Below are 288,358 nucleotides of genomic sequence, written 5' to 3' on the forward strand. Positions count from 1 at the left end.
TTTTGTGTTTACACTGAGTATTACTGGATAACGGCCACTGTTCTAAAAGCTTTACATGGATTCTCTCATGTACCTTAACCCTCAAAAACTTACCAGGTAGATGAAGAGAAGGCTTAGGAAGATTACCTAACTCATCCAAGCTTCACGGGCCAGTAGAGCCAGGAATCAGTCCACCCTCGCGCCGACTGCGGTATCCTCCAGCCACCTCTGTGGTGTCTGTCAGTATCCAGTAAACACTCATAGGTTTCATTCCTCAAAACCTAACCCAATTTTGCCCATTTTGAGTGTTCATCTAAATAGTTTTGAGCAAACACTCAAAGTATGTTTGAAGTCAGTTCCCTAGATAAAGATCCAAGGATTTGGCTATATTAGGACACGTGCAAAACTTCTGTGTTTTCTTTTAGACGTTTTGTATTTTTAACTTGTGCACTTAGGTCAAAGAACTGTCTTAAACTAATTTTTGTGAATTGAAGACTTGTAACCACTAGTTTGTTCTCTATATCTGTGAGCGTGTTTCTTTTCTGTTATATTCACCAGTTTGTTTTGATATTTAGATTCCACGTATCAGTGATATCCTATAGTATTTGTCCTTCTCTGTTTGACTTTTCAGTGAGCATCATGCCCTCCAAGTCCATCCATGTTATTGCAAATGGCAGGACTTCATCCTTTTTATGGCTGGGTTGCCTGTTCATTATTTTTCTGCGTCTTCCACTTGTGGGCAGCAACTGTGTCTTGTCTCTAAATGAATGAATGCCTAAAAGACCCTGAAATACTTGCAGAATGACTAGTGCAATACCACTCATAGGCACTTTAACTGAAGGTATATATTTGTTCCACTGTCTAAAATATTTAGCTTTATTAATCTGTCTCAGTGTTCCAGGCTATAGAAGTAAACTCCAGTCCTTCCCGCCCAGCCCCTGCCCTTCCTCCTCAGTGGGACAGCATCTTTGGGGTGGGAGTGGGCGGAGAGTGGGAACAGGAGAGGGATGGTATCCCATAGGCCAGACTCCACTGCAGCCTGGAGTGAGACACTTCATGACTTCTCGCTTTTATGTTCCTGGTTCATTTGCTGTCTTGATTCTTGGTCTTGGGGCTGTTTCTGCTTTGCTCTGACAGTTCACCTGAGAACCTGGCCCCCGTGGTACCTCTGCGGGGCTCCTGGTGCCCCAGGTTCCTGGGCAGCCCCCCACTGCGTCCGCATTGCTCAAAACAGTCTGCAATGCCCGCTTCCCTTCCTAGAGCATAGACGTCTGACATCTGAATGTTAGGTTTCATTTTCTGGGGACTCCCATTTGCATTCCATTTTAGCGTGCCCTAATTTTTCCTTCCATCTGAGAGGATATTCTTTCTTTCTTGGGCGAATTACTTTCTCGTTTACGTGAGGGGTCTGCAAAAGATGGCAATATTGTATGTCTTAGAATTGCTCTAAATATGACATTCTGAAATACAGACTCTGATAGTGAGATTAAAACTGTTTTAGGATTGTAACTTCTCCCTGGAAAAAGTGATTTAGTGGTCAAAACCTCTGCTTGATGAGAGATCGTGACCTTCTAGAACCCCAGAGTTGGGTCCTTACTACTTACACTCAACTTTAGCTGGCTGCTGCCCTTCTTCTAAAGACCGTGATACCTTCTTTTGTACCTTAAAGCCACCAGCATTTATATGGGTGAACACAACCATCTTGGAAAGAACTCACTACTTAAACTAATACTCAGGACTGCACTTCATGGAAATTGAAGTTAATTCCATTAACAATAGACAGATCAGTCTGTTTTATTTTTACTATTTTTCAATAATAATAATTTTAACATGAGTGTTACCTTTGCTTTCTAGACATGAATAAATAGCCTTCTATCTTCTATATTTGGGAACAGTTTTTATACTATAGAATTTTTTTTCTTTGTGAATTGGATAAGATTCACCAGTAGAAACCTAGAGCCTATTGGGAGGATTCTTTGATGACTGTCTACATTTCTTTCTTGATATTTGGTCTATTCAGAATTTCATCAGTTTTGGTAACATTTTTTCCAGAAATGTTTTCCATCTCAATGAGTTTGTTGAATCTGTAAGCATGCAGTTATATAGACTCCTCTTATAATTTTAGTGAATTTTCTGATTATTTTTAGAAAGTGAAAAAAAAATCAGGGAGATGGTTTTTAAGATTGTTTTAATATTTTATTTGGCTGGGAAACCCAGAAATCTCCAAATCGGGCTGCGGTTCAGTCAGCCCTCTTTTCTGAAGAGACTCCAACGGAAATATAAGAACAGGGTACAATAGCAAAGTGAAACAAAGGAAAGCCAAGTTTAATTTCATCTGGGACTTTGCCTTTGCCCTGCAGGGTGGAATGGCAGTAGGCTGAGCTGGGTCTGGGTTGCACAGCGTCTTCTGGGTAATTGAGAATGGGTAGAACCGAGCAAGTTTCCCATCGCCCCACTCCAGTGATCCAGAAGAAAAGGAGGAAGAGCAGGCAGGAAGCACTGGCCCCAGTGACGAGCTTTGAGCTGGTCCAGGGGTCCGCCCCAGGACATTTCTGACAGGCCAGCAGTTTCCTGCCTAGCTGCCACATTGGCGAGAAGACAGAGGAGAGAGAGTGAGCAAGTGATACATGAGGAGAAATAAGAAGCCCTGAGTTGTATGTTTTATTTTCATATTTTTACTTAGTACAACTTTTTTTTTAAATTTATTTTATTGAAGTATAGTTGATTTACAATGTGTTAATTTCTGCTGTACAGCAAAGTGACTCAGTTATACATACATACATATATTCTTCTTCATGTTCTTTTCCATTATGGTTTCTCCCAGGATACTGAATATAGTTCCCTGTGCTCTACAGTAGGCCCTTGTTGTCCATCCGTTCTATATGTAATAGTTTGCATCTGCTAACCCCAAACTCCCACTCCATCCCTCCCCCAACACCCTCTCCCTCTTGGCGACCACAAGTCTGTTCTCTATGTCTGTGAGTCTGTTTCTGTTTCATAGATAAGTTCATTTGTTTCATATTTTAGATTCCACATATACGGGATATCATATGATATTTGTCTTTCCTGTCTGACTTACTTCACTTAGTATGACAATCTCTAGGTCCATCCATGTTGCTGCAAATGGCATTATTTCATTGTTTTTTATGGCTAATATTCCATTGTATATATGTACCACATCTTCTTTATCCATTCATTTGTCGATGGACATTTAGGTTGCTCCCCTATCTTGGCTATTGTAAATAGTGCTGCTATGAACATAGGGGTGCATGTATCTTTTTGAATTGTAGTTTTGTCCAGATATATGCCCAGTAGTGAGATGACTGGATCACATGGCAAGTCTATTTTCAGTTTTCTGAGGAACCTCCATACTGTTCTCCATAGTGGCTGCACCAATTTACATTCCCACCTACTGTGTAGGAGGGTTCCCTTTTCTCCACACCCTCTCCAGCATTTGCTATTTAGTACAACTTTATTATTATACATTTCGGTGTTGACAAATGTTAATACTGACATTATAGTGGAAGCACCATCACTTCCCAGCCCTGTCAGCCGCTGGTTTGCTCCTGAGTCACTGTGATGCATATTTGCAGTATGAAATGAACACGTACTTTCAAAAGAGGCCAAAGAAAAGGCAGAGATTTGCGGGTCCAACATTTTGCTCTAACGCTTTCCTCTTTTCTTCATTTCTTATATTCTTTATTTTATCTGGTTCGAATAGGATTTATCATGGGTGATATTGTACGTGATTTAAGTGTTTTTCCTCCTTGTGAAAATCTGATGGGGTGAAAATGGACATTCTGCTTTTAATTCATCTTCGTAAGATGTGAAGAATTGCCAAATAGGATTTTCTCTTTGGCCAAAATGAAATTTAAAACAAACAAGCATATTGATATATATATTTTTTTATTGATATATATTTTTTAATTATAAATACTAACAGTTTTATTAAAAAAATAGGCTGATGATCTAATCTCCATTATATTCTTCTTGAAAATGTTATGAAATGGGTTGGCTAAAAAAGAATTAATGTTTTCCCAATATCTACCTAGTCCACTCTCTTCCACAACTGTTTCTATTGCCAGCCTTGTTCTCTATGTATTTAACTATTTGAGAGTCGTTTTGTTCTTTTTTGTACATAAATTAATGGTTTTCATGGACATCATTAATTATAGCATTTTACTCTTGCATAGCAAATATACGTTTATATTTTAACTGACCGGTAGAATTTCAACCTATAAAGTATACAAAATTTTGATCTAAGTTTTATTAAGTGAGTAATCAGATATTACCAATAAGTTGGACTGACACTGACATGTCTTATTTTATAAATTTATTTCATTTATTTATTTCTGGCTGCATTGGGTCTTCATTGCTGTGCGCGGGCTTTTTCTAGTTGCGGCGAGCGGGGGCTACTCTTCGTTGCGGTGCACGGGCTTCTCATTGCGGTGGCTTCTCTTGTTGCGGAGCACGGGCTCTAGGCGCGTGGGCTTCAGTAGTTGTGGCACTTGGACTCAGTAGTTGTGGCTCACGGGCTCTAGAACGCAGGCTCAGTAGTTGTGGTGCACAGGCTTAGTTGCTCCGCGGCATATGGGATCTTCCCGGACCAGGGACTGAACCCATGGCCCCGGCATTGGCAGGTGGATTCTTAACCACTGAGCCACCAGGGAAGTCCCTGACATGTCTTATTTTAAATCGATGTGATGCTAATTAGAAATTTTGGTCACATGGTCATTGATATCATTCTCAAGTTAAGGAAGAGTGAAAATGAAATAGAATTCAGCTCTTTGGCCTTCCATATGCCCAAGAGCAAAGCTGGAGCAGAAGAGCACACTTTTGCCACATTGGAAGCTGCAGCTGAAATTTGGTGCCTCTTAACATTTAACTTTCTTTTTTTTAGATGTTTTTCTGAATAGCTATAATTATGGTGTTATATTGTTTTAACCACTTGTTATTTGGGAGAATGACTTTTGGAATTTCCAAATAGTTCTTTTTTATGCAAACTAGTGCTTATTATATCTTCTTTGGGTATTTTGCATTTTTTCAGAGACACTTTTTATTCTCTTTGATGCATTTTGAATTCTGCCTGGTGTCAAATTCATATTGTTGTCCCTGATTTCTTTTGGTTTTTGTATGCCTGAAATATCATTTCCCCATTGTTTTTTTTTTAATTGTAGTAAGATATACATAACATAAAGTTTGCCATTTTAACCATTTTTAAGTGTGGAAGTTATTGGCATTAAGTACATTCACAATGTTGTAAGCCATCACCACTATCCATCTTCATAATCCCACACAGAAACTCTGTCCCCGTGAAACACTAACTCGCCATTCCCTCTCCTTCCAGCTGCTGGTAACCTCTATTCTACTTTCTGTCTCTATGAATTTGCATTTTCTAGGTATCTCATAGAAGTGGACTCATACAGTATTTGTCCTTTTATGTCTGTTTCACTTAGCATAATGTTTTCCAGGGCCATCCATGATGTAGCATATGTCAAAATTTCATTCCTTTTTATGGATAAATAATATTCCATTGTATGTATATTTATATTTTGTTTATCCATTCATCTGTCAGTGGACACTTAGGTGGTTTCCACCGTTGGCTCTTGTGAATTATGGTGCTATGAACAGTGGTATACAAGTATCTGTTTGAGTCCCTGCTTTGAATTTTTGGGGTATCTGCCTGGAATTGCTGGATCATATGGAACATATAAAGTTCTATGTTTAACTTTTGGAGGAACTGCCAAACTTTTCCACAGCGGCTGCTCTATCCTTTTATTTTTAACGGTTCTGTGTGGGTCTGTTTTAGTTGTGTTTCTTGTAAGCAGTGTATGGTTGGCTTTTACTTTTTAACCCCAAACTTTCTTTGACTTTAACTATCCCAGTAATTTGGCAGATATATACTCTGTTTGTTTTATTAGGGCTTGTCTTTAATGTTTTTCAAAACATAGTCTCCAATCTGTATTTTCTGACTCTAAAATTAAAAAATTAAAAAGATGCTTTTTGACCTACCTTCCTGCCTATAATTCCCATGTAAGACCTGAAATTTAAATTATTTTTGCTTCTTCATCTTTACCCTGTACTTTCACCTCAGATACTGATCTTCTTTAATATAAATAGGAGTTTGAAATTGAGGTTATTGTTACTATTTTGTAGTTTTTGTAGATGAATGCATGTTAGTTTTCAGATGTTATGTTTCACATTTGCCTTGAGTTTAGCAACCAGATTTGTGACAGTATTTTTTACAACTCTACCTTTAACTGACTTAGTGCTCACAGCTAATGCTTTTAGTCTCGTTTTCAGCATTTTTGGTTTCATTTCTTAAGCATCTCCAAATAATTTTTCAAGAGAAAATGAGTGCCATGTATATTCAGACCTGAAGTAGCTTTTCCAGGACGCTTGTGAACTTTATGCTTCAGGTCTTCTCACTCATAACACCCCCGCCAGTGCCTCATCCCTAAAGTTGCATTCGTAACACTACATACTTTTGAAAGTTCCCCAGATTGTACTTTAGAATCCACAAAGCCTGGATCTGCCCTTGATTCTTACTGATTAATCTCTGAGTATATTCATTTTTTGCTTTCGCATGAGAAACGATTACAGAGCTAAAGTCAAAAAACAATCAGATTTTTTACTCTTTCTAGGAAATATATTTTTCCTATCCAGAATTCAAGTGAGGTTGTTTTTGTTTGTTTGTTTGTTTTGTAATTCAAACATTTCTCTAGACTATATCACCCCCACCACCCACCAATTCCTGTGCTGAGTTTCTTCTTCTAGTTGTTACCGTCTCTGGATGACTGTAGAAAGAGAGCTGTGGGATGAGAAGGGGGACTTTGCTCAGCTAGGCTGAAGCATCACAACCAAAGAGGAGATGGCCAGATTTGAGAGTCCAGGCTTCTATTCCAGGTTTCAGACAGTGAAGTAGGAATGACATATTGGCCTATCTTCTTCCAAACATGGTAGAGCTGTCATAATTTGAGAGAGGCATGGGTTATTTTTCTCAGTCCAGTTCCACTAGTCTTATAATTTGTGGCACGATCAGCCAGATTGTTTTTTAAATAACAGTGTTATTGACGTATAATTCACATACCATATGACTCACCCTTTTAAAGTGCCCAATTCAATGTTTTCTTTGTATATTCACAGATATGTGCAGCCATTACCACAATCAATTTTAGAACATTTTTATCACCTCTAAAAGAAAACCCGTACTCCTTAACTGTCACCACCCCCAACCCCCTTATCCATTCATTCCCCTCCATCCCTAAGCAACCACTAATCTACTTTCTGTCTCTGTAGATTTGCCTATTTGGGACATTTTATATAAATGGTATCATATAATATAAAGTCTTTCGTGATTGACCTCTTTCCTTTCACATAATGTTTTCAAGGGTCATTCATGTTGTAACACATACCCGTATTTTGTTCCTTTTTTGTCCAAATAACATTCCACTCTATGAATATTACATTTTATTTATCCATTCATCAGTTAATAGACATTTGGGTTGTTTCCACCTTTTGGCTTTTATGAACAATGCTGATATAAGCATTTATGAAAAAGTTTTTGTGGGCGTATGTTTTCATTTCTCTTGTATAGATACCTAGGAGTGGGATTTCTGAGTTATATTCTACCTCTACATTTAACCCTTTGAGAAACTACCACACTGTTTTCCAAAGTAGCTGCACCGTTTTACATTTGCACTAGCAGTTTAGGAGGGTTCTGATTTCTCCACATCCTTGTCAACACTTGTCTTCTGACTTTTTCTTTATGGCGATTCTTGTGGATGTGAAGTATCTTATTGTGGTTTTGAGTTTTATTTTCCTAGTGACTAATGATGTTCAGCATCTTTTCATGTGTTTATGGGCCATTGTATATCTTCTTAGGAAAAATGTATATTCAGATATCTTGCCTATTTTTATATTGGATTTTTTGTGTTTTTATTGTTAAGTTCTTATTAAGAGTTCCTTGTATGTTCTGGATACTAGCCCCTTATAAAATACGCGATTTGCAAATATTTTCTCTCTTTCTTTGTGTCAGTTTTTCACCTTCTTGATATTGTCCTTTGAAGTTTATTTTGATAAAGTCCTATTTATCTAATTTTTCTTTTGTTGCTTGTGTTCTTGGTATCGTATCTAAGAACAATTGCCTAATCCAAGTCATGAAGGTTTATGCCTATGCTTTCTTCTAAGAGTTTCATAGTTTTAGTTTCTACATTTAGGTTTCTGATCCATTTTGAGTTAATATTTTTATATGGTGTGAGGTAAGGGTCCAACCTCATTCTTTTGCATGTGGAAATCCAGCTGTCCCAATACCATTTGTTGAAAAAAACTATTCTTTTCCTAGTGAACTGTCTTGGAACGCTTGTCAAAAATCAATTGACCTTAAATATAAGGGGTTATTTCTGGACTCTCTGTTCTCTTTCATTGATCTATATGTTTGACTTTATGCCACTATCACACAGTCTTGATTTCTGTAGCTTTGTAATAATTTTCGAAATCGAGAAGTATTAGTCTTCCAACTTTATTCTTTTTCAAGATTGTTCTGGCTATTCAGGGTCCCTTGCAATTCCATATGAATTTTAGGACCAACTTGTCTATTTCTGCAGAAAAGCCAGCTGCAATCTTAATAGGGATTGCATTCAATCTATAGATAATTTGTGGAGTGTTGCCATTTTACCAATATTAAATTTTCTAATCCAGGAACACAAATGTCTTTCCTTGCATTTAGGTCTTGTGAAATTTCTTTCAGCAATGTTTTGTAGTTTTCAGTGTACAAGTCTTGCACTTCTTTTGTTAAGTTTATCCCTAAGTATTTTTTATGCTATTGTAAATATAATCATTTTCTTAATTTTATTTTTAGATTGTTCATTGCTGATGTATAGAACTACAATTGGTTTTTGTATATCAACTGTGTATTCTGCAACCTTGCTGAACTTGTTTATTAGTTCTAATACTTTTTAAAAGATTCTTTAGGATTTTCTCAGTGCAAATAGGGTTAATATTACTTCTTTCCTCCTTTCTGGATGCATATTTTTTCTTTTGATTGGCTAACTGCCCCAGCTAGAATCTCCAGTTCAATCCTGAATACAAGTGGTGAGAGCAGACATCCTTGTCTTGTTCCTGGTCTTAGGGGGAGGTTTTCAGGCTTTTGACACTAAGTATGATGTTTGCTGTGGGTTTTTCATAGGTGCCCTTAATTGGATTTCAGAAGTTCCTGTCTATTCCTAGTTTGTTGAGTGTTATCATGAAAAGGTGTTGGAATTTTTCAAATGCTTTGTCTGGATCTATTGAGATGATCATATGGTTTTGTTCTTTATTCTATTAATATGGTGTATTACACTGATTAATTTTCATATGTTGATTCAATCTTTCATTACTGGAAAAAATCTCACTTTATCATGGTTTCTAATCTGATTTATACGTTACTAGATTTGGTGTGCTAGTATTGTCATAGGTATTTTTGCATCTATACTTATAAGAGATTTTGGCCTCTAGTTTTTTTCTTGTGAGAAGTTTTTCTGGTTTTACTATCAGGGTAATACTGGCCTCTTAGAATGAATTGAGAAGTGTTCTCTTATCTTCTATCTTTTGGAAGTGTTTGTGAAGGACTGGTGTTAATTCTTCTTTATACATTTGTCAGAATTCACCTGTGAAGGCATCTCATTCTGAGCTTTTCTTTGTGAGTAGTTTTTTTTTTTTAATAAATTTATTTATTTATTTATTTATTTATTTATTTATGGCTGTGTTGGGTCTTCGTTTCTGTGCGAAGGCTTTCTCCAGCTGTGGCGAGCGGGGGCCACTCTTCACCGCGGTGCGCGGGCCTCTCACTGTCGCGGCCTTTCCCGTTGTGGAGCACAGGCTCCAGACGCGCAGGCTCAGTAGTTGTGGCTCACGGGCTTAGTTGCTCCGCGGCATGTGGGATCTTCCCAGACCAGGGCTCGAACCCGTGTCCCCTGCATTGGCAGGCAGATTCTTAACCACTGCGCCACCAGGGAAGCCCCCGTGAGTAATTGTTGATTAATAATTTAATGTGTTTACTGCTATAGGTCTGTTCAGATTTTCTGTTTCTTCTTGAGTCAGTTTCAGTAATTTGTGTCTTTCTAACTTTTTGTACATTTCTTCTAGGCATACAGTTGTTCATAGTATTCCCTTAAAATCCTTTTTATTTCTGTAATGTCAGTAGTAATGTCTGCTCTTCCATTTCTAATTTAATAATTTGAATCTTCTCACTTTTTTCTTGGTCAGTCTTCTGGCCAGATTTCTAATTTCATTTCACTGTGGTCAGAGAATTGTGTTTCATTTCAATCCTTTTACATTTATTGAGACTTGTTTCCAACCTGATATATTGTTTATCCTGGGTAATGTTCTTTGTGTACTTGAGAAGAATATGTATCCTATTGTTATGGGTAGAATGTTCCATAGATATCCATTAGGTCTAGTTGGTTTATAGTGTTATTCAAGTCTTCTATTTCCTTGTTGATCTTCTGTTTTGTTGTTTTATTCATTACTTAACATAGGGTATTGAAGTCTCCAACTATTAACTGTTGGAAGTTCTTTTTCTTTCATCAGTTCTGTCAGTTTTTGCTTCATATATTTTTGGGTCTCTTTATTAGGTACACACATGTTTATAATTCTTATATTTTCTCGATACCTTGACCCTTTTATCTTGACTCTTTTATTAAATGTTCTTCTTTGTCTCTGGTCTTAATGTCTACTTTGTATGATAGTAGGATAGCCATCCCAGTTCTTTTGTGTTTAATATTTGCATAGTATCTTTTTCCACTCTTTTTCTTTCAATTGATTTGTATCTTCGAATCTAAAAGGTGTCTCTTGTAGACAGCATATAGTTGGGTCATTTTTTTTAAATTTTACTTTATTTATTTTTGGCTGTGTTGGATCTTCGTTGCTGTGTGTGGGCTTTCTCTAGTTGTGACGAGCAGGGGCTACTCTTTGTTGCGGTGCTCGGGCTTCTAACTGCGGTGGCTTCTCTTGTTGCGGAGCACGGGCTCTAGGCACGTGGGCTTCAGTAGTTGTGGCATGCAGATTCAGTAGTTGTGGCTCACAGGCTCTAGAGTGCAGGCTCAATAGTTGTGGCGCATGGGCTTAGTTGCTCCGCGGCATGTGGGATCTTCCTGGACCAGGGCTCGAACCCGTGTCCCCTGCATTGGCAGGCGGATTCTTAACCACTGCGCCACCAGGGAAGCCCAGTTGGGTCATTTTTTGTTTTCATTTCTTATCCATTCTGCCAGTCTCTGCATTTCGATTGAAGTGTTTAATCCTTTTAAATTTAATATAATTACCAATAAAGTAAATTTTACGTATGCCATTTTCTATTTGTTTTCTATATGTCTGTGTCTTTTTTTTTTTTTTTAATTCCTGTATTCCTCGATTACTGCCTCCTTTTGAGTTAAATAGATAATTCCACCCTTTAGGAATGGGCCTTTGGAGGAACTCCAACCCCATCTGCCTCCTCCAGTGACTCCCAGTCTTATTTTCACTGTGATTGTGGAGCTGTTGGTTTACAAGATTATCACAGAGGCTGGCAAGAGGGATGGGTACATGGAAAGTTAAAACATCTCAAAGTTTGCTCTTCTTACTGAAATTCAGGTCTTTTTCTTAAACAAATGCTTCTCAGATTGTTGCAAGTCTTTAGTTAATTTCCAGAGTTTGGAAAAAGTTGATTCGGACAAATTTTTAGTGTTCTTGTTGCTTTTATGAAGGGAGATGATTTTTAGGAGTTTTCACTCCACCATTCCTGCCCATGTCACCCCTTTTAAAATCTTTAAGCAGATTATATCACAACCTCCTTAAAATCTTCTAAAGACTTCTCTTTACAGTTAAAATTCCAGTCCCCGGCTTCCCTGGTGGCGCAGTGGTTGAGAATCTGCCTGCCAATGCAGAGGACACGGGTTCGAGCCCTGGTCTGGGAAGATCCCACATGCCGCAGAGCAACTAGGCCCGTGAGCCACAATTACTGAGCCTGCGCGTCTGGAGCCTGTGCTCCCAACAAGAGATGCCGCGACAGTGAGAGGCCCGCGCACCGCGATGAAGAGTGGCCCCCGCTTGCCGCAACTAGAGAAAGCCCTCGCACAGAAACGAAGACCCAACACAGCCAAAAATAAATAATAAATAGATAATAAATAAATTTAAAAAAAAAAATTCCAGTCCCTAGCAGGGCCTATCAGGTCCTGCATGATTTTGCCCCTGCAGCCCCTCTCACCTCACCACCTGTTGCTCTCCCCCTTCTCACTAGATAGCCTCTCTGTCCCTTCTATTGCTTGAATACGCTGGGCTGGTTCCTTCTGCAATTAATGTCTCAGCTCATTGCCACCTCCTCATAGAGGTTATGCCTTACCCCACCCTTTCCCTCTTTATCCCATTACCCTGGTTTATTTTATTTTTAACATTTAGCACCATCTGTTAGCTCTCTCCCTCACTAGACTGTAAACCCGATGAGAGCAAAGGCCCAATTTGTCTTCTTCTCTGCCACATCCTCACTGTGTAGAACACTCTTTGGCATATAGTTAGGTATTCATTGTTGAATGAATTAAGACCTAAGTTCATGGTTTACAGACAACAAAAAGAGACCCACTTCAGTTCTTAAAAAGGATTAGAACTTTATTTTTCTCCCTTGAAATTTCTCCAATCTATAGTCTGGCTGTTAAAATGAAGTTAATAAACTTTCTCTTAAAATGAAGTTAAAACAGTTTGGTTTTTTTTTTTATGTTTTAATTTCACTCTTTTACATGTAGCTGTCCAGTTTTCCCAGCATTAAAACAGTTTTAACACTTGTTTTATGAAACTAGTTATAACCTACATTAATTATGCCCAATATATATTCTTAATCCCTGTTCACTCCTGGCCTTATATCTTAAGACCTCTGTTTATTTTAGAATTCAACTTTGTATATTATATAACCCCAAAGATCATTTTCCTTCCCTTAACACTAGGAAAAATGTCACAGGAAATTCTGAAGAATTTCAGTCTCTAAAGTGGGAGACCTTAAGATCTGAAAGGAAATTGAACTATAATAAGCTGTAGGAGGTAAGATCTGTGGAAGTTTGGGTTGTAAATTAGGCTCTTCAGAATATGAATCTATTCCCCACGCTATCACTTAATTTACTCTGTGCTAAATTATTCCCACAGAGTAACCAAACCCAATCTGTGTTTAATATAAGGCTATGCAACATTTCCCTGCCATTTTCATGTTTAAGAACCATTTTTCCTCTTGCGGCATTCCTTGCAGAGATGAAATCTGTGAAATTATTGTGAGTCCTTTCTTAGGGTCCTCGTGGTGAGTACGGTGAGGTGTGGCCTGATGACTCATCCTGTGTAACTCACGCCACTCTATCCAGGAACCGAGCCGTATCCATAAACGTACGAGCTCCAACACCAGATGTCAAAAAGTCAGCGTTTATTTAGGAAAGGAAATATGTCATTGAGTGATTAACTCCTAGAAGCAACAGTTAAACTTTTGAATCATCTGAATTTATTTTAAAGTGCCACTTTTCTTCTTTACTTCATAGTTGGAATTATTTACTAGACACTTGGGTTTTCAATGAGAAAATAACATGGACACCTGTCCACATCAAGAGTTTTCTCTTTGTGGTTAGTCTGTAAAATTAGCTGGAGAAACTCAGCAGTTAATAATTTCCTGCTTTGAGAGGAGCTTTTGAACCTTACCAGGATTGTACCTGGGTGGATTCCATTCAGGTGTACATTCCTTGAGTCAGGGAGCAGTCTGTACACGTGGAAGGATGCTGGGAGCCAGACGCAGGTGGCATAGTGACATGGCAGTGTAGGCTGGTTCTAAGAAAAGTTTCATTCAAGGAACATGTGGCCCCAAAAATCTTTCCCAGTGGTTAGGATTCAACGCCTTCACTGCCATGGCCCGGGTTCAGTCCCTGGTTGGGGAACTAAGATCCCGCATGCTATGCAGTGTAGCCAAAATAAATGGAGAGCAAACGGTGGCTCTATCCTTCCACTGTACACAAGTCACGGGATAGCTCGTTGACTTGCACACCGCAGGCTGAGAGGCACAGGCAAGCCTGCTCGGTTGGTTTGGTTGGTTACCGCACGATGCTGACAGGGCCCAAGGATGCCCTGTCTGGTTTCTCTCAGGTCAGCTTGCCTGGTTCAGGGAAACAGAGTCTAACCTAAGGCCACAAACATTACCCTTGGCCGTTCACCTAAACCCAAACCACTCAAAATTCTCTTACACAATTACGTTCTTGGTGCCACAGAAGGAGATAACGGTAAACAGCCTGTAGAAGTCACTTTCTAAATGCTTTCTTGTTAGTTTGTCCAAGTTCCAAGTTTAACTCTAGAAACGTTTCTTCATGTGGGTGAAGGCTTTTTTTTTTTTTTTTTTTAGGAGATAATGACTCTTTAAAAAATTTCATTTATTTTTTGGCTGTGTTTTGGGTCTTGGTTGCTGCGTGTGGGCTTTCTCCAGTTGTGGTGAGCGGGGGCTACTCTTCGTTGCGGTGCGTGGGCTTCTCATTGTGGTGGCTTCTCTTGTTGCAGAGTACGGGCTCTAGGCGTGCAGGCTTCAGTAGTTGCAGCACGTGGGCTCAGTAGTTGTGGCTCATGGGCTCTAGAGCGCAGGCTCAGTAGCTGTGGTGCATGGGCTTAGTTGCTCCGCAGCATGTGGGATCTTCCCGGACCAGGGACTGAACCCGTGTCCCCTGCATTGGCAGGCGGATTCTTAACCACTGTGCAACCAGGGAAGTCCCGAAGGCATTTTAATAGCTACATAATGCGAGAGTATGCAGATTGTATAAGACATATTTAACCATTTGTTAGCCTATTCATTTAACGTATACAGAGTATGTGTTTGGGACCAGGTTCTAAGAATACAAAAGCCAGAAAGAAGTCATTCCTGCCTGCCCTCAAAAAACTTACAGTGTAATTAATACTGAGTTAATTGGAAGTTCGAGTTATTTGGAAGGCGGGGGGAGGAAAACTATAGGGGAGGGAAACAGTAATGTGTGGTCACATGAAATTCAAATATTCTCACATAGTCCTAAAGGTAAGCTTTTTATTTCTTTTCTTCTCATTAAAACTATCAAACCTATTTCTCTTGCTGCTGAAAAATAAATTAGTAAATAACTACTCTGAAACTTTATTTCTGATAAACATAATATACTCACATAATAATATATAAAAATTAATGCCAGGTACTTTTAAAAAGGAATATAAGTTGAGTATCCTATTTAAGAATATAGTTCTAAAAAAACCTAATTTTTATTAGTTTTTCATTCTTACATATTCATCGTAGAAAATTTAGACTACACAAACCAAAAAGAAGAAAATAAAAATTATCCATCATCCTATTACTCAGATATAACCAGACACCACTTAGCTATATGTTTCAGAAGGTACCTTCCAGCCTTTTAATTATATAATAATAATGAACATTTATTGTATATATAACAATAGTTAACATGTTAGCATGCTGCTAGGCCTATCACTTGCAGCATTTCATTTAATAAATGGCCTCAGGGGGCTTCCCTGGTGGCGCAGTGGTTGAGAGTCTGCCTGCTGATGCGGGGGACACGGGTTCGAGCCCTGGTCTGGGAGGATCCCACATGCCACGGAGTGACTAGGCCCATGAGCCACAACTACTGAGCCTGCGCATCTGGAGCCTGTGCTCCGCAACAAGAGAGGCCACGACAGTGAAAGGCCCGCGCACCGCGATGAAGAGTGGCCCCCACTTGCCACAACTAGAGAAAGCCCTCACACAGAAATGAAGACCCAACACAGCCATAAATAAATAAATTTTTTTAAAAAATTAAAAAAAATTAAAAAAGGCAGAAAAAAAATTTTAAAAAATATAAATAAATAAATAAATAAATAAATAAATAAATGGCCTCAGGCTTTGCATGTGTTTCATGGCAGTTTTTAATTTAATATATTGTGTGACGCTCTCCTTTTCACTCAATATTCTACTAAGGAATCATTTTAAATGGCTGCATGGTGTTTTAACATATGATGTATTTAACATAGATGTATTTAATCAAATGTTTAAAATTTTTGAACTTTTTTCCTATTATGATAAATGCCAGTGATGAGCATATTGTTTATAATAGCAAACAAAACAAAACAAAACCCAACAAGCAAGAAAATATTTTCTAACCTCCAAGATTATTTCCTTAGGACAAATTCTTAAAAACAGTTCTGAAAACAAGCACTTGGATAATTTTAAGACTTTTAATAGGTCTTGCCAAGAGAATATCCCTTTTTGCATTCAGCATCCGTATTTCCAGAACATAAGGATGGGCTGATATTTTTCCATCATGTAAACAATCTGTTAATTTAGGACACAGTGAACTATGTTACTCCTCTTGGTCTGTCCCTTCAGCAGCTGCAGCTTTGGAGTTGCCAGGAAGTCACCTGACTGGCAAAATCATGGACATCTTGACCATCATCAAAAAGAACACAAATAGCAAATGTTGGTGAGGGTGTGGAGAAAAGGGAACCCTCCTGCACTGTCGGTGGGAATGTCAGTTGGTGCAGACACTATGGAGAACAGTATGAATGTTTCTCAAAAAACTATAAATAGAACTACTGTATGACCCAGCAATTCCACTCCTGGGTATATATCTGAAAAAAAACAACAACACTAATTTGAAAAGATACACACACCCCAATGCTCATAGCAGCATTGTTTACAGTTGCCAATATATGGAAGCAGCCTAAGTGTCCATCAACAGATGAATGGATAAAGAAGATCTGGTGTATATGTACAATGGAATACTACTCAGCCATAAAAAAGAATGAAATTTTGCCATTTGCAGCAACATGGATGGACTTGGAGGGCATTAAGCTAAGTGAAATAAGTCAGACAGAGAAAGACAAATACTGTATGATATCACTTACATGTGGAATCTAAAAAATACAAGAAACTAGTGAATACAACAAAAAAGCAGACTCACAGATATAGAGAACAAACTAGTGGTTACCAGTGGGGAGGGGTGGGGAGGGGCATTACATGGACGGGAGAGTGGGAGGTACAAACTATTGGGTGTAAGAGGGACTCAAGGATGTACTGTACAACATGGGGAACATAGTCAATATTTTATAATAACTATAAATGGAAAGTAACCTTTAGGTGTATAAAAAATTTAAAAACTATTTTAAAATAAAAATCATGGACATTCTACTGGGCTCATGGTACCTACTTATAACAGTAGGGGAGGTAATGCAATTCCCTTTCTTTCAATTCAAAGAAATGAATCCTAATAAGTTTGTATAAATTCAAATACCTAGTGAAAGTTTTTATAGGTGAAAACATACACTGCAACTTTTTTTTCATAGTCCCTCCTATCAACATAACATCCAGTTTCTGAGATGTGGCTGAGGAATTATCAAGAAAGGTTAGAAGGAGGTGGAAGTCTAGCCCTGCAATGTGGGGATACTTGAACTTGAAGATCACATCGGATAATCTTACACCCTTCTGGGCTCTGGGCATCTTGAGACATGCAGTATCTACCATCAACCCTGGAAAAGTCCCCAAAAGGTTCTGGATGTTCTCAACTGTGGCACTAAGGAGATCGCTTAGATCCTCTATATGACCTCACCAGTGTCCTGCAACAATTGATAAAATAAATGTGAAGATCCTATGTAATGTTCACATCAAATAGTAGAGACATTAAGAGGTCAACTCTTATAGACCCTTAACACAAAAGAAGTTTATAATTTTAAGACCAAAGAGGATGCCGGTATTGGTTAAACATTAGAGAACTGTAAAAATTCCATCTCAGGAGACAAAAAGAATAATAGTGTTCAAGGAAATTTGACCTCAAACCTCTCCCCCACTTATATGCTTCCCAGTTGCCTCATTGGTTTAGATTTTATTCTGACACTTTCTCTCTGGCATCATCTGGTACTATACTTGTGACTTCATTTTGTCCCCTAGAGAAAATGGTGTAATGTAATTAGAAACCTTAAAAAAATTTTTTACTCACAAAAATACCAAGCACAAAAGTTAAAAACAAAACAAACAAAACCCTAAGTAATTATTAGTCTCTCCCCCTCCAAATAAATAATTAGACTCGTGTGGGTTCTTCAGAAAAGGAATTCACTGATAAATGACTAGTAATAATAGTTCCTTCTTTGCAGAATCAAACTGTAAAAAAATAGTTAAATATCATTTGCATGCGGGTGGGCTTATCAGTACTTTGTCAATCTACTTCCTTTGTTAGGTTAGAAGGTGGGAAATAGTAACATATTTACTTTGTTCGCAGTGGCTGCTGGTTGAGAGTTCTAGTTTGTTCCAAATTATATTACTCACCAGTAATTTATAATAGGCTTCCTGCATTCATACTCTACCTACACCTTTCAAAGAAGCACTTAAAGTCAGTCCAGAATTATTTCTTAGGTTATAGTATTTTTAAGGCTAAAAAAACTTCTTGTATCATCAATGGTACACTTAATACATGTTCACTGATAAGCATGTGGTTTAAAAAATGAATGTTTTGCCTTGAGGGAGAAATAAAATCATGAATTTAAAGTAGGATAATCTTCTGGCTTCTGTTAGATTTAGCTAAGCCCCAAAGAATATAATTCCTGGTATAACATTTTAAGTCTCAATATTATATATTGAGTTTAAATATTGATGTTGCTTTCCAAACAGGTTTTCCATTGACAGTGTTACTATTTCAAATTTGCATACTTCTTCACTATGGTATTTATTGCATGTTGGAACATACCTTCAATTTTATAAGGAAAGTTAGCGATGAGAAAATAAGCATAAGCTTATGTTCTCACCAACTTTCAAAAAAGAGCTCTGCCCAATAAATGAGATATGACTTGGCTGGTGTGAAACCTATTAAAATGTACTGTAGCTTAAGTGATTATATGTAGTATTTAACAACATCTTTTACTGAATTCAGTAGACTTAAACATTATTACGGTTGTTTATAGCCTGTATGTATGTACACACATGCACACACTTCTTAAAACTGGGCACGATATTTAAAAAAGAAAACATGATTCTTATATATTCAACAAGAACATTTATTAATCATGTATCAAACACTTATATGCCATGTTGTTACAATAATTTTTTGTTGTTAGAGGTCATAGTAACTGTGCCCTTTTTCATGGCAATTAAACATTCATCTTTAAAATGGCACTTATGGCTACTTTAGTTATTTGTGGATGCTTCCATTTTTAAAGACAGCTTTACTAAAAGTTTTCAAGATACGTGGAGATGCTTAATATAGGATCCTCAAATTCTTTTTTTTTCGGTCGCACCACGCAGGGCCTTAGTTCCCCGATCCCGACCAGGGATTGAACCGAGGCCCCCTGCAGTGGAAGCTCAGAGTCCTAACCACTTGACCTCCAGGGAAGTCCCTCACATTCTTAATGATGCCCTCTTATTATTTTGCCTGTGTGTGTGTGCGTTTGCCTTTCCTTAAGCTCCTTCATTTCCTCCCCCAAACTCCCATCGTGTGGCTGGATCGTGAGAAGTTTTATGCCTTTGAATACACCCAGAGTTGCTGCAAAATCCCTCTTCATGACAATTCTTCCTTCTCTGATGGATTTCCTTTCAGACTCTCTCCTTAAAAGATGCCCATACCTGACTTTATTAAAACTAGGACTTCCAAGAAACATTTGGGTAATTGAAACAATGTAGAACTTAAAAATGGGGGCAGAGGAGACCAGCGTCCAGGAACCTGGCTCTCCCTGAGTCCACCTCTGGCTTGCAGCCCTTTCACGTGGAAGCTGTTCGTTCTCCCCCGAGACGTTCCCAGAGCTCAAGAGATGTGGTGGGCGTCCTCCCTGCTCCTCACTGCTGATTTTCACAAGGAAGAGGAAAAGTAGTAAACTAGAAGCAGCTTTTCTACCCTCAAGCAAAGGACGTTTTCTCCTTTGAAATGGAAGAGATGTCATCTTTGTCATTAATTCACAAATCTTTATGCAGGTCCCCAGAATTGTGTTAGGCCTTGGGGAAACAGAAATGCAGAAAAGACAACCTTTGACATCTCTGAGCTTCTGGTTTAGGGAGGGAGGGAGACCATCAACAGGTAATGACACGATGAATAGTCTCCAAAAAAGAAGAAGTGTCTCCTTGACTGCGGAGGGCAGAAAATCAGGAATGTTCCCAGAAGTCAACACCTGAGTCTCAAGGAAGGAGTTGGCCAGTTCCCAAGCACTAATCTCTTACTAGCAGACTCTACTCGATACCGGATTAGTAAAACAAACCCTCATCTCTCATGATAACCCTTTGTTCCTGAGAACTTTCTGTACTTGCCTCAAGGATGTTATGTGGAAAGGTTTCTAGAATATGTCTGGAAACGTTCTTCCTTGAATGGGAAAGGCTTTCTTGATTCCTGACCAGATGTGTTTCTGGAAGAAGGAGGCATTGACTAAAAGCCCTAGAAGCCAACCATAGAAGAAGAGAAAGCATGCTTAGTCCTTCTTTGTAGAATTCAGTTTAAAGACAGACAATATGTGAAGTTATTTGCACTCTTTGTTGGGAGTCATGATACAAGTATGATCGTGGAAAGGTGATTTTCGAGGACCAGAAGTGGTGAATCACACACATTTGTAAGAACATGACAGTAATTTTAGATCAAATGAAATGACCAGTTGAGGAGCTGCTGGGGGGATTGGATGGGCCATTATCGAAATCGGGCAGAGTGCCCCAGAACTCCCAGGAATTTGTGAAGCTCCTAGGCTAAACTGGGGCAAGAGCCGGGGGAATAGGTGGGTCCCCAGCAACCTGGGAGACTTGGTCTACCTTGATTTAGGTGAAAGCATGTCTACCCACCAATGACCTCTGACCCTTGACAAGGTATTAAGAATCTGCATGGGGCTTCCCTGGTGGTGCAGTGGTTAAGAATCCACCTGCCAATGCAGGGGACACAGGTTCAAGCCCTGGTCCGGGAGGATCCCACATGCTGTGGAGCAACTAAGCCTGTGCGCCACAACTACTGAACCTGTGCTCTAGAGCCCGTGAGCCATAACTACTGAGTCTGTGTGCCACAACTACTGAAGCCTGTGTGCCACAAGCCCATGCTCCGCAACAAGAGAAGCCACCGCAGTGAAAAGCCCGCATACCACAACGAAGAGTAGCCCCTGCTCACCACAACTAGAGAAGAGTCCACGCACAGCAACGAAGACCCAACACAGCCAAAAATAAATAAATAAATAAATAAATAAATTTATTAAAAACAAAAGAATCTGCATGATGGTGGCAACTGTGTTGTGAAGGCAAAAAAGACAAAGAATGTTGAGACTGAGGACACTTGGGTGCTCATCCCATCTTTGCCATTTGCTAACTATCACATGCAGCACAAATCTTAGTGTCCTTAACTGCTTTTTCCCATCTCTAAACATAGCGGATACCTCAAGGGATATCATCAAGGGTGCGTTAAGGAAGGGTCAAGGGAGAAAAAGGAGGTGAGGCACCTCACAAGAGGACTTTCTGCAGACAAGGTATTGCTCTGTGCCTTGGGGTGCATCTGTGGAACTTCTAGAAGGCCAAGGGCATCCTGTGAAAGGAAAATCAAGCTGAGAAGGGAAGTCATTTAGGAAAACTTTTGCTTTATCTCTATTGTTAGAATTTTAAGATTCTCCAACAACAAGTATTAATAGGTTACTTATAAAATGTTAAAAACTGAAAGAGTACAGAAGTAGAACTGTGTTTTTTAAAGGAATATTTTATCAGTTAAGGAAATTTAATGTAAAAGAAGTAACTTACTTGTTTTTCTCTTTGAATATAGGTCCATAATCCTTCATTGTTCTGAAATCCAAAGAACTTTCAAAACAAATAATTTTTAGAATAGGTTTTCAGCAAGCTTGTTTGATGGTAAAACATAACCTGAACTAACGTTAGGCTAGTCTTTATTTATTGCTTTACTTACACTTTTTGTAATTGTACCGACCGATAGCATGCTACATAATACATAATACAAGAACCATTTTAACTTTTTTTTATTGAAGTATAGTCGATTTACAATGTTGTGTTAGTCTCAGGTGTAGAGCAAAGTGATTCAGTTTTATCTCTATCTATCTGTATTCTTTTTCAGATTCTTTTCCCGTATAGGTAATTACAAAATATTTAGTTCCCTGTGCTATACAGTAGGTCCTTGTTGTTTATTTATTTTATATACAGTAGTGTGTATATGTCAATCCTAATCTCCCAATTTATCCCTCCCCCCCCAACCTTTCCCCTTTGGTAACCATAAGTTTGTTTTCTGTGTCTGTAAGTCTGTTTCTGTTTTGTAAATAAGTTCATTTGTATCATTTTTTTTAGATTCCACATATAAATGATATCATATGATATTTGTCTTTCTCTGTCTGACTTACTTCACTTGTATGATAATCTCTAAGTCCATCCATGTTGCTGCAAGTGGCATTATTTCATTCTTTTTTATGGCTGAGTAATATTCCATTGTATATATGTACCACATCTTCTTTATCCATTCCTCTGTCAGATGGAAACTTACATTGTTTCCATGTCTTGGCTATTGTAAATAATGTTGCAATGAACATTGGGGTGCATGTATCTTTTCAAATTATGGTTTTCTCCAGATGCATGCCCAGGAGTGGGATTGCAGTGGGATTATATGGTAGCTCTATTTTTATTTTTTTAAGGAACCTCCATACTGTTCTCCATAGTGGCTGTACCAATTTACATTCCCACCAACGCTGTAGGAGGGTTCCCTTTTCTCCACACCCTCTCCAGCATTTATTATTTGTAGCCTTCTTCATGACGGCCATTCTGACTGGTGTGAGGTGATACCTCATTGTAGTTTCGATTTGCATTTCTCTAGTAATTAGCGATGTTTAGCGTTTTTTCATGTGCCTGTTGGCCATCTGTATGTCTTCTTTGGAGAAATGTCTGTTTAGATCTTCTGCCCATTTTTTGATTGGGTTGTTTGTTTTTTCGATATTGAGCGGTTTGTATAGTTTGGAAATTAATCCCTTGTCAAGAACCATTTTAAGTTTTGACAATCTGAAAAATTCTGATATATCTTGACCCCAGAGGTTTCATATGAGGAATGGTGTACCTGAATGTGCATATTAAACTCATAAATAAAACAAATACTCTAGTGGCTCTTTCTAGAGATTTAGTCAGGATAAATGCAAGGACCTCAGTTCTGGTAACTTTCCTGAGGGCATCATTCAATACAGCAGACACTTATTGAATTGGTACTTTGAGGAGAATATCAAGATTAACAAGAAGTGATTGCTGCCCCCAAGGAATTTGAATTATAGTGGGGAATGCATTTCCACTTAAATTTAATGCAAATTACATTGAAATCAATGCTGTAACAGGACTATAGTCAGAGAGCAGAGATGGGTGAGGGTCCGGGAACCCTACGTGGGGGGGTGGGGGGGGATGAAGGGGGAAGGAGGGGTCCAGACTGCCTGGGGGAGGTTGAGAGAGAACTGTCTTAGGTCCTGACATTTTCATTCCTTTTTCTTTCTAAGTAACACATTGTGTTGTTGACACCTTTCTGTGAGATCTAAGAGGCCCTAAGGAATCAGCATTCCCAAAGTATTCCCCAGCGTTCTGAGATGCGCTTTAAGGGCTACCACTCCTTTAGAATTAGGGCGAGCAGTAGTGAAGAGTCTTCCGAACCAGAGGGGGCGCTGTTGCATGCAGGCTGTCTCACCCAGATCCGGTGTTCCCAAATTCGTTACCTGAAACGGTAATGTTAAAGCCCCATTTCTTTTCCCCCTTTGGTGGTTGATATTAAAACACATTGGTTGTAAAGCCACGCAAAAAAGTAGTGGATAGTGAAGGAATATTTTATTAGTTAAGGAAATTTAATGTAAAAGAAGTTATTTGTAACTTCTCCTTGAATATAGGTAAGTTATTTGCTTTTCTCTTTGAATATAGGTCCACAACCCTTCATTGTTCTGTTTTATTGTTTGAAATCCAAAGAGCTTTCAAAACAGTTTTTAGAATAAGTTGGATTAAAACATAATTAAAATCATTTTTTACCACTAAATCCTAAATGCACGAAACCAAGCCCTGAAAGTGAATAAATGGGAGCAGAGGAATTTTTTTTCCCCCAAAGCCTCATTTGTGTCCAGGTGCCTTATGGTTCTGGTGCCATTTGTTCCTTTGAAATTGTACCTTTTTGATTTCTTTCCACTTTAATGATTACAGCATATACAGCTCCATAATATGGATAGAAGAGCATTTCCAGAATCACATGTAAAGAAGGTGTGTGTCCTTTAATGGAAGAGAATTTGAGCATAGAAAAATGTGTCCAGCATTCCGTCAAACACAGGAGCAGCTGCAGAATTCGCAGGCAGGAAGCACCCTCTTTCTGACCTTTGACAGCTTTGGTCTATACGTGGCATGTTTGAGTTCTGGCAGCCTCACTGAAAAGTCCCTGTGATTAGCGTGATAGCAGAAGGACTAACGCACAATCGCACATGTACTCTAAAACTCGTAACTCCTCGCAGAGGGAGCGTTGATCATGGCTCTGGGGGAAGCTCATGGCTTTTTGTCCTGGTCCTAATTTCATGGTACTGACAGTTGCAAAACCAAAAAAGAACATGGAGAAGAGAATAACTGTTATGAAAATGTTTCCTCTCAAATCCACAGAACCTGTCAACTTCATTGGAGTTGTCTTCCTTCGAGCGTATGCCATCTTCTGGGCTGTCAAACTCCTAAGATTTGTGGGTGGCAAGATGATGTCATTTGTATTCAGCAGCTCGTAGTAATTTTCACTCCCAGCCCTGCTCAAAGGTTGAGATTATTGCAGTTAATGGGATCCGAGCCTGCAGATGAAAGCTTCACTTTTCTTTTCCATTGAGATCACAATACTCTTCTCTTTAGCAGGATGACAATTGTGCTGTTACCAGCATTACATCAGTCTATCTCCCTTGAAATGGCATCATCGAAGTGTGGGAGCACAGCTGTGAAAACAAAACATATTTTACTGGGAGCTTGGTAAATCCTTAAGGCACAGATTAATTCATTTGCCTTTTTAAAGTAGTATCGAAAATGTAATGTAAGAGAGATGGCTGCAACAGGTAGTCAGGAGCTCAGAAGGCCAGAGAGATCAGACCTGGGTGCAGTGGCCGGGCCCAGCTGATGGTGTTCACATCACGGGTCTTGCCCCTGCATGCAGGCGAGGGTTCCACTGCGAGTTGGGGAGAAGTGGTCCTCAACAGCCCAGTAGAAACCACCTACCCGCTATGCAAATTCATGCTTAGACCACAAAATGGGGGCCACTTACCCCACCGGGTTATCACCAGGTGGTAACCATAAGGGGGGATCACTGATGACTGCATATTCTGGAGACAGCATTTACTGTGCTGCTACTGAAATCTGAAAAGCTGAGTACCCTTTACAACGAGTGATCCCAAATCTAGAGACACGTCACCAGATAAGTAGAACAAATGTGCAGGGATCGGATATTGTCACCTAGCTGTACAAAGCAAAAGAGGTTCCTGGTGTTGGAAATAAGCTTCAGCCAGCCAGCTGTTACGTTGATGGATGGGAGAGGATTAGAAATGGCTGAATGTGAATTGAAATGTGAACCAAAGGCAGGTTCACGTCCTTTATTCCACTGATGGCAAAAGCTGTCTAACTCACCGACAACGCCTGCTCCGTGGTTACACGGAAGCAGTGGCTTCACCAATACTGTTACCGAGTCCAAGCTCAGACTGCTCGCTGCACGACAGGCCAGTACATCGAGACACGAGTTTTTGGGGCCAGGAATGGCGACTTTATTCAGAAGCCAGCAGACTGAGACGATGGCGGACTAGTGTTCCAAAGAACCACCTTGCCCAGGTTTGATGCTAGTTTCTTTTAAATAACAAAGAGCGGGGAAGCGAGGAAGTAAAGTAAAAAAGGTGGTAAGTTGTTGCAGATACGTCCTGGCTCCGGCCAGACTCCGGAGGGTATGTGGCAATTTCTTCTTTCCTGCAGCCACTCACAGGTGGACCTGGTCAGGCTGTTTGCTGAGAGCTAAACGAAGGTATTCTAGCGTAATGCTCAGGCATGGGAGGCCTGAGCCTGGGAGGGTTCCAGGAGATGGGCCACTATGTATATTTTAAGTTATAGACAACATCCCTTTAGTGATTAACTTGTAGCAAAAGCAATAGAATACAAATGTCAAAGTAAAAGAAACAGATCCAGTATGGAGTCAGATTTGTTCTTCCCTATTAACAATACTTTGTGGGAAAAAGGCTCCTCCTGAGAACCCTGGGACGTGCCTGTATAGTCACAGATGGAGCGGGCTGTGAGCAGCGGGGGGTGCAGGCTGTCACCCTTCCCAGACAGCCGGCACCGTGGCTGCAGCTTTCTTAGTGACTTTGCTTGGTTTACCTCTCATTGGTCTCCTATTTTGCTGTGTTAAGAAGCACAGAGAGGAAAATCAGAAAAGGAGCTGTGTCCCAAGGGGCAGAAGCCATCTAGGCAGCTGTCACTGTTCCCAGGATGCAGGTCTCCTTCCGAAACAGAAGGATATTCTAAGACTCAGTCTCACCCAGTGAAGGGAAGACTTGGATAGTGTTTGACTTTGCTCAGGCCGCCACAACAGAGGACCACAGACTGAGGGACTTAAACAACAGAATTTTGTTTTCTCATAGTTCTGGAGGCTGGAAGTCCAAGATCAAGGTGCCAGCAGTGTTGGTGTCTTCTGAGGCATCTCTCCCTGGTTTGCAGATGGTTGTCTTCTCCCTGTGTCCTCACATGGTCTATCCTCTGTGTGCATCTGTCCTAATCTCTTCATCTTATAAGGATGCCAATTATATTAGATCAAGGCCGATCCATATGACCTCATTTAACTTAATTACCTCTTTAAAGTTCTCATTAACTTAAATACGGTCACATTCCAAGGTACTGGGGATTAGGACTTTGACATATGAAGCGGAGGGGGCAGATTCAGCCCATAGATAACAAACAGCACCTGAGAGTCTGTGTCTCTCACCAGCTAAACCCAGGCACGCTTACTGGCCGGACAGGACGGGACGGCAGTGGTGCAACTAGGAAGGACGCCTCAAGGACCTCCCATTTGGACTTAGCTTTAGAGCTCTAGTGTCAAGTCCTGTCACTAGGCCTTTTGGTTTGCATTTAAAAAAACAGCTATTGTCTTATACAGGGACCAAATTTAGAGCTGCTTTGGAAACACTTTCTTCTAAGGAAAGAGTGGATTTCTTCCTTCACTTCTTCCAAAACAAGAAGGGTGTAGGGCATTTCTTAAAAATCCATATGAGTCCCTTGCTATTGTGTCTGTTTTGCAGACAAAATACTTTGCCAGGAAGTCTTTGGCAGACAGCCCCGTAACTCAGAAATTCCAGGCTCCATGACAGATGTGAGCAGCTACCCTGGTGACGGGAGCTGCCCAACTGCACGTAGCAGGACAACGCCCCCAAGGTGCCCGGTGTCTTCCTTGATAGGAAAGGGAGGACGCTGCTGTGGGTGTTGGGATTTGGCTGGAAGAACAGGAATAGCACCACTATGTTCATGAAAAATGCAAAGGGAGTTTTAATGGAGCAGAAAAGTTACAGTTACATCACTGGGGTTTGCCCATCATGAATTACATTTGGTTTATTTTATATTACGTCTGACCTACATGTGTGGGGCTGTAGATTCTTCCATGTTTAGTAAAGTTGAGCAAGAAGGCACAACTGACTAAATACTAGATATTCAAAACCTAGTTTTTGGTGTTGGTCAAAAGGTTCACGGTTCTCCCATTACTTGTAAGCATGGAGACTGAAGACCTGCTTTTGTTGCCTTAATGGAATCAGTTATTAAAGTGTCTTAAACTCTGGTCTTCTTTACACACAAGGATTTAAAAAAAAAGAGAGAATAAAAAAGTAGAAGATAATAACATATCTAGAAGAAATTAAATTTGGACTAAAATTCTTTAAAAGGAGATTTTTATTTCTATGGAGATATAATTTTACTAAAAATTTAAAAAGAAGTAGATGAAAATGTACTTGTTAACACAAGTGTTTATCAACAACTTTAAAATTAATTTCATTGCCTTAAGTGTCAGAAATTTTGAGTCAAACAAAGGAAATTTGGACCTGCTTATTAAATGAACTAGATATACTGAATGAGGCATCATTCTTTGAAGAGAAATAAACTGATGCTAATTCTTTAGACACTTGAATGCACCAGCACTGAGAGGTTTTGTTGTTTTTTCACAGATGGGTGCTAATTCACTCTGAATTGGCATACATATAATAAATGTTACAATATTTCTAAATCAGCTGTTCATAAAATAAAATACAATAAAGGCTGAGGAATCTCTCATTGGACAGTGAGGGCATTAACTTTCACTTGAACTTCTCAATTCAAAGGAAACAACTTCATGAATAGATTCTCTTTAATCATGAAGGCAGTGTCTAATTTACAGTCTATTTATCTATGATGCAAAAGGGAATGAAAGTTATAATTTTTCAAGTTTAGAAAGTGCTTTTTAGGAAAACCATGTTGTTTAAAAGCAAAAGAAGGGGAAGAAAGCCCTGCTATAATTGCTACACCTAAAATAATTATGCTCTCATTAAAAAAAAAAGTCCCAGATTGCTATAGACTGAGTATTCATATCTTCCCAAATTTCATTTGTTGAGAGCCTAACTCCCAATGCAATGCTGCTACCAGGTGAGAGGCCTTTGGGTTCTGATTAGGTCATGAGGGTGGAGCCCTCATGAATGGGATTAGTGCCCTTATAAAAGAGACCCCAGAGAGCTCCCTTCCCCCTTCTGCCATGTGAGAACACATGGAAAAGACAGCTGTCTATGAACCAGGAAGCAGGCACTCCTCACCGGACACCAAATCTACTGACACCTTGATTTTGAACTTACCAGCCTCCAGAACTGGGAGAAATAAATTTCTCTTGTTTCTAAGCCACCCAGGCTCTGGTACTCTGTCACAGCAGCCTGAATGGACTACAACAGGGACTTTCAGGTAAAGAGGCTTGGCTTTTGGATACAATTTATTTCTAAACACTCATCCACCACCAGTTCCTAAAGAAATAATCTAAGAAGTATATAATTGGGGAAAGCGTCCATTTACACAGAAAGCTAAGGAATCAAATCATCAAAATGGCAGAAACAAACCCCTCCCGAAGGTATGGCATGGCCTTCTGGGGAGTAAGTGGGTAAAGTGCTGGCCCCCAGGAGTCACTGGGCTTGGAGGGCTGAGCTCTGGAGAGGAGGGGGTGCTGTGAGACTAACCTGGAAAGCGCCCTGTGAAGGCCGTGGGTGTGTGGATTGTGGGGCTTCCCCACTGACGGTGTCAGTGCAGGACTCAGAGATCTAGGCTGCTGTCATTAGTGGAGAGCTGTGGTTCCCTGCTCTGGAGAGGAAGTTTCCCAAATTGCAAAGGTGATTGTAATTGTAGTGATAAGCAGCCTGGTGAAATTGGGCTGGAGACCCTGGGGGGAAAGGACCACTTCCTTGAACAAGAGGCTGCTGGCAGCATCCCAGGATGGTGGCCAACCTTTGCTGACACAGTAACAGCTGTTTAGAAAAATTGGCCTGAAGAGGCAGATTTTCATGGGAGTTCCAGCCATAAGCCTGGGGCCAGGCGAAGTGGCTTCTCTATAGATGAGGAGGAATTACAGAGACCAGACTCCGTCATCCGCAGAGCATGTGGCTCAGATGCTCTTTGCTACACTCAGACTGGATCACTGGATTAGCAACAATCAGTAAGCCAGAATAAAACCAATGTGGTGTCTATGAAAAGATTCTTTATCATGAAATCCTACCAGGAAGATTCAGAGAAAGTGTACGTTTCTGGAAAATATTTGTGGCAAAAACCCCAATGAATTTCAGATACCATCTGCTCTTTACTCGCAATAATATTTAAAAATGCTCCGCATAAAATCAGATGAACTGTAAAATGACATGACAGTGGAAGATAATGTTGAGATGTAAGCAGCACTTAAAGGGAAATAAATGAGGTGTGAAGAAATGATTTAAAACTAAGCAGATAACATCAGTGTTTCAAAACGCATTAGAAGCAGTAAAGAGCAGACTCAACCCTGCCAAAAATTATTTCAGTAATACAGCAGACAAGCTAGAAAAAATATATGTATATATAATGCAAAACAAAGAGAGGAAAAAACTGGGGGGATTTCATGGTCATACATGGAGATCCAATATGTGGAAAACTGTATTTCTGAAGATGATACCAAGAACAGATGGAAGAAAAACAATATTTAAACATATATAAAACTTCCTAAAGACTGAAATCTCCCAATTAAAATGGCCCACTGGGTACTAGGCAAAATGAAGAGATTCAAACACTTAACATACCCTGGTGAAAGTTCTGAAATTTATGTAAAAGTAAAGAACCCTATTAATGCCATGACAGAAGATTATATAAAAAAAAAAAAAAGAAAAAAGAAAGAAAAGAAAAAGGAAGGAAGAGAAAGAAAGAAAGAAAAAGAAAGAAAGAAAGGAAGGAAGGAAGGAAGGAAGGAAGGAAGGAAGGAAGAAAGAAAGAAAGAAAAAGAAAGAAAGAAAAAGAAAGGAAGGAAGGAAGAAAGAAAGAAAGAAAAAGAAAGAGAAAGAAAGAAAGAAAGGAGAAAGAAACAGAAAAAAGAAATACAAACTGGCCTCAGGATTTTTTTTAATAATATAGATGCTAAAATCAATGACGCAGTCAATGTCTAGAGTTCTGAGGGAGAAACTTTGTGACCCAAAATTCCTTATGTCGCCACTCTGTCACCTGTAAAGAACAGAAAAACACATTTTCAGAGATTCAAGGGCTCATAACCCTACAGTCCACGTGCAGCCCCCTTGCTACTCAAAGTGTGGCTCACAGTCAGCAGCGTCGTATCATCTGGGAGCCTGCTGGGAAGCAGAAGCTCTCCTCAGGCCCCACGTCAGACCTACTGAATCAGAATCTGCATTTTAACAAGATCGCCATGTAATTTATATGCACATTAAAGTTCGAGAAGCACTGCTCTAGTAAACCAAGTAATTAATCAAAATGTAAACTGCACCCCCTCCCCCAACAGTGAATCACAGTTGAGGACCACAGTGAACATTTAAATTAAGTACCATAGAATCAAATCTTAAAAAGTGTATATTGAAAGTCTACATATACATTTATGTAACATAAAATAATAACCTGAAAATAAATGTCTAAAATCTAATATAAATAGGGAAGGAGAATAGGTGACAGAAAATAAAAAGCCTATTGCATCATATGGTTCAGCAACATTCAATAAAATTCTTAACTTTTGGGATGTTTTATCCTTGGAATTGGTAAACAAGTATGTATGTGTGTGTGTATGTGTGTGTGTGTATATATATATATATATATTTTCAAATACGTTAAAGACAAATGATACCCAAACTATAAACTAGCTTTAAACAAACAGAGGGCAAAAATTTACATAATGTAAAAGAAAAAAAATCAGAACATATTCTTTGTGAAAATAAATGTAAATGGGATAAACTCCCCTATTCAAAAAAGTAGGCAGATTTCTGTCAGTGAAAATAGCTTTATTACTTATCTTCAAATCAAAGAAAATATAAAGTACAGAGTGGGCACAAAAACTCTCCTGAGCTCCCATTATACACAAATAATCATTATAAATGTTCTCATGATCATTTTTCCAGAAAACAAATCCATTTGGTTTTTACAAATGGGACAATACGATGCATGTAGTTTTTAAAACTGCCCATTAAATATGATATGTCTAGGTGTATTTGTAGTTGTTATTTGTTTGTTTCATATTTTCATGCTTAGGGTTCTCTGAATCTGTGGTTTGATGTATTTCATTTATTTTGAAATTTTCATTTAAAATATTTTTTTCTGCATAGTTATCTCTCTCCTCTTCTTCTGGGAAACTAATTACCCATTGTTACTTCTTTTTCCAGCTCTCGAAGCTCTGTTATGTTTTATTTTTCACTCTCTTTTTTTTCTTTTTGTGTTTCAGTTTGGGTAATTTCTATTAACCTATTTTCAAGTTTGTTGATTCTTTTCTCAGTTCTCAAGTCTGCTGAAGAGCCTGTTGAAGGCATTTTTCATCTACAGTACCACAGTTTTCTTTCCCCTAATATTTCCATTTAACTTTCTCTTCTCGCTCCCACTTCTCTGCTGAAGTTTCCCATCTCTTTATTTATGTCATATGCTTTTTTCCCCTAAGCGTCTAACATATGAATTATAGTTATTTTAAATTCCTTGTCTGATAGCTCCAATACACGGGTTACCTCTGAATCTGGTTGTGTTGATTGCTTTGTCTCTTGACTTTGGTTTTGCTTTTTTTTTTTTTTAAATTTTGTTTTGTGTGTATGTCTTTAATTTTTGATTGAACGCTAGACATCATGTATAGACCAATCGGCACTGAGGTAAATAGTATTTACACATGTAAGTGGGCATGCCTCTTTGGTTAGACCTTCAGTGTGGGTGTTGAGTAAATACATTAAGGAGTTGAAGTGGGTTTGAGTTTTCTGGTTGTTATGGTTCCCTTCCATGAAAACTGGCTTCAATTCCTCTAGCATTAGCTTGTGCTTAGGGGCTGGGGTTCCAGAGGGTCTTTCTCAATGTTCCTGCTCTACCCTCAACCTCCAGTCTTCCCTGTGTACCTGTGCCAAAGAGGGGGAGGTCTCTCTTCATGCTCCTGCCCCCTTTCCAGAAGTAGACCGTTCTTGCGTATCACTTGGTGCTTGCTAGCCCTGTGGTGGGGATAGGGAAGGTTGTCCTGGTCCAGCTTCAATCTTAGGCTGATCCTCTCTGCCTGGGTCTTAGGGGTGGGGCTTTCACAGCAATCCCGCTCCTTTTCCCATGACAGCCAAACTGCCTTGTATCTGTGGTGAGTCTTGTCTGAGGTAGTTCCTGCTTCTGACCTGGATATAGGAGACTTCTATTCAGTCCCGAACCAAGAATTGTTTCCTGCTCCTTCTCCAGGGGTAAAGGATGTTCCTTTTTTTTCTTTTTCCTTTTTTTTTTTTTTTTTTTAACTTTTCCCCAGCCGCCCCAGCTTACCAGTGTCCCAGCAAACTAAAACTTTTTTTTTGTTTTTTAATAGGGGAGTAGGGTCCAATCAGAGTTTTGTGCCTTTCCTATAAAAGCAGCCACTCCCATTTTCAAGGTCTACACAATCAAAGGAGTTTCTCTTGGTCTCCTGCTTTGCTCCCGATCTTTCTTGTGAGCATTCAGTGGAGGTCCCTGTAAAAGACCCTGAATGTGAGTGCAAACTCCCTCTGTGTCTGTGCTCTCAGGGGTTCTGTACTCTACTGCTAGCCCACACTTGGCCCTATGCAACCCATTTAAAAATCTAGCTGAATTCTTCTTACTCATGTGTATGGTCCCAGCATCTCTTCCTCCTGTGCTCTGCTGTACATGAGTCAGTACTTGTGTCCCATTTTTCCTTGGAGGGGCCTGACTTTCCTTGCATTTAAGGATACTTTTTTTGAGCTGTGGCCTCGGCTCTCTGATAAGTTCATGAAAGTTAAAATGTTGCCATTTTTCTGGATTTTTTTTCCCCACTGTTAGAGTGAGGCAATACTTCTTCCTGCTTTCCCCATCTGAGGTGGAATCAGGCATGGTTTGAAATGCTTTACAAGTAATAACTCGTCACTTTCTTTCAACAAATCTATAAGGTAGATATTATTATAGTCCGCATTGAACAGATGAAGGAACTTAAGCACAGACATTTAAATTATCCAAAATCACATAGCCAGAAGGGCGAGAACTGAAATTCAAACTTAAGCAGTCCGATGCAGAGGCCGCACCATTCACCACTAAAATGCAACTGCCGTGCATATTGTAAATGGTCTGAATATACCATTTTTTAAAACCCAGTCCTCTCCTAAGGGATATTGGGTTGTTTCCGATAGTTTTCTATTATAAACAATGCTGCAGTTAACTTGTGAAGTTATCTCCCAAAGATAAGGCCCTCAACCTGTTGCTGGGTCAAGGGGTATACATGTACTTATTTAAATTTAAAATACCTATTGTCAAATTGCAATAATTTCATTCATTAAAATTAAATTTAAAGTTTTTTTCAATTACAGAGTATAAAAGTGATATAACTTTTTTAATAACGTGCTTACTGAAAAAAAATTCAGATGAAAAATATTATATATATATACACCCATATACTTATGTATATATGTATTCACACACAGAGCTCACTCCAGTCCTACACCAATCCCACTCCTTTCTTGTACCTACCACTATCACAGTGTAGTATATATAGCGGTAGAATTTTGAAAAGCAGAGAGAGCATTTCATTCGGAAAGCATAGCATGAGCAACATCTGGCCGGGGCAATCAGGAAACCAGCCTTTCTGGAGCAGAGTTACACAGTATAAGAAACAAGTTTGCGAAAGCAGAGGGAGCTATGAAAGCCGTGCAGAGGATTTGTGATTTGATGTAATAAGAAATAATAGAGCTGTTCTTTCTTGGGGGCAAAGAAGTGACGTACTAAACCTGTTATCTCAAGATGATCTTGGCAAAAGTAGTTGCACATGGTTTGGATGGGAATACATGGAACTGGTCATAATAGCCAAGATACTAGAAAGACAATCCAGGCAGGAAGCCTTGGTGGCCTGAGCTAGGAGGTGTGGAATATGACTTGCCGATAAACTGACACGTGACCTACTGGAACCTATCAACTTATCAAAGATGTAACGGACTTGTGCATTAGAGGTAGACACGACTATTACAACTTCGTAGGATAACTGTTTGATTAATTTAGCCTGCTTCAATTCCATAGTCAAGTACTATCATTTCTCCCCTGCATACGCTCTCACTCTGCTGCCTCATTTCTTTGCTCCCTCCCTTGGCGAAACCCAACTCCTCGTCTGCTCTGCGGCTGCCCTGCCCAGTGGAACATACCTGGAGGAAGCCCAGGTGTGTCCCATTGGCTTCAGGTGGGTGCCCAGGCCAGCAGGCAGTCATGCCAAACCGCGCTGGTCCGCCACTCTCCCATGCTTTTCTAGACCTCAGACTTCCTCTTCCCTCTCCAAACTCCAGTACTTCTTCCCCCATCTTCAGCCTCAGCTCACGATACTGGCTTCCATTACGGTGACAAAATGGAAGCCACCAGAAGAGAACAGATACAAGGCAGTGGTGGTGGGATGCATTGGGAGACTAGGATTGACATGTAGACACTAATATGTATAAAATGGATAACTAATAAGAACCTGCTGTATAGAAAAATAAAATAAAATTTAATTCTCTCCAAAAAAAAAAAAAAGAGAGAACAGATACAAGCTCTCACCACCAAGCACGCCCACTCACCTCTCCAGATCAGTGTTCACCCCCTGTGCAGCCCTTCTCTTCTTACAGACAACGGTTCGTACTCCTTGGGCCAGCCAACCTCTCCTCCTGTGCACCTAGTAACATCCCCCCACACTCACTCAGGGACACTGCCCCCCAAATTCTCCCTTCTCTCTCCTACAGCATCAATGTTGCCTTCTTTTCTGGATCGTCCCCATCAGCTTAGAAACAGGCTGATTCTTCTTTCAGGTTAAAAAAATCAAAACCCTCTTGGCCGCATTCTCCCCTCCAGCTACCGTGTGTGCCTTTCCTTTTCTTTACAAGAGAAGTTTTTGAACGTGCTGTTTGCACCCATTGTCCCCGTTTCCTCCCTTCCCGACCCCTCGAAGCCACTCCAACCAGACTTTGCTGCCACCTCTCCGCCCAGACGACCACGCTCAAGGTCCCCGGTGACGTACACACTGCCAAATCCAGGGGTAAGCGTGGGTTCTCATCACACCTGACCTATCAATAGGAGGACCTGTCACTTGTCATCCGAACTGGGGCACATTTGAGAGTGAATAGGGTTGTAGCAATGATTAAACCCAGTCCAGCAGTATCAGCTGGGATGGTCCAGGGCAAACCAAGACAAGTCAGCAGATACGAAGCAGCTGCTCGCTCCCTCCTCCTCTTTGCTCCTGGCCTTCAGGCCAACAGTTAGCAGGCTGTCCTCCTGCCTTCCCGGCTGCTCCTTGTCTGTCTCTTTTTCCTGTTCCTCCTCATTGGCTGCTCTTCTTAACAGTGAGGTACCACAGGGCTCAGCCTGCTCTCAGACCCTCTGCTCTTCTCTATACTCGCTCCCGTGGTGACTAATCCCATCTCAGGGCTGTAAGTACCATCTTACATGCTGATGACTCTCAATTTTATCTCTGGCCCCATCTCTCCCCTGAACCTGCATATCCAGCTGCCTAACCTATGTATCTGCTGACTTCTCCAACGCAATATGTTCACTGTTGAGTGACTTTTTCCTCCCAATCCTGTTTCCCATTGAAGTTAATGACACCTCAACCCTCCCAGTTGCTTTGTCTAAAAATCTCAGTCATCCACCACTCCCGTCTTTCTCTCACAGCCCTCCTCTGCTCAACAAGAAAATCCTGCTGGCATTTACACCAAAACATCTAGAATCTGACTACTTCTCATCACCCTCCGGCCTCCACCCTGGTGTGAGTCACCAGCATCTCCAGCTGGGATTGTTGTAACAGCTCCCTAACTGGTCTGCGTATGTCCGCCCTCGCCCCCTTTCCATTCCTCAGCCCAGCTCTCAGAGCAACGCTGTGTGCAGAGGAAGTCAGAGCATGTTGTGTTCCTGCTGAAAGCCCTTCTCACTGATGAAAGCCAGTGTTCTCTCACACCAGTCAGAACGGCCATCATCAAAAAGTCTACAAATAACAAATGCTGGAGAGGGTGTGGAGAGAAGGGAACCATCCTGCACTGTTGGTGGGAATGTAAATTGGTGCAACCACTATGGAGAACAGTATGGAGGTTCCTCAAAAAACTAAAAATAGAGCTACCATAGGATCCTGCAATCCCACTCCTGGGCATACATCCGGAAAAGATGAAAACTCTAATTTGAAAAGGTACATGAACCCCAACGTTCACTGCAGCACCATTCACAATAGCCAAGAAATAGAAGCAACCTAAGTGTCCATCGACAGATGAATGGATAGAGATGTGGTATATTTATATAGTGGAATACTACTCAGCCATAAAAAAAGAATGAAATAATGCCATCTGCAGCAACATGGATGGGCCTAGAGATGATCATACTAAGTGAAGTAAGTCAGACAGAGAAAGACAAATATCATATGATATCACTTATATGTGGTATCTAAAAAAAAATGATAAAAATGAACTTATTTACAGAACAGAGACAGATTCACAGAATTAGAAAACAAACTATGGTTACCAAAGGGGAAAGGTGGGGGAAGGGATAAATTAGGAGTTTGGGGTTAGAAGATACAAACTAGCAGATACAAACTACTATATGTAAAATATCAATAGATAAACAACAAGGACGTACTGTATAGCACAGGGAACTATATTCAGTATCTTGTAATAACCTAAAATGGAAAAGAATCTGAAATTATATATATGAAACTGAGTCAGTTTGCTGTACACCTGAAACAGTGTAAATCAACCATAATTTAATTAAAAAAGGAATGATTAAAAAAAAAAAAAGCCAACGTTCTCATTTTCACTTGCCTCACTCTTTGCCCAGGACCTTCAGTCTTTTTCTTTGGACTTTCTCTGTTGAGAGCAATCCTTCAGCTCTGCCCTCTTCCTCAACACTCACATCTGAACCATCACAAAAGCTCCTTGAGAAAACTACGGTTTCTCTTCTTCTTTAGATGCACCTTGCAGAATGTTCTGACCAACAGTTAGAACAAGAGGATGTCAGTGCTTTCAGTACCTGCCTAAAAGTAGCATTTGTGGCCCAATAATAATAACAACTCAGGATGCACCTGTTAGAGGGGTTCAAATGGTGGCATTTCAGTTTCCATATTAAGAGAATGTTCTGTGGGGTCCTCTTCCCAAAGTGGCAACACATTGGGGGTTCATTTCACTCTCAGCAGGTGGAAGACAGAAACTGTAGTTTTCCGCTGCCAGCAGCAATTCCTCCCACTGGAGCTCTTGGAAGGCTGCAGATTTACAGGAAGAGGGCAGTGTATCAACACTACTTGTTAATGGTGGTAACACTGACTCCCCTGCCTGTTGTCTTATTTGTTTGGGACCAGGCTATGATTGTGAGGATTCTTTCTCAAGGAAGCCATCATCTGAGGGAAAACAAATAGGACTTTCGTTCATTCATTCAACAAACATGTATTAAGTGCCTGCACCAGACATCGTGTTCACATCTCACCCCATAGAGACTAGAGGGGAAACCTGACACTACACAAAAAAACTACACAAACAGTTACCGTTCTGTTTGGGGATCCAGAGAGAAAGGACAGATATTAGGAGAGCGTAGTAGAGGTGAGGGCTAACCCCTGAAAAAAGTCTCCCTGGAGATAACTGTATTTACTTCGTTGTTATAAAAATTCAGTTTCCCCACTCGTAGGCTTTCTTGAGCTAGAAGGCAGGCTGCTCAGAGGTGGGAATCTAAGTAGGGGCGCTCCTGGCTGCTGCCCTCTGACGTGGCATGTATGTTCCAAGCAGGGCCTGGGAATTCAGAGGAAGGACCGAGCACAGCCAGCCGGGGATGCTGGGTCGTGCAAGAAAGGCAGGCCTGTGATGGGCTCAGAGAAGAGGAGGGTCATTCCAGGCAAAGGGAGCTTGAAGTCTGTCTGGAAAAAGAGTACGTTATTTAGTCTTAGTGGAGCCTGGGAGAGAGAGATGGGTGGAAAGAGGTAGAAAGATGGGCTCTACGTGCCAGGCGTATGGGTTTCAGGGAGAAGAGAGTGGTGAACGTGACGGATATAGCCGTAAAGCTTACTGATGGAGAAGAGGGCCAGTCAACCAAGTGAACACATAAATCCGCAACAAAATGACATCAAACTGTGAAAAGGGCCACGTGGGAACTAAACTCGGAGGTGGTGGAGAGAGTGCGGTAAGCAGAGGGCAGTGGCGCCAGAGGGATGCTCGGGGTGGGCGGGGAGGTGTCCCCCCCACCCCCTGGAGGTGATCTGGGGTCAAGAGACCTGAATGCACCACGAGGCCAGTCAACCAGAAAAGATGAGAGAGGGCCCAAGCTCGGGCCTTGCAAGTGCGGAGGCAGGAAGTGTTGGAGGGGATTAGGAATAATCCAACAGCTAGAAGCCGGGGCAGCAGAGCGCACAGGGTACTGGAGGAGATGGCATCTTTCCTGAAGGCCCTTGAAAGCCGAAGCAAAGAGTTGGGATTTTATTCTAAGAGAAAAAGGAAGCCACTGAAGGGAATTAAGTGAAAGAGTAGTATGATTCATTTGTAGAAGCTGTGTGGACAGATTGGAGGGACTCTGGAACCTAACGATCCGGAGACTCCCGTAGATGAGATAAGGGCCGTCGGGTAGTGGGGAGGGGGAGGTCGACTGGAGCTGTGTTTCAGAAATGGAAATGACAAGCCTACTGATGTGACCTGGGGGCTGCAGTGGGGCTGAGACCAGCAATAGGAAAAGGGGAGCAACGTGCGCAAACTGGGTTTCTGGTTTGAGCCAACAGCAGGGAAGTACCGTTTTCTGAAGAAAGTTTGGAGAAACTCTGGAGAAACCGAAGGCCAAGTGGATTGCGGGGAATCCCACATGTGGGGTTTGGGCTCAGCCTGTAAGATAGGCTGGTGGTGAGATCAAATAGACAGTGAGCGCTCAGAGAAAGGTCTCGGCTCGTAACAGAAATGTTGGTGTCATCGGCTTGCAGGTGTGTCTCTCGCCAGGCCTGTGAATGAGATCAGCTAGGGAGTGAGTGGAGAGAGAGGACAGGACAAGCGGGCTGGAGGCTGAGAAGCTGGCATCTTGGGGCTGGGCTGAGGGGCTTGAGGAGAGATGCATGGGGCGGGAGGTGCAGCAGGGACGTGTTGGTCCAGATGTGGATCCAGACACAGCCAGTGCTGGTTGTCCGGAAGCTGCCAGGAAGCCCAGTAAGATGAGAGAGCGTAGGCTTCCTCGGATTTGCCAGCGTGGACATCTTTGGTGACTTTGGTGTATGGTGGGTGTGGAAGCCAGGGGGGCATGGGCTGAAAAATGAACTTACAGTGATGTGTGGATAGTTCTGGAAAGATTTTGCTATGAAGGAAAACTAAGGAATTGGGATAGTAGCTGGGGGGTCATGAGGGCAAGGGATGTTTTCTATTTTTAAGTTAGGAAACACTTAAGTATGTTTAGCCGTGGGTGGGAATGATGCAACAGAGAGGGAGTGGTTGGTAATTAACGCAGGCAAGAGAAGACGGCTGTGGGGCCAAGGCGGGAGCAGGTGAGGGGGGTGGGTGCCGGGTTTTTGGCTGCTCTAACAAACTACCATGAACCTGGGGGCATAAAACAACACACGCTTCTCCTCTTACAGCCTGGAGGTCAGAAGTCCAAATCAGTGTCACTGGACTAAAGTCAAATTGTCAGTAGGGTCAAAGGTCGCTCTGGAGGCTCTAGGGGACACTCTGTTTCTTGCTTTTTCCAGCTTCTAGAGCTGATTCCTTCGTTCATTGCCGCTCCCTCCATCTTCAAAGCCAGCAGGGGAGGGTCTTCGAATCTGTCTCTGCTCTGGTCACATCATCTACTCCTCTGTCTTCAAATCTGTCTCTGCTCTGGTCAAGTTTCCCTCTGCCTCTCTCCTGTGATTACATTTCGGGCCAACCTAGGTATTCCAGAATAACCTCCCCACCTCAAGATCCTTATTAATTACACCTGCAAAGTCTCGTTTGTCCTATAAGGTAACACTCAGCCAACATATATGGGCTGCGGAGCGCTGCGGAGGACTGGCCTTGGCTCGGAGCGGGGAGACTTCCTTCCTTCTTGTAATGAGAGGGAAAAAGGGAAAGGGACCCGTGCAGGACTGTGTAGATTTGGTGGTGCAAAGATGAGGGAGTTCCTGCTTTTGGCTTCAATTTTCTGCAAGAAGTATTGACAGCTGAGAGGAATGGCGACTGAAGGAGGGTGGACAGGGGAGCGGAGGGGGTAGAGGTCTGGAAGTATTGCACGGAGTGGGAAACTTAACCACCTCTCAGGCCTGGCCAGGTGTTAAGTATAGGACGAGAATCTATGGGATCTAATCAGGAGGCGGGGAAAACAAAGCAGCCGGCTGGCTTCTCAGGAGACTGTGAGAAGGGGGGCGGGATGGAGAACGAGGGGACCCAGGGTGAGTGAACTCTAAGTACCAGAGGGGTTGGGCGGAGTGGGATATCTCTAATGCAGATTTTGGGGACAGTGCAGATTTAGGTGATGACAAGTTCTGGGGTTTCCCTTGGGGAGGGAGTCACTGGGGGACAGAGAGATGGGTCATCCACCTGGATGCTGAAGAAAACAGAGTGGGAAACAACCACCTCTCAGGCCTGATGAGAGACCCTGGCCAGGTGTTAAGTATAGAGTGAGAATGAAAACAGGAAAGAGGTGGCCAGGAATACTGTGAGACAGGAACCAAAATCTTCAGTGAACGGGGAGTGGGGAGCGACCTGGAAGAAGTTAGATGCTAGAAGTGGGTGGATGACCGGAACCGGAAGAGCGGTGGGTGTCCTGTTCAATAGCATCCGTGGAAAGGGAGCTGGTGGTTTGCTGGAGGAAGGAGAGAGGGTGTGGAAGGAGCGATGCGAGCAAGGAAGCCCAGCTTTTCTTCCCAACTCGGAGGGAGTCAAGGTGTGAAAGACAAATATCTAACACTTGAGAGGGCTCCCGTTTTTCCATGTTTGTATGAAGATAAGGAAAGTAGCTGATACTCTAAGAATGTGTGCTAATGCTTTGGTGGAAGAGTTGGAAGGTCTGCGGTTGGAGGCACATTGGGATGGGAGTCTGGCTAATACTGGATTTTTGGAGAGGATCCCTGGGCTTCCAGTGGTGAGTGAGTTTCACGGGACAGAGCACGTGGAATCACATAGCTAAGGGCCTTGAGCGGCAGTCTGGGGACTCTGTTTTACCCTGTAGGTGGGGGCTGGGGGAGGGTGTTCACAGCAAACTGTCATGGTCAAAGGCAGGCTTTGGGAAAGTTAACTTTCCAGCCTCGTGAATGAAAGAGGCCGTTAGAAGGCTACTGCACAGGCCAGGATTAAGGTCTGATCAGGGTATGAGCACTGAGAATGGTGGAAAGAAATGGTATTTGGCTTGAATTGTTGGAGATAAGGGAAAGGAGGGAGTAATTGCGAGACGATTCCCATGTGTTGAGTGTAACTGGTTGGGAGAATCGGTTTTGAGGGGAAATTGATGACTTGGTATTTGGCAAACCTTGGTTGAAGGGTGAGTAGTGGCCGGAGCAGTGTAATGACAGGTGAATCACTGGGCGCTTCCCCTGCCGTGCCAGCAGTCACTGCCTGGGATTTCCCAGACTGAGGATAAATCAAGGACAAGCAGGATCCCAGGAAGCCACCCAATGAGTCTCCTGATTTAGCTTCCGATTCCTAGGGCGGGGCCTAACCTTCAATTACCACGTGCAATCAGGCGTGCGCCTGCAGATGTGAACTGTGAGGTGCCCGATTCACACGATTCACACCTGGGGAAGCCTCGCAGTCTTTCCACGGGAGGCAGTGCAGCCAGAGTAGGCGTGTCTTTATAGCCTTGATGCAGGTGGGGAGTTAGGGCACTATAGGACGCCAGCCAGGCGTTTTTGGAGGAGGAGCCCTGCGGGATTAGTGTCTAAGAGGGCGCTTTGAGCTTTTCTCCTTCTCACCCTCAAGGTAAGGCAGGGCAGGGCACACCCGCAAGGGTTTCTCTTGTTAAGCGGGTTTTCATCACGTCCCTGAGCTCAGGCCCAGAATCACAGTTGAGGTCCAGCCAAGAATTTGACTCATTCAGGTGTAAACCCCGCCCATTCTGCTCAGTTTCCTGAATTCTGCTGACAGCAGCTCTTTCTTCCTTTTGCCTGAAATCCCGGGGGTCTTTGTGTACGTTGAGATGAACCGAGGCTGACATCCCCCTCTGTGGCCTCCCGGCGCTCCAACACTCAGCCCCGCTCCAGGCCAGAGCGGGCAGAGCCTGGGTTTGGGGAGGCGCAGCGCCCCGCGGGAGTAACCCAAGCCGTCCCGGGAAGTGCTGTAGGCCGGGCACGGAAGGCTGTCGGGGGCCCGGACCCCCTCCTTCCGCGGGCTCCCAGCCAGCACTCCCAGCCAGCACTCCGGGCGCGCGCGGGCCCAGCCTCCGCCGGGGCGCGGGCGCGCGCCGGGAGGGGCGGGGCGCGGGCGGGGCCTCTCCGGGGCGGGGCGGGCGGCGCGGAGGTAACCGGCCGCCGCGGCGAGAGCGCGCCCAACCAGCCGTGATGTCTGCGCGCGCTGGAGGCTTCCTCCCGCCGCGGCCCCGGGCCCTGGCGCCGGCCGCGCCTCTGCTGCTGCTGCTGCTGCTGCTGCTGCTGGACGCCGGCGGCGGGCGCGGGGGCGCCTGGGCCCAGGAGCCGGGGGCGGCGGCGGACGGGCTCCCCGCGGCCGACGGCGGGGACGGGCAGGACCCGCACGCCAAGTACCTGTACACGGCCGACATGTTCACGCACGGCATCCACAGCGCCGCGCACTTCGTCATGTTCTTCGCGCCCTGGTAACTGGCCGCATCGCCCGCCTCGGGCTCCGCGGGCGCGGGTCGGGCCCGGGCCCTGCACTGTGCGCGCGGGGGGCGCGGGGCCGCGGCCTGGGGGCGCCCGGCGAGGGGCTGAGGGTCTTCCGGGCCGGGGGGCGGCACGCGCCGGGCGCTCGCGGCTGACGTGGCGCGAGGGCCGGGGTGGAGCAGGAGGGGGCGGTCCCCGAGGGCCGAGCCGGAAAAGGCCGCGGCTCCGGCTCCCGCGCCCCCTCCTCCGATCCCCGCACCGGGGGAGGGGAAGGGGTCGTCGCCCTTCGGGGCCGCTGGGAGCTCAGAACCCGTCCGTCCCCCGGCCCCAAACTTCTGCGCCGGCCGGAGGCAGCGGCCTGCGGTGCGCCGGGACCCGGAGGCCACGTGCGGTCGCCCCGGCGACCAGGCGCCCGGCGTGCACACTTGGACTTCGGAGGTGGTTCGCTCGCCACACGGCAGACCTCCGGCCTGCGGGTTTAATTGAAACACAGGGACTCACAAGGCGTGATTTCCCACCCTGCGGGAAGGGGTGGCCCAGGCAGAAGAGGGTTCCTGCGCTCCCCCGGGGCGTGGAGAGCAGTGCGGGTTCTGGGGGCCCGTCCGCAGCCCCGGGGCGGTGGGGAGCTGTGCTCGCGGTGACGGGAGCCACTGGCCCCGGACCCAGGGCCGTCCTCTGGCACCTGCTCCTCTCTGCTCTCTTGGGGGCCTGGTCGTCTGCAAAGTGTGAGGTGGGGAAAGTCACTACGTTGAGCAGACGGTCCCCCTCGCCGTGGTTCTCGGCGGGGGGGGGGGGGCTTTGGTGTGGCCTCGGTGCCAAACCCAGAGACACCTGCCCTGTGGGTTGTCCTACAGAAAGCCTTCCCGTCATTCGCAGGGGCACAGGGACTGAGTGCCTTCCTCCTAGGGCCTAGATGCCCGCTGAAGGGGGTCCTCCGTGGGCGGAGCAGACAGCCAGTCTTCGGGCCCAAGGCCCTTTGCAGGCTTTACTGCAGAATTTGGCATTCTCCCCCAGAGCGGAGGAGGCTCCTTGAGATGTGGGAAGGGGATGCAGGAAAGAATAGGGAGAAGATGCCCAAGAAAAACGGCCTGTTCAGAAAATGTGCTGGTGGAAGTTGGAGGAAACTTTTTCTCTTCCTCCCCATGTTCAGATGATGACTGTATTTCAGTTCATTTGGAGTTAAATCAGCACTTTTGGTCTGGGTCAGAGCTGTCCCATAGATAAATTGTGTTTCCAGTTCCCAAGAACCAAGAGTTGAATTTTTAGAACTACCAGTGGTATAGAAAATACTTTGTAGTGTAAAATAATGGATATCGATAGTTACTTTGTGAAGGGTATTCTCAGAGTAGCTATTCCAATTAAATACACTACTTAAGTGAAGCCTATTTTTGTGGAATAAATCTGCCCATAGATTTTTTCCCTTATATTTTAAAGAAAAACTGACATGTAGACATCGTAGGTCCGTGCAGTGCCAGTGGAGTTTTAATTTTGGAGTCTCTGTAATACTCACCTGCTAGTCCTGGGCTGAGTGAGGGAGAGGACCGGGCACTTGGTATTAAGTACATTCCTTAAAGTAATGTAGTGTTTCATTGTGTGTGGCTTATAGACTTTTAGGTGGATGCTCCCAGAAAAAGTAACTTTTAAAGTTTTTGTTTGCTTCTTAATAGTCTACTGTGAAATGTTTAAATAGAGATGTGTGGGTTTCTATGACAACATTTAAAAGTTAGACTTTAAGAGCAGATTGGAGCTCAGATGGAATACACTGTGGGCTGCCCCTCCTCTTTCCATTTCAGTTTCTGGAACGTTGGGAGCCCACGTGTGATTTGGGGGCAGGAGCTAATGAAAACATTGATCTGTGTGTATTTGCTCTGACCTGGGCAGAGGCAGGGTTGTCCTACCGCTGTAGATCTTGTGCCAGCATCAGGTCATAGCTTCTCTACGGCCAGTTTTCAGGTCACATTGAATCTGGTGACAATGAGGTCAAGGTTGGAGCCGCCTCCTCGAAAGGACCAGGTGGCTTTGCTCTGTTACGTGACCACAGACTGCCTCTGAATGCAGCTGCTGGCTCAGAGGTCCGTGCTGTAGCCCCGGGGGTCCAAACCCAGAAGTGCCAACTGCACGGCACCCGTGGATCCCTCACTAAGAGATTGCCAAGCACTCAGTACGTGCCAGACACTGGGGGTCCAGTTGTAGAAAGGATGATGCTTGTCTCTTGTACCATATATACTTAAATCTAGCGGGGGTTTTCCCTCACAGTTGTCTTCCAGAAAAGAGGGATTCGTATTGTATTTGAACCTCTTATAAAGCAGGATTCTCTTCTCTGGCCAAGAAAGTGCTTAGGGAAGACAGGTTAGCTTGAAGCAGAATTTTCCAGTGCTTCCTTTAGGTGCTTCCTGGTGAGGTCATCTGTCAGAAAAGAAAAGAGGCAAGGAGATTTAACACTGATTTTATTGAGAAATTATTTTGAGGATGAGCTCAGTTATTAAGTGTTGGGTGTTCTTACCACACTTTAGAAAGCAATACAGCAAGTAGTTACATCATAGACATCGTGAATACACACTTACCAGGTGAATGGGGAAAAAACCTCCACATGCCATAATGTTGGTGTATAGTTAAATTCATACAATGAATATTATAAGCGTATGTTTGCGTATATCAAATTTAGAAGTTTGGGGTGGCCATAAGCTTTTTTTATGCTTCTCACTGGAGAGAATGCAGAACTGATTTCATTTTGAGGCTGCCTTGCATTTGGAGAGACTCGGTTACATGGTAGAGGAGACCTGACCGTAAAGGAGCCATGGCGAGGGAAAGTGCTGAGCCACTGCCACAGAGGCGGAGCGAGGGAGCTCTCCAGAAGAGGGAGAAGAGAGTGGACACCACACAGCCTGGGAGTCAGGGCTGACTTCCTGGAGGAAGTGACACCCAAACTGAACAAATAGGAATGAGCCAGGTGGGTTTAGGGAGGAAGTGTCAGAGACAAGAGTGTGCTGCTTCCTAGGGCCCGGCCAAGCTACGGCCCTTTCAGGAACCTGGAAACTCAGCAGCATGGTGTAGCGGTGGGCAGCAAGGGAAGGAGGGCAGTGTGCACAGAGGTCAGGTGGGAGGTCAGCAGGGGCCAGATTGAGGGGGATCGGGCATGGCGCCTAGCTAAGTTTTGATTTCACGCTGCGAACAATGCAGGGTCTCTCCGGAGGGTTTAAGCAGGGGAGCAAGGTTCTGCAGACACTGTGAGCTGTCCGGCTCCGTCTCCACTGCAGCATGAAGAAGGGGTCGGATCAGAGAGCCCCGCTGCCCTAGGAGACGGCTGAGGGGGTGGGTCAGGCACTCTCTGACCCCGGCGCTCAGCGTGCTTGTTACTGTCGCCTCGCTACAGGTGTGGACACTGCCAGCGGCTGCAGCCTACCTGGAACGACCTGGGAGACAAGTACAACAGCATGGAGGACGCCAAGGTGTACGTGGCCAAGGTTGACTGCACAGCCGACTCGGACTTGTGCTCCGCCCAGGGCGTGCGCGGGTACCCCACGTAAGTGACGGGCGCGCGCATCCTGTATCCGCCAGGTCTTCCTCGGCTTTTTGCCAGCCGCGTTCGGCCAAGAAAGTTCAAGCTAAACTTTTGGCACCTTCTTTGTAGTTCTGAGGAGTGAGGAGATGCCGACTTTGAGCAGGCATTCCCTGTTGTTAGGGAAAGGTTATATTTACACCGTGTGTGTATTAGGTGCCTTTTTTTTACTTTGTTTGGGAAAAGCCTTTAATTAATCAGTTGAGTTTTCCTGTTTATAAAAGAACGTGTCTGCCAGACAAAAACGGCATCCTCCATGAGGTCCTGTCACGTTTGACGTTCACATGTATGTTTACGTGATGAGCACCGACTGTCATGACTTTTCGTCTGAATTTTTGGTCACTCTGTTAATTCTTAAGCCTCCTTTCTAGAGTTATTTCCCACATGACTAGCACACAGGCTGTTTTTGTTGGAAAGAAGGTGCAGCCGTTCTGACAAGTGATACTTGCTACCTACTTCCTTGACAGTTAAAATAGTTTTTTGGTTTTAAGAACAGAAATTGAAACTGGCTTAATGAACAAAAGAGGGAGTTAATTTGAAGGCTGCGGGGGGAGCCTCTGAGACTCGGCTCCGTGGGTTCGGAGGTCTGTCTTTCTGCCCTCCCACCCCTTGAGGTGACTTAACTCCCCGCTCGCATCTCTCTGTTGCCATGGTGGACTTGGGCCCATCGCCGACTGGCCCAGCTTGGATGGAGTGTTCATTCCAGAAACCATCTTTGTGACCCGAGAGGCAGGATCTTGTCGGAAGACGGCAGCCCCGTTCAGACTCAGCATTTACTGGTGGAGTGAAGAGCGCTTCTCCAAGAAAGGGAAGAAGCTGTTTCCAGAAGGATGGGGGAGGGGTTGGGCACTGCAGGTCCCAAAACATTTGTTCAATTGACAAATGAAGTCAATCCTATGGGAAACCCGAGCTGATCTTCAAACTTGAGAGGCCGCGTGGAAAATGGCAGGAGCTCTGGGCTGGAACCTGGATGCCACGGTTTGGACCCCAGCTCTGCCGTCTACTTATCCTGCAGCTCTGGCCACGCACGTTCCTCAACCTCTGAGTCTGAAGTAGGATGCTGACACCCACCCCCCCATAACATTGCCGTGTGTAGTAACGTGTGTGTAGATACCGATCTGAACGTGCCCAATAATGTTAAGGTTTCCTCTGACCTTTGGAGATTTGGCATTTCCATAAAGGGCTCTGGAACTCTTGGTCTTTGGTGACTGCTTGCTAATGTGAGCGCAGTAACTCAAGGGTACATCAAATCAGAGCAAAAGAGACAGAATTTCCTGCTCTATGTACCTACCTGTTGGCATCACTGTCCTGTGCTCCGCTGCGTTGCCTTTAAAGTAAACTCTGCTTGTATGAAGAGCATCCCAAGGAAGCAGCCAGTGGGAAGTGGGACCAGTTACCTGTTGAGAGCCTGTTACTTTCAAGGTGCAGGAGCAACAGAGATGGGTGGCCGTGGTGTCCACTCTTAAACAGCCGGCTGTGTGTGGCCCTGTGGCTCTGTGCGCCGTAAACCACGCCAGAGGGAAGGTGAAACAGGACCAGTCATAGGGCTGAGAGGACAAGTGTCAGGGAGAGAGTTGAGGGTCCCGCCTGCACCCAGTCACACGAGCTCCCTGGCTGCAGCACGAGTTACTCCACAGATGCTGTTCACAGATGCTGAAAGATCCATGTTGGATCAGGTGTCCTGATTTGTGTTTTAGAAGATATGGTCTCCCCGAGAAAACCATGCACTGGTTTTGTGTTGTTAGAAAGAACTATACAATACAATGAGCTCCCACTACGTGGTTCGGGAAGGAACCTCGTGACCGTCACAGCCCGAGAACAGATTTTTTTTTTCACAGAATGCAGGAGGTAGGGGCATGCTGCATAAAATGTAGTGGCCTTAGGGCATTCATAGATGTACCTGTGTGAGCTTTTACTTCGAGGGATGTTTCGAGACCTGAATCAGAGGGTGATGTAAATGCCGAGGCGGGTTGCGGGGCGGGGTGTCAGCACATTAGCTTTTATGTCATCCCTCCCCTGTCACCTTTAACTGGAGTAAAGGATCGGAGAGGGAGGGGGTTTGGGTTCCCAGGTCCCTGGAGAAGGCTGCCTGCGCTCGGGAAGATGTTTTGAGGTCTTCCTGTTGGGCCAGGAAAGAATCTTTATCACCTGGGAAAATGCTGGCAGGGGCAGGGCTGCAGGAGGTTCCCTAGGGCTGCCATGCAGAGTGCCACTGAAAAGAGTAGAAACGTATTCGCTCACAGATGCGGAGGCCAGAAGCCTGCAATCAAGGCATCAGCAGCGCCGTGCTGCCTCGGGAACCTGTCAGGGGTCCTTCCTTGCCTCTTCCTGGCTCCTGGTGGTTGGAGGGCAGTCTTTGGTGTTCCTTGACTTGTAGAAACATCACCCCAGTCCTTCTTCTTAACTTGGCCTTCTGCCGTTTGCATGTCTCTCTCTGTGTCTGAATTTCCCCTTTCTATACCTACTGGATTAGGGCCCACCTTCATGACCGCATTTTAACTTGATTGCCTCTATGCAAATCCTATTTCTAAACAAGGTCACATTCCATGGTAGCGTGGGTTAGGACTTGAGCAAATCTTTTTGGGGACACAATTCGACCCATAACACCATCTCATCTATAGTAGTAGAACTTCCATCATGCCGTTTTCCAGAGGGACCCAGCAATGTGGATCTTTTCCCCTGCAGTCTCCTTGACTGAGGAACAGATCACCAGGAAAACAAGTGCCTGTGTGGAGGTTTGGTAACAGCAGAAGAGTTTGGGGCTGTACTTGGGGCATGAACCCCATGGCCCGCTCTGCACTGCTGCCTTCATCTCCATCTACAGTGAGAATGAAGTCAGATGCCCCGTGAGGGAAGCTGTGCCCTCCCTAGGCTCTATGACCGTAACCCGAATCTCAGACTTGAGCTGGTTAGAAAGATTTTTAATCCAACAACAGGAAGAGATTTTAAAAATCAGTTTTGCTTCGCTCAGTGTACACCACATGAGGAAAAAGTCACAGATTAGGTTTTACTGCATTTTAACCTTAGCAAAGAAATGGAGGATGGGTTCAACAACGCCTGGTCTGATTTCTGATTATTTTTAATTCTTATATAGTTTTATTGTTACAATTAATATTTAAGTCTTCAGATTTTCTTTCTTTTTTAACATCTTTATTGGAGTATAATTGCTTTACAGTGGTGTGTTAATTTCTGCTGTATAACAAAGCGAGTCAGCTATACATATACTTATATCCCCATATCTCCTCCCTCTTGCGTCTCCCTCCCACCCTCCCTATCCCACCCCTCTAGGTGGTCACAAAGCACCGAGCTGATCTCCCTGTGCTATGCGGCTGCTTCCCACTAGCCATCTATTTTACATTTGGTAGGGTATATATGTCCATGCCACTCTCTCACTTCGTCCCAGCTTACCCTGCCCCCTCCCCGTGTCCTCAAGTCCATTCTCTACGTCTGCGTCTTTATTCCTTTCTGATGTTTTGAGGATCCACTCGTTCCAGCCGGAAGCGCTTTGGTGGAGGGAGGGAGTGGAGAGGGACAGTAGCCGCCTCTAGTCCTTTGTGGGCACAGCTTACATTTCCAGAGCATCTCAAGGTGGTGGATGCGGGTGTTCACAGTCTGAGAGCCTACTTTGGAGTCGCTTGAAATGTTAAACATCGTGAAGGAAGGGACATGCTGGCCAATTCGAGTTAGATTGTGTCTTTTTGTCATGGTTATATGAGTATAAGCTGCTAGGGAAGGGGACATATATTCTTCATTGGAGATACATTGGGATGTCCCCTAGCCCATCACAGGATCTGAGCTTCTGGGTGAGGCCAGTAAGCCCATTTTCTACTGAATGCCTTCTACAGCCAGTGTGTTGGTTTTCTTGTTTGGTGTGAAACTTCATTTTAAGACCTTTGTGGGACTAGCTATCCAAACCCACAGTTTGATTTCTGCGTATCTTAACTTCTCGCACTCTGACACTGTGCATTGGGCATCTCCTAACAAAACCCACATACGTGCCAGGAAGCGTTAGGGGTGTTTTAGATGAGTAGGCTCGCCCCTGAATGCTAGCCTGTGTTTCCTGTCAGTAGCCATATTTCCCCCTCCATCCTGCCACCTTCTCTTAATTCTGTCAGTAGAAGAATTATTCCCTCCCCTCCCCCCATTTCTTGATGCCTTCTGTTAAGTTTTATCTAGAGCGTGTTGTCCCGTCACCAGTGGCGTCACGCAGGGTCTGGACGTGTTCATCTCGGCCTCTGGTGATGTCTTTGCGCCCCTCCAAAGGCAGAGCTCCTTGCTGTGTCTGCAGATACCTAGTATGTGTGGAAGATAGAAAAGATTCCTTCTCTGGGGGCAAGTGAATGGGGCGTATCAACCAATGTCAGGGTTGTCCTTATAGTTGGAAACTTGAACTCTCCCAGTAGCTGGATAGTCACGCGTTGTAAGAGTTGGATAGCTGACAGTGTATCCTGGAAATACATTTACTGCAGAACAGTGCTATTTCTACTATAAGTTGTAAGTTGTTTTTCAAAATGCAGAACATAAAAACTACTGAAGCCGGGGAAGGATAACAAATATGGGGCAGGGGAAAGCTAGAGAGTTCTGCGCACCTGAACCCTTGTAGCTTGGGTTTAACTCATGGACTGATGTGTTCACCCCGGTTTTGTTTTTCAAGAATAATATAAGAAACTTCTAAAAGTTCAGGATTAAGTGAATATGTTATCGCCTAGAACATTTCTTTCTCTTCCAAGTATTATCAGAGACGGGCAGGCGTGTGCTGGCTGCAGCCCGCCGACACCTCATTTTTATGATCGTTCCACTAACCGAGTTTGCTCTCTGCTCAGAGTGGTTTGAAGTGCTTTAAAATCTACTGCAACTAATCCTCTGTTACTCTTTCAGCTTGAAGTTTTTCAGGCCTGGCCAAGAAGCTGTGAAGTACCAGGGTCCCCGGGATTTTCAGGCCCTGGAAAACTGGATGCTGCAGACACTGAACGAGGAGCCCCCCGTGAGTGCACACAAAGCCGCCCCCTCTTTCTTCCTACGTTTTTGGGGTAGTCAAGAGGCCAGTTTAAGTACCATCTTAAAGCAACTTTTATCATAAGTAAAGATTCACTTTTCTTTTCTTCTCGGTTTTTCTTTTTATTGTGATAAAATACACACACTATAAAATTTGCCCTGTTAACTGTTTTTCAGCGTGCAATTCAGTGGTATAAATACATTCAGAACGTGGTACCAGCGTCACCACCATCCATGCACAGAAATCTTCCGCCTTCCCGAAGGGGGACCCTGTCCCCATTAGACACCACCTCCCCCTCCCCCTCCGCAGTCCCTGGCGCCCCGCACTCTACTTTCTCCCTCTGCGAATTTGGCTCCTCTAAGTACCTTATGTAAGTGGGAAAAGATGAACTTTTAACAACTTTTTGTTATGGAAAAGTTCAAACAGGCACCAGAGTAGAAAGAAGAGTCTACTGGACGATGGGCAGGAGGGTAGGGAAGATGGCCCCGCGGGCCCGCCCGAGCCGCGACAGTGGTTCCCATTTTGTGGGCCTTATTTTGTCTCCCCTGCTTCCCCGCCCCGTGTTTGGCTGCACAGTCAGTGTCATTTGTAAATATTTCAGGAGGCAGCCCACAGATGAGGACTGACTACTTTTTAACATACCCTCTGTGCCCCCTTCACATGTAATTCAGCTCACAGTAATTCCTCAGCACCCGAGATGGACTCGTGGCCACCCAGGGTTAGGGTCAGGGCCTCGCCCTTCCTCCCCCGGGACCTCGCTCCCGAGGGCGGTACCCACAGTGTGAATCTTCCCTTTTCTTCTCAACCCTCAGCCCCACGGCCCTTAGTGGCTTTGCTGATAACAGAATTCAATACCCTTCATACTCTCCGCGTCTTAATGGCCTTCCCCACTCTAAGGATAATATCAGGAAATGGTGGAAACTGTATGATTTCTGAGATTTTTTTTTTAAATTGAAGTATAGTTGATTTACAATGTTGCGTTACTGAGATATTTTTTAAAGACATAGTTATATGTAGAGTGTTACAAAGAAAAACCTGTAATCCTCCTCCAGCTGATGTTAGGAGTCTTAATTTTGTTATAAATCACTACCATCGTGAGCCCTGCATTTAAGTGTCCCTTCGTGTGTGGTGCTTTTGGATTAATGCTGAATGCTCAGGCCCACAGAGGCTGAGCTGTATTTTGACGGGGATAGAGAGATGGCCAGTGTTCCCATGCTGTACGTTTCTGATGAAATATTAAGAGCATCTGAAGTCTCTGAATGGAATTTCCAGTTCAACACTGGACTAGACTGGGGTATTGCATCAGGTAGGCGTTCCCTGACTTGAAGGTTGTCTGTGCTCCAGGGGTCTTTTGGGGGCCCTGATGCTGTCGGTGTCATCTTCCAGGGTGTGGTCCTTCAGCTGTCCCCCAGATTCTGTGTAGAGGTCACAGCTAATCAGAAACCCAGCTGCTTCCCAAGTACTACTTTACCTCACATTTTTAAAAGTTTAGAACCACATGGAGAAGAATGTCGGCATACGGTATTGAATAAGTGTTGACCAGAGAGACGTGTCTAATTTTAGGGAACAGGGAAAACCACAAACCTCGCAGAGAGTAAATTTGCATCTCTGTCATGGCAAGAAAGCTGGAGGAGCAGGTGTAACTTTCACATAGATTTAAACTTCAAGTTGTTTTTTTTTTTTTTTTTGTGGAAATGTCCTCTGAGTGGAGGAAGCCAGTTTTAAAGGGGAGTTCATGGTCTCCAAAAACATTTAAAGTAAACTTTTCAGCAAAAAGCCAGTCTTCTATGATGACTTTATTCAAGAAACCCTCCGCCAGTGTCAGGATGGCAGAAAGACTTCATCTCATGAGCCGAGCGTCTTTCTGGGGAGCGGAGCCCAAAGCACAGGCTGGGGACGCAGCAGCCGGCCTGAGGCTCACATAGCCATCCTGGGGGGGGGGGGGTACCCTGGGGGCGTGGCCACACGGAACCCACCCCTCCCCACCTGAGACCTCAGTTACCCACTGGCCGTATCTTTGTGTCTCAGAGCAGTGGGGGGGGTCTCAGATCATTGCTAGAAATGATGACAGGGTGCCGCCTTATAGAAAAGTTCAAATATTCACACTTCATATTGCAAACCGAAATTCTTTTCAATATGAATTTTGCCTTATAAGCAAAAACTTCTTAAAAACTTCTTCATCTGTATTTATATCTAAATAACTTAATATATACATTTTCATCTTTAAACAGGATAAATTTAGATTTTTCCTTCCTAGCATTATGGCAGTATTAAAGGAAGTCAAAGAAAAGAAAACCTGCCATTTCTTAAATTTTACCCCGATTTTGATATTTCCATGTTTCCTTCTGTATTTTTTCCTTAAACAGTCATAATCAAATAAACATGGTTCATTTCATTAATGATCTTTTTATATAGTTGAATCATCTTTATCTCAGGGATTTGCCATAATTCAACTCTTCTCTGTCCATGGATATTTAGGTTATGTATAATTTTTCTGTCATCAGAAATGCTATAAGAAACATTTTTATCTTTGTAAAGGACGTTTTTTATTTTCTACTTTGGAGTGACTTCTTAGAATATATTCCCAGACATAAAATTGCAAGGCAAAAAATAAAAAAGCAAGACCACTTTTATGGCTCCTGATGAATACTGCCGGATTGCTTTCTTGACTCTGTAAGCCCACATTGTCACCCGCCCGGGGAGAGGGGAGGGTGCCCATTCTGTGATACACTGTGGTGTTCCCAGAATGGCCATCCCTGCGTGCCACCAAGGGACGTGCTCCTTCGGTACCATAAATGGACATTTTACTACTGCAAGCCCTTTGAACATTTTATACAGGGTGACATATAGTCTTTTGTTTCACGTTATTGGAACTTAACTGACTGTTCACTTAGCCATCACTCTTGGGCATCCTTTTGTCTGGCTACTTAGCACTTTGAAAGTTTTGTCAAGCCAGCAGTGGAAAAGAAAACTTCATGGTGCTTTACTGCCCAGCTTTGAGCTGTCAGCACTTTGAAAGCTTTTAAAGACTTAACTTAGATATTCTTTTTAATAGAAATATGGACCGCTAGATAAAAACTGAGTAATACACACCCACGTGTCTATAGCACAGTGGGGATTCAGTGGTCTTCTCTTCACCTCTGCTTGCAGGCCGTGGCTGTGTCGGCCTAAACAATTGAGACATTTCGAATGGTGTGGTAGAGTGGTTAGTAATTAGTTGTCACACTGGTATCTGCCAGGTACTGGAGAAACGCCACTTCTTGTCCGTTCACTGTGTGTTTCTGTCCCAAACTTAGCCCCATGAACTATATTTTTGCTTAAAAGTGCAGCCCATGTTTGCCCTGTGGTTTTCTCTTTGCTGCCTTCCATCCACCTGAATTTTCTTTCTCGTCACCTTTTCTCTTTTATCAGCCCTTCAGAGTTTTACCTTCCTTCACAGGTTTTCTTATGTTTGTGTAGATAAAGGATGGCCGGGCCCTCCTGTTCTCTGATGGTTTTCTGTTCCCTGTTGTGTCCCTTTTGCTCCCTCTGTGTCTTCGGGGGCTGCTTCCTTCTGTATTCTACAAGACGTCTCAGGTCATGTTTCAAAGGACGGGACAGGGTGATCGTTTGGGGTGGCCCATCCTTCAGTTTGTCTGTTCTGTTGGGTAGGGTTTGGGGACAGCAAAGGACAGGTTGGGGCAGGGAGGCCGTCACCCCGCTGCCTGGAGCATCGGTCCTCGAGCATTTGCCGAGGGTGACAAAGTCGCTTCTTTGCCCGGGGCGCCACCTCAACACAGCAGCGTCCCTCGAAGCCTCAAGGCGGCAGGGGAGGGAGGAGAGCATAGAAGGTTCCAGACAGAAGCCTCCATGGGCTCCACTGGGTCTTCACACACACACACCCAGTGACTCTTGTTCCGTCTCTTCCCACCAGACGCCGGAGCCCGAGGTGGGGCCGCCCCAAGCCCCCGAGCTCAAGCAGGGCCTGTACGAGCTCTCGGCCAGCAACTTTGAGGCGCACGTGGCACAAGGTAGGCGGGCGGGCGCGCCGGGTCTGCACCTCTGGGCACCCCTGCCCGGGCCGTCCTCCTGGGGGGCCTGGCTTGGCTTCTTGCCGCTTGAGGGCTCGTGGGTCGCAGCATGGGTGGCGCTTGTCGAGAGCTTCTCTCCCCCAACCCCAATGACATCAGTGTTTTTTTTTTGTTTGTTTGTTTTGTTTTGTTTTTGACATCAGTGTTGAATGCTCTTCCTCTCGGAGACGATTTCTCCTTTTGTCTCTGTCCTTAGGGACAGGCCAGTTCTAATACTAAGCTAAAGCCTCAGGTGTGGAAAGCTCACTGATGGTGAGTGGGTGCACCTACTTGTGTACTGGCTGGACATTGCGTCCTTGGAGAAGAATGTGTTAATGTTAATCATATGCTTATTGACCTGAGGCAGAAACAAAGGTTTCTGTTACCTGTTTAAACCAGAATTTATTGGGACCATTATAACACACGAATCGAATCAGCGTAGGTGTTCTTTACACTTAAAATATTTTTTGATACCAAATCTCATTTTTTTGAAAATAGTCTCCTAAATGTCAGAATGACCTGAGTACGGTTTCTAATGTGAATAATGTATAAGGCCTTTCTTCACGCGTTCGGAAGTGTTGGCTCCGCAGTGAAGGGCTTGAAAGTGAATTCAGCCTCCTTGCTGACCTCCCCTCTCAGATGCTGTCATGGAGAGAAATCCTCCTGGGAGACGGGGTTGGAAACGCTCTTAAAAGGGCATAAAATTGTGTCGGGCCCTGAAACTTCCTGCTTGCTGGGAGTTGAAATACACCCCGTTTAAGGTCTGACATCGCTTGTTGTGATGCTTTCAGCCGTTTTTAATTAAAGGCGGCTAGTTCATTGGTACAGATGCTCTGACAGGGCTTCTATCCTAAGGGGAGCGGCTCTAATTTGAGACGGGCTTGGGCTCCCTGCAGGATGCGCTCCCGGAGCCGCCCCGTGCCGGACCGCCGTCCGACGCCCAGCCCCGACCCTCCCTGAGCAAGTCGCCCACTGAGGGGCCGTGTCCCCATACGCCGCGGCCTCGTGCTGCTGGCGGGAGGGTCTCTCCTCGGAGAGCAGTGCAGCCCCGCCCTGACTCAGCTCCTCTTGATGCTCCAGGAGGCCCTGGACCTCCTGTCTCCACCTCACAGCACAAAGTAGCGACACACCTGTCCGGAGACGTGGTTTCAGTCTTGCAGATCAGCTGCTCATGTATATTTAAAATGTTTTTATTTAAATTTCTTAATTGGAGTGTAGCGGATTTACAGTATTGATTTTGAAGCAAGTTTTTCCCCATTTCCCGCGAACGCATCATTGCCGCGGGGACAAGGTGCCGCCGTGAGCGTTGCCATGGCAGAGTCCGACTCGGAGCCGGAGTCACACGTCAGCGTCCGTTGGTTGGTCCTCTCCCTGGCCACAGCCGGATTTCGGTTTGGTCTCAGCCTGACACCGTTTTGGCCCTAGGCTGGTCAAGGTAGAAGAGCCGAGATAAAAGTTTTCAGTGCCTAAATCATGATGTTGTGAGGCTTGTTTTTTTCCTAGCCAAGGGAGTGACATTCAGTCTTTTTGGATCTTCTATCTTATTGTGAAATAAAACCCAGATACAGAAAGCAGTGTAGGGTGTAGCGAATGGTCATAGAGCGGTCACCCAGCACCAGACAGAACACTGCTCGCTTCCCGTGCCCCGCCCCAGCCCTCCCCCCGCCCCCCAAAAGGCACTGCCCTGACTGTAGGGAAACCGCCGCCTGCTTCATGGTGTGGAGTACAGTTGCCCTGCCCACGTCACCCCGCTGTCTCTGTTCCCTGTGAGTTGGCCGTTGAAGCTAGGGACTTTTTCACTTTCTGTTTGATGTTTTGGGGGGCGTGAGCAAGACTGCATAGCTGGGAAGTCTCTCTGTGATGTCAGTGGCCTCGTCCGTCACCGCCTAGAGCCGTAACTCACGAGGGATGCAAAGCCTGCTGCTGTAATTCAAGCATCCCTTGTTCATTTTTACAGCAAGAGACACTTGCCCTCGTTTATCACTTGGTTGTCCGGCGGTGCAGTTCACGTGGGAAAGACAGGCTAAGTGCCTGATTCTTTCCCTTTATTGCCCGTTTTCCAAATAATGAGTTGGGTCCCTATTATCCTCCAAAGATGACAGATTAGTTTTTAAGGATCGTTATGAACTCATGGATAGAGACATATTTGATGGGGAGTCACTTTTTACCAGTTCAGGGGTTCATCCTGAACTGAGCTTTGCAGGAGGACAAAGGTGAGATGCTTCCATTCACGCTCTAGTTGGGTGGCTGTAAATCACGCTCCCTCTCCCTTCCCCTGCCTTCCTCCCCTGCCCGCAAAGGAGACCACTTTATCAAGTTCTTCGCCCCGTGGTGTGGCCACTGCAAAGCTCTGGCTCCGACCTGGGAGCGGCTGGCTCTGGGCCTTGAACATTCCGAAGCGGTCAAGATTGGCGAGGTAAGTGAAAGCCCCTAGGAAACCGGAAATAGACCGCCTTTGGCTGGATTAATTAGCTGAGTAGCCCATTATTCATTCTGTGCACAAAGTCGCAAACTTGATTTATTAATTCCATTTAGCGTGCCACTTGATAATTCATTTCACCTTCACAGATGGCAGCCTGGTTTCGAGCGTGCTGGCTTTTCCACAGTCTAGAGATAAATTATGGCTTTGGCTCCTTTGTTTATTTTGAAGCAATGGCCAATTCTGAATTGGCAGCCCCAGAGCCCTTTCTGCAAAGATATGGGGCAGAGCCTTAGAGAACGTTCACTGGACGTACTTGGAGACCATCCACATTCGAAATCACCCAAGAGCTCTTTCCTAAAAGGACCTTCGGCTCTGTGCTCACACCCTGTGTGCAGCCTGCGTGCAGAACACCCGCCCGTGGGGAGCCCTGGCTTGCCCTGCTGCCTGGAATTCTTTCCCACTTCACGTAGGGAAGCCAGAAGTGATGCCTGACGACTGGGTTTTCGGGAAATATCTAGAGCAGCTTCTGGGCCTTCAAGCACTTTTAATCTGCCCATCCCCCAGCGCCTACCAGACACCCTGCCTGAATTGCTTTTATAAAAAGCTCATTTTCTACTTTGCCGGGGGCTGATTTGTATACAGAAGTAATGCTGCGTGTTCAGGAGCTGTAGTTAGTAAGATGATGGGCCCAGCACAGTGAGATAGCCAAAAGCGTAAACGTGGGATTCGGACAGACCTGGCCGGCCACCCTCGAGCAGCTTCTCCACATCTCAGTCTCCCCCTTTGCAAAACCAAGACAAGCTCTAACTGTGGGGCAGTCGTGAGGGTGACGGTAAAATGCTGAGCCTGACGCTGGGCACAGAGCAGATGCCTAGGAAATTGTAATGGTTGTTAAATGAATTTTTCACTGTTGTGTGTTAAACACTTAATTTGACATCTTTTCAGTTTTATCTTTATTATATTCCAAATACTCGTATTTAAAACTCCTGAACCTGAGAATACGTTTCTGAGCTAGCTTTGTGACTGGCGTGGGTCTCTGTCCACGACAGCTGGCCGGCCGCTTCTCCAGATGTCAGGCTATGCTCCCTTTCTCCATCTGCTAACCTACTCAGGGTAAACTACTGCTCCCCAAAAACTGGCATTTTTGAGTGAAAAGAAATCATGTCTCTAAAGTAAATCCCATCACTCTGCTCCCTAGGCTCAGGTGTATTTTGGGGTAAAGTCTCTCCAAAAGCTGCAACTTGTTGGCGGAGATGCTACAGATGGGGAGTTTTAGAAATTTTCTTTCTTTGAAAAAGTACTGAGTGTCCAAGAGCCCATTTACCAGGAAGGCTCACGGAGAAACTGGCCGCGTGATCTCTGTTTCTAGGTTGATTGCACACAGCACTATGAACTCTGTTCAGGAAACCAGGTCCGAGGTTATCCTGCTCTCCTCTGGTTCCGAGATGGCAAAAAGGTACGTCTTCAGGTCTAAGTGTTGAGACAAGATGTGTGTCTTAACCACGGCTGAGTGGTTTAACAGGGGTGGTGCGTTGCCAGCACAGATTGTTTGGGCACTGGTTTAAAGGAATACGCATCACGGAGCGAGAATGTCTTTCTCTTTATTGGTAAGGCCTGGGTGGTTGAAAGAAACCATCAGGCGTCATGCACTCCCGAAGCATCTCAGCTGGCTCGGGTTAACTCTAGAATAAGCCGAATCGACGGTCCTAGGGTAACTGCTCTGATTACAACCTTTGAGAGGGGTCAGCGCTTGCTCTTGGTAAGGCTCTTACGCCGGCTTCGTCCCTGGCCGATGGGCAGCGCCCAGACTTTGGAAACCCTTAGCTCTGCAGAAGGAAGGCGCTGTAAAGTTCTTTGCCCAGAGCCAGACTGCGGTTGATCACCTATGCTTTGCCTTCTCATTTGAGCAGCAGACACCCCAGAGCCGGGACACCCAGACAGAGACGTCCGATGGGGGCGGGTCGCGCGTGGGCAGGTGGAGGGTCGGGGATTCACAGCCCTGACGTGTCTCCGTGTGGCCCGTGTCCCGGACAGGTTGATCAGTACAAGGGGAAGCGGGATCTGGAGTCGCTGAGGGAGTACGTGGCATCGCAGCTGCAGAGCGTGGAGCGGGGTGCCCTGGAGCCCGTCCAGCCCTCGGAGGCCCCCGTGCTGGCCGCCGAGCCCGCGGCCGACCAGGTGGGTGCACGGTCAGCTCCCGCCTCCCAGCGGCGGCGCGGGCACAGCACGCGGTCATTCACGGGGGGGGGGGGGGGGTGCGGTGCTGGGGTCCACTTGCCAACACGGCGTTTCCTTGAACTCCTTTTACATGCTTGTTAGGGGGTCAGCGTAGACAGAGCTTCCCTTTAAAGAACCTGGAGTGGGTGTGAGACAAAGGATCCTGCGAGCATTTGGTGTCAACGTTTCTGGACAGTTCTTCCCTTTGATTCAGCACTCACTAACTTGAAGGTGTTTGCTGTGAAAGCTGGGCTGTTGCCTCTTGGGCCCGTTCTGTTCGTGTCCATAACTTGCTGCAGTCAAGGTGGTAAAGGCCCCTGAAAGAGCTGCGGCAGAAAGGCTCTGCGCGTTGGAATGTCAGAGGCAAATCACTGTAGGATATTCCATTTGTCCAGACGATCGCTGACTTATCGAGGTGTCCTCTTCATATATTCAGAGAGTGTAAGGTTCCACGTTTGTTGGTTCTGCGTTTATCAAGCCCTTGTCGCGTTCCAGCCACTGTCCTAGGCCGCCAGGACACAAAGCGAATAAGGTCGTTTTCTGCTTGTGAAGAGTCGGGGGTGGGAGGGGGAGACACGCGAAGATGTCGGCGCTGCGACGCAGGCGGGGCGGGGAGGCAGGGAGCGCCACCAGACGGGTGAGCGTGAGCCGGTGTCCGCCGGAGAGCCGTGGGGAAGGCCGCCTGCTGGCGGGGGTGAAGAGGGTGCGAGGAGGCCAAGGGCACCGTGCGGGACGCGGAGGAAACCGGCAGCTGGCCTCCGGAAGGCCTTGTCCGCCAGCCGGGGGCCTCGGGTCTGCAGGGAGCCAGTGGAGGGCTTGGAGCCGATGTGGGCTTTAAGGAAGACGGCTGGCCGCAGCCTGTGTGGACGAGACAGAAACCGCTGTATCTGGAGAGGAAGGAGGCGGGGACGGCGGGCAGGGGTTCCAGCTCCCCCTGCGCGGTCGGGATCGGGGAGGGGAGGGAGAGACGGGATCGGGGAGGGGAGGGAGAGGCGGGATCGGGGAGGGGAGGGAGAGGCGGGATCGGGGAGGGGAGGGAGAGGCGGGATCGGGGAGGGGAGGGAGAGGCGGGATCGGGGAGGGGAGGGAGAGGCGGGATCGGGGAGGGGAGGGAGAGGCGGGATCGGGGAGGGGAGGGAGAGGCGGGATCGGGGAGGGGAGGGAGAGGCGGGCTGGAGGGGCTGGAGGCGCGTCCCAGGCGTGAGACGAGGACGGGTTGGGAGGGAGGGGGTGGGTCCGTTTTCAAGGTTTTGGTTCCAGGGCTGTGGCGGTCTGCAGGTGGCGACAGGTAAGAGTCCTGGAGCTGAAGCCGGAAGCCTGTCTAGACGGGGAGGTTCCCGCCTCCGCTCCTGTAGGTAGAAACCGATGCCGAAGCCGTGGGTGAAGATGAGATGATTTGGGGGAGTCAAAATAGTGTTTTCCCAGGAAAACAGTGCTCGGATTTCCTAGCTGAGAACCGTAAGGCCTGTTTGTCAATTTATTTCCAAAGCCGAACCCTTGTGTTGACGCTTCAGTTCACACACCTACACTCCACAGCACATCAGGCCCTTACCCGGGACAGCGGGCAGGGCGGCCCTGGTCCTGGGGAGGACGCCTCCCCGGTGACTGTCCAGCCCCGGCCTTTACAGGAGCGATCGCGACTCGCTGGGGCCGTCACGCCCAGGGCCCGGGCATCAGGCTTGGAAAAACCAGCAGCCGCCTACCCCATCCTCCCAGGGTGGGGCTGTGATGGGCCTCCGCCCCCAGGCCCGGCCCCTAGTGGGACTCTTGTAGGTTGGGGACTGCGTGGGTGTTAGTTAAAAGTTGAAGTTTGGGTTTAAGAAGTAAACAAACGATTTCGTAGTTAAGGGACCACGTGTCAAGGGAGCGTGTGTCACGGTGGTTATAAAGGTCACCCCACATCGAGTATAATTATATACTGTGGATGTTTTTGTCAAACCCAGAAGGGTTTCTATTTATAATAAGGTTTTCCACCGCTAAGTGGGTCTCTCAGTGAGTGTGGTGTCGTGTTTCTGGACATAAAGATGGCAGCGTCTGGATGGCCCCCTCAGCCCCCCTGCGTCCTGGTCACAGGCGCATGGTACTTGGTGCTGGACTCGAGTGGGGCAGCCCTGGTACACTTTGCCACGTGACACATCATCCATATTCTTTTTTTTTTTTTATTATTATTTATTTATTTGGCTGCATCGGGTCTTCGTTGAGGCACGCAGGATCTTCCGTTACGGTGTGCGGGCTCAGTGGTTGTGTCGCGCGGGCTCTGGAGCGTGTGGCCTCAGTTGCCCCGCAGCGTGTGGGATCTTAGTTCCCTGCCCAGGGCTCGAACCCATGTTCCCCTGAATTGGAAGGCGGATCCTTAACCACTGGACCACCGGGAAAGTCCCCATCATCCATATTCTCACGAGAGGATCACAGATCCGTTTATGGAGAAACACATAGACATAGTTCTGTGAAGAGCCTTCAAGAGAGAATCGCTTTAGAGCAGACTGTCCTGTGGCACCTTTGCCCTGAATTCTCCAACCTGAGTTCAAATGAGCAGTTTTCACATTTGCTTTGAATTTAAAAATGGAAAGCAGCCTGTTATCTGTAAAGCACATATTGCCTATGCTTGTGCGACTAAGGTCCTTCTATCACATAGAGAAGATAATTATGAATCTGTAGGATGAGAGCGATAGAGCTGATGGGGAAAGCAGTGTGTACAGACTTTAGGGAGGCCGGTCAGCTTGGACTTTGGTCAGTGTCTGAGGCTCCAAGCCCGGGAGGCGCACGCTTGGGCCCTGCCCACCCAGAGCCCTGGAGACAGTGGCTGCACCTGAACCTGCCTGGGCTGGCTGGGGGCAGAATGCTGGACGTGTCCTGTCCCCTCCACGCAGCGTCTCCTGGGCTCAGGACCGTGGGACCGGTGATGATGAGTCACTGCCCTTTTGTGGAGCTTGTGAAAAGTGAGTTGTGTGGGTATTTGTGTGTGGCCTCGGAGCACACATCACACAGCATTTTAAAAGATGACGGACTTGTATTTCTGCGATCCCAAAGCATGACCCCCGCTCTGCTCTACGTGGTGTATTTGAATTGTGGCTTTTCCCTCCCCCAAGGGCACTGTGTTGGCATTGACGGAAAAGAACTTCGATGATACCATCGCAGAAGGCATAACCTTCGTCAAGTTTTATGCCCCATGGTAAGTGGCTGTTGAATTAGAAACTCTGTCCTCGTGCACTTGAGTCACATCCTATTTTTCAGCTCATAGGCCAACCCTCTGGACTCAGTGTTGCGCAGATACTGCATTTACATGTAGTTATGCTATAGGGAAAAAGGAAATGTTATCGTCATATATGTTCAAGTTTGGTGGTATTCATAAAGTTATAGAGAATGAGGTTAACTTAAAGGTCAGTCTGCTCTGGAGAAAACAAAAATGGAGACTTATTATCGTGGCCACATAACGCTGGAGTTTTGTGGTCTCCGGGCACTTTTCCAAATAGACGGCTTCTGGGGTTAAAAACACCGTGAACATCATGAGGTATTAATAGCTTTGCCCCTCAGTCTCTCTGGATGTTGTAGGGAAATCGAGTAGCGCTCAGCTTTCCGTCAGAGCCATGCCGTGTGTCGGTCACCCGACCTTCCTGGCCCGTGGCCCTCGGGGACCAGAGCAGAGATGGGCTGCTCGGAGCCCGAGACCACGGCAGCCGGGATCGGTGGGAAGACGACAGGTTCCAGGATGTGGCGTGAACCACTGTGGCTTTGGATGCCCTTTAAGTCCTTTGAACCCAGTTTCCTCAGCTGTAAAACGGGGAGAACGCTTTGTCTTGAAACAGCCCATTTGGAAAAATAGTGTTGAGAGAGAGATCCTGTTTCTGAACACACACACACAGACACACACACACGTGCCATTTTCACTCCTCACTTTGTTTCATTCTGCGTATTCATGAGCTACAGTAACAGCAGAGATGAAAGGTTAACGAGTGACCTGTATGACCTGCGCAGGTTTGATTCTTAAAGAGTAGCATCACTAGTAAATAATGCCTTTAAAACTAGCACGTATTTTCTATTTTTTAAAAAAAACCTAAAGCTGTCTAGATCACGTACAAGGACAGAAGAGCCCCTTTCACTGAAGGGGAGCAGGTCATAGAGGGGAAGATGGTCAGGAAGGGGGTGTAGTAACAGGTGGAAGGAGAGTTTGAACAAAACTTAGTGGCCTCAGTGCTCACACCACATCCCGGAAGCTTCAGGGAAGCTTTGAAGTTCTTTTGAACATTTAAGACCATAAGAAATATAATCTGTTTTTGGCATTCAGGTGATTTTTTAAAAAGTGTTTGGCGTCTTCTGTTTTGTTTCCTGCCCGTCTCCTCCTGCTCACGGTGCATTCATAAACCAGGGAGCCCCCAGTTTACCGTATCGTAGAGATGGTTTCAAAGCTGAAGCTGTTTTCAGACCATCTTGTTGCTATCAGTCAGGTTATCGGAAAGTCTGCTCTGGCTTGGGTTTGAATTCCGTGTTTGGGATGGGAGAGGAGGGGCAGGTGCAGGAGGGGGGAAGGTCAGCGCACCCCGCGGGAGAACCTGCCGGTTTATAAACTTCTAGGCAGCTGTCGGCTGCTTCCTACAGAAGAAACAGGCTGGGCAGTGAAATGCAGGCGGGTGAACTTGACGGGACCTCAACAAAGCTGTCGCTCTTCTGTCCCCAGGTGCGGGCATTGTAAGAGCCTGGCTCCTACCTGGGAGGAACTCTCTAAAAAGGAATTCCCTGGCTTGGCGGAGGTCAAGATCGCCGAGTTGGACTGCACTGCAGAACGGAACATCTGCAGCAAGTACTCGGTGGGTCCACATGGATGGAAACTCATGGGGACAGAATTGGGGGCGGATCCCAAGTGGAGCTGTAATTTGGTATTGTGGACTCAACCAAGATAACTCATCCTCTCGACAAAGAGTTTTTTGTGCCCTTTGGGGGTTTTTTTTTTTTTCCATTTGAGAAGCAAAAGAGCTGCTCTCTCGAAAGGCTGTCGTCTGTGTCTTCTGTGAGCGCACACAGTTCAGAGGGGGTTTTCAGGCCTTGCTACCTGGGCGAAAGGCTGGCAGTACCTGAGACTCTGAGCTTGAGGGCAAGGCGCCACCTGCACGGCCATTCTCCTTGGCTGAACACTCAGCTGGCTTGTAGCCTTCATCGCACACACAGACACAAGGCAGCGCTCAGTGCAGGAGGTATTTGATCCTACACTTCCCCGAGAGAGCCACACCAATGGGCCAGGCTTGGGGCTTGGGTTCTTTATGTAACTGTTGCCTTCTTTCCAAGCTATTAGCACCATCGAATAGCCTAGAAGATTTGCAATTTATATTTTTCCATTATTTGTGGTGTTTTTCTTAAAACATTTTTGAGGCCTCTGGAGTTTATCAGAATAGATGTATGTAGCACAGACGTCATCTACTTACTAGAAGATCCCAGTCATTTTTTTAAATTTTTTTTTTTTTTTTGGGTGCTTTAAAAATTTTTAAGGAGAAAAGAGGTGTGCTGTAGCTGACAAGTGTGTGTGTCCTTGAGGCTCTTGCTGCTACTCAGCACGGACCCCAGAGCGCCCTGGTGTCGCCAGGGAGCTTGTCGGAAATGCAGCCTCAGGCCCCCTCCGTCCACACCAGCTCCCCAGGCGACCATATGCGCGTGAAAGGCTGAGACTTCACTTTAGGGTGAAGTCACTCCTTGATGCTAATCTTGAAAGTAGGTTTGGGTTGGAAAGTGAATAAAGAGCCCCAAGGCTCTGCTTTCTGAACTCTTAGGTACTTTACTTTTTTGATGGTCTGTACGTTCTGAAAATTTAACTATAGACTTCCCTGGACACAACTCTAGGATCTTTTCTGATTTTATTTAAGAAGCACTTTGGGCTGGTTTTCAAATTTTTGTTTTTGTTTTTTTTTTTAAAGGTACGAGGTTATCCCACATTGCTGCTTTTCCGCGGAGGGAAAAAAGTCAGCGAGCACAGCGGGGGCCGAGACCTGGACTCCTTGCACCGCTTTGTCCTGCGCCAGGCGAAGGATGAACTGTGAGCTCGGCTGGAAGCGTCTCCGGCCTGGCCCTGGGCGGGAGCTCAGTCCTGCGGCCGCTGCCCGGTCCCTTGCGGTGGTGACTCACAGCCCCGAACGTACTAAACTTGCGCTAGCTTCTCCATGTGTGTGTTTTTTAAGCCAACACACTCCACAGATTCTTTCTTAAATTTCTCTAAGTAAATGTGTACCTCATGATCCCTTTGCAAACTAAATATTTTCAGTGGCAAGCTACCATCCATCCCCTTTAACCTTCTCTCGGTGAAATCTAAATGGTTTCCTTTGAGACTAAAATAGAGTCAAGGAAATTCCAATTGCCAGACTGTTTTTGGCTTTGCAGTAATTTTGGTGAAAGCATCATCCGATGCATAGTTTTCGAACCGTCCGCGCACAAGTTCTGGAAAGGTGGCCTTGCCTTGTGGCGGTATTGCGTTGCTCCGATCTGAAGGTCCCAGCTGACTTGTTAATAACGTGGTTGGTCCGTAGCTTGGAGCAGATTTAAAACACAAAACCCCGTCGCCTCTGGAAGAGCCACTTTCCCAGCCCCTCCTGGATCTTCTGTCTCTGTTGATACCTCCCTCACGGAGAGGGGTGAGCCATGATGAAAACGGTGGTACTCCTGACGCGTGCCTGAGTAGATAATGCTGATGCCATAGTCGTGTGTGTGTGTGTTGATACTTGACCAATTGCTTATTACTGTTCAAGGGATACTTCTGTCCCTCCTGAGTGAGAGATGTCATTAGTTAACATGAAGCCAGAGTCCACGTGAACTTTAAGATTTGATGTCTCACGTGGAAAGTTCCACAAGGCTTGTCCCGACTATTCTGTTAACAACTCCTAGGAAGATTCTGGTTGGCTTGGCCACCTGGGGCAGGAGGACTAGATGAGCTTTCCCAGGTCTGGGAAGCCCTGCAGCCCCACGATGGAGCCCTAACCAGAAGCAGCTTCAGACTCAGCAGTCCTTTTAGAGGCCGTGTCCTGTACTTCGTCTGCCTTCGAGGAGGTCAGTCTTCTACTGTACGAAGAGTGGGATTAACTTGACCTCAAGGTCCAAGAAGGAGGGAGGCAGGGCCGAAGTAGGCCACAGCACCGGCGTCCTCGTAACTCACGCCGTCCTGGTTAATAAGAAGCATGTTTACCCCCCTCACCCTTGCAAAGCAGCAGCTGTAGGACTAGGCTCCCTTAAGGTATGTACCTGGAGGGTCTTCGCCATCAGTTGCTCCTTGACCCCACCGCCCATGCTCAGGAGATGTGGCCACTCGGCACAAAGTGCCTGGTGGTTAAGGACCTTAGAAACAAGACCCCCGTCCGCTGTCCACGGCAGACAACAACAGCAGGATCCCGGCCAGCCTCTGCCTTAAAGGAAATCTTTATTAATCATGTATGGTCCACAGATGTTCTTTAAAAAAACCCCAACTTTCTAGAGAAGCACAATCCTCATGAGTGGATTCATCTTTGCATCATGAGTCTTGTTTTAAAAGAAAATCAAAGTGGTACAATTTGTTTACACTATGATACTTTCTAAATAAACTCTTTTTAAAAGAAAGAAGTCTGGTCTTTCCTTAAATGTTACAGCAAAACAGATATAAAATAGACAATAAATTATAGTTTATATTTACAAAAAAGCTGTAAGTGCAGTTATAGATCATAAATGTATTATTTAATCAGTTTAGTATGAAATTGGTTTCCTAGTACATGATCGTGAAAAAGACATTTAAAAAATATTCTCAGATTTAATCTGAGTCTTACTTTCTACAGGAGAAAACCGTGATTTCGGTTCCTAAACCGCATACCCATCCTAATCTCTTCCTAAGGCTGGGCGCCCTTCCTCAGCTCACCGCCTTTGCTGGTCTAACCCCGAGATGCGGGACGCTGTCCAGTAAGAGGCAAGGAACCGTTTTACCGACACAGATGAGGCCTGACATTCCTGACGTAAACGTGCTTTTTCAAAGAGCCGTCCCTCAAGGGAAGAGGTGCGGGCGTGTAGCTCGGTTAAAATGATGGCTTTAAAAAGACTTCTCATCCCCGGAGCCTCGCCTCAGAGTGGGATCACTCTAGTCTCTGTTTTTGGTCCTAGCAAAGAAAACAGCAAATGCTGGTGGTGGTGGTGGGGGGGGGGGGGCGGGGCGGGGTGGGGGGCAGTGGAAGTGATGTGGTTGAACTGAAATAAGGCTATTTTCACACGGACAAAACGCCCGCACAAACATGTAACAGCACGACTGAGACAAAAGGCACTTGCGGGCCGCCCAGCTCCCTCCCGGGCTGTTGATCCCACCTGAGAAACCGACCTCCCTGGGAGGAGAGCTGAACAGAGACGTTCTTCCCCCATTCCCGTTATCTGCAAAATCTACCTGTGAGCAACTACTGAGCCCGCTGATATCTGAGCCAAGAAGAATTTTACTTTAAGATTATCTTCCCTATTTACTTAATAAAACCACGAAGAGCTTGATCTAAAGCAAAATAATTTGGGTGGGTTTGGGGGGCAGAGGGGAACGTTCAAAGTTAGGTTTCTTCAGTCACCAGACTTCATACTACAGACACTCAAACTCAGCTTCCTAGAGACCGACAACTACTCACGACATTTACTACGTGAGCAGGTTACGGACGAGGTCCTTTAAGATGTCTGTTAGGGTGGAAAGGCAGCAGCCAGCAAGAGATGGTGTTGGCGTCTTATCCCGCTTTCTCGGTGCTTCCGGGTGCCTTTTAAGGCAGATGTGATGCAGGAGTCCAAGGCAGTGCATGTGTCCCCAGCAGCTCGTCCTGAGTCAGTGGCACCCACAAGCTCTGACGACCATGTTCCTGTATTTTTTCAGGATGACGTTGGAGTTGTCATCAAAGTAAAGCACTGAGATGGCATTCAGTTTCGTTGGCGCACAGCACGGTTTGGGGACGTACTCGGGATTCATAAGGTGGACCTGTTCCAAACACAGAAGGAGGGGAGGCGTCGTTAGGAACAATACCTGGTCCGGGCCTACTCCCCAGTCACGTGGCGATGCCGGCGCTCACCAGGGTCTGCACGATGGCATGGTTGGTGGCGTTCATGTGCGCGTTGAGAGGGAAGGAGCATTCTCCATCACAGTAGTTGGCAGCGTAACCCTTGGGTGCAATGATCCAGTCCTTCATTCAAAGCAAAAGGAAACAACAGAGAGAGTGATGTAGACACACGCCTCGTATCGCCTGTGCCCTCAGGAACCCTGCGAGAAGCTATCACTCACATGGGGCAGCTAAGGAGACAGACACAGCAGGTCGAGGTCACACTCGAGGGGCAAAGCGAGGCTGTGAACCCGGTCAGTCCCACTCTGGAGCCCTCGCTCCTTCCACAGGCCCACAAGGCCCTGACCTGCTCCTGGCCCGCCTAGGCCTGGAGGCCTGCAGGTGGCCGGCTCCATGAACTTGGACCAAAGGAGCCTCTCCAGGAGCCCGGGTACTCCCTGTCACCGCAATGCCACCTGCACACGGGAACGATCTTCCATCACTGGACACCTAGAATTTGCGTCTTCTCTTATTAACTAGCAGTGGCCCTCAGGAGGGAGGCAAAACATTGGTGCGCTTCTAGTCTGGGTGAGCCGGTATATGGCCCTTGCAGAAGTTAACTATTAGATGCTCTTCCAGCCTTTTGTCAAAGCACAATGAACACTTGTTTAAATGCCCAAAGCAATACAGGCCCTGTGGACCCTGAGAGAATGAGAGAAGAGCCCTGGGAAATGTGCTACTGATTTGGAGAGACAGGGAGCCTGGGCACCTGAAAAGGAGCCGGGGGGCTTCATGTACGAGTGGGCGGGCCCTTTGCTCCCCCCCCACTCCACGACCCGGGCATCTGGAAGGGCTCCTAAGTGCCTTCACAGGAGGAACCTTCTCGGCCCTCAAGTTCAAGGTCTTTGATGACGGCTGCCGCCTCTAAGATGAGAAGAGACTGCTGAGAAAGGGCCCTCGTCCCCCTTGCTGTCCAGAGCACTCACCTGCCACCCCAGGTCTTGGAAGCTCACGTAGAGCTCGTGCTTCCTGCAGGCTGTTTTCAGTTCGCTGCTGTTGTAATCTGTTGGAGATCAGAAGATGCCACAGTTAACTCATTCGTCCTTCATTTACAAACTTACCCGGGCCGTTAACCACGGGCCAGCCGTGCACGGGGCCCCCGCTAGACACAGCGGGGGCGCCCACAGCTCTGCAGGCTCCCAGCTGCTCGGGTGTCTGACCTACTCCGTCTCGTCCACTCTGGGGTCGCTGCCGGGCACGCTAGCACACCACCCGTCATTACCGACCTGAACGGGCGCCTTTCAAGCCACAGGTGTTTGTCGTGATCCCCCGTTGGACCAAGACGCCCCAGACACCCCGGGGCCCTGACTTGGAGGACATCGTATTCACAGGCAAGACACACCAGGCAGGTTCCGCGCGCTTTCTCAACAGGGACTGTCCTGCAGCTGCGCAGGGGCTGGGAGGACGGCTGCTGGGCCAGGAGAGCCTCCCGAAGGGGGCGCCCTGGAGCCAGGCCTGCCGGGGAGGCCGGGAGCGGGGACGGGGCGGGAGCGCCACGTCTGCTGAAGTGCACGCACCTGCTCTGTGTGTCAGGACCTGCTAGCCTGGCCTCATTAACCGACCGCTGGCAGGAGGACAAGGAGCGCCCTGACTCATCTAGGCCAGACGGGGCGGCTTCTGCGTGACACGCCCTCTGCGAGGTGCCACGGGAGGCACGAGGACTCGTCAGGCAAGGCTTCTGGCCCCCAGCGACTCAGGGAGTGGACGGGATGCCACGAGACGTGCAGGGCTCACGCCAGTTCAAAACAGAATCGGAACGCCGTGCGCAGGGGCCGGAGAGAAACCCCACCGGGAGTTCAGACAAGGGACAGTTACAGAGGGAGAGAGAGAGGAAGAGAGAGCAGTTCTGGTGGAATGAAGTTAAGGACATGTGAAGAGCTACCCAAACCGTGGAATTTCCTGTGTGATAATCCAGCTCCTAGTGGGTCCCCGGAGAGCTCAGGATGGGGCTGCTCCCCAGAAGGACCACCACGTGATCAGAGGCGGGAACGCGGGCCAGCCTGACCTCCAGGGAAGGGAGGAGGACTGGAGACGGAGTTCAAGTCGTGAGCCCCACGTGACAGCTCTGGACACGGGGCTCGGGGGAGCCTGGGGGTGGGTGAGCGCGACCGTGCGCGGGGAGAGCGACCCGCCGGATCCCCGGGGGGGAGGGCTGTTCCTCCTCTGCGTCCTTTCTATCCACCTGGAGTCATAACTGGAGCACTTTCCTGAGTCCTCTGAGTTGCTCCAGTGAATCATCAGACCCGGGAGGGGGCGTTGCGGGAACCCCTGAATCTCACTGAGTGGGACAGAACCGCAGGTGGCATCCGCAGGGGGCCGAGCCCTTGACCTGCTGGCATCTGTGCTCCCCCCAGGCCGTGAGGATCAGGACGGAACTGGACTGTAGGATCCCCCGTTGGCGTCGGGACGCAGGCAGGGACAGTTGCTCTTTCTGCCAGATGGAACCGAGAGGGCGTGGGGAAGGGCCGCGGCCAACAGCGCGCTCTGGCCAACCCCCCGCGGTCTCCGCAGTCTGGCCCTTGCTTCCCTTGGGCAGGAGAGATTCTCAGGAGAGCGGGGCCGGGATGAGAAGGGCAGGGTCCCCATCACGCCGCAGGCCGGGCCGGGCAGCCACGAGGGAGGCGGCTGCACCGGAATCCCTGCGGCCCCAGCTCGGCCCGAGCCCCAGGGGTCCGGGCAGCCGGCCTGCTGTCCTTTCCAGCCCCAAGAGAGGAGGAGAGAGGAACAGAGGGGAGGCTGGAGAGGGGAAGAAGCAGGAAAGAGACAGAGTCAGGGCGGCCTAAGAAACCAGGGGGCAGGGGAGGAGCGGGAGGGCTTCTGCAGACGGGCCGCCCGGGCCGTGTGGGGCTGACCACCTCCCCTGCCCCAGGCCACACCAGCTGCAGGCCCCATGCTCGGCCAGGAAAACACGAGAACAGCAGGAGCACAGTGCATGCTGTCCGTACAGCCCGGCTTTTCTGAGCTCAGGCTGCAGAGTCTTCCCAGAGGAAGCTTGTTTTTTAGAGGGAACAGTTCGCTGCTCTCATTTCCCTTCCCTCCTAGAATGACAAGGGCAAGGACAAAGAGCAGCTATTAAAACGGCACCCCTGTCTGCACCGGTCTGGCCGCTCCCCCCAGTCTCTGGCCCGATCCGCCCAGCTTATCCCGAAGGAATCTCCGGCTCCCACGTACCCCACAGACTCAACGGGGCCTTAAGAACCTGCTGGAGGAAGCCCAGCTCCTGTGCCACTGACACTGCGGCACCCCGGGACCACACTGGGATTTTGATTTCTGGTGTCAATAATCTCGTAAAGTGTTGCGGGGGGGGCAGGAGTGGGGGGCAGCTTGCTTTTCAGAGGCTCAATTTTGTTTACAACCAGATGGTTAGCATGAGAGGCAACAGTGAAGTCCTGTTCTTTTGTGGCTGCAGGATTTCAAGGTCTTACACAGCTCCATTTAATCGGAGCGGGGCTTTGATCTCAGCCTTGGTCTTGATTTTAAAAGAATACGGAGCTAAGTATCTTGAAAACAGACAGAGCCTTCCCCTTAAAGACTGAGCCCTGAGACTCCCTGCTTCATGCACCTCTGTCCCTTCCTAGAGGGACTCTGGCCCCCAGTGCCCTCTCGGGAGTTGGTAGTAGTTGGTGAATTATTCGGGCATCTTGCAGCACCTGTTCACGCCTCTTTATTATTCAGCATTACCGGCCATTAGCACATTCGTTAGGGGTGAACCTAGGGATGGAGTAGAAGGTCAGGTTCTAGTTGGCTTCCCTCCTTGATAACTTTTATCCTATCCTAAAGGGGCGTAATGGCAGACAAGAGTCAAGTATTATAAATGTGGAATTTGGAACAATTCTAACTTTCCAATCACTCGTGCTATGCCTGTCCTCACAGCTGTGGAGAATTAAGTTCTGGTTTCATTTAGAAAGCCCTGGACGAGCCTCTACCTCTTGACCGAGACATCTGGGAGCCAAGCTTCAGGCCCTAAAATTTGAATTTAAGATCAAAATGGCAAATTAAAATTCGCAACGCCTTTGAAGAACTATAAACGGCTAAGTCACAGCCCTGACCCATGTCCATTCTTCCCAAGCATTGGGTGTCCATGGTGGATGAGCCCTCTCATCTTTGGCATGTCAACCCATGGAGGCAAGTGCCGAGCCAGAGGGGACAGCTGCCAGGAAGTAAAAGGCCAAGCAAACATTGCTCTGGGAGAATGAGACCCCCTAGTCTGTGCACTGAAATTCCCTGAAATCTACAGCAAAACATGTCATAGTCATAATAAAGTACCCACATCACTGCTTTGCAAGTTATGAGCTCTGGTTACCTTTCCTATGCTGGAAGCATACTGAATGGTCCCAACTGCAAAGTTCAAGGGATAGAAGATATGAACCAGCAACGAGAAGGTCAATAGTGTATTTACATGTACCAGAGCCACCTTTTCTCCCAGGACCCTTAAGGATACATGTTTGGGGACTTACCTGGTGGCGCAGAGGTTAAGATGCAGGGGATATGGGTTCAGTCCCTGGTCCGGGAAGATCCCACATGCCACGGAGCAACTAAGCCCGTGCGCCACAACTACTGAGCCTGCGCTCTAGAGCCCGCGAGCCACAACTACTGAGCCAGCTCGCCTAGAGCCCGTGCTCCGCAACAAGAGAAGCCACGGCAATGAGAAGCCCGCACGCTACAACAAAGAGCAGCCCCTGCTCGCCGCAACTAAAGAAAGCCCGCGGGCAGCAACAAAGACCCAACATAGCCAAAAATAACAAACAAACAAATAAATAAATAAATAAAATTTTTAAAAAAAGGATACATGTTTGGGTGGGTTGGAAAGAGACAGAAGGAGAATTTAAGAGATGCTCACAGGTAGCATTTGAATCGATGAAGAGCTCATTCCAAAGAAGAGAGAGGGTCTTGAGAAGTTGCTGGTTCAGAGACAGTCGGCAGGGCTGAGTGACGGCAACATGAACATCAAGGGTGAACGAGGCCCAAAGGTCAGCTAATCCAATTTGACATGAATTGTTCAAAGTGGCAGAAAATGTTTCAAAACTATTCATCTGCCAAAACAAAGAGCAATTCTCAGTCACGGTGTTGGCAGCCAGCTGGTGGACATGGCAGAAAACCTCAGACTCACCAGCTGAACTGAAATCACATTCACTACCCCACACCCCAAAGATGTCTTGGAAAATGAGTTAGAACAGAATCTAGAATCACCACATGGAACCATCCCTCAAGGCCATTTGTCACAACTCTTGTAATGGGTCGGTCAGGTGGTGTCAGTCCCCCAGGAGACAAAATCATGGACGCTGAGAGAAAGATACTATGAAAGAGGGTGAATGGCAGCAGGTAGAATGAGATCACCCAGTGAGCTCGGGGAGCCGTGGACGGGGTGCCACAGGAGCAGTGGGCTGCCTGGTAGCCTGGAGGCCGAAAAGAATGGCCAGAGGCACTAGAATCCCCAGTGGGCTGCACAGCACAGCTTGGACCAGGACCAGCAAAACACGTGTCAAACGATGAACGATATGGTCCAGACAATATCCAAGCCCACTGGAGAAGTGCGACACGGCCAACATCCAACATCCACTCGGAGCAGACAGTTGACAGAGAAGCCAGGGCAGGTCAAACCCATCCAGGGAGACTTCGGTCCAAACCCACTGCTTGGTGCATGTGTTTGGGAAGTCCAGCTTGAAGGCCAAGGACAGGTGTGAGAGCAGATTTTGGTGGGCAGGGGGGCAGGGGAAGAGGAGGACGGGCTCCTGGCCTTTCCCTCGTTGGGGACGGGTCCCGCCGTCTCCGGCATCGGCAGCTCAGTTCCACAAATAGCCACGTGTTTCCCTGCCATGTTTCACCCTGATGACAGGCAACTGGATGAAAGATGCTAACTTCTTTACCCAGAGGCAGGACGGTCGCTGGTGGGCTGCTGCTGGTGTTTGTTTCAGTGGAGAAGCATGAATTCCCTGGGAGCAGCACGCTGTGCAAGACGGGGGGCAACAGAGGCCAAGCCATCTCTTCCTTCAACCTCCCGGAAGATTTACAAGGGGCAAGTCCCGCCTGGAGTCACACCCGAGACCACAGCTTTTTGTCTCGTTAGCATCTACCTGGTTCACGAAGACCCAGCAACGTCTGGCCCCACCGTAGCCCGGAAAGAAAGCGCAAACCGATGGCCCATTCCCCTGGAGAGCAGGCCATCTTTCTGGAAACACCTTCTCCAAGAGCAATCCCCTCTGCACCTCCACTCCCATTAATGGCAAGACTAAGGAAGGAGGAAAGGGCCAAACCGATAAAGCACTTCAGTGAGCCTAACCTGGGCCACTTCTTGGACCAGCTTGAGAGTCTTTGAAGATAGTGGGAGGGAAGGAGGACCCTCCGTAGTACTACTTTCTTGGGGGGGTCTGGGCCTTTAAACAGGTGAGGCCAGGCCCATTTGTTATGAACTCTTTGCCTCAGTGCTGCTGAAAGGAACAAAGCATGTTTGAAAGTACGGGGCTGGGGGGTGGGAAGACCAAGAAAAAGCAGATATACTTGCCTCTTCCCACAAGTTAGACCACCTTTACTATTCATATTTAATTTAAACTCATCAAACTGAAAACAAAAGGCTGAAAGGGACTTGGAAGAGAAGAATTCAGTGATACCACGAAAACCCAAATCAGAGATGACACGTTTTCTCGATTAAAAAAGAAATTTGTGTGTGTACTGGTGGGGGAGGGGATGTGGAGTAAATCAAGTGAGATTTTCATTTTAAAAAGCAATCAGCACCTCAAGAGCCGCCTTCAGGCCTGAGGTCCCAGTACCAAACTGGCCACAGTCAATGAATGGATGCCCCTGGCCGGCTGCACCGCCGGGCCCCGAGGACAGCACTGCGATGATTACTGTTCAGCAGGCTTCCCGCCAAGCGAATAAAGGCAAGCAATCATTTCTTCTTCTTCTTTAAACCCCAACCCTGACTGTTTCTAGCGGTAAACACAGGAACACCCAGGCTGGGCGAAGCTTCCAAGAAACACCAGGAGGAAAAGCGGCAAAATGTCACATCGCAGCGGGTGGTACAAGTTCCACAGCCAGGTTACTGGTAACAGAAACCACGGAGTCAGAGCCCAAAATGAAGACACTGTTTCCCAAAGGAAAACGGGGTGCTTCGGAAAGTTCCAAGAACTCTTGCCGGCCATGGAAGACGACAAGATGACAACAGTCACCTGGAAGAACTAATGCATCTTCCAGAAGTATTTCACAGCCCTTCAGAGGAGCCTAACATACACCCTGAGACCTTCCCATGCCTGGAGGCGCCTCTGAGCCAGAGCAATGCTTCTCATTTAATTCCAGCAAAGCCACCGAGGATCAATCATCCCCACTTAACAGCCGGGTAAACTGACGCTGAAGTGGATTAGGTTTGTCCAAAGTCACAGAGTAGTAATGAGGGAAGCAAGGTCTCCAACTGCAAATCCTACAGCAAATCTTCAACTTCGTGCTTGATTTCTGGGCTATTTAAAGGGAAAGGAAACCCAGAACTTGAAAGCACCAACTTTAGAGTAAGATGCACCTTGGTTTGAATTCAATACTGACTAGCTCTGTGAGCTGGGTGTCAGGAGGGACCACCTGCTACCCGCCCCCCACCCCGCGTTCTGACAAGTGGACTTCCGTGCCTCTTCCCCAGAAGGCATGGCGTGGGAGGGAGCATTTCGGAAAGACCTCTGACTTGACACTCGGGCAGTGGGAGCTGTTTCCTCTCTCCTGCCCTTTGACCCTGCCTGTTCAGGGCAGGAGGGGGCTGACTCCATCCCCCATCTCCAGGGGGTGAGCACCTGGGCCCAGCCTGGCTGTCTGAAGCTACCACGAGAGAGATGCTCTCTTTCTGAAGCCGAGGTTGCCTTCCTGACCACCACCTCAAGACAGGCTTTCTGAGGATGCCACCAACAGACGAAGCTAGAAAAAGAGAGATTCCTAATATCATCTGAGCCCATGGATCTAACCACGTCTAAAGGTAGAACCCTGAACTTGCCAGTCAAATGCACCAGTGAAATCCATCAGAGAGGGCTGTTGGAGCTGACTGGCCATATCACTGCCAGCCGAGAGCACCGACAAACGCCAGCCCGCCTTGCACGAATGTACCAAGTTTGTACAACACGGTTTCCCGGGCGTAACGCAACTAGGAGAAAAGCTAGGCGCTCTAAGGATCGTCACGGGCGTGGAAAGAGGTGGAGAGACCTGACCAAACAAAAGGACGCTTTTCTGGAAAAACAGACTCTGAGGCTGTCTGCAGCCTGAGACAACCTCGGGGTAACGAGCGCGCCCCTCTGACACCCTAGGGACCCGTCTAGGTCATCAGGGGCTGACCAGGACCTGCGGCCTCCACGCGGGTCCGCAGAAGCCGCGCGGCATCTGAAACCCTTGGAGGATCCTGTGTCCTCACGGACGCCCCAGAGCCCACAGGGTCCCGCACAGACAGGGTCGCCCAACCCACCTGAGGCGCTGGAGGCCCGCGACACGTCCTGGGCCGGGGCGGAGCGGCTGCGGCCCTGCTGTCGCCGGCGGCCGGCGGCCGAGCGGGCGCTGCGCACGCGGACCTCGCTGGCCTTGAAGAAGGCCACCATGAAGGGCTGCTTGTCGTAGGGGCCGTCCCTGCCCACCAGGCCGGCGGCTCGGGGGTTGATGTCGAGCCCTGGAAGGCAAACCAAAGCAGGAGGGTGGCGGGACCCCCAGCTCCCCCCGTGCCGCTGCTCTCGTCCCTGCCTCCCGTTCATCCTGCCTCGTGATCACGTGCCTCCGCCCAGCGAGGCAGCGTCACAGGCAGCCGGTGCCTGGTGCGGGGACCCGGAGGCGCGGGGACCCGGAGGCGCGGGAGGGGCGCCCACTGACCCACTCAGTGTCGGCATCCGGACCCGCTCCCGCCTTCCTCTCCCTCTCAGCGCGCCCCAGCCTCTGCCTGGGCGCTGCCCTCCGTGGGCACTCTCGGACCCCGGACCATCTCGCCGTCTCCAGGTCCCTGCCAGGGGGCTTGGGGGGAAGGCCTTGCTCGTCCACAGTGGCTCTGAGGGCACAGGAAGCCAAGCCATCCTGGAGCACGGGGCCCCCCCGGAAACCACGGCTCTGCCACGCCTGCCGCGAAGGAAGCGAAGGCCGACGACCCTCGGCCCGAGCTCGGCCAACTCACCGTCCCGCGTGACCACACTCAGCTGCAGCCCCATGTTGTGCTGCGGGGTCAGGACCCACAGGTTGCTGGTGGCTGTGATGTCAAATTCCAGCCAGCCTTCTTCCGAGGCCCACACGGCGCGGGTGTCCAACAGAAACAGGTCAGAGTCTCTGAAAGAGGGAAAAGGTGGCAGGATGAAGGGCGCAGGGCCCCCAGCTCATCCCCACTCCGTCCTGCCCGGTGTCAGGCGACAGGACACACCCGCGACACAGTCTCCTGGGGTACCACACGGACAGCAGCTGCCTGCTGACACGGGGGCCCCTCGGTGTCACCAAAAGCCTCACTACAGCTGCTCAGGCCACATCTTTTTTAGAATTAAGGTAAATTCAAAATAAATAAATAAACAGTCCTATTGTTGCATGCTTTGCAGCTAATGAACTCTAAAAAGAGAGGCAGGGGAGGGGGCAGTGAGGAAAAGGGTTAAGAAAATATTAAAATCAGGATCAATAAAGGTGAGCATTTACTAAGTTGTACTTTGTTCATTTTTTTAAAAGCTCAGAACCCGACAAGCCTCACATGTTAGTTCCTGTGAAAGGAGAAGCCAGGATTCACATCCTATTTCTAAGTAATCATCAGTTCTTTTCTTTTAATTAAGGCCTCCGCATGGCCTACGGTGAGAGCCGCGTCGTTCCCCATGTGGACGGTGAGTTTTAAGTCTGTCCCGGCCCCGCTGTGAGCCACGCTGGGGCCCTTTGAGGCAAACTCACCGAGCCCGTTCCTTCCACTGGGCTCCACAGGGACTACTTTTACTTTTTTTTTTTTTTTTTTTTTAAACAGTTTCCAACTGATATAACTCTAGTGTGGGAAGATGGGCTGAGGGACCCACATGCCATGACAAGGCAGCGTGAAGGATGCTTGGTGAAGGTCACCTTGGTGTGTCACAAGGACACAGTATGAGTTGACGTCCCAGGGACACTGGCACAAAATGGCCTGGAATTCCCATGACAGGGAAGGGAGAGGTTTTAGCCATGGAAAGAGTCAAATCCCCTGGTGCTGGAAATATTTTGCTGCAAGAGCTTACAGGACAGAAAAATTACTAGAATTCAATACTAAATTTAAGATGACCATCACAATACTAACAGCATACATTTATTTATTTATTTTATAAATTTATTTATTTATGTATTTATTTTTGGCTGCATCGGATCTTCGTTGCTACGTGTGGGCTTTCTCTAGTTGGCGGCGAGCGGGGACTACTCTTCGTTGTGGAGTGCAGCCTTCTCATCGCGGTGGCTTCTCTTGTTGCTGAACACGGGCTCTAGGCGTGCGGACTTCAGTAGTTGTGGCTCACGGGCTCAGTAGTTGTGGCACGTGGGCTCTAGAGCGCAGGCTCAGTAGTTGTGGTGCACGTGCTTAGTTGCTCGGCGGCATGTGGGATCTTCCAGGACCAGGGCTCGAACCCGCGTCCCCTGCATTGGCAGGCGGATTCTTAACCACTGCGCCATCAGGGAAGTCCTAACAGTATACATTTAAATCGGTCATAAAGCGCTTGCATCTACTTTGCTTCAACCATCCTGAAAACTAGGTAGAGTATCATTATTCCCATTTTACAGCTGGGGAAACTGAGACTCAGGTGTGAGTTTATGGACACATGACCAGTAAGTGCAAGAACAATCTGGTGAAAAGAAAGTAAGTGGATTCAGCGTTTTCCACAACGACTTTCTGCCTTTTGAGATTATTATGAAAGACAACCTGTGACAAATGAATACAATGTATCTCTAGCCCATCAAACGTTTGGGAGGCCAGTGAAACATCTGAGTTAAAAATGTTAGACTTCTCAGAGGGGAAACAAGTTTTCCTGTTTACATGGCTCAGAGTTAGAAGGCAATGCTATTGTCATCTTTTCCAAGTTCCAAGCAGTACGTGTGGCTACACGTCGTTTACTCAGCTGCTGGACAGAGTCTGCAGGGGGCATATCCCCGCCTGCCATCTATAAAGCGCCCCCCCCCACATGTGTCACACCCCCTGCTGAGAAATTAGCCCCCCCCCCATCACTGAGGTGACTGTGGGCAGGCAGACAGGGGGTGTTCGTGGAAAACAGCAAGAGGCGATGGCAGGTCCAAAGCTTTGAAGTGAAGATGTAAAAAGACATCAATGCTGTTCTGGAAGGCTGGAGAAGACCTTCATCCAGAAATAACACAGACACCATGAACGGCAATGTGGGAAAAGTCACCCTGGTCCCAAAGGATGCACAAGACATGTTCTTGTCAGAGGGGCGGCTTCTAGAATGAAGACGCGGTGAGAATGTCAGGGCGTGAGGCTGCCCCCGAGGTGAAGGGGGTCCGTGTGGGGTTAGAGCCGAGGGCCACTGGTCACTAAGAGCTTCGATGGGGCAACCGGCACATGTTTTCAGGACTTGTAACAAGGATGCAGAGAAATACAGCCCAAGATAGGAGTGTGGCATAGCTGGTAGAAAGAGCTAGAATGAGCTTTTGTATTTAAAAAGAATTTAAGGAGTCTGTTAGCAGAGAAAGTGGGGGGTGGGACAGAAAGCCGTCATCCAAAAATGGGAGAGAGAGGCAGAGAAAAAGGAGAAGAGGAGAAGGGCGTGGCTTAAAGAGGGAAGAGGAAGAATGCGTAACCATGACGGGGAAGAAATGAAGTCCACAGGGTGAGCGGGCTTTGGTGGACACGGGAGCCCGAGTTTCTACCCTGACTCTGCTCCGGAGTCACACTGGGGTCCCCAGGCATTGGTGGTGCTTCTGGGCCACCCCTCGCTGACTGTCCAGCGAGGACAACGCCAGTCCTCACGGCTTAGGAGACCCGTGGATCCACACAGGCCGTGTCGCAGCTGAGCCTGGAGACGGGAAGAGCTCTGGGGCTCAGGGCACTGAGGGCGAATCAAATTCAGCCACTTAAACCTAGGATGCTCAGGTCCCTTAGAAGGGAAGTGATGGAGAGCATGGGCTTGAAATAGCTGGGCTCCGTGGCTGGAGGAACAGCCAATATTTCCCGTGTGCTTTCACCAAGCGGGGCCTCGAGAAGAGCTCCCGCCGCTCCTCGGGAAGCCCGGGGAAGGCAGGTCCTATTACGTGTCTCTTCTAGAGCTGAGGGCATGCAGCCTGGAGAGGGTAAGTGTGTGAAGGCCACACAGGTGTTAAGTGGGGTAACCACAGCTTGAAACCAGAGCTCAGGCTTCAAAAGCAGAGTCAAGAAAAGTATAGGCAGACAAATATCACATGATATCACTTATTTGTTGAATCCTAAAAAATGATACAAATGAACTTATTTACAAATAAGAGACTCACAGACATAGAGAACAATCATGGTTACTAAAGGGGAAAGGGGGGGAGGAGTAAATTGGGAATTGGGGATTAACAGATACATACAACTGTATATAAAATAGATAAACAACAAGGACCTACTGTATAGCACAGGGAACTATATTCACCATCTTGTAATAACCTATCATGGAAAAGAATTTGAAAAAAGTATATGTGTGTGTGTGTGTGTGTATGTATGTACACACACAGAACTGAATCACTTTGCCATATACCTGAAACTAACAAAATATAGTAAATCAACTCTAGTTCAATCAAAAATTTTTTTCTAAAGTACAGGGCAGAGGTAGTAATTACCCAAACAAGGGCTTAGAATAAAGTCAGAGTTTAAAATCCACTGCACATCAATGCCAATGGCAGCTGGATACGGAAAACACATTCAGATGCTCAGGGCTGGCACAGGATGAGGAATCATGAGTGACTTCTCACGTCAGGGTCAGTGTAGGAGGGGGTGAAAGGTCATGCAGGAAGCAAAGGTCGAGATGCCTAACGCCTGCTGCTGGGACTCCAGTGGCCGCCCCGGTCTCACCCTCCTCCTCGTCCCAAGCACAACGCCCTCTGTCTAGACTGCAAACACCACTGACACACACTCAGAAAGGGTAAGGAACTTTCAGAAAGTGACAGCTTTGAGGAGGGACTTCACCGGCTCACTGCTTCCAGTAACTCAGGTATTTAAGAGACACTATTTACGGCAAGTCACTAAAATGGGTCTGGTCTGACCCACATCTATTTACTTTTCTTCAACGACACGTGACCTTCCCAGTCTACGCACTCTGTCAAAGTGTTGCCTCAAACAAGACGCTCCTGATTTTGCTACGCAAACAGCAGGGGTTCCCTTCTAAACCCCCCTCCAGTGGCATCGAGGTCTTCTTTGGGCGAGGAGTACAATTTTCAAATAGAATGAAAGTCAAAAATCAATGAAAATTAGACAGTAAGGCAAGGATTTTTACTTTTTTCTTATGTAATGTATTGTATATAGAGGATTACGTCTAAACTTTTACCAACTAAAAAGATAGAAAGAAATGGGATATTTGAAAACAAAGCATTACAAATCAGAGTAAACTGCTACACGCACACACACACACACACACACACACACACAGAGAGATTTGAGTAACAAGGGTGAGTGAACATTATTATTACATAATCAGCCAAGCTCTCACTGATTTTGTGGCACTTGAATTTACCCAATTTGCACCTCTAGGATGAGAATAAAGAGAAAAGCTCATATACCAAAGGCACTCACACTCTGTAAGGGATATTTCGTCTTCAATAAACCAGTACAAATCACTTTGCTGTCAGGATATTAACACGGCTCTGCCCTTACACGGCGTTTACCACGGGACCGCTCCTACATGTGTCAGCTCCTCACGACCACCCGAAGAGGCAAACAAAATACTATTCATACCAGCACAGGTTTACAGAGCAGGAAACTGAGGCACGTGTGGGTTAAGCAACTTGCTCACACTCACTCAGCTGGATCTGAACCCAGGCAACTTGGCTCTTAACCATCATAGCAGAGGTTCTCAAGGCCAGCCTGCATCAGAATCCCCCGGGGGCCTTGTTAACACACAGACTGCTAGAGATTCTGAGGCGGGGCCTTGCAAACTTGCACTTCTAACAGATTCCCGGGTGATGCTGGTGCCGCTGGTCTGGGGACCACACTCAGAGGCGCTGTCCTCCAGCACTCTCCCTCTCCAGTATGAGGAGAATGACCTTGGCCTGCTTTTTAGACTTAAGGTTCAAAGCTGTCTGCTCTCCAAATACCTTGCTCCTCTCCTTAAAATCATGCAAAGTCATGTAGGCTTCACAAGTAAGCGTTTGATTGTCTTAGGGATTGGCCTTACCCTCAGGGAGTTAGAGTTAGACTAATAATCAGAACCACAGGTTAGATCAAGTCCAAAGCAGCAGTATTATTAGAAGGTTTGCTCCTATGTGTCCAAGACAGGGAGAGAGGGGGAAGGCGGAAGATTACTTTGTACAAGTTCATGGCCAGCTAACCTGTCCTCTTTGGCCACGCAGACACAGTAACGTTCCCAGACACCGGGGCAAATACTCCAACACGCCCTGGCGATCGAACACAGATTGAATGAAGGGTCTGCCACCTTTTAAACATGTCATGGGCAAATCTTATATGTTTTAGTTCTTATCACCAACCCCACATCCACGTCCTTGCTCAATATGGGGAGTTAAAACGGTAAAAATACTGTTAATTTCTGATCTTAAAAGAAATAGCAAAACAAAAATCTTGATCACAACCATGGCCCAACTCCCACAAAGCACGGGGACGTCCCGGGGGAGATGCTGGCAACCAAAGCAACCTGTTTCTGGGAGTGAATAATCCAGAAGGCACAGTTCCAGAAACAAAGACCTATGTTCTTTCTTTTTTTAAATAAATTTATTTTATAAATAATTTATTTATTTAATTTTTGGCTGCGTTGGGTCTTTGTTGCTGCGTGAGGGCTTTCTCTAGTTGTGGCGAGCAGGGGCTACTCTTCGTTGCGGTGTGCGGGCTTCTCATTGCAGTGGCTTCTCTTGTTACGGAGCTCCGGCTCTAGGTGCACGCGGGCTCAGTATTTGTGGCTCGCGGGCTCTAGAGCGCAGGCTCAGTAGTTGTGGCGTACGGGCTTAGTTGCTCCGCGGCATGTGGGATCCTCCCAGACCAGGGCTCGAACCCATGTCCCCTGCATTGGCAGGTGGATTCTTAACCACTGCGCCACCAGGGAAGCTCAGACCTATTTTCTTTTCTCTGCCACATTTACCAAGTGGATAAACAGTTCCAAACAATAGTTCCTCTGGCTCCCCATGTCCTAACATTCCGCTCTCCCCAAACTTAGCATTCTTCTGAGTGTATCCAATTCTGTGTGATAATGTTAAGTCCTCTCTAACCTTCTCAGCTCCCCTGTGTCCTTGCAAAGAACAGAATGTAGACAGGCGGAGGAAGAAGGTTTGGTAGCTTCTTGAATCTTTTTTTTTTTTTCTTTAACTTCAGGGAGATGATTCTAAGTCTAAGGAATATGTTCTTGACTAAGAAGATGAAACGAATGGGTTACATAACAGCAGTTGTGGGTCAGTTACAGTATCCCCTTTTCAGGGGCAAAGGAACAAATACTGAAAAGTTCAGTGCTTGCCCGGGACCCACACTGAGTGCGTCAGAGATTATCAAGCCAGCAGTAAGATTGCAGGAGTCCCTGGGGATGGGACCTGTGAAAGCCAGATTCAGAAAGAGAAACAGGTGTGGCTGGGCACAGCGATAAAAAGGCTTTGATTTTCCTCCACCCAAACGACAATAGGGTTCTCCTATTCCTGGCTTTCTCAAGTTTGCCCTTCTCTTCATAAAAGAAAACGGTCCCAGGTATCTCACTTTCATGTCAGTGGAGATAAGAGTTCACATTACTTCACTTTGAGAGGCAACACCAAACATCCGACAGAATTCATACAGCAATCAGTTTATGAGAATCAGTCTACGATAAATGCTTTTCTAAGAAAACAACTCGCCTAGATCCTGGCTCAACTACCGCGTTCAGATCTGGTTTCCAGAACTATACTGTTTGGTTAATGACTCAAACATCAACATTTGTGGGGATTCATTATAAAGATTTCCAAATAAAAATAATAAAAATATGATACTTCAGAGATAGATGCTTCTGGCTACGATGTATCAAACTAACACTCCTGCTAAGACTAAAAACACAAACCTTTTTGAAGCCATCTTAGAGCAACCAAGAAAGGCAATGGTTGATGAGTCAAGAGAAACGCATTGAGGTGAACCCTGTATTTGTTGTTGATTTTTCATCTCAGGGTATTTGTTAATTCCTAGCATGACGTAAGGATGTCAAACAGAAAGGAGAAGCAGCCAGGAGCTTGGAGCAATATCGCTGGCTGGGGACGCAAATTGGAGCTTCAGGAAGTTATGACTTGAAGGGCTAAGGTCCCAGAGGAAAGAGGCTGTAGAGGAGTGAGCTCATAAAAGTGATCTCATAGAAGTTTGGGTTCACTTCCTCTAGGACCTTGGCTCTTCCAGTCCTGGCGTCCATGAACTCCAATATTTCCATTTGAGATGCTTGCCAAATATTAGACTGTGTTTGCATGCAGGAGGAAGCTGAGAAAACAAGCAGAAAGAAACTGCTTAGAGGATAAAAAGCAAAGCAGAGTTTTTGGCAGTCTCTTAATACTGGGGAGTTAAAAAATTAGAGTTCAGAGGCCACCAAGGAAGGGAACTTCTGGTAAACAACCTAGACCTTCAGCTGAGACCCCTAAAGAGCTAAAACTGTAGGAGAAAAGGAAAACCAGAAACAGAGAAGCCTTAACACATCCGGAAACCCAGCCTCAGTTAAGACAAAAGAACAAGGTGATCTGCCTGTCTGTATTTTTTCTGCCTTCCAGAAGAAAATGAAACCCAGTCTGGAAGGAGATACCAGTATCTAGAACTGATTTCATAAATAATGCCCAGAATTTAATTTTAAAAAATTATGAGGCATGCCAGGAAATAAAACCAAATGAGGAAAAATCAAGGGAACAAACAGATAATAGAAATAGACCCACAGGTGATCCAGATAATAAAGTTTTCAGACATGATCTTAGAATCTAGCCTTATATTAAAAGGATAATAAATCACAAGTTGGGCTTGTTCCAGGAATGTGAAGTTGGTTTTACACTTGAAAATCATTTAATGTAGTATATCACATTAACACTATAAAGGAGAAAAATCATATATAGACATCCCTCAGTATCCTTGGGGGACTGGTTCCAGGACCCAAACCTGGATACCAAAAATACCTGGATACCAAAATCCCCATATGCTCAAGTCCCTTATATAAAATCATGTATAGTATTTGCATATAACTTACCCATATCCTCCTGTATATTTTAAATCATCTCTAGATTACTTATAATACCTAACACAATGTAAATGCTATGTATCAATAAGCAGTTTCCAGCACACAGCAAATTCAAGTTTTGCTCTTTGGAACTTTCTGGAATTTCTTTTCAAATATTTTGATCCATGGTTGGTTGACTCCACAGATGCAGAACCCATGGATATGAAGGACCAACTATAATCATCCCAAAAAATTCAGAAAAAAGATAAAATCCACATCAATTTCTAATTTTAAAAAACTCATAGCAAACTAAGAATAGAGGACAATTTCCTTAATAAAATAAAGAGTATCTACAAAAACATCTATAGCAAACATTATCCTTAATGGTGCAATATTAAACATTCCCCCCTTAGATTAGAAATCTGACAGAGATTTCCAATCTGAAATTAGAAATCTAACAGCAAGCTGAATGGAATTCAACATTGCACTGGATATCTAGTGAGCACAATAAAACAAGAAAAAGAGAAGTAAAAATATAATTACAGAGGAAAAAATAAAAATATTTATAGATGACATGATTATATTCATGGAAATTCTAAAATTCTGCAGAGAAAAATTATTAGAATTAATATGTAAATTTGCAAGGTTGCTGGATATAAGGTCAATATATAAAAATCAATTGTATTTCTATATGTGGGCAAAAAAGAATTAGACAGTGAAATTTTTAAAAGCTAATAACACCATTTACAATAGGATAAAAACTTCAATTCCTGGAATAATTCTAATAAAAACATTCAAGACCCCCTAAACTGTAAAGTGTTATCGAGAGTAATTAAAGAAAGCCTAAATAAACATATTCTTGGACTGGAACACTCAATATTAGGGAGAGTCAATTCTTCCCAAATCAAGCTCTAAATTTCATGAAATTCCAAACAGAAGCCCAGCAAGTTTCTTTTGTGGAAATTGAAATGCTGATTTTACAATATATATGAGAATGCAAAGGGCCATCAATAGCCAAGAAAATCTTAAAGAACAAATTTGGAGAACTTAACACACCAGATATTAAGACTTCTTACAAAACTAAAAGAATCAAGAGTTTTTATTGATACAAGAAGAGAAAAATCAATCAATAGAACAGAATAAAGATCTCAGAAACAGACCCAAACACATGTGGTCACCTGATACATGACAAAAATGCCATTGATGTGTCTAGAAAAAAGATAGTATTTTTAATAAATGTTCCAGGGTCAGGTAGGTTTTTCTATTCTTACACAGCTATCTAATCTACATCTGTAGTTCACCTGTGATCTCAAATATCCATTCCTGTAGAGTTTAGCTCATTCTGCTGATCTAAACACTCCCATATCCCACTGCCTCTTGGGCATCCAACCATGACTCAGACATGTCCCAACCTGGACTCATGTCCATTCCCCTTCCTTGACTTATTCCTACATCCCCTATCTCTGTGAATGGTTCAGAGTAGCGAATCATTTAAAAATTTTGGAAAACTGTTTTTTTTGCCTTTTGACAGTTATTTTCTCTCCTGGGATAATCATATTCTATCTTAAAAAGTAGGTCAGAAATGGTGAACTTGGTCACAACTTTAAACAATAATTCAGTCTGGCATTGTTTCTGGGGACTCCACCAGCATGGCCTCTGGGTGGCCTAAGGAAATCTTTCTTGGTTTTAAAAACCAACTTTTAACATAGCATTGTCCTGTTCCCTTGATTCAAAGATGCACATCTTCCAATCCTAAGGATTCTGAAGTTAGGATGAAACATATGGACCAAACTGAAAAAAAAACAAAACAAAACCCTGCTTTGCCTGTCTGCAAACAGAGTCGTGATATTGCTTATACCAGGAGGAACTGAATTTTGAATTTGGTAATTAATTCTCACTTTAAATGTCTTCCAACGGACTGCACCATGATAGAACACAAAAAAGAAAAGTTATCATATACACAGAAGATAGATTATCACTGCCAGGCAATACAACTGCCAAACCATATAGAGTAGAATATGGGATGTCAAAACTATCAGAGGCACGTGTGGCCAGTTCATGTACCAAACAGAACCATCTTTCAGACACTGAAAAAATTTCTGGCTGGCTTTCAAGAGATGCTGTTAGACTTTGACTTCCAGATATACAAAATTGAATAAGAAGAGTCAAAGTATGTCTTTCACCAGATAGAAATGTAGATGCAAACGATATTCTTAAAGGCCCCCAAACTGCACTATTAATCTATAGGTGCTATAAAAGTAAAGATCATGAGTACATGTTATGAAAAGCAACATGCTACCATCACACTACTACATATGACAATGGAAGGTTGACAGTTAATCAGAGCAGCCTTTACCCTCCAAGTATGAAGACAGCTTAGTGTGTATGAGATTCGGGAGAAAATGGTAAAGTAAATGGACAAAGATATAATACTGTGAAAAAGGACAAGTACTTTTATATAAATCTATTCTAGCCTTTTTTCTCCTCCACACCCCCTCCTCTAGAAGAACTGCTAATAGATCCATGGTTGACCAAAAGATCAATGAAGGTTTGCAGAGGTTTTCCATTGCAAGCCCTTGAAAGCCGAAGTATCAATACCAGGGCCTGAATTCTAACAGACACATTTTTACCCCCAACGGAGCTGTCTCCTATGCCATCCAAACAGAAGCGTCCTTGAGATGTTCGCATCCAAGCGAAGGAGAAGAAGATGCAAGGCATGCCATGAGGGGACCGCTTACCTCTTTCTGGCAGTTCACCTTTATTTCAGGACTGTCCCCATGTCACTGGGATGACTTTGAGGGAATCAAAGCAGATCATAGTTTAGGCCTAATTTGGACTTGGCAAAACCCATATGTGCCACGTTTCATCCTTCTAAGGATAACCTGCCTGCCCAGCTGTCTGATGGGGTCATGGCTAAATCCTAAGGAAGGAACATAGGGGAAGGTCTTTCCCAAACTCTAAGCACTGTGTAAATGCCAGTGTCCACCAAGGTCATCATAAAAACATAACAATTTCTTACATCAGATAGTAACACCAAACTCATCTTAAGATATCAACCCCACACCACACTCTAGAGTAAAATTTTAAAATAAACTACAAAGGGCCCCCTGTGCTCCTCTGATAGGACCGCGTATGCTGTAGGGTTGCCAACCCCACTCCACCCTGCGAGTTGCTCCAGATCTTTTCAGGACTTAGATTCCATCTCTTGGCTTATTCTCAGGTTTTGAATACTGTATCAATTGTTACCCTGTCCTACCTCAAAGCACCATCTCTTCAACTCATCACTTTTTTGAACTTACCTGGTCCAGTGATTTCTTACCAGTCAGAGAAATAAGGTTTCTGCAGAGTTCGCAGCAATGGCCTATCTTCCAAGAATCGTTTCTGACCCTCCCTGGCTCGGGCTCCCTAGCCGCCCTTTACACCAGGAGGCCCAACACAGAACTTCTTCTGCCTCAGCTGATGGTATGACTCAGCATCGAAAACACCTGCCTTTTTTCTTTTTTTCTTTTCCAAGGAGGCCAACTCTTTTGCAACACACACGTGTGTTAAGCTGATCCATCAAATGCTACAAATTTCACTGAAACAGATTAGACAGCTACGTTTCTTCACAGGCCTGGAGGGTCCTTTTCAGCCAAGACACCCCAAGATGGTACAGATGGGGAGATCGAACCTTCCCCAGAAGGGGTCCCACAGTTCAATCTGGAGGCCTCTGGAAGGACATGAGCAAACCGCAGGCAGCCTGGGCTCCAGGCCCACCGATAAGAAAATCTTCTCCTGGCCAACCTGGAACTCTTTAAAAGCATGAAATTCTCCCAATTCTCCCAGGATTTCCCCTTTCCTATGCACAAAAATTAAACACATCCAATCACCAAATGCTCCCATTCTAAAACGCAGAGAAATTACAATTCTGCTTTGACACGGAGTCAGCGAAGGTTGGGACCATTTGGGAGTTTTGTTTTCCAAGCTCACTGCTGGCCTGGAGGAAGCATGACACCACGATCTGAAGCTCAAGGCAGCTGTTTGCTTTTGGCTGGAGTTCAGTATAAACCTTACAAATGGTCTGCCAGCGCGTGCTCTCTCTCTTTTTTAAAATAATAATAATTTTGAAAAAAGTCCATAGTCACAAAACCTCCAATCTAGTGTTTTCACTCTAAAGCTTTTCCTGCAGAACACAGAAAACTATGTTTTCCAAACAAATGTCTGAGCCAAAAAAGGCACCAGCAGGTTATTTCCATCAGAGAAAGGCAATGGGACCGATACTTAGGCAGATTGAAAATCAATGGCTAAAGCAGTTCCGAAGAATCACTGAATAGCAATTGTCTCTGAAATATTGAAAGATGAAAATCTAGCAACAAATAATTTACTTTTCAAAAGAGGCCCTTAACAGTTAAGTCAATGAATACACTTTTATTTAGGAGCGAAAATCAGACATCAGAAAACCTGCCTTCCATTCTGAAATTTTGGTCTGTTATAAAGATCCTGCAACGGCTCTGTTTTACTTACAATTTAACTGCCACAGCTGAGAATTCACATACAGCCATCCGTGTGTCTGTCCAACACCAGGACATGTCCCCACAGCCTGGCATGTCCCTCCTTCTCCAGTTCCCTCGTTACAGACTTGAATATGCATCAGGGCCAAATGTTGGCAGTGCTCTCAAAATGGTCCTTGTATGGGGCAAGTTCATGTTTGTTATTATTTTAGTGTGTGTATTTGCGACAGACCCACACACAGATCCGTAAGTTCAGGAGAGACCCAACTCCTTCCTTTGGACCTTCTTAATCCAAACTTTTGGACCTTCCTGGGAAATTAATAGATTGCCAGGACCAAAAGCAAGAATCTGGAGGTGGTTTATAAAACCAAAGCTAAGAGTCCATAAAGAGAGGACATAAATGTCCCTCCTCCTCTGCATTCTCTTCCTTTCCCTTTTATCTTCGTATTTACCATACAATAGCCAGAAAGACCTATCACGTGCCGAGATCCTACCTGCTGCCCGTTGAGAACCACAGGCAGTGCTAACCTCTGCATCGGACACTCTGTTCTGGCCAAACCACTCAACTGAGCCCTAAATACAAGCAAAGTTCAAGGTCATGGGCTTGTTTTCCGTGTGCTGTAGGACTGAAATAACTGCTGTAATACTTCATCCCTTAGCCCCTCCGATGCTCTAAAAATCACTCCATGGAAGTTTTCCTTTATTTGCTAGGCAGCCCCAAGAACACAGTTCTTCTGTAAAACAGTGTGGCCTCATTTCAGGAAACAAGAATAATACAGACGTGGGAAAAAAAAGTCTACCGGTCCCTTGCATCTACATGATAAAAAATACATTTGAGACACACACACACACACACACTCACTCAAAGACATATTATATCATATATGTGTACATTACATGCACAAGCACACAGCCTTCTATTCGCTTGAATCAGTAGCATTTGCAGTTAAGCATCCGCATAATTTCCGCGTGCGAACTTATGTTGGCCACCCTCACCCATCACTCAAAGTAGGGACTAAAATATAGTGGGAAACATTTCAGTCCCAGTGAGTTATATGTTTTCCGAACACAAAGGATGCTTAGTAGATACCATTCACTGGCTTGCTTCGGAAAAGAAAACTATTTGGGAAATTTTCACCTTAAGAGCAAAAAAGTCGTCTTGCTGGCTCAATGCTACCATTGGGAACACACCCCCCCGTCACGCCCGTGTGCTGCCCTTGAACTCCAAGCCACCTTGCAGAGACAGAGTCGGGGTTATAAGGTGGCGGGGTGAGAAACGGGGGCCAGCCCCACCCTTTGGGGTTCCTCGAGCCTCCATACCTGTGCTGCTGCTCTTGTAAGACTTGGTAAATGCCGACAAGAAAAGTTTGGTTTTTAAAACTCCCGACAACACAGTCCTTGTAGATTCGGAACTCTGCAGCCGTCACCGCCTCACCCTCAGGAATCTGGGATAGGTTGAACTTGAACTCTTTGTGGTGTCGCTGGCGAGGGGAGAACTCCTTGTCGTCCTCCACTATGGGATTAAACGAGAGAGAGTGACAGCTATCGTTACTTGGCTAAGTGCCACAGGCTCACCTCTAGAAAGTTCCCCCGTTTTCATTCCTAAGTGGCTTACCGTTACCCTCATTAGAGGGATCAGTGGGTCGTGGCAAGAACCACGGGCCAGGCGGCCAGGCTGAGATTAAAATCCTTCATTCTCCCCAAGGATTAAATCCAATGCTTAGATTCTCTTTAACGACTTGAAACTATTTAACCAAGTTGCATGACAGCAAGTTATTTGAACTCTTGTCTTCCGGCTTCCTCATCTGCAGCATGAGAGGAAGAGGGCTTCCCAGGGAAGCTGGAGGAATGCAGGCAACAGTGACTAAGAACGCCTCTGCCGTCCTGGCCCCGTTGTCCCCTCGCAGCCCCCCTTTCCTCCTTCTCTCCCCACCAAGCAGTTGCCAAGACCCAGGGCAGCCCTGAGCTAACCTTTGCTGGGGAAGGGGTGTTCCGTGGTCGGAGATGGGGGTGGGCAGCACGTTCTGCCTGGGTCTGAAGCTCGAACGGTCCTCGTATTTTGCCTGATGTCCAGGGGGAATTTTTGTTGAGGGGTTTAGTGTGAAACTTCATAGAAAATATTGCTCTAACTAAAGTCCACTGCCCTCCCTCTACTGGAGGAAACAGAGGACTGAACGCCTCTGAGGGGAGGGACCCTCTGGGTTGTGAAGCTGCCGGGGTCTCCATTTAACCTGCATGTAGAACCCACGTATGAGGACAGAGATGCGGAAACACATCACCAACGGGATAACATGCTATTGTCTAAGGCTTTTTTTAAAAACTGGGAAAAGATCGAGTCTAAAAGCTTTTTTTTTTTTTTTTTTTTTTATATTTTGGCCATGCCACGTGGCTTGCAGGATCTCAGTTCCCCAACCGGGGCCATGACAGTGACAGCACCGAATCCTAACAATTAGGCCACCACGGAACTCCCTAAAAGGTTTTTCTAAATGAAATCTTTTCCCTGCATAAAGACAAAGTATGGAAAACTACAAACTACTGATCATCATGCTTCAAAGTCAGCCTTCAGATGGCTATACAAAGTCCTGGGTGAGAGGAACACTATCAACCTCGGATGCTTAACTCATAATCGTTGTAGGAGAGAAAAACAAGCACCCTGCGTCCCACCACAAATCCTGACTCTTTTCCCCAGAGCTCAGAAATGCTTCTGCCCTGCTGCTCCTGTTAGTTTTTTCTTAATGGCAACCTCAGTAAAATCTCATGAGCAAATTAATCCTTGATGGCAGAGTTTTTCCAGGACTTGTGGGTAGAAAAAAAAAAAAAGATCAAGTTATTTGCCACCTCCAATGGCCCACTTTCTCCCCCATGTGCTGTTCTCCATAATCACCAGAGAAAAGCTCTGCAGATTAAGCTCCTTTACAGCCAATAACTTTACACGAACTTGAGACCACGATGGCATTGCAGAAGCTTGGGAAAGTTAAGCCATCCATCGGTTCGAGGTTTTTACATAAAGAATTTCTGAAACTGCCATGTGACTATGCAACAAATCTTTTAGATTCAAGTTATCCCTTTTCTGGGGGCGGGAGGGGAGAGAGTTGTTAAAAAACAGTAAGCTTTGGCTTGTGTAAGAGCTTGAATATAAGTTTAAAAAAAAAAAAAAAAAAAAAAAAGGTCCAGCTAGAAAGTAAACCATGGTTCAGTCCCAACAAGAGAACAGGTTTTTTAATTAGTGGCTAAGCATGAAAAGCAATATTGTTGGGGAGTTCACCCAAGGACACCCACACCTGATGGTGGATCACTTTTCCCTAAAACTGATCTGCCTTTTCAGTTTGATATGTTATCATCAGTGGTTAAAAAAAGTGAATCGAATCTGATTTCCCAAAGAGACTTTCTAAAAAATAGTCACACAGCTTTTCTATAGGGCCTCTTGGGTGCTTAAAAATTTCAATATCAAGAAATGAAAGCATATTCTTAAGATTCTTTTGAGAGAATGCATAAGAATTCCTCAAAGAAGTCTTCCAATCACTCTTAACATAAACAACAGAAAAACTATGAATACGAAGCAAGATATAAAACAGTGACTTAAAAATAAAAATAAAACAGTGACTTATGATATTTCAATTATAAGGAGGAGAGAAGGGACAGACATTTCAACACATGAGAAATATGTTAGTTATTCTTTGGAGAGGTATACCACCCCCAGTAAACCACACCTTCCTGTATGTACACCCTTAGGTGGTCCCTTCTTCCCTGGGCTGGTTCTGTGACCTTCTCTGGACCAATAAGAGGCAGCAACAGTGGTGCTGAGTGATTCTGAGGCTAAGTCATAAGCTTGGAACTTCCTTCCATTTAGGTGTCTTGGAATGCATGTCTAAGGAAAGATGGCTACCATGTAAGAAGTGCAACTACTCTAAACCCCCTAGACTATGAGGAAGTCCGAGGTAACCACGTAGAGAGGCTGTGTGGCGCACAGAGACACAGAGGGAGAAGGAGGAGGGAGGCAAGAGCCCAGTCAGTCCCCAGCCACCTCAGCTGAGGCACCAGACATGGTATGAAGACGCCATCTTGGATGTCCAACCCCCTGGAGCCTCGGGACGACCCCACCCCAGTGACCACCTGACTGCAACTGCATGAGAGACCCTGAGGGGTGGGGGGGCACCCAGTTCATCCTAGTCTTTTCACCAGACCGTGAGAGATGATAACAGTACCTCGCTGTTTGAAGCCACTATGTTTTGGGTGATTTGTTACACGGTAAGAGGCAACTGACACAAGATGAGAAGGGAGGGCAAGAGGGGATGAGAGAGGAAGAGAGAAGGGGAGTCTGACCTTGCCAGGAAGGGGAGAAATTGCATGCAGTTCTTAAGGAGGAGGGATTTTGAAATCCTGGGAGGCAGTGTGTGTGACTAAGGAAGGATCCTGGCAGCCGCTCACAGACAGATGTGAAGAGACAGATAAAGAATCTAAAAATGAGAAAGTGGAAGCATAGTTCAAAGCCTTCCATTTTATTACCGTGTGAATTAGAACTCGTTGCCTTATATGTACATTTCCCCAATTCTCCTCTGGTCGGTCTTGAAGCACTCCACTTCCTCCTGCTTTTCCTGTATCCTTCTTGGAGGAGAGGCATGGTCTCCTCAGCCCCCCGTGAGTCTCTGATTGCTGCCCACTTCGTTATAAGCTCTCCCACCTAAACTCTTATTGTCGCCTGAACCTCTCCTCGTGCGTCTTAGCTCAAAGCTACACCATCTTCCTCACTCTTCCCAGGAGACCTCAGCTACTGGTCATTGGAGTTTGCTTGGAATGCCTCCTCTCTCCCCAGATCTGCCCTCAATTAAAGTTACACAGTGCATTTGCTAATGTCTCATAGGGATACAAGAAATAAGTACAATTAGGTCACTGCCTACATGTGCATTTGAAGACCACCACCGTAAAACGGTAATGGTTCCAATGAGCTTAGCATTTCCCCTTCGAGCTCTGTGACCTGGGCTCCTTAAACATCAGACAGTTCAAGAAAAATGAGAGAGGGCTGAGGTGGGGATCCAGCGCTCAGTACCTATTTTGTAGCCCCTGCATCTGGCTTCTCAAAGATTCCCCGTGTGGAATAGGTAGTAGCGAGGTAGTAGCCGAGAGTGTGGACGAGGTAGTAGCCGAGAGTGTGGACGAAGTGTGAAGCTGACAACACGGCTTTGAAATCCAGCTCCCGCTTATCTTACTCACGTGATACCGAGCAAGATATCAGCCAAAGTTTCAGTTATCAGTTAAATGGGAATAACAACATTTCTGAGGATTAAGTGAGACAATCGGTACAAGACAGTCAATGACACAGGAAGGGCTCAGCAAATGGTAGTTGGAAGCATCGTTAGCCGGTATTTTACAATCTAGCTCCTCTGAGCTGAGAGTATGCCTTTGCTGAGTTATTCAAATTTACTCACGTCTCTAAATGTGGAGGACTTACATTCTCTGGAAAGGGAGGTGAGTGAAATCACTGTCCTAAGTGTCATCAGCCCTGGTGTTTGGCTACTGAACACAGTACTGTGTTCTCTGAAGCAACAATTCCTAGAATTTTTTATTTCAAGGACCACTGAAAACATTTTTTTTTTTAATGGTAATGACCTTACACAAGGACATCTACTGTTTCTGTTTTCCTTTTGTAAGGACAATAAAACAAATAAGACAACAAACTGCACCCTTTTAACACTCTGATTTTATTTTTAAAGGTCCTTTTAACACCAAATCAAGTAGGGAGGATGTAATTCAAGGACATATACAATCCTTGAAGTTGAATCAATTTCGCTTTATAAAACTCACTCTGGGGCTTCCCTGGTGGCGCAGTGGTTGAGAGTCCGCCTGCCAATGCAGGGGACACGGGTTCGAGCCCTGGTCTGGGAGGATCCCACATGCCGCAGAGCAACTGGGCCCGTGAGCCACAACTACTGAGCCTGCGCGTCTGGAGCCTGTGCTCAGCAACAAGAGAGGCCGCGATGGTGAGAGGCCTGCGCACCGCGATGAAGAGTGGCCCCCGCTCGCCGCAACTAGAGAAAGCCCTCGCACAGAAACGAAGACCCAACGCAGCTAAAAATAATAAATAAATAATAAATAAATAAATTTATAAAACTCACTCTGTTCTCTCTCTTTGCCTCAGACGATACCAACTGAAATTTCAGACCAGCACCAGACCTCTAGTCAACAGGTAAGAGCCACAGCCCAAAAGAATAAACGTTACTAGGTTAAGATTATAAGTGTAAATTATGTAGTATTATACATGCAAAAGTATGTATAGACATGTAATTTATGGAGGTAATGAAACATAATAACGAAGCACCAATGAGACCAGCACCCAACCTAAAAACTGGAAGGTGAACAACATTCCTCCCCGGTACCATCCCCCACTCCCACCCACAAGGGACCTCGGATCAGGAATAATGTCTGGCAGTCCCTTGCCTTTCAGTTATTTATTTATTTATTCTGGGCTTTCGAGACTTTAGTTCCCCGACCAAGGATTGAACCCACGCCCTCGGCCGTGAAAGCATGGAGTCCTAACCACTGGACCGCCAGGGAATTCCCAGTCCCTTGCCTTTGAAAAGGTTTTACTACATATGTAGGTATCACTAAATCATAGAGTGTTTAGTTTTTCTTTTTCTCTTAAAGTCTTTCCTTTCAGAGACATGATGGAAGTTTTACAGGCACCCAGGGAAAATCTAGTCATGGCCACAGCTCAGCTTGAAGGCTGCCCAGGCACGGGGCTGGGGCTGTGCAGCCCATCAGCTGGTGGGGTGCTGAGGTTCTGTGGGAATAGACGACTAGCAACTCTTCTCCTTCTGCAGCCCTACCGCGTGTAGATCTATTACAAACACGGGCATTTTCTTAATATGTGCTGGTGGGGATGTGGAGAAAGTAAAACCCCTGTGCGTCGCTGGTAGGGATGTAAAATGGTGCAGCTGCTGTGGAAAACAGTGGAGTGATTTCTCAAAACATCAAACAGAATTACCACACGATCCAGCAATCCCACTTTTGGGTGTGTATGGGTACCCAAAAGAGTCAAAAGCAGGGACTCAAACAGATATTTGTACGCCATGCTCATAGCAGCTTTGTTCACAAAAGCCAAAAGATAGGAAGAATCCAATATCTACAATGGATGAATGGATAAACAAAATGTGGTCCATAAATACAATGGAATACTGTTCAGCCATAAAAGTAGAAATTCTGATACATGCTACAACATGGATAAACCTTGAGGACATTTTGTTAAGTGAAATAAGACAGTTACAAAGGGACAAATATTGTATGATTCTACCTGCATGAGGTACCCAGAGCAATCAAATTCATAGAGACGGAAAGTAGAAAGGTGATTTCCAGGGGCTGGGGGTATGACAAGTTAGTGTTGAATGGGTACTGAGTTGCAGTGAGGGAAGATGAAAAAGTTCTGGAGAGGATGGAGGTGACTGTCGCACAACAATGTGAATGTACCTGTACCTAAAGTGGTAAATTTTATGTTATGCGTATTTTACCACTGTTAAAAAAATTAAAAATGGACATTTTCTTACACAATCACAACGTATGATCACACCGCAGTTAAAATAATTCCTCACTGTCCTATACCCAATCCATAATTAAATTTCCTCAAATGCCTCAAAAATTGTCTTTCTGCATTGGGTTTGTTGGAATCAGGAGCCCAACAGGGTCCATTCCTTACACTTGAGTCTCTTCTAAACTAGCAAACCAGCGGGTGGTGGGGATGGTGGTGGTGGGATGAATTGGGAGACTGGGATTGACATGTATACACTAATATGCATAAAATAGATAACTAATAAGAACCTGCTGTATAGCACAGGGAACTCCCCTTTGCTGTACAGTAGAAACTAACACAACATTGTAAAACAACTATGCCCCCCCCCAAAAAAAGAAGAGTTGCTTATCCAAAAAATTAAATAAATAAATTAATTAAAAAAAATAAACTAGCAAACCAGGAATAGAAAGAACTCCATTAACCTGATAAGGAGTCAACATAAAAACGTACACTAACAACAGTCCTAATGGTGATACGTTTGAACCACTTCCTCTAAAACAATGAAGAAGGTGAGGGTGCTCATTTCAGTCTTGTGTTGGAATCCAGCTCAGCGCTGCTAAGGTTAAACAATTGGAAAGGACGAGGCACATTACAAACTGTGGACCTAATAAGAAGTTCAGCAAACTGCTTCCCTGTCTCAGTGAGTTGTAACTGCTGTAACAAAAGTACTACAGACTGGGTGGCTTAAACAGCAAACATTTATTCCTCACAGTTCCGGAGGCTGGAAGCAAGAGATGAGAGCGCCAGCAGGACTGGGTCCTTGCTGAGGGCCCTCTTCCCGGTTAGGTCCTCACATAGCCTCCCTTGGTGCATGCTTGCAGAGGGAGAGAGTGTGTGGCAGCTGGAGTCTCTTTTTCTTATAAGGACACTAATCCCATCCTGGGGCCCCAACCTCATGACCTCATCTAGACCTATTTATCATCCAAAGACCCCACCTCCTAATACTGTCTCATTGGGGATTAGAGTTTCAACAGTATGAATTTCAGGGACACAAACATGCAGTCCATGACGTTGACCTGAAGGTGTCACGTCATGTGTTCCACTACCTTTCCAATTTATGGTTTGAAATTTTTGCATTCGTTTTCATAAGTGACCCTGGTGATGGTCTCATATCATCATGTTGTTTGGTTTCAAGTTACACTTGCTCTTGGCATAAGTTGGGAAATGTTCCCTTTCTTTTCAAGAAATGATCTCTTCCTGGAAAGTCTGGCAAACTTATCAGTAACATCTGATCCTGAATTTCCTTTGGGGAATAGTTTTAATTACTCAGTCATTTTCCTTTAAACATATAGAAATATTCAAGCTATCTTTTTTTAAGTCAGTGTGTATTTTCTAAAATTTGTTAATTTGGGTTTAATTCTTTAAATTTATTTCCATAAAGTTTTTCAGAGTATTCTCTTATTATTTAATCTCTGCTCTATTTATGTTTTTCTCATTCTAATATTGTTTATTCATGGATTTCCTTTTTGACTCATTTTACTGAAGGTCACTTTTTCTTTCTCACTACTGCTTAATTTGATCGTGATAAAGACATTTTAATATAGGTATTTTCTGAACATCATTCCACAAAATCTGAATTCTATCAATTAAAGTTGTCTAAAGAAAAATAAAGACACCACCTACTTCAACTGCAAATATAAAAGAAGAAAGAGGGAGGGAAAAGTATGGAACACTTGTGGGATAAATTGGGAGATTGGGATTGACATATATACACTACTATGTATAAAATAGATAACTAAAAAAAAATAAAGAAGAATGGAACACTCTCTCTAATACATTTAAGAGTAGTCCATATTCATTACTTTCTCACTAACTGGACTCACTCGGTGGTTAATTCAGTATAGCTCAGTTCAGGGAATTACAGTTGACCCTTGAATAACTCGGGGGTTAATCCGAGTGTGATTTAGAGCTGGCCTTCCACATCCTCAGTTCCTCCAAATCCATGGATTCAACCAACCACGCACTGTGTAGTATGAAGTATTCACTACTGAAAAGTACCCCATGTAAGTGGACCCATGCAGTTCAAACCTCCGTTGTTCAAGGGTACATTCATTCCACAATAAATTCTACATTTTCCAAATGCTTAATGCTTCCACTTATAGACCAAACTTGAAAAAGCTGAAACCCTTTTTAAAAAAAATTACCATTCCATTGATAACTATAAACATTTTTTTTTCATGCTATGGCACAAGCTGATTTCATTTTAGGCAATATAGAAAGTTCTGGCTAGTTTTCCAAGGGTTTTAACAATGGTGGCCTTTAGACTTCTCTGTTGCAAGCTTGCAACCTTAAATAGTGACAGAGACACTGAGTTCAACTCTCCTACTCACTTTTTTAACCACAGTGCCATGATCCTTCCCTCCAGGGTTCACCAAATATTCCTAAATATTTGTATTCATGTTCTATGAGAATCACAAATACCAAGAAGCAGCTATTTTCCTGGCTACCATGCTCTAAATGACTTTTTAAATCTAAACTTTACTTTTTATTTTAAATAATTATAAATCTATTAAGTGGTTGCAAAAATAGGACAGATTTTTTTTTTTTTTAAAAAAGCAGAGAGGTCCCATGTAACATCTTGTATAACTAAGAACAATAACAAAACCAAGAAACTGACACTGGCATTAATACCTTAGCAAGACTACAGACCCTCTCTCTGCTTTCACCAGCTTTATTTATTTATTTTTTTTAATTGGGGTATAGTTGTTTTACAATGTTGTGTTAGTTTCTACTGTACAGCAAAGTAGAGTTCCCTGTCCTATACAGCAGGTTCTTATTAGTTATCTATTTTGTACATATTAGTGTATATATGTCAATCCCAATCTCCCAATTCATCGCCCTCCCCCGCTGTACCCCCTTGGTGTCCATACATTTTTTCTCTACATCTGTGATTTCACCAGCTTTTACATGCACTTTTTTTGGGTATGTATGTATGTCATAACTCGATGACATTTTGTCACATGTATAGATTCCTATAACCACCACCACAGTCCAGACCCAGAACAGTTCAGTCACCATAAAAAGGAACTCCCAAGGCCGCCCTTTGATTCCCAATGACTTTTAAGACCAGACTCAGTGCATATATTATAAAGAGATTTAAGACCAAAAATTAGTGCCTACATACCATCATTAGTAGTAAGGGTTAAGCGAGTCATTTTTTATTTTGAATACCTCATTTTAGAACCTTTTTTCCTACCCCAACAGATGTTAACATCACTTTAGGCTGGGAAGAAGTTCAATAGCTTCAACCACGCATGTCTTACAGTGGAAACAAGGCACAGACCTCAGCTAACACGAGGGAGTGCACTCGGGCTCCTAATAAACATGTGTCACCAGGAAAGACTTAAGCCAAACAAGGGCAGCCTTGATAGAATCCCACAGATAGCAAATAACCACCATCTTGCCTCCTTCTAGGGACTGCTATACAGAAGCAATCAGACTACATTTAGTAAACATCAGCATACATCACATGCATTTTTTCACAAATAAATTGAACATCTTCAGTCAAAACAGACAAATGGGACAGCCCAAAGAGAAAAATCAACTCTCCCACACCTCTGGTGTCAACGGCATAGCAATATCGGGCGGGCGGAATGTCCTCGCCGTGACTGAGAGGAGAAATTTAAGTCTGCGTTCATTATACCAGACTCATCATTTCTTTTTGGATGATCTGGTTTCTCGGGTTGCTTTTATGCCCTTGTGCTTGCTGTGCTGCAGCTTCACTACAACGCCCTGAGCTGTGCGTTTCCTTTTATTTATTCTGCTGGGATGACACTGGACTTCACATGTCTACGGCTGCCTATCTCCCGTCGGTTCTGAGAAAGTCTTAGCCACTAGCTCATCGATACTGGTCTCTCCTGGCTTAACTTCAGTTTCCTCTGAGATGAAAGTTAGATGGATATTATATCAGAACTTCTCATTCTAATTTCTGCCTCTCTTAAATGCACGTTTCCATCACTTACCCCCTCATATGTGGGCTGAACCATCTCTCTAGACCCATCTACAAGTTCACCAATTCTCTCTTTGGTATTTAATGTACAGTTTAAGCCATCTATTAGTCTGTCATTTAATGATTTAAAAATTTTTTTCCAATAGCTTTCTTTGTTGTCATGGTTGCTCTGTGGTCTACTTGGTCATTTTCCATTGTTCTGTATCACTATTATGTATTATTATACTATTCTTCATTTTTTGTGTGTATTTCCTACATCGTTGTCTTCCCTTTTCTAACTTGGTGTCTGTTTTCTAATATGTGAAATCCTTGGGGAACTTAATCCACATTGCCCTCCCATCCCTCTGATGACTTTCCTTTTGCTGGTTTTACCTCCTTGGGTGTTTGGAAACTTTTAGGAAATTTTTGATGGAAATTCATCCTAAATGTTTAAACTGGTGTTGCTTTTCTTTAAAAAAAACAGTATATTTGCTTCTGAGAGGACTACATTCGCTTCTGGAATCAGTGACCTCTTCTGGAAGCTTGGAGGGCCCTGGCTTCACGGGGGACCCTCCAGGACCGCTCTCCCACCTTGGCCTGGACCCTGAGCTGGTCTCGTGATCTGAGTGGTGTTGGTATTTGCACTCGCAGACACCCGGCTTTTATGTTTGTTTGCTCACAGTAACAACCTCAAGGGAGCCCTCCAAGATGTCTCGGAGTCCCTGACATTCCTGACGGAGACATATTTGCCTCTGTTTATCCTGGACCTAGTCATCTTTTAGCAGGAGGGCCTGATGGATTATCTAGCTTGCAACACTTCCAGAATTTGGGGCCTTTATCTTCTGTGTTTGGAAAATAACATTTGGGACACATTCCTCTCCACTCCGAACGATGTTATAAAACCCGCCTTACGTTTGAACAGTCCACCGGCACCGCCATAGACATCGTGTCATCTGTTGCTCTGAACAGCCCCAGCAGGCAGGCAGAGCAAACAAGATCACCACGGTATCAACAGGACTCCGAGGCCAAAGGCAGTGAAGGGGCTTCCCTAAGCTGCTCACTTTTATGATTTCTGCTAGGATTTTATGCTGATGCCTCCCACCTGGCATCTCCAGCCACCGCTCTCCCTTAAGGAATGTGTTTGTCTTACTGCTGGGTGCACGTCGTCATCCAGATGCCCCTGGTCCCCTGGAAGCCCCAACACACACAAGAGGAAACTCCTCCATCCCCCAACTGAGCTGCCCTGTAGCTTCACCTCTGTCCACCCGGCCAGGCCCAGCTGGCCGATCAGTCCCCGGCTTGTGTGGATTTCACCTTCTAGAACCGTGTTGTAGCCACGAGTAGCTATTTAAGTGTAAAGTGGTTAAAGTGAAAAGTGCAGTTCCTCTGTCACACCAGCCACGTTGAGTTCAGTGGGGGGCTTCCCTAGTGGCACAATGGTTAAGAATCCACCTGCCAGTGCAGGGGACGTGGGTTCAAGCCCTGGTCCGGGAAGATCCCACATGCCGTGGAGCAACTAAGCCCGTGCGCCACAACTACTGAGCCTGCGCTCTAGAGCTCGCGAGCCACAACTACTGAGCCCGTGTGCCACAACTACTGAACCCACATGCCACAACTACTGAAGCCCGCGCGCCTAGAGCTCGGCTCCACAACAAGAGAAGCCACTGCAATGAGAAGCCCACGCACCGCAACAAAGAGTAGCCCCCGCTCGCCACAACTAGAGAAAGCCTGTGCACAGCAACGAAGACCCAACGCAGCCAGAAATAAGTAAATAAATTTATAAAAATAAATAATTTTAAAAGTGTTCAGTGGCCACATGCAGCTGGTGGATGCTGTATCAGAAAGCAGGGCAGGGAACACTCCCGTCGTCACAGCAAGTTCTCCTGGACGGCACTGCTCTAAAGGTCTCTCTGACCCACCCGTTGTGCTCCCTCCACGCCCACCGCCCCTGCACAGCCTGTCCCGCTGCCCTCACTTCTGCCCCTTGTCCATCTATCCCCACACCGCAGCTCGTACCACAGTCACACCCCCGACCTACCTTGTGGCGTGCCTGCCTAGAGCCTTCAATCCCGACCCCCCAACCGCCTTCCCGTCCCGCCCCTCACTTCCCCTGCCTCAGCTCTTCTCTTAGGAGGAATTAAACTGCTCTGTTTTTCTGACCACACTCCCCAGAACCTCATGCCTTTGCCTTACTTATACAATCGCCTTGCCCTTTCAAAGATCTTTCAGATGAATGATAAAGAAGATGTGGCGTGTAGGTACACACAAACACACGCACACACACACACAATGGAATATTACTCAGCCATAAAAAAGAATGAAAACTGGCCATCTGCAACAGTATGGATGGACTTGGAGGGCATTATGTTTAGTGAAATAAGTCAGATGAAGAAACACAAATACTGCATGTTTTCATTACATGTGGAATCTGAAAAATAAGATGAATGAAGACAACAAAACAGAAACAGACTCACTGATCTAGAGAACAAACTAGTGGTTATCAGCGGGGAGAGGGGTGGTAGGAGGGGCAAGACAGGGGTAGGGGATTAAGAGGTACAAACTACTCTGCATAAAATAAGCTACAAGGATATACTGTACAGCACAGGGAATAGAGCCAATATTTTATAATAACTTTAAGTGGAGTATAATCTACAAAAATATTGAATCACTATACTGCATACCTGCAACTAATATGAAATTGTAAATCAACAATACTTGAATTAAAAAAAAAAGATCCTTCCCTCCCTCACCTCCACGATGAAGACTTTACAGGCCCCCAGTTTTGAAAATGCTTTGGTGCTCCTATGTAATGCTAAATAAAGACGATTTATTAAAGCCAAAAAATAAGGGGAGGTTCTTATTTCTTCTGTAATTACTAACGCTTTGGTGAAAAATATCAAAGTGAAACTCTTTTTTAAAAATGTGCTTCCGCTCAGTTTTAAGTGTTTCTCTTTTGCTAGAACTAAAACCATTACTTGCCATACCTCATGGGCAATCGGCACTATTTTAAACCTTCAAGGCTGAATTCCAGGAAGCCTTCCTTACCTGCCTTCCTTCTCCACCCTACCCCCATCCCCACTGGTTTGGGGACCCTCACTCTAAGTTCCCGTAACGTCCCATGGAAATTGCACCCCGACCTTATACTAAGATGGCCAGTTGCTCATGTGGCTGCCACCCTCCTCTGCTAGACCATAAGCCTCTCAAAAGCAGGGTCCATGACAGGTTCGCCTTCATACCCCCAGGAGGGCTCAAAGAATGAATGCAGAAGCCAGAACTGGGGCCTGCCCTGTGCGCTTTCCTGGGCACCACAGTGTCCCCAACAGGCAAAGGGAGCCAGAACAAACGCAGGCTTTGCACTCTAGCCCCTGCGATCTTTCCTCAAGCCCCAAGGGCATCCTCTAGAACACAGTGAAACCGGGGGACCGACTGGACACATCTGTCCAGCTTTGTTTTTTGAAGCCGCAATACTCTGGGCCCAGAACACCAATTTTCATATTGCTTTGCACTCAGCGTTCAGGACGCAAACTCCAAGCATTTTAAATGTTAAAGAGCAGAGGAAAGAAATTAATCAGCTCAAAATACTTCAATAATACTCAAGCCATATCACAAGGTCGCCATGCACAAGACAGAATGGACTTCTAATCTCATCCTGAATTCAGAGAAACAGACCTCTGACATTCTCCCTTTCATTCTTCTTTTTTTTTAACTGAAGTGAAATTTACACAATAAAACGAACCATTTTAAGGTGAACAATTCAGGGGCGTTTAGTACATTCACAGTGTTGTGCACAACTACCCCTATCTGGTTCCAAAATATTTTCATCACCCTGAAAGAAAACCCATGCCCATTAAGCAGTAAGCTCCCCATTCCCCCCTCCTCCACATCCTGGCAACCAGCAATCTCTGCCCTACCTCTATGGATTTGCATATTATAGATATTTCATATGAATGGAGTCATACAGTCCTTTGTGACTTGCTTCTTTCACTTAGCATCATGTTTGCAAGGTTCATCAGTAGTGTTAGCATGTATCAGTACTTCATTCTTTTTGTGGCTGTATAATATTCCATTGTACGTACACACCACATTGTTTACCCGTTCATCCATCGGTGGACAGTTGGACCATTTCCACCTTTTGGCTGCTATGAATAGTGCTTGTAAGAAGGTGCATGCACATGTATTTGAGTGCCTGTTTTCTATTATAATACCTCTTTCATCCTCTTTTGTTCTTCCTCTTTTTTTTTTTAATAAAATTTATTTTAGGGGCTTCCCTGGTGGTGCAGTGGTTGAGAATCTGCCTGCCAGTGCGGGGGACACAGGTTTGAGCCCTGGTCTGGGAAGATCCCACATGCCGCGAAGCAACTAAGCCCGTGTGCCACAACTACTGAAGCCTGCGCACCTAGAGCCCGCGAGACACAACAAGAGAAGCCACCTCAATGAGAAGCCCGTGCACCGCAACGAAGAGTAGCCCCAGCTCGCCGCAACTAGAGAAAAGCCTGCGCACAGCAGTGAAGACCCAACACAGCCAAAAATAAATAAATAAATAAATAATGACTAAAAAAATAACAGTTTAAAAAAAATTTATTGTATTTATTTTATTTTTGGCACCTTGGGTCTTCATTGCTGTGCACAGGCTTTCTCTAGTTGCAGCAAGCAGGGGCTACTCTTCATTGCGGTGCATGGGCTTCTCACTGTGGTGGCTTCTCTTGTTGCACAGCATGGGTTCTAGGCGTGCGGGCTTCAGTAGTTGTGGCGTGCGGGCTCAGTCGTTGTGGCGTGCGGGCTCAGTCGTTGTGGCGTGCAGGCTCAGTCGTTGTGGTGCACGGGCTTAGTTGCTCCGCGGCATGTGGGATCTTCCCGGACCAGGGCTCGAACCCGTGTCCCCCGCACTGGCAGGCGGATTCTTCAGCGCTGCACCACCGGAGAAGCCCTCTTTTCTTCCTCCTCTCCATCTCTCCTTCTCAGCCACAACTTCCCCAGAGTTCATGCTAGAGCCACTAACAGCGCTCTATTAGAATTTAAACACAGCCTGTCCCCAAAAGTAGGGCGATTAGCTAAAGCCCCCCTCAGGACCAAGCCGGGCAGGACCCCTGAGCAGAGAGAGGCTGGAGAGTCACTGAGTGTTAAGTGAACATGCCCAGCAACGTCTCTGGCGCACAGCAGGTTCGCAATAAATGTTTGTTGACTCTGATTACAAAGGAGGTTAATTCAGAGGAGTTACAGGAGGGACCACGAGAAGGAAAAATAGACGAGAGACCAAGCAAGAGTCAAGAGAAGAAAAGGGCACCTCAGAGAGCAGCAAAGTGGGAAGGGTAACAAGAGACTGAAAATCAAGCTCTGATGAGAGAGGAAGCTTCTCACCAGAAGACATCCTGGGAAAGATGAAAAGGGAGGGACCCTTATCAAATGGCTATCATTTCCTTTTTTGAAAGTCCGAAGTCTAACATGCAGGAAAGAGCACCCGACCAAGAGGTGGAGGCTTCTTTCTAGCCTGTCAGCTGACTGAACTGTTTTCAGTCTCTTGCCACATCTACTGGGTGGCCTTAAATCTGCAAACAAAGATAATATTACTTTAGCAGGTACTAGAACGGAATATCAATACCCCACTTAGCAGGGGGTACTAGGCCTGTGTTTACTGATTTGGTGACGACACTCCACAGGTGAAGTAACTTCCATCCAAGAGGCAGAGAGAATTCAGACCCCGTGCACCAACATGCTCAGGCAATGCCCGGCAGGGCTATAAAGTACTGGATGATGCATCCTTTTTATTAAGATCACACCCATCAGGGGTCTTCTTCACATCCACCCTTGCCCGGCCAATAAATCCTACCTCTTCCACCTCCTTTTGCAGAGACCGGGCAAGAGCATGAAAAATCCACAAAATGGAAAAGCAGTCCTTAAATCGTTGAGAAGTGAACTATGTGGGCCTGGTTTCTCTCGCTGGGTGGCAGCTTAAATAAACACTAAATCCTGCCTTTTTCCACAGTGGACTTCTGACCATGACAATGGAGCTATTCGGTTTTGATGAAATGTTCAAGTTTTAAAAGTTAAGAGTAACTGACAGCCCAGCTCCTTGCCCTGGTTCCCAGGGTGACCGGGGTTTCAGATTCCTGGTCAGTTACACCGCATCAGATGACCCATTATTACCCGAGGCCCAGTGCCGGCCATGCCAAGCATGGGACATGGGGAGAGGACTTTCTCATGCTCCTGTCCAAGCCCCGGGTGGCCTGACAGCGGGGGGGCCGCAGCACACGACCCTCCCTCTTAACCCCAGCCACGCCCAAACCCGAGGGCGACGGAGAAAGAAAACGCGTACCGGTACTGAGGGCGAGAACCGCCCCCAGTGTGCATGCACAGGGGCAGGGCGTCTTGTCTTGTCACCTTCTGTGTCTGAGCGCCTGGACCAGCACCGGCACAGAGCAGGGGGCCAGTGTGTATTCGCGGAGCCAGGGAACTACCCACATGGAGGCAATGGGGTCACACCTTCCAGAGCACCGGCCGGCCCGGCCGCAGTGACGGACAGACGCGTGAACATCCCCTGGCCCAGCTAAGCCCTCGGTTCTAAACTCAGATGTGATCATGGCTGCCGTGTTCTAAACAAGAGAAAGGAAGAGTCCCCCCATGGGGAGGTCCCCGCAGCACGGCCCAGCCATCCGAGCGCAAAGCACAGAAGAGGGCTGTTCTTCCCTTTCAGAGACACAACTTGGATCGCCATATCCTTGCAAAAACACAACAAAACGCTTCTCTCAGGGCTGCTCTCGGAGAATCTCTTTCCCTTTCTGGGGCACCAAGCTTTCCCGCCCGCCGGTGTGTTTAGCCCTAATTGACTCCAAGTGTTTATCGGCAACGCTTCCTACATTAAAATAACAACAGGTACGCCAGGGTTAAGCATTTGAATGTATGATTTGGAAGAAAAAAAAAACACACAACAGAAAACACCTATAAGAGGCTCCAAAGAGTGGAAAACACAGGGCCTCATTGCTCCCATCTTCCTGTTTCTAAAAAAAATTATCATGCAACTTCTGAGTGAACTGGCTAATACTGACCTGAACAACGTAATTTCTCAGGCAATTGTATTTATTTATAAGAGTAAAACGGACTCCAACCTTCCAAAGTGCTTTTGGGTCCTCAGAGATGATGAAGATCACAGATAATATAAAGTCGGAAAGACAGGTATGAGCTGGGAAGTGTTCAAGTGTGACAGATTGGCGGTATGCACTTGTTTGTTTTTTTCGTTTGGTTCTGATTTCCTAACTAACAAGTGGTACAAGGAAAACATCTTTGGGTTGAGCTAGAAGCTCAGGTCCTCGTCTCCACTTCCTGGAGCCCCCGTGAAGCCGTCATTTTGGAGGCACTGCTCTGGGATAATTTCTGTGTCTAACACGGCCTTGTCAATTCACCGCAAGGCTGAGTTTAGGAAAAGCCAGGCTGGAGAAGATTCTTATCCAAGCATCTATCTGTGGGAAGGCAGGGGAGGCAGAGGAACAATGCAGTGACAGCCAAATGTTTCTCAGTAACTCTCCCTCCCTCTCCTAATTCAAAACATTATACTTCATTATTGCTGTAGCACCAGAGTACATTCTTTGCTCCGGTGATTCACTTCATTTTCCTGAGAACACGACGGAGAGAGGCTCCCAGTGTAGAGTTACTGATCTGCCTCCAGATTAAGTCCAAGCTAAACTGCTCACTTAACATTTTGTTTTCCCCGAAGCACAGCGGGTCCACAGGGTGGGGGAAGTCCACAGGGCGGGCAGCTCCCTCGGCCAAGTCACAAGGTCTGGGTTCTTTCGGGATCTCAAATCACAGGCTGAGGAGACCAGCAAGCAGGCTTGGGAGAAGCTGGGCTCCAGAAAGAAGTGAGGTGGGCCATAGACCTAATGGTAAATCAGTGAGGGCACTTGCCTTAGGAGTTCAGATGCACATGGGGCTGTGATTGATTTGGACCAAGTCCAGCCTCACTCGGGCACTGAAATGATCAAAAGTCGTGGCTCACAGGACAAAAAAAGGGGAGAGGAAATGAATAGAAAAGAGGCTGCCTGGGGATCCCAAGGGGCACCCCACATAAGTCAGGCAGCACGGCGTTAACAAGGAATCCACCACACAGCCATGGAGGGACCAGTCTGGTTCTCATTCAATGGGTGGTTGCCCTGGACCCCGCTGTACTCCCGACGCACGGGGCTGGGGCCCGTGCACAGCGGGTACCACCAGGTGCCGTAGCTTGGTTCACCCACATCGGTCTTCCCCTTGCTGTTTCTCTTCCTGTCTGGTATTGGCAAAAATCAGACAAACCAAGTCCAAAGGAGAGTAAGAATGAGAAAAAGTCACGAGTAATTTTTCAAACTACCTTTGATCATCAGTGCCTTCCCCACAAAACCTGTCACCAAAGCCGTTAGTGATCAGTGCAACTCATGGGCTGGATTTTAGCCTTTCTCTTTTTAGAGCCTTCAAATGCCCCATGATGGCAGTAAGGAGCCCATCACAAAATAAACCATGAATGAAATAACTAGTCCTCGGGTAATTCAAACCCGGGCTGACAACAGCATTTCCAGAGCACCTCCAGGTGCGGGACCATCCCATTCCTCTGAACTCGGCTGCATCCTGACGATGAGAAAGCCACCTGGGAGATAAACACACCAAAGGCCTTCGCCACACGGGAGCGTGAGAAGAACAAGAGAGAGTGACACCTAGGACAGGAAGGGCTGACTTGGCTGGAAATGATCTGTCAAGTAAGAGAAAAGCAAGCTGTTGCTTTATGGCCCTTTTGAACCAAGAAGGAAGTCCACCCAACTGGGCTTGGAAACAGAGGTAGTCAGTCGGCCCCAATCCTCTCTGAGCGTTCTGGAAGGATCCACAGCCACTGTGACGTGGTCTCATTTATGAGTGGGACCAGGCAGGGCCAAACAGGGAAAAATAGACCATAACTGTGGGTGCGAAGCTACAGAAGAGTTCGGAATGACATTTCTTTTCTGTGGCCCTGCCTCAAACAAAATGCCGTTAGGGAAGAATGAGAAGATGGGCAAGTTCTCTAGGACAGGCTGCCCCTGGATATGGTAGATGGAGTTTCTGATATCCACGCGGTTGGAAAAAGCAGTGCATACTTCAAATGACAACTTGGGAAAACACTTTGTCTCTTCAAACCATTGACGTTTTAGAAGTCACCAGATATGGCCAGATTTTATCCTGACCTGACGGTGTCAGCAAATCCAGCAAAAGAAGACCCTAGAAAGGGAGCACGGGTTGAAGGTTTGCACATGTTCAATGGTGCAACGAGGGTGTGAATCCCGAGACCAAACGCCTGGGATTCGGCCCGGAGATGCTCCTGCATCCTTCTGGCTTCATCAGCCGGGAGCCAATGGTGTCTTCCGGCAAAGTGCCTCCACTTTCCACTTTTCCCATCTCAGTTTCCTCACCAGCAAAGCAATGGAAACGCCAACACTAATCCCACCTGAAAGTGAGGTGTGACTGATCACCAGTACCCAAAAGAGAATGGAAATATACATGTTCCTGAAAAAGCCAACACTCGATATTCACCTACAAAATAAATCACTAAATTCAACTAAATATTTACCGGACATCTATCATCTACAAGGCATGCTAATAAGCCTTTGGGATTAGCAGAGGATCCTCTACAGAGTTCACATTTGCATACGAATAATTTTAAAGGTCATTAATGGGCTTTTAAGGATATTACCAATACTAAGTGATATGTTTAATTGGATATTCCGTTAAAGCTCCCCCATCCCCCTCCACGTCCTTGAAATAAAATTAAAAGATTACACAACAATAACGTACTAACCCCTCCCCTCTATTGTGTTCCAGTCAGAAAGGATCAATAAATGTCTATGGTCAAAGTGGGTTTGATAGAGGGGAGAAAGGGGGTCTTGTAGCAGCCATATCACTTCTTAGAAGACTCACAATGGCCATGGGGAGGAGAGCCCAGCCAGAGGAAGACCACTGCTATTCACTGACCCTTGCTCAGAATGTTCTGGAAAGAATGCCAGGAGGGGCGTGTCACTCAGGAAGTCTGGACCTGCTATCAGTCAACAACGACATCGTATTACATCCCTTCCTGAATTCTTCCTCTGAGCTTAGAGCCCTCCTTGACCCCCTCTTTCTCTCACAGCCTCCTCCCCCATACCAACCAATCCTGCCTGCTCCCTCTTCAAAATCGACCCGAATCCAGCTGCTTCCCAGCTCCACAGCTGCCGTCTGTTATCTAAAATACTGCAGTAGGCCCCCACCATATGTTTCTGGTTCTACTTTGCCCCTACGGCCTATTCTCCACACAGTGGCCATAATGACGCTTTTAAAACATAATTCAGATGATGTCATCCCCAGTATATAACTCCCTAATGCCCTCTCTCTAGGAGCTAGAATGCAATTCAAAATCCTTAGGGTGGTACACAAAGCCCACCCTGATTCGGGCTCTGGCTTGCTCTCTGACCTCACTTCATACCCTTGAAGGTCGTTTTTCAATAGGGCAATTCCGTGAACATGCCAAGCACGCGCCTGCCACAGGATCTTTGCACTTGCTGCTTCCTCAGCAGTAAGATGCCCTTACTCCCGAGAGCCCTATAGCTCACCCTCTCACTTCCCATGTCTGCAGGCTCAAATGCTGTCTTCTTGGAGAGGCCTGTCCTGACCACCTAACTGCACATCTGGTTACTCCCCACCCCTGTTGGTTAGGTCTCCACAGCATTTGTCACCACCGGGCATTATACTGAATTTATTAACTTACTGTCTGTCGTCTTCTCTAGAACGCATGTTCCATGAGCGCCAGAAGTCTGCTGTGCATTTTTATATCCCGTGTGCCTAGAACTGGGCATGGCATGTGGTTGACAGCCAATGATCCTTTTGAATGAATGAGTAACCTCCTTGATTTTATCTTCTTCATTGGCAAAAGGGAGGTAATAGTAACTCATCTGCTTTGCAGAACTGTTCAATACTCAAATGAGATAATACATGTGGAAGAATTTTGCAAAGTATAAAGTGCAAAATTCTCTAAGTGAAAGGTATTATTTCTATTTACCCACTGGCCTGGGGACAAAGCAGAGCCAGTAACTCAAATCAGCATCACCTACAAGTGAGCTGCGCAGATATTCAGGAAAACATAGTTTTGGACATGCAGTGGTGGTAACTGCAATCCCTCAACTGAAAAACCTGTTCCATGCAAAAAAAAAAAAAAAAAAGAGAGAGAGAAAAAAATCAGGGAGAATGTAAGATAGAAAAACGTAGGGTACTGAGTATTATAGAAAATGTGGGGCAGGCCTGCTGTAATATTTGAATTCCATATTCACAAACTTTAAAATGAATCAATACCAGAAGAAAGGAGGAGGTATGTTCACTGGGACAAACACACACAGCATGGATCCAGCTGCAGTGCCGGGGGGCCCGCCGTGGTTTCCACAACTAAATGGCCTGGAGGAACCAGTTGCTCTGGCTTAAGGCCCCAGCACATCAAAAGCCTGAAGGCGGCCCTGACGACTTCTGTCACTCGGGCTTTGGAAAGTCACACCACTCCTTTGGTAATTTGTACCATTTTGCCCCGCTGCTCCCGGAGAAGTGGTAACAATTAGGAGGGAGCATCTAACAGAGGGTGAGAAAAAGGAATGCCTAGGGGTTGACAGCGCAGTAAGAAGAGGGAGGGGTGGGCCTGAAGGGTGGCAGGAGGCCGTTTCCACACCCACCCCCAGGACGAAAATAAAACCCACAGAAATCGGTCAGCGAAGCAGCTCTGGGCTGTGATCTGGTTTGAGATGAGGCAGGAACAGGGCTCCAGGGGGCAGGAGGTGATGCGGGGAGAAGGGGCTCGTTCCCACCAAGCAAACCCTGCACAGAGAAGGCAGAGAAAGGAAAGTACCTCCCCCATCAAATGCCAGGGTCCACGGTCAGGACACCACGCAGTCAGTCCTTGGCTGCACAGGGAGAACGGAGCACGCAGGGTTGAAATCATAACCTTAAGGCCTGTGTCGGTTAAATCTCATTCCCAGCAGCTCTTCCTCCTCAGATTCCACATGGCCAAAGCCCCTCTTAGATCCCTTTTTAACGTCCCTAGTGTCGAATATTCTTAGAAAGTAGGGAATGTCTTTCTTAAATAAAAATATGCTGCATATTGGCTGTGCGCTAGACAGTTTGCGAAGTGATGGACACACATCGTCCTACCTAAGCTGCAGGATGCCTGAGTGCGGCCGTCACTGTTACTCCACCGCTGCCCATTTGGGGAGACGGACTCTCAAAGGGGCAAGAAACCTGCTCAAGGTCACGTGAGTGACAAGGGCACACTGGGAACTGGCTCCAAAACTCATGCCGTATCCTTACCCTGCAGCTACAGGTCCTACGAGAGAGATTCTGGGAGCACAGGTGGCCTAAGAGCTGCCCCAAGGCTCGGCAGTCTTGACGGGCACATGTGACGACCCTAGACGTAACCCTGAGTCCCCCGCTCAGACTAGGTGAAGCCACCCTCAGGTGGGGACGGGAAAGTCAGAGCCCGGGGCCCCAAAGCTCTAAATCTTGGCTCCAATAGCCAGACCCTGAGGGATGAGCAAAGCAGAGCCTCCAAGATGCCTGGGGGTCCCGTTCAGCTCAAGAAGGTTGGGGTTTCACTGCCATAAAGGGCCACCTGGAGGGACAGCCCACGACAGGCAGGAGGACGGTCACGGGGAGAAAGGGGCCTGAGGAAAGTACAGGATGAAGCAGGAAGAATTTCAGGTCTAGAGAAAGGGCTGCGCCCTTCCGCTGGGCCAAGCTCACCTGCCTCAGGGGATGAGCGGACAGCCCTTCACCCGCCCCCCTTCAGGAGCGCAGGTACTGGAGGTGGTGACAGTGACTAGCCCACAAAGCACTCAGAGCTAGAAAAGCTCCTGGAGTGGCTCGTTCAGGTGGGGAGAGGGGAAGGGGCCACACGAGGCAGCAAGAGCAGAAGTGTGCAGGCGTCAGCAAGTCCTGAGACCCAAAGGGAACACTTTTCTGAGAGCATCTGAGCTTCCCAACCCCTCACACACCCACCAGGGTTTGAACTTATTGTCTAGAGGTAAGAGCTTTAATCCTGCATGGAGAACAATAGGACGCCCAAAGCGATCTTAATAACGAAAAAGAAACTGTATCGCATATTTGAAAGTTGCTAAGAGTGTAGATCTTAAAAGTTCTCATCACAAGGAAAAAAACTCGTAGCTATGTATGCGGATGAATGTTAACCAGACTTCCTGTGGCGATCACTTTGCAGTATATACAAATACTGAATCATTATGTTGTACCCCTGAAACTAACGTAACATTATATATCAATTATAGCTCAATTTAAAAAATTTTGTAAAAGCACAAACCTTTACAGCGTATCTACTTACCAAATTGTATGTCATTTGCAGCACACATATATATTAAAATGTACATACATACACTTTTTAAAAGACTGAAGGGATATACAATAAAATTCTAGTTAGCAGGGATGATAGATTACGGATAATTTCTTTTTCTTTATTTGGGGTTATCTCTATTTTATAAATTACTCACAATGTAGTCTATTTACAATAAAAATCCACAGCATTATTTAAAAAAAAAAAAAAGATTTTTAAGTACATCACTTAAGTGGACCACAGAGGCCCCTAATTTCACCAGTCTCTTAAGTTTATCTCTCAAAGAAGTTGTTAAATATTCTCAGATGTCTAGAAATATAGTTAGGATGTCTCTTTTCATCTGATTAAAAAAATTACTCACTGTAGGCCAATTTATGGTAACTCTACTACAAAAAATGCCCCTTATGCTTCTGGTTGAAAATCACAGTATTACCTCAACTTCAGCTGTAAGATACAGAAACAACATTTAGGATTGAAAGACTGAGTTTTAGAAGAAAATTGTAATTGGAAGAAAGAAATTAAATACAACTGAAAAGAATTTCCAGAAAGGATTCTCGGTTCCCATGGAGGGGCTTATTTTGGTCTAGTATCATTGCTGAGACCTTCCAGGTAGGGCCTAGGAAGTTCCCTAGTCCTTCCCGTTCTCCCTTCTCTCATCCTACTTTCCCCTTTCACATCTCTCACTGCCTACTTGTTTGCCAAGTTCAAACAATTGCTAGATCTCCAGACCTGGTGGTAAAATATGCTGTTGTCAGGCATGCAACCCCTAAACATTAGCACATAAGCTGATCTGGATGAACTCCGGCCAGCCAACTGCAAGCGATCAGACAGACAAAGAAATAGGTGTGCAACATGCCCTGTCCACTCGGGTTTGAAGTTCCTCTGGATCATTTTCACCAGCTGGATCTTAAAGATCAATCTATAAATAAGAGGTACACTGACTTACCACGCTGGTCTGCCCAAGACGGATGGGTTTTCCAGGACACGGGCCTTTTAGCGCGCAAACCGGGAACAGTCCCAGGCAAACCAGGACGAGTTGGTCACAGTACTGCCATAGGACATCTATGCCGATAATACCTCAGACTCCAGAAGTGACCTGGATGCGAGATCACACGTATGTGCACATGGGCACACACCTCTCAGTCACACATGTACCCACACCGTCACACACACGCCTGTAGGGATGCACCTGTGTACATCTCACACCAGAGCTGGTCCCTTTCTTTCCCCCACTTTCTGCTCCAGCCGACTCTCACAATTCACCTTGTCATTATAAATGACGTTTCTCCCTCTGATTTACTCATGTCCTCATGTGTTTCCCTGGTTAGACATGGGATACTTCTCTCTGAAATCTGAAAAGAATATCTTGCCAATGTCACGTGTTTATGTATTTTTTTTAATAAAATGCAAGCATCAGCTCATTAAAAGGGTCTCCTTTCCCCAGACTGTGATGGGCTTTTCCTTTTTTCGGGATTATCAACATGTCTGCACATGACCTCTGACCCAGGGGGACCCTGACAATTGTATGTGACGTGATCCTGAAGATCACGAGCAGCTCCATCCCCTTTTCACTTGGAAAACAAGGGCTACAGGAGCCGGATTCCAGGACCCCAAGCCCTGGACGGGGCAGCCTCGTTTGAGGAGAGGAAAATCCGGGCCCTGGCTCCACGTGACTGTGACCACGCCAGCCGGGAGCACTTCCCTTTGGGGCTTGTTTGTGACTCGTGTTTAATCGTAGACAGGGTCCGCAAGAAAGGAAACCTCAAAAAGTACCAGGCCACAATGCAGATCACTCCATTTGTCAACAATGTACAACTCACACAGAGACGTCAGTTACCACCCACAGCTGCTGGCAAGTTCGGGGGAAAAAAAACTCCCCAAATCAGAACTAGAAGTGCTGAAATATTCACAAGTGGTGGTAGTGAGCTAAATAATATGATCCTACGAGGAGTACTAAAGATTCCAAAATCCTTTCTGTTTTTTCCCCCAAATCCCCTTCAGTGGAATACAAAACGTCCCTGAAGTATAAAACAAACATGATGCTTGTCTCTCTCGTCTTACATAAAAAAGCAATGTTTAGGAACGCTTTTTTATAACTTCCATGGCAGTGAGATTAGCAAAACTGGACCGCTTCCCTGGCTCTAATTTGTATGTATTTGCTTATTTTTGATTTATGCAGTTCTTCGTGTTTTGTAAATTCTGAGAAAAATCAGCAGAACAAAATAGTCTAAGCCACGGATTTGGTCTATTTCATGCTCTGAAAAAATTTCTCCAAGTAAAGAGTCCAATTCTAAATGTGTTTAAAACAAAAAAAGAAAAAACAATGTTTGGGCATGGAGACATGATCTAAATGTATTCACCTGCTGGACCCGTAATGTGATTGCCCACAACAGAAGGGGACCAGCTGAGTCATGTTGGGCAAACAGCCTGACATTCCGGACCTCTGTTTCCGCACTTTTCGACAAGATGACAACCAAAGCCCATTCTTTCCAATGCTGCATTTCTATCATGACAGGAGGTGTTGGGGAAAACCTAATATTCAAGTCAGATGAAGGTTCAATAAAATTTTAAGAAACACTTCTAATTCAGCTTTAAAACATAAAGCAGTCTTCTGCCTTAATAAACATACATCATTCTTTAACGACTGAGGCTCCTGAAGAATTATGTTAGCTCCTACTGAGAAATAAGGTCAGAAGAAAATAATGTTGTCTGGTTGAAAGAATCCTGAAGACACAGCACACACCTCTCTCCCTCACACACGCACAAAATGTAAGAATCAAATGAGCTCATTCACACATGTAAGAACATTTTGCAAACTGTCAAGTTCATGGGCAGGGCATTATTTTAAATTAGACTGAATGCTTGCTTGGCCAAGGACCTACCTAGAAGTTGGTTTCTCCAGAGTGATAAAAGTGGGAGCCTAAATCTTTGCTTGCCTTTGTTTTGTTTTGTTTTGTTTTTTTAACTGAAGTATAGCTAATTTACAATATTGTGTTAGTTTCAGGTGTACAACAAAGTGATTCAGTTATACATACCTATCGACATATATACGTATATATGCATATATTTTTTTTTCAGAATCTTTTCCCTCATAGATTACAAAATATTGAGTACAGTTCCCTGTGCTATACAGTAGGTCCTTGTTGGTTATCTATTTTATATATAGTAGTGTGTATATGTTCATCCCAAACTCCTAATTTATCCCTCCCCCTCCTGTTTGTTTCTGAATTTGTCACTTTCTTTCCTTAGTAGAGTCAGAATAATAGATAATCCTGATTAACTGAAGGATCTCCTCATAGTCACTTAAGTATTATCACAATACGAAGACCAATCAGCTAGTAACCAGTATTAGAAACAGTAGAGGAATAAATTTTTTGCATTCTACAGGATTTTCTACTGATACCATAGTGGGTTTTCTTTTTTTTTAACCTAATATATAACCCCTATAGGGAAACTGGACATTAAGGGGAAAAAATAAAGTCAAAATCAACCACCAGCAAAACAAAAAGACTATACTCTGATGTGCTAACTAACGCACTTTAATAAATAGAACCAGTTCTGAGTTTAATTTGTTGGTCTAAAATAGAGGTCAGCATACACAGACAATGTAATCTTTCCTAATTAGGAATTTTACTTTGGGCCAGAATCTGAAGTAATATACCAGTGGAAAATGCATGGGTTTTTGTGGTCAGACAGATCTGGGTTGAAATACCAGCTCTATCACCTATCAATTAGTGTGACCTTGAAGACTTATCTGACCTCTGACTTACCTTTAAAATGGGGAGAAATCTACTCTGGGGATTCAGGAGAGGACTCAACTAATTGACGCAGGTGTCATACAAATGTAAACACCATCCTCTTCCCCCACTTCATCTACTTATTTTTCCATTCTTTTCTTTTCTTAACATACCTGTCAGGAAAACATACACACAAGCCTCTCTAGAAATTTTCCATCCTACTAGTTGATGACTTTGCAACCCAGAGGGCAGGACTTCCTTAGGTCCTCACTGTGGGAAATGTTTAACATAAAAGTCCTCACCCCCCTCCAAGTGTCACAGATTCTGGCTGCAGCCACTCTGCCAGCAAGCACAGGTTAAGCTACATCGATACACAAATGATTAATAAATGCCCCACCAACCATTTGATTTATGGCCATTTATGAACTACCATTTCTATGCTACTATGTTCTATTTCCTCTTGTTCTATTTTTGGTTAAATGGGTTGTATTAGGAAGTCCAGCAACTAGAGAGACAAAGGAAAATGTTAATACTAAGCACATCCTTGCTGTGAAATGCTCATTAATTAATTACAATGGGAATGAATTTAGCCATTTTCCTCCATTCTTAAAGACCTCACTATAGTATTTACTTTTTTAAAATTTAGTATTAATTAATGATTCAACTATATGACCCTCCTATGTTCATGTCAACCTTTGAAATGTTTCATTATAATGTGATTTTAACCAAGACTATGGTACTGCTATTGCCACTATTAATTCTTAACAGCGAAAACAATAATACCAATTAGTTATTGAATATTTACGTGCCAAGCAGTGATAGGCTCTCTACAAACATCTAATTCATTTTTTGCAACTCCCAATATCATTCTAATTTACTGATGAGAAACCTGCCCAGATTCCCAAAGCTTATCACTGTCAAAGCTAAGATTTCTGGCCATATATTTTTTATCACCAAGTCCACACTCTTAGCCTCTCTGATATTCTGCATGCACAGAGGAGTTGCCACTCACCCAGCATCATCTCCACATCCATCAATTCATCAGCGTTTTGGTACCACAGCTGCCAGGAAGCACCTGGAGTAAAGGCTGATTGCTTGGTGAAAGAATCCACAGCTTATCCCTTGATTAAATCCCAGGAGTTCTTGGTCTTATCATGAGAGAAAAGACCCCAGAAAGAAAAGAACAAATAACCTCACAATAGGTAACTTAGGAGTTTGGCATCACATAATTTGAATATCTTGAAAGACATTTAAATGAGCTCATTTTACATCCCAAACAGGTTAACCGAGACAGGTTTGTTCCTGCCAGCTGAGGACCCTAAGGCACGAATGGATCAAGTTGCATCCTTGCTTTAGGGACAGACTGGGCTTCCCGACTCAGACCACTACATGACTCCTCCCAGTGGCCTGAGGAAAGAGTGAGATGTAACTGTGGTTGTTCCTGAAGAATCCAGAGATGACGACAAAAGATAAGATTAAGAGGATATGTGTGCTTTATGCAAAGGGATAAAAAAAAAACAACAACCCTGAAATAAAACTGAAGAACAGGGAATTCCCTGATGGGCCGGTGGTTAGGACTCCACGTTTTCACTGCTGGGTTTTCATTCTGAGTCCCGGCTGGCCCAGGAGAGGGGAGCAGGGAAGGGACCATGGGACTGAGGAGTTCAATACCTGGTAGGGGAACTAAGATCCCACAAGCCACATGGCACGGCCAAAAAAAAAAAAGAAAAGAAAACAAACCCTGAAGATCAGCAGAAGGTAGTGAACAACAGAAAGACAGAAATGGGGAACACACGAAATACCATCTTAAGGATGAAAAAAGTTAAGAGTTTTGGCATTTGGCTGTGGCAGGCAAATTCCTAAAATGGACCCCAAGACCTCTTGCCCTAATCCCCAGGACTGAAAATAGGATGAGGTATCACACCCTGATTATATTACCTGGCAAAGGGATTTTGTAGATGTGATTAAGGCTAATAATCAGTTGATTTAAAGTTAATCCAGACGGAGGTTACTACCCACCTGGGCCTAATCTAGTCCCTGGAACCCTTTAAAAGTCAAGTTTTCTCCAACTGGTGGCAGAAGATGAAATCAGAAAAATTCCCGGCATGATGCCATTGCTGGCTCTGAAGAGGGAGGGAAAGACAGTCTGTTGAGACTTCTAGAATCCAGGGCAGTCCTGGCTGACAGTGAGCAAGCAAACGGGGACCTCAGTCCTACAGCCACAAGGAAATGACTTCCTCCCAAAACTTGGACAAGCTTCAAGGTAGTTGCTTCTCCAAGCATTTTCAGAGAAGAAGCCAGCTTGGCCGATATCTCGATTTCAGCCTTATGAGACTCTAACCAGAGCATCCAGCCAAGCCCCGCAGATTTATGATCTACAGAACGGTGAGCTAACAAGTGGATATTGTTTTAAGCCCCTAAATTTGTGATAATTTGTTATGTAGCAGTAGAAAACTAATATACTGTCTGACTTGGGTTCAAACCTTAGCTCTGTCCTTTCTTCGATTTGTGATCTTGGGCAAGTTACTTCAGCTCTCTGTTACCCCATCTGTAAATGGAGATGACGAAGCACAGCCCAGAAAGTTGGTGGGAGGGCTGATTAGCTGCCTGGTCCTGGCACCTAGAAACTGACAACGTCTGCTACCTGTGAGGAAGAATCAGAATCAGAATAAACTAGCTACCAGGTGGTGCTACCAAACACGAACAGCTGGGTTTTCATTCTGAGTCCCCTGCTGGCCCAAGAGAGAGGAGCAGGGAGGGGACCAAGGGAGTGAGGAGTCGATGTCTGGCTATTTATACCTACGACTGTTCACAACTCCAGTGTACAGAATCAAAGGCATTTCAAAGGTAAATTGCAGAGAGATGCTACGGAAAATCTGCAGAATTTGTAAACTATTTCATGTAATGATCTACTTAACACCCGTGTCATTCCAAATGTATTTGAGGTAGTCTACAAAAAAAAAATCGTACACCGGGATAAAAATGAATAAGCGAGAAAACTGGGGAAAAGGAAAGAAAACCAGAGATATACAAACTGCGTGGTATTAAGATCTTTTACCCACACTAAGGACTGTGTTTGACCTTCCCAGTAATCACTGAAAACAAGGGTATAAGGACAGTTACATCATTCACAGAGAAATTTGCTCTTTCTCTGAAAAAGTGTAGACCTGGGAGAGAGTCCTCTTCTGGGTCCTTATAAATGGGACACCACATCATACTGGGAAAGAGTTGTTGAAAATACACCATAGACACATATTTCCTTCTCGATTTTTTTTGGTGACTTTTGCATATTTTAACTTCGATTTTAGTATTTTTCTTCGTGATTTGCATTGGTTTGTTATACAAAAAGAATACCTTTTTGTCTTATTTGTTGCTTATCATATTTGCAACAAATACACCAAGGAGTTAATATCAGAAATGTATTGGGCTTCCCTGGTGGTGCAGTGGTTAAAAATCCGCCTGCCAATGCAGGGGACACGGGTTCGCGCCCTGGTCCGGGAAGATCCCACATGCTACGGAGCAACTAAGCCCGTGCGCCACAACTACTGAGCCTGTGCTCTAGAGCCCATGAGCCACAACTACTGAAGCCCGTGTGCCACACCTACTGAAGCCCGCGTGCCTAGAGCCCATGCTTGGCAACAAGAGAAGCCACTGCAATGAGAAGCCCGCACACCGCAACAAAGAGTAGCCCCCACTCTCAGCAACTAGAGAAAACCCGCTTGCAGCAGCGAAGACACAATGCAGCCAAAAATTAAATAAATGAATAAATAAATAAGTTTACAAAAAAAAATTAAAAAAATAAAAAAGAAATGTATTTATTTTAATTTTGCTTACAGTTTGACATGAGTTTTAAATTTTTATGTAGTCTAATATGTAGGTATATATATTCCTTACATATATGTGTAAGGAATATATATACATAATGTACATATATATTATACAATTTCCTATTACTTCATAGCTAGAATGCATTTTTCCATCCAGAGACCAGTTAAATAATTACCTTTATTTTCTTCCAGTTTGTAATGGTTTATTTTTTAAATTTCTGTTGCCTACTATTTACAATAGCCAAGACATGGAAACAACCTAAATGCCCACTGACAGAGGAATGGATGAAGATGCGGTATATATACACAATGGAATATTGCTCAGCCATAAAAAAGAATGAAATAATGTCATTTGCAGCAACATGGATGGACCTAGAGATTATCATACTAAATGAAGTAAGTCAGACAGAGAAAGACAAATACCATGTGATATCACTTATATGTGGAATCTAAAATATGACACAAATGAACCATTTATGAAACAGAAACAGACTCACAGACAGAGAACAGACTTGTGGTTGTCAAGAGGGAGGGGGTGGGGGAGGGATGGATTGGGAAGTTGGGGTTAGCAGATGGCTAGGATGGATAAATAAGGTCCCACCACAGAGCACAGGGAACTATATTCAATATCCTGTAATAAACCATAATGGAAAAGAATATGAAAAAGAATGTATATATGTATAACAGAATCACTTTGCTGTACAGCAGAAATTAACACAACAGTGTAAATCAACTATACTTCAATAAAATTAAAAAAAAAATCTAAGAAACTGGAAAAAAATTTCTGTAGCCTATGACTACTGAATTTCAAAATGCATCTGAGGTTCAGGCCAACGTTCATGAGAACTGGGATGGGTAGTGTTCTTTCAGCAAATAAAAGGAACCTTTTTCTAAGACTGAAAGTTTAGATACTTGTTATCTGGAACTAATTCACTATCGGTCCTGAGAACAAGTAAACAGATTCCCTTATTTCTTCTCCCTGAAGTCCTTCCATTTTCTCAATCCAATTATAACACAGCTCTATCAAAGTCTATAAAATGTACCAAAGCTTGATCTAACTCAACCCTAACCCAAAACAACTAAATTGATGTTGAATTTGGAATCTCAGCCCTTGGTCCGCTATCCCCGCCCTGTTTTCCCCACTTGAACACCTGCCTATGTTTACACAGAGCTCTGAGCAGAGGCACTGCCCCTTCTCTCATAACCGTTTGCAGGGCAGTAATTTTCACATATACATTTTTTCCCACTTACTTAGGAATCCCAGTTTAAAAACAAACACCTAAGTATTTGCATCACCAGAGGCTTTTATGGCCAAAGAAAAAATTAGGTGCTTCCATTACAGAAGTTATCTGTAGAAAGACTTTTCACCTCCGCAGGAGTTTAACTGAAAAGTTTAAAGGAGGGCAGAGAGAACCCATGTGAATTTAATATAGGGGAGGGGGGAAGACGTTAGAGACAATGATGAGGCCTGGAATCTATTAGGTCAAATTATACCCTGTGTTACCGTCAAGTGGAAGAACAGAAAAGAATACTACCCTGAACTTGGACCCTATTTCAGAACGCTGAGTACTATATAAACAATGTCTCCTAAATCACGTTGTCTCAGGTAGACAGGGGGTCAGAACGGGCCCCCTGAAAACGCTTCTCTCTAGGGGGTAGACATTTGCCCCAACAGGGGGCCCATCCCCATGGCAACTAGTCATCAGGCCAACAGTTTTGCCTACAAATCAGACCTTCTTCCCAAATATTCTTTTCCCATTCCCTCTTCCACCGCTGATTTCCCCCCTCCTGTCATTTATCCCCAAGCAAGCGTTTCCCACTCCACGACCTGCCATGTACCCTGAATCTTGGCCCCCATGGGCCTCCACGCCCGTCTGACTCTGGCTCCAAGAACTGGACCCCGGGGACCCCCAGTTTATGCCTCCAGGGGAGACAGGAATGCAGGGCATCTGGGTGGTGTCTTGGATTTCTGGGCACAAGAGAGAGTGGGGTGGGGGTGGGGGGGCAGTAGATGTGTAGCGTCATTGCTACAATAACAGAGGACCGCGGCCAGGGAGGGTGTGAGGAGCCTGGGATACAAGGGCAGGTGGGTGTCATCTGAAGAAGACAGCAATCAGTTTACCTATGACCTCTGACACCATTTAGCATGAGCTCCATCATTTACCAAATGGGACTCTTTAGCCACAAAGTGTGAGCTGAACTGAGGTCACCGTGCACTTTTCAGGCCCTTGACGTGGCATTTCCCAATCAGAGGAAAACATACAACAGCTGGGGGCAGAAAGCGCTCTGTTTCAGACCCAGGGGTTCAAAGCACAGCTCTGGCTGGGTCAGAATCCCCAGGCCAGCAGTCGGATTCCACACAGTTGCTACCCCCACGGGAACACACCAGGAGCCCGTTTCATGTCACACGCCCCGTCCCCAAGAGTCACTGCTGGCCAAGGGGTGGCTTCTCTCATACCCTCTGAGATTCCCCTTCTCTCAAGAATATATGTATTTTGGGCTTCCCTAGTGGCACAGTGGTTGAGAATCTGCCTGCCAATGCAGGGGACACGGGTTCGAGCCCTGGTCTGGAAAGATCCCACATGCCGTGGAGCAACTAAGCCCGCGAGCCACAACTACTGAGCCTGCGCATCTGGAGCTTGTGCTCCACAACAAGAGAAGCCGCGACAGTGAGAGGCCCGCGCACCGCGATGAAGAGTGGCCTCTGCTCGCCACAACTAGAGAAATCCCTCGCACAGAAACGGAGACCCAACACAGCCAAAAGAAAGAAAGAAAGAAGCTTTAAAAAAAAAAAAAAAAAAGAATATATGTATTTTGACACTTCACAAACACTTTTAGGAAAATACAATGAGCGCTACTATTACATAGAATGAATCCTTCAGAAAATAACCTTCCTAACAGATCCCCTGGTTAATTTTCACACTTTGCAAGCTTCCACTTTGCAACCTTCGAGGAAGAGAGATCTCAGGGCAGAAACACCGTGAGCTACACCAGGGCGGCGACTTTCCATTTTGTTTCTTTATTGTGTTATAGTCATTGAATGCAGCACTGGGGCTGCAACCAAGTCAGTGCCTCCGGAAGGGTTTGTTGCCAGTCGAGCACCTACCCCGAGGGAGGCAACGTGGCCCCTGGGCTTGGCAATCTCCCCAGCTGCCTCTGGTGCCTTGGGATGGCCACTTGAGCTAAGCTCCGTGTTCTCATCTGTACATTAAGGCTAATGAACTGTATCTTTTCAAATACCTCTTGGAGCTTTAGGATGTTCTGTTTCTGTTTTCTGAAACTCTGGGTGTCACACAACTTGAGTAGCACACCATTTTATTATGGATGGATAAGATGAGTAACTCGGCATGGAGAAAATGTCTCATTCTTATTCTTCAGTGAGCCACATAAATGTATATTTTTATCTATTTTTTTCTATCAGTATTTACAGTTAACCAAGAAAGTTAGATCTAACTTTGGGAATCCATAGAGCAGGCAATGGAAATATAGGTCCATATTTTTTTTAAATGGCTTAAAAGATTTAGGCGAACAATGTCTAGCTTTGTCATAATAAGCAGCCATCAAATATTTGCTCAGTGAACAAACGTATGAATAAGTGACTCCACCATGTAAGAGATTTGGGAGAAGTAATACATGTTCATGATCAGATTCTGTTCCCCTTAATTTTGCTGTCTTTGATGTTTTATTCCCTAGAAACTTCCGAAGCCATTCGGGCCACTTAGGCTAGTTTGTACACAGCCTTTTTCTCAAGCCGAGTGTAGTAGAAATTCAAACACAATCACGCGCTGTCTGCCGTTTGGGCTCTAAACCCTAAAATACAACAAATAGCCTTTGCAGTGATAACCGTGTCCATATATTTCACAGAGTCTGAAGGTCTCCACTGGATGGCGGTGGGTGGGATATAGTCAATGGTCGGGAGTATCTCCTGGATTATGTGCTTTCTGGCCTTTTTCAGAGGAGAACAGCAGTTAGTCTGCATTTAATTTTTAAACCGTGTTTCATCCCTTTCCACCTCTACACAACCACACGCGGGAAAAAAAAAATCCTGTTGCTCTTGCTACACGTTCTTTTTCCAGTTCTTCTGGGCTGTTCTTCCATTTCTGCTTAGAACAGCTAATCTTCCCCAAACCAGGACTGAGTGCAAGAGACACATCTCGCATATCTCTAATCACACAAACAGAAATAAGGCTTAGACACCGTTAACCCCTTGAACAACGAACAGCTTTCTCCTGGCCACAGACCCAAGGAAGGCCCAGGAAACATATGATATCTACTTCCCACTCATTCCAATGAGTTTAGTACAGGTTGCAGAAAAGCTGCCAGAGAGTTCCATTTAAAGACACTCAAGCCAGAAATTTTTAAAGGATGAAGGTTTAAGCTTTTGCTTTTAAATCTGTACCATCATAGACATTCAAAAGGGGTATATTTCTGTACTCTACGCCCATGAGAAGAAACAGGGCCCCTGCCAAAGCAACTTTTTTGTATTTAAAAGAATTAGTTCTAGATTTTCCTATGATCATAAGTTCTCTGGCGTCTCAAGGCCCAGAAGTGCTTATGGGAAGGGATGGTTCTGATCCCAGTAGTTAAACCTTCGCCTCGTTTGCTCTGTCAAGGTAAATAAAATCTGACAAGTTTTGTGCTTGTTGGAAAGGCAGAGGGGGAGGGGTTTCAGAGACCAGCTAGGTCTTTAGACCTCCCATGTCCTAAGAATAAATGCAAAGTTGAAAATGGACAGTTCAGAACTTGCAGTCTTGAGAAATTAACAGCAGCACAGAAATTCCAGGCAATTGGTTTTGGCATGTTGGCAGTGGTCCCCCACGTCCCCCAGGAGGCACTGAGCAGCTTCCGGTCAACGAAACGGGGGTGGTTAATTGTCCTACTTGAGAAATGCTTCTCCATTCATCTATCAGCAAATGTTCAGATTTTATAGAAGTTTGACTTCTACCAACCAAAAGCATAAGCTGACTTTAATTCTAAGTACAATCCTTTAATACGCATACATATTTTGTTTTAACATTTAAAACCTTTCAGTTAGTAACACAAAAAAGAACTGGCATCGTTCACAGGCATGGGGTACAGTAGGGTTGCATTCCGTGCTTGACTTCAAGATGCACTTGGAGTGGGATGGAGGGCCAGGGAAGTCTGCCCTTCTTGGGGTGATCCGAGTTGTCCTCTGCCCTTTGGGACTGCCTCTCCCCAGCTTCCTCTGCAGCAAGGCTTCTCAAACTTAACATGCCTCAGAAGTACGTGGAGAGTCGGTTAAAACACCAATTGCTGGCCCCAACTCTAGAGTTTCTGACTTAGGAGGTCTGGGGAGAGGCCTAAAAGTCACAGGTCTAACAATTCCCTAGAAGGTGCCGATGGAGCTGATTTGTGGACCACACTCAGAGAAGCGTTGCTCTCTGTGTATGGAAAGGGTGGAGATGGGTCAGGACATATAAGGTTCCTCAGGCACTATTCTCTCCCTCAGCCACCGTCATAAGGAAAGCATTACGTAAGAGGATGACCCACGGTTTCCTACTCATGAGAGTAAATGCAGAATTGATGACCTGAAGCAAGAGATGTTGAGATTAGATGTTTATAGGGTTGTAAGTGTTGAAATGGCATGGCAGGGAGATGGTGGCATCCTCTCGTCAGGAAGTTATTAAGACTAGAGGCAACTTTTAGTTCAATGCTATGATTTAAACTGAAGACGGGGGTGTAAACCAATCCTTTCCCATCCCATGATAGGTGAAGTTTTTCTTTTCCTACCTGCCTAGCTACACCAGATTAATCAGCCTCTTGATAAAGCATGAAACTTTAAACTACATTTTTGTTTTAAAAAGTAATCTAATTAAGATGGACTATTAAGTGGAAAATAATTTCATTAGGATGTAAAATATTTAGAGTTGTCCAACTCAAACAAAGAAAAAGATAATGGAGAAAAGGCCTTGGTATCCATGGATTTATTGGTTCCAGGACCCACCTTGGATACCAAAATCCTCTGATGCTCAAGTCCCTTATGTAAAATGGTGTAGTAGTTGCATATAACCTACGCATATCCTCCTGGAGACTTTAAATCATCTCTAGGTTACTTATACTCAGTACAATGTAAATGGTAGGTAAAATAGTTGTAAATACAATCTAAATGCTATGTAAATAGTTGCTAGCATGGCAAATTCAAGTTTTGCTTTTGGGAACCTTCTGAAATTTTTTTTCCCAAATATTTTCGATCCCAGGTTGGTTGACTCCATAGATCTAGAACCTGTGGACACAGAGAGCCGACTATTCTCTATAGGCTCCTTTGATACACTCCCTTTATTCAAATCGCTTTTTTTTCCTACTTGTTAGGCCCAGAAGTAGTATGTGTTCCTTAGAATCAGAGAAAATCTCAAGAGACAATAGAATACATTTGTACAACCACGAAAGCCATACACTTTCAAGTCAACAATCTAGGTAGGGAAGAAGTTAAAATTTGCACATGAGAAAAGCTACAAACATTTTCAGGATGAGAATGCAAAGGATTATAAAGATGTTTGTCCACAAGGAAATCAGCTGGTTAGCAATCCTATAAACGGAACGTAGAGGAGAAAACTTGCAGGTTGCTTACTCTTGCTGTAATAGGTAAGAACCTTTGTATTCTATTACAAGTTAATCACTAAAGGGATGTTACCTATAAGCTTAAATTATACATAACGACCCAACTCTCGAAACCCTGGCTCCCAGGTAATGAGCATTGAGCTAAAATACCTTTGTTTAGCTCACAGGAAACATCCTGACCAGGCCCACCTGTGAACGACTGCAGGGAGGAAGAAATGAACGCATCCCTTCCGGAGGCTGATGGGAGCCAGGAAATATTTGACTTTACTCCCTCCCCTTTTAGTATAAAAGAAGCCTAAATTCTAACTCAGACAAGATGGTTCTTTGGGGCCTGAGCCCACCATCTTCTCGGTTTGCTGGCTTTCGGAACAACGTCACTATTCCTCGTCCCAAGAACTCGTCTCTGGATTATTGGTCTGTCGTGCAGCGAGCGTAACACTGCTAAGGAACATTGCTAAGAAGAGATCACTACAACAGAAATCGATGTCCCCAAGCTGGGTGGGTAACAATGCCTGTGTCACCATCAGGTGAAGATCCTGCGCCCCAGGTGAGAGGGAAAGTCCGCAGGGGCTGGGACTCCAGAAAGCGGCGCTTGCGTCCTGCTGCCGGGCCCCTGGGAGCCTGGCACCAAGCGGTTAACTGGACGGGTTGAGCAGGCTTTGCAGAAAATGTGTTCGATGTTAATCTCCTAAAAAGCATCCAGCCGCATTGCTGACCCCACGTCTCAGAAAGCAGCAATGCTCACATGTGGGAGCCTGCATTCTTTCCAAGTGGACACTTCACACTTGAGCAGCAATGAGACGCAATGTGGCTGGAGTTATGTGTCATTCCAACCAGAGATAAACAGACCCAAATGTGCTGTCCATGAGGACCCCGTTCTGTGTGGGAAGCCTTGCTTGGGACATTTTTCACATCGCGGAGTATTTAAGATTTTAATGGCCTTGTGACTTCTGTGCTAGAATATTTTATGATCTCTGCTGACCCTCAAAATGCTCTTTGCGGGGTTTTATTTTGCCTTACATGGTCCGAAAGAGCTCTTCTAAAACGGAAGAGCTCTTGAACCAAATATTGACACTGTTTGTTTTCCCCAGTCATAATGAAATATGTGCTCATTGGTTCTCATTCATTCCTGTTCTTTGAAACCCGCCCCTCCCCCCGCCCGCACAGAACTCTAATGGGGTTAGATCTGCTTTCCTTCCAGAGTATGCGACGCATCCACACAATTAAAATTCCATCCAGCCCGAACCATTAAAATAAGACAGGCTGGACTAGGTTCTTTAAGTGAACTTCGGAGAGAACCACAAAGAAGAGTAGCATCTCAGTGTCTCAAATTGAGAAGATACACATCTCAGGCTACTTCTTAAGATGACTGCAACTGCGATAAAAAAAATGTGCTGAAGAGCTACAGACTACTTCACATACCTGTATGTCAGTGTGTAGCACTGCAATCCAAAAGATAACATTTATGAACTCCACATCACACACGGTATTGACAACGAGCTCAGGGATAACTCTGGCTCCACTGCACAGATGACAGATGGAATGACCAATGAAGCTCTTTGACACGGGACAGATTCAGGCGGGCCCCTGAGCCTTTGGGTTGCTCTCTCTCTGCTAGATCTGATTGACTCTCTAGACTGGGGATGAAAAATTGAAATGGGCCAAGAAAATTTACAGCAGATCAACAACAGTATAATGTAAATAGGGTTACATTTTGAACAATAAAAGTGCTTCAAATAATAATTTGCCTAAGAGACTCACAGACACAGAGAACAGACTTGTGGTTGCTGCGGAGGGGGAGGGGGGGCAGGGAGGAAGGATTGGGAGTTTGGGATGAGCAGATGCAAACTATTATACATACTATTATACATAGAATGGATAAACAACAAGGTCCTACTGTGGAGCACAGGGAACTATATTCAATATCCTGTGATAAAACATCATGGAAAAGAATATAAAAAAGAATGTATATATGTATAACAGAATCACTTTGCTGTACAGCAGAAATTAACAACATTGTAAGACAACTATACTTCAATTAAAATAATACTTTTCTTTCTTTGAAAGACTGTATCACTCTGGCGTGACCTGTGAGTGCGTTTACAAGCATCAGGTTGGTGGAGAAAGGGGACAGTATATCTGGGTAATGGTTGTTCTTTATACACTAAAAATCAGTCACAGAAAAAGATGGAAGGTATTTTTAAAATCACTCACTCCAGTCATGGAAATCACCTAATTTCAATCAATCCAGTACAGAAGGTTGTCTACACAAGTCTAACAAGAGCCCTAAGTACACTCTTTCTCATCCTAACACTGTATATAAAACCTACTAACCAACTCTTTGTGTTTAGAACAGAAGCTACTTGAAGGAAGGGAACACGTTTTTATTTCTGTGTTTTGTGAACCCAGCATAGTAACTGGCATGCAGAAAACACTAGATGTTTGCTGAATGAATGAATGAATTTTCCAATAATGGGGAAAGAGAAGTCTTCCAGCCTTGCCCACGTGTCTCTGAGATCTAAAATCTTTATTCCCACTGAAGTTCAGGTTGAATGTGAAATTACTAATTTAAATAAAGGCTTTGGAAGAGGCACATGAAAAGATGCTCAACATCACTAATTATTAGAGAAATGCAAATCAAAACCACAATGAGGTATCACCTCACACCAGTGAGAAAGGCTATCACCAAAAAATCTACAAACAATAAATGCTGGAGAGGGTGTGGAGAAGAGGGAACCCTCTTGCACTGTTGGTGGGAATGTAAATTGGTACAGCCACTATGGAGAACAGTATGGAGGTTCCTTAAAAAACTAAAAATAGCTATCACATTAACCAGCAATCCCACTCCTGGGCATATATCTGGAGAAAAACATGGTTCGAAAGAATACATGCACCCCATTGTTCACTGCAGCACTGTTTACAATAGCCAAGACACGGAAGCAACCTAAATGTCCCTGAACAGATAAATGGATAAGGAAGATGTGGTACATATATACAATGGAATAATACTCAGCCATTAAAAAGAATGAATTAATGCCATTTGCAGCAACATGGATGGACCTGGAGATTATCATACTAAGTGAAGTAAGTCAGACAGAGAAAGACAAATATATATCTCTTGTATGCAGAATCTAAAAAAATGATACAAATGAACTTATTTACAAAACAGAAAAATAAATAAATAAATAAAGCCCTTGGGTAATGGGTCCCGATAGTCACTGAGCTGCCTGAACACTCTGCCCAAACATTCATTATGTGTAAGACCAGTATCTCTACTGAATAATAAAAAAGCAAAGAAGAAAAGGGCGGGAGTGTTGAAAACCAGTTTACATGGCAAGATGGCTAGTGGCAAAAGGAGGTAGGATCTTTAAAAATCTATAATGTTTTAAGTGGGGAGAATCATAAAAAAAAAAAGAAAAATCAGAAGTGAGAATTAAAAGCAAAAGGAAGGTAATAATAACCCCCTCTTATGTTTTCACTTCTTAGTTAAACCTCTGCTTTAATTTCCTGCTTCAGTGGCTTAGTTCAGGCTGCTATGACAAAAATACCACAGATGGGATGGCTTATGGACAACTTATTTCTCTCAGTTCTGCAGGCTGGGAAATCCAAGGTCAAGATGCCAGTGATTTGGTGTCTGGTGAGAGCCCGCTTCATGGTTCACAGAGGCCACCTTCATGCTGTGTCCTCACATAGCAGAAGGAGGAAACAAGCTCTCATGACTGTTATGAGGGCACTAATCCCACTCACGAGGGTCCACCCATATGACCTCACCTAAACCTAACTACCTCCCAAAGACCCCACCCCTACTGTCATCACATTTCACCATAGGAATTTTGTGGGGGACACAAGCATTCAGTCTGTAACAGTGACTTTGCATCTAACTTGTAGTCTGAGATAATCCTAAAGAGAAGATCAAAGTTCTTTAGCTTGGGATTTGGACTCAACTAAACTGGTTACCTAGCCCGTTCTAGACACTTCCAGCTCTTGTAATGCTCCAAGTAGGTCCCTCAGATCTCACTGGAGTAAACTTATTGCTTCCTGCACATTTTTCTCTCATTTATCATTTTAGGTTCATTATGGAGCAACCAACTTTGCATGTCAGCAAGTGTGCTTACCTTGGAATACAGAAAGGGGTACCACGTGGTCCCTGAGCTCAGAGCCCTCATTTCAGGAGGAGAAAATGCAATCATATTGATTACAGTAGTACATAGTAAACTGATTACCATGTTTCATCCAATCTAAGATTCCGTTGGTTGTAAAAAAAAAAAATTTATTTATGTAACTGCTAAGAAAGTTTAAACCTCTGCCAACTAAACTATGATATACCAAGTGTCAGGCACAACCTAACTTCAGAAGTTAAATGTGGAAAAAAAGTTCATCTTGAAATTAATGAAACAGTGGCAGTCAAAGGCTGGTGGAGAAGGGAGATGACATCCAGTCTGGGAAAGCTATGAAGGAAAGGTGTGGTGAAGGGGATGTCATGTGAACTGACTCGACGGGGGTGATTTCTCTGAAGATGGAGAGAACGACAAGGACAAACGCTCGAGTAGGAGAGCACAGGGAGGAGAGGTGGATATTACACTGGACCTTAGTTTGCATGAAGCAAAAAGATAAAACCCAAGACAAGTGGAAGGACACTGAACACTACTAGCTGGAAGCTGCTGGCGGGTGGTCCCCAAAGATTTTATGTAACGTAGTGACCCACAGAGACCACTGATCTGGTAGAGGTGTCTAGGATTACGTCACAACTGTATTCAAACACTTCGATGGAGTCTAGTTAGAACAAATCCAAACTCCTTTTCAAGGAATCTAAAGCCCTGAATGATCTGGCCACTGCCTCTCTCCTCAGCCTAACCTACCTCTCCCACTGGACCACTGATCCAGCCGCACTTGAACCAGCCAAGGTCACCTGCCTTAGGGTGTTTGCACCTGCTGTTCCCTTTGCCTGTGATGCTCTTCCTTGGCTCCTCACAAAGCAGGTCCTTTCCATCCTTCAGTTCTCTCCTCACCTCCTCAGATGGAGGGACCAGCCCTGGCCAACCCCATCCAAAGACTGTTCTTTTCCTATTCAACCCTTTCTACGTTTCTCTCCTAGCACCCATCAAAGCTTGAGGTGATGCTATTTACATTCTGTTTACTTGTTTCTAGTTAGTTTCCCTCTTAGAATGCAAGGTTCATCAGTGGGGGGACCAGGTCTCTCTTCACTCCTGCTGTGTCCCAGCCCCTGGCAGTGTCTAGCATGAAGCAGGCACTCAGTGCAGATCTGCTGATTGATGAGTAAGTGCCTGACCCACTCCTCCCCTCCGGCACACACACTCTGAGCCAGGAGGCCAGATGGACCCCAGATTGACCCAGTCTCAGCATCTGGAAAGAGGGCGTTGCCTAAGGACGTCTCTCTGGGATGAAGAAACCATGGTGATGCTTCAAGGTCAGAAGACCATCCAGAGGAAAAGTCTCAGTCCACTCAAGGGCACTAATCCCTCCCTCTCCTTTTAGCAACCTACTCAGAGGAAGCCCATGCTACCGACGGCTGCACCTTCTCTACTGGTCAGGTGACCACCCTGCCTTTCTCCCTCCCTGGTGGAAGGTGAAACTCAAGCTTATCAGGTAAGAGTGTTCTAACTCAGCCATGCTTCGAATCCAGGGCCACGCTGAACTCCATGCCCCATCCATGAATTCTGACCACTGTATGAAAAGCGCCTTACTTGTGAATCTTCTAACCCTTGGAAACCAGAGTTCAAGAAAGATGAGCTCTGGGCTTCCCTGGTGGCGCAGTGGTTGAGAATCTGCCTGCCAATGCAGGGGACACGGGTTCGAGCCCTGGTCTGGGAAGATCCCACATGCCGCGGAGCAACTGGGCCCGTGAGCCACAACTACTGAGCCTGCGCGTCTGGAGCCCGTGCTCCGCAACAAGAGAGGCCGCGATAGTGAGAGGCCCGCGCACCGCGATGAAGAGTGGCCCCCACTTGCCGCAACTAGAGAAAGCCCTCGCACAGAAACGAAGACCCAACACAGCCAAAAATAAATATATAAATTAAATTAATTTAAAAAAAAAACAAAAACAAAACAAAACAAAACAAACAAAAAAAAACTTTAAAAAAAAAAAAAAAAAGAAAGATGAGCTCTCAGGGCTACCCTTATGAATGACACTCTGTTATACGAATCAACAGGCTGCAGGACAGGGACATATCTGTTTAATCCACCACTGCGTGTGGTGCCAGGAACACAGGGGGACTCAATACTTATTGACAGAGTGAATGAAAACTTCCAATAAGACACTCTTCTCATGGGACTCAGTCACACTTTTCTTTTAAATCCAAAATATCTGTAAACAAGCGGGCTTTTCCTTTAATAACTGATGATACTAAGAGATGAGCTGAATTAGGTAGTGAATTACCTGGCTCACATAAGGTTCTCATTCATTCTGAAGATCTCTTAAGCAGTCCACCAAATGCCTTCTAAATGGCCTGCTGGCCAGCTCTCTGTATTCAGGAAGCTGATTTGGAATTTGCCCTCTGGATCTCTGTCTGGTTAAGGGCACTCTGTATTCTCCCTGACAGAAGGGGCTTTCTACAGATCTCAGGGCAGCACACATGTCACCCTGCCCTAGATCAAGCTGATCTTATCCATCAGTTCTACTACAGAACCATCTGCACCCCACCTTGCTAGCTGTCAGGCAGGCTGTTGCTTCTGCCAACTGAGGACCACATCTGCTGTGTCTTCTCCAGAGCTCGCTCTCATGAGAGGCACCCCCGGGGCTTATGTACAGAAACCGCGTGGAGACACAGAAGGCATCTGTACTCCTGGCTGCACTCTGCAAGTGCTGAACTTCCACCCGCCCCAGTCTGGCACACAACTCCCAAACCGGGGGGGGAGGGGGGGAAGTGGAGGGAAAGTGTTTCCTCTGACACTGCTCTATTATCTGGACAGACCTCCTTCGTCCCTGAGCTATTTCGTGAAACCACCTGAGATCACAGGGATGCCAAGCCCGTGGGCAAAGTATGACTGGGCAACATCCAGTTGTCCCCGGGCCTCCATGTCTGACCACTGTGGACCTCAGAGCTCCATGCTGACCAGAAGGAAATGATTTCCTGTTCACCTGGATTTGCCCTTAAGGATGTATTCAGGCCCAGCCTGGCAGAGCCCAGCCCGAACGTCAGACGCTGCAGGTGCGTCTCTCTCAAGTTTCTCAGTGCGTCACTACTCCACAATGAAGAGCTGGATTGAAGTCCAATGGTACCAGGCAATGCCAAAAATAAGAGGACTGGTCTTCCAGCAAACAATAAACAACGCAGTTGGGGAATTCAGCAAGAAAGTTTTTCAGAGGATACGCTTTGAGTTCATAAATGCTCTATTAAAACGTTAATGCTAAGTCACCAGAATGAAGGAATACTATTCATCTGCCCGGGAGGGATCATCCATTCGGAAATATTTTGCTTCATCATTTTTGCCTTCATTACTGCATTCTGGAAGGGAGACGTATTTCTCCTTCCAAATTAAGTGGCCAAACGAGAACAATATCAATTCTGAAAAGCTTATGTACAGCTCCTTCCAACGTGAAGCGAGCTGATGTTTTTCCCCAAAACTGATATAGAAATGGTTGGGATTGACCAGCTCAACTGATTGGAGTCAAGGCCAAAGTTCAGGATTTGTGGCCCACCTTTGATTTGTTTTATGGACACAACCTGAATACCTCCCCCTGACCAGTTCAGGCAAAGACTCACTGACACTAGAAAATATGCGTTGAATATAATTTTTTAAATTAATGAAGTATTATTGACAGCGATCCCACTTCTAGGCATATATCTGATGAAAACTCTAATTCGAAAAGACACATGCACCCCAAAGTTCACAGCAGCACTGTTTACAACAGCCAAGACATGGTAGCAGCCTAAGTGTCCATCGACAGACGAATGGATAAAGATGTGGTATATATACAAAATGGAATACTACTCAGCCATAAAAAAAGAACGAAATGCCATTTGCAGCAACATGGATGGACCTAGAGAATATCATAAGAAGTGAAGTCAGACAGAGAAAGACAAATATCGTATGATATCACCTATATGTGGAATCTAAAATATGATACAAATGAACTTATTTACAAAACAGAAATAAACTCACAGACATAGAAAACAAATTTATGGCTACCAAAGAGGAAGCGGGGGGAGGGATAAATTAGAGGAGTTTGGGATTAACATATCCCCACTACTATATATAAATTGGACAACCAGCAGGGACCTACTGTATAGCACAGGGAACTATACTCAATATTTTGTAATAACCTATAAGGGAAAAGAATCTGAAAGAAAGTCAATATATACATATGTATATACATATGTACTCAGTGTCTTGTAATAACCTGTAGTGGAGGGGAATCTGAAAAATGTGTGTGTGTGTGTGTGTGTGTGTGTGTGTGTGTGTGTGTGAGAGAGAGAGAGAGAGAGAGAGAGATTGAATTGCTTTGCTGTGCACCTGAAACCAACACAGCATTGTAAATCAACTATATTTCAATAAAATTATTTTTAAATGTGAAGTATTATTGAATCAATTTAATCAGTTGGTTTGAAAAATAGAGTCATTCCAATAAATACTTCCACTAGGCTCGTGAACATGGAAATAAAATGGACAATAAAAGGAACCCCAGAATCGCTAATATATAAACTCACCCCCACAAAGGAAAAGAAAACTCCTTTAGGTAGTAGGAGAGCTACCACTGAAACCCCAGAGCTTCATAAGAACAGAACCACCACGCAGATATGGTTTAAGACCTGGCTTCCAAGAACTGTGCAGCAAGAGGAGAGAGGCAGAGGAAGAGTAGTTTCAGGATATAAATGTTAACAGAGATTTTGGGAGCCAAAACAGCTCAAAGGCAAAGGTCAATATGTGGCAGTGCGTGAGCTCTAGTATTTGATGGACGTTAATGATTGGCTACAAAGTTTTCCACTGAAACTACTGGACTCCGTGAGACAACTTTTTTTAAGTCTGTATGTAAAAGCTCTCTCCTTAAAAGTTCGAAGAATGTTCATATTTATTATCTCATTTGTCTCTACTACTTCCTGTGAGGTAGGAAAGATCAGAATTATCCCATTTTACAGCCTTTATCGGAGATGAAGGATAGCAGCCCATGTGATGTGTCTGGAGGGGGTCATGAGAGGAGGGAGGACGTCATAGGGTAGGGAGACTGCTTTTAGATAAAACACACATGCACACACCTTCCTTTATTGTAATAGCATTCGCCTCTTTGGGATAAGAGAAGAGAGACCGATAATATAAACAACACAAAATCTCAAAAAGCAGCAGCTCTAGAACCTCACCAATTCAGGACTTCATTCGTTTGGCATGTCTGCTTTCTGGATGGCGTCTATCGACATTTGCACTTATCCATAAGCAAAGGGTTCCCTAAGCAAATGGAAAAATGTTCCCTACCAAGGGAACAGGCCCAGCTGCTAATGAGGGTGGGGATTAAAATCAAAGCTTTCAAGTTTTACAGATTCTAAGATTATCTGCTTTGAAGCCCTGTAGACACTTTTTATTTTTTTTATACAAACACTATAATACAGGGAAAGTAGTTTTGGCTGGTGCTCTTGTCAATTCTAAATCACAACTGTTTATTTATAAAAGTGAGCTGATTGGTCGGGATGCTTGACTAGCTAAATTATCAGTTACTGCAGGTATTTTAAGTGATGGCCCCGTGCTTATAGGGTGTTGGCACTGCAAGAGACCTTAAAATTCATCTTGGTCTATCCTCCTTATTTACAGGGAAAATCTGAAGCCCAGAAGAGGTAAGTAATTCACACGACGACATTCAGTTGGCATCAAATGGCCTTTCTTTGAAAAAAAAAAAATTATAACTTTAATCTCTTCAATAATTTCAACAGGCCTTCCCCGAATTAATCCAAGTTACTGGCAGTTTTCTGAAATTGACTTTATACAAAATTACTGATTTAGCATCTGACCCCCTGCTTTGATTGGCTGAGACTTGGTGACCATTGAAAATCCACAATGTAAATAACCCTTGAAATGGATAATTGCGAACCAAGTGTAGTAATTTTAACAAATTAGCTTGGCACTCAGGCCTTAAAATGAGGTTATTCTGTTGAATAAGCGGCTCTCTCCTCTCTGCCCCCTTTGGAGTCTTTGCCAGATTTTACCATCCGAACCTTGGAATTCGCAGCAGCCGAAGTTTTCATGCTCTATGTTGGAAAGTTCAAGTAGGCTTGTTACTCTTAGGCTACTGACCAATCAAAATCAGTACATGATGTGGTGAGAGAGAGAGAGAGAGTGAGGTCAAGACGTAATAATTAAAAATGATGTAATGAGATGATCCAACCTCCCTAGCCCTGCCAGAAGGTCCGTCAGTGACCACGTCCCTGGTTTGCCTATATCACTCTGGCGTCTGGCCATGGAATTTGTGAAATCAAGCCACCTCTAATCCTAGCTGGGGTTTCTCTGGTTCCCGAGCTGAGGCTAGTCATTAAGGCTGAATGTCAGGGAATTACTTTATAGATCGTCTTCCTTGGGCTGCATGTGGCGTGAGGATCGAGCACTACTTAGGAATACTTCACATTAGCTGGGGTATGATGGGTCCGTGCACCCCGACCCTGAGGCCCGTGTGCGGCACCAAGCAGGTCCGTGCACAAGTGTGGAAGGAATATCCGAGTCCCCACCCTCAAGATGAACGGGACTGACAAGATGCCACTCTCTGGAAGGAGGAAAACACAGACCTGGGAACACGTGGAACATGAACACTGAACTGGTGTGTGTTTGCTTGCTTCCAGCAATGATCTGGGATGTCTGATGAGACAGCAGGAGGGAACTGGACTGGATGGTGGTCGTCCAGCATCAGCTCTAAGAGCCTGCGTGACTGTGAACAGGCACCTGACCTCCTCTGTCTCAGGTCTGCATCTGTAAGGCGAAGATGATGACCAAGGTCATCTCTGCTATAGACTGAATGTTTGTGTTCTCTGCCCCCCATATTCCTATGTTGAAATCCTAACCCCCAATTTGATGTGATGGTATTAGGAGCAGGGCCTTTGGGAGGTGCTTAGTTCACAAGGGTGGAGCCCTCTTGAATGGGATCAGTGCCTTTAGAGACCCTGGAGAGCTCCCTCGCTCCTTGCACCATGTGAGGACACAGCGAAAGATGGCTCTCCAAGCCTGGTTAGGAAGCAGACGCTCAGACACCAGATCTGCCAGTGCCTTGATCTTGAACTTCCCAGCCTCCAGAACTGTGAGGAATAAATGTCTATTGTTGATAAGCCACCCAGCCTGTGATATTCTGTTACAGCCACCCTGACAACTAAGACAATCTCTGGGGGTCCTGCTGAGCCCCCAGTCCTCAGCCCTCTGGTCTCCCAGCCAGTTTGAAACTTAGGACTCATGGCAAGAACTTGGCTGATTTGGCCTACAAGTAGCCTGTGGCCCTTAAAATGTAAGAAGACTGATGGAATCTACAGAGATAAAGGTACTCTGTCCATTTATGTCCATACATGAAATATAGGGTGATTGTCATATTAAATCCAAGACTTGGTCTCCTGAGTACTTCACTCAACCAAACAAGTCAACTAATTAAGAGACCAAAATTAGACAACTAGAGAGTTTCTAGAGGCATATTTAGCTTAAGGGAAAGGATGACAGAGAAGCATGAGGTTCACAACATAATGGCAGGTAGAAGTCATGCCATCCCAGGAGAAGGATGGACCAACTGACACGTCAGATCTCGTCAACTGCTAGTTTCTGCGTTTCTCAAAACATCGTGATGGAAGAAATTATCATAGAGAAGTTCATTTAGTAAAAAAAAGAAATACACAAGAAACAAAAGAGTCGAGTCTAAAATAATTTCTCTTTCACCTTGGGGCCCTCGAAAGCTTGCGTCAAACCGGTTTTTTGTTGCTGTTGAAGTCTAAGAGATGAACCAAGCGATCTCCTGGCCCATGGAACTTACTACTCATGCAGTCTGTCCTCCAAGAAAGAGATTTACGGACCCAGCGAGAAAAATAAATCAAAGGTACGCCTGTGAATAATATCCAACGAGGACAGTGGTGTGATGACACGTCGCCATTTGAAGTTTGATGGTTTATTGCTCACTCTCAACACCCACTCTTGGGTCTCACCTAAAACACAATTTCACATTGAAATAATTTATAAGTATCAATTTGAAGGTTGATTGCTAACCTTCACTTTTCACGCAATGAATTTGTAGGTGCTTATTAGGATTTAAACTACATCACCTCTCAGAATATTAGTTCTTTGCCTTTAGATGCCAAGAGAAAGTCGAAGCAACTATACACTTCATTACTTGGGATCTGTAACAGCCCATGTTTTGTGGTGGATGGAAGGGGTGGGGGCTGCCTCACCAGATTTATTTTGGAGCCTGAGAACTTAGGGGCACATTAAATAGAGCATACATTTAAAAATAAGCACCACCTGAAATTTCCAGTGTGTCATCTCCACAAAGAGTCTGATGATGTATATTTGTTGTAGTTACTGCAAAGTTTCCTATTGCTTTACTAAATTCCCCTCATTATTGGATTTGTTAGCCTACGTTGAAGCGTGTTACGAATAGGCAGTACTTTAAGAAGACATTTAAGTCCAGAATTTTATAACTTAAATTGATAAATAAAAATAAATCCCAACCCACATGACCCCCCCCCACCAAAAAACAAACTACCCAGGGCTCTGTTTATGTACCTCAGAATGTGCCGATATCTGGAAAAGAGAACCAATTATCCAGGAAGATTTGGATAGCTATGACTTGAGAATCAGATGATTTCACTGAATTATTTCACTAATTTACAAAATTTAAAGATTTGATTTAATTGTGAATCCAGCAACTTTTTGTTTAAAAACAAATCTGCTATTAATTTCTTTACGGAGTAAAGATTGTATGAAATGGAACTAAAATTCAGTTATGTATTGATTATACTAAGAGTAAAGCAGTGAAAAAGAAAACATTGTTTTCTAAGTATGACTTTTCCCTAGCAAAATAGAAACTTCTTCGCTATGATTTCTGGGCCCCATAAAAGTTGACATTTGACACATATGGATAATTTTCTCTTTCTCTAAATAGACTGTTCTTAATATAACTGAAAAGAATTGATGAAAAATTAGCTAAAATATTCTGGCATCAAGACAAATCCCAGAACTAATATTCCTACATATGAGGAAGGGAGAGACGTTATTTAACATGCCCTCATGCAACGATGTGGGGAACCAGGTGAAAATAACATACTATTTTTCCACCAAGGCAGAAGGATTTTCCTGCTGCAGAACCAAGGCCTTCACAACCATGATGGTTGTGGTCTGGCTGCATCCTCGGAAAGGCTGCCAAGTATTCCTCCCTCTGGTCAAGTGAGCTCCCCACTGGCAAACCAGATGGCCCTCCCTGTCTTCTTCTTTCAAGACTTCTCTGCAGTGTGACATTATTGATCCCACCCGCCCTCCTTCCTGAATGCTTTTAGATTTCATGCATTTCCGATTCTGTTCAGCCTCCTTCCCAGGTTCCCAGGATCGTCCTCTTCCACATGCATCTTCCCCAGGAACGTTCTGTCTTCACCCTAGGTACTCTCCTTGGACAATGGCGTCCATCCCGTGGTGTTAACAATCGCTCCACGCTGCAGACTCCAAATCCTACACTTCGAGTCTTGACCGTTCATACAATTACAGACTTGATTCCAACTGCCTGCTTGATATTGGGTGACCAAAAACTGCCTTCTGTTTTTAAGTAAAAATAAAAGACACATTTTTGATTTTCACCAAGAACTTTATTGAACTACGTATTCACCCTTTTGTTCCACTACCTTCTGCCATTTTTCAGGCAACTTCATAATCCCATCTTCCCAAAACTATTTATCTTTTTTGAGCAAAGAACTGTTCCAGGTGCCTTTTACAGTCTTCCAGGGAATTGAAATTTTTTCCATTAAGAGAATTTTGTAAAGACCAAAATAAATGGAAATCTGAACGTGCAATGTCTGGTGAATATGGCGGATGAATCAGAACTTCCCAGCCAAGCTATGACAGTTTTTGTCTGGTCATCAAAGAAACTGCAGTCTTGCGTTATCCTGATGGAAGATTATGCGTTTTCTGTTGACTAATTCTGGATGCTTTTCGTCGAGTGCTGCTTTCAGTTGGTCTAATTGGGAGCAATACTTGTTGGAATTAATCATTTGGTTTTCCGGAAGGAACTCATAATAGAGGACTCCCTTCCAATCCTACCATATACACAACATCACCTTCTTTGGATGAAGATCGGCCTTTGGTGTGGTTGGCAGTGGTTCGTTTCGCTTGCCCCACGATCTCTTCCATTCCACATTACTGTACAGTATCCACCTGTCATCACCCGTCACAATTTGTTTTAAAACAGAATGTTTTCATTACGTTTAAATAAAGAATCACATGCGGAAATACGGTCAAGGTTTTTTTAGCTTAACTTATGTGGAACCCAAACATCAAAGCGATTAACATAACCAAGCTGGTGCAAATGATTTTCAACGCTTGATTTAGATATTCTGAGTATGTCGGCTATCTCCCGTGTGGTATAACGTTGACTGTTCTCAATGTCTTGATTTGATCGCTATCAACTTCAACTGGTCTACCCGGCCATGGAGCATTGTCCAGCAAGAAATCTCCAACACGAAATTTCGCAAACCGCTTCTGAGACGTTCAATCAGTCACAGCACCTTCTCCAGACACTGCACAAATCTTTTTTTGCATTTCGGTTGCGTTTCACCTTTCTTGAAATAGTAAAGCATAATATGCCGAAAATGTTGCTTTTTTCTTCCATCTTCAATATTAAAATGGCTACACAAAAATTCACCAATTCTGGTAAGTCTTTTTTTCAAGGCACGCTGATATGACAGCCGTCACATACAATCTAACAAAATTGTTTTGAATGAAGTTAAAGACAACTAAGTGCTACTAGAGCCATCTTATGGAAAAAACTGAACGAACCTTTTGGCTCACCCAATATTTCCCAAGGGGACTTCAAACTCAACATATGTCCAAATGAACTCATCATCTTTCCCCCAAACCTACTGTTCCTCCTTGTGATGATTAATGTTATGGGTCACCTTGACCAGCCACTGAGTGCCCAGATTAATCACTGTTTCTGGGTGTATCTGCGAGTGTGTTTCCAGATGAGATGAGCATTTGAGTTGGTAGACTCAGTACAGAAGGTGGTCCTCCCGATGCGGGTGGGCATCATCCAATCCCCGGGGGGCCTGAATAGAACAGAAGGCGGAGGAAGGAGGACGGTGCCCCCTTTTCCCTGTATCGTTGCCTGAGCTGAGACATCTCATCTTCCCCTGCCCTCGACTGAGATTTTCACCATCAGCTCCTCTGGTACTCAGGCCTTTGGACCCAGACTGAATTATACCAGTAGCTTTCTTGGGTCTCCAGCTCACACATCCTGGGACTTTTCCATCTCATAATCGCATGAGCCAATTCCTCATAACAAATATCTATCTATTTATATAAATCTATAATATATTGATGATATATACTTTTAACATGTAAATGTATACTACATGAATTTATACAAGTATATAAACCCAGGATGTATCCTAACAGTTCTGTTTCTCTGGGGAACCCTGACCATCACAGGCCTCATCCTCTACCTCATTTAGAGGCGTCACCTCCACCCACACACCCAAGACAGGCATCTGGGGTCGTCTTCAACACTCTCCTCCCTCCCCGCGCCCTCCCCTTTCCAATCAGTGCTAAGTCCCACCAGCTGGACTTCCCTGGTGTCCTGCGAACTTGTCCCCTGCTCTCCACCCGCACTGTCACTACCTCAGCCCCGGCTCTCATCTCTCTGCTTCCCATGGTCACGTTCTATCCCATGAAGCCTCCTCACTGCCGCCCAGCAGTGCACTTGGTCACGTCACCTGTGATCACATTCCTTCCACGGCTTCTCATCACCCACAGGGCTGGATCTAAGCAGCTTCGTGACAACCTGGCCCTCTGTGGCTGTGATCCTGCATCCCCGTCCTCCCCGAGGGAGCAGGGTACCTCACACCACTGCAGCCCTGCCCCCCCACCTCCTCGGTCGGGAGGACCCCCTCACCGCCCAGCACACCCCCTACATCGTCTTCCTGGGCCAACTCCTCCTTCCTTAGGACTTGACTCTGTCCTCAGGCTTATCCAATCCGTTGAAGGCCTTAAGAGCAAAAACAGGTTTCCCAGGTGATAAAAAATTCTGCCTCAAGACCTTGGCATCAACTCCTACCTGAAATTGCAGCCTGTTGGCCGCCCTACAGATTTGGAACTGTCAGCTCCCACCATTGTATGAGGCAATGCCTTGAAATAAATGTCTAACCATCCGTCCATCCATCCTTTTAGTACTGTTTCTCTGACTGATACAGGAACCTAACCTGTCTTTGTGAGGTCAAGGAAGTCTGTAGGATATTGACTTTTAAATGAGATGAAGGGTGGGGAAGGATAAAAATAAGTAGACGGGGAGACTTCCCTGGCGGTCCAGTGGTTAAGAATCTGCCTTCCAATGCAGGGGACAAGGGTTCGATCCCTGGTCAGGGAACTAAGATCCCATGTGCCACAGGGCAACTAAGCCGGCGCTCTGCAACTACTGAGCTCACGCGCCTCAACTAGAGAGCCCACGTGCTGCAACTACAGAGCTCGTGTGCCACAAATAGAGAGAAAACCTGCACACCACAGCTGGAGAGAAGACTGTGCACCGCAACTAAGACCCGACACAGCCAAAAATAAATTAATTAATTAAAAAAAAAAGTAGACAGGTGTGAAATACACTAAGAAGGTAGAATTGATACGATTTGGCAACTGAAATGGGTAGGTGGAGGATACGAGAAAGGAAGAAATTAAGATAATACCCTCTTTGCTGGTTTAGGAAACTGAATGTGTGTTGATGTCACTCAGTAGCCGGGGAACACTCCTGGGCATGGAAGCCTTTTTGTCCCCCATTTCTTATAGGCAAGACTCCAGCCTCCATGACCTCCCCTGAGTTCTAAAGGGCAGATTCGAACAGTTGCTAATCAAGGGAGGAACAGCCGAGAAACCACCTGAGGTGAGATTAAAGGGACCAGAGAAGCTCATCAAGATGAGGAGACCCTGCACACACCCTAATCTTGTCAGCGACCCCAGCCTTGAACTATTGCTGTAAAACTCTTCATCAAATCCTACCAGGTTGGGACACATAGTTTTCAAGGGCAGAAGCCCGCTGTGGTCCCCTTTTGCCTGGCAAAGCAATAAAGCTCTTCTTTTCTACTTCACCCAAAACTCTGTCTCCAAGATTCAACTTGGCACCAGTGTAGAGAGGCCATTTTCAGCATTGTGAGGAGTGGCAAGCTTGGGGGATGTGATGAAATTAAGTTTCCTACGTGTTGAATTTGAGGGGCCTCCGGGACTTTCCAGGGGTGATGCTCAGAGGGCAGTTAGGAGGGTCTCGGGGGGAGAGAGAGACAGGGTGAGAGGGAGAGGGAGAGAGGGAGGGAGAGGGAGAGAGAGAGAGAGGGCGAGTGTGTGTTCTGGGTTAGAAATACAGACTTAACAGACATCATTTCAGTGACACTCGAAGCCCTGGGAGAAGGTGAGGTTGCCATAAAGAGCGAGAAGCCACGCAAAGGGCCCAGGGCAAAGCGAAAAGAACTCTAACATGTAAGCCATCTGTGAAGACGTCAGGGCGGGGGAGGGAGCCAGAAGGTACAGAGGAAAGACCAGAGCAGCAGCACGGAAGCCAGGGGAAGACGATGCTTCCCGAGGGAGAGAAGTCACAGCAAGAGGACATCACGGCGTAGCCTCACTGTGCCGGTGGGAGCGACCATGAACACACCGCAGGGTGATGTGTCCACTGGAAATACTTCAGAATCGTCCAAAGTAGCTGAAATCGGTTAAGTAAACCGTGGAACAAGATGTGATTCTATTTGTGCTGGGAGAGTGTAAAAATCAAAATTTGAATAAAGAAAGGAAATAAAATTTTGCCACCTCACATGCAATCACGCGCCCACCATCTGATTGGGGACAGCAAGACAGAGGTGCCCGAGGAGGCCGGGGGGGGGGGCGGGGGGGTGGAGGAGACGGTGCGCTGGCCGGGGGGGAGGGAGAACCGACGTGAGCCTGTTTGCAGGCCCAGGGAAGGAGCCTGCAGAGAGGGCGGATCCGAACCTGTGGACGGGAGGGATGACCAGCGGGTAGGGGGAGATGGGAAGAGCTGGAGCTGGCGGACAGAAGGCGTCAGAGCTCTTCCCTGTGACAGGAGGAAAAGAGGAAGAGATGCTCCTTAGAGAAGCTTAGACATGCGGTGGCGGGAAAACCTGCAGGAAGAAGAATTCGGAGATGCAGCAGCACCTTACAGGTGTTGAGAGACGAACTGAGTGGCTTTTGCTCTGTTCTGTTTTTACTACAAAGGCTCGAAGGACCACAATGAACACTGCCAGACTCTGCCAACACCATCGACTTGATACTCGCTGCCGGATGCTAGGAAAATTCTCCCCACGTCGAAGGGGCAGGAGGGAGGGGACCATGTGCAGAAAACACTTGAAAACAAACTGGAATAAACACACACACACACACACACACCACCCCCAGTAAGAACAGCTGTGCATACGAGGTCCTGAGCCAGCGTCACAGCAAGTGGTCCAGGTTGAGAAACCCGACTGAGTGAGGCGACTGGTAAAATACAAACAGCCTCCGGAACCCAGAGCATCGCTCAGAAGAACGGACAGAGGAGATGATCCCAAGTGGAAACCTGATGAATACCAAACCATGCCTCCAGCACTGGTGACACTGAGAAAGCAGGGGACAGGGGCCGGCTGGCAGCCTCCAGCCCAGGCCAGTCGGAGGGTATGACAGCAGCAGCCCCCAGTTCTAGAGAGGCCGCTGCACACTGGCCAGGGTCAGCACAGGCCCTGAAGAATCTTCTGCATCTTGAAAAGATACAAGGGTCATTATTTCAAGGCCAGTCAGGGAGAGTTTCTGAAGAAATCCTACAAGCCGGGAAACGATGACCAGCCCAGAGCACTTCCAGCAAGGAAGGTGTCAAGACATTTTGGAATCGGCCACCTAGGAGCAAGTTACCTGTCGTCCATGAGCCTCAGAGCGTCTGCCAGACTGTCTGTCTGTCTGTCTGTCTCCCCCCTAACATTATCCCTACGTTTTCCCTCCAAGGTCCATGTGAACTACAGTCTCGTGTGTTTCACTCTTCTTTGCATTTTACTACCTATTTTTAAACTTCCGTCTATTCTTCAGATATTTTAATTTTACTTTTCACAGTGTTTTTGGAGGCCCTTTTCCTTGACCTTTCTCCCTACATAGATGGCTGCCAAGAGTCATGTGCTCTAAATCAGTCATCTCCCAACTGGGGTCCACAAGCCCTGGGTGGGAGGGTGACAAAGATTGGCTGGAAGGGGCATGAGCATGGATAGTTTTTATTTTTGTTTTTTTAATTTATTTTATTTATTTATTTATTTTTGGCTGCATTGGGTCTTCGTTGCTGTGCGCGGGCTTTCTCTAGTTGCGGCGGGTGGCGGCTTCTCTTGTTGCAGAGCATGGGCTCTAGGCACATGGGCTTCAGTAGTTGTGGTTCGCAGGCTCAGTAGTTGTGGCTCGCGGACTCTAGAGCGCAGGCTCAGTAGCTGTGGCACACGGGCTTAGTTGCTCCGTGGCATGTGGGATCTTCCCGGACCAGGGCTTGAACCTGTGTCCCCTGCATTGGCAGGCGAATTCTTAACCACTGCACCACCAGGGAAGCCCCACGGATAGTTTTTAAGAGTAGATTACATTTCCAGAACCTCAGTTTCCCTATGAATTCTTTCCTAAACCTGATCAGCCTGAGATTCTGTTGGTTCTCCTTTGTTACCTCCCCTTCCTTCTCGCCCCTCCAGAATCTTAAAGCACATTGACAGGGGAGTAAGAGTGTCTGCGGGGCGAATAAAAAGAGCAATTCAAGGATGCATTCCTGAGGGAGAGCCCTCGAGAGAAAAGCACAGAAAATGTCTCTGTAAAACAAAGACAGATGATAATAGTAAGGGGGGGAGGTGTCTTATTTCTACCAGGTGACACATTCACTGCAAGGCCCTTGCCTTTCCAATCTATATATGTTAGAGCTTAAATTCAGAAGTCAGATGGCTGCTTGGAGATACATGTTGTCATGTTTACTTAAACTGAAAAAACACAGTGACCACTTCTGATTTGCCTGATTTGTTTTATAATGAGGACTGGCTTTGCCATTGTTTGTTTTATAATGAGGACTGGCTTTGCCACTTAGTTTTACATTGGTGGATGGTTTCCAAATATGAAAATCCATAACTTCCACATTTTGATGAAAATATATTTAAAGCATATATACACTGTTACAATGGACCTTTAAAACTATTCAAGTTTATAAGGAATCTTTAATTGTTGGCTTAAAAATCTATAAAGGGGTTCCTGGTTTCTTTACATAAACATGGAGGACGGCATTTGGAGCACGTGACTAAGCGTTTCCCCATTTGGCACTATATACAATCTGTATATGTATACACAATAATAGACGCTGTGTTCTTTCTTTGAAGTTGAAGTCACTCTCAGTATGCATAGGGTTTAGCTGGAAAGACCGATACATAACCCCTGGTACTTTCGATAGTAGGTTCAAAGCGTGACTCTCCTTTCTCTAGTGCTTACGAGCACTAGACAAATTATTTCCAAGCCTCTCTGCCCAAGAATACCTGAAGGTCTAAATTCAATTGATTGAGCACCAGCAAAATGCTTCCGAGGACTCCATCTTCTTCCACGGATTTAAGAAATGTTCTCTAAGACAGATGGCCAATAGGCACATGAAAAGATGCTCATCATCGTTAATTACTAGATAAATGCAAATCAAAACAATGAGGTACCATCCCACACCAGTGAGAACGGCCATCATTAAAAAGTCTACAGATAATAAATGCTGGAGAGGGTGTGGAGAGAAGGGAACCCTCCTGCACTGTTGGTGGGAATGTAAATTGATATAGCCACTATGGAGAACAGTATGGTGGTTCCTCAGAAAACTAAGACTAGAGCTACCATATGATCCAGCAATCCCGCTCCTGGGCATATACCCAGACAAAACTATAATTTGAAAAGATACATGCACCCCTATGTTCATAGCAGCACTATTTACAATAGCCAAGACATGGAAACAACCTAAATGTCCAACAACAGATGAATCAATAAAGAAGATGTGGTACATATATACAATGGAATATTACTCAGCCATAAAAAAAGAATGAAATAATGTCATTTGCAGCAACATGGACGGAACTAGAGATTATCATACTAAGTGAAGTAAGTCAGACAGAGAAAGACAAATACCATATGATATCATTTCTATGTGGAATCTAAAACACAACACAAATGGACATATCTATGAAACAAAAACAGACTCAGACACAGAGAACAGACTTGTGGTTGCCAAGGGAGAGGAGTGGGGTGAGAGAGGGAAGGATTGAGAGTTTGGGATTAGCAGATGCAAACTATTATATATAGGATGGATAAACAACAAGGTTCTACTGTACAGCACAGAGAACTATATTCAGTACCCTGCGATAAACCACAATGGAAAAGAATATGAAGAAGAATATATATATATGTATAACTGAGTCACTTTGCTGTACAGCAGAAATCATCTCAACACTGTAAATCAACTAGACTTCAATAAAATTAAAAAAAAAAAAACAAAAAACTTCTCTCTAGACTTGAGCAAGGACTTCCCATACACTAGGGACTGACCACTCTTGTAGCTAAACATTAATCATCAGTTTCTATTATTTCTAACAAGTCACACTTATCACATGTGGTGTGAAGGAAGCTACACTTGAAACAGGCACCCTGCTTGATGTAATTTTATCAAAATGACTTTTGATTTAAAAAAATCAATCTACCATAGTCAGCAATCTAGAAGGTGGATAAAACATGCCAAATATAAATGTGAGCCCACCAAGCGGTAAAAAAGGAAGGAGAACTCTAGGAGGAAATGCCAGGATCAAGTGATTTATGGGATTCTGGGTAAGCAATCTCGTTATTACCGTAATGAAAGTAATAAACATTCCATAGGAGTTAAGGAATACGAATTCCAGAAAAGTTCGACCAGTGTCGAATAGTTACTAAATTGAGAGTCTTCATTCCAACCTAACACACAAATATGCCAGAGTCAAGTGTGGCCTTGACCCTTTCAGACAGAGCAGAGTGGCCAAACGGCTCGCCACGCGAAGCAAGCGTCCCCTCGCCCTGCTAACAGGGTTGCAAGGAAACAGCCCCCCAGTTCTGAGAGAGAGGAGTCTAGCAGATTCCTCTTCGAGCTTTTACGCAGCCTGCAACAATTCATCTGTCAAAAAAGTGCATGAATGGGAAAAATCCAGCAGCCGAGCCAAGCACTGTGCTGCAAGTGTCTCAGATTTTTGAGAGCTGGCCAAACACGCCTTTTTGGATTGTTTTTACTCTCTTGGCTTTGCAGCCCCTCACCCCGAAATCCTTGATAACTGTTTTAGAGGTGCAACTCCAGTTCAGACACCGACTTAACTTGGGCTCTTTTAGAGAAATCCATGTGCATTTTTCAACACAGATGGTGTATTTGCATATGGACCACTGGCCAAAGGACAAGTCAACACATTTTCCTTTTCCTGAGAGCTGACCCACACTTTGCGAGCTCGCTATTCAAGGACTGATCTCCCAAACTCCTTACTCCCATTTCCCTCCCTGCCCTCTTCCACAGGACCTTTGCTTCTCCCCACTGTCCTTCTCAGAGGATCGGTGAAAAGGCAACAAGAGGAGGTTGAACTCAAACTACATAATTGAGCTCCATGTGGCAGCTCTGGGGAAAATATCACGAAAGGAGGATGTGAACGCCATTACCCAGATTTGGGGATTATCTGTGGATCTTAATTACTCCTGTGCTTCCTACCTCGAAAGGTCAGGGGTGATTAACAGCTGTCTCCTGGTGGAGTCCCAAGTGGGACAGCCTGTCAAAGTGGTGGACCCTCAAGGCAATCCTTCCTTGGACCCCTGAACTCAGTCTCCTGTATGGGCTCTTCTGCTGATGCTCTGAGTATGCATTATAAATTATAAATCATTGCTTTCCCTTCTTCTTTCTGGGTTGTCTCCTGAAACACTCAGGAGGGCTTGCTTGTCACCGGGGGCCATCTGTTCCAGGCCGACTGAACCTACAGGGGTTTGGGACACATACACAAAATTCTAAGTCACAGACAGAACAGCAACGTGCTAAGGCGATGGCCAGCCTATAGCGACAGTGCTGGTCAGGGGCATGGCATGGCGAGGAATGCGAGGGCTTTTACTAAGGAAGCACTGCCAAGGATGTGAGCTGAAAGGCTTCCGGAGGGATTTTATTTTTAAAAAAAAGAAAAAAAAAAAAAAAGGAAAAACAGACTAAAGAAGGGGAAAGCAGCTGTTTGGAAATAAACTGTAAAACATCTGTAGCACACGAGCAGAATCCTCCAAGTATAAGCATGCAGTTTTAAAGGGACCTCATCTTGCAGAAACAACACTCCAACTCCATAGCAGACACCAAAGGCAATCCATCCTTTGAGGTGCCCCTAGCAGCAGAGGAAAGGTGTGGCCAGATGTGCCGATAGGGGAGAATCCACCTTTCCTGGCAGCCCCTAAACACAACTGTCCTCTACCGCACCAAGCCCCAAAGAAGGGAAAATTCAGAGGGAACTTAGCAACCTGGCACTACTGTCTTATCGTGCATGGAGCTTCAAGAGCCAAACACACATGGACCTGCTCTCTCTCTCTATTGGGAAGCCTGGGCTTCTGCTTCGTGCGTTTTCAGGACTCTTTGGGGTACTTTCGTTAACCAAAAGGCAAAGAAACTTTCTGCATAGTTTCTTGGGCTTCATTTGCATCACTGCAATAGAATTCAGAGATTTTTTTTTTTTTTAATCAAGGTTCAAGGGTCTAAGTAGCTCAATTTATTTTCAGTAACTAAGTTACCAGAAACTTGTAGCGTGGCTGTATTTATTTTCTGAAGGAGGCTCCAAGTTGGCAAAAGGGTCCTTGGAAGGACATATTTCTTCACGTTCTCTTGATCTCAGTGTGTGGAGATTCGCTTAACAGCTGTTTTATGTACAAGTGTTTTTTCAGCCACGTCCTCCCCCTCCATAAACAGACTTTTTTTTTTTTTTTCAGGCAAGAGCAGCCTGCAAGACACAACAAAATATGAGGTTGCTGCTCACGCCTCTGCCAGCAGCAGACAGAAGAAGAGTTTAAGAAGATCATCGTGTGGCATGTCCCCATTTATTCCTTTCATAGCTTGAGACGAAATTGGAGTTGAAAGCAAAAGATGCTCCCTCTCGCCTCTGTCAGCCACAGAGGCCTCTCCCCACTGATCACCTCTCAAAAAGACAAATCATAATAAACACGCCAATTCTACTAAGTGTCTGACAATTCTGAATTTCAAACACAAAGACCCCTTTTCTCATTTATCAAGGAAGCTCATAGCGAGGACTCAGAGTTGTGACACATGAAAAGAAATGAAGAGAAAGAAGCCAATTAAGCATCACTCTTTACGCTCTAGCTTTGTATTAATTACAGCAATAATTCCTTACGTTTTTAAAAACAACATTTATTTGAAGAGTGCCAAACTCAGTAAGCCTGTTAGCTTCTTTCCCTCTGTAGCCCTGGGGGGTAGGAGACAAGGACTGTTTTTGTAAATACGGAAGGGGATCATCACAGCCATCTGGTATACCACCACACTCGAACCTCGACGGCCCTCCTCCAGCTGCCTGGAACAGGTGTCTACGGGGGGGAATCTGTTTCCTCCAGAATTCATCTAAACTTTCTCATCTCCATGACCACTCCTCTTGGTTTGCCAGTGAAGTATTAGTGATTCCTTGCTAAGTAGGTGGCAGATGGGTCTAGGGACCTCCCCTTCCTGCACTGAAAAGCCCACCTCAGACCGTAATAAACACAAAACCCTCCTCCACTTCCTCAGCACAGTCTGGAGCCCGGGAAGGAGGAAGTGGCCAGGTGACTGGTGATCCCAGGTAGGGGGCAGCCGGTCTCTGTGGGGACGACAGAGACCTCCGCTGCTCCTATAAGCTCAGGATTAGCATCCTACTGAGAAGTAAGAAGATTTCTTACACCCCTTCCAAGATCAACTTACTACACTTCCTTCTCCTCTGTGTTTGATCTTCTCTCAGGCTCGTATCAAATACTATCATCTGGGGCTTCCCTGGTGGCGCAGTGGTTGAGAATCTGCCTGCTAATGCAGGGGACACGGGTTCGAGCCCTGGTCTGGGAAGATCCCACATGCCACGGAGCAGCTGGGCCCGTGAGCCACAATTGCTGAGCCTGCGCGTCTGGAGCCTGTGCCCCGCAACGGGAGGGGCCGCGATAGAGAAAGGCCCGCGCACCGCGATGAAGAGCGGTCCCCGCACCGCGATGAAGAGTGGCCCCCGCTTGCCGCAACTGGAGAAAGCCCTCGCACGAACCGAAGACCCAACACAGCCAAAAATAAAATAAATAAATAAATAAATAAATAAGAAAATCCTTTAAAAAAAAAAAAAAAAAAAAAAATACTATCATCTGAAGTTCAAAGGATTTTCTAAGAAAAAGTGAATTTTGCCAAATGTGTTAATTGGGAAGTGAGGGGGTATGGGGGGGCGGAGGAACTCTGGGAAAAGTATCTAAGCTGAGGCATGAATTTTTTAAAATGTATCCTGGCACAGAAAAGCTTTATTTTGCAATAATACTCGTGATAACAGTCTGAACATGTTACTAGCACATGATGTGAACACCCACTCAGACACATATACCTAGACCCATTAAGCTATACTTAAGACAGCCAATTCATTTCAAAAGAAATAGGCACTGAAGATTACTAACGTTCATATTTCTCTTAAAAAAGATTGATTTAGATAGTACACAGGGGAGATGCAAGAAGATGAGTCACACATCTAATAATGAAATGCAAAAAATGTCAACAATCACAAAAGGAAATTAGAAGGGAGGAAACCACATTTTAGAGCATTATGTGTATTATAGACTGTGAAGGTTAGAAATAAAGGCATCTTAAGACATGGAAACGAAACCATAAACAAAATGAAAAGACAATCCACAGAATGGGAGAAAATACTTGCAAATGATGCGACTGACAAGGTATTAATCTCCAAAATTTACAAACAGCTCACGTGGCTTAATATCAAAAAAACAAACAACCCAATCAAAAAATGGGCAGGAGTCCTAAATAGACATTTATCCAAAGAAGACAGACAGATGGCCAAGAAGCACATGAAAAGACGCTCAACATCACTAATTATTAGAGGAACGCAAGTCAAAACTACAATGAGATTATCACCTTACAGCAGTCAGAATGGCCATCATCAAAAAGTCTACAAACAATAAATGCTGGAGAGCGTGTGGAGAAAAGGGAACCCTCCTATATTGCTGGTGGGAATGTAAACTGGTACAGCCACTATGGAGAACAGTATGGAGGTTCTTTAAAAAACTAAAAATAGAGCTACCATATGATCCAGCAATCCCACTCCTGGGCATACATCCAGAGAAAAACATGGTTTGAAAGGATATATGCACTCCAGTGTTCACTGCAGCACTGTTTACAATAGCCAAGACATGGAAGCAACCTAAATGTCCATCAACAGATGAATGGATAAAGAAGATGTGGTACACATATGCAATGGAATATTACTCAGCCATTAAAAAGAATGAAATAATGCCATTTGCAGCAACATGGATGGACCTAGAGATTATCACACTAAGTGAAGTAAGTCAAAGACAAATCTCATATGATATCACTTATATGAGGAATCTACAAAAAAATGATACAAATGAACTTATTTACAAAACAGAAACAGACTCACAGACTTAGAGAACAAACTTATTGTTACCAGGGGGGAAGGGTGGGAGGGGGGGATAGATTGGGAGTTTGGGATTGAGATGTACACTCTGTGATATTTAAAATAGATAACCAACAAGGACCTACTGTACAGCACAGGGACATCTGCTCAATACTCTGTAATAACCTAAATGGGACAAGAATTTGAAAAAGAATAGACACGTGTATGTGTATAACTGAATCACTTTGCTGTACACCTGAAACTAACATATTGTTAATCAACTATACTCCAATATAAAATAAAAATTTAAAAAAGAAAAGAAAAAGAAAAAAGGAAAGAAAACACAAAAAATAAAACTTATGAATTGTTTATTTCTGGAATTTTCCATTTGTTGTTTTCCAATGACAGTTGACCTTGGTAACTGAAACCTCAGAAAGTTAAATCATGGATAAGGGGGTACTAGTATATACTCTTTGGGTTAGAAAATTGCAAAGGATACAGGGTAAAAATATAATTGTCTCATATTTAATAAATACTTATTGACCACTTACTAGTTAGAAGCTGTTTGGGACATAAAAGAAGGATTTAGATTAATTCAAGGATTAAGGAAAACTAAGAGTTTGAAGGGTCTTCCTTGCCTTTAAAAAGTACCAAAAATGCTATTGTGGTGGATGGCCAGTCTGGTTCCAGAGACACACACCAGGAGACGTGGAAATAAATTGGTCACAGAAACACATCATATGGGTGAGAGCATCTCGATTCCCCAGAATAAGTCATGACACATTAACACTACAGTTAAGTAGAAGCAGCACAGAAATAAATGACTGGGTGTGTACGCTATCTAGATTTGACTTAATTCAAACACACACACAACCACACGCAGCCTATGAAGTAAGGTAGAATGAGGTGAACCAGAGCTGCAAATTGGTTTCCCAAAGGCAGCCTGTGGTTTCAGGGAGGAAAAAGCATACGCACCCAAACCCTCCCCCCAGACACCACAAAAAGACACAGTGAGCACCAAGGAGGCACCAGTAAAAGGCTGTTTCTCATCAATCCCTTCTTGACCTCAGATGGCATCTCTCTGCTATTTACGTATCCTCCCTGCTTTGGTGTCCCCATCTCTAAAATGGGGCTAAGGGCCTTGAGAGAATACACTGCAGATGAAGTGAAACAGCACACCTGAGAACACTTTGGAAAATATAGAGCGTTATGTAAGAGCAATAACATTTATGACCATTCTTAATAAGCACACAATTTGCAAATTAAAAGCTCCTTAGAGATGAAATCCACCCAGGTGAGGAGTGGAGGTAATAACTTGAGCATCCCCCAGAGGGCACCATGGCAACTCGGCATTACGGCCAGCACACTTGAATTTAGTGTCTGGCTGGTTGGGCGCCCACCACAAACACCTGCTGGGCTGTAACCTCGGTGGCAGGGTAAGCACGTGGGTCCTCTTGTTCGGCTCCTTTGGGCGACCCACAGGGATCCAGAAATTGCCAAGATAATCCACCCACCAGCACCAGAGTCAGAAAATACTACTACTACTCCCCAAGTTGTATGGCGTGCCTAATGTTACATCACAAATACTTGAATACCTAAAAGTCTGGGGGGCTGGACTATGAACCTGGGGAAAAACAAAGAAGTTGGACAGTACCTGCCCTCAGAATGTTTATAATCTTATTGGAGAAATAAGACACGAATGGAGAAGAAGCTAATCAGTGAGGCAAGAAGATGACTTAATACCTAAAGAACGAGAGAGGTCATAGAAACAACAGATAAGGGGGAAGAGTCTGGTGTCCCAGACTCCGAACAAGCTCTGGGAAGTCACTTCATAGAACCAAACTCCAGGGAAACAGTGCAAGGTTAAAACAAGACTATCTCAAACTCTTTTCTAGGTGTGAAATCCCAAGACTGTGACAGCAGTTCCAATTTCTCTACTTCTTTCAAGTTTCTCCTGTCCTTCATTTAAAGAAACATTGCAGCCACAGAAACAGTCTAGGAAACAGCTCCACGTTCACTCATTTACAGAGAGGCAGAATCCTCCAGTGGTCAACGGGTGGGGTTTGGAGTCAGACACACCTGGACTCTTGCTGTCACTGACTCTGAGACCCAGACAAGGCGCTGGGCTTCTTCACAGCCTCAGTCTCCTTATCTCTAATGTGGGTTTAACAGCAACACCTCCAGGGTTGTCGTGGAAATAAAATCAGACAAAAAGAACGTTGTAAAGAACGGAGCACGGTGTTCGCTGCACTGTACTCAATACAGGTTAGCTGTTAATAATGTGTTTTAACATTACACACACGCACACACACGTCTATTTCCCTACAATGTGCATTTATCCTCTGTGTGCTCCCACTGCTTTGAGATGAGGGTACTTAAAAGGTATGTCACGTCTGGTATGACACACTGCTCCCCACAGTCTCACATTGTGCTCCGAAGGTTGGCCGACAGTCAGTAAACAGTTATTTAAAGCAATTTCCAAACGGCACAGTTGCCCACCCTGAGGAGACGCTCCTCTCAATGGGAGCAGGTAACCAGCCTTCTGAACCAACAGGTAATGGTCCTTATATAGAAGTTATTAGCACTCATTTTGGGAAAGGAGGGAAAACAGAAAGGCAATGCCATCACTATTTGACGTTCCAGAAGCCAAAGGAAACATCAACATATACAGGCGAGTCCCAGGGAGGTGGGGGCCACAGGGCTCAAAGTCACTGCCTCCCAGGCAAGCAACCTCCAAGAAAGGTCACCTGAGCCGCTCCAGCTCTAAATAGAAAGGTGTGTTTGCACAGAGTACTAATTTGGTAGTTCTGATGTATTTGCTCAGGTTTTACGCTTTACTTTCAGCTTTTTTTCTCCCGTTTATTAAAAAAAAAAAAAAAAATGATGCCAGAAAGATACAGGTCTTCATTAGGTTGATGTGTTTGCTTTGCTTTATTTTAATACTGGCCCCAGTTCCCTCTCTTCCCAGCTTCTCTCCTCCACCTCCCACCTCCCTTCCCCAGCCTGCAAATGCCAGAAGTCTTCTAAGAAACAAGGCCCTCCCTATGCCTTCAACTGGCCTCAGAGAGCTCCGCGTACCCTCCATCTCCCTGTCCCAGTACAGGTACCAGAGGGAGAGGGGGCATTGCATCTGCGCTGGTTCCCTCGGGGGAAGCTGCAGAATGCTCTAAAGAGCATGCCCTTAGAAAACAAGTATTCATGGATTACTTTGTATGATTTTTTAAAACCACAATGTGTAAAAATGTACCAAGTCCACTCTCTCTTAACCTGATGGCTGCCTATGTGAAGTATACGTTCGTGCACGTGTGTGTACATGCACACTTGTGCAGTGCACACACAGGATAAGTGTTAACGGTCTGACAGCTGAGGTGCACTCGGGGCCACCTGCCGGCACCCAGGGCTGATGTGACCAACTCAGCCTCTGTCCTCCTTCACCTCGGCACGTACCCTGACAGAGATGCCGCCTCCCAGTTCCGAGGACAACCTTCTCAGCTGGAAGATAGCTTTCCTTGACAGGGCATAGCAAATGCTCCACTTTCTGCGGGACCCCTCAGGTGAGGCTGTCATTCAGAAAACTATGGGACCATCCCTAGCTCTACAGCATCAACAGTTTCTGATTATGACCTCCTCGTGTTGGGGTAATGAGGGTGCTTGACCTTCTAAGAAAAGGTCTGAGACTAGATTTAAGTTGTGACCATATTAAATCCCTAAGGACTCAATTCTCACCCTACTGTATGCCTTTTTTTTGTATATATACATCTTCTCCCTTTCTCTTCACTCTTACTGTCATAAGGAAGTCAGGGTATGACCTGAGTGACTTCCCATATCAATAGAAATGTTAATGTAAGATACATTATCTAAATATTATAATTAATACTTTTTTTAAATTAATACTTTTTTTTTTTTTTTTTTGGCTGTACCATGCGGCACTCGGGATCTTAGTTCCCCAATCAGGGATGGAACCCCGGCCCGCGGCAGTAAAAGCACAGAGTCCTAACCACTTGACTGCCGGGAATTCCCTAATTAATACTCTTTTAATCTGACAACAACCAACAGTAAAGTTGGGAAATGAGGCATAAGAACAAATTTGTGGGAGCAAAGCACTGAGGAAACAGCCCTAGTGACCAAGCTGACACTGTGAGGTTCTTCCTCCTGAAACACTGGAAATGGGCAGGGGACTCGCTAACAAAATAAAAAGGAGGGGTCCCTTGGGCACCATCCTTTTTCCTAGGGACCCAAGAAAGCAAGCCACATAAATAAAGCAGAGAACCTAGTGTCACGTTACTTTCATCATATCAAAGTCTTTATGAAAGTCTCTTTTAAATGTTCCAGTCCAGTTCCAGCTAGTTAAAGCTCTTGGCCAAAGTGAAAAAATGGAAGGGGCAGTGTGAGAAGGCCTGTCAATGCCTTCATGTATAACTTAGGCAACTATCTCAATGACTGGATTCCTTATTTCAGCTCTGAATTTTGCTTAATCAAAAGTAAAACATTTCATTCCCAAGCTCTGCAATACTTGCCTTTGATTCCCTCCCTTGGCTATAAAACAAATCAGGGGTGCTGTCTAATGGTTTCATTAATATTTTTAAATTAAAGACAAATGTAGAAAGTTCTATATTTGAAGTACTATCTCATCCTAATGTGAGCAGAATGGATGGAAAGTAAGTTACTAAAAATGCATGTAATTTCTTATTAAGAGATGGTGAATAATGATGCCTTCTTTGCTGCCCTAAATATTTACCTTAGTTTTAGAATCACGGAGGAGAGATTATAAGTACTGAACTAAGTCACTGGAATGGATGAAGAACATTAGCAATTTCCTCCCCAATAATCAGGAAGAACTAATATGACCTGGAATGCCAAGCAAAGAAGGCATCATTATTTGCCTTTGATTTGGGATGCAAGGTAGTGGGAAGGTGACAGAATCAGAAGTGACCTTCCACATTCCTCCAACTGGGAGACATAAGCCCCAGGTCCCTAGACTCTCTGCAACGAGTGGTCAGCTTCATAGGCTAAGGGTGCATCTTTTTCCTGGAGAGTCCAATTTACTCATTGTTAGGTGACAACTTAACACATTATTTTACATTTAAAATAAACAAGGTGTACTATGGACAGAAAGCAAAATCTGCATGATTTTTTAAGTGAATGCAAGAAATTTAAAAAAATATATATCTTAGGCCCTTGGTGATGGCTGTGGGTGCTCCAGACCATTCCAGAAGACAAACTGGGTCTCCACAGCCACTGATGTCACTTCAGCAGCCCTGTGAGTCTCAAGATTTCCCATCAAGGTCATCCTTGGAGCAGAGAAGAGAGTTTTATGACCAGATATCTCCAGCTAAGCTACAAGTCCACAATTTAACCTTTCATGCCTTATCTTAAACATTCATCTGAATTTCCAATGTGTTTCACAATATTTCCATATTTGTCTTGATAAAGAAATAATGTCTTAAGGCCTTTACCACTGAGGAAAACGGAGGGTCTGGGAAGATGTGCTGTGTGATCCTTTGTACCTCAGAAATCCTCCAAGGCTATGTTCTCCCGTGGAAGCAGCCGGTGGAAAGGACCCTAGGCGGGAAGTTGGAAGGTCTGGATTCTATTCCAGGTCCTGACACCAGGCAGCTGTGGGTCCCTAGGCCGGTCACTACCTCTGAACTAGATAAGCTGGGTGGTAGTAAATTTGCTGTATCAACTTGACTGGACCACAGGGTACCAGATTTCGGTCAAATATTCTGAGTGTTTCTGTGAGGTTCTGGGTGTTTTGGGATGAGCTTAGCATTTATTTTTTTTTTTTTTTTTTTTTTTTAATGAGGATCTTGAATCAGATGCGTATGTTTGATTGATTGATTGATTGATTGATTTTGGCTGTGTTGGGTCTTCGTTTCTGTGCGAGGGCTTTCTCCAGTTGTGGCAAGCGGGGGCCACTCTTCATCGCGATGCGCGGGCCTCTCTCCTTGCGGAGCACAGGCTCCAGACGCGCAGGCTCAGCAGTTGTGGCTCACGGGCCCAGCCGCTCTGCGGCATGTGGGATCTTCCCAGGCCAGGGCTCGAACCCGTGTCCCCTGCATTAGCAGGCAGATTCTCAACCACTGCGCCACCAGGGAAGCCCGAGCTTAGCATTTAAATCAGTAGAGTGCATAAAGCAGATTGTCCTGGGGACTTCCCTGGTGGCACAGTGGATAGACTCCGTGCTCCCAGTGCAGGGGGCCCAGGTTCGATCCCTGGTCAGGGAACTAGATCCCACATGCATGCCGCAACTAAGAGTTCACATGCCACAACTAAGGATCCCATGTGCCACAACTATGGAGCCCTGGAGCCGCGACTAAGGAGGCTGCCTGCTGCAACTAAGACCCGGTGCAACTAAATAAATAAATAAGTAAATATAAAACTACTAGAAGCTAACACAGGAGAAAACCCAGGTGACACTGTGCTTGGCAATGACTTTAAAAAAAAAAAAAAAAAGGCAGATTGTCCTCCCCAATGAGGGTGGGCCTCACCCAACCAGGTGAAGGCTTGAATATAACAAAAGGCTGACTCTCCCCCAGGTAAGGGAGAATTCTCCTGCCTGACATCTTCAAACTGGAACATCAGCTCTTCCTGCCTGATGAGCTGGGACATTGGCTCCTGCTGGTTCTACAGCAGCTTCCAGGCTTTGGTGTTAAATTGGGACATTGTGTCTGCAGATTTTGGACAGGCTAGCCTCCATAATTGCATGAGTCAACTCCTTATAACAAATCTCTTTCTATATATGTATATATACACACGTCCTATTGGTTCTGTTTCTCTGGAGAACCCCGACTAATAAATACAAGCTCTAAATCTCCACCACCTCCAAAGTATTATAACCAGAATTATACATTCAATGCTTTTCATTGTCTCTCTCCCCCACCCAAATTCTAAAAATAATTGGCACTTACTTATTGGACACACTTTGCTCCTTCCTTCTTCTAGCTTTTGTAGCCCTTGAGCTAGTATTACTGGGGTTGGGAGGGGGAGAGGGGAGTGGAACTCCATTTTTTTTTTTTTTTTTTTTTTTACGTAAAATATGACAACATTTCTTAGAATTTCACAATGTACCTTAATGTGAAAAGACTTTAAGTCTTGCAGAAATAAATCTTTTAAACTGTTTGGAATCCTTGTCTAAAAAAAAGAAAATATAATGTCTGTTAACTCCACCACCACAAAAGTTCAGCACACATTTTGAAAAATGGCAGATTGGAATAACCGTTCACCCCCCCATACAATGGCCTCTCTCTCCTCACCTGCCACCCTATTACTGCAGACACCAGGTAACTGAGTTGTGATTCACCCAGGTGGCCATATGGAGGGAAGTAGGTGGCTAGACTCTTACTGAGAAAGTGTTATGAAGTTCCCATCTTATATTTCTCCCTGGGACTTACCAAGGTAGTGACAGGGGTGGAATTACCCCTTTTCACCTCAATACCCCCCAGCTGCCCTTGGCTTCCAGTTGAATCTAAACTCACCTGTAGGATCCAGGATAATTTAGCCTTGACCCACACCCCCATTAGGATGTGCCTGATGGTCAGGGTTGCAATTTATCCTCTATCTTGTCCTCTGTCCTAGGAACCAAGAGTTTCATCCATCCTGTATCCCCCGGCACAGTGTTTAGAATAAAAAAAAGCACTTGATAAATATCTGTGGAATATGTAACTGAATGAATAAAAGTGCAACACAGCACTTGAAATACTGGAACTTTCCACAGTGTGAACCGAATTCTGACAGCCTTCTGGCAATGATGGTGAGAACCCATCATAGGGTCCTTCTCTCCATGGATCTCAAACTCTTACTTCATGACAATAACAAGGAAAAGTAGCCCCCTAGGATCTGGGGAATGCATGAAGGATATACTGAACAGTATACCGAGAGGACAACACAGCGGACTGGTACCAACTTGAACACTTGTAAGCTACAGCCTGAACTCAGACTCAGCGAGGACTCCTCGGCGTGGGTGGGTGGGTGGGCGTCAGGACAAAATGAACTCAGCAGGCACAGGGGGACATCCCACCTATTGTGTGACGTGGATCTGCCCCTCAGCTGCCCAAGAATAAATCAGGCAACCAATGCTATTAGGATGGCAGCCACGGGGGCCAGTAATAACTTACAGATTGAGACATTTAAAGCCAGAAAGGATGCCAGAAGGATCTATTCAAACCCTATCGTCCCACAAATGAGAAGAGCAAGGCCAAGCGTTGCTAAATAACTCAGCTCAAGTTTAAGATTTCAGAGCGAGGACTTACACCCAACTCTTCTGGTTCCAAGTCCAGTATGTTTCCTACAACACCACTCTGCTTGGGCCTTGCTCAGGCCTTAAACCTGCCGCTGAGGCTTTTTAACACAAATGTTTTGAAACTGTTTTGAGCAATTCTTGGAAACATCTGCTGACATTCTTTCAAGCTGTCAGAGTCTCCAGACCCCATGTGCAATCCACCCAACCACAACACACAAGGTTACTGACGTTTCCCATCTCGCTGCAATTACTCATCTCTATTAGGACACCAGATCCGCCAGTGCTAAACGATAACATCAGCACCTGCATATAGAATTACTATGAAAACATGTTGTTACAAGAACGGTTTCACTAACAGGGTCTGGGGGAGGCCAGGTAGCAGGAACGTAACCCCGGGAGCACATCTTTGCTACTTCTACTACATGTTCGTCATCCAGTGTACACATGAACTAAGCAAGAGGCTGACCCAGGGTTCCTTCGATGGATTTCCTTTCTTTTCCCAGTACTTTGGACATGCTTTTCTTCTGGTTGGAGAAATGGAAAGGAAGATATAGGTTTCAGGTCTTGCTCTTGCAAAACACGTACAGGGTTATAAATTCTTTCATCCGATTCGGTTAAACCATTTAACAGACATGACGTCACAGCCTTCTTAAAAGCCTAAACTTATTTCAAAGTAAAAAGTTTAAAAAAGAAACAATGGAAGAAGGCAGGAAGAAAGGATGGGAGGCGGAAACAGTCCCATGAGCACAGAGCCTTGCCTGCTCTGCCATCCCGGCAGGGAGGGTTGTCCGGGTGCCACCAAGCAGTGACTTGTCTGTATAGGCAGGGAGCAAGTGCAGATACAGAGCCAACCAAGCAACGTGAGGCGGAAAGGATCTTAATGCAGGCAACGAGGTGCTTATAAAACTGGTGGAAGAGCTGAAAATGCAGGCTCTGGAGTGATCAACAATCCAGAGCCACCTGCCCAAGGGCGCTGCCAGCAAGGCAGTCAGGAAGCTACTGCCCCATGACGGCCCCTGGACCACGACCATCTCGGCCACCCCCAGAGAAGCTACCGCTGGGCCAGTCGGCCGGCTCCAGGCTCACAGGGCTCGAGAGGTCTGCACCGACCAGCAAGTGGGTGCCTCCCGCCCCCTCAGGTCGGTTCCGACTTCAGTTCCTCCACAGTATATCGATGGGGGAACGTACATCACATCTAGAAAGGTACTCCAGAAGGAGGATGGAGTGGATGCTGACCAGCCCGGCATACCGTACATCCTGCATCCACCAGCCAGAGAAAGAAAGCCCCCCTTCCACGAGCAAACACCTCGAGGCGGGAGGTCGATCCTCACTCTGAGTCATCCCCCTTCTAGAGGATCCTAGCTTGAGTCCAAGCCCTCTTCCGAGTTAGCCAGATCTCCACAAAAACAATAGGCTCCAAAGAATAGGTTCCAAAAAAGACATCCAACAGGTACATGAAAAGACGTTCAACATCACTAATCATCAGGAAATGCAAATCAAAACCACAATGAGAACCAGTTATAAGCTAAACAAGTACTAGGGATGTAATGTACAACATGATGAATATAATTAACACTGCTGTATGTTATATATGAAAGTTAAGAGCAAGTCCTAAGAGTTCTGATAATTTGTTTCTATTTCTTTAATTTTGTATCTGTATGAGATGACAGACGGTCACTAAACTTATTGTGATAATCATTTTATAATATATGTAAGTCAAATTATTATGCTGTACACCTTAAACTTATACAGAGCTGTATGTCAATTACATCTCAAAAAAACTAGAAGGAAAAGATAGTGAGAAATCACCTCACACCTGTTAGTATGGTTGTTATCAAAAAGACAAGAAATAAGTATCGGTTGGGAATGTGGAGAAAAGGGAACCCTTGTGCACTGTTGGTGGGAAAGTAAATGGGTACAGTCACTATGGAAAACAGTATTCCTCAAAAACTTAAAAAACAGAACTACCATAATATCCTGCAATTCCAGTTCTGGGAATATATCAAACAGAAATGAAAACACTAACTCAAAAAGATATCTTCACCCCCATGCTCATTGTAGCATTATTAACAATAGTCGAGACATGGAAACAACCCAAGTGTCCATCGATGGATGAATGGAAAGAGAAAATGTGGTATATATACATGCAATGGAATATTATTCAGCCATAAAAATAAGCAAAGCCTGCCATATGGACAACATGGATAGACCATAAGGGCATTATGCTAAGTGAAATAAACCAGACAGAGAAAGACAAATACTGCATGATCTCATATGTGGAATCTAAACAAAGAAAACAAACAAACTCATAGATACAGAGAACAGATTGGTGGTTGCCAGAGGTGTGCCGAAGTGTGTATGTGGAAGGAGGTCCAAAGGTACAAACTTACAGATATTAAAAAAAACAACAACCCAATAGGCACACAGCAATCTCACTGGAGTCGGCTGGACAGCAGACCCTGGATTGCCCACCCACCCACCCCAGCCCAAGCCATGAAGCCGTCAGGAGACCGACCAGTGCTAGCAACTGCCCTCAGTCAGGCACCCTGTCTGTGCTCAGTTCCCTCTTGGATATCGAGACTCCCCTAGTGTCATTTTTGACACTGGGGTCCCACTCTACTCCCCCTCCCAGAATTCCTGGGAACTACTGCTCTTCCCTGACCCCATTTACTTGAGCTGGATCCTGCCACCTGCCACCAAGTGAGCCAGCGGCTCTGATGTGATGGAAAGAACAAAAGAAATGAGTTTTAATCCTGGCGCTGACACTGACAGCTGAGTGAACTAAGCGAGCTTAGTTTTAGTTTTAGTAAAGCCCGCCACACACTGAGCTTTAGCTTTCTTTTTTTTTTTTTTTCAAGTTTTTTGTTTGTTTGTTTTTGTTTTTTTAAATAAATTTATTTATTTATTTATTTGTTTATTTTTGGCTGCATTGGGTCTTCGTTGCTGTGCATGGGCTTTCTCTAGTTGTGGCGAGCGGGGGCTACTCTTCGTTGTGGTGCGCAGGCTTCTCATTGCGGAGGCTTCTCTTGTTGTGGAGCACAGGCTCTAGGCGCACAGGCTTCAGTAGTTGTGGCACTCGGGCTCAGTAGTTGTGGCACACGGGCTTAGCTGCTCCGCGGCATGTGGGATCTTCCCAGACCAGGGATCGAATCCATGTTCCCTGCATTGGCAGGCGGATTCTCAACCACTGAGCCACCAGGGAAGCCCAAGCTTTAGCTTTCTAACATGTAATACTGCGAGTCTGGTCCACCCAAGATGTTACAAGACGTTGAGACAAGATACCCTAGGGCCCGGTGGGCCAGGTCCAGAATGAGCACTCAAACCGTCCTTCATTCTTCTGGTTTTGCCCACGTTGTATGGCTTTGTCTCCACCTTCCTTGCCCCCATATGCTTGGGGATGAGCAGGGCACGCCTGCCATCAACTGCCCACCTCTCTGGACCTCTCCTGACCGCCTGCTGCCAGCACCGTCCCGGCCAGCAGCCCCTTCCGGGGCCTCTTCTGAGCTTGGTGGTTTTTCAACCACAGTGAGTCATAACCAGATGTAATAAAATACTGGAGTCTGCAAAAGAGTCACTTTTTTTTTTTTTTAATATATTAGATGAATCAAGGCTATCCCCCCAATCTTGCTCCTATCCTAGCACTTTCTTGGGTGGAAAGGAAGGAGTCAGGTCGGGAGCTAGCAAGCTGAGGATTCTCTCTGTCACAGACCTGACAGAGCCACCCAGACCCTGGAGCCGACTGGGCACCATGTGGATCTCTTCCTAGAAAAGCAATTTCTTCGGGGAACCTTATTCTAGTCTGTAGGACCCATCTGGCAAAATCCAAGTTCCGTCACTAATTGCCGTCCACTTGGCAGCTTGGCTCAGGACTAGCCCTCCCTGGGCCAGCGAGGATGGAATGACCTGGACCCCTCTGGAAATAACAGAGGTAATGGTCAAAGACATTCAGGGCTCCTGGCCCTTTCATACAGTCCCAAGAAATCATTACAAACGGATTAACAAGCCATTTCCCCCAAATTCCAAATAAGCTCAAGAAAAGGGTCTCTCCCAGAAGAAAGAAATGGAGGGAAATAATCTGTTCCACTAACTCTGCCTAAATATGAAGACCAAAAGCAGGAGAGTAAACATGTGTGGAAATTCCAAACGATCCACTCACCTGCACTTGGATTAATGACACTAGAATACTCACCTTAGAATTACCTACTATTAACAGTTTTCAGTCCACCCGTTGTTCACATTTCTCTTTATCCCTATTCCTTTAAAAACCTTTGGCTTTAGGATGCTCGTTTGAAAGTCTGCAAATGCACACACATACTAATGGAAAAAGAACTACAGTATACACTCTATAGTCATTTGAATAATTTGCATATTCATTGTGAGCTTATGTTTATGCATGGTCCAGGCCTGTGGCCAAGTTTGGCTCACCTGTCCATCATTTCCCTGTCCCTGATTGTGTTTGTATGGTATGCTACACAGCCACCTCTGCTGTCCTGTTCCTCCCCAGACTCTGCCCAAGCACATTCACCACGAAAATGCACTGTGATGAGTGAACACAACTCACAGCAGATGTTCTCTGTCCTTCTGTTCCAAAGGGAAATAGGACTTACCTGGCTTTGCCAAAAATGCCATCATCTACAGTAAAACTGGGTCTATTGGCCTGTGTACATGTGTGTAGACAGAGGTGGGGGGCAGAGAGAGGGTTACACTGGGGTTTTATGTGTACCACTTGAGAGCATGTACAAGTGGAAACTACAGAAACAGCATCCACTGGGCAAAATTCTGTGCAAACTGAGAATCTAGGTTCTTCTAAGCACCTTTCTTTTGTCATCTTCCTGACCGTGACCAGCACAGAGGGGCTACAGTGAGAAATCCCCCGAGAATCTGAAATAAGAGGAAATTGCCTTTGGAAAATGAAACTTTAAATCAACTCGTAATGAATCCAATTAAGCCACCATAAAGAGAAAGACTGGTTCCCAGGCTTGCAAGGCATGAAAATAATCAGATCAAATGTTCTGTAAAATATCTAAAGAAAGAAGGTAAGAATGTACTAATCGACAGTGAGCAAAGGGGGTGCCTGTCACCTACCTGTCACCTACTGGTCACGGGACCTTAGGAGGGAAGGGTCCAGAGATTCAGACAGACAGGTTCTACCCAAGCACGTCCAGAGTTAGGGGAGCCCTGGCCTTGGGGATTCCGGGCAGAACCTCGATTTTAGAAGCTCCTGCATTCTAGTTCCTGTTCTGCCTAGTTACCTGGTTATAATGCGATTCCCAAGGCATTGGGAGAGGCCCAATGCCTCTCAGGAGAGCACGTCCCGGGGGGAGGACACAAGCACTTGATCCCGTTGGCAGTATCAATCTCACTGTAAATCAATAAACTGGCATCACGTCTGGGACTTGGCTTTTGCTGACAGCCCCGCCCCCAAGGGGGAGAATGTCCCCGCCATCTGACTGTGTTTGTCTGGTCCCCTCAGTAGTTATGGTATCATCATAAGTCAATACATTCATTAATGACTGAATGGCCTGTGGGCCTTTACAGCTATGGGACAGACTCAAAATTCAGCAAGGAAAAGACTCCCCGACAGATTCTGCACGTGCGAGAGTGAGAAAAATGATACGGGAACATCCCCCCACTATGAAAGATGACAACAAAATGGAGAGTGTCCCCATTTCCTGGGGGCCCCTCGCTTGGCTTAGGACCTGGATGAGTGTGGCAATGCTGGGTGAGGGCGCAAGTGCATAAGAAAACAGAGGAAGGGCTTCCCTGGTGGCGCAGTGGTTGAGAATCTGCCTGCCAAGGCAGGGGACACGGGTTCGAGCCCTGGTCTGGGAAGATCCCACATGCCGCGGAGCAACTGGGCCCGTGAGCCACAATTACTGAGCCTGCGCGTCTGGAGCCTGTGCTCCGCAACAAGAGGGGCCGCGATGGTGAGAGGCCTGCGCACCGCGATGAAGAGTGGCCCCCGCTTGCCACAACTGGAGAAAGCCCTTGCACAGAAACGAAGACCCAACACAGCCAAAAATAAATAAAAAATTTAAAAAAAAAAAAAAGATTAAGAAAACAGAGGAAGATGAACGTGGAGTTCCCAGGGGTGACCCTGAGAAGGGAGGATGGGGACAGGGGTGACCCTGAGAAGGGAGGATGGGGACAGGGGTGACCCTGAGAAGGGAGGACGGGGACAGGGGTGACCCTGAGAAGGGAGGATGGGGACAGGGGTGACCCTGAGAAGGGAGGATGGGGACAGGGGTGACCCTGAGAAGGGACGATGGGGACAGGGGTGACCCTGAGAAGGGAGGATGGGGACAGGGGTGACCCTGAGAAGGGAGGATGGGGACAGGGGTGACCCTGAGAAGGGAGGATGGGGACAGGGGTGACCCTGAGAAGGGAGGATGGGGACAGGGGTGACCAGGGCTGGCACTGCCAGGGGAACAGACCAAGCGACAAGCCCCTTTTAGCGACAACTAAAAGGACTTCTAGTAAAAGGAATGACTGGGTGGGGTTTCAGGTTTCCACTGTGCCATCACCCCATGTGGCCCCCCTCGAAGCCCTCTGTCCAAAGCCTTCAGTAAAATCTACCACTCAGGCACGATCACGTGACTATAAACAGCATCAAAACACAGACTCTGGGGCTGGGCTGCATGAGCCCGACGTCTGGCTCTACCACTTACTACTCCATCTTGGAGAAATTTATGTAACCTCTCTCTGCCTCAGCTGCCTCATCTGAAAAATGGTACTGATGATAGCAACGACCTCACGTAAGTGCTCTGTATGTGTGGCATTACTATGTGGGAGGGAAGATTTCACAGCCGGGTCTATTCAAGGCAGGACCTCTAGGCACAAAAGCAGACCCCCAGGGGCTGTGGCCAACAGAACCACACAAACACCAAGACAGCAGAGAGCCTGAGGAGGACGTGGAGTGGAGACAATGCAATCAGCTCTAGGGCTTAAGGAGCTGGATGAGCCCAGCTGATGTCTGGATTAGACCAATAGTAACGAACGTTTACTGCACATTTACTATGGGGTGGGCACACACCCGTTTTTCTGACAGAGGTTTAACTTGGTTGACCAGTTTGATTTTTAAAAGAATTAAATCAAAGAGAGAGGAGGAGGAAAAAAATAAAAATCAGAGCAGAAAGAGGGTCTCCGCCTCACCCCTGTTATGCAAAGAGACAGAATCTACTCAGTTACATTGATTTTCCAACAAGAGGAGGAATCGACGATGGCCTCAAAGAATTCTGCTCAGCTCTGAGGAATGCTGAAGGTCAAGGACCCCCAATGCTGGTGCTGAACATTTAAAACGCCTGATGACCAGCCTGCCCCCGAGAGATGGAGTCATTGGTGGGTGCAGCCCGGCAACAGGAGTTCTAAAATTCCCATTTGATTCTAACATGCCTTCAAGGTTGAGAACCACCCCTGTCGTGAATTTTTTTTTTTAACATCTTTATTGGAGTATAATTGCTCTACAATGGTGTGTTAGTTTCTGCTGTATAACAAAGTGAATCAGCTATACATATATCTCCATATCCCCTCCCTCTTGCATCTCCCTCCCACCCTCCCTATCCCACCCCTCTAGGTGGACACAAAGCACCGAGCTGATCTCCCTGTGCTATGAGGCTGCTTCCCACTAGCTATCTATTTTACATTTGGTAGTGTATATATGTCCATGCTACTCTCTCACTTCGTCCCAGCTTCCCCTTCCCCGTCCCTGTGTCCTCAAGTCCATTCTCTACGTCTGCCTCTTTATTCCTGTCCTGCCCCTAGGTTCTTCAGAACCTTTTTTGTTTTTAGATTCCATACATATGTGTTAGCATACGGTATTTGTTTTTCTCTTTCTGACTTACTTCACTCTGTATGACAGACTCTAGATCCATCCACCTCACTACAAATAACTCAATTTCGTTTCCTTTTATGGCTGAGTAATATTCCATTGTATATATGTGCCACATCTTCTTTATCCATTCATCTGTTGATGGACATTTAGGTTGCTTCCATGTCCTATTGTAAATAGAGCTGCAATGAACATTGTGGTACAGCTGTCACGAATTTTAATCTATTTCCAGGTAGTTTGTTTCCCAAGCTTTCCTGATAGAGATCACCGGGGGTAATAGCTGAAGCTACAGATTTCCCCAGGCCCCTTCCCTAGGATTTCCGAATTAGTAAATCTAGGATGAAGCCCAGGAACCTGCATGTTTACAAGCACCCCAGGTGATGTACATACTCAGGGAGGTTCAGAAAACAGGTTGTACTTTTAGGAGAGGGCGGAGACAATATCGTAAAATCAACGGGGAAGTTACGTTGCTAATAACAGCTCTAAGTACAGCTGTGCAGCCCCGAGGTACCCTCTGGGGCTTAGTTCCAGGACCCCCGCGGACACCAAAACCCACAGAGGCTCAAACCCCTTACACTGGGCCCTCTGCATCCATGGGTGTGCAGGGCTGGCTGTATACATGTTTATATCCCTCTTTGGAGTTGTGTTCCAATCCCAATCTGTGTCCAGGACTTAAATGAAAGACAAAATGTGAACAAAACTCCCAGTCCTGCAGATATTCGATCTTTACTCGGTGGGCCACAGGCCAAGAGAAAGAAGAATCATTGTGACATGTGGTTTCTGCCTCTTCTTAAGGGATCATTTTTTTCACTATTATTTGGACCAAATCACCAGGACCTAGAATTTGAAATTGATGTAAGCTATACACACATCACTGAATAAGCACTTAGACAGCAATTCATGTAAAAGTATATTCAACTGCGTAAAAACAGGATGTGGCTTATTTTTTTATTTTAAATGTTTTATACTGTATTATTTAAACTGTTCCATGCACTTTAAAAAAAGGCAGAAAGCTTCCACATTCATTTCTGAAGTTCACACTATAAGTAGTTATATAACCCTGATATCAAAACTGAACAAGGATAGAAAATAAATGGAAATGTATAGCAATCTCATTTGACTATATCCAAATATCCTAAATATAGGAGTCTATTTAAATATTTGTATATGAGAAGGGTTTATTCCAGGATGCAAGAATGATTCAACATTAGAAAATGTTTACGTTAAGTCACTACTTTGAAGGATGCCCATTGTTGCCATTATATATTTTATAATAATAAAATATTTTTTAGGAACTCTGAGGTCCTAGACAATGAAGGACAAAGAAAAGACAGTTATGAATCCTGGAAAGAAAATTTCAAATTTATCTTTATTTGTAGATGATATGATGGTCTACCTCAAAAATCCAAGAAAAATCAACCTCTCTGTATTGTTTTTTTCTGGTTTGATTTTTTAAAAATAACTGCAATTATAAATTACAATTTACAAATTATAATAATACTTTTCCAAATATTTTTTTCCCTGACATTCCAAAACGCTTAGAGCAACTACCTTAAGTATTTTCCCATGCTTGATTTCTCTGTGACCCTACCAGGTAAGTCTTTCAGATTTTCAATTCACAGGCTAGAAAGTGCAGAAAAACAAAAACCTGGTAGAGGTCATAGGAATAGGAATGTGGTGATCACAAACACCTGTGCTGAACTTGACCCCAACTCAACACATCTGAGCATAAGCCCCTGGCTTTCCAACTCTGCTGCACGCCGCAATCCGCTGGCGTATCTTTAAGAGATGTGTGATGCCCAGCTCCCACCCCAGACACTGTGATTGATTTAGGGCGCAACCTGGGCATCGGGTTTTTAAAAGCACTTCAGGTGATTCTAAAACCTAACAAAGTCTGGAAACTGCTGACTTAAGCAGTTCCCAGGCTGCTCGTCATTTTGGCAAGTCTGGGCTCCGAAGAGCTGAGAGCATAGCTCTGCTTCGTCCTTTCCAACATCTGGCTCAGGTCCTTTTACCTATAACCCGTCTCTGTTCTAAGTCAGAAACTGCCTGGGACATCTGAGCACCTCTTTGACCTTTGGCTTTGTTCATCCTATCTGCACTGCCCTACTAACACATTACGTACTTACTGAATATGCTGGTTTGGGGGGGAAGTGTGTATCCCTTTAGAATGGTTTATCTAGTTAGTACAGTAAAGCTCCTATCAGATTTACTGACCACCTACCGTGCAGGTGCTGTGGGGTGACAGCAATGATTAAGGCCCCATCTTGAGCCCCCTGGTGTTCACAGTTGACGATGTGGCAGAAGAAGACATAAAATAACCATAACAACAAAAAACATGACTGAGCATAATGAACCCTGGTGAGTACAACAAGAAAGGCACAAATCGGGACTTCCCTGGTGGTCCAGTGGTAAAGAATCCGCCTTCCAATGCAGGGGACGTGGGTTCCATCCCTGGTCAGGGAGCTACGATCCCACATGCCACGGGGCAACTAAGCCCACGCGCCACAACTACTGAGCTCGCGCACCTCAATAAGAGAGCCCGCGTGCTGCAAACTACAGAGCCCATGTGCTCTGGAGCCCGTGCACCACAACTAGAGAGGAGCCCGTGCACCACAACTAGAGAGGAGCCCACACACCGCAACTAGACAGAAAAACCACGCACTGCAACTAGAGAGAAACTGGCGTGCCGCAACAAAAAGATCCTTCGTGCCGCATGCCTCAACAAAGACCCCACATGCCGCAACTAAGACCCGATGCAGCCAAAAAAATAAATAAATAAAATTTTAAAAAGAAAGGCACAAATCAAGGGAGAGAGAAATATCCCTTTACCTCGCAAAATAATGAGACAGGAAGAAGTAGAAGTAGCCAATCCTAGGGGGTTTCTGAAACAAGAAAGAGGAGACTCTCAGGCCCCTGGCAGGGTAGGGAGGTACAACAAGGTGATGCCAGCCTGGCAGGGGTGACCTGATGAGCACACGTGGTGAGGAAGTCGAGATGTGGCCTCTACAAGGCTGGAGACTGAGGTTCAGAAGCAGGTAAGAAGACAGCCTGGAGAAGCAGATGCAAAGGGGGCAGAGCCACAGCCTGGAGAAGCAGATGCAAAGGGGGCAGAGCCACAGCCTGGAGAAGCAGATGCAAAGGGGGCAGAGCCACAGCCTGGAGAAGCAGATGCAAAGGGGGCAGAGCCACAGCCTGGAGAAGCAGATGCAAAGGGGGCAGAGCCACAGCCTGGAGAAGCAGATGCAAAGGGGGCAGAGCCACAGCCTGGAGAAGCAGATGCAAAGGGGGCAGAGCCACAGCCTGGAGAAGCAGATGCAAAGGGGGCAGAGCCACAGCCTGGAGAAGCAGATGCAAAGGGGGCAGAGCCACAGCCTGGAGAAGCAGATGCAAAGGGGGCAGAGCCACAGCCTGGAGAAGCAGATGCAAAGGGGGCAGAGCCCATGGCAGAGGTCAGTGTGTCTGGAAAAACCCAGGGGACCCAGCTCTGATGAAGGCAGGGCACCAGGTGCAAGTGAAAACCAGTCACTTTGAGTTTCCGGTTTGGCATGTAAGGATCTTGGAAGTCACCAATACATCCTAAGAACAAGTAAAAAAGCTAAACAAATTGAAAATCAGCAACTCTTCTTGAACCCATCAGAGAAGTGAGGTCAAGGGCAAGGCACTGCCCCAGAACTTGGACAGACAAGCAGAGACAGAGGATGGCAATTTAGGAGAGCAGAGACTCATGAGCAGAAATCGCTATGGGAACCAGCACTGTGGTAGGAAATCCTGAACTGTAATTGATGAATTGCTGGTGGGTTGCTGTGAACAATTCTGAGAATTAAAACTCCAGGGGGACCCCATGCTTCTGTGAGTTTCACCTTCTTCAGGAACTCGACCAGGTTCTCACAGTGAAGATCAGAGAAAAATCCCCACATGCTTTCAACAGGAAGAGGGCAAAAGGGGTCATTTTGAAGTATACCAGAGCGCTCTCTTCTTAACAAGGCCTGAAACCATGAGAAATTATTTCCCTAGAGCCCAACCAACCTGGGAGAAAGGAAATACCTGACTCCTGCCCCCCGTAGCCATCCTGCCCCACCTAAGGGGGAAAAACCCGCAGAGCCTGGTGAAGTTCAGGGCCTGGGGCACAGGTTCACTGCAAGACTGAGATCTAATCACAGGACTGGAGAATGCTCTCCCCTCCTCCCATCTCACCACTACATTCCTTGGGGCTTATCTACCCGCAGTTCCTTTGACCCAGTACGTCATGTCTATCTTTCAACAAAAAATTACAAGGCATACTAAAAGGCAAAAAACAACACAGCTTGAAGAGATAGAGCAAGCATCAGACCCAGGCTCCCATATGGCAGGGATGTTGGAATTATGAGATCAGGAAATTAAAATAACGATGACTGTCAGGTAACAAAAGATTTGCCAGCTAGTACCTGAATAAAAACTATCCCTGGCTTGAAGGCACTAACAGTATTACATTTTCACCTAAGATAACAAATAAGAAAAATTACAGCTTTGTACCTGGGAGAAAAACAGCTGAGAACTGAGTTTCCTGAGCTCACCCTCACCGACCTATTAAATCCGACTCTCCAGGTGGGACTCAGGATAGGGATGGTATGTAAAATATCTTCAGGGACTTCCCTGGTGGCGCAGTGGTTAAGAATCCGCCTGCCAATGCAGGGGACACAGGTTCAAGCGCTGGTCCGGGAAGATCCCACATGCCGCGGAACAACTTCTCAACAAGAGAAGCCACCACAACGAGAAGCCCGCACACCGCAAGGAAGAGTAGCCCCCGCTCGCCGCAACTAGACAAAGCCCGCGTGCAGCAATGAAGACCCAGCGCAGCCAAAAATAAATTAATTAATTAATTTTAAAAAAATCTTCATCCATGTCACCCGGCAAAGTCTCCTGCATAAAGGACATGCCTTCAAATATATATATTGATTTTATTTGTGTGCATTATTCTAAAAACAGCAAGCCTACATTTAGGCACAAGTAAATAGTCTGCCATTACATGCTTTCCAATTAATTATTTCTAATACTCCACTTTAGCAAACTCATCATTAGAGGTAGACTTCAAAACCACTCAAAATCTGCAGGTAAGATACAATCCTCAAAACGCTCTACAGGATCTTCCTCAAAAGACCACCTGGGAGCACATACTGAATGCAGAAAGAATCTCCCACTTAAACATGCTCAGCCATCACAAGGCATCAAATTTACTGTAGCAGACAGAATAGTGGCCCCCAAAGATGGCCACGTCCTAATCCCTGGAACCAGGGAATGTGTTACCTTACACCGTCAAAGGGATTTTGCACATGCGATTAAGTCACAGATTTTGAGATGAGGAGATAATCCCCAGTTATCCAGCTGGGCCCAACGTGGGACACAGGAGAGTCAGGAGGAGAGGTGATGAAGAGGGTGAGAGAGATCTGAAGATGGAGGAAGAGGTCACAAGCCAAGGAATGCAGGTAGCCTCTAGAAGCTGCAAAAGGCAAGGAAATGTATTTTCCCCTAGAGCCTCCTGAAGAAACACAGCCCGGCTAACACCTAAAATTAACCCAGGGAGACCCATGTCAGACCTCTGGTCTACACAGCTGTAGGAGAAGAAGCTCATGTTGTTTTAAGTCACTAATCTTGGGGTAATTTGTTACAGCAGCGACAAAAGCACACTTGCCATCTACCAGCATGTGCCAAAGTGGGTCAGGCCAGCGAGTTAACGCGAGAACAGGAACCGGGGTCCCTCGCCTTGGGAGGTACTTTTGATGACAAGGTGAGAAACGAACTTTGGTTGTTGGGTGCTTCTGATGCACTTTCATGTCCTTGCTGATGGGCGGTGGGATCACAAAACAGAGTTAACCTACCTCAACCAACTGAACCAAACAAGGATTGACCACCCAAGTTGTTTGTTTTTTTGGAAGGGCAGGTGAAGGGGACTCTTCTCTTATCCTGTAACAGTGAGAGTTGATGTAATTACCTCTGTCCTTCTTAAAATCCTGAGAAGCAGGTAAGATAATGAATATGTTGAAATGAACTGGCGTTTCCCCTCTCTGGGAAGCAAGCCTGACCTCTTTGAGAAATAAACCTACAACCCTGGGCATCCCTGGGCCAACCCATCAGGAGGGAGATGCAGAAACCAATTATCCATAAATTCAAGGCTTTAAAGTCTCAAGACTGGTCCATTCCTGGAACATTTTGTAAGTCACCGTTTGTTAGAACACAGTTTCATAACGAAAGGGAATGAGATGCGTCCCAGGGAGAGTGAAGCAGGACACTGTGTGTGTTTGACCAAACCTTCATCGTGCAGCTGGAACCCCAGGTGACAGAGTCACCCCTCACCCTTGGAACACGCAGCATGCCCCTTCTGAGTGGCCAGCTGACCGACCACTGCAGGGTGAGCCCCACATTGGTCTCTGCAAAACCAGCCACGAAACACCGGTCTTAACAACTCCAAGGAACGGCTAAGGAATAAGACTGGATTTGCACTGTGGAGGGCATGCAAGTTATTCAAATCAAACATTTTAAAAGTTCAATCTATGATCCCTCTTTAAAGGGGCCAAGAGCCAAGGTGACAGTGACACACTGTGAATGATATTGCATGTAGGGAGAGGAGAGGAAGACGACCGGGAATGAGACAAAATTCAAACGTGTCACAAGTCTCCCACTATGGAGAGAAGACGTGAAGTCAAACTAATTCCCTGCACGCGGTAAGTGTTTAACACAAGTCTATTCGGTGAAGGCAGGCATAGAACCCTCAAGCTGTCAAGGTGACAAGATCTCCAGGCACAAAATAAACCCCTTCTTGGCTTCTCTCTCCCGGTCCCCCCCTTGGGCCTCCTTACTGCTGGGGACCCTGCAGTTCCAGCAACAAGAATGTGGTAGCAACTGGACCACAGAACTCTGACCTCCACATAACATCACTGGAATGGACCACGGACAAGCATCCTCACACGTACTCTGTGTGCGTCACAGACATTCTCCCGACCAGACAGCAAACCTACGTTTGTGCAGTAAAGGGGGAAGAAAACGGGAGTGTGGTCTGAGACTTCATCTTAGTGGGAATAGTGACAAATACAGGCTTCTGGGCCCATGAATCTCTAACGTCTTCTTCTCGAAGTTGCAGATGATTTTAAAACAAGCGGAGAAAGATAAACACCCCCTTCCATCCCCCCAGAAAAGGACAGCCCCCTGCTTGTATATTCAACAGAGGTTTCATTTGAGGAAAGCAGATGAAATTTCAGACTCCTTTCCCCCCAAAGCATTCCCACACGAATCATTCTAAACCCTTGAACCGCCTGAGCTGAAAATCCAGACTCACCTCTCTACCCGCCCGGCTTCCCCCAGAGCGCACGGCAGATACCCGGTCACGTAACCCCCCGCCCCCGCTGGGGTCCCCCTGGCAGGGCACCACTGTGTTTTTTCACCATTTCTGAGGACAGATCCTTCACTCAACAGCTGTGTTTGTTTACGGGATGAGAAATGAACACGGGACACACGCACTTGATCCAGCAGAGTTTCCCTTTTGGCATCTCCCTCTCCAGACTACACAATATATCCGACCTTGTAGTCCGGTTAGAATTTGCCATCGGCGGGAGCCAAGAGGGTGGGTAGAGAGGACGTCGCCATGGAGGGGAACCTTGAATCATCTGCTCTATAGACAGACATCAATTTTTCCTTGAAGCGGCGCCAACAGGCCACCCCGTGCGTCCCTCCGAACCTGCCATTTCCCTACAGCGGAGGGACAGGGTCCCCACTTCTCAGACACCAGGGGATGGACGGCTCTGTGAGTCCCTCGAGGTCCTGCCCAGGCACGATGGAGCCAACTTGGCTGTCCAAGGCCACAACCCACACTTCCATATCCGGCAAACTGTCGCCCGTAGCGAGGTGCGCTCTTTGAATGAAATTCACCAGCCTCCTTTCTATGTGGTGTTTTAAAAAGATGAGGGTAAAAGTCTCCGACATAAAAGAAAAGGCAGATGTTTTCTTGAAACTTTTTCTGTTCAGAAAAAGACTTTGCTTTTGGTGGTTTCTTAAAATTCCCCAAAGACTGCTCCCTCAACTTTTTAAAATAAAATCATCTGAAAGAGCCTCACTATTCTATATAAAAATACCAAACTTTATCATTCCTTTTTTTTTTTTTCCTTTTGGGAAATGTATACTTTCGATCTTCTTGTTTCAGAGTAATGGGGTGTCTTGTGCTTTCATTTCTCTGCAATGTCTTTTGGATTATTCCTCACCCGGGGTTGGCTGCAGAAAGCAGAGGCTGAAAGCACTGGTGATCTGTCTCCAATTTCTAAATTCGCTTCTGGGATGTATGTTTTGTCTTTCGAAATGCGGGTTTCTGAAAGCTCACCTAGTTATCTAAGACTTAGGGAATCCACAGGAGTATCTGCAGAGCAGAGTGTGGGATGCAAACACGCAAGGGAGTCCCGAGGGCAGGTGGGAAGTAGGGCCAACGTATACCGCCACGTTTTATGGGCTGCATCCCAGGTGTTCAAAGGCCCCGCCTCTAGGCTCCCAGGACACCGCAAACGCAAAGCAGACGTCAGCTGGCTGCACTAGGGGTCACTAGGCAGCTTAAACATCAAGCCAAGCATGGAGATTCCTTTCTCATCTTACTGCTGCTCTCCTCGAGGGGCAATGTGAGAATATGAATGCACAACCAGTGTTCTCGTAGGATGCTGTGGTCGCTGGAACAATACCTAAAATGTGTGGACACACACACTCAGGCACACACAGTGAGTCGTATCTTTCTATTAGAGCAGAATATAATATCGTTATAGACGCTATAACATTTAGAGCCAGAAACAATATTTCATATGCCACAGATTAAGATTAAACTCATATTTCTAATAGTAATGTGTTGACTGTTTTACTCAGCTAGCTCCTAGAATATATTTGTGTCCTAACTTTTTGTTTTATATTCATCTTATCTCCCCTGATAGGCTGTAAACTCCAGGAGGTCAAGGACTACTGCATAAGGATTTGAACCCTTAGTCAACCCTTAGCAATAGGAGGTGCCCAGTAATACGGTGAAAACTACCTCATTCTTAAAGCAAACCTTCAGGTCTGAATAAAATGTCAACCCAGGAAGTCACTGGTAAGGCCCAGACATGTCCTCTGAAAAGTAACACGTAACATGTCATGAACACATGGCTGCTTCCATTTTAATGAAGACACCACCTCTTCCCTACACCAAATGCAAAGTAAGACTCTGCCCGTGTCCTCCAGGAGGTGACGGACGAGTGGGGACGGGAAAAAGTGAACAAATGACAGCCGAGCCATCGGGAAGTGCCAACCAAATGCTATGAAGACTTCGAGGAAAGGGAGTTTGCATCTACCCCAGAGAGGTCAGTAAAGGCTTAAGGAAGGAGCTACAATTTGAGATGGGCCTTGAAGGGTGGGTAAGAGCACGTAAAGGAGAGTGGAAGGTGGTGAGGGTTGAGATGCAGAGCCCACTTCAGCGGCTGCGTCTGGGTCTTGCATGCTGGCCCAATCCATTCAAACACAAACCACGGCTGCTGGGGTGGATCACCCCTCAGCAGGACTGGAATTTTCTATGCTATTAGCTGATCACACTGAGTGCATTACAGAATATCATATGTCCTTCTCCACCTTACGAGAAGAGAAGTGCACTTGGAATTCTATGTTAAAATAATACACTGGGCTCCTTCTGTCTCCAGCCCAATTATATGATGTTGGAACACTCTGCTGGAAAACTTGCGATAATGACCAGCCAGTGCTGAAGGGCATAATGTTTTGATTGTCAAACAGGTTGCTCATGATGCAAATCTATGACTTCAGAAGTGATTTCACAAACATCTTGGTAACAGCCATCTGACTCATAAGCTCCAACGTAGTCTTATAAAGCAGCTGTGTGTGTAAGTAATCCAAAGATGGTCCTTGAGAAATGTTACAGGGAAAAGCATAAAATAAGACAAGAAAGCCTGCATCTTGAAGAGGATATCATTTCGCAGTGCAACTTTAACACTCAACGTAAGGCGAGGGCCAAGCCAACCATGCAAAATGTGCCAATGCAGGGCATCGCTGATCCAGGGGGAGAGAACACATGTGTAGGCTTATGTGACTTTACAAAATTAATGGGAGACTTTCCACCCGCTGATTACAGCACTAAGCAAAGAAAACTCACTTGGAGGTCTCATAAGACAATCCTTATTTCACACAGAACGTTTATGATCCATTCAAGACTTTTACTTTGATTTTTACGTTTTATTCCCCAGGCATCTGTTGTTTATGTGTTAAAACGCTATGGCCCAGGAGAGGTAAGTGACTTGCCCAGGGTCGCCCAGCAGTCAAGTCAGGGTGGGAGGACGGTGTCTCTCACTCCACTGATTCCTTCCCTTTCATCCACATGCAGACGGACAAAGACACTCAGGAAAAGGGCCAAATATGTTATAATTCTGCATTTTCTGTTTCAATTTCACTGCTGTTTATCACACCAGCTCAAAAAAATGTGAAAGTCTGGTTTCTTAAAAATAAGAATGGAATCAGCAGGTGTTTAAATTTTACTTCTTTGTTCTTCTATTCCACTTGAGCTTTTAAAGTCATATGTCCTTAATCCCATAGAACATGTCCCTTATTTAAAATTCAAAGCAAGTTCAAGCCAAGAGCCTTAAAGAACATGGGTTTTACTGATGAGACAACTGGGATCTAGAAAGGTTACCACTGACTGCAAGGTTACCAGCTAGTTAGTGGCAAACCAAGACTAGAAACAGAGTGTTCTGGACTTCAGCACGCAGAGTGATGACGGAGGACCTTGGAAAAGCTGAATACTAACTGCCTACAGCACATGGCTTGCATTTTTTCACCCATGCTCTGACAGGTCCCCTCTACCTTGAGCTGCCCAAGGAACCATCTGGCAAAATTCACATCTGGTGGAATTATTCAGGAACAATGTATGATCTTCCTAGGAACACAGGTTTCTAGTAAGATGGAAGATATTACTAGTGTTGAGGATACTTACATGGTCGTGAGGGACGTAAAGAACGTCTAACAGCATCTCCTGAATCACTGAATGTGTCCCCAGATCAGCAGTGAGAATGACATTCTGAAAAAGGAAAGCCTTCCTTGTACCAGGTTACCATTCAGAAGGTAATTCCATAGCTAACATGTGCCAGGCTCTGCGCTCAAAGACGCACAGAAATAAGACAGCCCCTGCTCTTAGGAGCTCTTGGTCTGGCCGGAAGCACTGAGGAGTAAACAGATCACTCGCGTTGGTCTGACATGAGACACCTCTGCTCCACCACTGCCCACCGCCTCTCCTCAGACCACAGATGCACCTGTGGGCAGGTGAGCAAACAGAGAAGGGAACATGGGCTCCACGTCCCGTGGTGCACGTGAGCCCGTGGTAGGCGGCTGGAGAGAGGGTAAGGGGGCCTGTTGTTGGGTCAACAAGGAGACTGGACACCAAAATTGCTAAGCACAGCCTGACCCAAAGCCTGCACTCTTCTCATGTGTCAGGTTTGGCAATGGGCCTCCTGTGACCAGCCCCTCTGAAGCATCCCCAAGCTTCACCTTCTAGCCACTACCACCACAGCTATTCAAAAAGAAGTAAAAATTAACATGCAAAGACCACAAAGCACTGTAGGGAAGAGAGGGGGTTTGTTGATCCTGTTTTAAATAGGCTTGGTTGCAAACCAGAGCTGTCGGTATGGCTGTTTTCCAAAACACAAATCTGGTGAGGTCCTACAAGGACCTAAGAGGAGCCCAGATGAATTTCTTAGTCCTTAAAAAAATGCCTGGGGGTGAGTGTTCAGCCAGAATTCTCTAAATCTATTCCTGGATTCTGCCAGTCATTCCTAGACTTGAGTGAGAATCTTTGTTCCTCTATTCAGCTCCCTGCCTGGGTAGAGCAGGGATATCACTTATCTAAGGGTGTTGGCTACTCAACTTGCATTCACATCCTCAATGTGAATTCAGAGATGCTGGAATCTGCGCAGATCACCATCTTTCCACAAAGAAGCCGAGCTACAGGTCCGAAAGGTAATGTGTGGAATGTTTGTGGAAAATGCTATATATTTGGTTGGTGGTATCCCCATGCATGAGCATTCTTCTCTAACCAGAAAGACTAGTTTGCCATGATTCTATTTCTCCTCTGCAGAGCCTTGATCTAGAAAAGAAGCCACTTCTAGAGAAACTGTGGAGATAATTTGAGGCAGGATTCCCAAACACGTGAACTTTCAGAGAGTGGCCATTTTAGCAGGCTAAGGAGTGGTGATCAGCAGTCATGACTGAAGACTGTGGAAAGAATGAAGAGGAATACTAGATAGGATTTCCCTCCTGCTCTGCAGAGCAGGGAGCCTTCAAAAGGAGAGAGTGCAGGAATATCTGTGAAGACGAAGCTCTGGGTATAACCATAAAAGAACACCAACAGATTGCTGGCAAGGTGGGGAGACAAAATGGGAGAGGTCTGGAAAAGAAGCAAGCAGCATCTCTGAAACCAGTCTTGTTTCAGCATAAAGAATTTCCTTGTCAAGAGTAATAGTTGAGGTGTGTTCCCTTTTCTCTGAGGGAGAATGAAGAAATTAGAGACAATTCATAGCTTCAAGGGATCAAAGGAACTTTGGGGACTCACAGTTGCCATATGTATTGAGTTGGACAGTATCCCCGCAAAATTCATATCCTTCCGAGAACCTCAGAATGTGACCTTATTTGGAAATAGGGTCCTTGTGGATATAATTAGTTAAGATGAGGTCATAATTGGAATAGGGTGGGCCCTTAACCCAATATGACTAATGTCCTTATAAGAAGAAGTGAAGAGACATAAAAACAGCAGAGAGAAAAAGAATGCCACATGAAGACAGAGGCAGAGATTGCAGTGATGCTTCTATAAGTCAAGGAATACCAAGGACAGCCAGTAACACCAGAAGCTAAGAGAAAGGCATGGAACAGATCCTCTCCTAGAGCCTTCAGAGAGAGCACAGCCCTGCCAACACCTTGATTTCAGACTTTTAGCCTCCAGAACTGTGAGAGAATAAACTTCTGCTATTTAAACCCACCCAATTTACAGTACTTTGTAGTGGAAGCCCCAGGAAATTAATACACCATACTATGCATTTTGCAAATGAAATAATGTAACTAGTACAGTCTTTAATTTGACTTCTTTATACCACACAATGGGAATTTCCCTTCTGTCCATGAAGACTAAACACTATGGAATTGCACTCCCACCATAAAACAATTAGAAAACAAATGAATAAAAGTTATGAAACAAATGATGTGAGCCCTACGATTGCCCCAGATCACTGCCTAGAGAATTTCAGGTGTGGGGGTTCATACAGAGCCCAATAATCTCACTGAGTTCAAGAGACTGAGACTGGAGTTTGGGGAGGCCAACGTAGCTAAATTTGCAGGGCTGTATACCAGAAAAGAGGGAGTTACACAGAGAGAGCAAGCTCCAAAGATATGCAAAGGAGTCTTCTCTAACCTTTAGCTGAATTCTGAACTGCTCACGTCTAACAAAACCTCCAAGACATGGAAAGAACTATAGCAAAAAAAAAAAAAAAAAAAAAAAAAATTACCAGAGCTCACACAAGGCTGGGAAGTTTGTGTCCCCAAGAACCAGAGTGTTGAGACATCATAATATATGGAGCATTAGGTAGAATCTTCAAAAAGAATGTGTCTTAGTAGGGGAATAAATTTTTCCCAAAATAAAAGCTGACCTGTGTCCACTACAACAAAGCATAAAAGAAAACGTCAAAAGGATCCTCAAATAGATCTGCAAGTTACTTAACAGCATATCAAAATAAAATTTAACTTTCCTTAGAGGAACATAACAAAATCCAGCAGCACACAACACACCAAATCAAAAATGAATGGGCATACAAAGAAACAGGAAAATATAACTCATAACCAAAAGAAAAATCAATCAATACAAACAGACTCAAATAAAAGAGATAACAGAAATAGTAGGCAAGGACCTTGAATAGCTATTATAAATCTTAAATATATGCTCAAGAATGCAAAGGAAAATATTAGTATGTGGAGGAAATAAATGGAAGCTATAAAATGTGCAAATGAAACTTCCAGAAGTCAAACAAAAAATACACTGGATGAGATTAACAGCAGTTTAGATAATGAAGAAGAAAATATAAGTGAAGTTGAAGTCATAGCAACAGAAACTGTGCCAAATGAGACAGCACAGAGACAAAAAAAGACTGAAAATAAATGAACAGGGTTTGGTGAACTGTGGGATAATATAAAGCAGTCTAGCATTTTGGGAATTTCAGTCCCAGAAGGAGGGGAAGAAAAGGGGAAGACTGAAAAGTGATTTGAAGAAGTAATGACCAAATTTTAAAAAACAAAAAAACAAAACAAACAAAAAAACCTATAAATTCACAGATCCAAGAAACTCAAAAGAACTCCAAATAGAAAAATCATAAAATAACACCAAGGCACATGATAAAAAAAAAAACTGATGAAAACCAGTGATAAAGTTAAAAATCTTAAAAATCAGCCATATAAAAAATGACACATTACATACAGAGGACAAAGATAAACGTGATAGCAGACTTCTCAACAGGCCATTCAGAGTAGAAGTCAATAGAATGATATCTTTAAAGAGATATCTTTAAAGAGATATGCAGAAAGAAAAAAAATACTGACAACCTAAAATTATAATTTGAAAAATTAGAAGTTGAAAGTGAAAAATCTTTCAAAAATGGAGATAGACTTTTTCAGACAAACAAACGCTGAGAGAATTTGTCACCAGTAGACCTGTACTACATGAAAGGTTAAAAAAAGTTCTTTAAGCAGAAGGAATTAGAAGTTGAAAGTGAAAATTTTTCAAAAATGGAGATAGACTTTTTCAGACAAACAAAAGCTGAGAGAATTTATCACCAGAAGACCTGTATTACATGAAAGGTTAAAAAAAAGTTCTTTAAGCAGAAGGAAGATGGAAATTTAGATCTACACAAAGGAATAAAAAGTTCAAGAAATGGTAAATACATAGGTAAACATAAAAGACTTTTCTCTTTTTAAATTTCTTTAAACATAATTGACTGCTTAAAACAAACAAAAATAACAGAATATGAAGGATTTGTAATGTATGTAGAAGTAAAATATATGACAACAATAACACAAAGGACCAGAGGGAGAAATTGAAGTATATTTTGTAAAGTTTTTAGAGTATATGTGAAATTGTGAAGAATTTGAAGGTAGACTGTGATAAATTGATGGTAATGGAGATAAAATAAAATCATAAAAAATACACCATTAAGGCACCTAAGAAGGCAAAGAAAGAGGGGGAAAGGAACAAAGAACAGACAGGACAAAGAGAAAACAAATAGCAAAATGGTATATTTAAACTCAACTGTGTTAATAATTGTATTAAATTTAAATGGTCTAAACATTCCAATTAAAAGGCAGAGACCACCAGATCATTTAAAAAACCAAACAAAATCTAATTACACACTATTTACAAGAAATCCACTTTATATTTAAAGTCTAAAGATACAGATACATTGAAAGTAAAAGGTTGGAAAATTATGCCCTGCAAACACTAATCAAAGAAACTAGAGTGGCCATATTAATTTCAGATACAAGATGGCTTCAAAACAAAGAATATTACCAGAGATAAAAAGGAATATTTCATAATGCTAAAGAGTCCAGTTCATCAAGACACGTAACAATCCTAAAAGTTCATTCCCCTAATAACAAAGCTTCAAAACACATGAAAGAAAAAAAAAAATGATAGAACTGAAAGGAGAAGTGGGCAAATCCTTAATGATGGTTGGCGATTTCAACTATGAGTAATCAATGAAAGTAGATGGAAAGTCAGTAAAGATACAGAAGACTTGAAAAACACTATCAACCAACTTAACCTAATTGCCATTTATAGAACACTCCACCAACAGCAGCAGAATACATGTTCTTTTTAAGTGCACAAGAAACATTCACCAAGATATGACTCCAAAACAAGACTCAAATTCAAAATGACTGCAGTCATCCTGTGCTGACTGCAGTGGAATTAAACTAGAAAGCGGTAAACCCTCAGATATTTCAAAATTAAACAACATACTCCTAAATAATCAAAAGGTCAAAGAAGAAATCACAAGGGAAATTTTTAAAATATTTTGAACTGAATGCAAATGAAAACATAACAAGAGGAAAAACTGGTCGTGAGAGGGAAATCTATATCATTTAACGGTTATTTAGAAAAGAAGAATGGTCCATACACCAGAGTGATGAGAGTACTTATTTATAATTTGGGCACTCAGAATTAATTTTAATTTGTAGATTTGGGGGCAAAGTCTCAATGACCTTGGAAGCCTGACTTCTCCCCCCCGCTTATCTCCCAAGAAAGGAACTCAAGCTCTTTTTAAATACGGGCATTTCTGAAACAAAGATACCACTGCCTGTCAGCTCTGTGAAGAAGGAAGGCTGTGAACTAGCTCAATACCTCTCAAAGTTTAATTTGCCTATGAATCACCTAGAGATCTTGTAAAAATGATATTCTGAATCAAAAGATATGGGATTAGGCCTGAGATGATGCATTTCTAACAAGCTCCCTAGTGAGGCAGACCACACTTTCAGCAGAGGCGAACAAGAACCCTCTCCTCCAAACAATACATCAGCCTCTTTTTAACCAGGAACAATTTCTCCCACTGAGTCTGACTTTTTTTAACTTCCTCTTGTGTCCTCTTCCCTCTCTGGAGAAAATGCCAAGAAAAGGTCAGTGGATGATGGGGGCAAAAGTTACTTAATAGAGAAGAGACAGGGCTGGCCACTGACCATTTGATTAATTAAGTAGCAGGTAGTAGTAGTAGTAGCTTGACTGAGACCAGGACTGGCTTTAATAACCATTACTTTAAAAGTTCTGAAACCTTTTTGAATGCCTAAAATTACTTTGGACTCAGATCAGTTTTGTTTTTTTTTTTTTTAACAACAGCAATGCTATTACCACATATAATGAGAAATCTTAAAAACGAGGTTGGTTCTGTGTTTAATATTACCTGCTTCTGCAGCTTGATAGACCCTGACTCCTAGGTGACCCTGTTTCTTGATCCCCTGAGCTAGGTGTAGGTGTTCATTATGCCCAGCAGATAATACTCAGGCACACCATGGTCCTATAGAAGAGGCTAATCAGTAAAGAGGAAAATACAAAGGGCAAGAGAAGAGGGGAGACCACGTGAGCTGGGCTTCATGGAGCTATTCTGTACATCCATCCACAGTGACGAAAGGATGGCTGTATTCAGAGCTGTAAAATATTCTGCACTTTGGGGGACAAAGATTTTTGTTCACCTGCATCTTCCTTATCTGCAAATTGTCAATCCCAGCCAAGAAACCTCAGTGATGGAACACTAAAAGCTCTTTTTTGAACTTATTGCTTCCTGGCATGGAAAATTATGTAGAATTAAATTTACCCCCATTTTAAAAAAAGAGAAAACTTTAATTCCAGTTATAAATTCATTTCTATTACGACTTAAAGACTTCTCTTAGACTGAATGACTGTAGATAGACTTTCTTAATTAAGTCATCCAGCAGAACCAGTGGAGAATAAGTGCCCCTATATATGTCATGGAACCAGCCTCGAATTAAAAGTTTAAGTAATTCATATTCAGGATCTGGATTATACAGCTTCAGAACAGAAGCCAGCAAACTACAGCTCATGAGCCAGCCACCTAGTTTTATAAATAAAGTTTAATGGGAATATATTCCAATTAAACTCCCATTTTTTGAAGTACTGCTTCTGCACTACTGCAGCAGAGTTGAGCAGTTGCAGCAAAGACTCTGCCTGCATCAGGCCCTTTAAGAAAAAGTTTCCAACCCCTTCTCTAGAAGAATGTGCAAGGACCAAGAAGTTTGAAGGAAGCAGAAAATTCTTATGCTGAGCACAAAGCTCTCAATATCACAGTACGAAATTTAAATGAAGCATCTTTGTGAGCTTCCTGGAACACAAAGGGTTTAAGCAGCTCCTAGATGACCACCATCCTAGAACTGTGGTGAAGGGTGTGGGGGGTTTCTTAAGTCACATCTGTGATTCTGCCTCATCTTATACTATCAATGGCACAGAGGCCCACATTGGACTTCTTGAGACGTAGTCTCACTTGACCCACAAAGAAAAACATCTTACGTTACAGCTAAGAGAATCTAAAGAAAACATGCACCTTGAAAAGGACAGCCCTGGGTATCTTCTGGTGGCCAGTTCGTCTATAATTGGCCCATAGAAGTGACTCTGCTGGACAGAAGCCATGTCTAATTCTGTGGCCATTACAGCTTTTAACATGCCGTGATTGCTCCACAGAGATTTGTAAGTATAATTTAATGATGTCTCTGTGTAATCCAGATTGCCAAATCTTTCTGCAGTCTTACTCTTGGGCACAGAATGTACGTGTCAACCCAATTACAGACTTCAAAATATTTGCGGCACCACTGGATCTTTTACAACAGTAAGTATTGTTTTCTAGAAATCCAGGTAGGTGGGCTCATGGAGAAGGAAGGCCTAAAAAGTCAAAGATTCATCTTTGCTTTTCACTTCTTCACCAAATTGTTTTTATAATGTAGCAAATTAAGAGGGTCTTTTTTTTTTTTTTTTTGAAGTTTCCAATTAAAGTATTTGACCTGTCTGCTGCATTTTAGTAGATTGAGCTAGGCTCCATTCTTCTGCCAGAGGAACACACTTTGCAATTCTCAAGTCAATTCTTTCTCTGACCAATTTGGCAGTGTGATTGGCTGGGCTTCCAGGTAGTAGTGAGAGTGGAGCGCTCCCAGTAAACCGTTTTTATGGTGTTGGCTTTCACCTAAGTATCAGCGGGAGGCAATACCACTTGGTCAAGTCTGCCTTCAAGCGACATCAAAGGCGCTGAGCTTAACGTGGCTGGAGTACGGACTAATCCAACAGCATTTGAAGCTTTGGGTTGTAGCCAAGGACAAGTAGGTTGAGAATTTCTGTTCTGGCTCCAGATTAAGAGTAGCTTAGGCAGCGTCCTGAGATGGACCCATTCCCCATCACAGCTGAGACAGTCCAAGAAGAGACGCAAGGTAGATAGAATCAGCTCTGACATCGCGGAATTGGGGCAGATGTGGAGGTAAAGAGGTTACCTGACATTTAACCTCAAAGTGTTTGATGCCCGTGGAAACCAGACTAAAAAAGAAATGGTAGCCAAGTTATTAAAAATCTTACCACTTATTAAGTCTCTCTTTCAAATAAAGAATGTTCACTTTGTTTTTTTAAAGAATAGAGAATTAAAAATATCAAAGAAACTTTGATTTTAGTTTTTCACTTCAAATTCCAGAACCAGCTGGAAAAATCTCAAGATACACCTAGTGGAGGTCCCTATATTTATGGAGTTCATTTAATTAAGTAGCAAAAGGACAGGTAAAACACAAGCAAACCAGCCAATGAAAATGAAAATTTACTGTAAAAGTCACTCTGGGGCATCTCAAGCTAAATCACGGCCACTGTGCAAGTTCAGAAATTCAGAAGGAGGAAAATATCGGCTCAATATCCAGATTCAGAACCCTTCTGCTTCCTCATGCTGCCTTTATCATTCCCTAACTGATACACCCCACATAGATTTCTATCACAGAAGCTCTACACTCCTGAAGCCCTGTGTATCTACGCATCAGCCTCTTCCTTCTGAACAACCTTCTGCTGGCATGATGTGGCCTACAGATATTAGTATCCTTGGCGCCCGGCAAAGCAGCTGGTACATAATAGGCACCGCCAACGTTTAAGGGGCTGGATATACAAATGGCATTGACAGTAGGAAAAGTGCCCTCAGCATACATGGGATCCCCTCTTTAGCCTCCCTGTCACCCATTCTTACCCAGTATCATAATTTGTGCCTTTGCTTCTATGAGTTCTATCATCTGCCTCTTTATTTTTTTTTAACATCTTTATTGGCGTATAATTGCTTTACAGTGGTGTGTTGGTTTCTGCTGTATAACAAAGTGAATCAGCTATATGTATACATATATCCCCGTATCCCCTCCCTCTTGCATCTCCCTCCCACCCTCCCTATCCCACCCCTCTGGTGGACACAAAGCACCGAGCTGATCTCCCTGTGCTATGCGGCTGCTTCCCACTACCTATCTGTTTTACATTTGGTAGTGTATATATGTCCATGCCACTCTCTCACTTCGTCCCAGCTTACCCCTCCCCCTCCCCGTGTCCTCAAATAAGTTCTCTACATCTGTGTCTTTATTCCTATCCTGCCCCTAGGTTCTTCAGAACCCTTTTTTTTTTTTTTTTAGATTCCATATATATGTGTTAGCATACAGTATTTGTTTTTCTTTTTCTGACTTACTTCACTCTATATGACAGTCTCTAGGTCCATCCACCTCACTACAAATAACTCAATTTCGTTCCTTTTTATGGCTGAGTAATATTCCATTGTATACATGTGCCACATCTTCTTTATCCACACCTCTGTCGATGGACACTTAGATTGCTTCCATGTCCCGGCTATTGTAAATAGAGCTGCAATGAACATTGTGGTACATGACTCTTTTTGAATGATGGTTTTCTCAGGGTATATGCCCACTAGTGGGATTGCTGGGTCGTATGGTAGTTCTATTTTTAGTTTTTTAAGGAACCTCCATAATGCATCTGCCTCTTTAAATCCCACCCACCCTTCCGGGTACAGTGCTTCTCCAAGCCCGGTCCCGTGAACAACTTGACTGAACACCATTTAGGAAGCTCCCTGAAATGCAGATTCCTTGGTGCCATAGCAGACACACTACTTCAAAACATCTGGGAGGGAAGCCCAGGACGGCACATTTTAAACAAGCTCTTGAAATTATTCTGACACCCGTCATCTACAGACAAAGCATGTCTGACGTCAAGTCCAACCTGCCTTTAGAGGTCATCAACCAGGAGATGTCACATTGCCCGCTCTGCACTGGGGACTGTGTATGACGCATAACTATTTGGCAAAAGACTCCAGCCCTACACACGTGGTGACACAATGGGGTGTGGGCTGTTTCTTTAGAGGAGCGTCCCGCAGGCCTGGCCGTAGCCGTAGGGGCGGGACCAGTGGCTCCCATGATGGTTTCAGGCAATGGTTGCTCTGACAACTTACTACTGATCTTGGGAAGTGATTTACTTCTCCCCCTGCCTATGCTGAAAGCAGACCTGAGACAGTTTGCAGAAATACAATTGTACAAAATACACATGAAGGAGATGTGGAAATAGGGACAAAAGGAAAATAGGACAAGAACGTAAGACAAGGTTAATATAGAAAAATAAATACCACACAATAAATAGAAATAGTTCTGAGTTTCCTAGTGACCAACAAAGATGGGACCAGAACCATTTACAACATTCTCGACGTTCACAAAATAAGACAAAAGCTGGTCAGAAAAAAAATCCTGAACTTCCCTAATACTGGCAACTTGAGCTAAGCAAAGCTTTGTATTCTGAAAAGCATATCCATAACACAGAATGCCAATCCTTCCCCCTCCCCAGTGGAGGTGCAGTGGTTCATCAGTGGTTGCCTTTTGTAGATGAAACACACACTAGATAATGAATATCTACAGGAAAGTTCTAAGCACTTCGACTGAAGGATAGAAAACCAGTGGCATCATCAATGTGGGAGTTCAAGATGGTAGAACTAGAGATTATTCCTATTTTACTAAGATGCCTGATTGGCTAAACGATGTAGGGATTTCCAGTTTTTTTCACAGGTTCATCCGCTATTGATGCCAGGAATAGGACATCATTATAACACAGCAGCATACTTGCAGTCCTAGAGACGAAAGCCATCATGGGATGCAAGAAAATTATAGACTATGGAAATCATGGGACTACGGAATTACAAAATTATAGGCCTATGGAATTGGAATGTTTCTCAGTACATGACGATTCAGACATCAACAGTGAATCTTGGATCATTCAGCTTGGGTAGGTTTAGTAACGGCCAACGTCTCCACCCAGTCAGAAGCAGACTGTTGGCACTGAGCTTATTCACAGGGTATCTGTGGTCCCCACAACTGGTATAGCCCCCAAACATCCTCCTTTATTTTACCTTACAATAACACAGTGCTTCAGCTTTATAAATCTCTCTCAAAAACATTATCTCCTCAAGTTCCAGACAGCACATAAAGCCTAAGAGCTTTCCAGAAGAACTTAAGAATCTATATGTACTGCCCAATGTTTTCCAGTTTTCTTTTTGGATGGTTTCCTACCCTCAGCATCAGAAGATGATGTGTTAAATAGTAGGACAAAGAACATGAAGATTTTCTTATATGGCCTCTAATTGGAAACATATCCAATAGCAGCATCTAACTACCGAGCACTTAAGATGTACCAAGTGCGGTGCTAGGCTCGCTACAGGGAATATCTCAATTAATCCTCATAAGCACCCTGAGAACTAAATGCAATTGCTGCTTCCTGTTTCTACAGGTGATAAAATTGAAGCATAGAGGACTAGCGGGTAGGGCTCATATCCGAACACAGGCAGTGAGCCTCCACCATTCAAATATCCTAATTCAAGGGATCCCAAGGGACCGAGACGAGTACCAAGACCCTGTGTAAATACCACCGTATCCATTTTTTATTGCTGCTGTAACACATCCCCACAAACTCAGCAGCTTAAAACAATGCATATCTATTCTCTCACAGTTCTGTAGGTCAGAAGTCTGACATGCGTCCCACTGGGCTCAAATCAAGGTGTCGACAGAACCGCTTTCCTTTCTGGAAGCTCTAGGGGAGGGTCTGTTTCTTTGCTCTTTCGAGTTGTTGGCAGATTTCAGTTCCTTATGGTTGTAGGACTGGCAACCCCGTGTCCTAGCTGGCTGTGAGCTGAGGGCCGGTCCCAGCTTCCAGAGGCCACTGCAGGCCTGGGCTTGAGGCTTCTTCCTCCATCTTCAAAGGCAGCAGAAGCAGAAGAGTCCCTCTCACCCTTGGAACCTCTCTTCCTCTCCCTCCATCGCATCCCTCTGGCTCTGCCGCCTCTGCTTCTGTTTTCAAGGGCCCCCATGAATCATCATCCAGGATAATCTCCCTATTTTACAGCAGCTGTCTAGCCATCTGAATCCCCTTTTTGCCACGGAGGGTAATAATATATTCCCAGGCTAACACCAGGGGGCAGGTACCACAAGGGCCAGAATCCTGCTACTGCAAACACTCCCAACGGTGACCATCTATACGTATCTGAACCAGCTCTCACACACAGGGTGGGCCTGTGAACTGTACACTGTAAATGAAACTTTCTTAGGAGTAGGTCCTCATGTGACTAACTGGGGACGTAGAAAGGAGAAGAGCGTGTCACCTGCTTGGATTGACACTGGCTAGTTCCCAGTTCCAGGAGATGAAACCTCTTTCATGCTACCTGTCACAGGTGTGGGTTGGCCAAGAGACTGGAGACAAACCAGGTGGCAGACGAAGCAGAATTTCCATCTGGTCAGTTCCATCAGGCGAGCAGCCTGTGGACGAGGCTCAGGTCACTGCTGAAGTCTCCTCTTGAGCCTGTTCATTTCAAAGACGGGAACGTTCTCTGCACCTTGACCACAGTTCTACGCTCCCAAGTAGGTGTTTTTAATTGTAAGGAGAAAGGAGGGAAAGCGTTCCAGGAAGACCAGGTTAAGTCTAGTCAAACGTCTATTTAAATCATAACCTTTCAGATTTTAGCTCCTGAAAGGAGTCCTTTTTCCACCAGTGATCATCTCTTAGGTGTGACTCATGAATCTGTCACCTAATTTCCCCTCTTTATTAAACCTTCTAAACTTAATTGAAGGAAAGGAAAGTTGCAGGAATGCCTGTGATTTCCAAATTCACCAGCAGAAACCCCCTCCTCTCTACCCTCGGCCTGAAGGTCATGTCCCCCCATGAATTAATCACATCCTCCTTGATGCTCCCATAATATTGTTTTTACCTCTATCATAGACACCACAATACAAAGGGGTTTGGGGTCAGGGTTAGGGGCCTATGCAACTCCACCTCTCCCTGCCCCTACTGTGGTCAACACCTAGCCGGGTGCCTTCAAGGGACTCCACAAGCACTGGACAACCAATTCAACCTGTCATTTCTAATATGGAAGATAATCCCTGGGTTTCAGGAAGCTTTTCTCCAGGGTGTACCACCCAGGACGCCTCAGATGCCATCTAGTTAGAGGCACGCTCTCTACCACTCTATCTCCCAAAATGTAAAATGATGCGACAGTAGAACCAACGTCCTTCTGTCTTTATATGCTATCTGTAACCCTTTTACAAATAGATCTTTTTTGCATTCTGTGGAGGGTACATAGATATTCGCTATAAAATCTTTCCATTTTTCAGTACGTTTGAAAATGTTCACAACAAAATGCTGGCCAAAATTAAGAGATGAATCATAACTTGGAATTTGCTTCCTCAAAAAGGTGTGGAAGTCAATCACAATATTTGCAAGCATCAACAAGGAGGAAGCCAAGAACTCATCACGGAATTATAAACGAAAAGCTCTTAAGTAAGGGTCTGGTAAAACATGTTTGCTGCCCAGTAGGAAAAACCATGTACTGTAGTTGACCTTAGAATCATGGAAATAAATTCCTCATTCCAGTGAAACGTCCTGGTGACATATTTTATTTTCGCAGAGTGAAACGGGGCTACCCCAGTTGTCCCTGTGGTGTTTAGGGATGCAAGGTGGCATTTTGGAAGGAGTTTCGATTCTGAGCTCAGTTTCTTGTGAGCCAGGCCCCAAGCAACAGAAGAGCCACGGAAACGGATCACCAGATGGGGGAGACAGAGGGATCAGGTGCGTGGGAAGGAGCAAGCATCTCCACTGTCCTGAAAACAAAGGCCTCTAGGAAAAGAGAAGCCAAAGGAGTGACCCATCTGCTTCAGAAAGAGTGTCTCGTGTCATCCAACCCTGAGAGGAGAGTGGAAGTGCCCTGGTTAGAGAACACCCTACAGATGCAAGATAAATCGTGCTCCTTACAAGAGCCAAACGGGAAAAAAACGAGGGGTAGATAGTACAACGGCTGAGACAATGTAACCTTACAATTCCCAAATAATGCAACATTACACACAGTTACTTGTTCCTAAAGATGGCCAAAGGTAAAAATAAAAAACAAAACAGTCAACTAGCCAGGATGTGGAAACAACCTAAGTGTCCATCGACAGATGGAAAAAGAAAACATAGGATATACGTACAATGGAATAGTATTCAGCCTTAAAAAGGAAGGACACTCTGCCATTCTCGACCGTGTGGATGAACCTGGAGGACATGATCCTAAGTGAAATAATCCAGACACAGAAGGATGAATACTGTGTGATCGCACTCATACGTAGACTCTAAAATAGCCAAACTCGTAGAAGCAGAAAGTGGAATGGTGGCTGCAAGAGGCCGGGGGAGAGGGGGAAACAGGAAGATGTTGGTCCAAGGGTACAAAGTTTCAGTTACACAAGATGAATGGGTCCCTGAGATCTCCTGCACAGCGATGTGACTACAATAACAATACTGTAATGTATACTTGAAATCTGCTAAAAGGGTAGATCTTAGGTGTTCTCACCACAAATAAAAAGAAAATGGAAATTATGTGAGGTGATGGCTATGTTAATTGCTTGTGACAATATTTCACAATATATCAAATCATCAGCATGGACACCTTAAATATATACAATTTCTATTTGTCAATTACACTGCAACCAAGCTGGAGAGTATATCAATAAACTATTTATTTGAGGTTGGGAGGTGTAAAGGGAGTATCAACTGTATAATATATCTCCCTCTACATTTACCTATATTTAAAAAGTATAAAATTCACAAGGTTATCACTTGATGGGACTTACAAGTCTCGAATTATTTTCATAGTTCCCGTGGCTACATCCTCGCATTTCATCAAATAAAAATGTGAAAGTGAACTAGATTTGCTAATTCTCTGGCCTCTATCAATGCCATCTCTCCCCCTTCCCTCCACACTAAGGCTAATATATATCCTGGAAATGAAAGTGTTTATGTCTGGCATACTCTAGCAGAGAGAGCAAAATTGAAGTGGGATAGGGAAGAAAAAAAAAAAAAAGTTCTCTGTTCCAGGACCTACCTGTACTCATTATACATAATTTAAGTACTGAAGAGTTGTTTAATTTTAAACAACTTTTCTAACAGCCTATAAAAAGAAACATCCCATCTTGCATGCACTTACACTGATTTGACATTTTTTCCGACCTATTTGGACGCACTTGCGCCCACTTAAGCCATCTCTCTGGATTGGCCGCTCAGAGTTTTATTCCGCATGATTCGTTTCACCAATGGTCTGGCAACACAGGGAGGCAATAATGCACGTCTGTTTCGACACCCACCCAAGAGACCACCCTCCCTCTGGCCAGACCTCGCTGCTCCTGGGCAGGGGTATCTCAACTCTGCCCTTGGCTTTGATCTGGTTTGGGTATTTAAACGCTCCCTGTTGCCCACTGGGGAGCTGAGTGACTTTGATTCAATAGACATGATGTCACCCCCTCAGCCCTTATGTAAACAGAGTGTCTAACACCTTCACGATGGAAGCCAAGCCAGCGGCCTCCTGGAGAAGCTGACAAGATAAGTATTTGGCGTTGACACCTGCAGGCGGAGTCGTGGCATAAGCAGGAAAGTTAAATTTAGATCCAGCAGCACTTCTGACTCCTATGAATACTTATTAAAGTCATAATGACATCAGATAGAGGGAAAACAACATCTCTCCTCCCTGAGGCCTTTTTTTCCCCCTCCACCATCTAGAAAGTCACAGAACATAAACCCCAAAAGAAGGCAACATCTTGTTTTATAACCACCGGTGAAACGGAAGTTCATAAGCATTCCTCAGATCTGCAGTGTTTCACCATTTAGAATTCTCTCATTCAAATAACTGATGTTATTCGCGTTGAGAGAGAGAAGGAAGACCACACACAGTCATTATATTTTAGAGAAACCGACACTCATCCATCCCATGAGCATCTATTGAGTATCATGTAAGGTAAGGCACAGCGCTGGGTACTTGTGGAGAGAAGGGGTGTTGAGAGGAACAAAGCATTGCATGACAAAGAATCAGAGAAGTCGGTGTTGAAGGTGATTTGCCCAGATCTACCCAGCTGGCAAGTGGAGCCCCCACATGGGAACTTAAGGCTCCCAGCTCCCTCCTCCAGGCCACACGGAGTTCATCTGCAAACACATCTGAACTGCGAATGCCACTCTACGCTGACCTGCACTGGGGAAGGTCACTAGACCCCAAATGTTCTTCCCAAAAGTCGTGGCACATGGTAAGCAAATTCTCAAAAGGATTCCTTGGTAAGATGGCATTTGAGCTGGGATTTAAAGAACAGGTCGAACTGAGAATGTGGAAATGGGCAGTGAAGCAATGTAAATGGGAGAAATCAGGAGAAAAGGCCACAGGAAGGAAATCACAGAGCAGACTTGGTTGGCTGAAAGACAGTGGGGACAAAGAGGAGGGGAGGGGATGAAATGGAAAGGGCATGGACTCAGAATGGCATCCTGGCTTTCTTTGGGGCCATAAGGATCCAATGAAGGTGATGGAGGGGAGATAACAGATCACATCTGTGCTACAGAAACACCGAGCTGGCGCTGATGCAAGGGTGGATTAGCAGGAGGGGAGGCCGGCATAGAAGTCCAGGCCAAACTCATAAAGACCTCATCTGGGAAACGTGGGGAGAGAATGGAGGAAAAAGATGGGGAGACGCGAGTGAGAGATTTCAGAAGCAGAAACAGTAAGTCCAGCAACTGCTTGGGTGTGGGAGTGAGGACAGAGATTGAGGGTGACCCTGAGCAATGAGCACACCGGTTCCCAACCCTTTGTCAGCACTCTCACATCCAAGCGGGCTTGTTCAAGTGTAGATTCCCGCAGCAAAGCCCCCGAGTCCTGGCGGGTCCAAGAAGGTTTTCATTGCACACCAATAAAAATGAGAGATCTGTGCTGACTCACAAACTCTGCGTGACTGTCCTGCAGTGAGACGAGTACACAAGGGAGACTGTCCAGACAGTTTGGTAGCAACTTGACCAATCATTTTATATCGATGGAATCTGATCATTAGAAATTGAGGCTTGATTTTATATGTATGTTGTTTTTTCCATTTCACCTCTCTAATCGTTCGTTTTTAATGAATTTGACAAAAGTATGGGTCCACAGAAATTTAGACATTTTAAAAAACCCAACTGGGTCTTGCACAAAGACAGTCTGAGAAGCAAACTTTGACTACACTTTGAATGGATGGGTAAGCAAAAGGGAAGTACATGAGGAGGGGCTCCGAGCTGAGACACCTCCCTGTCGCTGACATCTGGCTGCCTGAATCCATCAGCTGCCGGGGTCCCCGTCACCACGGTCCACTCAGCCTGCACGCGCATCACTGAAAGCTGGCATCTGGCCACCATCACGCCCTGTGGCTGCACGTTATCTCCTAACTCCTACATCTGAGTGTGCTCCTCCCCCCCCCCCGAAACTCACGGCCATCTCAGCCCCATGTGTAGGTCGAGTGCCACATGCCAATCCTCTGAATCTTTTGCTGTTTTTCAGGAATGTCCCCACACAGCAATCTGGAGGATAGAAAAAGAACGAAGAGGGTGCAAGCAGTGTTACAGAAGCTAAGGAATTTCTTAGGACTGTACAGCGGGGGGTAAGGAGTGTCAGAGGGATAAAGGCTTCCGGAGAGGAGGGTGAAGACTCAGGGCAGAGTGGTTAGTTGCCCCTGATAGAAGAATGTCCCCAGAGTGATGGGGACAGAGGTCAGACGGCAATGGGACAAGAGAAAATGGGCAGCAAGGGAAGAGCAGCTTCGCTGAATGGCAGGGAGGCGGGGGAGAGAGCTAAGCAACTTCACCAGACTGTTCTATCTGGAACATTAACACTACTCTAAATAATAATTTTCTCCCCAAATCTCCAAATTCTCCCCTATCTATCTGCTTTTATAGCTGTAAGATTGAAGCTATAAAAGTCTGTTTTTGCCTTGCTGAGATAATAGGATAATAAGTGACATCAGTCATTCTTTAAGGCAAAAGGCCATAAAGAAATACAATACTGACATGTTCTTACCACCTGCCCCCCTCCCAAAAATGCAGTTCTGTTTAAGCTTACAGAACATTTGGAGAAGGATGAGCATAGCGGGGGAAAGTTAGGAGTAAATTGGAGTCTACTTTCGTAAATTTCTTGGACTTGTGCCCTACCTCAATTGCCAGAATTTAAAACAGAAACACAAGGAAGCATCTTTGTGATGTTTGTCAGAAGGATCAAATCTTTTCAACTTGAGGACTGAGAAAGAAGATGCCAATAGGATCATCAACCATCCCAAAGTGCCCCAGATGCTTGACACCGAAATTAGAAGAGATCTGCCTATTTTTATTACGAGCTCCTAAAATAAATATGGGAGGTAAGATACAGGATCGAGGCCAGTCACCACTGCAAAGAGTGGGATTGACCCCAGAGTTCTCTAATCCAAGAAAACCATTCACAAGCATCTTCAGCAAATTATATTCTTAAGGATGTTCAAAGCATATAAAAGCATGAACGGCAATGGCATCAATGAAAGATGGGAATTTTCACTATGCTTCCTGTGGGCTAGGATATTACTGCACTTCCTGGCACAGGCAACTGTTTAAAAGAATAGCTCTGGATACGTTCACTATCTTGATTGCAGTGATGGTTTCAGAGGTGCTTATATAAGTCAAAGTTTATCATATTGTATACTTTAAATAAGCAGCTTATTGTATGTCAATTATACTGCAAGAAAGCTGTTTAAAAAAATAATCAGAGATACACAATAGAATTACACTCCTAGAATTAATTTCTGAACATTATATAGTCTGGGGTTTCTCTGCTGTGTTCCAGAGAATTAAAAGGCCGTAGCAATCAGGGTCCAGCCAGGGAAAGAGAAATCCCAGCAAGTGTTTACAACAGAGGGAATTGAATGCAGGGGACTGGAGGCATTGCAGTGGGGAAGGCAAGCAGGTCGTGGTGAGACACCCCATGGATTAGCAATAGTCAGAAGCCACTTCCATCCTCAGGAAGAGAGCCTGGGGCCACCAGTGGAAGATGGCATGAGGCAGCCCTTCCAGAGGGAGCCAGAGACACAGAAGAGTAGTAGCAGCTGGAAAGGCAACCTTCTGGGGTCCCATCCCTGCTCTACAGAGAAGACCAGGGGAGGGTCAGGAGTGGCCCTTGGGACAGAGAGGCCCGGGTCTGACACAAGGATGTTTCAGGGGGAAAAAAGGGTTACAGAAGAAAAGTCGGTTCAGAAAACTCTATTAAAGCAAGTTAGCAGACTTCCCTACTGCTGGGCTTGTTAGGGCTTTAATATGCTCCTAGATGTGGAAATCTCAAAGAAAAGAATATGACATAAAGTGCTTCCACGCTCTTCCTCTGCAGAGCACTTGGGAAAAGTGTTCCATGAAACGCTATTTGGAAAATGCTGATCTAGCCCAATAGTCACATTTTACAGACAAGGAAAGACTCAGAACTTTGGTTAAGTGGCTTGAACATGCTACTGTAAAAAGGGATAACACGAAGACTAGAGGCTTAAGCTTCCCGAATCTTAATCAGGTGCTCTTTCCTCAACTCTATACTGAAGAGGCCTTAAGCACTTTCTAGCACCATCAAGAAAACCAGCTACTTAACCATTCTAGCGAGCAATGCATCATTTTGGTGGTAGAAGCTACCAGAATCCATGGAGATGTACACAATCTGCTGTTAGGTCAATGACAACCAAAGGCATCAGCACTACGGAAAAAGAACAGATAGAAAATAGGAAAAAAATGCAATGGAGTTGCCAAATTTATTAATGGGAGGAGAAGAAGAGAAGAAAGGGAAAAGCAAGAGGAGAGAGGGAGAAACTAAGCTCCAGTGGGTACCACCTGCATCCCCGCAGCTATGCTGGCTTCCACATCTTATAGTGATGACATGTATGTGCATGTATAACAACAGAGACAAACAACATCAATTAAGTAGATGAAATAAGCAAGGTGCCAGATTTGTGGGACGAGTTCCCAAAGCTGGTATTAGGGGATTCTGCCCTAAACAGACCCCATAAAAATGCAAAGGCCTGTTCCATGGACCTCGGGAAAAATGCAACTCTCCAAATATCTTCAACTGAAGACACCTGTCTCTTCCTCACTTTAACCTCCATAATCTTAGCCCCACCCTTCGGTATCACTTCACTTTTGGCTTGATTAAACTTCTATCCCACCAGACAGAGAGGTAGTTAAACCACAGCGCATACCAAGTCAGGTGTTAGAGAACAAAGCTGAATTTCTCAAATCCACTGATCTGGCCCTGGTCCCAAGCTCCTCTTTTTGAGAGGTTTCATCTCTGCAGGGATGTGGGGGAAATAAAGGAGGTTATTTAGCTAGAATTCAGTGAGAAGACATCCCAATAACACGGATAGCTGACACGAGGAGACCTGGGGAGAATTCATGAAGTGTCTCACCTGTACAGTATTTGTAAAGAAATGCTCACAAGTTCCCAAACTACCTCAAATGAATTGCTAACTATTTGTTCAACAGCACTCTTTACGGTTACCATGTCCCTTGTTTACATTATTGCATCTTCTCATTTATTTACCATTAATTTGTGTAGCCCTTTCTCCTAGAAAACAGTTCAAAGCAAATGAACCTCACCCACAAAGACCTCTGGTTTACAGAGTCTCTATTAATTTAATTTTAATCTGATCTAAACAGTCTCTCCTGAGGAAACCTTTTCAAGTCCCCGATCCTGCCACTAAGGCCACGAAAAGGTATTTTTGTGAGTTTTTCAATGCAGTAATCACACTAAGTTTTAACAAGATTTTTTTCTTCCTTTCTGAAAACTTTAACCCCTCCCCCAACAACCTCCCAAATTTTAATAATTTACAAGCACAGAATTCCTCTAATTCTTGTTCATTCTTCAGGCCTCTTTCTTTCACTCGCCCAAATCCCGCCAAGCATGGATCAAACAGGGCACAAGCCAGGGAGAAATTTAATCGCTCATATCTCTGCCTGAGGGATTGTCTAGGTACTATGGTGACAGACACCTCACTGAAAGTATGTGGGCGAAAAAAGATTTTTAAACTCCTAGACTAAAAAAAAAAAGAGAGAGAGATTTCTAATGGATTTGGTGTCAACACACAGAAGCACAAAATAAGGCCTACGTAGTCAATCAAAATTACTTATACACTGATGGGGTAAAGCAGCAGAAACAAAATATTGTTCAACAAAGGTATTTTGTTTCCCTTCCCCCAAACTCTGCATATTTTGAATTTTAGGATTTTTACTGATTTGCTTTTCTGGCTAAACGTAGTTTCTCCACAGAAGATTTTTAGGGCAGTGAAACCTACTCTGTATGGTACTATAATGATGGATACATGTCAGTAGACATTCATCCAAAGCCACAGAATGTCCGACACCAAGAGTGAGCTGTAATGCAAACTATGGGCTTTGAGTGATAACGATGTGTCCATGCAGGCTCACTGACTGTAACAAATGTACCATTCTGGTGGGGAATGGTGATCCCAGGAGGAGTTGTGCACATGCGGAGGCGTGGGGTTATGTGGGAAATCTGAGCTTTTCACTCAATTTTACTGTAGACTTAAACTACTCTAAAAAGTGTATTTTTTTTTTAATGCACAGCTTCTCTGCTAATTTATCCTGATAAGAGTGTTCAATAAAATTTGCAAAAAGAGTAAAACTTTCAGTCCTTCACTGTGTAGTTTACAAGGCTCTGTCTTTAGAATATTTCAACTCATAGACTGAAAACGGGGTGGGGGTGGGGCGGGGAGAGAAAATCAGCGGTCTTAGAGATTAAGCAAGGCCGATCATAAAAATCTCCCGGCCTCATCAGCTATCAGAAAATAGCTCACACGGATGATGCAGTTAGTTCATGCTCTGCTGAAACACGAGTCAGAATTTTCTGCCAGCCCATGTTCATGAACAGGAAACCAACAAGACTGTAAACACAGGAATAACAATCAACAGGCGCAGATGTTTAAGGCTGGAAGTTACATTCTGGACAAGGTGAAAAGGGTAAGTGGTAGGAGAGTCATAATAAGGCTGTCGGCGGATATCAAAGTGCAGCGTGGAGGGCTCCTGGGCAGTGCTTTCTGACTGCTGTGAAGCCACCCCGCTCCTCCCCCCTCGGAGCTCTCAGATGATGAGAAAACAATCTGAACATAAAATCAGCACTACAGAGCAAGGACATTTCAGGCGTAGGACAATCCCCGAACTATCTGGCAGGATCAGGAACCAAGGGCGTGTGCCCATAAACCCAAGAGCCAGGAAGGCTCTCCCACTCAGAACCAGAACCTCATTCTGCAAAAATGTTTGAAGGGGAGTCTTCGACCCAGTCATCTGGGACTGCGTTAGAGATAACAGGACCGTGGGGACCCATCCAGGAATTACCTGATGCAATTTAGATAGCATCTCTATTATGGACCCAATCTCTTTAATAATGGATATGGGCAGGGCAGGAAAAGAATCAGTGCCTGCGGACATCAGTAGAACAATGCCGTTCAGGGCAGCATGGTTTTCAACTCATTTTTGGAGCAGAAAACAATTCTTTAAGGTCAACAGTCCTTCGACATACCAAAGAGGGGGATATTTTTAGAGATGCATAGTTTTTTCTTTACTAAAAGCAGAGTTCTAGGAGAGAATGCTATCCACTAAGAGAAAACCCACAAAATTCCAGATTTGGGCTCCCCATCTCTTGCCGCGGGCTGTGGTCTTGCATGCTTTTATAATTTCTCCTGAATTATCCACTCACACCTGACCAACAACTCGATAGCCCTATTCCTCTGATGCGCTAGGCTCTGTGGTTCTGTTGGTTGTTCCTCAGCCTTAAGATGTACCAGCAACGAGGAAGAAACGGTTCTGAGTACATCTAACAGATGTAACTGCAAACACAACAGAAAACATGACATGCAAGAACCCTTCAAGCTGTAAACTCCAGGACCCATGGATAACACAAATGGACCAATCATCCCCAACTGCCTATTGATAGAGGAAACCCAACTTACAAAACAGGTTGTCCATTGCTGGGCACGTTCCTCCAGAAAAACAACGTCCTGGAAGGTAGCTGTGTGTCCCCAGCCAGCTCCAGAGTCTAACTCATAAGGAGGATGAAATACTATATATTTACAGTGGAAAAAGTAATTGCAGAGAACAATATTTTCAAAACACTAGTAAACTGAGCCAAAAAATCCAATCTGCTTCAGTGCACTACAATGTCCTATTTCTAAAGCTCGGGGTGGGGTGGATAAATTAGGAGTTTGGGATTAACATAGACATCGCTACTATATATAAAATAGATAAACAACAAGGACCTACTGTAGAGCACAGGGAACTATATTCAATATCTCGTAATAACCTATCAGGGAAAAGAATCTGCAAAAGAATCGATATATATGTATAACTGAATCACTTTGCTGTGCACCTGAAACTAACACAACGTCGTAAATCAACTATATTTCAATTAAAATTTTTTTAGATTAAAAACACACAAAAATTAAAATAAATAAAAAGCATTTTTTAAAAAAAGCTTGTGGGGGAAGACATACAGGTACAACTCTGCAGCCCCGAGAATTTCTGGCACGCACAAAAACTTTGGAGGTTGATATGGCCCTGGTTCTTTAGTAACTAATTTTTGTGAAAACGGGAATGGCTTTCCTTCTCCTCGACATAGTTGTCACCACTTTCATACATTCCAGGTAGGACTGGGACTGTTTTCTGGTCCCAAGTTTCTGGAGGGCAAGAGGTAGAGGAAGGGGGGGACAGGAAGTAAGGGTATTATGAGAAAATGTGCTTGAATAAGAGCAACTCAGCTGTCATGAAAACAGAAATGAAGGCAACAGAACACGCCAGCTCTTCGCGAGGAACACAAAAGGGGAGGAGAAGATGCCACCTGCCCGCCCTATCAGCCCCTGGGTGACGGCCGCTCGGCCAGGACACTATGTCGCCTCCCTAGGATGCGGCGGGGTAGGGTAATGGCCTGGGGAGGGTCGGGGAGAAAGGTTAATGGGTCACAGCTGTTTACACTCATGGGACTCTGTAAAGGACTCACATCTTAGGAAGTGTCTATGTTGGTTTCTACCCCTTTTAACTCAGATACTTACGGAAGCTTAGTCTAGTCAGGAACGCAATGATCCGATTAAAATATCGCCTACTTTCCTTCCTACTGCTGGAGGCGCCAAAGGTGGTGATGTGACAAATTCAGACAAGAGGAGAGGCTTGTCCTTATTCAGAATAAGGCTCCAAATGGAAAAGTTAAGAGAAAACTGCAAGGGGTGGGGTGGGAGGAACTGGGAGATTGGGATTACATATACACACTATTGATACTATGTATAAAATGGACAACTGTGGGAACATACTGTACAGCACAGGGAACTCTACTTACGGCACTGTGGTGACGTACATGGGAGGGGAGCCCAAAAGGGAGAGGATTTAAAAAAAAGAGAAAACTGCAAAGGCTTTACATTAAGGAAAAAAGAGCATTCCATGGAATAATTCATTTTTAAATACAGAATGGGAAACAGTGGAGGACTGACTTGAGAAAAAAATTACACAAAGCTGGTTAATTACCCAAGAAATTGTACTCGTTTTGCTTTCCTTTCCTAACTCAGCTTCATAAACAGATGAGGGAGAGGCAAAGATGAGAGAGCAGTTGGTTATCTGAGAGTTTGCTGTCCTACCTTTGATATCCAGTATTCACCCTCCCACCGCCGTATCCAAGGAAAATACTGATGTGAAACCCAACATTTAAAGTAGCTAAACTCTAAAGACACAGTGATGAAACAATTACATGCTGAAGAAAGTGCTGAAGTTTGGGTTTTTTTCACTTACACAGATGTTTATATCACTAGGAATCCTTCCTCCATGCTAATCAGAGGTAAGCTCTCAAGTGGAGGAACCAAGAATGATTCAGCACATTTCAAAAGGATTTCTACCCATTCTTAGGACAAGCAAAGGAAGCACCATCCAAGGTCTAAACAATGATATCTGCTTGCCCTTTGATCCGAGTTGAAGAACACTTTGTACAACTTTTTTTGTTGAAATACCACTGAATCTCACATTTACTATTTGAAATCTCTTTAGGAGACTATCTACTCCTTCTTTGAGCCACACAGTTGCAACCAATTTCTCCAAACTAGTTTTGCTGTGAATAGCTTGCAGGCACGGATTTATTTTCTGCTAACAAAAATCTTCCTAAGTACAGGCAGCTTAAATGAAAAATAGGACCACTGATCTTGTGAGAAGAAGACAGTACAGTGTATCTGGTTACAAATCCAAGTAGGGAGTATTCCATTTTTCTTCTAATTTATGTTTCCCGAGAGTAATTTTGTTCAGAAGATTGCCAGTGTTTTTAGTACAATAAGTTTCTTGTTACTTGTACTAACACATGCTGATTCCTTTTTCTGACCATAGTTTGAGTTTTTGATTTCATTGTATCCTAGCATCTGTAGATCAACACCTCATTAATTTAAAATAAATAAATGAAGTCTGAAATGCAGAGATTTAATGAAACCTTTGCACTACTCTCAAAAGTAACGTGTATTACAAATTAATATACATATGGGTAACTAATAAAGAGGTATATTAATAAAGCATGATGATATACATTAGATATCATGAATCTCAATGTCCTAAATGTCTTCACTTACCTCAAATGTTTTTCTTAATAAAAATCAGGTATACCATTTGTAAATGATCTAAATAAAACATCAGATATACCCTTCCAGATGAGTGAAATATGAATTGTAAATGAATGTGTCTACTTTCATTCATTCAATCTTGACTAAGCACCTGCTGTACGCTCAGCATTATGTTAGGAACTTAGGTTACAACAGTGGATAAGCCTGGTTGCTTTTCCAGGCTGACATCCTAGAGGGGTGACAAACAAATGAGTAAGCAAATTTTAAAAGGAAAAAAAAAAATACTCCTTGTGATAAGTGCAACCAAGGAAATAAACAGGGTGCAGTGATGGTACATAAGTGGGTGGGGGTGAGGGCAGCGCCAGTTTCTACGGAGTGGTTAGAGAAGGCTTCTTCTCAAAGGTGAATTTTAAGCTAAGACCTGAGCTATTTCAGGATATTTCTCCAAGGTCACCAAATAGGCAGGCTTGCTTATTAGGCTGCCAAGACACTTCTTAGCATTAGAAAACAAGTAGAAAATGGCATGTGTTGCCCAGATTGAATGCAGGTTCACGAGTGCATCAAGCTTGCCCAGCGGGCACTCTGCACACCAGCCGGTTAGGACAAAGGAGGTTACACATCCCCAGACTACTCACCCAGAGAGGGTGTAAAACCGTCAACATAAACAGTAGTGGGCCAGTCAAATGACCAGCCTTTGGGATACACGCAAGAGAAATGTATCCTGTTGATTCATACTTCCTGATAACCACTCTGACCCACAAGGCTCAAAGCATTTTCAATGTGTTTCATGAGTAAGTTACTCCCCTGTCCCAGGGAAGAAGGATGTTTACAACTATGTAACATATTCCCTTATTTCAGTTTGTAACTTACCTAAGTCAGTAGGTATAAGAATACTTTAAAACCCATGCTGTAACCTGTTCCTTTCTGTAGATTCTTTAGTCATGTAACGCAGTAGCTAACATGCCATTGACACAGAGTAAGAAATCTGTGGAATTCTCCCAGAATTATCAATAAGGAATTCTCCTTATTTAGAGAATCCACATTGCTAAGCAATTACTTCCTTCAAATGAACTGTCCTTATGCTCAGAGCTATGATAATCAGATTTTACCACATTTTTAGCGTCTCATTATGAAATCCCCCTTTCCTACTGCTAAATGGATTAAGATTAAATGGGGCTGCTTGACTGGCAGGTGGCATAGCTTGTGACTTGGATTCTACTTACCTGGAAATGATTTTCTCCTCTAATTGCCCATGTGGAGTCCAGGATTGGACCTACAGATAGTCATAACTTGCAGTCAGAAAGCCCAGTGTTATGATATGAGGGGCATGGGACAGAATTCCCTACCCAGCGATCTTTTTCCTTCCACATCAGCCTGTCCCGGGCCTGAAATGACCCTACTGTTGAGTTCTCTTGGAATTTTTCAGTGTTGTTTTTTGAATCCTTAAAAATCTTTCTGAAAAATGAAAATATCCCTAAGGAGATACTATGTTAAACCATCGCTTTAGCAGGATTAGTTGACAACTAGCCTCAAGCAGTGCGACTCAGAAGCAGTGTCTACCTGTAGACCCGGAAAGGTCAGAAAAGCAAGGAGTGGGGAGAATTTGGAGGTCACTAAACACAGTAAATGTCACCATACTTTACTCAAGCTAATTCTCACAATTTCAAATACCAGTGGCTCCCAAACACTGGAATCACCTGGGGAATCTTTAAAAACGCTGACACCTGGTTTCCACCTCATACGTTAACTTAACTGATATGTGGTACCACCTGGGCATCTAGACTTCAAAAGCCCCCAGATAATTCTCATGTACAGCAATGTTTGGGAGCCACTGACACAGGAAGCACTGCTCTTAATTGCTTTCTGGGATGCTTTGATTTCTTTCAGACATCAGGATCTCCCACGCCAATGTTTCTTGACCATGGCAGCACATTAGAAAAACCTAAGGCAAAAAAAAAAAAAAAAAAAAAGCCAGAAACTCACCAGCTTCAGATTCTGACTTAACTGCTCTAAGGCACAGTCCAGCATCCCTTACTTCTTTCCATGCCCCAGGTGATGCTAATGGTCATCAAGGTCGAGAACCATGGTGTAAAGCCTAGGAACAGTTCTCTGGAGACTATAATATGATTGTCCCTGAAGAAGCCAGAAGTGTCATTCTTCCCACTTTGTTCAGGTTGGGACTACCCCCAAAAGGCAATAACACATTTCCCCAAGGCTGTAGGGAAACTTAAGGGAGGGGGGCAATGGGTGGAATTTACTAAGCCAGAAGCAGCAGAAATGTTAGAATAAGGAAAAGCACTGGTCCCTCTCCTCCCGCCCACGCGCCCCGCCGCCCAACTTTACTGACTGGCATGAGAATTTCCTTAGAATACTTCTTGGAGGTGGCTCAACCTTGGATTTTGTCCCAACACACTGTGACATTTCCTGTCCAATCAGAAACCCTGGCACCGCAAAGAGCAAGGCTGGCAGGCCTGGAGACTCCACTCCCTGTGAGATTCTGTGTCATGAGTTTTTTCCCAGGAGGATTTCTGCACCACCTGGATGTCAATCGTCCTGCTCCGTACCCTCCCGGACCTCGCCCCTCGGCCCCACTCCTCCTTCCTTCCCCCAACGCTCGGCGGAGTTGAGAACCATCTCCTAGAGATACTTGTAAAAGATTCGCTTCAAGTTTTTACATGGGAATCATTCAAGTAAATTATGTCCTTAAAAGACGGACGTCTTCGATGTGGCTTGGAGACGTGGGTGCTACTTTGGTTAAGTGTCTGCTAACCCACTTTGGGGCCCGGCCAGAGCCACGCGTCTCGCACCGGAAAGGAAGTCCGCGGAGACCCACCCCACCGCGCGGCTGCGCCCACTTGGGGCGTGGCTACTGCGCCCCGTTTCTCCCCGCAGAGAACGCGTCCCCTACATCGCTTTGTCTACGCTAAGCTGAGTCAGTTTATGAATGAAGAGTAGCACAGATCGGAGGCACTGATTCTGGAAAAAGTCTTCCTTACGCCGTTCTCATTAACAGATGAGAAAACTCAAGGGGGAAAAGGCTCTGTGACTCCGTCCGGGTTTGCCACAGAACATTTGTGGCTGAGCCCGATTTAGCCGCCCTTGAATTTCCATTCTGTTGCCTGGCAACCGGTTCAGACCAGCTCAGGGCCCAACCCCGGCCCCCAGCCCGCACCCTTTCCCTGCCCGTGCAGCTGGAGCCGCACTGATCGAAAGTTCGGCCTTCTGGGGCACTGGCCAAAGGCATGTGAGCGAAGGCACTGGGTGGGTGACCCCAACTGGGCTCGGGGTCGGGCCCCAAACCCGCGCGAGCCCTGCCTGGCCGGGACTGGCGCGCCTTCCGCGGTCCTTTCGGGACCTCCTTCTGCATCCCTCCTCCCCCAATTCCGTGAATACCACTTAACGCAATCATGTCAAGTTTCCAGAGTTCTCAGCTGCTCTCGGATTCCCCAGAGTCCCGGTGGGAAAACTGGCACTCAGAGCGTTAAGGATGCAGAACCAAAACAGGAGGGGAAAGTGCTGAAGAGCTTTCTCCTTCCCAGCTGGCTCCACTCGGGCCGGACTTTTGTGCCACAGTCGGGCTGGCGTGGCCCGAGCCGGGCAGCAACGGGAAAAGCGCGGACCGTGCTCCGGCCGCTCACGGAGACGCGCCAGCCAGCGCCGCTCTCGGGACCCAGCGTCCCAGCCCGCCCGCCGCCGCCGCGCTCAGCCCGGGCGCGGGGAGCGCACGTGCCGCCCCCGGCCGCGCAGGTGGTGGGAGGGCAACCGGCCCGTCCCCGCGTCCCCGCCGCGCCAGCCCGGCTCCCCAGCGCCAGGGGCTCCTCCACCCTCTCACTCGCCCTCCCCGGGCCCGGGAACCTGAAAAGGGGGGTCGGGGGGGGGGAACGTGCCGGTCGCTACGCTCCCCCAGATCCTCACCCAGGTTCACGAAGCTCATGACCATGTCGGCGTCGTTGAGGAAGGCGCTGTCCTGCGCGCTGGTCAGTGGAGACGCGCCGCCGCCGGGTCCGGGGGCCAGGACGCTCCTGCTGCCGAGGGCCGCCTGCCGGGGCTGGGACGAGCCGGCCCCTCCGCGCGGCCCGGGCCGCCGCCTCTCCTCGTCGGAAGCCCCGTCCTCGTCGTCAGCGGCGGACAGGGCGTTGTACAGGTCCAGCATGAAGAGGGGCGCGGACTTCAGCCGCCCGGGCGGGGGCTCCCCGCGAGGCTGCTGCGGCGGCGGCGGGGGCGGCGGGAGCGCAGGGGGCTGCGGCTGCTGGAGGCCGTGCAGGGGCCGGGGCCGGTGCGGGAGGCCCAGCACGGCGAGGATCTCCTTCTGCATCTCCCGCTTCTCGTGCGTCTTGAGCCTCCGGTAGAGGAAGCCCGAGGAGGAGGTCTGCGGCGACGGCGGCGGCGGCGGCTCCGCGGGGCCGGGGCGCCCGCCGTCCCCCAGCAGCGCGCCCCCGGCGGCGGGCAGGGACGGGGGCCCGCAGCAGCCGCAGAGCAGTCCCCACCACCAGCACAGCCACGGCGCCCTCCGCCCCAGCATCCCCGCCGGGCCGAGCTGGCCCCGCGGGCCCCGCGAGGCGTGGAGCGGCGGAGCGAGGCCGGAGCGCGGCCGCGGTGGCCCTTGGGCGTGAGGAGCCCCGCCACCTCTCGGCGGGCTCGCTTCCCCTTCCTGGCGCTCAGTCCGTATGGCTCATGGTCGTCTGGGGCGCCCGCAGTTGCCCAGGCTGGAGGGGAGGCGAAGGGGGCGATCGCCGGGAGGGCCGCTGGAGGGGCAGGGGGGGAGCCCCACGCTCCCGCGCAGGTCCCCGGAGGCGCAAGCTCCGGGCCAGGTGCGTCCGAGTCGGGGCCGCGCGGCAGCCGGCGCCCTGGCTCCTGGGCGGGTCACGGCGCAGTCCCTCCGGGGTCCGGCTGCCCGCGCACGTGCGCTGCCTTGCGCCCTCCGGGGCGGCTGGACGGACGGCGGGGCCGCTCACCAGCTGGGGAGGGTGCCCGGCATCATCCCCGCGCACGCCTCTCCCCGGCTTGCACGGCTGCCGTGAAGTTTACCCCGCCGCAGGGCCCCGGCCGTGGCGGACCAGGCGTCCCGAGATGCCCACCTTCTCCGCGAGGCTTACACTTCCTTCTCCGTCTCACGAACTCCGCGCCCCCTCCGCCCTCGGGCACGGCACTGTCGCTCCCCCTCAAGATCTCGGCGCGCCGTTCCACTCCCCAAGCGGAGGCGGTGAGGCTCTTGCTTTCCGTTCCGTGCTCGTTCGGCTGCCCTGCAAACCCCGCTCTCAGAAGGGATGGGAGGGAAGCGGACCCGTGCGCGGAGCGGCGGCGTCGGCGCCGGAATTCGCAGGCTCCCGCCTCTCGGAGCCGCGCTCCCCGCAGCGGCCAACGTGGGCTTTCTGGTGCGCGTCTCGCTCAGGTACCGCACTCCAGCCCCCGGGTCTCCCCGCCCTCTTGGTAACGGACAGGCTGGCGGCCAATGAAGACGCGCGTCTCGCCTGTATTTAAATAGGCCCGCCCCCTTCTTTCACCCTCCCTCTCCCGGGAGGCTTCGCCTCCGCCGCGCGTAGGTTTCAAGTACAGAGAATTCTCGGAGGCACCCGAGGAGTGGCGAGGTGGCAAAGGCAAAGAGGTCACTGCTAGGAAGAAAGATCTGATCAACACCCCGATGGGAACCTTTCCCTTTTACGATCCCATAAAAGGCCTAAATTGATGCCTTAACTAAATAAAAGTAAAATCAGCTGTTAAATCAATGCCACCTGAATCAATCGAAGAAGAACAGAAAACCATCACTTTTTCCCATTCCTTCCTTAGTTTCTCTAATTGATGTAACACAGGCGTTGAGCTTGCACGTGGCTTCCAAAGGCAGCTGATGGAAGTTGGGGCACACCCTCGGAGAAGCCGTTCCCAAACGCCACAGAGAGGGCCAAATATAAGCCATACCCGTCGTCCTGAGGGCTTGGGCTCCGAGTATTTTGATTTATTTCTTCATTTGGCCTTCGACTTCGCTTCTTAAGCTAGCACCCAAAAGAAAGAGGGTGTAATCAGAGAGTGTAGTAAAAAAGCGCCCCCCGCCCCCAGCTTCTTAGAAATGTTTCAGAGCTTCTCCAGTTTGTCTGTTAACGTGGCATTTTAATGTACCGAAAGACAATCGAATTTACATGATGCAAGATCAGTAAAACTTGAGGAGAGGCAGTAAAGGTGATTTCAGTAAACGTAGGGGCTTGGCATGTCCCATTCAGGATCACAGGCAGGGCCCTGAAACTCGGGTTGCTGGGAGCATTAGACAAGGTCAAGCATGTAAAACCCGTTATAATTTCATGGCAGGCTCACTTCTCAGTTACAGACACTGCCCCCTCCCCCAAACAACACCACCACCATCTGCCATTCAGCATGCACATTCATTTGCCCTTACCCTATCCAAGAAGGCCCAGTTATTGGTGGTTCCTAGAAAGAAGTTCTCTTAAAACGTTATGATCTTTTACCCGGTGAACACGTGTGCATTAGAAATCAAAAACTGCAGTGCTGACCTGGCAGTCTTGGTTCACATAGTCCAGGGCATTTGGGAGCCAGACCAACCAAATACCTACAGACTATGGAATTTGTGAACTTATAAGATCATGAGGTTTCTACTGATCCCAGCCTTTTAAGCATTGTTATCTTGTTTCAAAGAGTCTGTGTTGAATGGGTAAGGGTCTTTACCTCCCACCATCCCACCATCCACTGGTTCGCTCTTAGCTGTCGTTCTGTCTTGGTCCAGACGCAGTGGTCTTTAGGACAGACTTGAATTTTACAAACGTCCCGTAGCCATTGATCTCAGGCAAGACAGCAGCAAGGACACTGAAGGCCAGTCTGTAACCACCTGCAGGGATTCTTTTCATCTGAAAAGAGGAGTACATCACTGCGAGGTCTGGGATGCCAGACCCCTTAGAATTAGCCTCCATCACTTTTTTCTTCCGTCCGGGACTCGTTACCAGCATAAAATCATTGCAGTGCATAAAATGCCAGCAGCCAAGAGCTCTGATCAGAAGATCTGAAATTTCGGCAGGTATATGTAGGCTTCCTCCCAAGGGCCTCCTCCTTTCCCAAACCTAGTCACACCTTCTTAAGACTTCTAGTGAGACACAAGCAGAGTAAAAGCAGCTCCAGCCCATCAGGGCAGTGGGTAAAGTACTGGAAAGCTGTAAAAACCCTGAGCATAGGGCACCTAGGAAGGGCTATGCCATTTAAAACACAAAAGCTGACTGTGAACCATCTTTTCCAGGTGCACCTATTACATATGCATATCTGACCCAGTGGAGAACACGCACAGACACACCGTCTTCCCCTATTCTTGGATGCTTGGTAAGAGGTCGATGGACCTCTACGACATGGGTCTAAAATGGTCCTTAGTGATTTGTTATCAATTCACATCTGAGCAGCAACCCTGATTCAGGTCAGCCATGGGCTTCCCATCTCAAGCAAGATGGACTCTCAGGCCCTGTTGCATGACAGAAGGAAAAGGGGGTGCCTCCCGATGACAAACACAAGAGCACACGACTCGCTTACGAGCCAGAGGGGAAATATGTGACATGAGTTATGACGATCATAAAGATGGTGACATTCAACCGAGGACCACAGAAGAAGGCGTGCTCTCCTCACGTCCCCACTGCCCCCAACATGTGCACATATTTGTCAGAAAACACTCAGACACGACCTTGGATCCCTTAGGGGCAAAGGACATAAAGAGATATGGTTCTGAAATTTTAATAACTTCAAAATTGGGACCACTGTTTCTTCAAGCCTATCGGAACGCTGAGTAGATAAGGGACCCCTAACCACGACCTCACCCACTCCCTGCTTTTCTGACCACTCTCCATCACTCACCCCAGCAATCCCCAGAAGTCCTGGGACAAGGGGTTGGGCAAAGTCCAGATGTGATTCAGGAGGGAGGGAGTGAGGGAGAGGAACAGATCTGGCTCTGGAGTCTGCTGGGATGTGTGACCAGAGGGAAATCAGAGGGAACTTCGCCCCCTGCAGGACAACAAAATATCACCGCCCCTTGCTCTGTGTGCCTGGACAAGCTTCATTAAGTTCCCTGCATGGGCCTCCAAAACATCTGGGTGGAAAGAGGAGGAATTCGGTCAAGAAGCCGGATGTAGAAACCAATCTATATCAAACATCTGGTGGCTTGGCTGACATTTCATGCAGATGGCCTTCAGTTTTCTGGACAAGGTTGCCCGTCCCACTCCCACGCACGAAATGAGGGAGTGAGGAACCCTCACCGTAAAGTGAAGGACTACCCTGTGCCTTTGGTGATATGGGGATAGGGTGAAAATCCTGTACCCAGGTGTCTGTCAATGCACAGGGTAATTCACACGACAAAGCCTTTAAAAGAGGAGTTACCATGTTCCTTTCATATTATGAGGGTTTCTATTTTACATTTATGACACACTTGACCAAATCATTTCTATTTTTAAAAGATGCTGTTTATTAATTTGATACATTAAATATTCTATACTCTATGCTTTCCTTTGAATTATCTTATTAGCAATAAACTTTCAACTGACTTTCCTAAAGATGTAAGTGGCTGCTTTTAGAATTAATTTAACATAGAAGTATTATAAGCTATGCTGCTCTTGTGCTTAAAAGCTTGAGGTCTGGTCATCTGGAGTCCTTGGGCAACTCCACTTAAAACACTACATTTTTATCTTTAACGTTCATGTGAGGATTTGAGTATTTCCTAATATGAATTTCTCAATATAATAATTTGCTCCAACTATCAAAATATCAATTTGGAGTTGCGTGAAGAGTAAATATGGTAAGTAAATGTTTGCAGAGCACTGAGAAATGAAAATCTGAGAGTTAAATAAACATTTTGCTTCTAAAAGCTACACCTGTAAGGCAGCCTTCAAAATACGTGTCTCATCCAAAAGTCTGTGGCAACACTTACATTCACTCACACTTTCCTTTCACTGTCAACTATTCAAAAATGCTGGGCATTCACACTTCAAAATATCATTCGAGCCATCATATTTTCCTACTCATGAAGGACATCTGGTGGCAAAGTGAAAAACTAATACATAAATCTGTTTCCAGAGATTTTTTTCCACACTGTAACCCAAACGGCAAATCTGTTACTGATGTGTGCCTCAGACGATTCTCACCAGCCACAGAATCTTTAGAAACATCCAGAATATTCATTTTTGAAATTTTCATTGGATAACTGACATGGGCAGAGTAAACTTTTTTTTTTTTTTTTTTTTTTTTTACTGAGTAAAACAATGCTTAACATATTTCTATGACTAGCTCTACAATCCCTGAAGTTTTGTTCCAAGAAATCATTGGACATTTAGCTCCACTGGGCAGTGCCTGAGGCCTCTGAAGTCCACCCCGTCTGTGGTTCCCTCTGGATGTGTCCTGTCCTGGATGTGTCTCTTGTGTGTCAACTAGGAGGTCTCATGAAAATATGATATTATTGTGCCACCAGTCCCCTTAACTAGCAGAGCTGTAACCAGGGGTGTGTAGGGGGCAGGAAAACCCACAGTGACTGGATAAAATCAGGTTAAAATGAAAATCAAGGCCATCTTTTAAAGAGGAAGAGAAAGTCTGAGAAGATGTATACCAACGGGAAGGCAGATGTTGATACTAATTATCCAGTCTGTATTCATTCATTCATTCGACAAATATTTGAATGCCTAACGTGTGCCAGGCACTGTTCTAGGTTCGGGGATACCAAAGAGTCAGATTTTAATTTTATTTGTTTATTTATTTATTTTTGGCTGTGTTGGGTCTTCGTTTCTGTACGAGGGCTTTCTCTAGTTGCGGCAAGCGGGGGCCACTCTTCATCGCGGTGCGCGGGCCTCTCACTGTCACGGCCTCTCTTGTTGCGGAGCACAGGCTCCAGATGTGCAGGCTCAGTAATTGTGGCTCATGGGCCTAGTCGCTCCGCGGCATGTGGGATCTTCCCAGGCCAGGGCTCGAACCCATGTCCCCTGCATTGGCAGGCAGATTCTCAACCACTGCGCCACCAAGGAAGCCCCCAAAGAGTCGGATTTTAGAGGGGAAGATTGACAATAAACAAAATAACTAAGAAAATATATTTGGGTAAGCAGGATGTTGTCCCCATGATTTTTGCCCCCAGTGTTCCACCTGTGAATATGTTACTCTACATTGCGGAGGGGACTTTGCAGATGGAATTAAGTTTGCTAAGCAGGTGACCTTAAAATAGGAAGATTATCCTGGAGTTATTAAGTGAGCCCAGTGTAATCACAGGGGTCCTAAAAAGCAGAGGAGGGAGACAGATGAGACAGAGCAGTCTGCGAGGGACTGCAGCCACCTTTGCTGGCCTGAAAGGTGAAGGGGCCACAAGCCAGGGGATACAGGTGCCTCTAGAAGTGAGAGCAAACCTCAGCCGACAGCCAGAAAGAAACCAGTCTTAATGCTGGATTCTGTCAACAACCTGAATGAGCCTGGATGGAGATTCTCACCCAGAGACTCCAGGTTGGAGCCCCAGGCAGCTGACTCCTTGATTTCAGCCTGGTGGGACCCAGAGCAGAGAAACAAAAACCTACCAACTTCCGACCAACAGAACTCTGAGATAATAAGTATGTGTCGTTTTAAGCCACTAAAGGTGTGGGATTTCTTTCACAAACAACAGGAAACTAATGCGTATATAGTACGGTGACAAGTGCTGTGGAGAAAAATTAAACAAGGAAGAGGCTGTAGAGAGTGTGGATAGTCAGGAAAGGCTTCACTGAGAAGGCAACACTTGAGTCCACACCCAACAGAGGAAAGAGAACCAGCCCTGAGAATATCTGGGGGAAGAGCTTTCTGGGCAGTGGAAAAACAGTAAGTGCAAAGGCCCTGAGGCAGGTGCATGCCTGATGAGCCTGAGGAACAGCAAGGAGGCCAGTGAGGTTAGAGCAGAGAAGAGAGGGGAATAATAGTAGAAAATTACATCAGCACCCCACAGAGGGTGGGCACTGGGGGCCAAGGTGGCATGGGATCCTGGGTGTCCGTGTAAAGAATTCACCTTTTAAAAAGCACAAGACGGCACAACAACATGGATACAGCTCACAAACCTAATGTTGCAGAAAGGACACCAGACACAAAGGAACACATATTGCAACTCCATTTGTACAAAATTCAAAAACAGACTATTCTAGAAGTCAGGTTCGTGGTTACCTTTGGAGAGAAGAGTAGGAGTAATTGATCGAATGAAACCAAGAGGCGTGTTCCTAAGGTTGGTCTATTCCATTCCCTGACTGGTGGTTATAACAGGAGCGGTCGATTTTGATAATTCATTGAGTGGTACACATATCATTTGTACACTTTTTTCATGTGCGTTATATTGCAATAAAAATTTTGATTAAAAAACAATTAAGTAAAGGACTACCACCACCACCAATAAAAAGTGTGAGATGGGGGCTTCCCTGGTGGCGCAGTGGTTGAGAGTCCGCCTGCCAATGCAGGGGACACGGGTTCGAGCCCTGGTCTGGGAAGATCCCACGTGCCGCGGAGCAACTGGGCCCGTGAGCCACAACTACTGAGCCTGCGCGTCTGGAGCCTGTGCTCCGCAACAAGAGAGGCCGCGATAGTGAGAGGCCCGCGCACCGCGATGAAGAGAGGCCCCCGCTCGCCGCAACTAGAGAAAGCCCTCGCACAGAAACGAAGACCCAACACAGCCAAAAATAAAATAAATAAATAAAAATAAAATAATTTTTTAAAAAAAAGTGTGAGATGGGAGGGTCACTGGATGGTTTTGAGCAGAGTGACATGAGTTGACTTAAATTTTAACAGAATCACTCAGGCCACCATGTTGAGAGCAGACTATTGGGTTGCCAGGGCAGAATCAGGGAGGTCAGTTAAGGAAGTCTTGCTAATGCTCAGGCGGGAGATGACAATGGCTCATAGGGGACCTCAGATGGAAGCAGTGGAGAGAGAAGTGGTGGGATTCTGGACACATTTTGAAGGCAGATCCCAATGCCAAGAGGATTCACTAATTGCAGGTAAAAACAACAGCGCCAACTACTTCTCCCCCTGTATAGGGCCAACAAAACACCATCTCCCTCACTGCATAAGGCATGGGGTAGTAGTGTGAATTTGCAGTGGACTGAGGAAAACAAGTGTTCATGCCCTCATGATTGTGGGTTAATACGATGGCGGTGACGAGGCGTGGCCTGAGGGGCTTTAGCCAACCTGTAGTCTCCATCACAAAAGCCGCTCAAAATAAAGAGTGCTTGCTACCCAAGAACAGCTTCAAGAGAAGTGCCCTGATAGCCTTCCAACAATATTCCCTATATAGTTATATAATAGCTCCATCTCAGGAATATCAATCTCTTCCAAGACATGAAGTTTGGCCATTAAGAATTAATTTTAAAAGGACTTCTATAAATGGGGTATCCTGGATGGAATATTGGAGCAGAAAAAAAAGGATAGTAGGGAAAAGAGAATGGAATGTGAATAAAGGGTAGAATTTAGTTAATAACAATGTATCAATATTGGTTCATTAGTTGTGACAAATATACCATAATAATGTAAGATGTTAACAATTGGAGACACTGGGGATGGGAGACAGAGGAACTCTGTACTATCTTTGCAACTTTTCTGTAAATTTTAAATTCTGCTAAAATAAAAGGTTTATTTGAAAGAATGTTCCTATAGCTTTAATCTTAAAATATAATAATTAAAACTTGGCCACTCCTCTGCTATAGAAAGTAATATTATGTGTCTTTATTCCACATAGATTTATAATGGCAATGTTTCTAATCACTTTTATCCATCTCTTTCCTCTCTTTTTCAGGTTGGGTGAACTCTGCTGGGTGTCCTGCAGCTCACCGACACTATCCTTTGTTATCTCCACTCTACTAGAGCCCATCTGGGGAGCTTTTTATTTCTGTGATTGTATTCTTTCCATTTGGTTCCTTTTTATATATGTATAACTTCTGTTTCTTTGTTGAGATTTTCTGCTTTTTCATTTGTTTCCAGGGAATTTGTAATTGACTGTTGAAGCGTTTTTAATGACAGCTGCTTTTACATCCTTGATTTGGGTGAGATGAGATCATTTGACATCTGATTGATCTTGGTAGTGGTGTCAGTGAACGGTCCTTTCTCATTTCAAGTTGACATTTTCTTGATTCTTTGGAGGGTTTGCAGGGGGGGTTTTGCTTTGGGTTTGCTTTGCTTGTTTGTGTTGGTATGTTTTTACTTTGCTTTTGCATCTTGGGCATTCTATTATGTTATGAGTCTCTGGGTCCTACTTAAATCTTTTATCCGGCATCGCCCTGCCTAGGTCTAGCTGGCAAGTCCTGGCCTCCTTTTGTTGGCCGTGGTTCCAATGGCAACCTAATTTTCAGGGGCTTTGTGGTATTCTTATGGTCTGCGTGGTTTGTGCAGCGCTGCTGGGGTTCCTGTCATCCCTGCTGGTGCTGCCTGAAGGGCCAGAGGGTCGTCCCCATATAGACCACCAGGTGTCTCTCCGTGGGGCGGGGGAATTGCAGGGACGAGGAGGCTCTCTGGGAGTCAACTTTTAAGCACCCACATACTGATGATCTACAGTAAAATGCTGGTTCCAGGACGGTTTCCACCACCGACTGCATAAGAGTCATTTTTGTTGCTGTTGTTGTTATGATATGGAGTCAATGATTTAACTGATTTTAACTTAAATTCCATACGGTCACAAACACAAATAGAGGTAACTTATTAAAATAGAGGTAACAGTTAAAGATAAATAAGGAAATCAAATTATTAGGTTGGAACCAAATAACCATGAAGGTATCTAAAATCATAACAGAAATTAAGCATTGTATTTCGCTCTGAGGTTCCTAGGAGACGAGACAAAAATGGAAATAGAGGGCTATAGAGTGCTCATAGTTTAATAGAAAAAAATGCAATAGTATCTGGAGAAATTTTTCTTGCATTGAATCCTCAGAGGATTTTTTTTTAATATAGTTTCTTTTAGAAATAACTCCTTCTGCCTGTTGATGACCACATGTTCACTTTTCCTTTGACTGAATAAGCCAGATCCACTCCAATAAGATTCATACAGTATATTCCAGAAGTAAGTAGACAGGGCCGTTTGGGATTTTGTGTGGCATTATTTCTCCGAATCTCATGCAGAGGCTAGGGAATTTACCCTATTAACAAGTGAACTAGGGGGGAGGGCAGAGCAAGTCACAAAGAGCTAACTCTTCAGTCATCCTCCAGATATGCAGTCTGTACACCTCACTTTTACCTGGCCAGAAATCGAGACTGTAAGCTCTTTTGTATTCCAGCCCCGGCCACAGTGCCTGGCACATAGTAAGGTGCTAAATCAACATTTGTTTAATGATAGAATTTTATTGGTTAATGGCTTGGGTGGGAAAAGAGAACAATGCATAGGACATTTTCCCATCACATACTTTCTCTACCATGAGAAGATCCCAAAACACAAAAAATTATGTGCATTCATCAATAGCTAAACTAAACTGTAGCCCATGAAAATAAATATTAAATTGTTCACTAATAACCAAAATGTCAGGGCTTTAAAACTACGTTATTCTCTTCCTACACAGACATTAGCATGGGATCACCAAAACTAATTTTAGCAGTGACCTCTACTACTTAAATGTGTATATATCACACTCATAAAAATGAGACTTTCATGCAGAAATAAAACTAAAATTTGCCAATACACCTCAGAGTAAAAATGTTATTTAAGGATTAGTAAAACATTTATTTTCCTAGCATGTGAATAGGACACTTGTTCTCATAATTTTCCTTCACGTCCCTCACCAGAACTGAATCTTCTGGCATCTGGAACAGATTCTTTCAGATGCATACATACACCTGTTTCAAATTCAGGCACCCCAGAATCAGTAAAAGAAAGCCCTTCCAGACATCAGTAGAGCAGGGCTCCTGTCAACAATGCACTTTGCTGAGGAAAGAAAGAGGTCTCTCCCTGCCAATAAGGAGGGAGCTGAAGGGAAATTTTGTAAATGTTACTTATATGAAATTAATGAAATGATGTTAGTATCACTTACAGGTTTAGGGAAGTGTGTGTTTCATGTTAAGCCTTTTACCGTAATTACCTTAGTTCTAGGTCATTTGCTCTTACTTTTTATCAGAGGAACTCAAAGCACATTCTTTTCAAGACAGCTGTGTTCTAGTTATGCAAGAATCAGTGTTAGAGAGCCTATGTACAATAGAGTGCCTCTGGTCAACCATACCCTATTGTGCACTTAAAAAATTGTTGAGGGGAGGGCTTCCCTGGTGGCGCAGTGGTTGAGAATCTGCCTGCCAATGCAGGGGACACAGGTTCGAGCCCTGGTCTGGGAAGATCCCACATGCCGCGGAGCAACTAGGCCCGTGAGCCACAACTACTGAGCCTGCGCGTCTGGAGCCTGTGCTACACAACAAGAGAGGCCGCGATAGTGAGAGGCCCGCGCACCGCGATGAAGAGTGGCCCCTGCTTGCCGCAACTAGAGAAAGCCCTCGCACAGAAACGAAGACCCAACACAGCCAAAGATAAATAAATAAAATTTAAAAAAAAAAAAGTTGTTGAGGGGAGATCTCATGTTACGTGTTCTTACCCCAAAAAAGGGAGGGGGGGACATAAGGAAACTTTTGGAGGAGATGGAAATGTCTTTGACCTTGATTGTGGTGATGATTCCATAGGTGTCTGCGTATGTCCAAACTCATCAAATTGCTTACATTAAATATGTGCCACCTGTTGATGGGAATGTATATGGATACAGCCACTATGGAGAACAGTATGGAGGTTCCTTAAAAAGCTAAAAATAGAACCACCATATGACCCAGCAATCCCACTGCTGGGCATGTACCCTGAGAAAACCATAATTCAGAAAGAGACATGGACCACAATGTTCACTGCAGCTCTATTTACAATAGCCAGGACATGGAAGCAACCCAAGTGTCCATCGACAGATGAATGGATAAAGATGTGGCACATATATACAATGGAATATTACTCAGCCATAAAAAGAAATGAAATTGAGTTGTTATTTGTAGTGAGGTAGATGGACCTAGAGTCTGTCATACAGAGTGAAATAAGTCAGAAAGAGAAAAACAAATACCGTATGCTAACGCATATATATAGAATCTAAAAATAAAAAATAAAAAAGGTTCTGAAGAGCCTAGGGGCAGGACAGGAATAAAGCCACAGACGCAGAGAGTGGACTTGAGGACAAAGGGAGGGGGATGGGGAAGCTGGGATGAAGTGAGAGAATAGCATGGACATATATACACTACCAAATGTAAAATAGATAGCTAGTGGGAAGCAACCGCATAGCACAGGGAGATCAGCTCGGTGCTCTGTGACCATCTAGAGTGGTGGGATAGGGAGAGTGGGAGGGAGATGCAAGAGGGAGGGGATATGGGGATATATGTACATGTATAGCTGACTCACTTTGTTATATAGCAGAAACTAACACACCACTGTAAAGCAATTATACTCCAGTAAAGACGTTAAAAAAATATATATGTGCTGCTTTCTGTATATCAATTATACTTCAATAAAACTGAATTTTAAAAGGTGATCTGAGGTGGAAAAGATAAACAAGAGACATATCAGACAGGATCTTGAGAAGTTTAGACTTTCAAAGGATAAAGGGACAGCACCAAAGGGTTTTCACCAAGGGAAACACAGTCTGATAAAGTATTTTAAACCATTTAATGGGCTGCTTTGCAGAGCATAAAAGCAGGAAGGCCGGGAGGGGAATAATGTAGTAAGCGAGGGGACAGAAGATGGTGGCTTAGATTACGGTGGAGATAGTGGGTGGATTGGACATATATTTGAAGGTAGGAAAATTATAGGACTTGGTGATAGATTGGAATGGAGGACTAGTGAAGGAGAGGAATCAAGGATTTATACTGGAGCAAACAAAGTGGCTGATGGCTCCGCTATTGAGATGGAGAATTCTGGAAGAAAATATGTTAGGGAGAGAGAAGTTGGAAAAAGAGAAGTTCTATTACAGAGGTTGTGTTTGAGGCCCCTTTGAGACTTCCAAATGGGGGTACCAAGTAAGCAGTTAGAGAAACCGCTGTATCATTCAGAGGAAGCACTGGCTGAGTAAATTAATTTCAGGTTCATCTGGATATAAGTGATATTTAAAACCCTGGGAATGGGTGAGGTTACTTATGGAAGGAGGGAGAGAAGGAAGACAGAAGTGAGCCTGGGAAAGGTTTAGAGCACAAATAGGAGAAAAGCCAACAAGGAGAGCAGATTGACTACAGAAAACACGTCCCTGTGAACCATGGTGTCATGGAAACCAGGAAAGGAGGCGGGACTGGTCCACCGTGTTGAAGGTGGTCAAGGATAGAGGATGTCCCTCGGATGTTACCACATGGACATCACTGGTGACTTTTACAAAAATAATTTCAATGGAGTGAGAGGGGCAGAGGCCTGATGGATTAGAGCCAATGAGTGAATGGGAACTGAGGTGTGGAGGGACCACAGAAACACAACTTGTTCAAAGGTTTTTTATAAAAGGGAGCAGAGTAACGTAGTGACAGCTGGCAGAGGACAAGAAGCCTAGCGGCCATTTTATTTGTGACAAGGAAGGGCAGGAAGAAGGGCAATTTGTCAGGGATAACAAGAGGAAAGAAGGGGAAAATGGCTGAAGATGAAGAAGGTGTGAGACGTAACTGACAGAAGATAAAAGACAACGTATCATCTGTTTCCTTAAAGAAGAGGAGACCATGTCTTCAGGTGAGCGTGGGAGCTACAGCAGGCAGATGCTGTGGTGTGAGGATAGGTGAGTTTGTAGAGGCCCCGTACATGGCCCTCAGTGATCCTTGCCTCCTGCTCTTTGTGTACTTGTGGGATCTCTGCCCCTTGAGTGGGGGCCGGACTCACTAACCTCTGATGAACGGAAAATGGCAGAAGTGATGGGATGTCCCTTCTGAGATGAGGTTATGACGGGACAGTGGTTCCCTCTTGGACACTCACTCTGAAGGAAGCCAGCCGCCATGTTTCGAGCTGCACTGTGGGGAGGCCCACCTTCCAAGGCACGGAAGGCGGCTTCTGCCCAACAGCCAGGATGGACCAAGGCCCTCAGTCCAACAGCCATGAGGATCTGAGTCCTGCGAACAACCACATGCGTGAGCTTGCAAGCGATCCTCCTTCATTCGGTCCTTCGGAGGAGGTGGCAGCCCCAACCAGCCCCAAACTCAGGAGAGTCTGAGACCCCCAGGTAAGTTGCACCCAAATTCCTGACCCACAGAAACTGTGAGATAATCAATGTTGGTTGTTTTCAGTCGCTAAATTTTGAGGTGATCTGTAGCAACGGAAAACTGATATAGAGAAGAAAGCAAGGAACTAAAATCTTGAACAAAAGAAAGAAAGTTAGAGAACTATGGTTAGGATTGACAGTGTTAAGTAACCAATTTATTAAGAAGCCTCAAACTCAATGGGGTCAAAATGTAAAACATCTTATATTTCTCCAGTCTAATGCATTCAACTGTGCTCTCTCAAATCCCCATTGGCCCTTCCTTAACGCAGATGGGGAAGATTTCATCATTTGTCACTCATTTTCAGTTGAAACGTCCATACAGTGTAACACTTCAATGTCTTTACTAAAATGTTAGACTAAAATTTTGAAGGAGCATCCCAAGCCCATTGTTTCATCCACAGTTTGGATAACTAGTCCTCAGAACCTTATAATAATGTTTCACCAAATTTATGGTTACCAAAGGGGAAAGGTGGGGGGAGGGATAAATTAGGAGGTTGGGATTAACATATACACACTACTATATATAAAATAGATAAACAACAAGGTCCTACTGTATAGCACAGGGAAATCTACTCAGTACTCTGTAATAAACTATGGGAAAAGAATCTGAAAGAGAGTAGATATTGTATAACTAAATCACTTTGCTGTGCACCTAAAACTAACACAACATTGTAAATCAACTATACTCCAATGTAAAATAAAAAAAAATTTTTAAAGTCATAGCAGGGACTTCCCTGGTGGTCCAGTGGCTAAGACTCCATGCTCCCAGTGCAGGGGGTCTGGGTTCGATCCCTGGTCAGGGAACTAGATCCCACATGCCGCAACTAAGACCCAGCACAGCCAAATAAATAAATAAATAAAATATTTTTTTAAAAGCCATAGCAAAAAAAAAATGTTTCACAAAGGGTATCCCACAGAAATGATAGCTTCTGAGCATATTCTTTAGAATCTGCCAAAACAAAATAAAATCTATACTGTTTTTATTTTCCCTAGAATTCATTTAAAGTATAACTGTAAGAAAAGTGTTTAACTGTATTATAAAAATTGTGCGTTTCCTCATTCTTGATACTCTGCCTTTTAAAACGTGCCCCATTGGAAAATGGGCAGACGTTCACTGTGATTGCCCCATGCATGAACAAACAGCTTCAATCTGCTTACTGATGCATATCAATGTGTCTTAATTTATTATTGGTTTGATGTTGTCTTGATTTGATGATCATTGATTTATATTCAGTATCTTACTTAAAATGTCAACTTCTTTGATATCTTGTTCTTTTTCCTTTGATATCTCTAATGTTTAAATGGATATTAATATGTTTGCAATGATTTCTTATAGGAGTTAATTCATCAGTGAGACAAATAGTCCACGACGCTAGCCCAAGTTTGCAAAATATCTTGGGTGCCCCTGCTGCTGTTGTGTCAATTTATAATTTAAATGTGTTCAGTATTTAAGAAAGCCTGGGATGGGCTGACCTATAGAAACTCTCAAGCACTGGAAGTACTTTTTTTATTTCCAAAAGTATTTTCTTGACTTCTAAAACTCTGTGTGTGTGTGTGTGTGTGTGTGTGTGTGTGTGCATGTGCGCGATTTAAAGCTGTTCTTCTCCCTCAATATCCTCCTTTATCAGTACCTCGAAGGGTGTGGTCAGGTTCTGACACAACTCTTTCCCCTCTCTCTCCGGGGCCTCGCTCCTCCAGGGATAAGGACTTGAAGAAACAAACAAGAAAGCAGAGGTTTTCCTAAACAATTGATGTCCACCTGGTGGTGGCGATGGGGAGCATCTTTGATCCACTCTGGTTCATCTGATGCTTCTGCCCTCTGCCGATACGGTGGCTTCTATACACCCAGTGCATGGGTTTTGGGGGAGGGGTTGGTGTTCAGGTTTATCCCTGCCGTCGCCATCACTGACCACGTATCTCTTTGGCATCGACAGTGGTCCATGCCCTCAATCACGTCCCCACGTTGGGCATCCCCTCGCTGGCCCAGATGCCTCCTGGAGGGCCCTCCTTCCTGCCTCTCATCTAACTTCCATGCTCCTTATTATTCAGCCATGGAAGCCACTGAAGGCCTTTGCCATGTCCCCTGAAGGCCAAAGAGAACTACAGTGAGGCCCCCAACATCCATCTTCTTCACTCAAAGCATGTTAAGCCATGGTCCTTACTCACCCTCCTGGCAAGAGTTAGACAGCCTCTCACCTTAGAAATTTCAGGCAGAAGCGGCACCGGTTTCTATGGATACGTATGCTCCTAACCTCCAGGGACACCTGTCAAGCTCCCCCACGAATCCCTTCACCATGCTCCCCTCTGCTCCTATGGCGACAACAGAGCAAAATAACAGGTTTCCAGCTTCCCGAGCATGAAGCCGAGGAGTGAGACCCAGCCTTCTCTTCTTGTGATTCAGTTATCTCTACAAGTGGTCCTCTTGATGCTCCCCATGTACACTTGGCTTTGTCAGAAACAGCCCCGTCTCCCTGGTGAGGAAGTGAAAAACCCACGTGTTCCCCAACCAGGCCAGTGGCTCCTGACTCCAGTGATTCCCCCTCTCTGCTCTCCTTGGGAGTGTGGGGAGAATGACAGGAGTCATGGCTGAAGGTTTCAGGGAACCTTCTGCAGCCTCTTTAATAATCCTTGATGGAGTGTCTGCTCCTAAATGTGGGCAGTTGCTAGAACTTATTGCTTCTCTGTCCTCCATTTTGGACCCCCAGTTACTGAGCCAGGAAAATAGTAAATGTCTCACTTTGTGTGACAATCATTGGAGGCTATCCAAGGGAAAGGGAACAGCATATACAAAGGCCAAGAAGCAAGAAAGATCACAGTTCCCGATGAGTAAATCCATATGTTTGATTTGCAAGGGCTCTAAAACCTGAGTCAAAAGCTGAGGCTAAAGGTGCAAAGAGAGACCTAATTGTTAAGAGACCTGTATGACCTTCTAAAGAGTAAAAGTATACACTATAGGTGATAACGGAGTCATGGAAGAGCTTTTTGCAAAGTAGTGACAAGACTCAGTTTGCACATTAGAAGGGTGACTCTGCTGGCAATGTGACAGGTAGATTATGTTGATGTGTCCAGAAACAAGAGGAAAGAAAGGAAGGATGTTGCCATGACTCAGGCGAGAGAGGAGAAGGGCTTGAACTAGAGCAATGGCAGCTGTGATGGGGGAAGTGAACAGAGGTGAAAGCATTTAGGATACAGACCAGATCAGTCTTTGTGATTAACCAGAAGTACAGGAAGAGGGTGAAGGTGACATTTACAATGACCCATTGGTTCCTGACTTGAGGAACTTGGTGGATAGCAATGATATTTGCAAAGACAGCGTTCCTCAGAAGAAGAAGATGAGCTCCACTTTGTATTGAGTCTGAGGCCCTCATAGGACATCCACATGGAGCTGCCTAGTTGGACATACAGGAATATTCCTCAGTATCACCTGCCTGGAGACATCAATTTGGAAGATGGAGCCATGAGTGTGAGTGGCATAAGTATAGAATGATAAGAGGACCCAGGACAGAGTTCTAGGGACCACTGACATTTTAGTAGTGCCACGAGGAAGAGGAAACCACCAAAGACACTAGGAATTTACCACTGAGGTAGGTGGGAGACTAGGAGAGAATAGTGCCATATTATTCAATACGGAGGAGATTCCATGGTGAAAACGCTACAGGAGGTGTCAAGTAAGATGGCATTTGAAGTGTTTCCACTGGACGTAACCATCAGAACATCCTTTGAGACCCTAGAGAGTGAACTGGAGAGGGATGGAAGCTGGTGTATAAGGCAAGTCAATGGAAAGTGAAGAAGAAGAGAAGACAGAAGGAGAAGAAGGTCTCCGGGGAAGGAAAGACAAGACAATAAAGGCCAGAGGGGGATGCAGGGTCAAGAAAGGATGTGTGTGTGGGCAAGGGGGTATGCTGGTGGGTCTACTTCAGTTCAGAGAAGGGAGAGGAGAATGACCTTGAGGGTTTACTGCAGTTCTGCCCACTGAGATGACCATGAAGTCTAGAGATGCATTCTTCTAAACTAATCATGGGGCTTAGTAAATTTATTTACCAGCCTCACGAAGTATGTAATACTCCAGTAGAGTTTAGTAGCCAGAAATTAAATTTCCAACATTTAATTCTTTGCCTAAATCTCTGCTTTTAATCCCAAGAAAAGAAATACAGAGCCAGGAATACCATGTCAGTGATACTGAACACCTGTGGATTCAATCAGTCACTCTGGCAGCATCATATTTACATCCAGCATTTTGATAAAAACTATAAGCATCTTTGAAAGCACACCTAACTGTAAATTATTAATCATCTGAATCAACCAATAACTCTTCCAGTATTCTCCCAAACCTAGATTAGCCCTAAACACTGCTGGAGAAAAATACCCAGTGTGGAGATTGGCATCAAGGTCATACTCATCAGTTTCCCAAGGACACTGCTGGTCGAGCTTTCTCTCCACCTCCACGCAATGCCAAGTTCATACCTCTTCCACCTCCGGCTCCAACTCCCTTTTGCCCTTTACTATGACCTTGCTTCCTGCCTCATAAAGGATGGGGGTAGGAAACCTATTGCAAAGAAATATCTTCATCTTCCTACCAAATCTACAAACCCTCTTCTCCTCCTCCCCATTTTGTCACAACAAAGGAGGTGTCTCTCCTCCTATCCCAGAATCAGTGCAAAACGCTTCTCATGCACTCTGGTCATATCCCCTTGTGACTCTCCAGGGACTTTGCTCCCTTGATTAGCCAACAGCATGTGTCTATCTCACACACTCAGCAACATCACCACCAATCTCCCTCTCGATGACAGATGACTTTCCTTGTGCCCAAATACTTTAGTATGTTCCACTTTCAAGACCTTCCCTTCGATCCCTGCCCAGCACACACCCTCTCCAGCTTCCTCCCCATCTTTCCCCTTCCTTAGATGGCTATGAAGCCGCCACTTCAACCCACCCCAGCTGGCTTCCACCCCCACCATGCAGGCCTCCATATTGTCAAATCCAGATGTAACCTTGGAAACTTCTCACAGCCATTAACTTGACCTCTACCTTGTTCTTAGCACACTTTCAGCTCTTGGCTTTTATGAAATCTTCCTCTCTTGGCTTTGTCCTTTCCCTCCATCCAATCCATTCTCCTTGCAGGAGCCATGATGGTTTTACATGTAAACTGTACCCCTGCTCAAATCTTTCAGTGGGCCCCCCAGATCCTGCTGACCTCTCCAGCCTCAAAACCTTGCCACTGCCTTCAACACTCACTGCCCTCTGCATCCTTCCATTTCCTGGGAGGTGCCTGTACCTCCCACCTCAGGGACTTGGCAAATTTTGTTCCCTCTATCAGGAATACTCTTCTCTTCCCTACCCCGACCCTTCACCTGGCTAAATCCTACTTTAATGCTTAAATGTCACTTTCTCCCACTCTATACGTAGTCCCCCTGTAATAATCTCTCATAGTGCTCTCTAGGTTTTCTTTATAATATTTATCATAGTTTTAACTATTTATCTATTTGGGCATGATTATTTAATCTAGAGTGTCTTTCTGACAACTCTGTCACCGCCTAGAGAGCAGAGCCCATGTGTGTTTTCCTCCCAGAAGCCAGCACTGTTGTAGCTCCCAAGAGCTATTAAACGAATACCTGCTGAATAAAATGAATTATTATTTTGAAATAACTTTGTCCAACTTTAAAATAATCATATTCTCAGTATATTAATTATATCATATTATATGCAAAGAAATTTTTTTCAGAAAAAATTTCTCCCCTTTCTTGTTACAAGATGGCTCAGTGCAGTGAAAAGCATGTAACACAGCTGAGGACACAGAGAGACAGCCCTGGCCCTGCCTCTGAGTCACACTTTTCTCATTTGTAAAATAAGAATAAGAATCACACTTAACTGGTATTAACAGAAATTGTTGTGAGGACTGAAGAAGGGAAAAAATAGGAAAAGTGCTTTGTAAACTGTAAAGTGCTAAATAAAGTTATTAATATGATGCTACAGCTAGGTTGAATTCTTTAGAGAAGGCCTATTTCCTTATTAGTTTTCCTTACAAAGAAATAGGCCAGTTAATTGTTTTTTGTTTTTTGGTTTTGTTTTTGGCTACGACACACTGCTTGTGCGATCTTAGTTCCCTGACCAGGGACTGAACCCACATCCTCGGCAGTGAAAGCTCGGAGGCCTAACCACTGGACTACCAGGGAATTGCCAAGGGAGTTAATTGTTTAAGTATTGCAAAAATATATAGCTGTTGCCTTGTTCTAGATCACATCTATTTTTTCAATTCACCTAGAAATACACACCACACATTCTGTTGAGAAGAATTCATGGAAAGTCTCTATTTTTTAAAAGGTGCATTTTTGGGGCCTTCTCTGGTGGCACAGTGGTTAAGAATCTGCTTGCCAATGCAAGGGACATGGGCTCCATCCGTGGTCCGAGAAGATCCCACATGCCTCAGAGCAATCCCACATGCCCATGTGCCACAACTACTGAGCCTGTGCACCACAACTACTGAGCCCTCGCGCCACAACTACTGAAGGCCACGCGCGTAGAGCCCGTGCTCCGTAACAAAAGAAGCCACCGCAATGAGAAGCCCACTCACCAGAACAAAGAGTAGCCCCCGCTCGCCACAACCAGAGAAAGCCCGCGCGCAGCAATGAAGACCCAATGCAGCAAAAAAAAAGTGCATTTTTGGATTTATAAATTGGATTAGCTTATTGCGATCAGCACGTTGGAATTCACCTACAATTTAACTTATGTTGAAAAAAGCAAGAAATAGGGCCATTAAAAGTCGAATGAACAAAAATCTTAAATAAGAGATTCCTTTGTATGGCTAAGCTAACAGGACATCTAGCTCCAAAGTGCAGTGTATCGGGGAAAAGAGGTAAGGCCTGTGTCCTTGCAGGAGTCTTGAGATTCTGTTCTTAAATTTTGAAAGATGGCTACATAAATACGCATCAGCCTCTCTTGTAGAGGAGCTTATATATCAAAATGGTAAAAAGCCTAAATAAGTGAATTTTGTAGTTCAGTCACTGATAATCTCAAGAAAATTTCACGTGAGGAAGTCATCCACATCCTCTTACCCACCATTTCCGCTTTCTTTCTTTTAAATGGCTCACAGGACAACCAAAGGGGATGGCAGTGGGGGAAGGGCGTGGGGAGGCAGGGGCATTTGGAAGTTAGACCATGATTTCTATTCTCATGTCAATTTTAAAGGGCATCAACTGTTTCTTTTAAAAATTACGTTCTGGGGGCTTCCCTGGTGGCGCAGTCGTTAAGAATCTGCCTGCCAATTCAGGGGACATGGGTTCGAGCCCTAGTCTGGGAAGATCCCACATGCCGCAGAGCGGCTAGGCCTGTGAGCCACAACTACTGAGCCTGCGCGTCTGGAGCCCGTGCTCCGCAACAAGAGAGGCCGCGATAGTGAGAGGCCCGCGCACCGCGATGAAGAGTGGTCCCCGCTCGCCACAACTAGAGAAAGCCCTCGCACAGAAACGAAGACCCAACACAGCCAAAAATAAATAAATAAATAAATAATTTAAAAAAAATTACGTTCTGTATACATTAATACTAATATATTCTTTCCTAAAAAGGGTATTTACCTAAATCTGACTTTTCAAAATGAAAACTAATTTACTAATTTAGAAAGATTATTCTTCTCCACTATATATTTAGTCAGTTATGCTGAAAGTGCTTTCATAAAGCTGACAAAGTAATTCAATAGACCAGCATAATGGCTTATTTTTTTATTTTTTATAAATTTATTTATTTATTTATTTTTAATTTATTTTTGGCTGCTTTGGGTCTTCGTTGCCACGCGCGGGCTTCTTCTAGTTGCAGTGAGCGGGGGCTACTCTTCGTTGAGATGCGCGGGCTTCTCACTGCAGTGGCTTCTCTTGTTGCGGAGCACGGGCTCTAGGCACGCGGGCTTCAGTAGTTGTGGCTCGCGGGCTCTAGAGCGCAGGCTCGGTAGTTGTGGCGCACAGGCTTAGTTGCTCCACGGCATGTAGGATCTTCCTGGACCAGGGCTCGAACCCGTGTCCCCTGCGTTGGCAGGCGGATGCTTAACCACTACGCCACCAGGGAAGTCCCATAATGGTTTATTTTTGCTGAACTCATTTTTCAGTTTTACAAGACTGTAGATATATAAGCCCTACCAACATCTGCATCTATCATCCTGATGTCTGAAGCATGCTTTGTAACTGCGAAATATGTGATAAAACTGTCAAAAGTCTACGGAGGCAGCTGCATAAATTTTGAAACCAAAGTCAAAGTTCTGTTTATTCTGCGACAGTGTAAGAGTTGCACATTTTACAGCATGATGGAAAGTAAAACCTTCACCCCACCTTCTGTTGCTTTTTTTTTTTTTTTTTTTACTTATGCTACAGGAATTTCTTTCATGGGCTGAGCATTTACTAAATTGTTCTGTTTCTAAGATGAAATGTTATATATATTTCTTTACTTTTTGTTGAAGTATAATCTACATTCAGAAAAGTGCATATGTCTTGATGCAAATTTGATGAGTTTTCACAGGCTGAGCCCACGTGTGTAGCCAGCACCCAGTTCAAGAAACAACATGACCAGCCTTTAGACCCCCTTCCAGCAACTACTCCTCCCCAAGATAACCACAATCCTGACTTCTAACAGTCTAAGTAGCTTTGCCTGGTTTTGGACTTCACATAAATGGGATCATGCAGGATGCTGACTTGTGTCTGGCTTGTTTTGCTCAACACTGTGGTTTAAACACCTTATTAATGTGTCTATAGTTGCAGGCTAACCTCCACAGCACTGTAGTTCTTATTCAACCATTCAACAAATATTTGTTGAGCTCCTCATGTGTGCCAGGAACAAATCAATCTTCGTTTCTATAGATAACATTTCAGTGCTCATTTGTTGATAGAAAGTCAGTAAAGAAAACTTTAGTTTCCTAACAGGTCTTTCAAAGTGAATTGCTTTGCCACACTGAATTTCAGCAACTTCCAAAATAATCTCAAAATCATGATACACATAAGGATACAGGCAATACTCTGTTTCTTTTTCAATAGGCACAATGTCCATTTGTATTAATATTCTCCATGTTCACTCAATATTCTCAGTGTTTTCTCTTATGACATTTTGTGATCAAAATAATTTTTTTAAGATTTGTGAATCTGAATTCTTGGGAACAGTCAGTTCTCTGGACCAATTTGTTCTAAAGCAGGTGGTGTGATTCAAGGACATTCTGAACTTAGCTGCAAGTCCCAGTTTTACCACCAGTTAGCTGTGTAACTTTAGGCAAGTTCCTTAACCTCTTTGTGCTACTTTCTGCATCTATAAATAAAATTATAAACCTACAGGATTTCTGCAGAATCTCCTAGTTTCATTTTCTGTAGGGTAAATACTTGAAGACAGTGTATAAAGAGGATTTATACACGTACCACATCCAAGGAATGTCACTGAAATATAATTTCTTTTAAGCTAACACCTTTGCTACTCGAAGAAAAACTCCACAATTGTATTTCCACCTTTTAGACTGACATTCAAGTACCCAAATGCAGAGCTGAGTCTGGTCTCAGTGACAGCATGCCTAGCATAGCATAACTTTTGCTATGGAGCGTTTTCTAAGTGGCAGGCCTGAGCGACGACAACGATAGAACACAAAATCTGGGTCTATTTCCAAAAGAGAAAATAGATCAAATGTGTTGCCTTTTCCCTTGGTTCTATAAAACATTTGATTAACGATCTCTCTCACAAATAACAACGACAAAAATAGCACCTTAACATGTTAGTCCTTAGAATTCTTAAGTTTAACCACAAAGCTCAAATTGCAGTAATTTAGTAGATAAGGGACAAGTTCCATCATTTCTTCTGTGTCCCCTTTCCTATGCATCCCCAAAGGGGAAAACTGGGGACGTTCTTCAGGTTTAAGTGGTGATCAATAAAATGAAGCCACACTTCTAAAGGATGTTGATAAACAGACTCATAAATTGTCTACTGGAGTCCATACCTGTTTTGCTCTAAGTTCGTGGCCTCATGTAATTAATATACATGGAGGAAAAAGCAAAACCCAAAACAGAACCAACTGATACGGGCTTTCTGTCACCTCCAAACGGGAAATTACTAACATTTAAATCAAACCCCTATCCTATTTTGGGTTTATTTGAGGGAGAAATACATCAACAAGGATTTTTTTTTACCTCTGAAAAGTAAGTCATTACTTACGTAAAACAAACACCCCAGAAAGGAAAGCTCCATCATCCTTTGCCTGCAGTGGGATTTGGGGAAGTGCGCTGACGCAGCTCGGGATTTCATGTGCCAGACAGCAGCTGAGCTCCTCTGTATGCAGTTGGTAAATGTGAAAGGTAAACTACAAGAAATGTGGCATAATGACACCGTAAGGGAAAAAAAGTCATTTCTGAGTCCGCTGTTCTTTAAACTCTTTGAATTCTTGCTTCAGCGGCTCTGTTGAGTCACAGCTGTGATCTGTGTTGGCATGAACCAAAAATAACACCACTGGCTGCAAAGGTTACAGGGTTTGGGCCAGCTTTTTATGGCCACACAGCAGTACCTTTCTGTTGAGTGGAAATGTAACATTTAGCTTGTAAGGGAAATCTTTCTCAAGCAGTTGTCTCAGGTCTGCCCGGAGTGCTGTTTCTGCTCTGCTGAAAGCAGACGGCTAACGTATAAAACACACAGAATTAGAAGGACACACTTATCTTCAAGGGACTTCCTCTGAACCTCCAATGCTGGACAAGACCACTGATGGAGAAAATGAAGTGTGTTCCTTAAGCGACACAAAATCAGTTCTACATCTGACTTTGATTAGAAAACATAAACCCTTTTCAGAATCTTTCCCCTTTCTTCCCCTCCTCCCCCCAGAATGGCACTGCTTCACTTTTTCCAATCATACAGTGATATTTGGAAAGTTCCCTGTGCTTCCATTAAGAAAAATACAGAGAAGGAAAAAAATACATAATAGCCATCTATCATTTTGTATGTGAGGCTTAGTTATAGGATTCCCCCCACAAAAAAAAAAACAAAAAAAAAACACAAACCCAACTGTGCGTTCTTTGAATAATTTAGGTCTGAGAGTGATAAGCCTATTTTGCTCTAAGAAATGACTTGTATATTCAAGGGAATGATTTGTTTTGTAATCTCTTAACAAGGGTTTGTTTTGCCCTGATCTTCCTTTTATCCCTTTTATCATTTATTCAACACATATTTCTTAAACACCTATCATATTCTAGGCGTCCAGATACAGACGTGAGTGATGTCAGCCCTTGTGACAGGGAATCTAGTAGGAAAGAGGGATGTGAATCAAAGAATCACAGAATAAGTTTGGCAAAACCATTGTGATCAGGGCTCTACAGGAGAACATCGCACTCTAGAGCATAATGTCAAGAGAGTTGAACCTAATCAAGGAGGTCAAGAAAGGCATCGCTAAGGAATAGTGGAGCAGAGATAGGAAGAGTGGGGCAGCTCACTGGGAGTGGAGAAGGAGCAAAGAGCAGTCCAGGTGGAAGACTACTGTTCCCCTGGATCATCTGAAGAACTAGAAACAGGGCTGTGTGGAGCCCAGAGGGAGTGCGGATCGAGGGATAGGGCTGGAGAGCCGGCTAGGAAAGAGACCACAAAGGGACTAGTGGCCACTGATAAACATTATAGTCTTTCTCCTAAGACCAGCAGGAAGCCACTGAGGTATAGTTGTGAGTAAGCGGTGGGTGACGTAAGCAGATTTCAGTTTCGTGTTTGTCGTACAAACTCGTGGTTGAGTAAAAAAATCAAAACTCCAGGAGACGCAAAAATGAATCATTGCCTTAATTATTAATTATTGCTCAGACTATCCCTAGCAACACAAGTTTAAGGATAAACTTGGCACATGCCAATTTCCTAGCAGCGACAGATGACGATTCTTCTTTTCATGGTCATAAAAAGTTGACCCAAACCCTGGTAACCTGTGTCATGAGTCATATCAGTTTTGGCCAATCCCAACTCACCTATTTCCAAAACACTGGGGAGATGCTCTGGCAAAACAGGTCCAATGCCCTCAACAGGCCAGTCTATCCAAGTAGCCTCAGTCCTTGGGCATCTCCAGATGGACCATCTGGAGGAAAATGCAAAGGCCAGGGGCAAATTCCAGGAGCTCAGAGTAGTGACTGCTTATCAGGATGGTAGAGCCTTAACTAGAGCTATCCTTCCAGAAGGGGTTTTTGTGTTTGGGTTTGTTTTGTGTGAAAGAGCCTTCAGACTTTCTGCAACTAGAAAGCAGTCCTGCTGTGGTGACCCTCCACGTTCTACCTTCCTAAGTGGCGATGCACGGAAACCTACATGATCAACCCACTGCAGGTCCCATGACCCAGAGAAATCCACACCTTGGAAATCGGCTTCCCATGCCTTTCACCCTCTTCCTTGCCTACCTCCTACTAGCTAAGCCTCCCCAGAGTCACAGCCACACACACACACACACACACACACATCAGCAAAGTTCTTACAAGGGAAAAGGTGCTTTTTAAGATTTTTCAAAATGTTTTCAAGAACGAGGAGGATGAGATGATAATGAAGCATAGGCAAGGCCCTGCGCTCTCTCCAACCTCCTTGCACAAGTCCGTCCCTGAAGAATAGTCCAAGGCAGCTGTGAAAGTGATACGGACACATGAAGCTGAGCAGACCTGCCATAGCAATGAGTAGAACACTCTTAGCAGCCCTGGACTTGGATTGAAGGAGCCCACGTCACATGTCAGTACTGGAACAGGGTTGAAGGCTCCGGAAAGGGCTTCTCTTCACAGTAAATTCCTATAATCAGGACACGTTATGACTCTCATGGGCCTTAGGTATTTTTGCCTTCCTGGCGCCTTGGTATAAAGACACATATATTAATATTATATATTAAGACAGAGTTTTCAATCTAAAAGTTAATTTGTTTCTTCTGCCTTTAGAAGAAACAAGAACATCTTCGTGGACCCCACTTTTCAGCCCTGACCGTGAGCACTGTGCCCCACAGAGGTGCAGTGACACTCACTGAAGCCTCTGGTGCTCCGTGTTCAGGTGACCCCGGCACGCAGGACACTCCTCCGTGCTCCTCTGTCCCACTGTGATGATGGCTCTCACGTCCACACGAGTCCCGGAGCTCTTTGAGGGCAGACACGTATTTTGGGCAGGTCTTCCTCCTCACTGATCAAGTGCCCGGCATTTCACAGGGACTTGATGAACATTTAGTGAGTGAGTAAAGGCACTGAGCTGCGGTTAGCGCTTGGCTGAGAGAGTCAACACAGCCACACCTGCTGTGATAGGAAGACGCGTGAGCCTGGCCTCAGGGCCCTGCAAGGACCCCCTGGCAGGTGGCTGAAAACACAGGCTCCAGGTTAGACCTCTGGTGGAGGCTCAGGCTGAACTTCACAGTGGAGCAGCTTTGGGCACATTTCTTACCATCCCCAAGACTCCGTTTCTCCACAATTAAAGTGGAGGATCGTGGAATTATGGTAAGAATCCAAGGAGATAACGGTGTGGGGAACTTAGCACAGAGCCTGACCTGTATAAAGAACCAGTACAAGAGGGTGTGAAGAAAAAGGAACCCTCCTACACTGTTGATGGGAATGTAAATTGGTGTAGCCACTGTGGAGAACAGTATGGAGGTTCCTTAAAAAAACTGAAAATAGAGTTACCATGTGACCCAGCAATATATCCGGAGAAAACTCTAATTCGAAAAGATACATGCTCCCCAAAGTTCATAGCAGTACTATTCATAACAACCAAGACATGGAAGCAACCTAAGTGTCCATCGACAGATGAATGGATAAAGAAGATGTGGCACAGATATACAATGGAATATTACTCAGCCAGAAAATGAATGAAATAATGCCATTTGCAGCAACATGGATAGACCGAGAGGTTATCATACTAAATGAAGAAAGTCAGACAGAGAAAGACAAATATCATATGATATCACTTATATGTGGAATCTAAAAAAATGACACAAATGAACTTATTTACAAAATAGAAATAAACTCACAGGCATAGAAAACAAATTTATGGTTACCAAAGGGAATAGTGGGGGGGGGGATAAATTAGGAGTTTGGGATTAACATATACACATTACTATATATAAAATAGGTAAACAGGACTTTCCTGGTGGCACAGTGGTTAAGAATCCACCTGCCAATGCAGGGGACAAGGGTTTGAGCCCTGGCCCGGGAAGATCCCACATGCCATGGAGCAACTAAGCCCATGTGCCACAACTACTGAGCCTGCGTTCTAGAGCCCGTGTGCCACAACTACTGAGCCCGTATGCCACAGCTACTGAAGCCCGTGTGCCTAGAGCCCGTGCTCCACAACAAGAGAAGCCACCGCAATGAGAAGCCCGCGCACCGCACCAAAGACCCAATGCAGCCAAAAATAAATAAATAATTTTTTTTAAAAAAAAAAGGTAGGGGCTTCCCTGGTGGCGCAGTGGTTGAGAATCTGCCTGCCAATGCAGGGGACACGGGTTCAAGCCCTGGTCTGGGAAGATCCCACATGCCACGGAGCAACTAGGCCCGTGAGCCACAACTACTGAGCCTGCGCGTCTGGAGCCTGTGCTCCGCAGCAAGAGAGGCCGCGATAGTGAGAGGCCCGCGCACCGCGATGAAGAGTGGCCCCCGCTCGCCGCAACTAGAGAAAGCCCTCGCACAGAAACGAAGACCCAACACAGCCAAAAATAAAAAAAATATAAAAATAAATAAATTAAAAAAAAAAAAAAAAAAAAAAGGTAAACAAGGACCTATTGTATAGCACAGGGAACTATATTCAATATCTTGTGATAACCTATAATGGAAAAGAATCTGAAAAAGAATATATATGTGTGTATATATATGTGTGTATATATAAATATATATATATATATTTAACTGAATCACTTTGCTGTATACCTGAAACTAACACAACATTGTAAATTAATTATAGCTCAATTTAAAAAAAAAACCAAACAGTACATGTTAAATATTATTGTCATTTAACCTGAATCTCTTCATCTGCATAATAGGAATGAATATATCTGTTATGGGGTCATTGTGAAAATAAAGTGAGATAACAAAGGCTGAAGAGCTTTCTTAATTGCATTGTAGTGAGAAAGTATTAAGACAGTGGAATGCATTCGAAGACCTGAATCTGCATCCCAGCTCCAAAACTTACGAGATAAAAGGCTTTCAGCAAAGTATTTACCTTACGAGTCTCACTCTATTCACCCTCATGATGGGGGTAATGCCCACCTCAGAATGTGGCTTTAGAGATGAAACGATAACACGAATGTGGGAAAAAAAGAGCTCTGTAAAGTCCACGGTGCTATAAAAATACTTACTGCCCGGCTCTCCTGATTGGTAACAAGTATCCAAACCAATAAATCCACAGTTTAGGCTTAACAATGGCCGTCATTGATCTCAGCCTTTTTCCTCCTAATTCTTTCCGGTCCCCCTTCTTTTCCCCTCCTCTGCTTTCAGATTCCTTTGGGTTTTAGCGTTACTTCCTTAATGAGATCTGCCTTGGAGTTTACTCATGTTCTTAACCCCTTAAACTTTGGCTAAAACCCACTGCCACCTTAAGGTCCGGCAAATGACCTCGCTGCGGTGGAAAGTTTGAAATCACTCGAGGTGAAACCCTCTGAAATGTCTCCCTTCTCAAGGGGAACAACCGCAGTCTGTATTAAATGAGATAACAATAGGGACCGCAGTCTGTATTAAATGAGATAACAATAGGGACCGTCTTCTACTCAATTCCTTTTCCCTGCAATAGACACAGATGGATCTCCTGCCCGTTTATAAGGCTATTGTTCTAGGTTCAGGAGGAAGTTGTAAAACAATAAAACAGGAGAAAAAGAAAAAAGCTCTCTGATAGGTTTATCCACAAAGGTAAGGTCCAAACAATCCCTCCCTGCGATAGACAGATCTAAGCCCCCAGAAGAGTCATGTCTGACTTTGCCCTCAGGCCTCAGACCTCGCCACCCCAGCTGCTGACTCACCCTCCCAGAGGAAAGGGCGGGGCTGCCAAGAGCAAACAGAGAGCAGGACACCTGCGTCTGAGGACCTTGGGATCGTAGCATCTCGGGCAGGCGGCTGCCCAGCCACAGCAGGGATCGTCAGGATGGAGAGGTGGTCTTGACGGAGATCCCTGAGGACCAGCTCGCGTTAATATTGCCAGTTTTTTGCTTCAAACACTAGAAAAGTCTGCCTGTGAGTCAGCAAATATCTCCTTTTGGTTTTATGGTGAAGAGTAGAATTTCCTCAAATTTCTGAAGTTGCTTAGAAGAAAGGATTCTCCTTTCTTACCCGTGCCACTGCTTCTTCCCCTCCCCCGACATCTCCACCTCCACGCTCCAGACCTGAGAATCCCAGGGGAGTGGAAGAAGGTTAACTGGGAGGTGTCCCCCTCCTACGGGCATTTCCCCATCGACTGTACCCGCTACCAGGAGCGCCCTGGAGAACAAACATCATCCAGAGCTTAAAATCCCCCTTCTAGTGGGGACTTCGGGGCGGCCCTCTTAGCCTGGCATCTCTAAGGACCATCGGCCCTGCCAGGCACCCCATCGCCCCTCACCCCACACAGGTGGGTCCAGGGGTCTTACCTGGACCAGTGCGTCCTGCTTACCTCAGAGCGCATGCCTGACCCGAGCTTGCCCACGTAGATCCGCCTAGGAATGAGGAATTGGAGATCAGAGGCTGCAAGTCGGTTTCTGTTTACGTGACAAGATGCAGGGATACGAACATACCAGAGTTGAGAGAGAGCCATCTTCTGCCATCTGCACTGATGCACGGGACCTGACGGTCTATAAACAATAAAGACCCGTGAGAAGATGAGCCAAAGAGAGGGTGGGAGAGAGAGAGAAATGAGAAGAGAAGAGAGGAAGTGACCGTTGTGGTGACTGATGGCTCCTGGTGCCTGACTCCCGTCCCCTCTGTCCCCACACCCCTCTGCTTCCCTGTCCCCAGGTTCCATGAGACACGCCTGTATCCATTAATTAACTCCCACCCTTTATTCAAGCTAGCTCGGGTTGATTTCTGCCATTTGCAACTCCAATAGACCTCAGCGTTGCCTCCTCACACGCATTTTCATTTTCTTGGCAACTACGTCGGTTCGCTTTCTGTCACCTACATTTCCTCAGTGCCACATACATGCTTTAAGGGACTGTAATCTCAGAACAATACTTATGACACAGGTTTAAGTTAACCAACAGCTGTAGGTTTAGGAGTGGACCCAACAGCCGTTGAGGCCAAGGAGAGGTGAGGGGTGGTCTTCTGGGGGCTTCCAGAATGACCCCCTCACTCACTTCTGTAGTCCTGATGAAGAAGTAGGCAGACCAGGGAGATGTTGACGGCCGTGTTATAACCACACAGGGGACACCACAGACGACTAAATGGAAAGATGGAAAAGAAGCCTTGTTTCAGACGACATCACTGAGCTGCCAAATCAAACCATTCCCAGCGTCTACCCTCTCTCAGACTATCCATGGACATGGTCCCATAAATCCCTTTAACTAAACATCTTAACTAAAATTCCCAAGACACTACTCAAATGTACATTCTTCCACTGCAATAATCCCAAACTCCCTCAGTATATTCTGGGAGAATAAAAAGGAAAACAGGAAAAGAGGGCTTGACTGGAAAATCAGAGTCTTCCAAGATACCAGCCGTCCTCTGCGACCAATTACCAATGGAACCTTAGGCAACTGTGTACCTTCTTTGAGCCCAGGACCTCATTTGCAGAGCGAAAAGGATTAGACTTCCAATGCTAAAATTCTATGATTTTAATTGTAGACCCTAAGCTCCAATTTACTGAGTCCTATGGGGGTAGTTTATAATTACAGATGTGAATTGCTCCACACTCTCAAATTCAGCAACTAACAACAACAACAAAACATTTTATTTGCATTAAAACTCTCAGCACGAAGCAAGAAACCCAGGGTTAGAATTCTAACATGGAGAGGTAGAAAGAGGAAATGAGAGAATACAATTGAAGAATCATCTGGCTGAGCCCTGTTCACAAAGGTCAATCCTTGGAGTATTTGGGGTGTTCATAACCAAGGAAGCCATGGTGTGATGGCTCTGCTGGTGACACCCAGCCGGGGGACATCCTTCACTTGAGCTGTGTGGGGGCGGAGCCTACAACAATGGAAAGAGCGACTAGTCCGTCAGGCTTTGTAAGAAGGATCTAAGGGTGTAATATTTAATTTAGGCTTTGAATTAGTTGGAGAACACATTGAACTCTTAAAAGTTAGTATTTGTTACTGATATTATTTTTCAAGACCTTTTTTTTTTTGGTCAGAGATTGTTTTGTTTCTCCCTTCCGTGGCGTGGTTACTGCTAAGAAAATAAAACCTGTCCCAACCCAGAAACTCAGAACTGATACTCCAGCTTCTCTCACTGGAAAGAATAACAAAAACAGAACCAGTATAATTGACTTCCACCACAAAGGGCACATGCAAGATTGTGCGTGCACACACACACACTCACACAAATTCATAAAGAATCTTGGACCCAATCGTGCAGGAATCAAGCTGGAACCAGACCTGCCATATGGATTTACTTTTACTGGAGGTTTCCAAATATTCAATTTTAGAGCAGACCTCGGTACCATATTTTTCAAGAAATCTCTTCTCCCCACAACTTTAAATATAGCTGTGCCAAAGTCAAGCATGATCTCAAAAGAACAAAGCAAGAAAAGTTCATAGATCATCTTTTGGTAAAGTACCAAGGAGGTATCATATGACAGGATCAGTATATCAGGCCAATTTTAAGACTGATGTCTACCCATACTAGGGAAAATAATACTGGAGAAAAATATAATTCTAGAGATCATAAGAAACAATATGGTGTGCATTTCCCAAGTGCCTTTAGATTAGCTTAAAAAAAAAAAAAAAAAAAGATGGTTAGTTTGTTTGGCCAAAAATGTATTTCAAACAAAAAATATTTCACCATTTTCTCAACTCACAGACTCCAAATTTGAGAACTATAAGAAATCATAGTAATTACCCAATCCAGTCTCCTCATTGCTAACTGGCCTATCTATACTTAGTTATGTAGAAAACTAGTTTGGAATAAGAATAAGCCTATTAAGAGTGCAATATTCAATACAGCATGATTTTGTTTACGTGAAGTTCAAAAACAGGCAAAACTCATCTATAGTGTTAGAAGTCAGAATATTGGTTCCTTCTGGGAGAGAGGAAGGGGGTAGAGGAGGGGCCTCTGGTCATGCTGTTTCTCTTGATCTGGGTGGTGGTTAGTTAAGCGCATGAGAGTTACGACATGTATAATCAAGCTGTATGTTTATAATTTGTGCATTTTTATATGTATGTTATACATCAACCTAGAAGTTTATTTCCAATAAAAGAGCCCGGGTAACCAAATCTAAGTCAAAAAACAGACAAAAAGATGTCATTTTATTTTTGATGCAACGGTTAATTTAGAATCACATTAGCTTTTTACTCACCTTTTTAATTGACATACAAATTCCCTGTTTTTGGTGCACACTTCTATGAGTGGAACAAATGCATGAAGTCAGACCCCAATTTCAAGATGCAGGACAGTTCTCTCACCCCCAAAGACCTCCCCAAGCTGCCCCTTTGTAGTCACCCCTCCCCACACGTTCAACTCCCAGCAGCCACTGATCTGTTCCTATAATTTTTGCATTTTCCAGCATGTCATATAATTAGAACCACACAAAATGTAGTCTTCTGAGTCTGGCTTCTTTCACTTAGCAAAAAGCATTTGACATTCATCCACATTGTTATGTGAACCAGTAATTTGCTCCCTATTATTCCATTCTGAGTAATATTCCAGTACTTGGATGTACCATGGTTTGTTTATCCATTCACCAGTCAAAAGACATTTGGGTTGTTTCCAGTTTTGGGTATTCATGGACAAAATTTTACGTGAACAAAAGTTTCCAGTTCTCTTAGGTCAATACCTAGGAGTGGGATTGCTGGATTACATGGTAAGTATATGTTTAACTTTATAAAAAACTGTCAAATTTTTTTCCCCGAAGTGTGAATGCAAGCACTTAATATTGTCTTTTTTAAGAAGCCATTCTAATTGGTGAAAAGGTCATCATCACAGAAAATAATTGCCCAAGATTCTGCTAATAGTACACATAGTAAGTGTAAAATTTAGGAAGAGATAGTATACATTAATATAATTCTGCAGGCCAATTGAAAGTATTCTACATTCTTAAAAATAATGAACTATCTTTTTTATCTGAATTTCTTTAATATTTGGTATTATCTTATATTCATTGGCCATTTGTATTTCTTTCATGGGAATGGCCTGTTTAGGCAATTTGCTCATTTTTATGTTAGTATTTTAAAAGCTAATTTGAAAGAGCACTCTGTGTTTTATGGAAATCAGACTGTCAATTTTGTTGTAAATAAGTTTGTGCTTTTACTTTGTTTATGAAGTTTGCTGCTACAAAAACATTTTCCTTTTTTTTTAAGGAATTCCTTTATTTTTTATTATTTATTTATTTATTTTTGGTTGTGTTGGGTCTTCGTTTCTGTGCAAGGGCTTTCTCTAGTTGCGGCGAGCGGGGGCCACTCTTCATCGCGATGCGCGGGCCTCTCACTATCGCGGCCTCTTGTTGCGGAGCACAGGCTCCAGACGCGCAGGCTCAGTAATTGTGGCTCACGGGCCTAGTTGCTGCGCGGCATGTGGGATCTTCCCAGACCAGGGCTCGCACCCGTGTCCCCTGCATTGGCAGGCAGACTCTCAACCACTGCGCCACCAGGGAAGCCCCAAAAACATTTTCTTAAGTTTAGAGTCAAACTTATAGAAAGCTCTTTTCCACTCAAAGATTATTTTTAAATCTTCACCAATGTTTTCTATGATTTGTTTACTTCATTTTCTTCCGTGTAAAATCTATCTAGAATTAATTTGGGGGTGACAAGTATCTCAACCTACTGAGATTAAATTAAGTAAAAGAAATTAAAATCTGCCAGTAAAAGTTGGGGAAAAAATTTCTTAAGATTAATAAACTTCTTTCCAGAAGTGATTTTTTTAAATTTAGGTTTCTCTAGTACTTTTGTTTGATGTCCCACTCCAGCTTTATAACCTTTTGAGATTTTTACTTTTTTCAACTTTCATTAAAACTGAATGTGATAGAGACTTCTTGGGGAAATGGGCTATCAAAATCTGCTCTTAACTTAAATATCTGGAATGTAAATGTCAATTTAAATGACACAATTTGATCTTGAATGGCTAAACAGGACAGCGGCCACCATTTATTTTAAAAACTTCATGGGAAAAATGTAAATTCAAATGGCAATAGTTTGATCCCAGTAAATATAAATTCAAATGCATGTTATCCTAAATAAGTAAGAATATTCCCATCATTATCTGTTAAGCAATGCCTATTTCCCCTCCACTGACTTGAGCTACCTCTTTTATTATATAATAAATTCTCATTTGTTCTTGGATTTATTTCTAGATTTCCCCATGATTTTTCCTAAATCAGTCTATGAAATGGACACTTTTACAGTTTCATCATATTGTTTTTAAACATGAAAGAGACTAAACTTCAAAATTTTTTGTATTTTACTGTGAAAAGTAACAGATACAGAAAAGTGAATAAAATATGTAAAAACATTTAAATAAATAGTTATAAAGAGAACACCTGGGTAAACACCACCCAGGTCAAGAAATAGAACTAAAATTTATTATTTTCACAGGGCTTCCTTGGTGGCGCAGTTGTTAAGAATCCACCTGCCAATGCAGGGGACACGGGTTCGAGCCCTGGTCCGGGAAGATCCCACATGTTGCGGAGCAACTAAGCCCGTGCGCCACAGCTACTGAGCCTGTGCTCTTGAGCCCGCAAGCCACAACTACTGAAGCCCGTACACCTAGAGCCCGTGCTCCGCAACAATAGAAGCCACCGCAATGAGAAGCTCGCGCACCGCAATGAAGAGTAGCCCCCACTCGCCACAACTAGAGAAAGCCCGCGCACGGCAACAAAGACCCAATGCAGCCGAAAATAAACAAACAAATAAATAAATAAATAATTTTAATTCATTATTTTCAGTTGTCTCCCGCAAACTACCTATTTAAAATAAGAATTACCAGCTAGTTCTGATGGTTTGACAATCATATTTTCAGTCATTTAGTAAAAATCTGGATGTAAATTGATAAGTGGAACTACCAAAGCTCCAGTAAATAAGAAGTGTTCGGTTAATTTTGTTATGTTTATAAGTAAATGGGGTTTAAACCGCCTTATAATTTCATATTGTACAACACAATATTTTTTCCTTATTATATAAAAAGATTTTTCTGAGTATATCAATTTTGTAAAAAAGAAGATTTTAACTTAAGAAGGACCCCTTTTCAGACGTTCAGAAGCATTTGATAATTTATAAACAATTGGCCTGCATTGTCCAACATGGCAGCTACCAGCCACAGGTAGCTACTTAAACTTAAGTTACTTAAGATTAAATAAAATTAAAAACTCAGTGTTTCAGTCGCACCAGCCACATTTCAAATGCTCAAGAGCCACGTGTGTCTAGTGGGTACCCCAAGTGTTCAGCACAGATACAGAACATTTTCATCATCACAGAATATTCTATTGGATGGCTCTGGTCTAGACCCTTCTTGGCTTCCACAAATGATCTGGGGGTTCTAAAACTCTAATTTGAGTTATCTTTAAAACATACAAGATATACAGTCAAAATAAACATAGGAAACAGAGATCAGAAATTACAGAGAGAGAAAAAGAAATGTACTAGGAATGGGTGATATACAATGGAGCACTAAATCTTGTTCTAACCTTGTTTAGCCAAAGCTGAACAAATAAACAAAACATTCAATGAATCATATAGTTCTCATTCGGCAGAAGGAAGCATATGCTTTTATTTGGCAAGACATACTGTTTCCTGGCGATAATATCCGGCAAGAAAATATTATGGGGAAACTTCCATCAGTGTAACCCACGGGTGGCTGGACTGTTTAGGTGGCTGGACTGTTTAGGTGGCCTCTGCTTACCCCACACACCTTGAAGTTGACTCATCACATCAAAGAAGTAGCAAAAATCATCAGTAGCAAAAATCATCAGTAAGTGGTGTCGATTTTCCTGAAGATTTCACGAGCGGATGAAGGAAAGGATTATGTCACCTAGCACAGGGCAAAGTCTCATCCAACTTTGTGGTAGCTCTCTCTGCCCTTGTCTGTCCCAAGGCCTCTTCTCTGGCCACCCTTCGGCTAAGTTTTCTTTTCCTCCCCTCCCTCCATTCCCCTACTCCTCACTCACAGCCTCTAAAAAATCATCTTTATTGGTCCCAGCAATTCAGCTCATGCCTTTCCACGTATACCTTGCTCAGCAAAGCAAAAGTTCAGTGAGGACCCAAATGGTGACCCACAGTAACCCCTCCAGCCCACTTCACAGGAGCTCTCCCTTTACCTTACCACATAGGAAATACTGAGCCACCATTTTAAATACCTTGAACAGCAACTTTGAAGGGGGAAAAAAAAAAAAAAGAGCTGAGGCTGTGGCATTAAATTATAATTTAGTCAAAGCAGTTCTTTCGAGAATTAAATTAATTTGGTCCAGGTATTTTGGTTTCCGCTAAACTTTGTAGACTTCAAGGCAAAACAGAAAAACAAATAAATAGACATACATACAAGAAATACCATGTTTTCCTGGGGCAGAGGGAAGCATACGAGTTCTTATTGGGAGGACATTCTCTCATTCTCTTTTCTAGCACTACAACTGGTGACATTTGGGACTCAAGGAAAATGACTTTCCCAATCACAGAGATCATTAAGAAAAAGATCTGAGATTCTAGCAGATGTCTGTCTACACAATCCCATTACAGCGCCATGTCTCCCTCGTCATCCACAACATGGGGGAGAGTAAGGGAAGCAAAAGGTCATCATGGTAGCTCCCAAATCTGGCCCTGTCTTAGGATCCAGTTAGCCAACGTTGGTCGCCATAATGAATTCCCCCGGAGTGGCAGCCCTCTGTTGACAACACACACTTCAGAAGAAGGAGCGTAAAAGATATGGTCCCTCTGCCTCCCACCCTTCTTTGCAGACAGAAATTAATCAGAAGTCTATTTAGACATTGAAATCATAGAATCATAGACCTGGGAAAGACTCCAGATCAAGTCCTGTACACTTACTGCTCCATTATAGATGAGGTCACAAGGGTCCAGAGAAGTTAGGTGTTTTGTGTAAGATCACTAGCAAGTTAGGGGCAGAACCAGAAGAACACAAGGTTGCCTGTAGCTCCAATTATTGAAATCAGAGGCCACAAATCATTGGCCCGTACTGTGCTTTTAATGTTTTGATTGTTTGCTAAAATTTTAAAGTTGGGAAATTGTTATCCCGTAAGTCTGCATTTCTGACTTGAAAAAAACATCAAAAGATTTGCTAACACAGAATTATGGCTGCCTTCTTTAGGTGAGCTATGAGCCCCTCAGTTCATAACTGGTACATTCCCCCCGACCCCAAGCAGGCAGTAAGCTCCCCATGTTCCAGATCCATGTCGGATGTATTTTTGTAACCCCAGTAAAAGGGTCTAGACTATGATTGGTACTTAAGGCACATTAACTTTTGAATGAGTGATGCATGGATGCTGGGTTGCCATTTCGGTACAGAGGCTCATGAGAAGAGGCACAGTCTTCTGGTTCACGGTTCTGCTCTCCATCCTGAGTTGCTAGCTTGCTGGGTGACACTGACACCCATGGAGACCACCTGGTAGCCTGCCCACCTCGTGGGTCCCTGCCCACCTCAGCTCCAGCAATCTTCCACTCTACTTCCACACTCCCCACGGTCACATGCAGAACCTTGGAATTCCTTTGAAGCACGAAATGGCCAACATCTCCTTTCTCTGACCCAACCTCCCGTCTTGTTCGCTCTGTCACCCCCTTGCTTCCACCAAAACAGGGACACAGCATCAGCTCTCTGTCACTTTCTTGTCACCCAGCCTCCATGCTCCATGTCACAGAATCTCAAAATGTTTTTCAGACTCATAAGGAATATTGTGGTCTAATAATTTCAGAGCACTTTTCACAAACATTTTTAGGGCCCAAAATGTGTAATTCAGCAACTTTAAACAAATGCCCTACTTTGCGGAGGTTTTTGGTCTGCCTTTTATCTTTGTTTGGGGTTTTTTTTCCCTCCCTTGTGCATCGTAATTTCTTCTTTGTTGAGCATAAGGTTTGCATTGTGGTGTGTGTGTGTGTGTGTTTTAGTTATCCACCAGATAAAGCAATATGTTAACTGTACTGAAAATTTTGGGTTTATCATTCCTCGGGCAACTGTTTAGAAGAATGTAACTACCAGCAACTGAGCTTTTTCCCTCCCACTGTAGAAGCATCACATTCTAACATACAGAAAAGTGAGAAAGTTGGCCTTAGAGGCAAAGATATACCAACCACAGGGGGATAACATAGAATTCTGCCATATAGTGAATATGATATTTCCAAATGAGTAAAAGGCCACAAGTGGGAAAGAGTGAGAGCCAAAAAAAATCCAAATTTCATTAAAATAACGGTTGCCGACAAAGCTGAATTACCTTTGACAGTCACACTTGCATGAAAACATCTGTTTTGACATGTGTGTCAAGAGATCCAAACATCTAAAACTGGAGAATGAATGAGCCATTGTTTAGTCTGCAAAAGGGCAGGATTGTGTAAATGAAGATACAATTGGGAAAAAAATAAAGTACAGAAAAGAAAGGTTCCAATAGAAACCTTCTAATAAAAACACAAACACATGCACAGAAACTTCGACAAAGGTGGATGAGAGAGCAAAAGTCCTGAGGAAGAAAGCAGCAAAATGAGAAAAGGCCTTTCAGTGGCTGAAGGGTCTAAAACAAAATTGGAAGGAGGAGGGGGTCAGTTATGCAGATACAGTTGGGAGGGAGGGGTCTTTGCAGGAGTGATCAGGGGTCGGCGGCCTCCAGATCCCCCCGCTCAGTGTCCCAGCAGAGGCCACTCCCAGAGACATATCCAGTGAGACACAATGCAAGTCCTCAGCCCCTTTATCCAGGATTGTTGCCCTCCGCCCTCGCTGTATGAAATTTCTGGGGCTGCCACTTCGAGGAGGCATAGCAAACACTAGGAGTTGCTTAAACAAACAATCCAAAAAGATGGGCAGGCAGGTTGAAAAGAAGGAAAGAAAACAAGAGATGGGATGCCTCAGAGAATCATCTTCCTGATATAATAACAATGATCACTTAATTAGCATGATTAAGATGAAGAGCTAAAAATAAAGATTTCAGCCTCATTGGTTTTGCCATCTCAGGCAGCCAAAAAATTTTAAAAGCAATTAAGTCAACCATCAAAGCCAGAGGGACCCTGCTTCTGCCGTTTCCAACGCCGCCTTATGATGTGATGTATCCTTATGGGGAAAAGAGAGAACCAGCCACAGCCACTCCCTTCAGAGCTATTTCATCCAGACATGAACCAAACCACTGCGGAACAGCCCCAAAATATAGCAACAGGAGATCAGCCAGGAGGAAAGCCGAATTCGCCCACCGTGGGCTGCATCAAGTGCAGGCTTGGAAAGCTACTTTCAGGGGAGACCCTAGCAAAACAGGCAAGCAGCTTCAGAAGCACCGAGTCTGGGTACCAAAGACGGCGCACACCCACACTGATTCACCAGTGGTCATTTTTCACGACGTGTTCTGGTAGCCGCGGGTGAAGGTAAGATGTCTCTGCTACCGCCAGCCGTCCCCAAGGCCTTACCTCCTGAGTGGCTCTGCTCCCTCCACCCCTCCTCTCTGTTTTCTGATTTATCTGTCACTTAACATCCTCTCGCGTCCTCGCTCAGGAATGTTCGGAGTCAATTCAGTGCAGTCTCTGTGCTCTGCATTCAAGGCCCTCTGCAAATGGCCTATGCTTACCCTTCTATCTGACCTGTTTTTCTATACATACCCTGCAATCCTGCTCAAGAGACACGTGCTCTTTCCCGAACACTCTCTGAGTTTCCCTCCTCCGTGAAGCTCTCCCCCATCTCTGGTGATAATGTGAATTCACTACCCTTTGAGCCTCCATCCCTCTTTCCTTCTTTCAACACACCACTGCTTCCCTAGTTCCAAAACATCACCATCCCAAGAAGAAAGGCTTCCCTCAAGAGTTCTGGAACTTTCCGGGATTTACTTCCACCCTTTCTGCGGGTCTGTTCCTGACGTCAAGGGCAGGCCTTCACACTCTCAGACTCGTATACCTCCAGCACCTAGTGTGGTGCCTTGCACATAGTGTGTACTTAATAAATATTTATTTGAATATTTATGGTTGAACTGGATTGAATTGTAAAATACGGTTTATGTAGTTCAAGCTTTGGGTACCCAGAAGCTAGTTTCATAGAATCAGAACTTTAATGCCAGAAAGAATCGAAAGACCATCTAGCGACCCTACAGATGAGGAAACTGAGACCTGGGGAGATTTTTAATTTGCCCAAGGACACACAATCAAAAACAAAAACCTGAGACTGAGAACAAGCCCCCAGGACTTAATTCTGACAATCGAGTGGGATATTAAGGCACAACATTGATATGTTAATTTTAGAACATCTTTTGAGGAAATCATCTGATTTCCCAGCCGCCTATCGAGAGCCTGCTGCATCCCAAGCACTGTGCTAAATATGCAGGGGAGGGGACCATTGCCTTATAAGTATGTAAATGAAAATAGTTATTATTGTCTTTAGAAAGACGGAAAGTCGGCTGTCATTCAGCAGAGATCCCACACCGTAAGGCTACGTGGAACCAGAGAGACTCTGACTCCCTGTGTGTTTTAACTCATCATAGTTCCTCTGTACATGTACATTTCTCTTCTGTTTCCCCATCTGTCCTCATCTGTGCCTTCCCAAAGACAAGCCTTCGTTTTAAGTCCACGCCGATACTGCGGTCCCCTTTCCTTTTTAACTACTCGAGTATCACTCCTGGCTGCAGCTGCGTTCACTGTAGCCTGTGCCTTTAACGCGGATGTTACATAAGACTCAGATTTCTGACATTACGAGGTTTCTGATGGGTCATTTTAATCTAGGAGATACACACCACTTCCCAAGATTCCAAAGGAAGGAAAGAAAAAGAGGGTATGTACAATGATTTGAACAAGTTTAACTCCTAATTTGGTCCTTCTTCTCCAACCCCCTCTGGGCTTTTTAATCTTCCCTTTCCTTTTTTTTTAAAATTTATTTATTTATTTATTTATTTTTGGCTGTGTTGGGTCTTCGTTTCTGTGCGAGGGCTTTCTCCAGCTGCGGAGAGCGGGGGCCACTCCTCATCGCGGTGCGCAGGCCTATCACTGTCGCGGCCTCTCCCCTTGCGGAGCACGGGCTCCAGACGCGCAGGCTCAGTAGTTGTGGCTCACGGGCCTAGTTGCTCCGCGGCATGTGGGATCTTCCCAGACCAGGGCTCGAACCCGTGTCCCCTGCACCGGCAGGCGGACTCTCAACCACTGCGCCACCAGGGAAGCCCCCCTTTCCTTTTTAATCTTTTCAAACTCACTGTCCTCTAATGTAACACAGAAAAGAATGGATGCTTCTTAAGATGTATCCTAGATAAGACATGGAAATGAGCCTCTGTTACATGCACTTCTTTAGAGCTTCTCACTTCTGTTTCATTTTAATTCCTTCGACAGACATGAATGATTTTAGACATGTCACCAGGACTGCACCCTAAGCAGCCTTACTTCTTTACAGGACCTCTTTCCTTCTGTGCGCGTTGTTTAGGAGCTAATACCTCACGCAGTACAAATCACCTTCATAAAGCTGACATTTTATTCTTTGCATGAGCCTTCTGGTTCAAATACCCAACCATTTTCCAAGCATGGAACATCACAGAGCGTCAGAACTCCAGCCAAGCCTGGGCGGAGAGGGGTAGGTCAGAGGAGTCTCCGTCATATTTTAGATTTTCATTTCTTCCACTGGCTTGTGTCCTAAATGCTATTTAACAGTAGTTAGTGCCAATTTCCTTTGTTTCCGGGAATGTATCTCATGTATACCTAACATGAATGTAATTCCTTATCAGAGTTGAAAGAAGAGTTTGCACGAAGTATGAACAATCCTCCCCGTAGATCTAAGGGTGAACCGTCTTGGTTTTATCACTGGATTATGGGTTCTCCTGACTAAGAGTGTTTTGGCTTCTCTGCCCTCAAGCAGAGAATGCAGATGTGGGACCTGCTGTAAAGGATTTACAGAAAATAGGAGAAGGCTGAGGATGGCCACAGATAAATCAACAAGAAACATCAGATTCCTTCACCAACTGGGTTAGTGTCTCTCAAAGAACATTCTGTGGGTGTATAATTCCAAATATTTTAGATGCAAATTAGTAAATACTGTCTGTTTTCCTTTGCTCAGAAAATATATCTCTGTTAGTCAGTGTTCTCCAGAGAAACAGAACCCATGGGGTATGTACACACACACACACACACACACACACGCACACACAGATTTATTTTAAGGAATTGGCTCATGCAACTCTGGGGGCTGGTAAGTCTGATATTTGCAGGGCAGGGCAGCAGGCTGGAGACCCAGGGAAGAGCTGATGTGGCAGTTTGAGTCCGATGGTCTCTGGAGGCATAATTCCTTTTTCCTCAGGGGACCACAGTCCTTTTCTTCTAAGGCCTTCTACTGATTGGAGGAGGCCCACCCACATGATGGCGGGTATCCGCTTTATTCAGCGTCTACTGATTGAAATGGTGAACTCATCTGAAAAATACCTTCACCGCAACATCTGGACTGGTGTTTGACCAAACATCTGGGTACCATGGCCTAGCCAAGTTGACACATAAAATTAACCATTGCACTGTCACATGTTCAGTCTGAGGTTTTCTACAAGAAAATTAAAACATTATGATATTTTGTGCAGTATCTTCTAGTTTTCCAAGTACTTTATCATTTTGGTCTTAAAGACATTATGCCATGAAAATTGTACAATTGGGACCACTTAAATATTGGAAAGAATAGGCCCTTTTTCAAAAGTGTAAGTCCTTTGTCTGGAATTTGTAATACAGCAATTGCAACAATTAATGTAAAAATGGTTTGATTTCACCTACTTAACCCATCATATGCCTGTGAAGTATACAGCTGGTGGTTCTCTTTGGGGTACACCTCACCGTCACCATTTGTAACACTGTGTCTATGGGAAAATACTTCCAAAACTGTAAATCAAAATACCAGTGATATCCTCCCTCCAGCGATGAACAGAAATGGGAAGAGTGATTATGTTCTTGGATCCCAATAGCTTATTTTTTCTCCACATTTACATAATCATCAAAAACTATCACTCTACTTTTTTTTTTAAGATTATTTTTGGCTGCGTTGGGTCTTCGCTGCTGCGCGCGGGCTTTCTCTAGTCGCGTCGAGCGGAGGCTACTCTTCGCTGCAGTGCATGGGCTTCTCCTTGTGGTGGCTTCTCTTGTTGCGGAGCACGGGCCCTAGGCACGCGGGCTCAGTAGTTGTGGCTCGCGGGCTCTAGAGCACAGGCTCGGTAGTTGTGGCGCACGGGCTTAGTTGCTCCGCGGCATGTGGGATCTTCCCCGACCAGGGCTCGAACCCGTGTGCTCTGCATTGGCAGGCGGATTCTTAACCACTGCGCCACCAGGGAAGCCCCACTCTACATTTTTATTCGCTGATATTCTCTAACCCAAACAATCCCTGGTACCCAGGTGATCATTCCAGAGAACAATGAAAACGTGTTCGAGAGAGAGAGTCCCTTCTATACTTGGTCCCATACAAAGGTTGTTTATTAAGAGAGGGCCAGCTCATCTAGATAAAAGTAGAAGTGTCGTTTTAAGGGCTCAAATAACAGCATTCAGTTGTGATGTGAAAATCAGACTTAATTTTTTTTCCTGTGAATATACGAAAGCATGGAAATAAGAGTAGAAAATCTGAACCGTGCAATGGGAAAAAAAGCTCACAAATCCCAACTATGTGCTAACACAGTTACTCTGTTACTGAGATGGAGCCGTAAATAAAAGCGCTCCCAAGCTGATAAGGGCAGCAGATACAATGCCGTGCATTTACCAGATCTTGTTTTATTTTCCTCCTCCTGGCCCATGTCTCCCAGCCTCCTAGCAGTTGGGTGAGCTGTCGGAAGTTCATGCCCGGTGATGACCCACCTGCCCTCACCCCCCAGCAGGACTGGCCACCATCTTGTCCCCTCTTCTGGCAGTCTCACAGACCACACATTTAAGATTGCAGTGTCACAAGATCAAAGGATCCTGGAACCCTGAGACGCTGCTCGATAAGAAGCCACCCAAGAAAGCCATCTGACCAGCATGATGTGAGCAAGAAAAATCCTTTGTGGTGTAAAGCCACTGACATCCGCGGTTTATTTATTAGACATCATGACCTACCCTAGCCCCATAGAATACGTTACCTAAGTCTTGCGACCTGACAATAGAAAACAGCATTTCTTAAAGCAAGTAGCATATGCTAAAGAAGACTTGTCCTGCGGAACACTATTCAGAGAACAAGAAATAGCATAATGGATTATGTAAACTGCTCAAAGCCTGTTTTCCACACGTGTAAACATTCAGCTGTTTCCTGTATTGGCCAAACTTCCTGCGTGGCATTCGAGTCCCTCCCATGGCCTGGCCATTTCCTCCTTTTCTAGGCTCATCTCCTCCTTGTTTCTCATCTTATTTCTGGAGATACCACGCCGCCTGTGCTCCTCGCACAGCCTCTGCCATTTCACGACGCTGCTCTTTCCCATTTTCCCAGACATCTTTAACTAGTTACCTGTCAAGTTTCCACAGGAGAAACAGAACCACGGGAGTGACACGGCACAGGGGGGTTTAGTCCCACAAACAACCAGCGGGAGCCTGTTAAACGGTGTCCTCAGGGCTGTTGTTCCTGCGTTCGGCGCCGAGGCTGAAGTCCGCGGGGCGGGCAGGTGGGAGGGAAAGCTGGAGTGCAGTGTGGCTTCCCTGGGAGCCCGGGAGGCTGAGGGGGGCCCAGGCCGGCCTCTCACATCGACGGCACGGTGATGCCGTCGGGCAGGCTGGCGCCCTTCTTCACAGAGCCGAACACAGCCCCGGTCCGGGGGTCAGAGGGGCTGAAGGAGGCAGGCCAGTGGCAGCGGAAGTCCCTGCAGGCCTGGCTGCTGTCTCATCCCCGCAAGGTAAGTCCACAGACCTGCGCCCGCAGGTGAGCTCCAGCTGGCCCTGCGTCGACATCTGGACACAGACATGACTGCAGCTCCTCTCCCGCCTTCCAGACCCCCCGCAAGGGTCTCCCGTGGTCGGTCCTAACCCAGGACCCCGCGGGAAAGGGGATTCTGGGGAGGGCACTTCCAGCTTAGCCAAGTGGCCCAGTACGAGGTCACCACACGGGCTAAGTTCTACTCATTTTTAAAAAACTGAAGTATAGTTGATTTACGATATTACGTTAGTTTCAGGTGTACAGCAGAGTGATTCAGTTACACCCATATGTGTGTGTGTGTGTGTGTATATATATATATATATATATATATATATACACACACACATATATATATACATCTATCTATTCTTTTTCAGATTCTTTTCCGTTATAGGTTATTACCAGATATTGACTATAATTCCCTGTGCTCTACAGTAGGTCCTTGTTGTTTACCTGTTTTATATATAGTAGTGTGTATCTGTTAATCCCAAACGCCAAATTTCTCCCTCCCCCTCCTTTCCCCTTTGGGAACCATAAATTTGTTTTCTTTGTCTGTGCGTCTGTTTCTGTTTTGTGAATAAGTTCATTTGTATCATTTTGTTTTAGATTCCACGTGTAAGCGATATCGTATGATATTTGTCTTTGTCTGACTTACTTCGCTTAGTATGATCATCTCTAGGTCCATCCATGTTGCTGCAGATGGCATTCATTCATTCTTTCTCATGGCTGAGTCGTGTTCCGTTGTGTATATATATATATTTATACCACATCTTCTTTATCCATTCATCTGTTGATAAACACTTAGGTTGCTCTCATGTCTTGGCTATTGTAAACAGTGCTGCTATAAACACTGGGGTGCGTGTTCAACTTCTACTCAACTTTTAAGACACAACCGAGGCAGCGCCTTCCTGGGGAAGTCACCCTCAGCTCCCAGGTTTTGCTCAGTGCCCTGCCCTTCAGATTATTCTATGCATCCCGCCATCACAGCACCTCACGTATGCAGGTACTTAACTTACTATCTAATGTGCCTTTCTCTTCGGATGGATTGTAAGGTCCCTAAGGGCAGGGGCCGTGTGTGCCACTGCTCTGTCCCGAGTGCAGTTTCTGACACAGAGTTGGTCCTCAGTGACTGTGCTCCAGACCATTGCCATTCCTGCTGCCAATAATTTATTCCCACCCGTCCTCAAACTAGGATCCCAGTTAGAAACACAGGAGAAGGGCGGGAAAACTCCCTCCTGCCTAGTGCTCCAGTCTCAAGGCAGGCGCGCCCCAGCTCAGGCTGACCCAGGAGGGTCACGCAAGGAGCTGCCCCCTAACTGGGGGGCGGGGCACGGGTGAGTCTAGAATAGGAGATAACAGTCATCAGACATTTCTTAGGTGGCAGGCATTACTCCAAACGCCTCACACGCTTGGACCCATTTTGATTTGAGTTCTGTAAGGGGGGCATGATTACCCCCGAGGGGGATACACAGCTGGTAAGTAATCTGCCCACAGCTGGTCCAAATCACAGCTGGATTCATCCAACCCCACATGCAGCTTATTCCACTGCCCCCCCTGCCTTTCCTCCCCACTCCAGCTTGGAGACTGCAGGTGGTTGGGATGGCCCCGCGTGACTCAGAGGGGCCTTAAACGAGAAGAGAAAGAAGTGGCCCCATCAGCTGGTGCTGTAAAAAGGCCTGAGGTGCCCATAAATGGTCCTCCCTGAACTGGTCCCACCCTCCTCCCCCTGCAGAGGCCCAAGAGCGGGCCGGGGCTGGAGTTCAACACCACCTCCCTCCTCCCACACGCCATCCTCCACACCCCGGGGCTGCCCCGGCCCCAGCCTTCCACCCGCTCCCCTTCAGCTTCTTCCTTCCGCCCACATCTTTTCCTGACTCTGGTGATCTTGGTGGCCCTGCCGCTGAGGGTTGCCCAGGATAATCTTGTTCGAGATAGAGCCCTCCAGGGAGTGGGTCACAGGCTGGGGTTTACCCGAAATCCCCACCACCCCTCGGCTGGCCTGATGCTATTCCCAGGCTCTCCAACTGTGACTACATGGTGTTTCACATTACTTGGCTTGAGGAACAAAGCCTGATCCCTTTGGGAGGGTCACGCAGGGCGGCGCGGTGAGGTGGCCTTTGGACTCAGCCCAGCCTGAGTGCAAGTTCCGGTCGCGTCCCGTTCTACGTGCTCTCAGGCGAGCTGCTTAGCCGGTCTGGGCCGCCCTTTCCCCATCTCCAAAGTGAAGACGGTGCCGCTCTTGGGTGCTTGGGAGGGTCAGTAGGTAGGAGGCCTGGGAACCACTCAGCACAGAGCGGGGCACACAGCACTCGCGGCCATGGGGACCGTCCTATCGGGAGACGCGGAAGGAAGTGGCTGCACTTAGAGCAGGTTCATGGCTCTTTTTTTTTTTTTTTTAAGTACTAACAGATTATTTTTTGTATTTATTTATGGCTGTGTCGGGTCTTCGTTTCTGCGCGAGGGCTTTCTCTAGTTGCGGCGAGCGGGGGCCACTCTTCATCGCGGTGCGCGGGCCTCTCACTATCGCGGCCTCTCTTGTTGCGGAGCACAGGCTCCAGACGCGCAGGCTCAGCAATTGTGGCTCACGGGCCCAGTTGCTCCGCGGCATGTGGGATCTTCCCAGACCAGGGCTCGAACCCGTGTCCCCTGCATTGGCAGGCGGATTCTCAACCACTGCGCCCCCAGGGAAGCCCCCATGGTTCTTTTTTGTATGTTTTTTTTTAGTTGAAGTCGAGTTGATTTACAATGTTGTGCTAATTTCTGCTGTACAGCAAAGTGACTCAGTTATACACATATATACATTATTATTACTATTATTTTTTAGTTTGGGGTTTAGTAGATGCAAACTATTACATTTAGAACGGATAAACAACAATGTCTACTGTACAGCACAGGGAACTATATCCAATCTCCTGGGATAAACCATAATAGAAAAGAATATATATTTTAAAAAAAGTTCATGGTTCTTGTAGCCCTCAATTGCTCAGCCCACAGAGGACTCAGAACAATGCAGCTCAGATAAAACCATTCCCATCTCTCCATGAAAAAAGCAAACACTGCTTCTCTCCTTGATCATTCCCTGGAATACCTACAGTGTGCCCACCCGCCGTGTCCCGAGCTGGATGCGAGGAGACATCGAAAAGACAGCAAAGATGTATTTCCTGGCTTCAAGGAGCTTTCCATCTAAGTATTTCGTAAAAGGAAAATATTTGGATCGTGTGAATAAGGGGTTAACGGCGGATCTCTCTGCCTTTATGCTGTTGCTACTTCGCAGCAGTAAATTCTCATCTGAACTGCACTTGACCCTGTGCACACAATCATGTTATTCATATTCTTATAAACAGAGGGTACAGTATGTATAATTTCCTAGATTTCTGGGAGGAGATGTATCATAACTAAACTCCAACTTTTCCTTTGGAGAACCAGTCCCATTTGTTTCTGGTTAGCTTCAAAGCAGAAACTAATTTTTTCCTTTTATGTGTCAGTAACTTGAGTGAAATTTGTCACTTGTTTTTATGAAAAATTCTTTGCCCTTGCCTTCGTTGCTTTAAAAAAACAAACAAACAAACAAAAAACCACCCACAACAACTCACACTTCCTCCACGATACAAGGCACTTGAAATGCAGTGACAGAAGGCTGATGTCATTTCTAGTCATGGAAACTAACAGGAGTCCCACGGAATGGCCTGACCCCGTCTGTCCGACGAGAGTCTATTTTCAAGTGTCTACTGTGGAAGCAAGACCACTGGTGACATCTTGTTCCAATTTAAGCAAGGTTGAGCTGTGGGCCAGCGCCTTCAAATCATAACCAGCCCAGAAATTACCTCCTACCAAAAAACCACAAGGGTTAGACTCTGTAAGAATCAGTCCTGGAAAAGTTGGAACTCTCCAATCCGAGCATATTTCTGAAGCCATCCAGTCAAGAACAGCGTTTTCCTTTTCTTTAGCTGGGAGATGTCTTGTTTGTCCTGGGATGAATTACCAGCGTGGCTGGGGGTGATGAAGAGTAGCTTTATTTTGCCTTAAAACAAACTGACTACTCTTTCACCACTTTGCTGTGAGCCAGAGCTATTTAGAAGATGCTCAACCTATTTTTACCTTTCTATAGACCTATTTAATAGAGATACCATGTCATTAGCAAATTCTCAAAAAACATGAGCTGACACACCGTCTCAGAAATGACTCAAAGTCAACAGGATGTCTCTCTAGGAGCACGGCTCTCCCAGGGGAAAACTTCCGCTGGCCTGCATTTTCCATCCCAGGCATGCCTCAGTTCACCCAGAGGACCACGAACACTGTGACATTTTAGGTAGGTTCCCTGTCTGCATCCCAAACCCCAAACATTATTATACACACCATGGCTTTGAACTCTTGGTTTATTTAATGCCTTTAAGTTCAAGTGACGAACGAGAAAGGAAAGAAATAGGAGTGGCCCTGAGATGATTCAAATAGGCGGGTGCGCCCAGGATAAATGAGCAGTCAGTTCAAATCTAGGATCCAGGGGCATAACACATGTGTCACCATGGAGATGATGAAAGGGACTGAAGAGGGAGACAGAGCGCTGAGGGCGGGGGTCAGCAGTGGCCACCTGGACCGCTCTTGCAACAGAGATGGGCGATATTGGTCATAGGCAACCATCTGGCTGTACAGACCAGCTGAGATGGTCACTGGTGTTACGACCTGAATTGTGTCCTGCTCCCACCCAAAGAAATTCATATGTTGAAGTTCTAACCCCCAGTACTTATGAATGCGACTGTGTTTGGAGTAGGACCTTTAAAGATGTATTTAAGTTAAAGTGAGGTCATTGACAGGTGTCCTTCTAAAAAGAGATTAGGACATAGACACATGCACAGAGGGGAGACCATGTGAGGACACACGCAGAAGATGGCCATCTACAAGCCAAGGAGAGAGGCCTGGAACCGATTTTTCCCTCACAGCCTCAGAAAGAACCAACCCTGCCCGCACCTTCATCTTGGACGTCCAGCCTCCAGAACTGGGAGACAATAAATTTCTGTTGTTTCAGACACCCAGCCTGGTATTTTGTTCCAGAAACAACAGCAGCCCTAGCAAACAAATACAACTATCAACTAGGATCTGTAAAATCAAATTATTCTGGAATTTCTGCCAAACTTCATATATTTTCAAAATTTTCTCAAATTAAGCAAATTCAGAAAAGCCTTTCTTTGGGATTTTAAAATTAGGAAAAGTAATAGCCTTTGAGAAGGGCTCACGACCACAGTCTCGAATCTATTCCTATTTTCCTCACTCTTTCCTTGTCAAACCCTGGGTGTCTCCCACCTCTCTCTCCCCAGGTCCTTTTACATCCCTGGTCACCTGGCTTCATCCCCCCATCACCAATAGCATGTCTAAGCCACTTATTTTTTTTTTTTAAGTGTTGACAGGATGCAGAACAATGGGAATTACATCCATTACTTTTTTTTATTGAAGTAAAGTTGACTTCCAATATGGTGTTAGCTTCAGGCATACAGCACAGTGATTCAGTTATACATACATAGATATATTTTTTCAGATAGATAGATAGGGGAATCACTGTGCTGTACGCCTGAAACTAACACCATATTGGAAATCAACTATACTTAAATTTATTTAATTAATTTATTTATCTATTTATTTTTGGCTGCGTTGGGTCTTCGTTGCTGCGTGCGGGCTTTCTCTAGTTGCGGCGAGCGGGGGCTACTCTTCGTTGCGGTGCGCAGGCTTCGCATTGCGGTGGCTTCTCTTGTTGCGGAGCACGGGCTCTAGGCACGCGGGCTCAGTAGTTGTGGCGCACGGGCTTACTTGCTCCGCGGCATGTGGGACCTTCCCGGACCAGGGCTCAAACCCGTGTCCTTTCCAAGGGCAGGCGGATTCTTAACACTGCGCCACCAGGGAAGGCCCAACTCTACTTAAATTAAAAAAAAATAAAAAAGATGTCCAGTGCCGTATAAAACTCCACACTTCACTGAAGACAGAACTTCTCCCTGTCCAGCTCAGCCTGCTGCAGCCTGGCCACTCACCTTGGGAAGGGAGAGTGTCCTCAATCTTTCTCCAGCTGGTCCTTCTACTTTGCCTCCCCTGCTCTTTCGATTCCTCGGGGGACAAAGCAGGATGAGAGAGAAGGGAAGGACGAGACTGGCCCCAGTTGCCCAGTCCTATCTTGAGCCGGCCCGGGATCAACCTGGGCTTGGCAGATGTTAAAGCTCCTTCTTCCTTTCATAGAACATTACGTTAGTTCTCCAGAAACCACCCCATCCCTCCCCATTTCTGGAACATTCCCACCTCTATCTTCTTTGAGATAAAAGTGTGTCCCCTCCTCCAGCTGGCCAGTTATGCCTCCTTCCCCATGGATGCATACCCCTAGCTTCCTTTGCTAGCCTCTTCAGGCCTCCGCGTAGCCCTCTTGGGCAGTGTATTAGTTTCCTAGGGCTGCTGTAACAGAGTGCCATAGACTGGGTGGCTTAAACAACAGACATTTATTGTCACGTTTCTTTCTTTTGTTTAAAATAAATTTATTTATTTATTTATTTATTTTTGGCTGCGTTGGGTCTTCATTGCTGTGCAGGGGCTTTCTCTAGTCGCAGCGAGCGGGGTCTACTCTTTGTCATGCAGCATAGGCTCTAGGCGGGCGGGCTTCAGTAGCTGTGGCGCACGGGCCTAGTTGCTCCACGGCATGTGGGATCATCCTGGACCAGGGCTCGAACCCGTGTCCCCTCCAAGGGCAGGCGGATTCTTAACCACTGCGTCACCGGGGAAGTCCCTATTGTCACATTTCTAAAGGCTAGAAGTCCCAGATCAAGATGGCAGCAGAGTTGGTTTCTTTTGAGGTCTCTTTTCTTGTATTATAGACTAACTTGCATCCCCCTGCCCTGCAAAATTCATAGGTTGAAGCCCTAATCCCCAATGTGACTGCATTTGGAGATGGGACCTTTAGGAAGGTAATTAGGGTTTAGAGGAGGTTATAAGGGTGGGGCTCTAATCTGGTAGGATTAGTGCCTTTATAAGAAAAGGAAGAGACATCAGAGTGTCCCTCCCCCCCCCCCATCTGCCCCCCCTCACGTGAAGGAAATGCCACGTGAGGACACAGAGAGAAGGCAGACGTCTGCAAACCAGGAAGAGAGCTCTCACCAGATACCAACACTGCTGGTACCCTAATCATGGATTTCTAGTCTTCAGAACTGTGAAAAAAATAAGTGTCTGTTGTTTAAGCCTCCTAGTCTGTGGTATTTTATTATGGCAGCCCAAGCAGACGAATACACTTTTGCTTGTAGATGGCCGTCCGCTCTGTGGGTCTCCACATGGTCTGTCCTCTGTACAGACACAAATCTGCGTGCTAGTCCCTCCTCTTATAAGGACACCAGTTAGATTAGATTAGGGCCCACCCTAATGACCTCATTTTAACTTAATTACCTCTTTAAAGACCTTATGTCCAAATACAGTCCCATTCGGGGGTCCTGGGGGTTAATACTTCATTATATGAATTTAGGGGGACACAATTCAGCCCATCACAGACAACATCTAAGAACCCACGGGAACTATCATGAGACAAGGTACACATCTGCTCCATGGAACTCTTTGCCCCTGAGGGTCCAGGCCATTCCCAACCATGGTCTCACATCCTTTAGATTTTTTTAGGCATGAATCACATGTCAGTCTACCAGGTCCCTTAAGCTCCAGGAGTTAAATATCTACCTCCTTGAGGGGTCCCATTAAAGCCTCCCTTCCTTGGGCTGGAAGTGAAGGAAAGTGGGAAAGGCACCCCCATCACTTCCTCATGGGATGAGAGTAGAAATCACAGGACACTAACTACTCTCTCCAAAACCCTGTGGCCTCAAACCTCCTGGATCCTTGCTTTTTATACTCTTGGGTATATGAGGGACCAAAGCTTGCAAAACTGATTTTCTGACAACTCTTTTTCAAGTCCTACATAAGTGATTTTTACTTTGGCTTGTGGGAGTAGTTGGCATTGATTACCATGGTGCATTAGGTGAATATGAAACAGACATAGCTCAACTTTAACATCCTTGTGTACCTGTTGCTGTAGATGATAAGGGACTGAGTTTTTCACATATAAAGTGCCCAAGTAGGGCAGCTCTAGGCCCATCAGGATGTCAGCCCAGTTCTCTGCAATTCTCTTAGCTCTGCCCTCTTCCATGCGTTGGCTTCATCCTCAGACGGGTAGGTAGCAAGGTGACTATAGCAAGCACAGACATCGCCTACAGACAGGACAGAGGCTACGAATCTTTTTACACCAGTGGCCCCTGGGAACATCTTGTCAAGTCCACGGACCAGAATCGGGATACATGTCCTCACTGAGACCAGTCAGCGGAAAGCGGAGTGTGTTTGCTATGAACATCTTAGTCTGCTCAGGATTTGTACCTCCTGAGTGTGTCCAGAGTGGAAAAGGGAGCAGCTCTACCCGCCCCCATCACCACCACCCGGATCCAAACCCAAGGAGAGTCCATGGCAGCCCACAGCAGCGCTAACCGAGTGAGATGCTTCCTGGCCTTATATCTTCTCCCTCCGCCACTTCAAACCGTGAAGCAGCCAAAAGAGGTGGGGGGGAACACCAGCCAGTATTATTTTTAAGATATACAAATGGGAGTCCGGTAACCAAACAAATTGAGATGGGAATTTGGAGTTGGATCACCTGCTGTCCAGCTGCCAATGGGGACTTCATCAAGGACAGTGGCTGGAGCCCAGATCGCCCCAGGTAGGAGGGAGCAGCTGAATTACTGCAACTTGCATCTGAGGCGAACTTGGATGGTGTACCAGTGAAATCAAACACGTCAGTGGGTGTGATATATCAGGTGTGTACTCAGCCTGTATATATGTATGTACATTTTTAATAGATGCTTTTCCTAGGAAAGTATAAATTGCAAAACCAACCTCAGAAGAGGAGGGGAAAGGTTAACAGTCTAATTACCATAGAAAGAATTAAGACATCCATCAAGGAGCTAACGACGCCCCCCAAACACACACACACACACTCACTCACTCTGAGAAAGCTCACATGGCCTCGCAGAGGCCTAAGCCTATAAGGGCTAAATAACCCCCAAATCTATTTAAACTTTTCTAGCGCATAGAAAAATAAGAAAACATCCAATTCTTTTTTATGAAGCTGTCATACCTTCATACAAAAACCTGTCAAAGACAGTAACAGAAGAAAACTCCAGATCAGTCACCCTTAGGAATAGCAAAGAAAAGAGCGACATTGGGAAATCTATTAATATAAGCTACACAGGATATCACTACAAAACATAAACAAATCAACTGAAAAGTATTATACAAGAAAATGCAGTATAATGTGACTAGATACATATAAACAGTGGCCAGTCAGAAAAAGAAGAAAAAAATTATATTTATAAAAGTACCATGAAATACAGAAGAAACCCATTGCCTAACTCAAGTCCACAAAGATTTACTCTTTTCTTCTAAGAGATTTATAGTTTTAGGTCTGAATTATAGATGTAAAAGGTCTTTATAAAATTTTTTTTACAAAGTAAGAGTTGAATAAATGATAAAATGTATGCTGTTTTTAGATGAGAATCCTCAATTTTATTAAATAGCAATTCTCCCCAAATTAATCTATACATTTACCATAATTTCGAGGAAAAAAATCAATAAGATTTCTTTAAAAAATAAGAAAAATTGAATTCTACATGATCACCAGTTGGTTGTAATGCATTTACTTTAATGTGCTGCTGGGTTCCTTTTGGTAATACTTTAGAATTTTTGCATTGATACTGATCAAGAAATATAGAGGAAATAGTGACTAGAGGACAATGAAGTTGGATTATTATTACCAAGTTTAATTGACATCGGGGGAAAAAATAAAAAGCTGAGAATAATTAAAACTGGCCAATAAAAGTTAAGGGTGACCAGGACAATTAAACGGGGGAATGAACAGCTCTTTCAGGAACACTCCTACACTGTTGGTGGGAATGTAAACTGGTGCAGCCAGTATGGAGAATAGTATGGAGGTTCCTTAAAAAACTAAAAACAGAGTCACCGTATGATCCAGCAATCCCACTCCTGGGTATATATTCAGAAAAGATGAAAACTCTAATTAGAAAAGATACATGCACTCCAATGTTCATAATACCACCATTTACAATAGCTAAGACATGGATGCAACCTAAGTGTCATCGACAGGTGAATGGATAAAGGAGATGTGGTATATATACACAATGGACTATTACTCAGCCATACAGAAGAATGAAATGATGCCATTTGGAGCAACATGGATGGACCCAGAGATGATCATACTATGTGAAGTAAGTCAGAGAAAGATAAATATCATATGATATCACTTATATGAGGAATCTAAAAAATAATACAGGGCTTCCCTGGTGGCGCAGTGGTTGAGAGTCTGCCTGCTAGTGCAGGGGGCACGGGTTCGGGCCCTGGTCTGGGAGGATCCCACATGCCGCGGAGCGGCTGGGCCCGTGGGCCACAGCTGCTGGGCCTGCGCGTCTGGAGCCTGTGCCCCGCGGCGGGAAGGGCCGCGATAGTGAGAGGCCCGCGCACCGCGATGAAGAGCGGTCCCCGCACCGCGATGAAGAGTGGCCCCCGCTTGCCGCAACTGGAGAAAGCCCTCGCACGAACCGAGGACCCAGCACAGCCAAAAATAAATAAATAAATAAATAAATAATAAATAAATAAAATTAAAAATAATAATAATAATAATAATAATACAGATGAACTTATTTACAAAACAGAAACAGACTCACAGACATAAAAAACAAACTTATGGTTACCAAAAGGAAAGGGAGGGAGGGATAAATTAGGGGTATGGGATTAACAGATACACACCACTGCATATAAAATAGATAAACAACAAGGACCTACTGTATAGCACTAGAAACTATATTCAGTATCTTGTAATAACCTATAATGGAAATGGATCCAAAAAAATACATATATATATATAACTGAATCACTTTGCTGTACACCTGAAACTAACACAATATTGTAAATCAACTATACTTTCAATTAAAAAAAAATACATGCAGAAAAATAAAGTTGAACTCTGACTCCACACTATACACAAAAATTAACTCAGAATGGAACATAGACTTAAACATAAGACCTAAAACTAGGTGAACTTGACCTGTGATAAGACAGACCTGCCTCTTCATTTTCTCTTATATGTAACACTCATTATCTCTGCCTCCCACATGGCTTCTTTCAAGAAACTACAGGAAAGTGTGCTCCCCCTACACATGGGAGCCAATCCAGGAAGCAAGGGATCCAGCAAAGGAAAGAGCTGAAAGGAAGCTCCACATGACATTGCAAAGTGGTCCTGCAGAGTGACCAGTTCATTCTGGAGTTGGAGGATAGAGGTATCCAAGAGAGACATCTCCAGGAAAGAAAAAAAAATATGGAATCAAACACCTGACATGTTTGAGTATCTTTAGAACATACTGGACTTCCACAACTGCAATAGGGGGTCAGAGCCACAGGTCCCCAGGAAACTAAGCCAATGAATAGATGACCAGATGAGACAACTAATAACATCTAAGAAACCGAAACATTTCATAAGAAAGAAAATAGACTCTGAGCTCACTCTTTGGCTGGGCTGTGAACAGTATTTAACCTGGTTCTCATGGTGCAAACACGGGATACTGATTTAACAAGAAAACCGAAGGTGTTGGGAATATAGGGAAAGACACAAGTCTGGGTGTGGGGAGGGCGATGTAAGAGAGCTAACTCCTCACTTTCTTCAGTAGGAGGCCAAAGGGTGACATCTAAAATTGGAAAGTCAAAGAGAGAAATAGGATAAACGGATTATTTTGACATATGGAAATAAACACCATGCGAAAGAACTGAAAGTTAGAAGTCACACCCCTCTGGCAAGAGGAAAGCCAAGTAGGGAAAAGCAGAGCAAAGAGCCACTGGTTCTTTCTGGTTGCAAATTGTGTAGAACTGTTTGACTTCTTAAAACTATGTGCATGTGTTACTTTAAAATAATAAATATTATTTTTTTCAAAGTAAGGGAACCCCATAAATCCTTGATTGATTGATTGATCGATTGACAGATTGGTCCAACATAAGCCAATGGATTATTTGATTTTCAATAAAAAGTGCCAGGAATAAGGAGTGGATTCGAGCTATTAAATAAACTCAAAGCTTGTCTCATCCTGAGTTAACCACAATCTCCACTCGCCCTCACCCAGCTGAGATGCAGAAATAAGCCAAATTCAGGGCCACGTGTCATTGCTGAGACCCCCAAAGCTGCCGCGCCAGAGCGCTGGCACTTCGTTTATTTATTTAGAGAAGTCTCGAATTCACCCAAATTCAGAAAAATGGTTTTTTTTTCAACTTTTATTAGGCAAATGTTCAAGCATGCACAGGAGTGGAAAGAACTCCTATCTACCCATCTGCCACCTTCAACAATTACCGACATTCTATCTATTTATTTTATTTGCCCCACTCCCGCCCTGCCCCATTTATTTTGTCTGGAATATTTTAAAGCAAACCCCAGACTTTATGGTATTTTACTCATAAACAATCCCGTACGCATCTCCAACTGACAGGACCTTTTTATTTCTTTTTCACATAGTCACCATGCCATTATCACACCTAATAAAATTAACAATAATTCCTTGATATCATCTAGTAGGCTGACTATAATTAAAGTTTGCTGATTGCCTAAAGGGTGTGATTTTGCAGTTGTTTTGTTTGAATCAGGGTTCAAATAAGGTCCACACATTGCATTTGATTGCTATGCCTCTTAATGCTGTTTTATTCTCTAACACCTCCTCTCTGTTTGTTTTTGTTTTTTGTTTTTTTCTGTCTGTCTTGGTCACTGTTTGTTTTTTTTTAATTTTTATTAGAGTATAGTTGATTTACAATGTTGCATTAGTTTCTGCTGTACAGCAAAATGTATCAGTCATACATACACATATGTGCACTCTTCTTTAGATTCTTTTCCCATATAGGTCATTACAGAGTACTGAGAAGAGTTCCCTGTGCTATACAGTAGGTCCTTATTAGTTATCCATTTTATACATAGTAGTGTGTATTTGTCAATCTCAGTCTCCCAATTTATGCCCCTCCTCTGCTTTCCCCCCTGGTAACCATAAGTTTGTTTTCTACATCTGTGACTCTATTTCTGTTTTGTAAATAAGTTCATTTGTACCATTTTTTTAGACTCCACATATAAGCAGTATCATATGATATTTGTCTTTCTCTGTCTGACTTAACTTCACTCCGTATGACAATCTCTAGGCCCACCCATGCCGTTGCAAATGGCATTATTTCGTTCTTTTTTATGGCTGAGTGATATTCCATTGTATATATGTGCCACAACTACTTTATCCATTCCTCTGTCTGTGGACATTTAGGTTTCTTCCATCTCTGTTTATTTTTAATGTCTTTGATGAGGAAACAAGGTCATTTATCCTGTAGAATGTCGTGCATTCCAGATCCAGCTAATTGCTGCTTTGTGCTGTTTAACTTGTTCCTCTAGCTGTTGTGTTTCCTGTAAGTTAGTTGTCTGGTCTAAATGTTTGAAGAGATTCAGGATCAATTTTTGGACAGAAATATTTGCTGAGTGATGCCGTGTGCTTATCATACCACATCACAAGGTTCAGAATTCTGGTTGCCCCACTTTGAGAACTGCCCAGACTGGTTATTAGATTCAAAGAGTGTCAGCCCGAACTCTCCAGCATGAAGTTCTTCACCAACTTTTCAGCTAAAGACTTTAGTATCTGTAATATACTGTCTCCAAAGATCACCACCAGTAATTCCTCCCACCTCTGGCCCCAGAATTGTGGGAACAGGTACGTGTGTCTGTCCGGGTTCACAATTGCCATGGAAGAGTGACTGCCACGTGGTTCCCATTCTTCCCTCTTTCAACCAGGGGTGCCCACTGCCGACTTGCCATTGCATGTTGGGCATATGGAGTGGAGATAACTTATCTTCTTAGTTCATAGTTCCCCGGCCAGTAGGAGTTGCACTTGAGGACCTGGTTTAGATCACAAAATCCTAGACTTTGAGATGATGACAAAATGGACACATTCGGGGGAGACTGAGTGTATTTTGCACGTGGAAGGGATGTAAACTATTGTGGCTAAGAGGCAGACAGTGTTAAACTGTTCCCAAGGCTGGCCATGCCTCTCATCAGCGCTGGAGTCTGTTTCCTCTCCCTCTGCACATGGACTGACTTTGTTTTTTGCTTCAACCAATAGAAGGCAGCAGAGGTGACACTGTGTCCCTTGTGGGTTTAGTCCTTAAGAGACCCGCCAGCTGTGACAGCTTCTGCCCCTACCCTCGTGGAAACCAACCACCACGTGAAGAAGCTTGGGACAGTCTGTGAATAATGAGAATCACCTGGAGGATACTCAAGGCTCCCTGGTGACAGCCCCCAATGTCAGCGGGGACATCTTGGACATTCCAGCCCTGACTGAGTTCCCAAAAGAATGTAGCTATATTAGTGACCCCAGCTGCCCCACACGATGGTGGTTTGTCATGCATCAGCAGATAGTTGAGATCGATGATGACAGAGAGATAGATAGATAGATAGGGACATCAATCCATTGATGACTATTGCCTGGACCCATTAGGGGTTGCAAAATGGGATTTCCTAATTTCTTCTTCATTGAGTAACTGGAAATCTGCTGAAAAAGGAGACGTTTTCCCCAACAAAAATCTATTTTCCCTGAGAGGATAAATATAAGAAAGGGAGGACAAACACTTGATGCTTCCCTTTACTTTTGAATTTTCATTGTGCCCCATAATTCCAATTGACCTTTGAAGTTTGTGGGCTTTTTGCTTTTACTGTTTTCATTTTTTTTAGTATCATTATTAGCCCTTGGATATTTATAAGTTTACCTATTTCAATCCTTTGCAGTTATTAGCCTTACCGATACTCAAATTGTCCCTTCTTTGGCCCATGGCAGCCCCCTCCAGTTGGATCTGTGTCCTTGTGACCTGACCCCATTTGTCTTGATAGCTTCCTTTCCTTCTGGCATAACAAGATGCCCCAGGTTCACCATATACATTTCCTGCCCCAGACCTGGAGTCGGCCATTTCTCCAAGGAGTTCTAGTTCCTTTAGTGGGAAGTGGAACCTATTTATTCTTAATTTACATTCCATCCCAAGAAACCTAGAAATTAGATTTCCCAGCCCCAGATGCTTAGAAATATTACATTAGAACTGGGCTGCTAAATCTTGTATTCAACATCTAAAATTTATGTGATCAGGAGAAACATACTTAACCCTCTATGGCTCAGTTTTTCTCATTTGTAAAGTTAGGGTAACGATAGTATCTAACTCATTTTTGTGAGCTAATACTTTAAAAATTCTCGGAAATAATATCTGGGAAGTACTGGCTGCTATTATTATTATTGTTGTTGTTATTAATTTATCCTATTTAAGGAGAGCTTATCACTCAGGATTTTCATAGGTATTTGAACATTCTGTGCATTTAACATGTTCTTTTAATTAACTGCCACAACTTTATTTGCATATGCCTTTATTTGCATATAGATATCTGTGGACCAAATGTACAGTTCCTCTGTGTGTGGTTTTACATACATCTTGTTATACCTTCTGTTTTGCTTACGTTTTTAATTCATCATGTTTCTGAGATTTATTATACATATATAAGTGGACCTAGTTCATTTCTTTCTGAGTTCCAGAAATATTTATAGGCATGTAGCTTCTTTTTAATGTTCTCCCTTTGATGTCCATTTAGGTTGATTTAGCCTTTTGCCTTTCCCAACAAAGCTATGAAGAACAACTTTATATTCCTTTGTGTACCTATGTGAAGGTTTCTCGGAGATGTGTACATAGAAATAGGATGACCTACTTGGAGGATATATGTGGTCTCGATTTCATTTAACCCTGCCACATTGAGTATCTCTTGGAATGCTCTTTTGCTAGTCTAGGTTAAACTGATAAATTTCTGGTCTTAACAATTTGCCTGTTTTTCCTTTTGGATGTCTGCCTCTTGCAGATGGTAGGAATTCCTTATTTATTCTCAATATGAATCCTCTGTCAGTTATGTACATTAAGAAGCACTGACATATGCCATTATTAGCACAGTGTTAAGGCAGACTGCCGTGGCTCAAACACTTGGCTCCCCCAAGGTCACTAGCTTTGTGACTTTGCTCAAATTCCTTAACCCTTCTGAGGTTCAGTTTCCTCATCTATAAATTGGGATGGTAACAGTGACCTCCCTCATGGAGAACTAGGAGGACTAAATGAGTCAAAGCATGCAAACCACTTAGAATGGAATCTGCACAAAGAAAGGACTCAGTTGTCTTTTGGAAATTTTAATATGCCTACAAACATTTCAGACATATACAGACATTTTCACTAATTTTTTTTTAACTCTGTTCTAATCGTTTGATCCTACCCTTATACTCACTCAACTCCCCTCACGCTCCCTGATGGAATTTTATGTTCTTTGGGCCAAGGACCATGTCTTGGTAGATTTTTGTTTCCAAGTGCTTAATAAACAGCCTATCCCATAAAAAAAAAAAAAAAAAAAAAAGAAAAAAAAGAAATGGGCTGCTAGAGACATACACTCATGGCTGTGAGAGGGAAAGCTAATAGCCTATTAATAGGAGAGAAAACTGGAAAAAAATTATGAAAGGCAGACATAAGAACTCAAAAATTTCAGCAATCTGGCCCAGCTCCAAACTTGCATTCTCCAAGAGGAGATCTTCGGTGTTCCCATTTGAAGCTAATCTCGTCTTCCAGCCTTTCCTTACATTTTATTTATATCTCTATTATAATATTTATCAAGTTGTTCTTGTTTAGGTCTGTTTGTCTAGATTAGTATCCCAGATGCCCATTCGAATCATCTAAGGAACTGTTTATTTTTTAAAATAAAATGAAAAATAAAAATATTCTAATTGAGATATCATTGGCATATAACATTGTATTAGCTTTAGGTGCTCACCATGGTGATTTGATGTATGTATATATCGCGAAAGGATTACCAGAATAAATCTAGTTAACATCCATCACCACACATAGTTACAATTTTTTTTCTTGTAAGGAGAACTTTGAAGATCTATTTTCTTAGCAACTTTCAAATATACAGGACAGGATTATTAACTGTAGTCACCACGCTGTGTATTACATCCCCAGGACTTACTTATCTGGTATCTGGAAGTTTGTACCTTTTGACCCCTTCTCCCATTTCATGCAGCCCCATGCCTTCTGCCTCTGGCAATTGCCAATCTATTCTCTGTGACTATCAGTTGGGTTTTTTTTTTTTGTTTTTTGTTTTTAGATTCCACATATAGGTGAGCTCATACAGTTAAAAAATAAAATAAAAAATAATAATAAATAAATAATAAAATAAAATTTAAAAATGTTATCTGGGTCCCACACCCAGTGAGTCATATTTAACTGGTCTGGGATGGGGTCATCTATATATTCTATTTTTTTTTAATATGTTTATTTATTTATTTTTGACTTTTTGTGTCTTCATTGCCGCGCGCGGGCTTTCTCTAGTTGCGGCGAGCCGGGGCTACTCTTCGTTGCGGTGCGCATGCTTCTTATTGTGGTGGTCTCTCATTGCAGAGCACGGGCTCTAGGCACGCGGGCTTCAGTAGTTGTGGCACGAGGGCTCAGTAGTTGTGGTGCATGGGCTTAGTTGCTCCTCGGCATGTGGGATCTTCCTGGACCAGGGCTTGAGCCTGTGTCCCCTGCATTGGCAGGCAGATTCTTAACCACTGTGCCACCAGGGAAGTCCCCCTCTATATATTCTTAAAACTTGCCAGATGATTCTGATAGACAGCCAGGGCTGAGAGTCACTGGTCTAGCCTGTGACCCTGGAAGGGTGGAGACCTGCTAAGTCATCCTGTATCTCCCAGTGCCACGTTACCCAGAACTGCCATTCAATAAATGCTTGTTGTGAGTAGGAATCTTGAATCAAAAATGGTTAATCAGGGGGCTTCCCTGGTGGCACAGTGGTTGAGAGTCTGCCTGCCAATACAGGGGACATGGGTTCGAGCCCTGGTCTGGGAAGATCTCACATGCCGCGGAGCAACTGGGCCCGTGAGCCACAGTTACTGAGCCTGCGCGTCTGGAGCCTGTGCTCCGCAACAAGAGAGGCCGCGATAGTGAGAGGCCCGCGCACCGCGATGAAGAGTGGCCTCCGCTCGCCACAACTAGAGAAAGCCCTCACACAGAAACGAAGACCCAACACAGCCAAAAATAAATAAATAAATAAATAAATTTATTTAAAAAAAAAAAAAGAGGTTAATCAGGGAATTCCCTGGTGGTCCAGTGGTTAGGACTCTGTCTTCCACTGCCAGGGGCCTGGGTTCAGTCCCTGGTTGGGGAACTAAGAATCCTGCAAGCTGCATGGCGCAGCCAAAACAAAACAAAAAGATGGTTAATCATTTTCAAGATAACAAATTGGAGAATGTGTCCCATCCCATCCCCTCAAAGGACTGGACCCAGAGCCGTCTGAGAAATTTGGCTATTCAGAGCAATGTGTTCAGATGTGTTCAGATAGCTCAGGTTTTCAGTTATTTGGGAAAAAATTACTATACTGTATCGCTGAAGCCTTTATCCCAAAACGTTAAATCTCCAGTTAGAAGGGTAGTTTAGAAAGACTCCCATAGGTGCAGTGTTGGGATCCACATGTAGACAGTATAAAGTGGGAGGTATGATAATGTGGCTTGAGGATGAAGCTACCGTGATGTGACTAATGACCAACAGTAGGTTTTCTGAGCCATGGTGATCGTCATGGTGACACGTAATCCCAGCTGCCCCTGAATGTGGCTCTTTGGAACTCCTGGTGGGAAGGGAATAAATGTAACTTGTGCAACACACATTTTTGTATTCCCTCAGCACTTAGCAGTGTGTTAGACATAGGACATAATAAATAAGTGTTAAATCTTTTAGAAAGGAACTGCGCATGTGCCTTCTTGTATGAGGACTGTATCTAACCTCAGTGAGGACCACATATTTTGACTGTTCTCATTAACATGATACAGCTACAAAGGCATTGAAAATATGATCCTTTCTATTTTAGGCATAACAAAGAACTACAATTTTCTCTAAAAATAACCTAGATTGGAATTTTCTTCCACCCATGAGAGCGCTATGTTTATGAACACACAGTCCCAAGACCTGTGTCAACAACATTCTAAAACAATGCTTCACTTTGATAATCACATATAATAAGCATTTGGTTCCTTAAGCTTTCATTAGTTTTGGAAATTTTTCTTATCCTAACAAAGCGAGGATCTTTTTTTTCCCCATAAAACACAACCCGTCTGATCAACAGCAGTCCAGTCCTGGGTGCCTACAGAGGGACAAAATGTAAATTATGGAGAATAGCACCCCATGCCCTGAAACTGGCCCAGGCCAAGAGGGTACAAGACTCCAGCATAAGCTCCATACATATCAGACCTGGTCCTGAAAACAGCCCTATTTTCAACACATATATATATATATATTTCCAATCCCTAGATGCAGAATAGCTTATGATAAACTCTAGAGCTAAAGTAAAGCCTTGAAATGAAATTAAGCAGCTGTGGTCTTTTAGGAGAATTTTCTGGAGCTATTCTGTGTGTGTATCAAGAACATGACCAATCTGTGGAGATGTAACTTGGTGCAGCCACTATGGAGGTTCCTCAAAAAACTAAAAATAGAGTTGCCATGTGATCCAGCAATCCCACTCCTGGGCATATATCCAGACAAAACTATAATTCAAAAAGATACATGCACCCCTATGTTCATAGCAGCACTATTTACAATAGCCAAGACTGGAAACAACTTAAATGTCCATCAACAAATGAATGGATAAAGAGATGTGGTGCATATATACAAGGGAATATTACTCAGCCATGAAAAAGAATGAAATAATGCCATTTGCAGCAACATGGATGCAACTAGGATTATCATACTAAGTGAAGTCAGAAAAAGAAAGGCAAACATTATATGATATCACTTATATGTGGAATCTAAAATATGACACAAATGAACTTATCTGTGAAACAGAAACAGACTTACAGACATAGAGAACAGATGTGTGGTTGCCACGGGGGAGGGAGGGTGGGGGAAGGATGTATTGGGAGTTTGGGATTAGCAGATGCAAACTATTATATATAGAATGGTCCTACTGTATAGCACAGGGAGCTGTATTCAATATCCTATGATAAACCATAATGGAAAAGAATATGAAAAAGAATATATATATATATATGTATATATATATATATATATATACATATATATATATATGAGTCACTTTGTTGTACAGCAGAAATTAACACATTGTAAGTCAACTATACGTCAATAAAATAAATTAAAAAAGAAAAGAACTTGACCAATCTAGAGTCCAAGTCACATGATGCAGAATGAGCTACTTCTAAGTGGAGAACGAGGGCTTTATTTATCAGTTATCTATCCTTCAGGAATCCTCAGCAAGGTGAGCATAGATTTGCCATGTGACTCCCAGACACTCTCTTAAAAGCACGTCCTTATTCCTAGTGCCCTTCAACCAGGTGAGGTGTTTGACAGGTATAGGAGCCGTCACATTACCTGGTAGGGTGGGGCTCAGGATGCCATACCTCCTGCAGTGTATAGGACAATCCCTCGCACCAAAGAACTGTCTTACCTAGTTACTGGTAGCACCTCCTCTGAGCTTAATAATTAAGTTGCTTAATTACTGAGTTGGAAATTAAGACATTAAGACCCCCACTGCTTATTTGCCTCTTCTGCTGTAGGCAGGTTGTGATCATCTATTTACTATATTATTGAACAGACAGCCAAGCCCATCTGGAAAAAGGAGAGAACAATATATCTATCCCCCAAGGAGAGGATCACCCATTGGTGAGGCCTACTCATCAGTATCTGTCTTTAGCTGAGGCCACAGTTTAGAGACATTTAGGGGATATAACACTTAATGCCACCTTCTACTCAGCCCATAGTCTGAATCTGAGGATGGCGATAAGAAAATCTAGAAATCCGCTTCAGCAAAACTATGCCAACAAAAAGAAAATCAAACCAAAAGCAAGTCCAGCACTAGGCAAATGTAATGGAGACAGTCTGGAAAATTATCAGATGAATTAAATGACTGAATACAACGACTATTTACATGAAAAATATTTTTGGTAATGAAGGAAATTGGTCTAAATTCTCTTCTATGGTTGATAGTTACTAAATTGTTCTGCTTATGAGGCAGAAGTTCTTGGTTTTTTGGTACTTTCAGTTTGTACCTAAAAATAAAAATGAGCGCCTATAAAATCAAATGGAATTGCTGTCAAGAAGATACAACCCGAAGTGAAAGTCTTGAGATGCAGTGCTTTTGAGAGACTTGCCTCTGGTGGAATCCTACATTGTTTTCACCTGGTTCAGGCACAAATGAGGAGGAATGTCCCCAGGGCAGCCTTTAGGTGGGAAACGCAATCCAGAATCCCAGCTAAATTCTGGGTTTTAAGGCAGTGCCCCAAATGTAAAGAGGTGAGGTGCATTTTGACTAAAGTACTAGAAGTCTAAGAATGTTATAAAAGTCTGCCCAAAATATGTAAACAAACACATCTTCGTGTATTAATAGCATATTTGTTGAGCCCTCCTGCATACCTATGCTAGGATGCCAATAGAACTAGAGGTTTTTTCCCAGCATGCATTCTGATTCCATTGAGCTGAACAAAAGGATAAGGAATGGAGGATGGGTAGCGACAGAGCAGACTGGCAGAAAACAGGAGTGAACGGACCAAGCAGGATGCAGGTGGATTGACTGCTTCCATAATACAAATCATCCTTGGAAACAGTCTTCTAGTTCTCAGTAAAGGCAGGTGGTTTAGGTATGTCCATAGGAAAGCCAGCAACATCTCCTGTTTTCTAGCGCCTATGCTTTGAACAGCTTCTTGGTGCCCTAAAGGGTGTCCTTCAGCTCTTCTTGGTTGGCCTAAGAGATTCTGTGTTACAGAGAATCTCTTTCTGATTCTGTGTCTATCATAAACACAGCTGTTGAAATACTCTTCCAGGATATATTTGAGGACATGGTGGAATTTGGATAATACTTTCCAGGACCAGGATATAAACTGCAGGCCATAATAAGATGGCTGGGATGCTCTATGAGGCAGAATCTATTATCTGTGTACAAGAGGCTGTGACTGAAATGAATGGAGACCCAGCACAGGGTACTTCCACCTTTGGAAGTGTCTGACGTCACTAAATACTCTGTGGGTCCAGGAAGCAGCATGGAGTCCACGTGCATGTTTCCCAACAGAGTTCAGGAATCAGGAATGAAGCTGGCTCTCTGGGTCTTCCATTGTCCTGGGTAAAAATGTCACAGTTATTGTAAAAAAGGGCATCATCCTAGACACAGAGCTTCCAGAAATCTCTGCAGACCATGATCACTATTTTGCAGAGTAGGGTCATAGCGGAAATGCAACTCAGAAGTTTGGGCTCTCCTTTTTCTGGATATGTTAACTGGTTATTTTGGCAGAACAAGGCCTTCCTAAATGCTGAATCCTTTGGGGGAAATAGAAGAATATTCTCAGGACTTGAAATAGTTTGGTTAAATGCCTAAAATTGGTGATGGGGGTTAAGGCTGTCTTGGATTAAAGGGGCCTCTGTCCCTTCCTACTCCCTCTTTAGAAGGGACAGAGAAAGACAGAAAGGGAGTGATTTAATGCTACAGGAGATACCATATACTTCTACTTCATGACAAGGTTTGTTGTTTTGTTTTTTTTTTACTAAAGACAAAACATCTCTCATGGCAGGATGTAGTTGGTTTCACTCTTACTGAGGCCATTTAAAAGCAAAAATATTCAAACAATTAAGCAAAGATACAGCCAAGTGGCTGTGTCTACTACTTCAGCAGTGGCATCTGGGAAGGTTTGGCTAGCAGTGAGAGGTCATCTGGGTAGGAGGTGGCCTAGCAGGTCTGCACAAGGGAAGATCTCGCTTTAACACACACACACACACACACACACACACTCTCTCTCTCTCTCTCTCTCTCTCTCTCTCTCTCTCTCTCTCTCTCTCTCTCTCTCTCTCTCTCGGTCTATTTCCTGTCTGCTGTCCCACTGGCCATTTACCCAAGGCAGTCTCTACACCGCAAAGTTAAGTTATCACAGACTTGTAGTTCAGATGCCTCAAGACCCAAAACAATTGGTGGAATGATCCCATCAGTTAACAGATTTCACATCCACTCCCCTCCCACACTTATCTCAAGGAAAAGACAGCAACAGATATATCTGGTTGGCAAGCCAACTGTCAACCAAGTTAGCCTCCAAAATTTTTTTTTAATTTACTGATTAATGATTCTACACATAGGCATACACAATTATCTATAGACTCTGAGAAGAGATACCCATTACATGATTGTTTTCCTGGAGGAAGGAGCCTAAGGAAAAAGTCCTCAGGTTATGTCCCTACATTCTGATGCGGCCCCTCTTGACCTGGTTTCCAGCCTATATTCGCACAGATTCGATTTGGAATTCAGACAGGTCAAGGATTAGACTGACCTCATCCACTGTAAGCGTTAGCTGTCCTGGCTTGTCTCAGGTTCTCGAGAAGAGGGTAGTCAAGTTCCACGTTCACTGAGTTCTGGATCCATCCAAGTTTGCGTCTTGGCTGCTTAAACTTCTTTGATATTTAGAAAGGTCTCACATCCCACTGGCAAGTTCACCTTGGTCAAACCAGCTTTAAGAAGTAGGCGTAGGAGCAGAGAGAAGTTGTTCCAGAGTCCTCTTATGAAGAGCTACTGCACCACTGTGGTATTGGAGACGTCAATTCGCTGATATGGAAGAGTTACATTGGAAGAGGCTAATGCTAATCCCAAGGTAGGGGTGAGCAGCTTCTTCTCTTCCTCCTGCTGATTTAAAGAGGTCTGTTATTGGAGAAACTTGAAAGGAAGAAATGTGAAGTGGGTCGTGTAGCTGACACTCGCAGCACACCACGCCATATCCTTAGTCCACCTAGCTTTGGCTCATCTGTGATGAACGGGTCTGTGCATACAGTCAACATCCCACATCCAGTGCAATTTCTCAGAGCCCCTCTACTTTGCTGGCTTTGAGTTTTCTCTAAAACTATGGAAATCTTCTCCAAAATAGTTTCAGCTATTTGCAATCTATATGTATGCTGGCGTTATGACTCCTAGGGTCAGCCTTCAAATAACTGGGAACCGAGGCCAGCGTGTAAACAGCACAGACTCCCCAACTCCTGGGGGGACAATTTTGAGTTGCATTTCACACAATTCATCAGAGGTCCCCAGTGGGATTGACCCTTCCTGTCTCACTTTCCCCACTCCCTCATTTCTGCTTCCAGGAATCACCTCCCGAATCAACTACGTGCACCCGAGCAAGTCCTTGGCTCTGGCTCTCCTTCTGGGCATCACCTTCAGGGCATCTCCAGGAGTGTGGCATTTGTTCAGGGTATCAGTTGAGACTCCTCCAGTTGAAATCGGCAGGGAATCCAACAAAATGTATATATATATATTTTTAATAAATTTATTTACTTATTTTCAGCTGTGTTGGGTCTTTGTTGCTGCGCACGGGCTTTCTCTAATTGCAACGAGCGGGGGCTACTCTTCATTGCAGTGCGTGGGCTTCTCATTGCGGTGGCTTCTCTTGTTGCGGAGCATGGGCTCTAGGCACGCAGGCTTCAGTAGTTGTGGCACACGGGCTCAGTAGTTGTGGCACACGGGCTTAGTTGCTCCGCAGCATGTGAGATCTTCCCGGACCAGGGCTCGAACCCGTGTCCCCTGCATTGGCAGGCGGATTCTTAACCACTGCCCCACCAGGGAAGTCCCCATAATGCATATTTTGATAGATTGGAATGTACTGGCTCATTTACCTGAAAAATCTAAGGCTAGAGTTGATTTCAGGTACCGTGATGGAGAGATTTAAAATATGACATCAAGATACAGAATCGCTATCTTTTTGCTGTATTCTGCTGTCCTCCGTATGTTGGCTTTATCCTCAAATAAACTCTCCCTCTGTGGTCAGAAGGGGGCTATAGCAGTTCCAGGCTTTCTCTTATTTAAGCTTCAATTCCAGCTAGAAACAGCAGGAATATCTTTCCCAGAGATTCCAGAAGTCTCACTGTGTTTCTTTGGCTTTGCCTGGGTCATGTGCAGATGGGGAATTGGATGCCCCAACTCTACATGTGGATATGTAATCAAGGGAATGGGGAAGGGATGACCTCCCAGAGGGAAATCACATATGGCTGTCAGAATAAAGGTAAATGGTTGCTGAGTGGCAAAAGAACAACTGAAATCCGTTACAGTCCACTCCTCTGGGCTGACCAGAATGCGCGCGTGTGCACAGCCCCACACACGCACGCACACACACACACACGCACACACACACCCTTCCTGCCATACTTTGTAAAGTCGCCACGTCTACTTAAAATACATTCACCACTTCTCCAAAAGAAGATCATCTAAATCTAATCCATCACCAAGCCTAGAATCTCTGGAAGATATGCAGTCTTATCAGTCAAGGCAAATTGTCATGCCTCGTAATCTGATAGTCTATAGCTAAATGATCATTTTAGCAACCCCTGACACACTCAATACTATACAAAGGTGGGGAGAAAACAAGATAACTGCCGTGAAACCACCCTTTGAGAAAGGCAAGAATTGGAAATAACTCAGTGTTCACCAATCTAAAGCACATGTCATGTCCTGGTACTGGACTTGGATCCTCGGTTAGCCCAGCTGGATAGCCCTGGGAAACCCTTCTTCACCTATGTTCTTCCATGGCCCATGCTTTCTCCCTCCTTTTTTTTATGGAAGTATAGTTAATTTACAATGTTGTGTTCGTGTCAAGTGTATATCAAAGTGATTCAGTTATACATATACACATATATATATATATATATTCTTTTTCAGATTCTTTTCCATTATAGGTTATTACAAGATATTGAGTATAATTCCCTGTGCTCTACAGTAGGTCCTTGTTGTTTACCTAGTTTATGTATAGTAGTGTGTGTATGTGAATCCTGAACTCCTAATTTGTCTCTCCCCCCACCCCCTACTATCCCCTTGGTAACCATAAGTTTGTTTTCTATGTCTGTGAGTCTATTTCTGTTTTGTAAATAAGTTCATTTGTATCATTTTTTTAGATTTCACAAATAAGTGATATCATATGGTATTTGTCTTTCTCTGTCTGACTTCACTTCCTATGTTAACCTCTAGGTCTGTCCATGTTGCTGCAAATGGCATTATTTCATTGTTTTTTATGGCTGAGTAATATTCCATTGTATATATGTACCACACCTTCTTTATCCATTCCTCTGTTGATGGACACGTATATTGCTTCCATGTCTTGGCTATTGTGAATAGTGCTGCTGTGAACACTGGGGTGCATGTATCTTTTTTTTTTTTTTAAATAAATGGTCTTATATTCATTCCTTCTTTTTATTTATTTATTTATTTTTGGCCGTGTTGGGCCTTCGTTTCTGTGCAAGGGCTTTCTCTAGTTGCAGCAAGCGGGGGCCACTCTTCATCGCGGTGTGTGGGCCTCTCACTATCGCGGCCTCTCTTGTTGCGGAGCACAGGCTCCAGATGCGCAGGCTCAGTAGTTGTGGCTCACGGGCCCAGATGCTCCGCAGCATATGGGATCGTCCCAGACCAGGGCGCAAACCCGCATCACCTGCATTGGCAGGCAGACTCTCAACCACTGCGCCACCAGGGAAGCCCGTGCATGTGTCTTTTCGAGCTTTGTCTCTCTTGGAAGATCTCCTTGCCTGTTACTGTCCGTAGTCACATCTGAGAAGGTCTTAAGAGGTAAAGCCTGACTCAAAGGCTACACCCTATCAACTCACTTCTTAGTGACATGAATTTAGGTCTGGGGAGTATCTTCAAAATTAAGCAATCACAAACTGTACTTGGACTAAGCTTGTATTTTTATTGTAAGCCCTCACTGTAGACCACAAAAAAGGAACCAGCACACTCTGACACCTGGAACTCTTCCTACCAAATCTCCTGGTGTTACCCTTAGTTGTCCGTGGTGTGAGGGTCAGCACACAGCAGGCAAAAATGTGATCAGCATTCACTACCACTTAACAAGTACTGACACCTTTACAACCTTGGATAGAGGATTCCTTGTGACTTCCACTCAACATTAACTCAGCCAATTCCCTGTTCAAGAACCTGCTACTTGCTAATTCTTACTCCTGGTACTAATTTATCTATCGCTCATTTATTCAACAAATATTTCTTTTTTTTTTTTTTTAATTAATTTATTTATTTATTTTTAGCTGTGTTGGGTCTTCGTTTCTGTGCGAGGGCTTTCTCTAGTTGTGGCGAGCGGGGGCCACTCTTCATCGCGGTGCGCGGGCCTCTCACTGTCGCGGCCTCTCTTGTTGCGGAGCACAAGCTCCAGACGCGCAGGCTCAGTAGCTGTGGCTTACGGGCCTAGTTGCTCCGCGGCATGTGGGATCTTCCCAGACCAGGGCTCGAACCCGTGTCCGCTGCATTAGCAGGCAGCTTCTCAACCACTGCGCCACCAGGGAAGCCCCAACAAATATTTCTTGAGTACCTATTATGTGCCAACCATTTGTTCTCAGTTCCACGGATACAGTGGTAAATCAGGCAGACAAGATGCCTGCTTACATGGAATATATAGTTAGAATTCAATCAGTTCCAAAAGGCCAAAAATCCAACCCAAATAGGCATACGCAAAAAAAAAAAAAAAAAGTAATTTATTAGCTAAGATAACTGAAAAGTTCAGGGGTAGTAGTGGCCTCAAGCATAGCTTTATGTAAATGCCAGACAGTGTTGCCAGGACCCAGTTTCTCTTCATCACACAGTTACTGGCCATAGCCTATTCTGTGTTTTGGCCTTATTTTCAGACAGTCTCTCTCTTCCTGATCACAAGATGTCTACAGAAGATCTAGACTGTATATCTTCCAGGCTTTCAGCCCAATAGGATTTCATTTTATTTACTCTGATTGAGTCATATTGGGTCCCTGGCCAGGGAACTGAGACACCCTGATTGGCCAGACTTGAGTCATATGTTCTGTACCTCAAAGAAGCCAAAACCACCAAAAGTAGATGGAATGAAAGTGGATTACGGGTGGTTCCCCAGAGCAGTACTGGGGTGTGGTTATCAGAGAAGAGTGAATGGATACTGAATGGCAGAACCCATCCACCAGATCCAGAGGAGTGTGGATGTCCTGACTCATGTACACATCCGACCCAGGGTCTCCAGGAGTTGACCAGGTGTTGGTGGTGCTCCATCCAGCTGAGAAATATCTGAATCAGTGATTCCTAAGAGGCCAGGAAGTACATGAAGTTCAAGTCCCAATTCTGGAAGTTGTTGAAAGAAGGTATGGGCATTGCATATGCCAAAAAGCCCGCCAACTATCTTGAGCTTGTCTGCAGAGTCCTCTCCACTCATCACTCCCTGAGACCTGGGTGAGGTTATGTGTCCC

The 288,358-nt window shown here is 44.8% G+C and overlaps 2 protein-coding genes across 3 annotated transcripts; one reads left to right on the forward strand and one right to left on the reverse strand.

Annotated features, from left to right (window-relative positions):
• The first annotated feature begins 43,008 nt into the window (after nt 1-43,008).
• TXNDC5 (thioredoxin domain containing 5) lies at nt 43,009-68,149 on the forward strand. 2 transcript variants are annotated; one of them, XM_057554693.1, is made up of 10 exons: nt 43,009-43,327; nt 46,708-46,857; nt 51,772-51,877; nt 55,803-55,899; nt 58,239-58,354; nt 59,730-59,816; nt 60,395-60,538; nt 63,667-63,749; nt 65,253-65,382; nt 66,481-68,149. In XM_057554693.1, the coding sequence occupies exons 1-10, from the start codon at nt 43,056-43,058 to the stop codon at nt 66,601-66,603; spliced, it is 1,308 nt and encodes a 435-aa protein (XP_057410676.1). In that variant the 5' UTR covers nt 43,009-43,055; the 3' UTR covers nt 66,604-68,149. The 2 variants fall into 2 exon arrangements, with proteins under 2 accessions (XP_057410676.1, XP_057410677.1); XM_057554694.1 differs by lacking the exon at nt 43,009-43,327 and adding an exon at nt 43,571-44,064.
• Nucleotides 68,150-68,719: 570 nt separating this feature from the next.
• Nucleotides 68,720-215,141, reverse strand: BMP6 (bone morphogenetic protein 6). The gene is made up of 7 exons (XM_057554692.1): nt 213,679-215,141; nt 92,705-92,897; nt 78,755-78,903; nt 78,065-78,262; nt 70,560-70,636; nt 69,607-69,717; nt 68,720-69,515 (listed from the first exon to the last, which is right to left on the reverse strand). Exons 1-7 carry the CDS (start codon nt 214,283-214,285, stop codon nt 69,366-69,368), a joined length of 1,485 nt encoding a protein of 494 aa, XP_057410675.1. The 5' UTR covers nt 214,286-215,141; the 3' UTR covers nt 68,720-69,365.
• Between the last annotated feature and the right edge of the window lie 73,217 nt (nt 215,142-288,358).

Source organism: Balaenoptera acutorostrata, chromosome 10, assembly GCF_949987535.1.
Source record: "Balaenoptera acutorostrata chromosome 10, mBalAcu1.1, whole genome shotgun sequence".
Taxonomy (NCBI): domain Eukaryota; kingdom Metazoa; phylum Chordata; class Mammalia; order Artiodactyla; family Balaenopteridae; genus Balaenoptera; species Balaenoptera acutorostrata.

Excerpts from the sequence above, each read along its gene's own strand:
- TXNDC5 (XM_057554693.1), top strand. The coding sequence starts at position 43,056 with ATGTCTGCGCGCGCTGGAGGCTTCCTCCCGCCGCGGCCCCGGGCCCTG. Across the intron at positions 51,878-55,802 it reads CACTGAACGAGGAGCCCCCC|ACGCCGGAGCCCGAGGTGGG; the intron begins GTGAGTGCACAC and ends TCTTCCCACCAG. Across the intron at positions 63,750-65,252 it reads GTCAAGTTTTATGCCCCATG|GTGCGGGCATTGTAAGAGCC; the intron begins GTAAGTGGCTGT and ends TTCTGTCCCCAG.
- BMP6 (XM_057554692.1), bottom strand. The coding sequence starts at position 214,285 with ATGCTGGGGCGGAGGGCGCCGTGGCTGTGCTGGTGGTGGGGACTGCTC. Across the intron at positions 78,904-92,704 it reads TTACAAGAGCAGCAGCACAG|AGACTCTGACCTGTTTCTGT; the intron begins GTATGGAGGCTC and ends TCCCTCTTTCAG. Across the intron at positions 69,718-70,559 it reads TCCAAGACCTGGGGTGGCAG|GACTGGATCATTGCACCCAA; the intron begins GTGAGTGCTCTG and ends CTTTGAATGAAG.